Genomic DNA, 284573 nt, shown 5'->3' with positions numbered 1-284573 from the left:
GATTAAATGGGCTTTTGCACGTGATACTCACTGCTGGCCTCGTTTAAAGCGGGACTCGTACACAATTTTGGACAATGTGAGGAGTTCTTCATTAGCTTAACAACTGTAAACTATTAAAAATTGCAGCTAAAGGTATTCTTAGTACTAATACGCATGAATCTCAAGGAGCTTTGGATACGCTTTCAGTTAGTAAGAACAGCTGGATGTGGATGTTTGTGCTCTTACGGTTAACAATATTTGATAATTTCACGGTTCTGACCATCAAGGATTTCAGAGACCCCAAGAAGTCCGATGGACGATTTGCCTCAGACGAGGTAGTTCCAGAGAAGGAGTCTTGGACGTGGTCCCGTCTAGAATTCCCGCTGGTCGGTGAGGCCTCTAGAGACAGCCCCCTCGGTCCATTATTAAATCTGCCACTATCTAAAGCTTCACCAAGGGAAAACGATTAAAAAAATCCTGAATAGATACTGTCCTCTGTCTGTCAGATTAACAAGCTCATAATATAGATTTTTGGCAATCAATAATTTTAACTTCATATTTTATGTTCACTTTTTTCTTCCAGATCTAATGAAGAGGCGTCAGCAGAAGAACTGTTGTATGTGAACGATCGTGCGGTGGATTCCGAGCTGTCTAAACACATTTTCCCCACAAACTGCCAAACAAGATGCCGATGAAGGAATGGATCTACCGGTTGCAGCCGGTGCAACTCTACATCGTACTAGCCCTTTCATCCGTCTACTTTCTGGTGCAGCTGTTCCTGAGCCATGTTTCCCACTCGCTGGTACTGCTGGTCGCATCCTACCATATGCTTTGCAACATCATTGCCCTCACCGGCTGCATTTTGACGATAAAGGTGAGTTTCGTTTTCTACAATCGTTTGCAAATTATTGATTAATTACTATTCACTGCCGGTTCGGCTGTACGAATGTTTGCCGACCTCGATTACGTGCTTCGGCAGTTCGTTATGACATTATTGACACTTCACAGTGAGTGTGAGTGTGATTGAGGGTTCGCGATCGCGTACGACCGATAAGATGGCACCGGTTGAGAGCTGCATTTGCAATTAAGGCAGAAGATGCCCACCTTCGCGAACGGGGTGGAATAATTGATGTGGTCCAATTGCAAGCCACTTCCAGTCCAACCTGACCGACTGGCATTTGTAGTGGACCGTACAGAAGGTGTACGCGCCGGACACGATAATCACTATGTAAATCGTACGGGAGAATGGATTAAAAAAACCCGCAAATCTCCTAACCATGCTAATAAATGTAGTATGCAATCAGGAGGTATTGGAGCTCGTTGGGTTTTTAGCAGTTACGGTGCATCCGACCCAGCGAGCGCCCAGTGAATTACGAGCTGACTTTCGCTTTCATGGCTTCAAATGCTCGACAGTGAGTGTGCAGTTGGCAGCGATGCCTAGTGGCGGCCGCGTGGCATTTGTTTGCGTTTGTCGACTCATAATTAAACGCATCGCAAAGCTGACTCGGGGCGGAGCCTCGGAATACAGCAATCATTTTCCACTTGCGGCGTGGTGGCATGGCGCGCAGATGCATTACGCTGCATCGTGAGTGCAGTTTGTGCGATTTCATCAATCCATTGTATCTGTGCTGGTGCTTTTTGCTGTTCCTTCAATTCCTCGCTTCCTACTATCCGGTGCATTAGCGGCTCTTGAAGCGATAGAAATTATGCACCCATTATCAGTGGGTTGATGCTGCTTTGTTCCGCTTGTTCTCATATTGCTAGCCCCGCTTTCCCATCCCTTCGTTCGCAATGGAAACTGCAATGCGTTACAATGCGAAACTAGGTAGGGCAGAGATTTAGGTAAAGAAATATTTGAAAGCAGCAAGCTAGTGGGGGAAAAAAGGAAATGCTATGCGCATTGCATAACTATCAGGCGTTAGGGATATGTTGAACGCTTAACGGTGAGAGCGCTTGAATAGCCCTCACTGTTGTGGCATTTATTTTTCCATTTCTTCACCCCCATTTTGAGGTTATTTGAGCTGTGAAAGAATCCAACACTAAGGGTCTTTTAAATGATTATGAATTTTAAGAAAGGCACTTCAGATCCATTGATGTGCGATTGTTTAAAGCCACCGCGCTACTTACGGGATGATTATTAACGATTGAATTGAATTCACCACACTTGATTAGATGTTTCCCACCAGTTGCTAAGCGATTTACAAGGCCACCAGCGGACGGTAGACAATTTTTCGTTTCCATAATTACCATCGTACTCATGTCGGCGCTTCCGACAAGGGTGTTGATTGATCTCGATAGGGAAGCCTCTTTAGGAGTAGTTATCGCTCGTTAGATATTGCTTACCGTACGTTATCATCGGTTTGCCTGGCTTACGCAACAAGATTGCGACCCCGATTACGACGCATAGCAACTGCGATATACCGATCGAGCGAATATTAATTGTCTATTGTACTACCCCATCATAGGGTGCGATAATAACAGTGCTCTGTACGCGTGCCTCGTTATCCGAAATGTTTTGGTTAATGTCTTCTTCTTCTCCTTCTTTTTTTGGAACAGAAAAGTGCCATACCGTCTGGCCGGGAAAGTTGTCCATTGAAGCCGGACGCACGCTCCGTCTCCCAACAGCTGACAGCCGGCGATGGGTCGGAAAAGTTCGCCGAAGTACCTCTTGCTAGCCAAGACACGACGGACGGAAGCAGGATCAGCTCAGAAGGTAAGGGCGAGGAATCGGCCCTGGAGATCAAGAACAACGTGAAGGTGAAAGCCCGTCAGGCGAGAGAGAGCACTCTGAAGAATACGTTCGGATGGACCCGCATAGACATCCTAACGATGCTGGTGGTGTGCATCTTTATGGCATCGTTTTGCTTTTCGACCATCATCGAAGCTCTGCAGACACTGTCCCACATACATCATCAGGATGCGATGCACTTTCCGGAGCATATCTTTATCCTGGGCGCGATGGGATTGATACTGAACGGGTTCTGCTATCTGTTGATCGGTGGATATACGTACCATCAAGGTAGCTTCCTGTACATCACATCGAGCGGCAATGTGATCCTGGATCACGTGATTACTGGCGAAGGTGTTCGGAAGGGCGATCGACGCCTTTCGGGCTCGAGAAGACAGGTCTCACCATCGCAACTACGCGACCAGTCGAAGCGTCAGAGCGTTCGCGAGCTGATGCGTGATATTTGCAGTAAGTAGTCAAAATACTTTTTGCCTTAGTATGGCTGATTCTTATGGTTTCTCTATTCCAGGTACTGTGATCGTCATTATTTGCTCGCTGATTGTGTACTACACGACAGAAGAAACGGCCAAGTTTGTGGATCCAGCTCTTTCGATTGTTTCCTGTATTATCCTGCTAACTCTGAGCTATCCATACAGTAAGAGTCTATTCTGGATATCTATTCTGAAAAGTATATCATTATCCTGATCATTCTTCAATTTCTATTCCAATAGTGAAAGAATCGGGAATGATCTTGCTCCAGACTATTCCCGACACGATCGACATAGAAATCTTCAAGAAAACACTGCTGGACGGCTTCAAGGATATTGTCAGTGTGCATGATCTTCACATATGGCAGCTGAGCGGAGATCAGTACGTCTCCACGGTACACATTATCTTTGACAACCCGAAGGTAAGCGCTCAGGAATCTTCAGCTTCACACAGAAGAACCTTTTTTTCTAATCTGTCCCCCTATCACTCGTTTCAGGTTTATCTCAAGATCCAAAACGATGTGATTGAGTTCTTCCACGAGCAGGGCATCAATCAGGTCACCATTCAGCCCGAGTTCAAAGTGGCGGACGAACAGCGAACCCTTGGCAACTGTCTCGAGGGTTGTTTGATCCAGTGTCGAACGATAGCCCAGTGCGCTAGCCGTACGTGCTGTGATACGATGTCACACGAAGAAGCCGCCAATGTGCCATTACTGATGGAAGTGGTTGATGGGCCACGGGCGGATAGCACGGATGAACCGAAAGGCAGTGAAGTCATTCAGATGAACGCACTATCGACAGTGAATTCGGACGACCAAGCTCAAGTGGCCATCGTGGCGAGTGAGCCAATGACCACCGAAGCCGGCGAAGGTGATAACCGTAAGCTAGAGAAAGACAATGTCTCTCAATCAAACAATGTCGAGGGCACCGACTCAGCCACAGTACAAATAAGCCCAGTTAAGACTGAATGCCAGGCGCGCGAGACGGAAGGTGATAAGAGCACGTAAATAAGAGAGTATTGCCACTAGAAATGGAACCACAGACCCCCGGAGCCACCACAAGGGCTTTGGGCGAAAGGAAATCGAACTAATCGATTGTATTTTAATTATAACGTTTAACGCTAGCGGGCGCGTGTGTGTGAGTGTGAGAGAAACCGCGGTTAAGAAATGATTGTTCCATACATTCGCTCATTTGTCGAGCGGATAGCCATATTGCTTATTATGTTATGTGAAGCAAAGCGTGTCGAAATGGTTGTGCTTGAAAATGTTAAAGCTGCATTTTACTTTCGTAGAATTAAGATAAAGTTTTACTATTAACACCTGAAATCATAGTTTTGCAGTTGTAAAGAAAGAAAAGAATAACGCCCGGCTGCGGAAACGACGAGTCGAGCAGTTTAAATATTCGAGCAACGGATTGTGTGGTGCTAGTTGCATACCTTCAGGCGCACTTGCCGTTTTCCACCCATTTCGCAGTGCAAAACTAAATCGTTTCTTCACGTAATTTATCCACGGGTTTTGTTGAGCTCAGAACGTGCAGTTCGGTTAACAAACCGTGCATCTTCATTTTCGCTGGCGCCTGTTCAACGGTTCGATGCAATAAAAATTAATGTTCCATTGTCAGCATAGTCAGCGGTACTGCGGGAAAGAATATATTCTTCGGCTCGTACCGGTTGCCCGTCAAACCGTTGCAGCCCGTTCCGTGGGGCATAATGAGATGGCTTTCTGCCCGCAGATTCCAGATCAACCCCCTGTGGACCAAACTTTCGACCAGATGCTCACCCGACGCTGGTCTAATTGCTCAATTATGTAGCGCCAAAGGTTTTCGGAGGGTAATTGAAAGCTTACCCTTTCTGTGGCGATTGGAAAACATTGCCACCGGCGTGAAAGTGGTTCGCTGGCGGGAAAAAACGGTGCAAAGGTAGACACACTGTTTCGGCTAGAACTCGCGTCGCTTTCGCTACGGAGCGGAGATAGTGGTGCACCTAAGGCAAGGCAATATCGTACCGTTTCGCGTACACGGGGTTATGGAAGTACTGAACGCTGGGCCAACCGAGAACGGTCTATAAATTGCGCTCGTCTACTTCATACTGCAGACGTATCTTTATTTGGTGCAGTCTAGCGTCTGGGGCGCCGGTTCGACAGGACGCACGTGCCCGACAGGATGCAACATGCAACGTTGAAGGCGGGATACCGTTAACGGTTATTGCGCTGTTTTTCGTTTCTAGCGCTCACATACCTACCGACACACACATACACACATATACAATCACGAAAAGGCAGCTCATCACTGTAGAAGTTTATTTTTCCCATTTCGGGGGGGATTTTTTTTTGTGTCGTAGTAGCACACCCGAATTTTCCCCGGCGCCACACACACACACTCACCCTCATATTGGGTTGACTTTTGCGCTATGCAGCATACCGTTTAGATTGCGAGATCGTTCCAGGGATGCAATTTAGCCCAAAATGCAGGTGCATATGGTACCAGTTAGTGTGTGTTTTGCTCACGGGTATGCTCGACCACGTATCGGGCGGGAGCTAAAGGGCCGTTGGAAAGCGTTACACCCCGTCATGGAAAACGGGACATTAAAATAAGCTTTTATGAGAGTGATAGAGTTACTTTAAGTATATCAGTTACGTTTAACCGTACGTTGACAGCTGTTTAAAGTTTTGTTGGGTGGAGCTGGGAACGGTTTTATAATGGAGCTTAATCACGGTTGTTTTGGGAAAAAGGTAAATTCATTTTCAAAATCACTACAGTGAGTAGCATAAGTATAAGGACAACTGTTTTTTTGTATTTTTTAGGCATTTCACATACATCAAATTAAAAATTAAAACTTCAACCACAACATGAGATTCAAAAAAATTAAAGCAATTAAATCAGTACCCTAATCTTAAGACTTACATAAAATAGACTTTCGATAGACTGTTCTGTGAATAATTAAAATGTAATTAAACCCGATAGCTCGATTTCCACGAATCGCTAAACACATATCAGCACCGTGGATAAGAAACTGTTTCGCTTTCTTATGTTTGATCTAATCCGCAACAACACACAGCTGATAATTGATGCTTTTTTTCCAGGAAACTGTTTTAATTACAGCTATGAACCATCAATGCAAACAGGTTGTGACAACACATCAGCGCAACCTAAGGACATGTTTGTACTCCAGCGAACCCGGGATTCGTCCCACGAACTAATTATCTGTAATACACCGTCATACAATACACCAAGGACCGTGTAAACATTAATTTTCTTTGATTACGGTACGGTGCAGAACAAAGGCTAACCTGCTGTATTGAAAATGATAATAACCATAACAATCAACAGTTCCTTATAACCTTAGTTCAGATTCCAGTGAATCATGTTTTCGGTGAAACTGATTACGCACAAATCAATCAAAGCCGAGGTATTTCCGTTAATGTACACCATCACAAGAGCTGGAGCATGAGTTCATTTACGATTTTATGTAAAATAGCCTTTTGTGTTATTATGATTAATAGTTCACCCGAAACGACGCTAATTGAACCGGGACAATTTATCAATGTAGCAAATAATTAATATTAGAAACACACCGAAAAATGATGAATGGGAACAAATGCCACAACCAATAAAGCACAAAAAAAAAAAAAACCCCGTCGCACGAACTTCCAGCGATGATCAATTATCTGTATTGAATATTCAATTCTATTTCTCTTACACCACATTAAACCCAATGACGCACAGCTTTCCGGTGGTTTGATTGTGCCGAAATCAATACCCAGCTTTTATAAGAGAAGCTCGCTCGCCTCGCTTGGGCAGAATATTAAACCGAAACACACCAAAAAACCTGGTGCAGACAAAGATTAGCAAACATTACCCACCGCCGGGGCCAGCATCTGTCCGATAGCGGGTCGATGAAAAGTTTAATCGAGCACCAAATTGACACCTGTATTGATCATTTGGAGCGTTAAATGGCGGAGAAACTTTCATACCGGCGATACTGTTTTTTGTTTCGCTGTTTGTCTCCGTACACTTCTACCGATAGAGTGTATCCCTGGGGCTTCTCGTACAGCGCTTGCTAAGCGGCGAAAGTGAACGGCCGAAAAAACGAGCCTCCACCTGCTTCCATAACCGAACTGCGGTGTATTAATTATTCACGTCAATTTTCCGTCGACAGTGCGCCACGGTCTGATAGCAAACGGGACTCGCAGATGAAAGGAGTGCGTGCGCCCGCATAGGGTGCGATGGGTTAGCCTGGATCGGTTTATCGGTTCACGGAAGGATGAGATTTAATCAATTTTTGGGATTTCTAACGTTTTTAAGCGGATCGATTGGAGAAGCTGAAAAGTGATTGGTGTGTGTGTGTGTTTGTGCGCGCGCGTGTGTTTGCAAAAATGGATTGGCGATGAAAGATCAATTAAATCAATGCTCGATACAGACGTCCGATAACCGAAACGGGTGGTAAAAAGTGTTTACGAATTTATGATTCAAATTTTTTGTTTGTAGTTAAAAATCCATCAAGCAATAATTTAGAGATCTGTGTTTCAATTAGCTGAGAGAATGAATTATTGAATGTTTTTGACTGCGATGCGATTTATATTTAATTAAAAAATAATTTAACTCGACTTCGATCGATTAAAGTGTTTAAGTTTTAAAATATGGATAGAATAACTTAGGAAGACTGTTAATCAATAATAATGAAAAGCATAAAAAAAATGTGTTAAGCTACTTGCTGTTGTGAAAGATTGTTTGTATAAATATGCCTCAAACTGTATAAATTTTAAAGCGCCCAAAAGTATGCATTTTCTATACTCACCTGTTGTCTTCACTTGTTCATGGTTTGGTTTGGAGTTGATATAAACTTTTTTGTAAAAGTGCATAGACTTTTCGGCTTCACTCTTCCAATCAAATTACAATTCCGGCGAGAAATCACCGCTCAGATAAAGTGTGACATCCCGAGCGCCATAGCACGATGGCAAACGTCAAACGGTAACCAACCTGTCAGAAAAGTGCGAAGCCCACCAGGAACATCAATCGAAATCGGAATCGCTTTAGTACCGCAACGTTCCCGTTGGCACCATGCGAAACCGTCAAAAGCTTACGGTATGAAGTCGGGCGAGAGTTGAAACAGTACTCTGAAGGGATTGGTGGGATTTTTGAATTTATCGCAGCAAACAGATCACGTACGACATTTATTGTTACACGGTGGTTTACGTTTGGTTCGGTCGGTGGCAGCAATCATCTTCTGCTTGTTCCCGATAGAGAATTAGGGCCGAAGTTGAGCCGGTAGACGAAGTTAAGTTTATGACTGCTCGTTTGTGTCAAGCTTTGGTCGAGGTGCTTATCGTCCGGTGTAGTGTGTGGGGAACTGATGTCAACTTAGCCGTAAGTACTGGTAGTACACACCTCTAACGACTGCATGATCCATCACTGATAAGTATCTGCAGAAGGTGGTCGATTTGCTATGCAAAGCTTCACACAAAGCAATTAGAGTTCCATATTTCAGTTCAGGTCCCCCACAGTAAATAACGCACGACGAACACGTGCCTGCAAAAGCTTCCTGTGACCTTTCCGTACTGACTCGCGTTCTCCCCCCAAGGGGAAACTCAAATTGTTTCAGTCGATTGAAAATTTACACCACGATGTGGATGCGGGAATGTGTAGTATCGTAGGTGTGTTGGGCAGGGCAGACGAATGCAAACGAATGCTCAACATACCGACGAGCGAGCTTCTCCTGCCTTTCAAGGGAAAATAAATATAAGAAAACGCTCACCACTCCCCCGAATCGGATTACGTATTCATGAAAACAGTCCTGCAGTCCTCGTTTCTTCAAAGAAAGTTCCACTCGCCTGGAAGGAGACTGGCAACGTCGTACATCTCGATACATTTGTGCTACAAGGATAAGACCGTCTCGTGTAATGAAACGAGCGCGAGGAGCGCTTTCGCTTTAAACCGGTCAGCTTCATCAATCGTTTCTCGTTCGTTCATTATCGTTAAGCTCGGACCACCTAAGTGTCAGGGGCACGCGAAAAGCTGCCATTTTTCGATAATTAAAAGCACTCCCGCACTGGAAGCCCACTGGCACGAAACTGAGCCTTAATGAGTGTTTTCCCGGCTGTACGGCGCGAAATTGCTGTAACAATCTTCCAAAGGGAATAGCAGCAGCTACGGAGGGAAAAAGAAAAAATTGAATCATAAAATGAACCGTCTAAAGACGTTTACCAATCAAAATTGGATTAAACGGCGTTTCTCTTTTGTGCACCATTTTCTGGTGGAAAATCGAGCGAGAAAACCATTTGGCAGGTAAGTAGGATGAATTTTTATTATTTCTCTCAACAGCTGCAATTTGTCGTTTGATGTGAAAAATTACATTTAAGATTGGGAAAACCAGCTCGACGCAGCCATGCATTAGCGTATTAAAGCTGTTTATAGAAAGCAATCGTTTAGCTTCGTAAATCACTCATTGGATGTTCTTTTTTTTCACCAAAGAAATAACAATCACACAAACACACAGCACCCATCGCAGGAATAATGCTCGAGTAGAAAGAATCGATTCCTATCAGCCCATCAATAATGATAATGAACAGGGAGCAGGATTAACGAAATATTGAGCGCACGTCAGATTTGTCCGCATCCCGTCCCATGATGGGCAAACTCCGGGCAGGCTGAAGGAAAAACAAATTAATAATCATTGCTTTTCCGGCAACGTCTGCAGGCTAGCAGCTCAGCGCTGGAACCCGCCTGCGGTGGGTGAATGGAAGCGGCTAATGAAAAAAGCAATGCGTAATTGGAAGATAATTGGCTGTTTTAGTTAAATTTGCTTCGTTCCGTACGATGCTCGTGGTGATTGAAGCGGAACTTCAGCGTTGAGTTTAGATGGTTTAGATGCAGAGGGATGGATTAAGGAAAATGGCACGCTTTAATGTGAGCCAAGAGCGTTGGTAGAGCAATTAAATGAAAAGTCTTCAAAGCTCCGGAACTTGGGAGCTTCTAAATGTAATGTGCTTTAATGTGTGGTGCTTTGAAGGGTGGATGGTTTAACGATTAGCTTATTGAAACGTAAAGATGGCTAATAGGATTACTCTTAATAATAGTTATCAATTACGCGTGTCAATTGAAAATCACGACAGATGGAAGGATGGGCGTTGAAAACATTGATTTCCAAGCGTTATTTTTGAACTACGAGCTACTTACTGCAGCAAAGTCATATGAAAGATAGCTGTGCTATGCAGATTGCTTGCATTTGGGCAGCTCTTACGGGCAGATATTTTGAGAGCCTTAAAGTATGCAATCTGCACACTATCATTTAAATGGTATTTTTATTTTAGAACCATACTTTTTTGTGTATAAATTCGACTACCTTGAACTTGAATCCATAGAAAACGATCGTTCTATATTATCACCTACTAAACAAAGCAATCCTAAATAAATATTTAACAGAGTTTGCTGTCCAATGTCCGTTTTCATAGCCATTGCTACATCTTCTGTATCGATAAGCGTTTTTTTTTTCTCGATTTTCCTTAAACGTGCTTATCGTGGTGCGAGCAGTTTGCTCTTTTTCTTCCCTCTTTTTCTATGAAAGGCCGTGCAACTTAAAACTTTCGCTCCAAAGCTGTGGTTCGCAAAGCCCGACCGTGCGTTAGTTTTGCAATGTTGTTCTACTTTTCGACACTCCCGAGGTGAAGAGAAGAAGGATCCGCATAAAAAAAAACTTCCCCTAGCGAGCGAACTCCTTTGTCGAAAATTGGTGCTTTTTGGGATGGGGAGGAAAAACCGCAGCAAAACTAGGTAGCCGAAAGTGAACCGAAAACCGAACGGATATTGGATCGAGTTCCGGTTTCGATAAACTGCCGCAGGCGTAATCCTTCGACGACGGTGAGTTGGAAGCTGTTGGCGCTGTTCGAACAGCTCAACCGTTTTTGTCGGTAAGGATTTGTGTGTGTGTGTGTGTGGTAGAGCGGAACGTTCGTGAGCGGTGTTGGAAAATTCACACACACCCACCCTTGTACGGGATCAATGATTCGCTGTCGGTAGGTAAGGTGAGCATCTCAAGTGAGGCTTATACACATAAAGGCATTCAATTTATGCCATTCGCTCCGAACACACCGTCAATGGGTTAAGGTAGTTTCGTAATCCGAGCATGAAGGTGTTCCATTTGGGGTGCTTATCTGGTGGGAGGTTGGGAGTGAAAAAGGTGTTGAAAATTCCTGTCAATACCTTGTTTTTTGTTGCACCAGATGCGGAACACTCCCGATTAAGCCTTTAGTTTGTGGCGAGAGGTGTGAGAAGCTCGAGACTTTTCGAGTAGTTTTTTGGTGTGTTGTCAATGGAATCATTTGACTTATTAAGTTTGGGTATTGTCTATTGCAGGAAAGGGTGGAAGGAAAGACAAATTTGATAGACTCAATAAGCGATAACAAGTACAAAACACCATCATGTTTTTTTTCCCTACAAACATTGTGTTTGTGTATTGAGTACGCCTCAATGTATGCAATTTTAAAAATTCCTTCTTTGTGTAAGCGTGAAATGCACTTGTTATAGATGCACCATTAAATTAAAAAAAAATCGTTTCTCATTCTCATAACTTTTTAAATAAAAACAAATGATTTTATCGTTATTAACAAAAAAAGTGTTTCGTAATACTGGAATTCTAAATAAATAAATTAAAAATGTGTTTCTGTGTACTGAAGAGCTAATCTACTTTACTTAACGAAGGCGCCAAAAGTTATGCAATTCATAACTTTCTTTCCCTTTTCAAAGAGATCTTTACTTTTTATTAATTATTCTTTCAAATAAATACTTAAGATGTTTATACGAAGTCAGTTGTATAAAACTAGTCAACAAGTAGTCGAGTGTATCGAACTGCGTCGCTAGAAAATGAGCTTCCCATTCCAGTAGAAGCCGACTCCTGAAGCATTCTTCAGCACGAAATTATGCACATTTCTTTGCACACTTCAATATTTTTTCTTCCGGTAATGATACACGGAACAAAGTACTGGCCAAGCTAGTCGATCGCCGTAACTATTTATAATCTGCTCGGGAAGCGAATCGAAAACTAGTCTCCCGTCACTCGAAACAAAGCGAATGACGACGACAGCCATACCTTACTTGCATATGACTTTTTGATGGCCCGCCCTGGAACAAGATTCCAACAATTCCACTCAACCACCGAGCCACTGACAGCATGCATCGAAACGAAGATTCCAATTTCGATAGAACGAACGGATCGAAGAACAAACTTTTTAATAAATTTCTTCTTATTCTCCTCCATTCGCATGCACACACACACACACCGGGTGATCCGGTGCAATGAAATTGAACCTCATCGAGTGCAGTATTGTTGCACGGTGATGGGGACATCGGACAGTGGAATGAGGTACGAAGGATCAAAGTTTCTGCACTGCAAATCACCGGAAGCGGCCAATGTGGTCAGTGGGTAAAGTTGCTTCACCACTTGACAGAAGGGGTGCGATGACTTGATGCGATGAATATTGTTCGCTTGGACCTTCGTAAGTTGATCCCTGTCAGTCGAGTTGGGGGCTGCGAGTGCGGATTGAAAGAATGTCGATAAAACAAGTTTTTAACTTCAGAAACTTTGCCCGGCTTCAATGCACCAAGCGATGTCACGCCATGGTTCATTTAAGCCCGATACCCGTGGCGTTAAAGGATGGGAAGGTTTGGGCAGAGAGTAGCGAGCAGCAGCATCAGCAGGAGATATGTTAAAAAGTTCCCTTATTTGGTGCGACATTTCGTATGCGGGTGATTGCGTTCGTTTGATTAAATAAGCAAAGCAAATAACAAATTTTCAACAAATTTTTCGATGCCGATCGGCGGACTGATTGTGCAAAAATTCCGTAATTGCAAGCAACGCGAGAAGGGTCACGGGTGACACAGTGCACGTGGGGTAAAATTAATTATCACCAATCACTACCGGGTGCCGCTGCTTATTTTGGAGGACATGTATTTGTGTTTTTCGATTATGTTTGTCGAAATGATGCTGCTCTATCCCCCCTCGCACGCGTCTGCGGTTGGGCAATTTTCAGTTTGATTGTAATGGGACAGCATCGTAAAAAAAGATGCCTCGCTGGTACGACATTGGCACGGCGTGTGCAATGTTCGAATTCGGATCGACACAGGTTGATTTTATGTGCAATTTGGTTTGGTGCGGATAGGGAAGGAAGCGGATGTACACCACTTTTCTGGTGTATGATTGAAGGGTATTGATGCGTTATTTCGGTTTGAAAATTTATTGCGGTCAAGCGATGAGCGGTGCCTGTATGTTGGAGGAGCATTGGTTTTTATCACACAGGTGATATGCATAACTACAAAATGCAATATAAATTTGCGTAAAAGCGTACGGTGAGTGGTAATATTGTTCAAGGGTTTTTGGTGCAAGGGTTTGAATGCGGTAGACATAATAATGAATGGTGTTTGTTGTTTCATTTTTGAAGCAGGACAATATTCTGTGACATTTAATTATGACAGAGATTGATTCTTTACCTGATTTATGGGATTCTTTGGTGAATTCTCTGAAAGCCGACATTTGCCACATGACTCGTTTGTTTTATTTGGATAGACATTTTGTACAATTTTTTACTATTTATAGTTTTCAGGATATCCTTTAGGCTTCACCTTGCACATTGCATACCCTTAGGCGCAAACAGCATTATATTTTAATTGGTGTATGTAGAGCAATGTAATTAATTTCATTTAATGCTCTGTAAGGAGTTCAAATCCCATTTAATCGAGCAATGAAATCCTCAAAAAAGTTAGTAAAAATAAAACCTTATTGAGATATCATGTTATACAAAGAGGCAAAGCGATCGTTCGAGCGAATATGAGATTATTGTAAATTCTTCTATATTCTTCTATATCCTTTTAAAGAAGCACTTATTGGATCCTTGTAGTTTTCGTTAAAGAATTAGTAGTTTATTGTCCTGATCATGTATGTCTGAGGTCAACTGGTCAGAATATCCAATGTTAGTAATTGATATTATTAGTCCAAAATTCACTCTCGCCCTCAAGCAGTAGTTCCTGAGTATATTCACCTCAAGCTATCTACCACTAACTATCTAGTAAGTAGTCCCCTAAGCACGCTATTCAAACTTCACATTCGGTAACAGCTTAAAGCTTCTTGCAGCCGGCTTTAGTGTCCACAAGCCAGACGATAATCCGTTTTGGCAACAAACTATGCAAATCAGTCAAGATTAAGGACGGCCCCCTGCCTAATTATTCCTGCGGGACCTCTAATGAGCATTACGATGAGTCCAATTATGCTGATGATGATGGTGGCGGCGTGTGGCTTTACATTCTCGGCTTCAAGCCACATAGACCGAGGTGGCCAAACCGTCGCCCCAACGAATGTGTGTGTTGTGTTGATGGATAAAATTCAATTTTGACTTTCATCAGTACCGGAGGCCTGATCCAGTGTGTCGCTCCGCCGCTCGGCGTTGGCAGCACGAGTTGCTCCAGAAAATGAGCTTTTAACAAAGTGCACCCCGGTGGGCAATTTGTGAGTGATTTAAGTTTATTCCATTGCTCGCTAACTTTTCGGTATCGTTTGCGCTTTGGAGGTGTGTGTGTGTTTTTTTTGTTTTGGTTGGTGGAGTATCTCTTTGGAGGAATGTGTTTTTTTCGTTATTGTCGCTCACATTCAGCTGGACATTTTACTTCCGTTTTTTTTTGTTGGGAACAGACACAACTCGGGCGGAACTAGTTTTTTGTGATGAAGCTTTTTTTTTACTGCTGCTACTGCAAGCATGTTCTCACTGGTTCTGTGCCATCCGAATTGGACACCCTCGAGGGGAAACCCGACTACTGGAGAATAGAGGTTGAAAGTTTTCACGAATTCGGAATTTGAGCGAAAAATGTAAAACCCAACTAACTAGCGCAGCTTTCCTAGGAAAAAAGTGCCCTAGTGAGTTCAATCATGCGGACGTTAGCTGTTTTTTTTCTGAACTGAAGAAGAGAGAGAGAAAAAAAAGATTAAACATTCATAAGTGTTAATGACAAGCTTCCAGTTGGGGTGGCTATTGGGTGGGTTGTCTGTTCTGTTCGCTGGACCTCTCATGCAATCAGTAATGTTTTTTTGTCAGATATTTTGTGTCTGACTGGTGTTCGCACACAGTCTGTTATGCTTTAGCGGTCAACTTGTTGCTTGAGCTTCGATGTTCTGCACTGCTCGGTGTGTCCGTTTGTATGTTATCGAGGGCGAAAAAAAGATGTTATAAAAATTAATGATGGGTTAATGGGTTTCATTTTGAAAATTGTTCCCTGCTTTTAACCGATCGTAACGATATGAAAAGCTGGTTCAATCGACCGTGCAGGAATTGATATTAAAAAATGGCAATAAAGTACGAATGAAACCACACTCTCGTGCTGAATGGAGTATCAATTATCGAGCTGAGTATTTTTAAAGGCTGCTTAATTGGTGTATAATGTTGGTGTTAGTTGAAGGATTCTATTCTCTTTTTCTATAAAACAAATCCAGAACATCTAACTCATAAATAACGCTCAGAATAATTGACGGTTCTACGTCGAACTACAAGAAGTTTAAAGGGCGTATGAATGATTACTCGCTATCACACGATAATCAACGTACGATTTGCTTTGCGCTTCTGGTCTTCTCGCCAAGCAACCGACTCACAAGTAAACACAGCCATCCCCAAAGCCATGTTTAACCTGACAAATAGCAAACAGGCACGACCAGCTAGCATACGGTTCATCCCGCGTGGTAAGGTTAATCGTGCGTGTTAAATTAAATTATTTCAAACATATGAACGCTGCTAATGCCAGCGCACGCAATCCCAGTGGATGTAGCTTTGTCTGCGTATGAGTTTGATTACGTTAACAGAAAGTTATGCTACACACAGACCCATAGAACAATCGGTCGTTTTTCTTCTTGCACTTCGGGAGGGCTTTGATTTTGCGCTAACCATTGAGCAGGAAATCGATTCAACGCATGCAAGCTTATTGCTATTGTCTATCGAGCAATTAATAGTAAATACTGTTAGCTACATCATGCCACTGTCAGTTCGGAAGTGGGTTCAAAACACTCAGCAACGCAAACGCTGAATGCGTTCCGAACATTATGCTATGAAGCACTCTCACACACGGGGGACACAGGGAATGGTTATGAAAATCAATCACACGCCTAATGCTCGCATTGTTGAAGGTGAACGTGCCAGAACTAGTAATACACCCGGCCCAGCCACTTGCTATGCACGAACTGCGAAGGAAGGATGGAACTGTCTGCCGTGTCAAATGAGCCGGAACTCGGTACGTTAGCATCACTTTAACGCGTGGATTTTGAAAGCTACGATTAGTGGACGAAGATGAAGGTGCTCGTTCTGGCACGGGGGAATGTAAATTAAATAAAATTCTAACAAACATCCCTGTCGGCAGTTAAAGGATCGAATTAGGCAAAAAATGAGGACTATTTGTATGCATAAAGCTAACCCGATGCTTCTGGACAGTATTCTATCATGTTTTACTTGTGTCTTTGCTATTTGATGGGTTTCTGGACACATACTGAATCCCTGGGAAACTAATGGTTTGTGGGAAATGCGTATACAGTGTGGTAGATATGTATTGTGGCTCAAAAACTTGAACATTTGGTTGAACATGCAATTGCATACCTTTAGGCGAAGGTAATGGATTAAATTAGATTTGGACGTCCGTAAATAATTTTACTTGCAGCCCGTAACCACTTCCTAACCGTTGCTTTATTTTTATTAAATCTTCAAATTACATATGAATTAATTTTAAAATATCGTTAATTTCGTTTTTAAACTATTAGCTCAAGTTTTTGAGCAGGTTAATCAATAGGAATGTAATTGGTCCAACATGGTTTTTTTTACTTGCATACCTTCAGGCGCACGCAAATCCAAAATACCAAGAGATTCTTTTTCTTCGTTACCAAGAGATTCTTTTTAATTTTTGCATCATATTTATCCCAATCACCCTACGTATTTTGTATTTTTTCTTCATTTTTAATATATTTTACAAATTGTACAACTATTTTGGAAACAAACTCCATTTACTGCTAGTCATTCCTGTTCAACCACACTGTAGGGCTTTTTTTGTGCCTCTAACTGCGGCGTCCGCGTAGTTGGCTTCCGTCCCTTGACCATACTTCGTGTTACTTTATTTGGCAATGTGACACATGTGACGAATCATTCCATCCGTCTCGGAGCGGTGGCGGCAGCAGATCCCGCACTGCTAAACGCTAGCCGAATGATAAATGCTCCCCGTACAGCCGCGGTGACACGTGATGCATGTCCCAGTATGTCGAGATACACATCATTCGTCTGTAGCACCGACCACGGTATAGCGTGCGCCTGCCGAGAATGTCTGGGCCAGTCTGGGGAGAATAAAAACTATCGCCGTATCGCAGGCAAACAACAACAAAAAACAGGACCAAAAAAAAAAAGAAGCGAACGAAACGAAGCTTCTTCAGACAACGCTGGCTTGTTCGTTGGCATGCAATCGGCACATGGTTGCAATTATTTTTACGTTCTGCAGACCTTTTGTTTGCTGCCGCACAGCGTACCACCAGAAGTTTGTTTAATTTTCCCACTCGGTCGTAGGCGCGATAAAATACCCGAGCCCACGGGATATATGTTTTTCCGGCAAAAGGAGGTTTTCGGTGTGGGGGTATGGGTTGCCTGTTTGTATTCGTTCCGGTGCATTTAATAAGGAGCGATGGAAAGGGAAAGGAAACATAATCAAATAAAACAGGACGAACAATTTGTGATTTCTTCCAGATGTTACCGGTTGCGCTTATTGAATGTTGTGGAAGAGATGAGGAAATAAAGGAGTAAGATGGAGGATTTAATTCGTCCGTACGAGAAATAGAATGCTTATTTTTATAAGCAAAATATTATTTCAATCAAAGTCAAATCTCTGGTCTCTTTTAGGAACATTAAATCAAATTACGAGAGCACTTGAATCATTCGAGCATGACAAATGAATGAATTACCCCCGACCGATTGGAACTCGATCACAGTCGGCAGAACAACTGTTTATGGCCATAGTTCCGAATTGAACATCTGCCCTTGGACTCGATGGACGATTTTTCTTCCGCCATTTTCATCATTACCATTTTCTTAGATTTGCCAAAGGATGATTCGAACGAAGGAAAGCTTCCATCTCAACGTTCAATCGTTCATCATTGTCATTTCCAACGCTTCCAGCTCAACGAATGGTCCGGAAAATAGCAGGAAAAGCGAATCGAGCTCATGAACTTGAGCGCGGTCGTATGCGGGAATCATATTTTCAGCATAAATAATCGAGTTCCATCCCCAGCCCGTGTTCGACCACTGGCCACAGTTTTTCCCCATTGCCAACATGATGCGAGCAAAAAGTTTTTCTCTCTCTCTCTCTCTCTCTGTCTGCCGTTGAGTGGCAACAAACATCACGCCATTGTGATGATATAATTAATTAGGTGAAAATTAGATATGGACGCACCAGGGGATGATGGTTGGCCAGGGTCGTTGTCGTGGACACACGTGTGCGTGCCACACTATGTCACACCGTGATGGGCAGATCCCACCAGACGATGTGAGTTTGACAGGTTTGGGAGTTGGGCGATTTTTTTTCTTCCTCCCACTGTCTGTTGGACATGTTGCGGAAGTGTAGTGTTTTACTTCATTTCTTCCGTTACCATATCACAAATCGGCCATATCGTCCATTTCCCTGCTAGCTTTTCCGCTGCTCTCGTTTGCTGTTGTCGCAACAATGGCGTAATTTGTTAAGCTTCTTATACGCCAGTCCATTGAGCTAAGCTAGCATGTCGTACGGTTCGTTATCACTCATCGCACAGCTTCTTTTGGAGGGGGAGGTATGGCCGGTGCCACCCAACAAACAAACGAATGACGTGCAAGAGTGACCGATTCGAAGAATTTTTATTCCGTTATCACTATGTTAGCGGCATAGTCTTTTTGTTTTGTGTTTTGTGCTTGACAGAAGCGCTTCTTGAGCAATGGCGCTTTACAGAAGGATGAAGATGAATGGAAGCATTTAAAGTTTCCCAGAAATCGTAAGCTGTCCTTGCGAGAAAATAATCTCATTTACAGAGGGGTGGTCGCGATGCAAACTGCTCGTGATGTCTTTTGATTTTTGTTATGAAGAAAATTAAAAGAGATGACAATACGGCATCAGTCCGTAATAATAAATAAATAAAATAAATAAAATTAAAAGAGATGTAATGTCTTGTACTTAGATTTCGACAAGATTGTGTTTGACGTATTTTAATTGTACTTGAGGTCTTGAATACCTCAAAATGCTTTTTTTGTATAATTTTTGTCATTTAGAAGGCTAATTGCAGGGTGCTTTGAATATGGAAAGCTCTCAAAAATTAGGTTCGAGAACCTGCTCAAAAAACTATCAGAATGAACATTTTTGAGAGAGGACATATTTTGAATAATTAGATCTACTTTGTCCCAAACCTACCTACCTTGCTGTCCAAAGCTTTTTGAATAACTTTAAGAACACATCTCTAATATGTGAAAATTCTATGTCCTTTACGATGTCCTTTATCAAGACTTGCTCTGCATCGAATAAACTACTCGAAAACTGCTCGATTGTGTGATAGATGGCAGCTTTTATTTAAAATGTTATTTCAATTGCAATTTTATAGCAAGTAGTAGCGACTAATTAAAAAAAATTCACTTGAAAGTCGTACCCCTACCTAGCTCTTCCCCACAATTGCTCATTAAACGGATACACATTATACTTAGGATTCCTCTTAAATAAACTCAACCATTTGCATCGTAGGAAAAATCGCCCACCACCATCACCACCTGACAAGCAGAGCGCACCTGCGAAATTCTCCGATCAATCAAAAGCATCCCACCCGACCGACACAGCAGCGCCAGACTGTTTGCACGGCGTGCATGTTTCTGTGAAATGTGCCACCGGGCACTGAATTTTAAGTATAATTTTTGGACACCACTCCAAACCACTCCTGGCTGCCGAACCAGGCCAGGGTGGTGCTTACCTTGGAAAATTGTAATTTAAAATTAATCACGCTCGCCCGATGGCCGCAGGCTTTCCCAGGGTTTCGCATTACGTCGGTGGCGGAGATTTGCTGGAAATGTGTGTTCTATTCATCGAAGAAGAATTCGATTTTTTGGAACGATGCGTCGCCCCATTTCATTCACGCAGCTAAATGAGTGTGAGAGCGACCGTGAACCTCATCCCGCCCGAAGAAACCCGCTTGAAAGAGCGGCTCATGAATAATGTTCAATCACTGCAGCCGCCCAATCTCGGCCGATAATATAGAATCAATAATGAGAAGTGGGTGTGTGGGTGAGAGTGTGTATGTGCGTGCCAGCCACTCTGTTTTCGGTGAGATTTTGCATTTCATAATATCGCAAAATTATCACCATCAGTTCGATCGCACTCCTGTGCTCGCCCGGGCGAAAATGCTCGAGACACTTGGACGCAGGACGGGGAATTGGATCGACATCGTCGTTCGAACGGTTCGGTGATGAATAATTTACTGAAATCCATGGCAGAGGAAGCTTATGATGATGATGCTCTGGAAGAAGTTTTACATGGCACGAGTGGAGTTCCATTCAATTTTGGAGACTCATGCTCTGTTCAAAAAACATTACCTTAAGGATCACTGATTTGAGTTACAGCTTAGATGAAGGTACAAAAGGCGCCCGCCATTGAAACAATCTCGGTGTGCATTAAAATGTTGTAAACTAAATGCAAAAGCATTCTTCAAGGGGAAAATCCTCCTCGCTATCAGCTCTTACTGCAAAGTGTTTATTTATTTACTTTTGCTTATGCCCGTGGAATACCACCCACAAATGCAATTCTCCGAAATGCCCTCTTCCAACCGGCTTACCACCGATTCGGAGTGCTCGCCGAACCGAGCAAGCAAGTCGCGCGAAGCTTTCCCGATACCACTCAGCACTGCACAGAAGTATCTACTCAATTCTAATTATGCTAATGCGTCTGGTACCATTATGAATTACAAGTACTCGTCTCCGTCGATGTACTGCATGGCTAGGCAGGCAGAAGGACTACCATCAGACGACCGTGACGAATGCACTCGCTGCGAAGATGAATGAGTTGTCTGCGTTTAAGGAAAACGTGGTGGAAAATATTTAAATTCAAACTGATAACAAATATTGATCCTCTTTCTTTCAATACTTCTGAGAGGAACTGGGGTCGGGAGAAAATGAGACCCGGGGATAATTAATTATGGAGAGTTATTTCTGATTGTGTATCTTAAGACCACCTCAAAAAGACCAACAAATTTAAGGATGAGTTTGATTCTTCGGCCCACAAGCTATCGGATAGTTGTGCAAGGCCATCAGCACCGAATGCAAGCTGTTGCATTCGCCCGAAGATACCTGACCTGTCAGCGTCCGTTTTCTGTTTCACGAACCACTTTAAATCCTTTTTTCCACGAACCTTCCGGACAAACAAACGGATCCGATTTAGCCTGCATTCCACCGGTGCATTCTACTTGATGAAGGACTGTGAAGGTTCCTTTTTTTTTGTTGCGGTTCCTGAAGTCCTTCCATGTACTTCAAGATGCATTTTTTTCTTTGTTGTTACCTGGTTTCACCTGATCCGTCATTGACGAGGGCTCAAAAAGAATGGAGTCAGTTATGGGATTCCTTTTTGCTCTTTTCGCTATTCTTAAGACAAAAGCAACAAATCTCTGCACCGGTCGCATCGATCGCGGGACGGTCAGTTTTGGGCTATCTTTTACTTAATAATAATTTATCGTTTCCGTGCATCTTCTTCTTCCGTGCATGGGAACGGAATCTGTCTTGAGTCATTATTTAGTTTTTTGCTCACACAACAACGAAAAAGGTTTTCTGTCGGTCTCATCCTTGAGGCTGAGACTTCCTCCTCGGGACTGGTCTGCCGCTTGTCTGCTGTTTTGTTGCTGTGCTTCTTCAAGGTTTTTTTGTTAGTTCCACTGCCTGGAGTGTCTTCTCCCGCTTCCAGATGCAGCAGGCAACCCCTAACACGGGGTCTGTTTTTATGACTTATCGAGAATTATAGCATCGCTCACACCCACTCAAAACGGCGGGTTCCGTAATTAACGCAACAGGCATACAGCAGGGAGAATGGATTTTCGCGTCTCGATCGGTTTAATTTGCGGTGCGGCTGTTCTGTGCGAATATATTGATGGCGATGCGACTGCGCCGCGCCGAAGAAGAGTTATTGTTTCGATAAAAGCAATGCACTTCGAGCGAAACACTCCCGTGAGATAAATGTGCCCTTGACATGGATTTTGTTTGCACACGGTGAGTTATGATGAAAGAGGTACAAGAACAGAAAAACATAGCAAATATCTTGGTGCTAAAATTTGTAGACATATGTCTGGTTCCGGAGGAAGTCCTCTGATACTGAATGTCTGGTGATTTTTTTCAGAGTTCTTAAATCGATTGGAGAGGCAGGCTACTTCTAGATGCAATAACGGCGCTGGTCTTCATACGACAGTGCCGGAGCTCAAATCCCATCCGGACTGTTTCCTCGTAGTAAGGACTGATTATCCAACTTCGTCATATCATTAAGTCTAGTGAGCCAGAAATGGCAGGCCTGAACTTAGGACTTCGTTAGGGCAAGAAGAGCGAAAGATATAGATGTTCTCATGGTGATTTTGACATTCAAAAGTTTTTTGATGGACTGTACAAGGGTGCCTGATAACTCTACTTAACTCTCTTTGTCTCTAATCTACACCAACAAAAGCAATGATTAGGTATAGGAAGTGATAAAAGTAATAACTTATGTACTTTTGATTCGGAGTTGCGAGAGTTGAGAGTTTAGACTAAGTTGATGTTGAAAGCTGAAGGGTCGAAACCGAAACGAGCTCTTGTGTTCAGGACTCAGACTTCGAGAACTTCGAGTAATTTAAGGCTTGTTAGTGAGAATTAATTTACGGCTTGGGGCGGCCCGGTGGTAGATGCGACTATGACGCCGGTCTTCACACGGCAAGATCGGGGTTCAAATCCCATCTGGGCCGTTCTCCCATAGTGAGGACTGACTATCCAACTATGCGATAGGAAGAAGTCTAGTTAGCCAAAAATTAATGGCAGGCATGACCTAGGAGGACGTTAGGCCAACAAAGAAGTAGTCAGAATTGGTGGGAAGAATCGATCTCTCTTATTACGAACCAGATTTTCTATTTACTTCTTTTCTTTATGATCAAATCTAACAACTCATGACCAACATCCTGTCACCGACAGCAGCTCAATAGCCCACTTATTACAGCACCACTTACTACCACGCGAAAATTTTTATTAATGATCTAAACATGCTGAATAGCAATACGGTCAGGCCGTTCTTTATGAATAAAAAAAAAAAAAAAAACATGCTGAATGCCTGTATTGGACAACAAATCATCCTCCCACCACCCATCCCATCCACTGCCCACCGATATCGACTTCAATCAAATAACTGTCGAAGTAGTCTCATTCGCACGATTATTCATTCGAATCGGTGGTAGCAATTTTCATCATTTCACTTGCACCGGCTCCAACCAACCGTTCGTGTCTGTGGCCACAGCCGTTTGGTTTGTTGCTAAATGGGGGAGTTGGTTTTGACGTTTGTTATTTTTTTATCACCGTTCACCATACGGTTCGTTTCGTTTAAATTAAACGAACGAAGAAGAAGAAAAAAGTAGAAGTAGCAGCCAAACCCACCCACCCGAGGACCGTTTGCAAAGGACTGAGGCCGTCTTTACTTCACTGCACACACACACAAATCCTTAAGCGAAACTTTTTTTCCTTTTATGACCAGCGATCGTAAGGAACGCAGAGGAACGACTAAGCGAGCGTGAGTTTCCCCCGAATGCCATTAGTCTTCAGGCGGGTGGATTTTACATTTCTTGTTGTTTTGAGGTTTCTTTTGCTTCGAGGCAGTGTGTGTGTCTGCCCCGGCCCAGGCTCCGGCCGGGCTTCAATCGAGCAGAAACAAAGCCCAAGCGCCTGTACTGACAACCGCGAACCGCGCCATCGTTGAACGCGAATCAAATTGATTTTAGATTTATTGACTTTTGCTTGTGCGTCGTTCTAGTGTTTCTCTGCCCTCGCAGCCTTCGCCACCAGCTTTTATTGCAAACTTTTTATTTGCCTCCACACTCGTTGCGCGCGGCTCGTAAAAGCGTTGCGCAAAATTTACAGACCACCATTACATCGCCGCAGGAATCCGTCACTGGAAAGGCGTTCCCTGTGTGTTGTTTTTCCTCTTTACTTATTTTCTCTTACAACAAACCTACGAGCCCTACGAGCAACTGCGGCATACGAAGGTGGCTTTATGCCGTTTTTAAACTCACATGAAACACGATACGGCGAGAGCGTCGGCCGGGTCGTCTTCGTCCTCATCATCAGCATCAGCATCATCGCCACCATAGTCGTCGTTATTCCGCGGAAGGTGATGAAAGTGAATTGCAGTTTGATGGGAGCATAAAGAACCTGCGGCGCAGCTAAAGTGTTGCGAACGCGCGTTTGGGATAATTTTTGCCACAAAGCGTTTGCGTGGAGGATCTGCGTTGAAGGCAGCGGCCGGCAAACAGCAATCGAACTGCGTACAAACCTGTGGTACCTGGGCAAAAGTGTCCGGGATCGGATCGTTCGCCGGATTTGTGGGCGACGTGGCAGATGGTACGTGTTGATAAATAGAAGGCAGAAGAATGCAAACGATACTCGGTTAGGAGGAGCGTTCGTTGGGAAGGTTAGAATATTATTAGGATTCCGATAATCAGGTTCGCTGTTCGCTTTGCAAAATGCCGCTAGTCTCAGCCGGTTCTCAGCTCAACAGTTTTGGGTGGGAGATAAAAATCAGAAATGAAACAGTGGGTGCTGTGCCGTAAATGGTTGTTTTGTTGGGGGAAACGTTTTAAACAGCGATTTTCCTGGATGCTTTGTTGCTTAGTACAATACTGCTACCGGAAATGTTTGAAAGATTTTGGAAATCTTCCAAGAATGAATATAAAACCTCTTACAAAGACTCATCAGGTCTTTTCGAGTGAGATCACCCTGTGTGGGTTTTTTCAGGCTTTCGTTGACTTAAACCTCTAGAAGGTTTTATTAAACGTTTCTCAGCTGGCAGTAGGAGTATCACTTGACATTCCTTGTCCAGTTTCATCGGCTGTTATAAGAAATTACTTTAAACAGAGCACTCAGCACTATTATATGAGCAATTGATCACGAGCTAGTGAGCTACGATATAAGCTACTGAGCCTTTTCGAGTTCTTTGTCCATCCCAGATGAGACAGTTCCATTGCTCCAGTTTGCCTCAGTTCTTAAGCCTGACCTCACCCGGATTATAGACATGAAGCTCATGCGAGCTCTTGGAGGCTGTGAGACCTTGCTAAGCTCATGTGAGCTACTGTCATAACCGAAGTGAGCACCAGTCAAACTAAATAGAGCTCTTGAAATCGAAGTGAAGCCTGAAGTAATTTGTAGCCAAAAACTAATAAGCTAGCTAAAGAGTTCAGCTCAATATTTTCCAGTTAATTCTTACAGTGTTCAAGCTCATTAGCTAGCTCAAGAACTATAAAAAAATGCCTGTGAAAAGTTCAATCTCGTTCAAACACATTCGAGATATTGAGCTCCAAATGCAGCTCATCATCGTGAAAAACTCACACTCTTAGCTCAGCTAACAATATCCCCATGCTACGTTTAATTCGCGACTGGAGCGTACCAAGATCGACCAAGAATATCCCAGTCTATGAGAGAACAAAAATCTTATGATACGCAAACTATGTAAGCAATCCATTTAATACACGACGTAAGGTATGCGCCGACCCTAAACGATTATAATTGCAACGTTTGCTTCGCCGAAATGAACCGCTTCGCTTGGCACCAATCGTATCGCTTCGAGTACGCTCTCTAAGTAACTCGCTGGAAACATTCTAAAGATACCATCCGTTGCTACACTCCTCCACCAGCGAAATTGTTGATGGCGCATACAGGAGAGGACGCATAATCGCAGAACATCGTCATCCCACAGCCGTAGTGCTGCACGCCGGCCTGTGCGCTCGTGTAGCCTGATGAATTCGCGGAAGCTTTTCGTGTGGAATTCATCATTGCTTGTACATCGTGCGTGTGGGTGGAAAGGTACACAATATGTGTGTGTGTACAAATGGGCGGAAATGAGTGAAAAGTAATCACATCCCTTTGTGCACGTCGACCGCAAGTATCAACCGCTTGATAATGTTCGCGATGTTCTTTTTTCCGAGTTTCCCTCCTGTTTTCCGATTGCTTTTACGCTAGAATAGAATGGCTAGAGCGCGGTACCGACCACCAACTTTCGAAGCGCTTTTTTTTTCTTCTTTTTCTGTTTCGTGCTCCCTTTCAGACACACACAAACCAGAAGCAATAGGAAGCAACAACATAACAAAAAAAAAAATCCCACCGCCACCCAACGCGAAACGGGTGCGTCAAACGGAAGGAAGGGCCCGATGAAAGGAATTTCATTGCGGAAGATATTTGCTTTGGTGAAAACGTAAATAAAAGATGTTTTTGAATAACCGAGCGGGCAAACATTTGCTCAAGCGAGACAAAAAAGAGCGAACGAGAAAGAGACCCTTCCGATGAAGCCCCACAGCTCTTCAGGTGCAGCTCTGGGATGGATAGCTGGGCTATCTATCCCAAACGAACGAAGTTGTGCCTATGTGAACCTCCCGTACCCCACCTCGGTTGGCCATGTTTCACATTTTAGTTTCATTCCCTTCATTCCCAGTGGAGCAATTCCGTTCCGCACTGACGAAACGATCACAACTAGGACAGTGACAGAACCAACCGAAAAGTGACGCATCGTCGTCTGCTCGTTGTCCTTTTGGGACGTGAAAAGTTTTCCCGCGTTTTCCCGCTCCGTGAAGGTTCCCTCCGGCGAACGTACGTGGAAAGTTTCGCCATTGCAGTTTTGTTAATTAAGCACACTCGCGCTGCCCGGTTCCTCCTAGTCCAACAGTACACAAAAGCTCAGCTCCGAAAACCCATCCACCGACCACCGAACAGTGATCTGTTTGATAATGCAAACTTTAGCGTGTCTTGTTGGTTGGCCCCGACGAATGGTCCGAAAGGGGAAAGAGATGCGAAACTTGAACGATTATGCCTGTTGCAAGATAAATACACTGCATCGCAGTCGGGGAAAGTTTAGCAATCGCAGCTGGAGGGGGTAATAAAAACAATCGAGCGCGGGGACATTGGGGGCGTGTGGCAGAATTCGAGCAACAAGTGAAACTTGATCGTTGTGGTCCGTTTTGTGGTCCGGGAGAGTTTGGTGAGGAGAAATCGTTTTGGGACAACCATTTTGGTTGGCTATAAATTAAGTGGTGGTACTTGGTCGCCTCGTTGAACATTGGATCTTGCAGAAGGTTATTTTTTGTTATTTTTATGTTTAAGATACCGAGTTGGGAAAATCAAGATTCGAGGCTCTCAGGGAAATTACTGCCCAATTATCGCATACATATTGGATTAGTGCTTTGTTCGATATGGTTTAGATGCCTTGACTTGGAGGAGAATCAACTCCTTCCCTGAGCGATACATTTAGACATTCTGAGGGACTTTGTAGTCGTCGGCTGTATGCGATGTAACTATTACATTTTTATTCTGGAGAATTGTGAAGTCCTTTTAAAGGAACTTGTACAAGCTAATGAGGATACTTCTCGGCTTGGTGATTTTCAGGATAGACATTGTTTGGAAGTAACCCTATGCCTCCAAGAAATCTATGCCTCACCAATAATCGTTATCTCATACGGCCGAAGGCTCTGTGAACTTCAGAGGTTGAACCTGTTGGATCAAAATATCTTCACAATAGTAGACAAAATAGGCATGTGTTTTATCAATGACTCTTCAAGGTCTTAAATGTTGAAGCCAATGGCAACAATCGTCAGGTCAGCATACTCTCAAGCATCTTTGACGTCAAATATGTGTCCCGCATCAAGTTTCTGATATTTTCTACCATGTTCCTGCCGGAAGTAACTCTCATCATTAGGAGGCACCACACAAAGATTGTGCTTTGATCGAATGGAGTTAGGCTTAGCGTGTTGTACAGATATTTTGAGTGAACCTCACACACAGTATCAACGTCTATAATTTCGTGGCCAAAACTGACGCGCAACTGATGCGTCAAGGTCACAAAATATGTTTAGATATCGAAGAACATGTAAACATAAGACGTTACATCGGACAATACTACGATTCCGGTTTTGCCATCATCCAGTCCTGATCTGCGGTATTTCCTTCTATGGGTATTTAAAACCTTTACTCAACCATCAGTTGGGTTACCTGATCTTTATTTAATCAAATATTGGTGTGGGTGCTGCAAAAAATCGCTTTAGGAGTACTGACATTTGCAATTGACTTTGTTTGCTTGGGCCATATATTGCAAAACGGAGCGAACTACCTTAAAAAAATATGAGATGCATGTAGTATAAATAACCAAACTTTGAATCCAAAAAAAATGTTTAAAATCGTTATTCAAACATTTCAAAATAAACCTCTCATTATTTTGTTTAATGTGATATTTTTTTTATTCATGAAGGACTCTGCCTGGCCGAATTGCTGTTCAACTTGATAGTGACCTTTCCGAAGAAAAAACTTTAACTGAATGTCAGCGCAAAGCTTGCGAGAGCCAGCCCACCCAGTCCCCTAGGGTGTGTTTTTCTACCACTCTTCAATGTTTGTTAAACAAATAGATATTACTTTCAGTGCTCTTGGAAAAAAAAAACACACACACACACCCCACCCGACGCTTCACCAACGAAAGCTGGACAAATTTGTTATCGATAGCCGATCCATAATTAGCCGCACCCACGCCACCACCGGTGCTGGTTCACCGATCAAAAGACTTTCACTCATTAACATTCAAATGTTCAGTCAAGGCAAGCCAACGTACCATCTTCTACGTCTCTTTTTTCCTCTCTCGGTCTCCTCGTCAGAACGCTTGACAGTTCGAACGGCAAACCTAATTATGCAAGGTTCACAGGCGCGTCGCGTCACGCCAGCCCATTAGCGTCAGTGACTAAACCGATGAAACCTGGCAACCTGACAATCGATTCGTTGCCGATCGGTGTCACAAAGCGGCGAAGAATCGATTGACGTCGAGCATAAATTATAGCAGCGGGATGATCTTGCTTCGGATGCCCCCGGTGGGCATCAAGTGTGACGGATCGGTTAAGATGGAGGCAGCGGCGATGATGTTGCGGGATGTTCACTTTTGGCAAAGCACATAATTAGCATAATCGAATCGTCTAAATGCATAAGACGAACACAACCAGCTGGGTGTGAACGAGCTGCGAAGTGGGTGTGCGTGTGTGTGTGAGTAGATCATCAAAATAACGGTGCTACAGGAACGATTTCCGGAAGCCATTTGAGCCATTTTGGGTAATTGAATGAGTTGGCGACTAATGGCGTTATGCCTTTGGGAGGTCCACGAGCCCCAAGCGCTCCCAAAGCTGGGTGTTTGTTTTATGAGGTTTGCTTTGTATGGGGGAAGAAAACATGAATGAGCCGTTTGCGGACAGGCGGACGTGTAACACATTTCGGATAAGATTCTGCGAGGCAATTGCAAGAGCGCGCGAATGACTATTGTTTTTTTTCCTATTTTTAATAAATACTTCAGTTTCTTATTTAACCGGCTTAATGGCATATAAAAATAGTCTAATAAAATACTATTTACAGTTAAGTAGATGTGTTCATGTTCGTGTACTGTACTGCATCGATAAGAAAGGGGAATCATTATCGCATGCATTGCCTTCGGTTTCTTACAAGTGTTTTTGTTGTGTAGCTTTCTTTTTTCGTGTAGTATATCGATAGTAATTGAGTAAAGTAAAGCTGCACTAGATAGAAGAAAAGACGGCGAAAAAATAACGCTAATAAACAAACATACTGAATCAACTGAACTGAAGAAAGCAGAAGAACAAATGTATTATCTGCTTCATTACTTTCCTTTTTCACTCACCGTGTATGGCGGCTGCCTTATTCTCCTTGTATATGTATTTTTTAGACTTATCTTCCAGCTTGCTTTAGAACGCCTTAACCTTAAGTGTTCTAGTGTCTGTTACACTGTTTAGTAATGTTTGCGTGTGGTAGGTTTTTAATCTTAAAACGTTTGTATTTTCTCTTCTGTCTGCTGCGTCCCCTTCGTACTGTGTGTTGGTTGTTGAAGTACAATTTACTTAATCGTGTTAGTATCTAATACGCCTATACGCCACCTCGTTCGCGCCCCGCAATTTACGCTGGGCGTTCGGTTTTTCCACGCCTGCTGCCTTAGTTTTCTTCTTCGGGGGAAATGAAAGGCAAATGAAACTCACACTCAAGGGATCGATCGGTGTAAATAAACGATGCGCTACCTACTAAGAGGTGGTAGGTGTGGGAGACAAATTTTTTGTTTGGAGAGATTTCCGTACGAGTGTGTGCGAGTGGGCCGATAAGCTAAGGAAGGGTGGCGTTGTATGTATGTGATATGCGGTCTGGGCCTGGGGCTCTCGAACCCTCAGGTCCCAATACCCCCGGGGAAGACGGTTTGTGGGGCAACTAAGATGAAACGGGAGGGAGAGATTTAACCTTAGACGAAAATGAACTGAGCGTCGTTGGAGGGACACTTTTTCGGTTGGCCTACGGTAAGGCGCATCCACTTGCCCCGGCAGGCGGGCATGGCGAGCGTCGTGAAGCGTGTGTTGCGCCCCGTCAATCCATCGCCCCGACAGCGGTACTTGGGCGTATCCGGTTCCTCGTCGTCCTGGACCGAGTTGCTCGACAGCGTATCGACCGTCTTGTCCTCGTGCAGTGCTTCCAGGTCGCAGCGAACGATCACACGCTCACCTTCGGCGAGTCCACGGTAGGTGTTGTCCTTGTGGCAGGCTTTGGTCGCTTTGATTACCTCGAACTCCACGCAGTACCTGGGAGAGGAGAGAGGGAGGGAAAGAGAGAGAGAGCGCGCGCGCGGTTTTAGTGGAAAGCATCAACGCATATCGAATCGACATCAATTTCCGTGCAGATGATAGCTGATATCGGGGTCTTCCCCCCGAAAAAAAAACAGAAATTGAATCACCATAACATCCTCGGGGGCATGTCACGACCAGATGAACCTTCGATAACCGGGAACCGTCGGTCGTTCCTGGGAGAGAAAATATTACACTCCATATCCTCGGAATAACATCCGCCGCCTCCGGTCAATGAACGAAATGTGTGTGTGTGTGTGTGAGAGATCTCGGAAGATGCGAACACAGCTCACATTTCGCGTGCCGCGCGACGCACGCAGTACGAAACGTGACCGCGAACCTTGCGCGAGGTTCGGCACCATATACGGGCATGAAGGGAACATTCCAATCCCCCCGGGGGCTACGACCCCGGCGTCCTCCGGGGACTCCTCCGGGGAAAGGGCAGGTATCCAGCACACCCAGGTAACGGGTTTAGCCAAACGCACACTCTTCGCAACTACTCTGTGTGGTAATCGGAGAATGGCTTTGGCTTCATGGAGCGGGGATGGATTGCCGCCAGTTGCACGAGCAAGGTTCTGGACGAATATTTGCTTTTCTGCCAAACGATTTCGAACCCATATTGGTATGCACCTAAAAATGGATCTACCGGTGCACAGGGTGGTGGTCGTATTTCTTTGATGCACGAAGAATGAAGAGCTTGATTCGATTCCAAGTGTTGGCCCGATAGTCGACCATTCGATTGGTTCGAGTGTATGAAAGCTTTTTCGGGGAAAAGCTCCCGTATCGGGGATGGATAAATTCTTTTGCACATGCGAGTTATGTATTTACGGTATGATTCGAACGCTTTCGAACTTTCAAAAGCGTTTGTTTTCAGAGAGGATCAAGTGCTTAATAACAAGCTATATGGATTTCTACTCTATGTTGAATAGATTATATTTCAAGCCTCCGAAGTTGGTGTTAGAAATCACTAAACTAAGGATTTTTGTAATATATCAGGCAATACTAGCAATCTCTATTTAGATTTCTCAATTGTAAAAATCTACAACGTTTTGAAAATTGTGACTGTGATGCACTACAACCTAGAAAAATCTCGTCCAGCCACTATTTATGGCACTCTGTGATTTGATTTTACCCTTAGCAAAGTAGTCTGCCAACCAACTGACTGTACTGTAGCCTAAGTGGACTAAAAGTTGGTGAAAAAGCGCCTAAATTTATACTATATTTGGGATAATAATAAATAAACCTGGTCAAACCAACAAACTCAATTAGTAAGTTTGTTATTAAAAAATAATTAACAAGTATAAGCACCTCCTCCGAAGAAGTTAAAAACGTTTCACACCTTCATTTAGCTTGCTACAAAGAGTGTATCACACAATAGTAAACCAGCATCCGGGGAAAATAGGATTCCCCCATCCGATTGGTTGCATTCGCCTACCCCTCTTTAAAACCCATCACACACACACACAAGTTTGTGCAGTGTACCGTTGGTAAATCGATTAATTCCCGAAGCTCGAGCATCGATTAGCAAACGAGCTGTACCCGGCACCTGTACTTTCGCTGCTCCCGCATTCAATCAAGTGCAAAACGGTTACGGTTACTGTGCATCGTTCTGTGCATAAATCGATACCGTTCTCGATTCTGCCCTTGCCCCACCCCAACAGCTTGTGCACAGCTTTTCGGTTTCCATCGGGAGATTGGGAAAATCTTCGGGCGGTACGGTACGGGATAATACTTACTCATTTCCTCGGTTGTGCTTGAATGCGTTCTTGTAGCGCAATCGTAGATTTCGCCGAATGTCGCTGGTATCGTTCTCGTGGCGGCTCTTGGACAGGGCGGCCGGTAGCAGCAGGGCCGTTTCTGGAAAATGGAAAAACAGGAGCGAGTGTGAGAGAGAGAGAGAGTGACGAAAGAAAAAAAAGCATTAGAAAACATCATCATCTCGCTGACGGGGGACGGTGTGGTGAAAGGTTGGAAAATCCAATCCCGTGCAAGTTCTGCCGTCATCACGTCATCACGGCACTGGAAGCTCGCCATGCCACCGACCACCGATCAGGGTGGTCCATTGGCAGTGCCAGTGGCAGCATTGCAATCAAGCTCCGCTCAAGCAAAGTTTTTGATTATTTTAGCGGCAAACGTTCGGTGGAGCAAGTGCGAACCGCGGCGGCGAAAAGAGTCCCGATGGGGACGGTGGACCTGACCGCTCGGTACGTCTGCATCATCTGGTTATGCCCGAGGAGGAAATGGTTCCGGCCGGTATGGTCCGGTCTGGACTGGGAGCATGAAGTGTACGGTTCCGTTGCACCATTAAATCAGGGTTGCGGTAAACTGTTTTCGTTTATGATGTCCCTGGGTGTGTGTGTGTGTTTGGAGGGCTCTCGTTGCTTGCCTGCCAGGAAGTGTTGCCAGCGTCGGAATTTATGGAGCTGCCGCGATCGGGGCTTTGGATATTATGCCACGAAAGGATGTATGGAAATGAGAGCGTGTGTGTGTGTTTGTTTTTTTGTTGGATGTGCTGAAGCTACTCAAATATGGATTTGTGGTGTCGTGGTTGATGGAACGATGGTCACGGTGGTAAAACTCGTGGACAGTGACCAAACCCATAGTAGGGACATCATAAATGCTGGCCCGGTTTATATCCCATCTTTGAGCCCTGGATATGGGTGATTTTTGCGAAGGCTAGCTCATGTAAGTTTTTGAAAGCTTTTCGATACACGCACATCAAAAGAATCGCTTCATGTCGAAAAGTCATTGAAGGCAAACTCCACATTAATTGCTATTGCATTGACTGTTTCGTAAGTACGCTCGGGAAGCGGTTCTTTGATCTGGCGTTTTCCCTTTTTCCATGCTTCAACAGGTCCAACGTCCTCTAACCGCTGAGACCGAAACCCACCCCGATCGCACTACTACGTAACGGCCAGACGAGCGAGCCAAAGGGATTGGAATTTTATAATCACTCCAACAAGCAAAAAAAGACGACTGCGAGCTTAACTTCCCGAATTCCATCGTACTGATCAAACAACTTTATTATCCCTGTTAACTGGGTGTGTGTGCTTGGAAGCCTATTAAAATGTAAATCACTGTCTTGTGCATCATCGTGTTGGGCTTTTTTATCACATCTACATTTTTAATCACTACTCAGCACCAAACAGTCTGGAGAGAGAAATAATTTACTCCAAAATTTGAACATTCAGAATGGGTTAAGCTGCGACAAGGAACCGCCATGGGAACATCGAAACGAACGCTTAAAAGACTGTTTTCGAAGGGTAAAGGGCTTTCAGCCGGTAGGCTGGGATATCGTACCCAGATTCTCCCGTGTAACGAACGGCTTCTCTGACAAGCTCTGCAGCAAAAAAAAAAAATAAAAAAACGGCAAAACTTTGACACCGAATGTGGCCATCAATCATTCGTACAGCGAGGGCCAAAAACGCTCGCAGAAAAAAAATCACGCAGACACAAGCTCCGGCAAGTAACAAACCGCTCGTACAGCAGAAGTTTGTCTGTAACGCTCGGAGTTTCAGACAGGCCAGACACGAGCCTGTCCAACAAGGGCCAAACGTACGAGCGCCACTGACAGCTATTGATTGTCATGAGTGATAAAATGTTCAATTTCAAATTTTGGCCAACAAAAGGGCGGGTTACGTGCAGGTACGTACGGATGGCTTTCTGCCCGTCAGTTCATGGGAACCAGACAAAATGTGGGCTTGTTTCGCACACACACACGCACTAGAGGTTGAATAGGAAAGGGCCTCCCTAAAGGGCGATGTCGAACAAGTATTCTAGGGACTGGTTTGACAGTTACACATCTCCAAGCGATGATTGCCGGTGGAACGACAAAAAAAAAAACATCTCCCAAAACACCGGAAACAATAACCGCACTTCAGAGAGGACATCCCCAGGGGGGTGCAAAAAAAAAAAGCTAAATAAAAATCACCAATCGACCACCGCCCAGGGTGCTGCCAGCATCCAGCGTCCGCGCCAGCCAGACGGAACGAAAACTCACTCCGATCCCCCGTAAGTCATGCAATCCGCATTGCAAAAAGGATCGTTGTCGTTTGCGATTTGCGGTGAAGCCATTTTGCATTTCGATTGCACTTTATGTAACGTCCGTCCGTCAAGGGAAGGAAAACTGTGCCGGTACACGGTGACAAAACCACAAATGAAAAGTCGGTGGGAAAACTGAAACCCTCGCTCAAGAGCACCAACAGTAACAGCAGAGCTGAGGGTGAAGATCAATTCAGTTTTGCAATACTTTCTGCAACATGGAAGAACTATCGAGAGGTCACCCTTTTTGCTTTGTTCCTGGGGACGGGCGAAAAAAAAAAAAACAAAACCCCAACATGACTCATGCCATCGAACCGACGCTCCGTTGTAAGGGAGGTTTTTGTTTTTTAAATGTTTTGCATCCAGCCTGACCATGTACCCGGCCCCACGTGTCATTGGATCGGAATTGGAGGATATTGTTTTTCTTCCCGCCGCGTTGTTGTTGTTTTGCCTCTTCTGCTGCATCGACTGGCTCTCCACTTACCTCGGAGTGCCTTCCGGTCGTGATGGTTGTGACATTTCAGGCCCTGGCAGCCACGTTTCTGCACCAGCGACGGGCAGTGTTTGCCACCATTTTGCGGTTTCTGCTCAATGATGCGAGTGCGCGACATCATACCGTTGCCACAGGCCGTGTCACATTCGCTCCATTGGCCCCATTCACTGACGATGCAGTCGATCACTGTGGAGTAGAGTGAGAGAGAGAGAGAGGGGGAGAGGTGAGTAAGAGGAACGATCGGTTAGCGATTCAATTGATAATGCAATTGCACACGGACGGTTAACCGGTGGTGTGACGATGTGGTGTTTTCGAATTATGATTTCAAATAAGGCAAGGTAAGGCCACAAATCCAGCCGATTGTTGCTTCTCATTTCCGTTGACCTTTGCGGGGCCATGTGAATGCGTTGGTAAAGAATTTCCATTTATAAGATCTCAAGTACTTCTCGAGCTTCGTGTAGCATGCGGCTAGAACTTCTAGAGACCTATTTCTCTTCTCATGGTTCTCAATAGCTAAAGTCTAATAAACATTGATGACTCTAATAGTGTAGTATCCATTTTGTAATACCAACGACAATTGCTCCTAGATATCCAGGACATGCTCAGGAAAGAAGTTATCCAGTTCGGATGAACTATTATTTTGATAGAAGCATCTGTCCTTCCAATTCCAAAAACCCATCAGAGCAAGATCATTGAAGGAAACAATCCAATCGCTCGCAGACATTCCCTGCTCAGCGAATCGTTCACCAGTGTCTGGTCCCAATCGTGAACAAATATTTTTCAATTTATATTCAATTTTATTAATCAACTCCCAGTGTCAAGTCCTACCCTGCGTACAAAAACAAACCCCACAAAAGCAAGCAATAACAAACAGTAGTAGCAGCAGCAGCAGCAGCAGCAGCAGCAGGTTGGTAATAAGTTTTGATTTGTTCGGAAATCTCGCTGTCTCTCGCTCTCGGGTCGGGGACTTCACATATTTCACTGGCACGCTGGTAAGAGATCAATAAAACTCAAGCATTTCCCACTGCCTGGCCCTTCGTTCGACAGTGTTTTTCCCAGTGGAAAGTAACAGCGGCAGCGTGGGAAGGAGCGGTGTCGTCTGTGTGGCAGTTTTATGTAATGGCAGAAATGTTTGCCTATTATGGTGAGGACAACATCGTCAAGGAGCCGTCACTGGTGGGAAACAAAATAGGTGCTGGAGATGGAAGCGAGCGAAATAAAAGCAAAACATGGACCTTGCCGAGGGTACGGTGTTTTGCCACGATTCCGTAGAACCGGCGCCAGAGACAAACTTGCCGGTAGTGGAAGTAGTTTTGGACTTACTGCACAGGAACTGGAATGAGTCGGTTCGACAGCTCAAGAGCAAGTGAAGATGCCCTTGATCGTTTGCCGTTTTCCTGGAGCGGCGGAAACAAGCAATAGCAGCAATTCGCTATTGTTCTAGAGTTTTATTATTTATGTAATGTTCGATGTGCTCCAGGATATGTGTCTGGTGGAGCGAGTACACGAACCGGGGGCAGCCCTTCGGATGCAGATCTTTCCCAGACCAATCAAACGGTCCTAAAACTGGATGACCGGAGACGGTGAAGGATGGTGACGGGTGTACCGGAAGCCACTTACACTGGTCCGCATCTTGGAGCAGAGGCGAAGAGTAAAGCTTTCTGTGTTGTTTGCCATGCTCGTACCGTGAGCGTGAACAAACAAATGCCTCTTGCAGTGTGTGGGCCTTCTCCCTCTGTCGTTATTGTGCTATTTACGTACTTGATAGCCGTACTGCACAAGTACATTTAGGTCCGTCCCGACGGGTGTACGGGCAAGCTCGTAAATTCCCATCTTCCAGCCAGTGTCCGAAAGATATGCACACACACCCTACAAGAAGACGAAGACTCTACGGCACAAATCGGATTTCCACCGGCCTTCCACGTTCCCCGGTAGCTCGGTAGCTCCGCCAGATGCAGATGCTGATTGTGATGAACAATAATCGACACTTAGTTCACCATTGCCACCGACCGAGCGCATGCAAACTCCCATTCGCTAGACGTACGACGCCAGAGCTAAAAACTAAATAAATAAAAGACACAAAAACCTTCCGGCGATGGAGATGCAACTGACGTTCGGATGGCTACTAGTACAGCTACTCCTACTGCTTCTGCGTCCACGGCAGAGAGAGAGAGCACCCAGGAACCGCACCCCGTCACCGTTGACGGCCAGAAATGACAGATATAAACTTTTATGACAGCTGCCCGGGCAAAACACTCCCCAGTTGAGTGTTTTCACACAGCACGGCGCGGCGTTTGGAAATCTGCATCGCACGGCCCTGCGGTGCCTTCGTGCGCTTTGGCAACGGCGAAGGACTTTACATCGCCGAGAGTCGGAGGGAAGCTTTTACATTTTACAAGGCATGAAATATTATTACCTTCATTGCAGCACCATGAACAAACCCATACCAGCCTGAAGGGGCTAGTCGCTTTATTATGATTAGCATGGCGTGAGTGTGTGTGCAGAGAGCACCTCATCAACGGACGTACCGTGTTGCATGCAATCAGGTGATTGACCCGGCAGCAAAGATTGAAATCCTGGCGCGTATTTTTATTACGAATACGAGCGTGTTAATACCGTGCCTCTGATGGACGGCGAGATTAACGCCGGGAGTAGTGCCGTATGCGCTAAGGTCACGTTTTGGCACGCCAGCCGTCACGCCAACACGCGCTCGCGAGTGACAGGATCATCTACACAATTTACGATTCAATTTCGATAGTGCCGGGCCCAACAGTCGTTCGGTCGATGGTGTTCTGTGTTGGATGATTTGATTCCGTAGTTTTTTTTCCCCTTCTTCCTTTTAAATCCTCATCAATCAGATTCACCTGGAATGGTTCGGAATGAGGCAGCAGCACGATGTTTGTGGTGCAATGTGGTTGGTGATAATTGTATGGTTTGGGTTGGTTGTCGAGTAGCTTGTCGGAGGATCGTAACTTCCTTGCCGAGGCACATGGGCCTGTGTGGTTTCCGCTGATGTGGAGTGTTTGAAGGAATGGAAGAAGCTTACGGCAGTGCCGGGAGTGGGTAGAAAATGCAACCTTTTGAAATGAATTTCCAGAAGGTATCGTTATTTGAATGGTTGTATGGGTGGAGGATCTGGATTCGTGCTCAGGTATTGCATGCATGTGAAGTCTTTGCCAGCACATTTGATGATCCTATTGACAGGCCGCAGGCAATTCCTACCCACAGAATGTAAGGTACGCAATTTAGAAAATCAGAAATGAAGTTTATGTTATAGTCCAAGGCAATGCAAGGAATTACAATCGTTTAGCTCCATTAAAAAAGAAGTACTTCTATTAATTAGCCATTTCTAAAGACGACCGGCAGGGTTGACAGTCGAAACTACAACAATCGGCTTTAGAGATGAAAGTAAAAATTGGTAGAGATATTTAAATGTAATGTTCTTGTATGTAATGAAGCTAAATAAGGTGGTATCCGAGGCAACAGCGGCACCGGTCTTCACACGGCAGGACCGAGAATTCAATGTCATCTCAGACCGCCTCCCCGTACACAGGACTCACTCGCCAGCTACTGGAAAAACCAAGTCAAGGAAAGTTAGGAATGGCATCCCGAGACCAGTCAAAGTCAAAATGTTAAGAAAATAGCGTTGTTTTCCTCTATCAATCAGCATCATTGTGTGTATCGTCGGAAGTTGCCAGAATTTCAAGACTATAAAAGTATGTTTTGTTCAAAATTTTTCGAACCTCATGTTTTGAGTATGAAAATAAGCGGTTTTTGGCTGAATCATACCAAATTCTCAACATCCAATGATAACATTTTGATTGGAGCATAAATGTTGAATGAAAACTCCCCTTTTTTTTCGCTCATCAACCACAAACGTAAACAAAAGACCACGTGTAAAGTAAATTACAAAAATGTATAAAAAAACCCCAAACAACAGCTTGAAAAACTGTTGCAAAAGCACAATCAACGAAGCGATAAAATTGGCAATGGCAACCGTAACCGGCCTTGCTTTGATCCGACAGGCTGGATGGATGGAGGATGCGCCCGGTAGACGTACAGCATGGGTTCTTTATCAACGGCGAACAACATGAAACGAAACTCCTCTTTAATCCTGTGTTTAGGTGAAAGTGTGTGTGTGTGTGTGTTCGTGTGAAAAACTTGAACCAAGGTTATGCTTTCATCACTGCTGCCATGCTACAATTTCCCATTTTGGGTGAAGTTTTATTAAAAGAAGAAACAAGCCATGTAACCATGGAAGCTTTAATGTTTGTCAGCGGTGAGCCACTTTAATTTTATGTGGCCGTGTGTCATAAGATTGCATTCATCACAAATGATGGCAACAGACATAGAAAGAGAACGAGAAGCGAGGGAGAGAGTTTGTGTTTTGAAAACTGTAACTCCCGTTTGTGGTGCGAGTAGAAACAGCACCGACTTCCCGTTCCCGTCCCGGATGATAAGTCTCCTAACGATGTAATTTTATTTTACCGCAAACTGTCATGGTAACAACGACAAAAAAACGCACTGCTTTTAGCACCACTTGGTTGGTGTGCCCTACCATGACTGGCATGACCTCTTGCCGTTTCGAAATAATCCCAACCGGGTGGTATGCGCTTCTGCCGCCGCTTCTATGCTGTGTGTAAAATAAATGTTGCATATGTAATACCACAAGAGCAGCACACACACACGCGGTCGAATGAGTCGAACAAAATGTGACATAAAAACGGAAACTCTAGTCCCGAAAAAAATGGGAACCAGCGAGCTCACCACTGGCAACACTGTCGTCGAGTGCACGAGCCGGAATGAGGAGCGGAAAATGGTAGAAAAAAAGGACACTATTTTGCACTTCATTTGAAGGAAAACCTTCTGGCGTTTTTTTCTGAGTGTGCCTGTCTGCAGCTATGGAAAATGGCGGCCAGAGTTAGTCAGTTTGTGTCCGGAGTGGCTAATTAAAGAGGTGAAAATAGGGCCACGAATAGTAGTAGAAATAAAAGAAGTGACGTACGATACCGTTGGGTAGCATGTATAATGTGGGGGTTTTTTATGGGGGGAGGGTGATTCTTCAAACAATGAATTTATTTAAGCTGATTTGCCTTAACTCTACGAACAAAAGGGGAGGCTTAGATGGGAGGCTTTTGATAAAAATTTAATGACGAAAGTTTGTGCTACGGACGCTCGATGGATTTACAACGTAGAGTTGACGCTGCAGCAATATTTTCTCATTTTCGTTGAAATTTCTAGCTTCACTACGAATGGCTTAGGTCTATAAATAAACCTACACGAAGCTGATGGAATGGAAAATCAACTTCAAACTCATTTTTCCAAGCGAAGATTTTTTTGTCCAGGTGGTTTTTAGTTTTATTTAGAATTTAAGCACTTTCCAGAATATTTATTTTACTTAAAATAATATTTTCATTGTGTTTTCACAGCCTATCCTACGGCAAGTTTTCGGATCATTATGTTGGAGCTATTTTTAATGCATTAGTAAAATTGAAAACAAACAATTACTGAAAAATTTAAGCTTTTTACTTAGAAACTGCCGAACAACATTTTCTTTAACCAACTGGCTTAAAAAGTTTTGCCAAGAGCTTTGAATAAAACAAGCAACAACCAAAAGAAAAAACACACCCCCTTGCCCATCAACCCAAGTGCGTCACCGGCATTGTTTCTCGGTACCGATCTATCTCGTTAAGCCGATGAGTTTATCAAAGTTTTGCGCGGTACCGCGTACTGATGCTGCAAAGGCAGACGTACGTAGCTGCACACGAATCATGCATAATTCAACGCCAGAAAAAGAAGTGCCGTGGGTTTCAGCGTTCGGGCGATGGGTACGCCAGACTCACCCTTCGAGGATGAGGGCGCATCCTTAGTGTAGGCCGTTGGAGCCGAACCGACGAATGCAGCCAATAGTCGTATATTAAGCAATCTCCGCCAACTTACACGAATTGCAAATGAGCCTAAAGACGCGACCGCCCCAACCGTTTTGTGGTATACTTTTGTGCGAAGAATTGTTTTTGCGGGGGGGTGTAGTTGTTTTTCGTTGTGCTACTCCGCCTGACGGGCTGCGATCGTTTTGTTTTAGTTGGTCGTATCCGGCACCTCTTTTGCTTTGGGTTGATTTGAAGGCGTAGACGCTCCAGACTGCGGAAACTGTGTTTGAAAGTTGTTCTAACCTAGCCTAGGTTTTCTCCGAATCAGGCAGATGAAAAACGCAATCATTTCGAGTAGACAGAGTCGAAGAAAAACCTCACTCTTACTCACACTCACACACAAAAATTACATTCCAAACAGAAGTTGTTGGCAAGATCCAAATCGCTCCATTCACCAGGGCAACACTAGGGAAAATTATGTTTTTTGGTAATTTGCTCCCATCTTCGGGGGGAGAGGAGCGAATGCTTCCGGTGCCGGGTTCGGGTCATGTCACCTCGTCGACGAATGGATCGGCAGACGATCGGCACCAGCGTGAACGCTGACAGAGAAATTACCATTCGGCTCGAGTAGTTCAGCACCAGGCCAGGCGCACTGCAGACGTAAATTATTTACAACGCAGCGAGGGCGCTCGTTCGCGGAGAACAAAGTGTAATTTAGATGTTAAATATGCTATTCCTTCCGTTTTGAGCGTCTTAGAGTTGTACTTTCCAGCGAGCATTTTCTGGGAATAGGTGAAAGGGCTGTTGGATGAAGTTTTATTCTTCCACTCCACTCGGCTGCGTCGTGTGTCTCCCGAAACACGGTGAGAAAAACAATCTTCATTATCTTCGAGTTAAACTGTTTGCCTAACAAATTTCCTATCGAACGCGACGGGGGACGATAAATGCCAGAAAGTTTTATTATTTGTTTCCTGTGTTTTTGTGTACGTTTTTGGTCTGTAAGAAAAGGCAAATGGACAGACATTTTCGTTGGCAAGAGAATGTAATAAGTATAAGTCGTGCAATATTGAGTTATTATTATTCCTGTCGTAGCAGGCGTTCCTTCCTCTTCGAAAGCCCAGCAGCACGTTGCGGCATGCTGTGCGGATAGTCTACCTTCCAGGGGCAAAACCACAGAAGCCAGTTTTGTGCGGTTCTAAGATGGTTAAGGCAGATTGCTCGCCCACATTCGGTGTTGTCCTCATCATCAAATCATCAAACGCTCGAACTGAAGACGCACTGCTTAAGCATTTTGTGCACGTACGGCTGCACATCGCTCGGGATGCATTTATCTCCCACGCCCATCGGTGGGTGCAGTTCTTTGAGGTTGACCGCTTAAGCGTCCGAAGGCGAGCGGATGGTAGATGAATTATGGAATATTTGCATGTCCTTACAAATGTCTTCGAGCGGGGTTTTGTTCGTATGCAAAGTCGAATGTCGTACACGACGGTGGGTAACAGTCTTGAGAAGTTGGAATAGAGAGCGATTGATCATGCAATAGGCGACCATCAGGAGTTTCTCGTTTTGTTAAATATTCAGCTCAAAATTCCATAGTAAATAAAAAATGGTGGCTGTAATTATATTTTTTTAATTATTAAATTATAAATGTAAATTATTTTCCTCCCAGCTGAACAAAATTCCAAAAAGACATTAAAGTGCTGCACCTTTTTTCCGTTACCGAAACTAATTAATAAAGTTAAACTTCAAACTTTCCCAGCTAGGAAAATTCAAAACATAAATATCTAAGGGCCTTCATCTCCGACAAAAAACTAACACCTGTCTGTTTGTAAAAATTTCCATATCCTTCATAGAAGAACGCGTGTACAACTGCAACCACCCAGCTACCGCTCACAGGTTGCGGACAGGAAGTGACCAAACATTTTAATGAAAACAGAAACAAATACAAATAGAAGAGCAACTGAAAAAAAAACCTCTCCTTCTTAGAATCACCTTTACGTTTTTTCTCTGTTTCGTTCTTATCGAAAAAAAAGCGCCAAAACTAAAACATCACTCCCCAGGACCAGAAAGTTGAACTTTTTAGCAGCAACAGAAAAGGGGCAAACTCTTGGCCGTGAAGGAGTTTTCCTTTTGTTTCTGTCTCACTTTCCCAATGCTGGCCATTACCATTTTCATTTATATTCGAGGTTTTTCTTTTGGCATTTGCTGCCTTTTTTCTGAGGGTCCCAATCTAGATGCGGAAAACTTTACCAGTCCAAGTGAGGGAGAGAGAGAGAGGGAGAGTAAAAACGCAATCGCTGCAACGAATTTTTCCATGAATTTCATTTCGTCATCTCGCACGCAACCTCCTGCTGTCCGAAAAGCGTGGTGGAGAGCAGCCGAATGACAACGATGACGAAGTTGATGGTTGATGGTAACGAGCCCTCCATATTCATCTTTCCATTGGTCAGCCCGGACCCCGGAAGAAAAGCTCGAAACACTTTCCACGAGAAAAGGAAGTTAGTTAGGACCGGAAATGGTTATTTTATGGTGTGGTTTGTTTGAATTTTTATTCTAAATTATTAGGGTGAAGTAGCGTGGAGAAGCGAAGGGGCGATCCAGGTGCCAGGGGATGAAATTTGCACGACGGTTTCAGTTTGTTGAGCTTTTTTTTTCCTTTTTGGTTGGAATCAGATTTTACAGCTCGGGATGGTGTAGAAAGGTACAGAAAAGCATCAACATATTCATAAACTATGACACCGCCCATCGGATTCGGAAAAAGGTAAGGAAAAGTTTGGAAAAGCGTCAGCTCCATCCAATCACCTCCTGTCGCTCGGCACTTCGCGTTCGGGTCGGGTGCTTCCTCTACGCTTTCGCTTCCTCTTGAAAGGCAAATGTTTTGACGAAATTGCATCCCGATGCAAATCTGGCTGTGTGTGTGTGTATGTTTCTATGTGGTTCTAAATTGTGGCTCTCGTGAATGGTGAAAATTTCCATAAATAATGTGGGATAATGTTGGGCGGAAGTCGTCGTCGTCGTGGATGAGGCCCACGCTAACGCTGTGATGCGTTCCTTTCACACGCCCAGTTTCAAAATGCCGCTTTGTGGCCGCTCACTAGCCTGATGCATATTCAAATACGATGCAGGGATTATTTTAGCCACGCAAAAGAGCGGTTTTTTGGGAGGGAAAAAAATTGGTCTAAATCGAGGGCTGTTGCAATATATTGAAGCCATGCGGAGGCTTCATAGCGATCCGCAAATGCAATCAATCGACGAGAGTGCAACACAAGTCCCTAGGTAGTAGCGCTGCGAGATAGACAGCGATCTAGATGGGTGGAAAATTTACTAAAAATAATATGAAGAGACTATCTCTCTCTCTCTCCCTCCAAGTGGCGCATAGGGGAATGCCCCGTTGTCGAGAGTGCTTGATTTATGATCTTTCCGCTGCGGTAGCGCGTACGCGCGTGATTCATAGCTCAGCATAACGATTAATTATGCAATCATAGCGTTGGTTTGGTCGATTGGCAAAAAAAAACGAACCAACTCCCCAGTTGGGATTCTGGGATGGAAAATTAAGCAAGAGAGAAAGAGAGAAAAAAACTACTCCTATTAGGATACTCATCGAACCCCGCAAGGATCGATCAGGAAGAAAAATGTTCCGACGCATCAAATCCTGTTTTTTTTTTCGCTCTCCTACCCAAGTCCACCATTTCCAATTACTTCCTTCAGCTGACCGTATCCTCCAACCTCCGACCACCATCGGCAAAGGATTAATGGATCGGATTTGCAACGGGAGAAGGGAAAAAGCCCACGAATCAATGATTCCGCCCGATGGGGAAAAAGGGGTTTATTACGTTTTGGGAAAACATTTCTGCCTCGAATGGTTTATCATTTCAACGCACAAATCACGGTTTCGCGTAATGTTGCGTCCAGCTAATCGACCGGAAGGGTTAGAGGCTTATAGACCGCGAACAAAACTGACGGAAGGATGTTTAATCACTTTGCGTTACGATTTGCAGGTAAGTGTGCAGGTGTTGTGCGCTGCAACAAGCGATGGCTGATTAATTGTGAAACGCAAGATTGATGGATGATTAGATTTTGCACGCGGTCAGTTTCTCGCTAATCTGTTGCAATTAATCACGAGCGAATAGGGAGGAGAGTTTGATTTATAGGTTAAAATTAGGCTCATGAGTGAAATTAGAGAGAGTGAGAACTATTAACCAGTATTTATTGTGTAAAATGACAAAAAAATAGAACAAAACATTTCAGTTGCAAAGCATCTTCAATCGTTATTACTGTGTGTAACATAAGTATGGGTTCAATTAATTAAAAAAAAAAAATCTTTAAAAATAAATTGTTGAAGAAGTAAGGAAGACAGTTTATTTTATTTAAATTATTTAACTGTTTATCTCTTTTTTAAGATTTCTGTAAAATTCATAACAATAATTGTCTGGCCACTTCTGCGAACTACCGAATGCTTGATTTTAAATGCTGTTCTTTGAACAATAATTAAATGTTTTGAATTTTCAGGTGGTCGTATAATTATGGTGCATACTGTATATCAGTTTGTAATTGGAAAATGACATAGGAAGTACTTATCGTGTTCGAATTAATAATTAATTCATTTTGTTTTGTTTGTTTTGTTAAGGCAAAAACGACGCTGGTCTTCATACAGCAGTCCAAATTCAAATCCCATCCAGACCGTCTCCCCGTACGTTGGGCTGGCTACTTTACTATGGGTAAAATTAAGTCACAGAAAGCCAGAAATGGCACGCCGAGACCTCTCGCGATGTTGTAGTGCCAAGGAAGAAGAAGGTTTGATCACAAAAATATTGTCAAAATCCTGTCTGATAAACACAATTTAAATACAACTGTAACAACTGTATCGCGTAATGCGATGGTTACCTTTTAAAAGTGTGTAAGTAGTGCACACGTCCGTAATACGGCTTCATAATGCAACGCTGCTTAAAACACTTTGAGTGCTCTTTTCACATTACCAACCATATAATCATTCCGGCTTCTCTTGCCACCGTTTCCACGGCCAAGAAGCTTCTTTACAAATTACCAAATCACATTAAACACTTCAATCCGTTTGTAACGCTTTCTCTCTTTCTCGCCCCGGTGCACCTAAACAGCCGACTGATCCAACCATATAATTTTCCCCACGGACAGAAAAGCAGTAAAGAAAAATCCTTACCTCCACAGTGCGATTTGAAGTCATCGCAGCAGTCGCCCAGCTTCAGGCAGGCGTGATCGCAGTAGCACGGCTTATCGTTCAGGTCCTCGATGATCGCGTTCAACGGTGCCTTCTGCACCACGCACGACGAGTCGCGCCCATTGCAGCAGAGGGTGGCCTCCCGGCAGGAACCACCGTACGCACCCCCAATCAGCCCACTCAGCGGTACCAGCAACACCGCAAACAGCACGTACTGCGCTCCCATCGTTCGATGTTTGATGCTGTCCGTCGTCGTCGGTGTCGGTTAGCGTTCGACGCTGGTTTCTCAGTAGCAACACAGAACCGCTGTGGACGCTGGGAAACTGATGCAACTCCCGTTCTTCTTCACGGTGCACTGCAACTCGCCACCAGTCCAACGCACGTTTCGGCCGTCGTTGGAGATGCTGATGGGGAGATTCTTTCCCGCTGGGTAGATATGTTTTTTTTTTCTGTCGGGAAAAACGCCACACGAACGCGTACGCTGCTGACTGAAAGGAGAAATACCAGAGAATGAAACAGAAAAGTGGAACGATCAGCAAATGCGCTTCCTTTGCGGCGAACGGGCATCGAACGTGAAAGATAATAAATTGCTTTCGATTTCAGCAACGTTTCTGGCAAACGCAACGCGCTCATAATTGCAACGCGATGGAAAAGTGAAAGAAAACGATGAGCATTAAATCAACCGTAATTGGGTGTAAGGAGGCGGTGCTGGTGGAGGTGGTGGTGGTGTGTGCAAGCGTGGTGCAGATAGGATTAAGTTACTTCTGGTCGGGATTTTTCCTTCTTTTTCGGGAGAAGATTTTTGTTTTGTTTTTCGGCACAACGAATGGAAGTCGCCACATACAAACACATACAATCTTGCCCAAATGCCGGCCCCATTTTCGCGGAAGGATCGAAGTTTTTTTTTTTTTGTGTGGACTTCCAGGGTTTGCTTTCTTTTTCGCATCCCACATTCCCTCGTGGGGCCTTTGTTTCAATGTTTCTTACGTGATTGAAAATAAATGCCAAAATCAGTGGGAATGATTTAAAGGTGCGTTTTGTTTTTTGCGCTCTCTCTTCGTGAGAAGTGAATGAAGTGCAGAGGAATTGGAGTGGTTTAGCCATGTTTTCGGAAAGTCAATGAGATGGGGTATAAATTATGGCAAATATTTCAGAGTGCACTTGGTGGACAGAATGGCATTTAGCAAACGAACGAATGAAGGGTTGATAAATGGAAGTGATTTATTTTAAGTGATTAAACATTTTTCCTTCGTGAAGGGAATATAATAAAGCTCAATTCTTAGTAAGTAAAGTAAGATTTTTTTTCTTAAGATGGATGCTTTACGAAAAGGGAAATTCAGTATTAAATATCTAAAAACAATTTCAAACTACTGATAATAATAATTTACTGAAGAAAAGTTGTATTACTCTTGCTTTTGTCGCTAAAATATTGTGAGAAATACTGTTCGAAGCCAAAACTTATAGAATAAGTCGAGAAAAAAATGATCATTAAAAATAATAATAATCATCCTGTGAAGCATAAACTCCCAAAGCCTTCAGCACCAAAAATTCCTTCCCAACTAATGGCGTCTCCATTACGAATAATTTCCACCACCATTTGGACGCTAATCGCTGCGCTGATGCGAAACATCTTTTTGGAGCTAAGAATGATAATCATTCGACATAACCCAGTGGCTAAAAGCAGTAATTTTAAGCTTGTTAAGTCAGTTCTTTCCCACCTTTCAACGCCTTCAATTTGCTGCCAGATACCATCCGAAGCGTGCGACTCAACGTACTCGAGCCCTGACATCTTGATCCAACGAATGATTGAATTATGAATTGCTTGCGAAACCCGCCTCGAACTTCGTGTTCATCATTCCGTCTGCAGCATTCATAATTCCCCGTTCGCTTAAAGACACCCCCAGGGAAGGTACACCGAGCGCAGGTGTTGAAACGAACCCCTAAACGACGAACAAAAACCCTCTTAATCCGGCAAACGAACTTCACGACACTACGATGGCTACGTTTTCCTCAGAAGTCTATCTAATCTACCGGAGCCCGTTTTTGGGGCTGTACATCGGGGTAAGGGTATGCAGGACTTAACAAGCAGCAGGACAAGATAGAGTAACCCATTAACGAGTTGGACCGTGCTATCCAACTCTCTCTCTCTCTCTCTCTCTCGCTCTCTCTCTCTCCGAAGGGTAGTTTAACTTTGCCAAAAACCGTATGCCGTACACGTTACGCGAGAACACAAAACACACGCTAATGCTTCCCGAAATCTGCACAAACGAATTACTTGTGGCGTCCGTATCTGCGCCATCCAACCATCTGTTGTGCGGAGCTAATTTATTCCCACCCCCGGGAGAGTGGCCCCGGGACCGGTGAAGGTCCCTGCCTACCTCGCTTGATCCTTCCGTAACCTATCGTGTGTCATGTGTGTCCGGAATGAAAGGAGACCTAAATAATGAAGGTAGAAAGTCATCCGACCGACAAGCAGCCTGCCGAAGATAACTAACTTTAATTTGCCCCATTCGTCTGGCGAATGGTGCGTGGGCCCGTTCTCGATTTGTAGATTTGTCCATGTCCATAAGGGCCGCTCGTAGCGCTTATCTTGCCCTGACAGCTCCCAATAGCTTCAATCGCCCTCAGTGGCCCGGTGACCAGCGTTCCGGTGTCATGTTGGAGAACTAATGGTGGAGCATTAGAGACCGGGAGTGCTTGAGACTTTGGTGGAAAATCCTAACCACCAACCAGCTGTCAAGATTGGGCTAATCGGTATTCCGTTCAGTGCCTCGCCCTCGGTAACCCGTCCATTTACCCGGTGCGGGTTTCCTCCGTTCATCTCGCTCCCAGCTCTCTGACCACGCACAAAAGGTCTGCCAGGATAAAATCCCAAAGCTTTGGCCTCGGATCTTCCGGACCATACACGGACATCGCCGGAGCCAACTAAAGCGTGGGTGATGTTTATCAGTATAGCGAAAACGAAAAGAATCTCACCCACTCCAAGCTTTACGGGTGAAAGCTAATCTTTCCCCCACTGCCTGGAGAGATGGACTAGTTAGCCAGGGAACATGTCGCGATGACATTTGTGTGCACGGACCAAGAGAACGAGCCCGAGACAGAGCGATTGTTTGGTTTCGTTTATTTTTGAGCACCATTCACCGTTGTCACCTGCACCATTCCGGCAGCGGACGATTTATCGTGCCGACCGGTTGGTTCTCTATCTGGCGGAAAGCTTTCGAGAAACAAGCATCATAAAACGAAAACAAAAAACTGGACCCATCGTCCATCATTTTGTACGGTTGAAAGAAATGGAAGTCTGGTTCTTCCTTCCCACAGCGAAACACACACGCATGTAGTACTCGGTGCTCCTTTGCGGTGGATGTGTCAGTGTAATCCTCTGACGCTGATCATGCTACAAACGATCGGATCCGGCTCAGTCTAACGATTTGAAGGATGAGAATTTGATGACTGACGTGAGTTTGATACCGATTGTGGGAAGGTTTCACTTAGCAGCCGCACCGCGTCGGAAGGCAGAAAGGATTACAATCGAAATCCGATTTTGATTTGAAATGCTTTGCATGTTACGGATTGGTGTGCGCCGGGTCTTTGTCTTTTCGCTGCCAACTTGGAAAATGATTGACTCGGTGAGCAGTTAGATATAAATGAAATTTCTGGTGAACCAAAAGGGTTCGAGAGAAGATAGAGTAAATTATAAACCAATAATTGTTATTTGATATGAGCATTTTATTCACATCTCGAGAAGGATGAGTTGGCCAGGTACGCAAGGCCTAAAAGTATGCAATCACTTTATCCTGGCATGATTACCAGAACACTTTGCCGCTCAGAGCTTCGTTTTTGCACGCCACTAGGCGGGCATTTTGTAATTTAGGGAAAAATAACTTCATATTGCATAATTTCTGGCGTGTGAATCCATGCATTGACTAGAACATACTTTCAATTATAATTAGTATTGAACTGATGAATCGCAAATTATTTCCTATTAAACACCTATATGATTTCCTTTGAAAATGGTTAACTCCTAAACTTTGCATACTTTCAGGCGTTTAAAACACGTTTAAATCTTACGACAAGAAATGCATTTTTATGTATAAAGTTTTTGAATGTTTTTAACGTAATTTTTATAGTCTCTCTCTCTCTCTCTCTATCTCTGCATCTCGGATCCAACCAAAAATGAAGTACGACAAATGCAAAAAGCCTCCGAAAACCCGACAAACAATGTCCCTTAAAATCCATCTAAAAGGATCCCATTTCACGGTTGACGGCAAACATATTGTGGACCAAGCATCCCAACAACAACAAAAAAAGACAGCTTTCCTCCCTATAATAAGCTTCCACAGAAGAAAAAAACAAACCACTTACGGGCTACAATGCAATAACTATCTTTGCCGGAGTGTATCACCGTCACCACTCGAGCATCTCCAATTTCGTAGCAACATCAAGCGAAATTTTCATCTCACTTCAACTCAACTCGACTAAAACTCCAAGTCGGAAAAACACACGCCGCTCCGCCGGTGGCACCGGTCCGTAATATCACTATCAGCAGGTTCTGTGACAGCCAGGAAAACTGACTGACTGCAGCCGGGTTGCATCTCGCTGTTGCAAACACACACACAGGTGTCAGGAAGTCTCGGAGCCGGGCTCAGGAAGAGGACACGCCCGGAAGGCGCTACGATGCCATGCGATAAATCATGAGCCAACTTTTGCTTCGCACTTCACTTTTTCGGAGTTGTTGCCGGGTACGCCAGCACTCCTGCGTGCTGGAGAGGGTGAAAGTCTGAATGTTTTATAATTTTCCTGAGCAATCACTTTCCGGGGGTCGCTTCACCGTGGCTGGTTCGGGCGGTTACGCTATCACGGTGGATCATCACCCGTGGCAGAAGGGATAGCCATGAAGCCATGTTTAATCCTGACTGCCTGCCTGCCTATTGTTATGCTTCCCTTATCATACGTAGTAGTTGCCGGGTGTGCCTGGGCACGCTGAGACCCTGAGAAGGAACTTATTTGACGCCAGTTTTGCGACGCCTCTGGGGAAAATATTTTTCCCACCGACACACAATCACACACAACTCTTTCGGATGCTTTGTAGCTATTGGTAAAAGTGTGTGTGTGTGTGCAAGTTTGAGTGTAGTAAGACACAAAAGTTCACCCTATTTTCCGAAACCAATGAAAGAAAGGGGAAAAAAGAAAAAAACCTAGCATGAATAAAGCTTATGCATTTTCAATGCTCACTTTCTTACAATGATGACACACAAATTCGCAAGAAAAACCGAGCGTGGATCTTCAAAAGGAAGAACCAGCTTCTGCCTTTACCTCGCTAGGGGTAAAAAAAAGGAAAGCCGGATATAAAATAAGCAACCACGCGGGGAAAGAATAGAAAACTCATGCAAGCGGAACCGGAAGCCACCGACGTTTTCCGATCCAATTTCGAGAAAGTGTTGCAACATTGAGTATGCACCGGCTGGTGGTGGTGGTGGTGGTGATGGTGACGGTGCAGCGACAAAACAGGCTCTCGTGCTTATTTTCACATCACCGGATCGTTATCTGGATTGAACCATTTTCTTTCCTTTCGTGCCCAACAAAATGGAGAGACACATGCTGTCTTTTACAGCTGGAAGCCATTGTGACTCCTATTCGAAAGGATAGTTTTTTTGCTGTTGTCGTATCGTTATTTTTCCTTAACTAACGTCGGTTGTCACTATTTTTTGTTGTATTATTCAGACAGGTAGAAGTTGTGCAAAAGTTGTCTAGGATGGCAAAAAAAAACATCCACCGAGCATATGAACGGTTTGACGGGTTAAGTGCTTCGTGCGAGCTCGTGTTTGTGTCACACACGTTCGCACGTTTTATGACAGATCGAACTGACAGATAGCTCCATGGCGGGATAATATTTCTATAAGGACACCGGCGTTTCACACACACACACATGGAGCAAAAAAAAACGGCCCCTCTGTCACTTCTGGGCCGCACGATCGATCGATCGAGAAGGAAACATTCCTTCTCCTCTGCCAAGGAAAAACCGGTTCGAAATCGGTTGTAAATGTTATTATATCATCCCTCCGCTCGATGGCCGATTGTTTGACTTATTGATGCAGTTGATTGACACATTCGTTAGCGCGCGCATTGAAATGGAATCTCACCAAGACGTTGCGATAAGGCACGGGGAACCTCACCGGGAAGCAAGAAGGAGGCAAGCCAGCCCGAAAAATGCCGAACATGATTCAACTTTTCTTCCCACCGGTGGTAGGCTCTCTTGTTGTAACGTCATCGCGCGCGCTTTCGATTCGGATCGCACCTTCAGGCTGGGATTAGGATAAGGGTGGGCTTTGGTGGGCGATGAAGGGCGATAAACGGACAGGCATAGACTGCCGGTCCGGCCTCCCCGGCATCAGCCTATAATTGGTCACCGCGATTGTGAAACATTCCTTTTGCTGTCGGGTTTGAAAACCGACCGATGACGTTTGTGCGACGTGACATGAATGGCCACAAAAAGGCACGTTTAAAAAGGGAGCCTTGTTTAGCCGGATCGTGCCCGTTCGATCTCCGAGGCATTATTACGAGCTAACGGGGACGGAGGGAGCAGGCAGAGAGAGGGACCGGATTTTCAACCGAAACGGTGCTAGAGTGATTATAAAGTGCCTCGGAGCTTTGAAAAGCCACCGAAGACGCCTCCTACGCGACGGGATAGCAATTGTGTGTTCGACGACGGCAGTCAAAGGTCGCTAAATGGAATTGCACGACCTTGGAATCAGTTTCGTCCAAAAAGCGAAAGTGGTACGCCCCGAGTGAAGAAAAAAAACAGGGAACCCCGACCGACCGTAGTCAATTAATCAGTGCATATTTGTGTGTGTCGGAAAGGTGTTAATCGACGTCAAAAGGTTATTAATAATTTGTTCACACACAGAAGCCGGCGAGTCACGAGAGCGCCGAGTAAGTCGTCTTGCGGGTGACTTCTAAAGAAGGGAATGATTGAACTCCAGCTGTCGTAACATGATTCTTATGCAACGCGAACGGATAACCCAGCTGCGACTGGGAAGGAAAATAAAGTTTGCAACAGAATGCGTAACATAAATAGTTAGGAGGATTTTCCTCGAGAGGTGTGACTGTTAGTATTTTTAAAATCAATCGATCATCTTGATCGTTGTTAAAATGCTTTGAATATGCAAATTTAACTATATTTCAAGTGTTTTTTTGTTAAATCAATAGAACAACAGCAAAATTTAATGTCTTCTATTCCACGTGGTATTTCTTTAACGTGGTATGCAATAACAAAATTCTTTTTTTTATTTACAAGAGCTTTTTAAGCCCTTTTTTTAAACAGATGGAATTTTAACTAAACTTAAAAAATAATGAAAAGTTTAATAAGAAAAATACTCATGTGATAGCAAAATGATGACAACGAGTGCACAATGAATAAAGGATTCCGTAACTGAATTCCTCATGTAAGCAATTTTTATCGCTCAGGGTTAATGTTATTAAAATCAATATCTCAATATCAATATCAATATATTGAAATGTTAAAACTTCATCTTATTTACAATATCTATATTCCACGATGCACCTTAAATTAATCTTTAATTTTCACGCCTAAATGTATGCATAGGGTCTTAGCAGAATAATTTTCAAAAAAATATTAGCATAAAATTTATTCAACATTTTTGTATGAGAAAACATAAAATCCTTCATGATTTATATGCTTCATTACAGGTAGAGGTTCAATAAATCATAAAATGACAAATATGATTTATTTGAAATCTGAGATGTTTTTAAATCAGATGTTGATTTCAATAAAGCTCTTCACGTCAAAACTATTAATACCATGTGACATCCGCACCGCTACAAGACAGGAAGGCATAATTTGCTGCAAAAAGTATATATAACCCATTCATTTCCCTTCGTGCGCATAAAACCGGATGATTCATGCGCCTGTTCCGACAGTTTTTATGTCTTCATCATCAATAAACTCCAACTAGTGAGAACCGTGCTTCTTGATCTTTTGCTTTCCTGCCATAAATGAAACGAACCCCGCACGCGGCCATTTCGCACTCATTCACTAATAATTTACTGCAACCGGTCAACCGGGTGGCTAAGAATAAGAATATAAAATATTCCACCGCAAGAAGACGTAAATTTCTGTAGCGACGGGCTGTGCTGTTGCACAGTATTTTATGCTCGCACCTAGCTCCACTCATATATAAAAAGCTAACACACGCGCGCGCCATTGACATTGCCATTTGACAGTCTTAGCTTCGTTGATAATCAACGGCTCTAGCCTTCACCGGCGTCGCCGTCGTCGATGTCGTCAGCGACGGAAGGTTTAAATTTAATATCAATCCACGCGGCATCGATGGGTAATTTATTCAAAGCACATTTTATTCCTCATTTCCGCCCCGACGGGAATCAATTAATTAATCGCGGCGCGATACGCCGGCAGCCCTAAGCAAGCAGTACGGTTTGCGATCAACCCCGGACAAACCCACAACAGTGGCCAGGGTTGGTTTGACTGGGCTGGAAGGAAGTAAGGGTAACGTTATGGATTCGCTTTTAATTAAATCTCGCCCAAATTTGCACATGTTAATGATGAAGCCGTACTACCGGCCATATGCTGGTGTTTGGTTTTATACCGCTTTCCCGATGGTCGTGCGCTTAAATAAATTTAAGTATCTGGAAATTGAGGGAAAATCGACCAACTAGCGCAGAGAAATCTGTGTCCCAAAACAAGCCCGTGAGAAACAAACAAGATCTCATAAATAGTCCTCGCCCAGCTTCACCGACTCTGAACACCATTTATGACAGGCGTATAAATTCCACAAAAGGCACCTCACATGCGGTGCCGCTCAGCAGGTGTCGTATAAGTTTCTCATCGAGCGATTATTGCCCAACGATTATCTCGCTACCCTGTGCAGTTGAAGCCCTTTTTCTTGCGCCCCAAACAAAAGCGAACAGGGCTCGTAAAACCTGCGCCAGCCGAAACGAGCTGGTTAACCGGGTATAAGGGTTCGCCTGGCACCATTAATAAATTTGAAACGAATGATCCTCTCGCTGGGCGTGAGCATGAATGAACGTCGGGGTGTCCGTTTCCACTTGATGCATGGGTGTTGTAAGAAATCATCCAAGGACAAGGCCTGGTGTGATTATGAAGTTGAAAAGATTTAGTTTCTCCACTGGACAAACTCGTCTAACCGTTTGTTTCTTTTTTCTTTTTGTGTTGGTGCATCTCGAACTTTGAGGTTCGGAAGCTTGTGTCCCTTTTTCTTGGAGTCCAGTGTCTACAGTGGAGTAGAGTTTCAGAGTTGTTAGGGGTTTCTTCCCTTATTCTTATCTTGGAGCTGTGAGGCAAGCTTAATTTCTTTCACTCTCTTTTTTTCCCCTTGTCTGAAAGGCCTAGCAGATCGCGGTGTAATGCTATCAAGAAGCGACCACAACGCCGTCCAGCCGATAGACGAATCCGACTGCTTGGGAACAAGTTTTTAATTTGATAACAACTCCACCCCAACTCAGAGCCCACAAAAAGGGACAGAAAAAAGAAGTGAAAGAGCTTTATAAGTAACAGCAAAACATGACAAACAGACGCATGGCCCGGGCCCGCACCTGGTGTGGTCGAAGGGGATGATGGGGGAGGAAAACATGATCCCTTGGGAATGGTGTTGCATCGCTTGGAAAAGAGGATATTTTCCCAACCGAAGGCCGAACATCACATTTGAAAGCATCTTGCTCTTGGGAACGTTCTGCAGTGAGGTGTTCTTCAGCATCTTTTCCTCTTCCAGTCTCACCGGGCAGGAGAAACAACCAACGCCATGCCATCCTCATCGTCAAGGTATTTAATGTGCTTCGAAGGGCCGGCGGATTGTTCACCACTACATTATGCTTGCTTTCGCTCCTAATTTCATTCCTCATTCTATTCTGTAGCGACCGTGTGGACCGCTGACACAGCTCAGTACACTCTCCAGTTTTAATGAAGATCATGATGATGAAACAATTGAGCCATGTAATAGCGGCCCTGACTAGCCGTGCAAATGAAGGTCCGGACATTCATTCGTGATAGAGAATCCCAATGAAACAGGGGAGGAAAACGAAGGAAATCCAACATTTTCATTTTCCCAGATTCATTTATTCTAGCCCACTGGAAGGAGGAGCTACAAGGAGCAGACATTATTTTTTCGCACACATCCCAAACAGACACTCAATCCCGTTGCAATTTTTAGCCCCGGCAAATGTCAACCAATTTTCGTTCTGCGAAGGGGGTTTTGCTCCTTTCAGCCAGCGTAAAGGCAAGTTATTACAGCGAAAATGAGGTTAGCACCGGAGTGGTTAGTGGGTGTCCGCCGGTGCAGTAACAGCAAAACTTCATTTGAAGGTAATTTTATTTTAAAATAACAAAAAGAATCGCATTTGCGTTCGTTTTACTTTGTTTCAGCGAAAGTCCTTGACCTCTTTTGCGAGCGAGGGAGAGTAAGAAAAGCGGCGAGTTTAATTTTAAAACTAACCTTCGTGCGCTTCATCACACCAAACGCCGCTGTCCAATGAGGTTCTTTAAATACGACTTCAAGCATGAATCGAGCTCGTATTGAAGTGCTCATTAAATCCCAATATTATGTGGCAACAAATAGGAGGTACCAGCTTTATTTGAATTTTTTATTATTAACTACAGCTCGGAAAGGTGTGCTTACCCTCTTCAGAAAACAGTGGTTTTAGGTGACAGTTTGGAGAAGACGATGCATAAAATGTTTAGCATTATTAGGATTGTTCAAAGTTCAGTTTGGCTGCTGTTGTTTCGGATCATTTCACCCTCTCAGTCTAGATGGGCTGGCTCCCAACTTAAAGAACGAGAGGGAGACACAAGAGGAAATAGTGTGGCGAGGTATCACATCCAAATTACATTTTTAATGAATGCACCCTTCGCAGACCGTTTTTATCAAATCCAATTTAAAGTCTGACTCCCCGCCGTGCGCGTCGGGGACTGGGCCAGGCTGAGGCTCGCCCAGAACTTGTCGGACCCGAAAAAAAAAACACACGGTAACGCATGTTTTCCTGATCCTGATGCCAATCTCGGTCCCATTTCCGGGGACTCCGACCAAACAGAAAAAAACTGCGCGATATCACAAACCTCACAAATGAGTCGTATAAAAGAAATTATTTTTCTCTGCCTGTTATCGTTTACTACCGAGCCGCCTTGGCGTTGTTGCCTTGTTGCTTGACTTCCTCCCCCCGTACGGTTGTGGTTTAATTTGTTCCTTTTCCTGCTTTACGTTTCCGAGGATGAACTGAGCCTGACATTCCATTCGGAAACATTTTTTGATGGCCATTTCAATTTGGACGTTTCATTTCGGCGCTTCCTTCTCTCATTCCCGCTTCTTGAGGAATGCTTAAGATACTCGAGGGATAGGAATGAAAAGAATGAAACGAAAAAATAGAAGGAAAAAAGAAGGGGGGGGTGATTCTTTCCCCCACCCACCTTCGTGACCTTGTTCTAAGGGGCCAACCGCTCGTTGGTGTGCTGAGGTCATCATCAACAATCCGACCGTTGGCTGTTGTGGTTTTAGTACAACATCCATCAACAAGTTGCCCAGCGCTTTATGCTGTTGGCGGCAGCAAAGGGAAGAGCGGGTGGCGCGACAGGTACTAGGAGGATAAGGAAACGTAATGTAAAAGGATTCGGGCGAAGGAAACTTGTACTCTGGAAGCGATTTTTATTCATTCGCCATCAGCATTAAAGGGTTTTGCCGAATTAATTATAGGCTTCCCGTTTTATTACGATCGTGTTGTATGTTGTTTTTGTTGCTTGCTCTGTGTGCCCTGTCTTTAGAACCTCGCAGTACACACAACGAGCGAAGGTTGTAAATAAAAGTAAAACCAACTGAACGAGAAAAAAAAGACGGAAGAAAACAAGGTGAATTTGTGTGAAGCAATTAAAAAAGGCAAACCAAAGCCAGTGCTGGAGAGGATCATCCCGGATACCGGGCCAGAGTTTTTGAGTAATCATCACTAATGGAGGTGGAATAAATTAAGGAATAATATAAAAGGAAACCCTCTGCACAGGGAAAAAAGGGCCCCAAACTGCCCCCCAGCATACTGTGTGTGTGTGTGCATGCTAATGTGGGTAAAGGAGTGCTGTTTTGTTGCTAACTACTTCCGCCAGCAAGTGTTGGCTGAATGATGGAGGGCGATAGCCCATGCACATTGACCACACATGCCGCACAACCCTAGTTCAAGGCGAAGAAATTAATTTCGTGTGTGTGTGTTGTGTGTGTGTGTTGGTGTGGTTTAGGTCTACAATGTCTAGGACCATTTGCCGGTGCAAACAGATTAACACGTCGCTTTTTGGAACGTTTGCCAGGTTTTGTCTATGATTTTTTGGGATAACATCCAACACCCACCGAAGGAAAAGGTCAAAAGGAGCCCACTGCCATTATTGACACGTGGGTGTTAAGTTGAGTAAGGACGTTTGGGCGTTGAAAGGGCCTCAAGTTTGGGAACAATCTTGCAGATGGTCCTTTAAATAGTAAGGCTTTTTAAGGGACATTTTGTTCATAGCTTTGAATATAAAATTAAGATTCGTTTAAAAAATACTCAAAAAATTCCATAAATTTGTCGTTACAAGGATATAAGATAAATTAATTAAATTTAAATAAAACACAAAACCTGTAAGACACTTTAATGCTTAGTTCAAGGTAAATTTGAGGCATTTTGAAGGTTTTTCTTATTTTTCGCTTTAAGGCTAATTTAAGAGACATTTATTCGTTAATTGTATTCCGAAAAATCCTCCCTTCATTAGATTTTCGAATGAAAATTTCCTCAAAATTCCATCCGTGCGGTCCACGGGAAAATGTTTACAAATTTTTCCTCAAAACAAATCAATTTCTCTAAACAAAGCAAACCCAACGCGCCCGCTTCGCCTTCCCACAAGCTAACCGTTCTCACCAAACGGCACACTTTGATCGAGTGAGTGATGATGGAAAATCTCCAGGGTAAATAAACATTGGGACAATTTACGACATGAGCTTCTCAAGTGGCATCCTCACAAAACGAAGCCGTGACATCATCCCCACACGGAAGGGTGGCCGCGGTCGGGTTGGCTGTGGTGTTTAATTATTTTGCTTCACCACACAAGACACTTTCCACGGCAGCCGGCAGGCTCGGTAGCTCCGAAAAACACCAAAGTAACCGCAGAGTCGATTTGCTAGGGCTTTGAATCTGTTTTTCTCCCCAATTTTTTTGTCTTCCTCAGGTTCTTGAGGAGGAGAGTGTTGGGAAAACAATTTAGGTCCCAGCGTCACGCACCCTTCGCACACACACAAACACATACACGCAGCTTGTATACTGATAAACATCGATCTGATCCTCAGAGGGAAAAAGAAAAGTGTAAGCTTCACAGTGTTTACCTTCGGGATTTTCCTTGCTTTCCTAGCAGGCGGCTGAAGAACGATGTGTTGTGGGGAGGGAAAAACCAGCGAACGAAAACCTCCCAAACGAACTGAACGAGGGGAAAAAAGCTCACTTCACTTCACGAAAAGCAATAAACACCAATAACTCTCGCTCTCTCTCACTCTCACACACTTACACTCACTTACGCACATACATACACAAGCACAGACAATTGCACGCACTTTCGCCGTGTTACACAGCGAAGTAAAGACGCGCCGCGCGTAATCCTTTCAAATGCGTTTACTCCCTTTTTATTTTTGCTTCCGGCTGGCTCGCGGGCACAACTAGATCATTATTTATTTATGCTTTTTTATGCTGTGTGTCTTGACTCCTGGATTGCTGCTCCCTGCACAAGACGGACGAACAAGCAAACAAGATGGTGAGAATTCGATCATTCAAATGGCACTGAATTTTGAATTGTACGTGTGCGTGCGTTCGTGTGTGTGTTTTGTTTTATTTTCCTCGGTTTTATTGCATTTATTCCAGTCGCTGCAGATGTTTCCTTTAGCATACAGACACAAAAGCACACATAGTCGTTCACACTCACTGTAGTAACATATTTATTAAACAAAACCAGTACTCAGGCAGGGAACCGTGCGTAAACCCCTTACCCCAAGGTTTGAAGTACGTTTTTCCGGCTACTCGGTTCTTCGGTACACATTCGACCGGCACTTTTTTCCCTTTCAAGGTTGGATGTACTTTAAATTGGACGCAAAAAGAAAACACCACAGCCCACCACGAAGGAGCACGATCAACAGTGCAAACAATAAGGAATAAAATGCGGGGAAATGGAAGAAGCCTAAGAACACTAAACGAATTTAGACAAACAGAGGGAAGAAACTATCCGTTCCGGTGGGCACAGTGGTTAAAATCAATATTGCTCCGACCGACTCCGTTCCCCGCACGGAAACGCGTGTCGGAAATTCGCGATTTCCACGCGATTGCTTCACGCCGGAGCGAGTGACAAGGGTAAAATCGACTAAATCACCCGGCACACCAGTTACCAGAACCGATGCAGGGCGAAGAAGCCAGAGGACAAAAAATAATAAATTTAAATTTAAAGCTCCCTCGAACGATGGCACACAGACTGTTTTTAGATCAAAAGAAACACTGCTTTTACACGATGGATTTACACTACGGAACCCGGGGGGCTACTGCCAACTCGGTCACACACAGCGAACACTCCGTTTTTTCTCGACCGCACGGGACGACGCACGAGACTGAAATGAACGCGATGCTTCGGTATGCTGCGAGCATAAACGTGGGGTTGACGTGCGTTTTGCGTGATCGTACTTCCTGGCGGTGGGCTGGTTGGCCGCACCGGTTTCTCGCCCGCTGCTCGGGTCACTCACACCGGTCCAGGAGAATCGAGAGAGTGAGAGCTAGCAGTGGGAACTTTGTTATCCCAGTGTCACTCACCGGTGGAGTTTTATGCTTGTTCTTGAGTGGAGTCTACACACTGCCAACATCAAGTTATATTTGAAACTGATTGTACAACGAAGTGAAATATATTTATTTTATTCCTCAAAGATAAACAAATTGTATCTAAATACATTCAAGCGTTATGTTTTGTTGATTTGGACTTGCACTTAAATTAAGTATCCCGGATTCTCTTCTAGTATCTACGACAAAAGTCAAGCAAATTCAGCAAATGAAATCCGTTGAAAATACGTTGAATAATTTTGAATCTAAGCCTTATAAAATCTTGTTTAAAAATAAATATTACATTCAAATTATTTTACTTTTCTGCTCATTCAAAATTGTCGTCTATAACGAGTGCGACAAAAATCGAAATTGCATACATTCAGGCGTTGTGCTATGATCATGTTGTTCTGATGAAAATAAATTGTAATTCAGGAGATCTAATAAGGGATTGTTATACTAGTTAAGCACCAAAATACAAAAAACAGTTGTCTTACTGTTCTGGCCACTCACATGACCTTTTCGTTCTCATACAGAACAGTCCCAAACCAGTGTTACATATCCACTCAAAGCCGGTATGAGCCGTTCTGAATATTGATCGAAATGTTACGAGCTTTAAAGCATATTTTAATCCATGTCTCTACTGTTTCATGTGTTTTCAACAATTTTATCCTCTTTTTGATTTTAATTGCATTTTAACCAACTCCCTCGGGTCATAATCTTCTGCGAGTTCTGGTGGTGGATTACAATTCGGTCTTTTCCGTCGCCCTATCGACGATGGCATTTAATATCCGTTCGATTAAGAGTTTAGCCTCCCAATTGTAATCCGGTCGCATATTTTTTGGGTTGTTTTTCACCGATCGAGCGGTGGGATGTTCGGTGAAAACGAATCGAAAACATAAAAAAATACTTGAACGCTTCAAATGGTGGCAAAAAGAGACTTCACAAACGATAACACGAAAATAACGAGCCTCACAAACCCACACAAGCACAAATAAAAAGAATGAAATTCCACTTAACTTACTCCGGTGCCATTAATCATTAGCTCTTTCTCGGATGCATATATACCGGGCTTACCTGTGTGCCTCGGTGTCTGCGCTCGGCAAGGGTCAGCCCGGCACGTTTCGGTACAGAACAGAAGCGCCATGCAAAAGAAGGGTGAAACTGGAAAGGAGTCCACAGACTTCGGACTCCTGCAGACTCCTACGAAAAGCCTTTACCGAGAGATTAAGGAGCCAGCAACCACATACCGGCCAAGAAACGGCGTAGACAAAAGCGAAAGGATGAACGCCACCGACCGACCGGCCCGCTAACGGTTGAGGGGTTGAGCCGTACACACGCCGTTCTGGAAGAAGAAGCATTAGGAAAAGAAGATAGTAAAACAAGAAGAGAAAGCATAACAGGTAAGTGAGAAAATAAAACGCAAAGCATTTTCAAACACACATAAGCGCGGTCATAGTCATAGGAAAGCAACCGCAAGCATCATCACCGACGCGGATGGAATTACAACAACCGCCAATGTAAAATGAAGCGAGAAGAAAACGAAAGGAGCATGAGAAGAAAAAAGAAGCGGATAGAGGAAAACAAGACGAAATGAAAAAAAAGGCGCAAGGCGAAACTGTTTTCAACGGTACCGGTATGTGAGTGGGTACGGTCTCTTGGCTGGCCGCGTGTGCAGCATGGGCCACTGTTGGCTAAATTTAGTTCGTCCGGCGTCTCGGCCGGAGGTGGAGCAGGAAACACATTTCTAAGAAGATGCAGTTTTGATACTTTTTATGGCGTTATAGACGAAGAAAATTGTGCGCCTTTATTATTTGATTTGAAAACTAAACTTAAAAAAAATAGAAAATAAAAATAAGATATGAAAAAATGATCGAATTATACGTAAAAGACATGTAAAAATAAACAGAAAGATAAAGAAGAGTTAAATAAAACATATGTTCTAAGAATAAAACATGTAGAAAACATCATACTTGACAAGAGAATAAGAAGAAAATATTGAACCCTAACAACACTGGGATATAAAAATCAAATCCAACGTGAATAACACTGTACAAAATGAGATAAAAACTTCAGTTCTTCGCAACAACAACGAAAAAGACATTCGCCAAACTCAATTTATTTAAATCTCTTTCGTTACTCTAACCTTTTTTTTGCATTCAAACCAATGTGAAACTGTTCCGGCGGTTCCGTATGCCCAGCGGGCAACGCATCGGCGCACCGTACCATCAACGAGGAGGACAAAGACTCGGACTTCTTGGCAAGCTGTAACAAAATATGCCTTTTCTTAGATATTGCCGGTGCCTGCCGTGTACGGCTGGCGAGCCTTCTGCTGCACACGATCCATGCACAACATACCAGCCAGGAACGTGATTCGCAAGATGGGAGAATCTTCTGATTTTTTGCTCGCTCACCGTGTCTGCAGTGTGTCTGGCCGGGCGAACCGTTCCCAGAGTCCAACGGCCCCAAACCAACCGAATGGTACATTGTTTCGATGCATACGTGCTCCTCTTCTGTCCGGGTCTGCCCGGGGGTTTCGTAAGCCAAACAACCCCCGACAGGCTACCGGTTGCCTGGCGGTACATGCCAAAGCAACAGAAAAGATGCAAAACCTCCAACCCGTGTTTCCGTGAAGGTATCGATTTTTAATCCGCTCAGACATGGGCAAGATTTCGGAGATGTGTCTAAAATGGAACATCGGTCGGTCGGTTTCGTTTCCATTCCGCCGGGACGCGGTGGACGCAACAGCAAGTGTCAAGCGATGGGACAGAGAGATTTATGTTAAGCGCATTCGCTACGATTTCCTGTACCGGGTCCGTCCGCCGTTACGGTGGAGTTTTTCGATTCCTGCGGTGCTCGTTTGGAAGTGTTTTGGGAGAGCGTACGGCTAATTTAGGAAGCGTTGCATCCCCAAATGCAACCAATCTCGAGTGTCATTCGGTTGGACAGCGCGTGCACCGGGAGCAGTAAATTGGTGTGGAAACAAAATATATGTTTATGCGTCTCGCGTTTCAACATATCCGTTGTCGTGGCGTGGCTGAAGAACTTCTAATTTTGGTGGGAATTAGACAATTCTCCCTTGCCCGTCGGCAGTTTCAAGAGCCGAAAGGTTCTTCATCTCACGGATCTCGGGACGAAAAATTGGGTAATTAGGTAGAGCCGCGTTTCATCACACTAATTTCGGTGATTAGTGATCAGTGAGCTGCCCCCACAATTCGAACCTCAAGCCGTATGTGAAGCTGGAAAGATTGGTGATATTATTCCAATAAAGAAGGTGCTGATAGATACGGCTACTCAAGAGGTTAAGAGAGCTGAAGATGCAATTTAAATATGACCGTTCCCAAAATAAATCTTCATAACGCAGGCAAGTGGTGGCAAATGGAAAATGGTCAACAAAACCCCTCTCAAACAACAGTGTACAACCATGAATGTCTATTAGCACTTAATGGCAATGAACGGAAATCTAATTCCGAGCTGTGGCCGGACACTTTTTCCACGACTCCTCTGCTACGGCTGCTGCTGCCGCTCCGATAGTGTTCTGCGTTCCGGCCAATTAGTCCGTTCAATTAAACACTCAACACTGCACTGCCCGGGATCCACCTTCAGCAAACGGGGCCCGCCAGCGAATGAGTTTGCGTTCCCAGTGACAAATTGATTAATTGCAATTTTCATAATTGCTCCGATGAGAGTCCACCGACCGGCTCCGGTTGGTCAGATGGTTGGCCCTGGCGTCCAAAGACTCACGCACCCGGTTTGGTTCGTTGAACTGGGCCTCCGTCCATTTCCTGGCCCGGCAGGCGAGATGAATTTTATGGTCAATCCTTCAACTCCGATCCTGCCCATTAACCGCTGTCCAATTCCGTGGTGCCTGCACATGGACGGAGATGACCCGCCTGCACTTGAAGCTGCATTCAACGAGTTCGCAGTGCGTACTGTCACTAGTTCGTCATTAAACTTTACCCACACTGTCCACGGTCATCAATCATGGCACCGTTGTGACCTCCTCGTGCGACTCATCACGGATCAGCACCACGTCTTCAAGGTAAATGGGAAAATAATCTTCCAATAGAAAGGTTTTAATGCTTCCGTCCTCGAGAATGATAATGGGCGTCCTCCTACCAGCCATGGCCTCAGAAGTGTCGGACGAGCGGCATTTAGTTTTTTTGGGAAAAAACTCCAACCCATCCGTACCACCATAATTGGTGCGTTGGATAATTTTGTTCGGCTTTAGCCGCCTCGCAGTGTACGTTGTCTACTAGCGCCGTTGCGATGGTAACAATTCATCGCATCACGGTTGTGCTTTGGTTTAAGCGGGCGTGACGTGGCTCTATTTTACCCTCCAAGGATTTCCTTATCCTGTTTCCGAACTTTGCGTAAGCTTTCTCGCACGCCAAACCGTTGTCTATTTTCATTCTCACCCATCGTATTCCATCATCATCATCATCAACATCATTACCCATCATCATCAGTCGTCCTCATCCACAGGCTCTTCGGGGCTACAAACAAAAAGTTAAGCCCCAGAAGGATGTGACGGTGGCACACATAAGTGGTTAATGTACATGTACTTCAACGACGACGACGCCCTTGTCCTCCAAAAACGTGAATGCATGATAAACGATGCTCCCCGGTAATCGTCGATCCTGATGACGTCCCCCCGAAAGGATGCTACGTATTTCGTTGCCAGTGTAGCTAAATCCATCCGGGTACAGGCTGGTGTGCCTGCCAGGCAATTCAAGACACGGTAGCTCTAGGACCAGCATCAGCACCCAAAACCATCTCGTAGAGGGTGTTCCATTCCCGAAAAGACGTATTCTCTCGACATGTGGAGTACGGCAGGATTTTTGTACAGCTCCGGTAAATTACTGCATTAAATCAACGTGAGAGTAGCTTTCAGATTGCAATCCAATCCCACGGTCCGGACAAACTACCCCGAGCGGCGAAGAGTATGGAGCTAGTACCGTTGAGTGAAACATCGTGTCGAGATCAAAGTGAACAGACCCGTAACATGGAGCGAGAGAACCAGGCCGAGCCTGCCGAGGCGAACTGAAGGAGAGCAGGGCTGTGCCATGCCCTATCAGCATTAGTCAATTAAAATCTTCACGAAAACAGAGACATCGTTGGCGTCTGGTGGTAGGATTGTTTCGGTGTTTAGTGGCTGTTAGCAAAAACTCGACACTATCGGAAGCCTCGGCGTGTACCACGCGGTGTGGAGTGGAGTTGTAAAATGTTCCAGCAGCCTCGTGGGCTTGAGGTGTTTCATGCGGCAACCAGATTGGTTTTTTAAAGTGGTAAGTTATTTGATTTTATTAAAAATATCACACAAGCAAATTCTTAGCGCCTTTACTTGTCCACCAAGCTATTCTGCTACGTTCTTTTCGGTAGCGCCTAAATGTATGCAATCACTATGCATTAAACTATGTTATCACAGATTATTCTTCGTCCTTAGGCACGCACGAACTTCTGATTTAGTTTAAGTCTAGCGAAATAATTAATGTCGCCACCCTGTTATAACGCAAGGCTTTCATCTTGTGTCTTGAAAAGTGTTGATGCGGATATGATTGTCTCACCGGTGAAATTCGATATCATTCCTTCAACGTGGCGCTACTGGAAGCTTGTAATGTATACAGCAAGGTATCACATTCTTTCGGAGAACGTACGATGCATAAGTGCCCACAGAAACATCAATATCACTGACACGAGCCTATTCTGGGTCATTGTAATCAGCGTGCTTTGAACCTTGCATCTGTCCAGACGGTCTACCTATGAGAATGTATGAGAGGTATTGCAGCTCACCCTTGAGCAAGCGACATTCACAGAATTGTAGATTGAAACGGCTTTCAAGAGCTTTCATCCGGTGTGGGGATCACTTCAACATGTCTAGATGTCTCCAGGTCGCAACTAATTAGAGTACATGCATGAAGTTCTTCCATCCGTTGTGAGATATCGGAGAACCAAAAACTATTGCTTCCCGAACAATTGCCTTGGATTTTTTTTCTGGAAAATACCAAAACTAGAGGAACTAGAGCACGAATATAAATGCTAAATAAATTTATTTCCACCATTGAACTGTTTTTTGCTGCCCATGATTAAAAGTCCATAGCATCATGGTTGCGTCATGGTAACACCGATACCTCCGCCAGAGATCACTCTCGGTCGCTGTAACTCAATACCCATTAACTCGTGCCCACTGTTATGCAGCTTCTAGCCAACGTGTCCGAGCCACACCAATATTGTACGGTCCCGTGACGTACGGAGAATTTTGAAGCCTCCGATCGCGTCAACTTTTAACCCGTAGCGTTACCAAGGTACACCCAGGTACAATTATATTCCGAGAAGCGGTTCCACTGGCAAAACCAACGTGATGTTACTGGATACTGGAACCAGCCGACAATCGTTTCATATTTTGCACTCATTTACGTACTCTTTCTTTCATCTAAAGGTTATCCCTCTCTTAATGGGTGGTAACTGTTGCATTCCAGAAGTTATTCCACGTCGGACAGAACTGGCAGCCTGTTCAAATAAACATTATGATATAGCACAAAACCGTAGTCCGCTGGTCGGTGCGTATCTCATCAAAAGCTATTGATTGACATGCACGGTGCATCACAGGCGCACGGGTCTAGCCGCTCTGGACGGATTTCCCACATCAAAAGCCATCTCCCGCAGCTTCTACAATGGCAGCAGCATATCACAACTAACTGCGCGTAGTTTGCGTAAGTAAGTCATTGAAGCGAGCCTTCCCGGGCCAAGCGAGCACTAGGCTGCACCGTGTGATTTACGCAAGGATAACACACATCTCATCGATTGCCACAAAATCGAACAAATAACCCGGGGGTTGCAAAGGTTTTGTGCATTGTGCTACAAATGAATAGCGAGCGGTAAATAGTTTTCCCCACTGCAGCACGTTCCACAGCCCCAAGTGGTAAACTCGGCGCCCAAGATTCGCCGCCTTGTTTGCCGTCTAGAAAAGGTCATTTATTTGGTGAACTTTCACGGGGATCAGGGTGCCGTTTTGCTGTGGCGTTCTTTGCCGGCCACCCTTGCCGATTGGATGGACGGGAAACAATGGGTCGTTAATCTTCATACGGGCAGCATGATGTTGGTGCAGAATAAATTTCCAGCGCTGGGCACCTGAAAATCTTCGTTTTGGGGTAGTTCTAGATTAATCCGTCCAGCTTGCCGGTGCAGTCGCTTCGGTGCAGTGCATTCTGCTGGGAAATATATTAACCAGCACATGCATTTGTTACATGAGTTGTCTTACATCGGTTGGGTGAGGCTTTGTAATCGTTTATCAGGGTTTAGCTGAAACTCCTGAGTAAAGTTATCGAAGTTCAACAACGATAATAGCAATACTTGAATATTAGAAACAAACTGCATTTTAAATGTGTTTTTTTATGAATTCTTTAATGAAAACTACACCACACTCTAATCCTGTTTTAATTTAGAACCAACTCCTGGTTCAATTTTACAATACAATCACATTCGTCCGGCATTCGGGCTCCTGCCCGTTACGATCTCCCCAGGACTTCAGGCTTGCGAAATTAAATAAATTACCTTCTAAGCTTCCTGATTGTTATGTTCCGTTTCCGGGCTATTACACCTTAAGCTAATACATGGTGCGCGGCACCATGCACCCGGAGAGTTCCCGGTGTTGCTTTTTGCACTTCAACCGGTACGAGCGAGTGCACACTTGACCTCAGTTGTGGCTCAAGCAGCACTTTTTCGGAAACACTCGGCGTCGTCGTCGTCGGGCAAGTGCAATAAGCTCACACGACATGAAAGGGCTGCGAACGGGTGAGCTTGAGAAGGGTTTAATGTGCCGTCCCTTTCATGTTTCCTTTCCCCGGTGCCTGGCGCTGGTGGTATGCACCTTTTGTGTTCGAAGCGTCGTTAGAGGATTTTTCCTGCACAATGCGCGTTTTTTTAGGCGTTTACAAGAAAAAGTTTGTTTTTTCCACCTGCATGTCGTCTGCAGTGGAGTTTTATGGTTATTTAAGAACTTTTCACAACTGCGAGTCGGTTTTTTACTACCTTGTCATATGAGGTAGTTTGCTCTGGCTGTGGCTGAGTGTGGTTAACATTAGAAAAAAAGTAATTTGTAGCTGCAAGTTCTGACTTGAACAACTTCCTATACATTCGTTTACTGGTTCATATGAAATCACAGTCGATGCACATAACCTAGGCGAGTAACGCACATATAACAATACACGCGTTGTTGTTAAACGTTGAAAAAATATTGCAATTTTGTTAAGCAATAACAAAACACACTCAAATAAACTAAGATTTAAACCTACTTCTCCCAACGCGCACCAAGCAATGCAACGTAGCTTGAAAGTGAAAGAAAGTTTACATGTTTGCCGAATGGCGGCCGCCTAGTGTAAGCATATTGTTTGCACAATGTTCACGATCAGCTGCATCACGCCCGGAAGATGTTGCTATTACACATGGAAGCAAAGTTTGGGTTTGAAAAGTAAATCCCTTGCTATGAGTATGTTGCCATAAAGATGCTCAGCATATTCCACGAATGGTATTTTGATGGTAATAGTTTGCCACAAGCATCTCAATAATGTTATTTTATTTAATTTATCCGAAGCATCAAGGACTTACTATTCGGCTGATTATATGAAGTTAGGAGATCATAAGTTAGGTTATTGAAATAAATAAGAAAAAAATCTTAATAAAATAAATAAAATATTACTCCTAGTTGATAACGTCTGAAAGTATGCAATCCGTTGTATAAAATCATTCACAATTGCATACTTTTAGGAGTATTTTCTCAATTATGCAGAAAAACGCGTAAAATTGTCCCTAACTCCCTAACTTTTAGTTAAAATAAATTACTCATCCACATACACCAACAGCTTGTACCATCGCTACTGATTATAATCAAAAAACACACGTAAACTGTAGCCTTAAAAAAAGTTTAAGAATGCCTTCTTATCGCTCTCCCGCTGAGGGTGCAGTTGCCTCCCTGTTCGTTCTCGACACGTAAGCACGTTCCATTTCGATTCCGATTGCATCCCACTGCAGTTCCCACTTTCAAGATCAAACAGCCCATGGTCAGTGCTGGTTCGAATAAAGGGTTCAACAAGACGTTGTCGCACGATGTCAAAAATAGTTACGGTGGAAGATTTGTTTTGCCGTGCCGCCGATAATCATCCACCCGATACATCCCACACGTCGGCCACAGAACGTAATGAGTTTAAACTGTACTGCAACCCTTGCCCGCTAACGAGGACACCGTAATTGAAACATAATATAATCAGCACAACCTCGATTGCGAATGCCAAACGCGTCACCCTGCTTTTGGGCAGTGGGCCAACGTAATGGAATGGCAATTGCTTCATCGAACAAAAAAGGCGTCCTTCACTTCCAGTCGATTGTCGTTCGTTTTGGCAGCAATTTGCGAAAAGATAAAGCACACAGCGTGGCGCAAATGTTTGACGTGACGGTGTCTGGACGAAGGACGAAGTCTGTGGCGTAGATTAGTTTAAACAATCAAGCCAAGCGGTTCGCTGTCCGTGGCAAACATCCCAGCTCCGGCGCTCATCTACAGCGATGATGAAAATTGTCACAGAAACGTCACCGTCAGCCGCATACCGTCCGTTGTTTTGCAACATAATACCGTCATGAAATCATGATCACAGACCTTTTGCACTAGAATTATCTTAATGCGGCCAAATTCATTCGCGGCTCATGCCGGGGCCTTACATGAAAGCCGACACTTTTAACACCTCCGTTTCGCATGCCCGGGAAGCGAAGAATTCGCACATAAATCATACTCTGGAAGGCCCTTACGCAGCACATGGAGTGAGAACCGCCCGCAAAAGCGGAAACATTGTAATTCCCATGGATTTCCTGTCGCTCTACCCGCCCGATGATGGACACATATGTTTATATGTGGCGTTAACCACGCCGGCAACGGATCATGAATAAACATCATTCTTAATTCACACGAAGGTGGCGAAAAGTCACCACGAGCCAAAAGGGAAACCCGAACCGTCGTGCCGGGCGTTGGATGTTTGTGTGTGTGATACATGCATATTTTAAGGACCCGCGAACACGGGGCGCGAAGGCGGTACGCGTTTGGCCAGGGAGTGTGCAACATGTTTCAGGTATTTGCCAAGATGATTGTCAACGTACACCGAAGAAAGGCGCAGGTTGTCCCCGGTGCTCCTAGCGCAACAATAAACATGGCCACCGGTGGTTCGCCCGTGTCGCACAGGGTGTTGCTCTGCAGCTCATCGCTTTCAATTCGACACCGTTGGAGTGGGTAAACATGGAGCCAAGAAACGGGGCGCGAAAAGACCGTGTCAACCGGCCGGCCCTTCCGTATGCTGTGTGGACTGTTGATTTGGCAAACAATTTCCCCGTGCAATGGTCCGTGGTCCGTCCGTGGATAGTAAGGTGACACCTTCACCGACCAACACGGAGAAAACTGCAAAACGCTCATCAAAGCTCGATGGTGTTGCAATGGAAAGAAAACATATGAACAATTTATCGGTATGAAGCCTAGTGAGATTTTGGAAATAGGGATATTCCACAGACTTCACCAGGCACTACTCATTTATGAATTATGTATTGCTTACTTACTTAGATAAATGAATAATTTTAAATTTGGAAAAAGCTTGCTCAACTCAAAGGAAATTTTAATCAAGCTTTTATGCAGCTTTCTAACTGACACAAGCTGTCAACGGCAGTAAGACTTGCAAATCAAATTTTCCCTTTCATACATTAAATTTCTCCGTTGAATTGATTATTTGCGACAAAAGAGCGACGTGCCATATGGAAATGGCACAAGACACTTCACTGCACTGCCTGCACATGCACTATCAGTGTGTAAATTTGATGAGGGGATTTGAACATAAATCCACCCGCCCGTTCCTGCCCCTTGTACGTCTCTCCACCACGAACACGTTCGTTCGTTACAATATTTACACTTTCAATCAAACGTGCCCGTACTCGGAATCGTATTACCCCGTCGCCGGTTTCGATTCGGTTGAATTTTCGGTGAAACCCTTCGAAAGGCGATGCAATGATGGCAATATGTAAAATTCAACTTCAGCTCTGGCAAACTTCAGGCCATGCATCTCTGGCGCTTTGTGATTCGGCATCCAGCAAACTGGCACCCTGGTATCGGTTGAAATTGCATTTGGCTGAAAGGAAATTTGGCACACGGCATGAAAATACAATAATGCTCCATATCCACCGACAAACCGATTGAGATGAGCTTGAGATGGTGTAATTTACGATTAAGGAAACAGTCCGATTACGATGAAGTGTGCGGTGGTGAAGGAAGACTTCTTAACGGTGTTAGCAATCGTACCGGAAAACTTTACTCTCACATTCGAACGCATCACAAGGATGCAGCTTTTCCAGATGAAAGCTCAGTTGAAACTTTTTGACTGCATTTTAATAATTGTATACTAAATATTTGTCTCTCTGATAAGCCGTTTCTCTGCACGATTTATGCGCCTGAAGATATGCAATATGCCTTTATGTTGCATGACTGAGGAAAAATATAAATCTCTTGATATTGCATACTTTCAGGGGTTCCTTGATTGTTTTTAAAAAAGCCACCTCGTGTGATTGAAGACTTGATACTGGAAACAGTTTTTTTATGTTTTTTAACTAGATTGTGATAAACTCTTGAAAATTTCAAATGCTTAAAAGGACGTATCTTCATAACGAAAATACGAAATTCCTTTATTGCATACTTTTGGGCGCTATGGATTAAATAGAAGCAAAATTACTGCTCGAAAATTTTGAACCAAATAAAATAATAATGCTCCCCATATGACAATCTGCACATAAAACCTACACAAAGTACGTTTAAATCAATTTTTGTCTGTTTATTTGCCTCCTAATGAAACACTTAACAAACCTAATTATTCCTGTGAGGTCCTACACCAGAAACCATGTACACAACCACAAGCAACCACAATCCCACCACAGCTCCAATTGTGGCCGAGGCCCACCCAGGCAACAACCGATCCACCGGTCTGGTCCAGTCCATATGCGGTTGACACCGGAGACAGCTGATCGATGGCTTCGTCCCGGAAAAGGGCCACAACCATTTCGCATCCGTGCGAATTGTGAACGGTCATTTTTATGAGCCATTTGATTAATGTTTCGCCCCACAGTACTGCCGTGAATGGGTTCCGTAACCGTGTCGGAGAGGAGATGTTTCGAGGAGAAGAAAACAACAGAAGAGCTAGCAAAAAAGCCCAGTAACACGAAACCACTTCCTTGAACGATCTCTGGCAACGATCATGTCCACCCGGGACAGCACCACTCGTACCGGACCGACTCGTGGCTAATTTATGATGGTGTCCTCCTACACGTGTTTAGTGTGATGTTCTCAGTTTTCGCACTCGGCACAACCGTAAAGCCTAGCCGGGAAAAGCTAGATTATCCCATGCCCATCGGAAGGCCTCTTGTATTACCTCTGATCTTTTTTTTCTCACTCTCTCTCTCTCTCTGCCGCTTAGCTTGCCATGGCTGGAAGACGGAAAGAAAAATGCACATCGATTTGAACACCCGTTTTATGGCCGGTACTGCTGCTGCTGTTGAGTGCTTTTTCCAGTCCCGGCATCAGATCACATCAAATCGATCCACCGTCGACTTCTCGTCAACCGTCGATGTTTTGGACCGGAGTGCACGATGCACCAGGATACGGGATGCGGTTTTCGGATGCTGTCCGTTGGTGGTTTTCGATTTGTTGCAGCAAACCGACCCCGGAAGCCATGCCAAGAATGTGATCGCTGGCGCTCCGCAAAAAAAAGTAGCTCGGAATTTGATACCCGTACATTCCTTCGAAAGGGGCCCCCAAAAAGCGGACTCCGACGAACATCCTCGAGGGTAGTGAAAGCGTACAATGCAAACAGAAAGCAACGAAAATCGCCACGAAAAAGAGTAGAATTGCAGATTAGACCAAAACAGCAGGCACCTTTTTTCTGTTTGGTAGAGGGCAAAAAAAAAGGATCCGGAATAATGCCAGGAGGCTTTGGTTTGCGGATGGCGCAACGTCGGTCGGATTCCTTCTCCTTTTCTACTTTTTTGTATTGTAGCTGTTGGTCGTCGAAAAACCGTTTCTTTCGGATCAATTCATGCAGTGCAGAAATCATAGCGCTGGAAAGTGGACGCAAGAAGCGACCAAAAATTTCTCTCGCTCAGAACATAATCGCCAGAGAAAGGCGACTGGTGGCCAGCTTTTTCTTTGAATTTTCGCCTCATCGGACCCGCTTTTGCGGTGCGGTTGGGTAAATTGTTGAACTAAAGCCGGTAAGATCCGTTCACCTTCGGCGTGCTTTTTCGCTTTCGCTCCAGTTAATCTGTCCGAATGCGATGCTTTGGAAGCATTACTGCGAGAATCCATCGTGGTGAATTCTTTTCTTGACCAGTTACCCGCATAGAAGGGAATTCTTCTCTCCCGTTCGATTTGTGCTGGCTTCCTTTTTTGTGTGTAGGTCACCGGAGTCTTTCATACATTCATAAATTTGAAGATCTATCCATCGCAAGCTGCCAAAAATCAAACATCAAATTAAGTTAGCATAAATAACCCCAAATCTGTTCCGATCGCCCGCGTCAAACATCCGAACCCGAAGGGAATCCACTAATCCAACCGACAGAACACTAACTCAATTACCGTCATAAAATTTCACAATCCCTCGCGTTTTCAGCGCTCTTGCAAGGATTTATTGTAGTCTGGGAAACGCAGCAACACCCGAGCGTAGAGTTGTTTTGCAGCGGGATAATGGGAGCTTATTACCGAAGTGATAAGCATCTTAAGGTGTTGTCACTCGTTAAAAGGTGTCTTGAGTAATTGAATAATAATGAGCTGTTGGGCGAGGTGATAACTCAAGCTGACGTTTGGGAAAGGAATTAGAAGCGTAAGCGTTTGCTGTGCGACCGACCTGTGCGAGCTGAGGCTTTGGCGAGGAAGTAGTTAAGCAGCGGATCGATGCGATGCGATGAGCCGATAAACTTTGCTCTTAACGCTGCTACACATGGTTCTGTTTTGCTGACAAAATGTTTAAGCTGGAATGTGACCCATATTTTGAAATTTAAGGACGAATCTATTTTTTTTTTTTACTGAACAATTGACATTTAGAGGGCGTCCTGTTATTGAGTGTGGTCCAATATATAAAAAAGATTGTTAGAGCCGTACGATTATGTCTTAAAGTGCAATTCCTGAAGAAGTTCCTATTCAATATAGTTGACAGATCACAAGGCGTTTATAGGAACTGTTTCATCGACTATATTGCCAAGACATGTCATTGGCAATTTTTTTCCTCAATCTTATATTGAAGAAAAACGGTCTAAAAACTTAAGGTCTCGAGATTACTCGATGCATTAGAAGTCAGCTCAAGATGTCTAACCTGAAAAATCTGACTATAGATATGTTCCTCAGCTAGGAGATTCAAGAGACAGTAAAAACCTCAAATAATAGGAATTCCAACGGAACTCTAGTCCTAAACAGTTGAAGACTGAACAACATAAAGCCCTCTCAACGTAAAACCCATATAGTTTATGTCAGACAATCTCTCTCCTTTCCGTCCTACCAGTTCCTTCTTGAAGGCAAGTGACAAGACAAATCAGTTCCTGTTTCATAAGTGTCACATCCGGAGTGTTTAATTAATATTTACACCACCACAATCCGGTGTCGCGTGAATGACTTCATTTTGTCGCCCAGCCACCGAAACTTGTTTCTTTTCTTTAAATTCCCCGACGACTTCATGTAGTGTGACCACAAACAACATCAACTACCGCACAGCATAACTTCTGCAGGGATGGGATAAGGAGGGACGACAACATCGATGTTAGCTTAATAATGAATTGCTCATCGTTATCGGAAAGCGTCGGAGACATTCCGTGGTGGAGCTGAGCAGCGAACAGGCACCACCACTAAACCGACACCCGAGGACGGTACTGCCACTGTTGAAATTTTCCAAACCAATCCCCCAGCCGTAGGAAGATTCTTGGGGTTTGCAAGAAATGAAATATGCACATTATTTATAGCAGCAAGCGAGCGGCAGCGTCACAAGCGTCAAACCGGCCAACAATCATTGGGCCTTTGGCTGTGGTACAAATTCTTAAGAATTTAATTTTCTGCCTGCGTTCCGCCCATTAGCCGGTGGAAAGATGATACGCGCGCCCGTGTCCTGCCGAGACCGAGCGCTTCCTTAAGAAGCGAGAGCGTGCGTTTCACGTGCTGTTGGGAATGTAAGGGTAGGTGACTGATTGCTAATAGCGGGTGAATAAACCGAAACACAACTCGTCCGAACAACCGAGCAGACGACTATCTCTGCTTCGAAGGGGGAGGGGGGGATTTTACATTCATTAATATGACATAAAAATGAATAACATTGCCAGCAGCGTCGGTAACGTCGGTTTCGAAATAAACTCCACCGAGCACCTAGTGCGCTGCATACCCGCTTCCGGAGTTGGTCTACGCCAGTGAAAAAGAGAGACCAGGGAAAATTGTCTTAAATTTATAGCTGTTGGTAAAAGTCCCGAGTGCGTAGCAGGAAATGTTTGACATGAACGATGAAGTGGTAAACCCTTCGTTCGTTTATTGTCCTGCCGTGTCGGAGCGGCGCAAAGATACGCCAGGAACGGTGCATAAGAAACGTCACCCGGTGACTGTATCTACGCTACAAACTTATCTAATTCACCGACGCTTTATTGCATTCCGAGGGGGGCGTTTGCGCTTTGGAACCGTGTGCCTCAGTCCCGGATTTTGCAACACTACCCTTCGGTAAGATTTATGTGCGAGTTTCCGAGCTATCGCAGCTCATTCTTGGCCAGCGGAACCTTGTGTGCGAGCTTGTGGGGGGGGGGCGGGGGCGTGCTAGGTCGGAGTCAAATAGACGCCACAATTGGTACAGTCGTAAAAATTGCTCTCTAGGTACGTCCTACAGAACAGAACTGCACACTGACTGACTGGTTGAGATTAAATTCAATTGGTGTGTGCGTACCTTCACCGAAAAACTCGCCTAAATGCTGACAAAGCGGTGAGAAACTTTGTGCGGTTGTGTTTTTATTACATGAATGGATGACTTTGGCAGAGCTTTGGGGGATGATCTAGTCTCTGCTTTGTTCTATGAAAGCGATCTCAACATTACAATTGTTTTTACCTTGAAGTCCTAATTTATTTGTTACACTGACATTACGGCGTCAAGCCGTCAAACGTTGATATAAACGCAAGGACACGTCTGTCAACCAGCCATGACGATATCTATGACCAACATTGCAATTTCTCCATCGTGCTGTAGATAAGACTCACTAGGCTCGAGTAGGCTGGTCATGTCATGAGAATAGCACCAGACAACCCAGTCCGTAAATTTGTTGAGGGGATCTAGAACGGGCTCGAGGATTGTTACAGCAAGTCTTGACTATTAAGTGTGGATTTATCAAACTTAAGCTTTATTGGAACTTTAAAGCCGAGAAGTTGATTAACTGACTTGACTTCAATTAGGCTTCTGAGGACCTTTATACTTGTTGTATAGCAAGCTTAACGACGGAATATTTGAGTTGAGATGTATCAAACCTTCTTCTTTGCCTTATTTAGATCTACAACCTGGAGGAGTCTTTGTTGCTGCAGACGAGAATATTGTTCCAACTTCAAACTATTGCCTGCTCTTCATGACGTTGGAAAATCACAAGAACTGTTTTGCATAACAACATCAAATCCTTTCCAACCGACCCCAAAACCCATTCATCGTTTCACTTCCCTTCCCAATCTGTGTTGTGTCTGCGCCCCGAAACCTGCTTACCCAGACGCGACAATTTTCTTTTCCGCAATATCTCCAACTCCGGACGACACGTTTTCGTTCTGCTAGCTGTTAAACGTGTGTTGCGGCACACTTCCGCCAATGTTTCGCACATTCTCCCATCAATCTTACGGCTCGTTTTGCGGCCCATTCCATCGCCGTCGGTAGCACGTGGCGCGTCGTGGTGATTCTATTTTCGCACCCACTAAACTGTAACACCGGGATAGTTCATCAAACCGAACCCGGCCGCTCGTTTCGCGGGTGCGGACATTAATGTGAGCTTGTTTGATTTTTCCGCGAGGGAAATTCTGCGTGCGGCACATACGCTCATGGTCCACGAGTGATCGATGTCAACGATGTGATCTTTACCGACGTGCCCTCTGCTTTTTCGGGCTCGGGTTTGCCTTTCCGGGTGTGGGACGGGACGGTGGGGTGTGTAATTAATTTTGTGCTAACGTTGCTTCCCATTTTCCCCTCGATGCCGGAGTGTTTCGATGTCTTCTAGTGGCCAAGAATATGGTCCCCTATTCCTGCCCGTACGCTGTTACAGGAAGCTGCTCGCTAAACAAAGTTTATATCGTCCAGCAGCTAACCGATCGGTGAGTCAGCCAGGGAATGTTGTGGCCACGGGTATGCATTTGTACACAGCACGCTCAGCAGACTGCAGCTGCAACACATTTGTGTGTTGCCCCAAAAACCTAGGGGCACCCTCTTTAGACGGGGAAAAATTCCAGCGATTTGTTCGACGGAATGAATCATGCGACAGATTTAAGACGCACCCGAGCACGGACACAATTTATGTGTTGGGCTGATGGCGGGCTGCCGGGCAGCTAGTGGTGGACCTCGGGGAAAAAACATGTGTCGAGCAGCAGGAAAAGAATGTTGCTGCTGCTGCTTTTGCTACACTACAGCAAGATGTGAAAAATGTGGTTTTCTGTTGCTTCATAGTTTGGGCGGTTTTTGTCAAACAAGCCGTACGAAACTACACTCCACCACCCGGTCCGTGGTTGATTGACGGTCTCGTACCCGGGACATTCGCTTCCCTAACAAAGCATTCTATCAGTTCGTGTGCGACACGAATCGGAGCAATTTTTTAAACAAGTTACAACGCTTGTTAGGAACGTAGTTCGGAACCATCGTTTCGTCGTAAGGGAAAAACCCACTTCACACGGGTTGGTTTCTTGGAACTGCTAGCCCCAACCAGCCAGCAGCTGTCAAAATTCGATTTTACAAAAATATATTCACAGTCGGTGAATAAAGTGGAACGCGAAAAAACAATTTCCTCTTGTCGATTTCGATGCACCTTCAGCGCGGTGCAATAGTGAATGGCTAAAAACCTTTCATAAGCATATGATCGACTCCCGTAGCTGCCGTTCGCGGAAAAGCGAGTCAGAAAAGCGAATCAAAATGCACACCGAAAAGGCTAGAATAAGCTTTCCGAATATGAACAGCGGTTTATTTTTACTTTACTGCCAGTTTACATTTTTCCTTCACTTTTCGCTAGCGCCATTCAACCTCACACAATGCGTTCTCAAAATGCAGCGGTTTTTTTAAACACACACACAAAAAAGCGCACTCTTGCAACGAAAATGAAAAGCTCCTTGTGCCGACATTTTCTTCTCTTTCTTTGAAAATTTTCTCAAGCAAAGGTTAAAGAGGTTACGTCGGTGCACTGTATGAGTTTTGATCTCGAGCAGATAAAATTGGCTTGGAAAGGGAACTGCTGTGCCGTTTTTTTTAAAGAAAGACGCTGGGTTGGTGCAGTCCCTTGGGAGGGGGAAAGGAGGTGTAGTCGATGCCGAAGGAGTAATAAAATATTGAACGATTCCGCCGAAGCACGGAAATTGTACCCACCGGAACAATTCATTCAGCTTCTGTCTGCGAGAGCTTGCTGCTTGCTTTCGGTCTTTTTTTTGCCTTTGACGATGTCATTTTGAAGACGATGTTTTATTCAGACCGGCGGAAAGAAGGACCTCGATCGTGTGGATCTTTAATAAGTAGATTGAAACTGAAGTAGAGCATAGCAATTGGTTGAGGAAATTATAATGTTTGAGTCGAGCTTAATTCATTAGGGTGATTTCTTCAAATGAAATGAAAGCGCCTAAAGGTATGCAATTCATTTTCGTTAGGTCATATTTGAAGAAATGAAAATGAATTCCTCCTGAAGTTTAATTTCAAATTACCTCTCTTTTTTGATAATCCAAATAAAAATACTCACACTAAGCCACCCCGATTATGAAGAATAGAATTTCCAATTTATTACCATCTTTCCATACAATCGTGCAGCTCCCATAAGCCGGACTCACCCTATTGATTAAGAATAACTTAGCTTTCCTTTTGTTTTCCCACCCGAAAAGCACAATCAACCGGATACGACTTTCTGAATCCGCACTCCCAAATCGCATCCCAACCATTACGGTCAATCAAAACTGTCCCGTGTATCCCGGCACCTTCTGTCCCAAAGCGGCACATCCAAAATCCTCTTATTACGACAAATCAAGTGTCCGGTTTTGCTGCAAATGAACCAAACGAACGAACGAACAGACAAACGAACCAAAAAAAAAAACACAAGCGTCAGATATCCTGCCGGTTCGATAATGAACTGTGTTTCACTCGATGCGGCGTAATAACATTACTCTTCCCAACACCTTGCCGACCGATCGTCCAACCGACCGATGGCGCCGACCCGTTTGTGGATAAATTTCGAAGGACGAACGCAAACCCAGACACAACTCGGAACAGAATTCAATTTTTGCTGAGCCAGTCACCTCACCCCATCGGAGGGAAAGTCCTCGCACTTGGGCTCCCTTCGACTGGTTGCGGACCCTCGGACAGGCCGATACCTTTTTTTTTTCATCCCCCCCTTTTCTCCGGTACGCACGATCGGCGGCGGCAAAAAGGTCACAATTGTCATGGCGTGTTCAATCTTATTGATTAATATACTTCCCATCGAAGCACGACCGCAGGGAAAGCGTCAAAAGGAAGACGAGCAACAAAAAAAACGAATTCGAAACACAGGTCCCGTACTCCCGGGCAAGTCGACCGGAAAAACGGAGGGCGATCCTTAAGCTTAACCTTTTAAGGGATGTTTCTGGTTCGAAGCGTCTCGGAGCTTATGATAGGATGGGGGAGCCGAGAAGAGAAGAAAAAAAACATTTTGAATGGAAAATATATCCTGAGAAAAACACAACACACATCAACCAGGGCCGGGAAAACTGATATTATCGAGGGTCGAGCAGAATGAATAGAATTTACCCTCGGCCGATGAGCGTATCGGGGCGGTGCAGATGGAAGGAGATGGAAATAGTCTGTTTATTTTTATACACAATTTGTGTGCCATTTTGTTGCGTAGAATGTTTTACCAAAAGTTCTTGCATATAGTTTACTGATCGTTGGAAAGGTCATCTGTCTGTCTTCTTGTAAGTAGTTCATTCTCAGTACATTCGATTGGGCCATTGCTTCTATTCTTCATCCTTTCATTTAAAGGAATAAACTAAGCGAAAATCTCGAAATGGTTTCAAGTACTCTTAGGTGCATCCTATATTTACTCTTATCTATTTTTAATAAGCTCACACAGCTACTTATTACACTTTAATCCTTATGCTCTAAGAACTTACCTACTGACACAATCCTGCAGCTCGCCCATTCGCCCTATCAGCGGAATATACTTTATTAGGTAGCATATGTCCAATGTTTACGTTTTACTGCCAGCCAATTAGAAAACTTTGCTTGAATCAAAATTATCGCACACTTTACGAGCCACCTGATCGTTTGTTTGTTTGAGCACTCAAACCCCCCCCCCCCTCCCGCGATGCTGCGCTCCTAATCCCTTCCAACTTCTAACCGAGCAGCGTTAGCAACATAAAACAAGCGGCATAGCATAGCGGCGAGTCATAATAAAATGCGTACCGCGATTTCGAACTTTGCGCCGCGCGAGCAGGTTGTGCGATTTATGTGCCACCAGATGTGGCAATGCACACCGACGAAGGTCTGCTCCACACACACACACACGCACCGGTCACAGTTCGAATGGCACGGCACACACGAAAATAGTTGCTCGAGTCGGTGGCCGCGTACTACTAATTTAAATTCTCCACTAGCAAATTAGCTAATTTACAGCCGAGCGCGAAGGGCTTGCCGGGGCGTGCTACTGCGTCTCGTGGACACCAGACAGTTTGGTTCGTCAGCCAACAGCGCTTGACAGGTGCCGGCAGACACGTCACGATGATGGCGATGCTGATGACACTCTCTAGACCTGCGTGACAAATGAACCGGGCTAGTGAGCATCGAGCGCGGGTCCTCCTCCGCACGAAACCGATCCTGCAGCAGCATGGTGTGATAAATTTTCCAATAAAACTATCCTAACCTTGTGCCGAAGGTGACTGCTGTCGGTGAATATCAAAGTCACCGCGCTCCGGGGATCTGTGTGGCCGCTGGCCGTTTCGATTACGATTGTGGGGAAGCGCGGAAGCACACTGGGGCCCTGTTTATGTGTGTTGTTTATGCTGTTGGGGGATGAGTCCCTTCGGCTGACGAATAAACAACACACTCGGTTTTGCCCCCCCGACGACGGTAAGCAGTGGATAATTATTGTGTTTACAGCGCTTAAACTTGGAACAACAGTCAGGACAGCGCTGTGTGGCTGTTGATTATCCACCATAATGAAGTATTTACGATGCGCTGATTTCGGGGCACAGGCTTAAGTTTGTGCTGCCGATTACCATTCTAATTCGATAATTACACAGTTCCTACGAAGCTGGGTATTCAGCTACGCCTTTCCAGCCTAATTGAAGTGAATGGTATATAATTTAACGATTAAGTGATTCAGTTAAATCTAATTTATTTTTAGTTTTAAGTTTTCCCAGAAATTAATAATTGTTTTACTTAACTTTGTATCTCTTTCACTTCTGTTTCTATTTTTCTTGTTGACTTCCGTCTTTCATCTCTCTTCTATCGAGGTAGATAGTGTTAAAATAAACATATGATATTTGCTTTGTTTTAAAATTCCATCCATCTTGTATATCCTTTCTCTTTTTTAATTTGAATCCTGAAAGGGAGAAGAATCGATAAAAATATTTTACACCCATAAGGTACCGCTTTTACTTGCCCGTTTCCGTCGATTACGAAACGTTTCTTGCAGAATAAAATGCAAATTTCACCTATGGTTACAACATCCGGTACATCCCGCACGATGGCTCAAGCTTCTCATCCGTAAATCCAGCAACAAATCCGGCAAACAAGCTGTTATGGGAAAGTTTATCCACATGCAAAATTCCAGCCCCAACCTCACCAGGCACAGCAATCAGAGGGCTCAAAGTTCAAAGCCGGTCCGGTAAGTTTTTCCTTCCCGCATCAACCCGGAGGGAGGAGAAATGATGGAGCGAGAATGCGGGAAAAAAAGAAGAACTTTTTTTACACAAACGATTGACGTAATTTATCCGCAGGTTTATCGCTTAACGAACCCATCAATGTACCTTTGCTGCGAGCATACGTACACGCTACACGGTTGCACCGAGCGTCCATCCGAGCAGCTTTTTGTCGCTTTAAACTGACTCGTTCGATGAAAAAGGACTCGAGGGGGGAGAGAGAGGGAGGGCATGAGGAGGAAAAGCCCTTTTCGGAAAACGGGCTCTAGACCACGCGCCGACAAGCCATATCGCACCATCGGATTTCAGACGCCCACCGGCCAGTCTATCGCCCCATCGGCATCGTTCGTTAGTTTCTATCGGATGTTTCTTCACCTACTGAACCGTGTAATGGCGAATATTCTATCTTCTCGGGCCATTTTCTTTCTTTTTTTCACTTTTGACCATAACGTTTTAGCCCGCACACCCACCGACGCTTTGATTCGCTTTTATTCTTCCATTCCGAACAAAGTGAATCTCTTCCTATCGAGATGCAAATCGCAATGATCGTACCAAAGGTAGCCGAAGCACGACCATCAGAACCATATTGTGGTTCAACACACGCAACGCACAGCACAAAACGAGAACATGGCCGTAAAAGCAAAGTGGCAGTGGCTCCAACACCTTTCCACGCGGCTCGGGCCTTCAGGCATCCAAACGCTCTGCTCCATGAACCGATGAAAGATTTAGGCAGACTTGGCAGACAACAGCCACCCAAACTCTACCAAGTAACAAACCACAAACACTCCAGACCAGTGCGTGCGTCTCCGGTGCGTCTCCGCGGTGCAGTCTCGGGCAGGTCCGCGTCTGCGGGATTTCGGTTCCGTTGCATTGCGTCACTCATCGCCCCATACCCGGGAAGCAACAACGTGGTGCCCGCGGAATTCGTGGCTCAAGCAATAATGTCTTCCATGTCTGGTTGGATTGGAGTGTGTGTTTTTTGTGGTGTTGCCGTGTGTTTTGTTCTTTATTTAAAACCGTGTCTTGAAGTTCATTGGCCACGGTTGACGGTGGACGGTCGTGGTCCGCGTCACGGTCACTCAAAGAGAGTGAGTGCTCGTAGGCACTCATCCAAAGATCCTTCAGGTATGCGCGAGAGAGACAAAGAGAGACGATGAACGCAGCATATGCAAACCGATTGCTCATGAACACACAGCTCTGCGTTCTGTTGTGATTTTCTTGTAAATATTTAATGCTTTTCTGTTATAATATTCAAACTGCATTCCGAAACATGTTTTCCATCGCTTCTTTCTTTTGTTAGCAATAATAACAACACCGTTATTACTCTTTGTGATATTTACCATCGAAAAAAACGAACTTGTTTCATCGAGCTGTTTAAAGTTTGTATTGCGACGAGCATACTTTCAGGGGCATATAAGCCAACCGTTGAGAGTAAAGTATTTTCCACCTTTAGTTTTACTCCGCTAACGATTCTTTTAGCGTAAACTTTCACTATTTTTTGTCATTTCAAAAGTCAGTTTCCTCAAAAGGACTAGCCATTACTCTGTCAGCCCCATTCTCACCTGTTCTTCAGACAACAAAATTCAATTTGCCATTAGCACTTCCCGACCCGCCATCGACTGCCCTTGCTGTGTGTCGTGTAAATAATAAAGAAAGGATTCCTCGTGCGACGGATGGAAGGACCGAGTGGTGAATGTACTGAAGTGGACTGGCTAGTAATTAACTGGTCGATTAGCTTCCCAAGCTGGACTGTAAATTGTTTCTCGCTCAGTGACAAATTGGTTAATCAAACTGATAACCATTACACGGCGCACAATGGAGCTCCGTTGAGTGTGTTGGTTGGAAACAACGCAAGGAAGAAGGCTTTTATTGATCCACAATAAGGAAAGTAAAAAGGGAAAACCAATGTTCTGAGAGCATCGAAAAAAACATCGGGGGCAATTCTTCATTAGGCTGGCCTCTTAGAAGAAGGAAAGGTGACTACATTGACATTATCATAATTTTCCGGGAAATTTAAACAGAACTTGCAGACAAAGCGTAGCATTCTTCCCGTCTGGTGAGCATTTGTTTGCCTTTCTTGTATTGTGGGCTGCCCGAGGAAAGCTTCAGCTGGATGCTATCGAAGCTAATTGATCAAACGAGATAGATGAAAATGAAATTACAACAACTTATCGTCCCATCATCGCTGACTTCCTGGAGGTGATTGACGGTGTTCCTTCGTTTGATGTCAGATCGGTGCAACTTTGCAGAAGACGTTGTGTGTAATCTTCTTGATATAGAAATTTATCCTTTGCTTTGTCGTTCATTATGTGCTGTAAGGACGGCAGAGTGTCCCATGTTCCCTATGCTTGAAGCCTTATCATTTGTGTGTTTAAATATTTTGCAGCTTAATGCTTCTTGCTCAATATGTAAACACCTTCGCTTGAGCTTCCATCATCATCATCATCATCATCATCCAATGAATGCCAATAAATGTGCATTGAAGGAAAACAGTATCTGGCAAGAAAACATGGCACATGGAAAACACACGCCCAACAGCCCTTTTTCCAAAGATTGCCATCGACAGGGAAACTTTTCACTATCAGCATAATGCACCACCCAAAACTACTACCTCGCACAGACTCGGCTCCCTTGGCAACAAAGCCTCCCTACCCGTGGGAGGAGGTGTTCGAAACTTATGCAAACTGAAGTTATTGATACCCATCTGTTCGACAGTAAGTCTTAGCTTTACTGGTTCTCCGCTGGCAACGGTTCGCAACGGAACAAACAGGATCCAACCGACCGGGAAAGGAAGGAAGCGAATAACTTTGACTCTGTGCTCCCTCCCCCCACCCACAGACAGGGACCTCCCATTCGACTGTAATTTATTAAAATTCATTGCTCATGAAGTAGTTGCTGAGAAGTGTTTAAGTCTCTCCAGCACGCCAAGCACCGAGAGCAGCGAGCAAAGGCAGATGGGAATTGAATTGGATTATTGTTTGTCTGTTGTTCTTCGGTTTTGTTTTTGCTTGTTCAGTGTTACACTATGCTTTCGTAATTTATAACACTCCCCAAGGGTGCGTTTTTGCTATATTTTTTCCTTAATTTTTCAATCATTTTTCGCGCTCCCGTTTGCTTGGGCTCCGCTTCATTCTTATAGCATTTGTTTTATTTTGAGCTTCACTTAATTTATTTAAACTCTGTCACAGTTTTCCACAGCATTTCATCATCTTAATTGCTCCTTCGTTTCCCCCAGAAAAGCGCCGAGCTTAAAGCATTTATCGTTTACCCTATCTAACACACAGCCGCGCGCCTTTCCACAACAAACTTTGCCCGGTGATGGAGCATGATGGAAGTGGAAACGGAAAACTTTAATAATTACATTAAGTTCGTGATAAACTTGGGCGAGGTTTTCTGCGTTCCGCGGGCAGTAAAACTTACCCCCCTTCCTCTATCCCTAAGGCGACGGTTCCAAACAACCTCCCCAGTGGGGTGTTCGCAAAGGGCAGCGGAACTGTACGAGCAGGTGCAAGGCTATTTTAAGGCGCAACTAGCATTGTATGCGGTTGCCCTTTCCTGGTTCCCGTTTTGCATGCATACTCACACACTTGCCGTCCGCATGAAGCTGCATCATCAAATAGCTGGTGGTTCTGGGCAATGGTGGGCGGTTGGGTCTGCATCACCCACCGCTCTATGTGCATTAATCATAATTTTGAAAACTTACAGCGCCGTTTTGATCGATGGGCTTGAGCACGGCATCATTAGAGCATGGGTCGCAGGTTCGCAACACCCGAAATGAGGGAAATAGCTTCGCTGTGCATCACTGTTGCTACTAAACACTGGCGGTTGATGTGGGCAAAATAGGGGTAAGGGGGGAAGATCCAAGCTTCGAGGTATTATTTGTACATTATGCAGTTTGTTTTATTGCGCTCACGTGAAGGAGCGATGAATTGATTGAAGCAGCATACATAATACGTATGATGAATGCGAATTATAAGTTTTCTCATGCAATTAGCGTTTAGGAGAAAAATATTACATTCCAATGAATAGTAATGTAACAGGAAAGCTTAGTTCGATTATGATTATTAGTAATATCTCAAAATTTACGTTAAATAGAAAATATAAAGATTGCGAAGGATTTTTATGTTAATCGCTAAACAAGTATTATACGCCTTAAAATATGCAATAACCAACTTTTTCACAATAAACAAGAGCAAGAGACAATTGCATACTTTCAGGAGCTCTTGTACTTAAAACGTTCGTTTGTAAAGTTTTTTAATTATTATTTAATTGTAACTTATTAACCTGCAATTTTTATTCTTTTTTTTTGTAAAAATCATCATAAATCATTTATCATCATAAACATAATACAGAAAGATATGCAATAAATAATCGATCATCACTAGACGTACCACGTTTCACTAGACCATCACTAGACGTTTTCCAGCATAAAATTGCATGCTTTTTTGTCTCATTTTAAATTAGATTTCAAGCAATACGGCCAGGCCGTTCTTTATGAATAAAAAAAAAAAAAAAAAATTAGATTTCAAAATAAATGGAACACAATTGATGCAATATAAAGTATATTATGCCCTTAATTAAATGCATGCTTAATATTTGCAACATAAAAGTTCCTCTACATTGCTGCAATCCGATTGGAAACGAACGAAGATTAAATATCGATCGAAGACTCTATTTCCTGCCCTTTCGTTTTAATCGAGGATGGATTTTGTGGTAAAGAAATCGTAAGGACACCGAGACGCTGCTCTCGAATACATGTATTGTATCGCCTGAATGAGTCAAAGTTTACACCCAACCGATTCGAACCTGCTGCTGCTGCTGCTGTGGTTAAATAATCGATGCACCAGCAACGGCAGCAGCCCGGGTTGACGGGTGTTTCCAGCACAACCCCTTCAGAGGAACCTCCGGTGGAACATAAAAACAGCATCGATGACCTGTTTTGGAGCTGGCACCTTTTTCCCGAACAGGTGCTTATGCTTCTCATACCTTAGCTTTCGGTTGATTAGAAAGATAATCGAAAGGGATTGGAAGCTACCCGTTCTACCTGCTCCCGTATTCATGGTGTATTCACTTTGATCTTATTATCAGTCGCTCGCTTCCCTTTGTGTGTGTGTGTTTCTGTGCGGTTCGTTTACACTCCTGTGGTGGTGTCCTGGTAAGTCACCGGAGTGTTAAACTTATGTCTCGTTTTTTGCTTACAACCCTGTGGTTGGAGTGAATAAATAATCGCTTTAGATAAATAAAAAGCTTTAATCAGCTTTACAAATACAGCGTTTAAGGGAAAAGGATTTAAAATACTCGATCGATAAACGTTTTAAAGCTCAACAGATGCGAAATAAACTTCAATATTGTATGTACTTTTGAAAAATGTTAAAAAATATTTCCACCGAAGCTGTGCGGGTGCATAACCAAACGCAAATACACAAATTTTTATTCCGCAAAACAATCCACTCAAGTGCGAGTTTAAAAAAATATTAACACTTTGTTGATTTTTGCTCGACCAGCGCCCGTTGCACCGGGCATTGCGAAAACCGCATAAATATAAAAACGAACGCCAGCAAAAACAACAACCCATGATCCGTTTCCACGAATTACGTGCTTGAGGTTGTCATTTCGACGGTCCTACAGATCCCGCAGACTAACTATTGCGCCCAGTTACCGACCCATCAACCGGTTGGATCAGTTGCTAGTTTTCCTCGATGCAAAGAATATTAATTTTATGTTCCCTCTTGTTCTATGCTGCACGTTTTATTTATGTTTACTCATCCGGTAGTGTCGCTAATGTTTTTTTTTTTCTTTTCGCGTGTGTGCTTATTTTTGTTGTTCATCCGCCCAGCATCAGTGTACCTTGCAAAAACGTTTTAAAATGCAAAACGCTATGCAAATAGCAGGATCAGAGTGGTACGCTCGGTGTTGCTTCCTAGCATGGCTTCGAATCGATTTTTGTATTTTTAGTGGTGGGTTTTTTTTTTATTCCCTCTCTCCGACCGTTACCGACGAGCTGAACGAGACCTTTTAGCTGCTTTCCCCGGTACTCCGGTGACAGGTTTGATGGGTAACAATTTAATTCAGTATGATACAGTGCGCTTTTGGGAACGGGGTTGTTTTAAGACATGGCTTTAAGAAGGAGACCGGAAAATCGATGCTAAGATGTACTGTAACGTTGATGGAGGTGTTACATTTGCATAAAAATGTAGCAAGGATGCAAGAAGTAGTCCAGATTGCATACTTTTGCTCGAACGTATAAATAGCGCCTAAAATGTATGCAACCCGCTCGACAAGCTTCTCTTGAATGAGAAAATGACGATACAAATCAAAACATTGCACACAAACGTGTATTTAGTGGTGAGTGTTTATCAAAAAATAAAAAAGTAATGGAAAATAAACAACATTTTATGTAAACATCGCAAATAAACGTTCAAAACAGTTCGCAGGAAGCTATGCACTTAATATAAATCATGAATTTGAATGCAAACAACCGCTCTGAATGTAATTCTAGTGAAATGAAATGAATCTAATGAAAATTGTGTATCGATCTATCGAATTTTCATCTAAAACCAATACAATTGCTTTCCGAAGAATTCTGAAGAAAATAAATGAAAGTCTGCTACGTTTGTCCGGGCCACAAGCAGTAAAGGAGTAACGATTTCAACTTCGTTTAACTTCAACAGCTTTTCCGATGGTCAAACATAACAAACACCGCATTCCAGCCACGAATTATAGCTTGTAAGCTGTCAGCATTTCATAATTCGTGCTAAAATGGTGCATCTCTCGCAACAGGGCCCGCTCACCGACCAACATACGTACCGGTACGGCATATTGATCGGTGCTTACGTTTACGATAGCATAATATTTTACGCAGTATCAGCACCACACAATTGTCGGCTGTGTTTTATCATCCGGCCGCACAATCGTTTCTCCCAGGTCGGTGGTGTCGATGGGTTTGGTTTGGACCGCATTCTACTACTACCTCTACTACTATAATCCCTTATGTGTGTTTGCGGCCATTGTTGAACAACAGTGGCAGCTCGGTAGCGGCTTGTCGATGGTCGGGGTTAGAGTTAATTTTGCAAAATGACATTAGCCCATGTTTTGTACCGCATTAAACACGATTTTTACACGCTGATGGTGGTGGTGGTGGTGCTGCTGCTGCTGGCTTTTTGACAGCGTTTAATCTGAATGGCATTTTCTCATTAGAAATGTATCGATGAAATTATGATAATGAGCGTTGTTTGACACGTACACAAATCGGTGCTTTCTATGTGCTTTGTACTATCACACTACCACACACACACACACAACACGAACGCACGCACTCGAAAAGCTAATTTTGACTGAATTTGATTAGATATAGCGGGGAAATTACATTACAATCATTGTTCCCGTCTCTAAAAATAAGGCTCGAAAAATGATTAATAAAAGCTGCTACACTTCCTACCTACCAGTGAATAAGGAAAAAGAGTTTCTCTTCGCTTTACATCACAAAACGTACATTCAAACACAAACGCGAACATGATCGCCATCGTGTCATTGCCATTGGCACAAAGTTTCACACATTCGCGGAGCAGCAAACGTAAAAATTAATTTAATTTGGGTCTCATTTACGATGCCACTCGCTACTTATGACACGCGTTTCTCCTGCACAACCGGGATCGTAACCGTAACCGAGACACTCATCGTTGTAATAAAAGCAAGCACCGAGGACAACAAAGTGGAAGAAAACCTCTTCAAAAAATGGATAATAAAATTATGAAACCGACTCGACCGACTTGACGAGCACGCACGCCCATGCTTTTGGGGATTTTTTTTTTGCGCACAAAAAAGGCACCCGGTTCGTGGTAAGATATTTTTCATTCAGAAAGTCTAATAACCCCCCCTGGCAAAAAAAGGATTAGGTGTTTTCCTTTTTTTGTGTTGTTTTTGTGGCTTCAGTGACAGTGGTTGGTGAGGATTTAATTTGCATTATTTAAACGGTGAGTAAAGATAAAGTGATACGAATGGGAATCCGGCTTAAGGAGGTATTGTTTTGTAACTTTAAAACATTGAATATATAGTATGGATTCTTGTAGGTGTAGTATGTTCAATGGAATAATCAGTCGAGTGGGATTTTTGATAATTAATTCGTTAGGGATTAGTTTCCTAATTTGACAACCAGGAGGCGCTATTGCAGCATGATTTGTCTGTACTTTTTTGCTGGTTTAAGCACTAGCGAAAAAATTGAAAAGTATTAGTGTTAAGAACTTCAGGCTAGGAAATATTTTCAATTTTTAGAAGATCAGATCAATCACTAAGTTTAGTCCCAGTAATACTACTTGAAGCCGATTGGGAACGGTTCCAAGTTTTGTTGGTTAAATACCAACATAAAAAAACAATAATCAATCTAACGAAGCGCATGATTAAGACCCGTGTTTTTTTGCCTTATTCCCCAAGGATATCATGTTGTGAATTCCACCGAATACATTATATTCCTGCGCCGCTTTACTTACACATTTCCCTGGAAGCACTCTCATTAATGCAACGCAACAATAATAATAAAACAGAGAAAAAAAAACAAAGCACCAAATCCTATCGAATGCTGTACGCAAATTAAATTCAAGCACAATGCTGATGTACCGTGATTCGCCAAAAGCTCCCACCCTCATCTCCCCCCCACGAGCAGCCATTTTGAACTTGCGACGGATTGTTCTCGGTATGCACGCGCTTTCGGTTGTCCTTCTTCAGCTTAAAAGCATTCAAAATTATTTTTAACATACATGCCTCGGGCTGCGTCTCATTGCGAGCACGTTCGTGATAAGCCGTCGGCTATGGGAACCGGCCCACATGTCATGTACGATGGGCTAGGCTGGGATGGGATGGGACGCTATACTTTTTGCAATGCGATATCGGAATGCTGCGTGATAGCCACGGGGGAGTTAGCGATTGTTGTATTGCTCGAATTTTTCGAATGCTGAATTTCGGGAGCAAATCAACACAATAAGAATTTGAAAGAATTTGGCTAAATTTTACAAGATAAAAATTACTTAAATCATTATTTTAATACACACTGCTCTTATAAATCAATTCCATTTCTCTCGTAACCGCATACTATAAAATAGGCCTCCACCTAGTTGGGAAAAATGGCTTTCATTGTACGAAGGCTGCTCCATGACACATTTTCTCCGCAGCACGGGAAATCCTTTTAAATGTCGAATATGATACAGGAAAGCTCCACTACGCACAACCGTCACGTCTCCAATATCGCGTATCGGATCCAACATGGAGGCGCCCGGTACTTCACAAACATCCGTTCGCATCCAAACGGCCATGAAACCATTACAATCGCCAATCCATCGCTCTAAGCCATCGAGTATCAATTATTTGCCGAGACTGGATGACTCAACGATGCTGTTTCGCCGTGTGTGCCTTCCGGTGTACCGATGGCGCTTTGCGCTATTTCCTAACACGGCACTAACAAATCCGGCAGCAAGACATTACTGTTTTTCACTCACCCTCACTCGCTGGAAAGCTACACGCACGTTCCGAAGCGAGTGCAGCGCAATAGGTATTTTACACTCTCCAGTTTGTTCTTTCACACCTCACCTCGAATGGTGATCGACGGTGCGAAACATCAACCGAAAGCCGCGGCCTTAAAGTGAAGCGTTGTACTGATGGCGTGTGGGATGGAAGTGGACAAGGAAAACGCGAACCGATTTTCCCGAACCGTGGAAGGGGGAAATGGCCACCGATACCAACGGCAACCGAGCTGCAATATAATGCTTTCCTCAAGGATAACGTTCCCGGTGTGAGGCGCGTGGGTTATCCTGCTGTTGTTGCGAGAGAGAGCTTTGCAGATGTTTTCACACATCTCGGCCGAACGTGACTAAACTCAGCGATCCGGGTTGGAAGTGATTGAAAAAATAAGAATAGAGAAGGAACTCTTGATCCACAACAGCTGCACGTGACGTGGGAGAAAATGTTGCTTTAAATTGATAGATTTCAATGGATAAGGATTAAAGCGAGGCTATAAGCGTAATCAACCGTGATAGTGTAAGGCTTCGTATAGAGGGAACATTCAATAAGAGATTACTGCAACAGATTTGATTATTACAAGCGATATGATCGGAGCTATTTGATCGTCTACGTTACAAAATGTTCTACTAAAATAAGACGATCATGCTTTTTTTTCTCCTGTGCCAAGCAAAGAGAAAGTCACCCGGGAACTTTTCAAAGCCAATTCTATTTACGGCATAAACACACAGGCAAAAACTTACCAGCAAACTAATCCATCGCCACAACGGCTGCGGAAGCCATTTCGCAAAGTAAAACTCAATTGGCGAACCAAAAGTCGAACACCGAAAGACAAAGAAATGAAATTAAATAATTCATTACGCCTCGCAGCAGTGCAGACCAAAACAAAAACACAAAAGAGAAAGTGAAAACCCACACGAGGGACTGCCAACTAACTTTTGACTGTTGAGGGTGAGCTGCAACCGACGGATGCAGGAACCCACCGTAAGCGAGCAGGACAGTCCCCGAACCATGGATGCGAATAATTCAACTGACAGGCTGTAGAAAAATAGAAACCTTAGCGCAGGAACCGACAGTCCGACCAAACCTTCTTCACCCTCCGTGCGCAAGTAGCTGGTAGTGGTGGTAAAATTTTAATGCCCTTACGACTTGCACTGGGGATTGAATGTGAAATGTCCGATTGTTTGGCAGAAAGTGAAAAGCGCCCGCATTGTATCCTAAACCAACCTTTGCTGGAACCGGATCGGAATTTTCCGAGAAGAATCAAACCATTGAAGAGTGTTTCGATTGTTTTAGTACAGTGCGAAGTCAATGTGTCGTGGTGCTTTGCTCCCGTGTTTCGCAAAGGGGAAAGTTTCCATCGGTAAACAAACTTTGATACCCTTCGAAAGCTTTAGTTCATTTGTATGAATTATATTTATCAAATCAGTAGATGCAAACAGCAAAAAAAAAATAACGAGCGAAACTGGAAACATTCTGTGGGTATTTTCCTTTTTCCATCTCACTTCACCACAATGGTAGCAACGCACAGATAAACTTTTTTTCTCCCCCGTTCAACACAGTACGAGACCGAAAGTGGTTGTGGCTTTCGAATTATTGTTTAACATTCAACAGACCGTTTTATTTACGTCCAGGGAGTACAACCCAACTCCAACCAACTCCAGCTGTAAAGGGTGGGGGTTAGTGTAGTGGAAAACTCAATCAACACTGACACAACTCACCCGTTGGACTATGTAAATGTTTGCTTTGTTTGCGTCCTTCCAGACGGGAGTGACCTTTGGGGTGGGGGGGAAATGGTCTTTTGATAGTTTATTTAACGACTATTTACAGATGTTTAATAGATAGCGTTAAATTGTAATGAAAACAAGCAAAAAGTTCAGTTTGTACTAAAATGTGTACTAAAAACAAAAATGAGAATGAGCCGTTGATGAAAAAATTAACTTTTGGATGAAATTTCCTCAACGGCTTGCCAAAACATATTTTTAACTCTTTATTTATCGAATTTGGAAAATCAAATGAGTAAACATGGTAGTGAATAGCTTCTAAACACTGTTCTAATAAGTACTAAAAAATTTATCTGTTTGAACAAAATAGTTCAAAGAGAGGTGATAGCTCAGACCTAGAAGAAAACTCAGGCAATTTCCCTATTTGCTCGACTGCAAGTGACTACCCATTTACGCTTTAATATTAAAAAAGCTCTTTAAAAGGCTTCTAAGTGATAAATTTTCCATTCCTTCTGTTACGAATCGATCGTTTCACTTCTGCTTCTGACGTTGTCGCTTACAACGAGGCGATTGAGGGAAAACAGCGTGAGAGAGAAAAAAAACCCTTCTGCCCATAAACCTTCAGAAGTTTGTTTTTCACTTCACGGAACCAGTCACGTCGCCCGTTTTATACCATGGTGAAAAGCGTGAAAATTGGCCCCATGGAAGAAGCATGGCAAGCAAATAGCAACTAAACGCTGGTTATTGCTTTGTTCTTCTAACTCCACCACTACGAAGGCAAGCGATCGCACACACTTCGACCAGTTTTGCAACTAACGCTTGCCAATTCTCTGTCCGTTACCAATCATCAGACGCAAGGGAGGATTGGAGGAAGGGGAGGAAAAAACAGAAATTAGCATTTTTTATTTGATTGACGAGCAGCCAAATCATGCCAGGCAGTGAGCGACCACCGACGCTTTCATGTTGTTGTTGTTTTTCACAATACACTTCCATTGCCCACGGGATAGGGCAAGCATCAACTTTTCCATCAACCAGCTACTTCAGAGCCGCTAGCCAGCCAGTTCCAGAATGACAGACGGGCGGGAAAAATGTACTAAAATGTAGGGCAGTATTGGCAATATGTTTTTCACCGGCAAACAAGAAGAAGCATCTTTCGAGTCCTTCTGTGGGTGGGTTTTTCTTTGCTTCGCAGCACTCGTACGGAGGAAGCGTATGACGGACTCGAAATGACAGATGATTACTCTTTCAGCACTCAGCACTTCATCAGCAGCATCAGCACTTTTATGGAAATGGTTGGAAAACAAACGACTTACCGGGCAAAGCGTAGGATTTGCTGGTTGTGAACAGTTAAAGCTGTTCGTTGCTTGAGCATGGTTTCGGGTCCATGAAAGGTAATGAATTTAAAGCGAAGTGTTTTATTAAATTGAGCGTTAACCTTTAAGCTTCCTGAAGCATATTGAACTAAAAAAGGAAAAATTACGATTGAAGTGCTGGCACTGCATGATCCTGTAAACATCATTATATTCTCTTTACAATTTTCCTCACCCATAACCTCCATGACAAGCTCTTTGACATTTGCCATATACTCCTAATTGCTCTGTCATGTCTTGTCCGTGTAAACCATTGTCGGCTCACACGATTGGCGTAACCGATACGGTTCTTTCTCATCATTTGCTGTTGATTTTTAAGGTTAATAAGGTGCAAAGGGCTTTTAGTCATACGAAAAGGACATTCGAGAATTTCTGGATCGTCCATCGTTCTTAATTGCCCTCTAAGGAAGGTGTACATGCTTGTACCAGATTGATGAAGAAAGTAATGCGAACGGCTAAATTGAAACATTGCATAACTTTAGGCGTTTTCATGTCAATATCACACTATGGGCGTAACTTATTTGGAAACTCGTCCACATATTACTTTGCTCTTTCAATGCATTTTGTTTTCATTTCAATATCGAAATGAGGTGGAATCGTGATTAAAACAAATCAATTACTTAAAATCAACTCAAGCGATAATTTACAGAAAACCAAAGGACATTCTAACTCGCAGAGAACACCTTATCGCAAAGTGGCAATTTTCTCCCATCGCCAAACGATTCTCATTTCGCTCATGTATCACAATTTACAATTTCGAACCATTAAACCATGAATATTAAGCTCCAGCTTCAGTACAGTCAGTAAACAGTAAAGAACAATCTCCCTCCAAAGCACAGGGTATACACAGTTCTCGCCCATGGGATACCAGCCATTAAAACTTTAGCAGAAACTTCACGGCGTTCAATATTACCGGTACGTGACGGGCCCGGATAGAACGAACCATTATCAGTACGGTTCATTTCCAAGCAAATGCTTTATTGCTATCGATAAGCCTGTAATTTGATGTATCGATACCGGGTAAGATGCAAAACTTTGCTTTGCCCGGCACCTTCCCTTTGATCGTGGCCCAATGTGAACAAATTGTTTAAAATTGCTTTAATGTTTAATCACTTCAAAACGGACACAAATAAAGCTCTGGAAGCACAGGAAACAAACTAAACATGGCATCGTTCAAATTGGTACACATTTTTTACGTTAAGCCGGTGCGGTACGTTATGTCGATTCTGATGTGCATTCTGTAGGAGATTAATTTTTGCTCCTTTTGCTCCTGCTCGGTACATGCATGCCTGCCTATTTGCCGATCGACGGCAAAACATCGATAATGCTCTTTCGTTGCATACTCTCCTGTGCATACCGCTGGGTTGGGTGCTTGTTTCGGCATCATGAACGCCCTGACACACCAAGCCCAGAACCACATACGGACGAGGTAAAACAATCCGTTTGTGTGTGCATTTATAAAATCCCCCGGGGAGCTTTTCCAAAGCAGCAGCCGTACGGACCGGTCATCCTGCCGAATGCTCTTGGGAAGCGACCAGTGTCTTTAAATATTCACCGAACTGAATTGCTGTCTCCCGGCTACCAGAAACCAATCGAAAGCGCACGTACACAGCAGCCTTATCCGGTTTGTGATGTTTTTGAAACAGAAAAGCAATTTTGGTTTTAGAATTTTTCCCTTGGAAATGCTTGTTTCGTATGCATTCTACCGATTTGCACTCAAAATAGGTACAAAACAGCGGTTAGTGTCAATAGAAAACTGCTCCATTAGCACACACTCGCGAGCAGCAATCGAGCTATTAGCGGGAAACATTCTCGAGCAGCAAAACCATCTACCTAGAACCACCAAAAAAAAGGCACTCAATTAATAAAAATTACACCACGAATCGTTACACCAAACGGCAAGCGGACGACGGTGCGAAATTAATTAATAAAATTAACTTCTTACCAACAGCCACCAGGTTTTGTGTGCCGCTGCCTTTTGCTTGCTTCCCTTCCCGGAGGCGTAGCTTAAACACAACACGGGTAAACACGGGAAGCAAAAGTTGTAATTTTGTAGCCACCTTCGTCTTCGCTTTGGACGCCATTTCGCCCCCAGGCGCGTTCGTTTTGCAGTGTTTTCTTTGGAAATTTTCGTTGCCGACTGTGCGCACCGAACGCTTATGGGATTTGTGGAAAGTTTAACCAATTATGCCAAAGTTTACCGTTTCTTTTTTTTTTGTTGTTGCTTTTGCGATCGTTATTCTACAATTTGCATTCCTTCGTGTGATTCGCGGCACTTAATGTTATGTTCGTTAAATGTGATTTTGTTCAGCATGTAGTGCAGATTGCATACTTGTAGGCGGTTTTAGCAGTTTGAATTTGCAACGACTGGAATTTATATCGGATTTTTTTTCTCATTTACAAAAATTATCAAATCATGAAGAAAACATTTATTAAAATGAATATAATCCACAAAACATATGTACTTAAATACCTGTATGGTTCCGGATCCATTCTCGACCCTGCGCAACGCTGCTATAAACACCATACTTGTTTGGTTGTGCGCAACCAATTGCCCACGATATAACCCCGGCCTGAATGCCTCGACATACCAGTGGTCCACCAGAATCTCCCTAGCGGAGTAGAATGAGTGTTAAAAAGGCCAGTTGCTTAAGTCCAGCCCGTCCCCACTTACATCACACGCGTCTCGCATCCCTTCCGCATATCCAGCGCAAAGCATGCGGGCCGTAATCGTGTCCGTACCTTCGTACGCCTTCTGGCACACCCTCTGGGACACGATCGGCAACACGACCTGCTGTAACTGATCTCTCTGAGCCGGTCCCAGCGTATAGCCCCAGCCCATAGCCGTACACCGTTCACCGGGTGGAAAACGTCTCCGACCCGATGGAAGCTTAACGTACGTTCCTCGCCTAAACCGTTGCTTTAACTTCATCAGCCCGAAGTCGTAGTCCCCCGTCTGGTAGCTGAAAAGCTCATGCTTTATAACACGCTCGACTCGATGGAGCTTTCCACCGCGGTTGAAGAATGACGAGTTGGCGCGCACCATAACCGTGTACGCGGTGATCTTGCTGGATCGAAAATTGGATAAGACAAGATGTAGTTCAGAAACAGTCTTTGCAGTTAGCGGATATCTCAATGTCCTTACTCAACGCAATGAGCTGCTGTGAGGACCCAACTCTCACTAATAAGCGTTCCACCACAAATGTGCTGCTTCAGCATTGGTGTCCACTTCTGGACGGACACAATAAACGGATACGCGACAACCGTTGCTTCCGTCCCGTTGACAATCCGAAAGTTCATCCGTCGCTTACCACCGACACTACCTATCGTAACTGGTGAAACATTTTTCGGGATAAAATACACGAAAACAACACTCGTAACCGAAGCAAAAACTGTATTACCGTAAAAGATTAGAGCTCCAAAACAGCCAATAATCATCGGCACTAACCGCATGTTGGTGTGCTGTTGGAAACCATACTAAACAGGCCCACCACCGCTTACCGACGCTAATGTGGAAGGCTTCCCGCAATGTGGGGCACACATTTATTCGATTTGATTTTAATGTTCTTAATTTTCGCCATTATTACCCTGCCCACTTTTTGGTCTAATTGGGTTAATCTCACACGCCAGTATGTTTCCGAATCCATTCACGCTGATTTGCGATATTGCTGTACACTCCATAGCGCCTGGGTTTAGCGCATCCAACGCCCCACGATGTGATGCCGACCTGTATGCCACGGCACAGCAGCGGCCCACCAGAGTCTCCCTTTTTGGATGATAAAGTTTGGATGTTAGCTTTTGAAAGCTCCAATGTAGCTAGCACACTGACCTCACACGCATCTTGACCACCTCCAGCATATCCGGCACACAGCATTCTTCGAGTGATCGGTTGACGCTCGGCGTACACTTCATCGCAGCTCTCTTGGGATATGATCGGTAGCTTCACCATCCGCAGCTGCTCCCGATCGCCCGTATTCTTCGTCAAACCCCAGCCAACGATCGTGCAGAGTTCTCCCGGCAGGAAGCGTCTTTTCGCTGCCACCAGCCGCACCGGAACTGCTCGCTCAAACTTAGCAGCCAGCTTAATTAAACCATAATCATAATCAATACCCGTACCTCCGTAGGCGATCGCCTCGTGGAGCACGGTCCGTTCGATCGTAAGCAATGTGCCTCCCGATGCGTGAAACGACGATTCCACCCGTACAATTCCACCCTTGCTAAACTCGGTGTCACTGGATGGCAATCAGAGACGACGGTTTACGATCAGCTTAAGACTTCGCACACACGCTACTTACTCAACGCAATGACCCGCGGTCAGTATCCACTGGTTGCTGATGAACGTACCGCCGCAGATGTGGGTCTTCGCGTCCTTGTTCCACCGCTGTACCGACACCATAAACGGGTAATCGCTTATGAGCGTGCTGCTTCCATTCACAATACGGTACGACGGCCCGTTCCTGCCTGTGCTCATCACCAATCCTGCAACTGTAAAATTGGTTTGGAAGATTGTTTCGACGATTTAGACGCGAAATTTGATGGATCACCCTCACACGGTGTGAGCGTTTGCTTGCCTAGCATCGGTGCCATCATCAACCAGACGGGCTGCATAGCGTATGGAGCGTTCTCCACGCACTGGAAGCTCATCAAGCCAACCTGTGGCGATTGAGCAGCGGGGGCTTTATTGTACTCGAAATGCTGCTATACAACAATTTGTTTCAAATGTACTGAGGCGGTTAAAGACATTAGTGCTACAAATAAAATACAACTTGTAAACTTAATTTATTTTGAAGCTCGGGAAGTTTTATGGCAGTTTTTATGGGGGAATAAAGTTATAAATTGTTTTTCTCTATTGGGAAGTCATCTCAGTAGGACATGATGGTGAATCGTCAATCGCAGTAGACTGTGAAGCATTTGTTTTGACCGTTCCAGTCAGAAATTCAAATGGCACTGCGTGAGTCCCCTACCTGTTCCGAACTGCTGACGGAAGCTTTTGGGGCTCCTGAACCAGGAGACTTGAAGTTCACGCTGCTTCAACAATTGCTGAAGGCAATTCTGAGCAAGCTCGCCCTAGAAGATGTGCCATTCGATCAGGTTCAAAGTTCTTCGCCACAAGCAGAAACCCCTTCGGCACCGACAGAAACATCACCAGCCCCGGAACCAACTCCGGTAGACGAGGTACAAGTTCCAGCACCGGAGCAAGAAATCCACGAGCCCGTCATCCGTTTTGAAGATACCGACGCTTATCAGGACCTGCTGTCAAACATAACAAATCTTCAGAACACTGTCGACGATTTGAAACTGCAACTGACGGAACAGACGGCAATAAACAAGGCCATCCTACCGACGGTTGAGCAGCTAGATCAATTTAGCCGTAGCCGGTCCTCATCTTTACACTCAACGATAGAAACATCGCTCGATTACCTTTCGCTTGCGGCCCGCCTAGACAAGATGGATGAATCGATCGGTAAGCTAACGTCGATGGCCAATGATACTGTGCTGGAGTATGCTCGGCTGGAGAAGTCCGTTCTCCCGTACCTCGGAGGGGGTGAGCTGGCCGTCATGCGGGCTCAGCTGAATAACATCAATCAACTTTTAAAAGCCAACTTTCCCGGCTTCCGTGCCCACTGTAGCTCCGCGAGTCTGCTCAAAATGGCCAAACAGTTCAGCATGGACAGTGCCGTACCGATTGACTTCTATCAACATCCCGTTCCAAGCTCGGTTAAATCACTGGTACCGAGGCGCAGTACGATCAAATGTCTACCGGACCAGGATGTGGAGAAAGAACTGGATACTATAAGGAGTGTGCTGACGAGTGTGATTGCACGACTACCTCTACCGGAGCTGGAAGCAACTTCCGAGGAATCACCAGTAGCTTCTTGTCCTTCGCTAGAACTCACGGCTGACACGATTCGGGCTATTTGGCCACGAGAGTTTGAGGAGTTGCTTCGATCGTGCAACGAGCGGATAGAGGCCCTCGAGAAGAGCCTAGAAGAGCAGACGAAACAGTCGAACAGCATTGCAAGCAAATGCACTGAGTGCGCCCAAGCTACCGATGATTTGGAACTGATGTTTGTGAACTTCCGGCAAGCAGTAACGACTCAGCTGGAGGACTTGTACCAGGGATTTAAAACTAAATTACACATACTCACCGAACGGCTCGATGTGGAGCAGATGGAAACGGAAACCCATTTGGATCTGCTCGATCAGCAAATGGAGGATCGTGTCGAGTACAAACACTTCCAAACGCGCCTTTCCAAGGAACAATTCTCCAAAACGATCGAACAGCTAGAGTCTACCATTAACGCACAGGTCGATCATTTCTCGTGCCTTATAAATCGCATAGAAAATCGGTTGAAAAATCTCACCACCGACATACAGGCAAAACCCGACCGGTGTAAGCTGGATCGGTTGGAATCGAAGATGCGTAATCGGTTCAACTTTTTCCACCTGGTTATTGATAATCTTCGGAATACTCTACGCAAAAATGTTGAAGCTGCCGGTGCAAAGATACAGCTCGGTGCGGAACCTTTACGGTGCGTCTCGTGCAATCATGAGGCCACGATGCGTCAGCTGGAAGATGTCATACCGACCGGCATCGCGTTACGGCGCTGTGCGGAAAAGCAGCAGAAACAGCGCATCAAGCAGCTGAACGAGCTGGTCGCACGAATTGCGCCTGGAAGTGCTGCAAACAAATTCACCGCGTCGCTGCTCCAGGGGCCGAAGCAAGGATCAACTGCCAAGGCCAAGATGGAGCAACCGGAAGCTGAGCTTGCGTACGTTGTACATGCCGAGTGAAGTCCCTTTTTTATTCGAAATTTGAAATTCTTCTCTTGAAACTGTTTGGAAATAAAATTAATTGTTATGTTTGAACCGTCATTCTTCACTTGCCTGTCATGTACTACTGTTTCAAGCTGTTTCGCTGACAACATCACCATGCAAATAGCATTAATAGAACCGGATTCTTTGCAGGAAGGTGCGTTGCGAAAACAGTCAAAAACAGATTTAAATAAGTCCCGGCAAACAGGTGAATTTCTCCTTCATTTAATGGCGTACATTCGTGGCTAATTATGTACGTAATGTTTGCGTAAAGCTTGTCACCTTTGGTTTACCTTACGAATTCACACATTTTCAGTTGATGGTGTCGCCAAGGTTTATTGCGAGTTGTTTCTGATTTGCGTAAGCATCTCTTAGTATGTTTAGTCTTCTAAAATTATTTAGGAAAAGTTTGACCACAAAAAAATTCCCCTCGAAAGCCGAAACCATTCCACCACTTCAGTATTGCACAATCGGACTCGTAGAGCGACGAGACGAGCGTAGGGCCGCGTGTGCCCTTATGCATTATTACATCGCTGAGCTAAATTCCATCCCTAAGTCTATCCGAATGCACACATAAACACACAAACACACACACTCACACGGTGTACGAATTCCGGTTTAGGTTTTTGGGTGAGGTTGCTCAACGCTCTTTCGGCGGCACGCAATCTGGTCCGTTTCCACCTGCGTGATTGTCATTTGAATTATGCAACACTGCAGAGGCCTTCGCTCGGAGATGCATTTTGCGTCGTTCGCTTCCCCAAAAACGAAACCAAAATCAACGACTCGACAGCAAAAAAAAACTCGTTTCTGAAAACCCTTAGAAGATTCGAACTTCGAGAAATAGAGTCGCGCTGTGTTGTCCGAAGCATTCCGATGAATTTACCTTCCTAGTTTCTAAGATCCATATTTGTAGAAGATAAGTTCCTAGTTCTTCCAAGACAGCGCAAAACTGTTTACCCGACCCCTTTGTTCTTCTGGTGCCTTCTCCCACCTCCAACCAGGTAGGCAAATGTCACCAGTCAGAAGGCCCGTATGATGAAACTGTATTTGCTCGCGCACCATGGTCAACATCTTCGGCCCCAATTGCACAATAATACGCGCTCGGTACTCGGTAAATAATTACATCAGGACTTTATGTACCGACCAACCCTCCGCCCAGAGTCCATTCATCTTGTGGCCATCATCGACACACTGCCAGAAAGTCAAAACCACCCCATTGTCGCTAAGACCTTGAATCATGTTGATCCCAGCGTAAAACCACCGTTGATGTGACGAACGGCGCAGACCGTGCTCGAACGAACCGAGCCAAACACGCGGTGACCTCAAGATTGGGTACAGCTCGAGGTGAACGTCTCTTTCGGCGCACTCGAACCGGCTTGGCGCAGCGCCGAAGCTGCGAGCGCTTCAGCGTCAGGGCCGTTGGCCGACTCTCCCGCGTGCCGCGAGCACGCTCGAAACCGTTACTGACGTAGGCTGTTGCTGCAGTTGCTGCATTTTTCCACCACCATCTGCAACGTACCGCTATTTGCAGCGAATGGTGGCAAAGGAACCGAAACACGTTGGGAAATAGACGCTTTGCACAAGAGAGCCCACCGAAAGCGAAAGAATCGCGCACGGGCATGCCGGAGAACACCGCTCGCACCATGGCAGCTTCACGCTGATCGATGACTGCAGATTTTTTAACTGTGATGAAGAAATATTTTATAACATATAAACGCTCTTCTATGTACCTCTGTTCTCCTTTAAAAGGTTAAAAATAAATCTCACGGTTCTGAATTTCTGCGAACAACAAGAGTCCGATGATGACACTGATGAGGATTATGCAAGTCCGATGAGTCTGACAGGTATGCTAATGACGTTGTTTATTTCTCTTTCTTTAGTTTTGATAAGTGAAGTCATTGGTTTTTTTTCTCTCTTTTCTTTGTTATTAAATAGTTTTTGCCTCTTTTATTCCTTTTTTGATTAACTTATTCTGACTGGTTTCTGTTGTTTACTTGTGATTATTTAGTTTTTCGATTTAATTTCGTAAAAGGTGTTTCTTTTACATTTTTCAGTTTTTCATTGTTTTTTTATGTTCTTTACTATTTTTTTCTTTTTTAATTTTATTGTTCATTTATTTGGAATTTTGGTGTTATGTTTTCATCTTTCTTTTTTTACTTTTCTTAAGTTTCATAGTTTTTTTTCCTTTTATTAGTCATTTAATTGACTTTTACTCCCTTTCTTATTTTAATTTTACTCTAAAAATAAAACTTTTGTATTTTAGTACACACATTCGGACCTGAACACATTGTATTGAACACTTTTATCACTCCTAAAGGTATGGGCTACCCACCAAAGATCATTTGATTCTTTTACCGATCATTTTAACCACTCATCATCCCATCGTAGTAAGCAGCCATACCTTCTACATGCCGTGGACTGGAAGGATTTGCGCAATGTGCTCGTGGGCGCTGGTACTGGTCTTCAGAAACGCAATACAAACCCCCATTGCCCTCCTTTAGCGTTGGAAGGTTGTACGCCCGTAAAAGAACACCAGAAGAACATAGGGGTGGGAGACAAAAAAAGAGAGAGAGGGAGTACGATCGGCCAACCTAACCACCACAAGATCACTTCATTTAGCACCCTTAAGTTCCGATGAAAAGCATCGCCTTTCGAGGGTGGCGAGTGCTCCAAACAACCAAAATATCAAGCCCCAAAAATGCCTCGCACGACACGGGAGTGAAAGTGAAAGCCCCGTTTGGGGTGATGATGATGTTTGAAAGCAACATTTTCGGTTGCAAGTCGGTGAAGCGACACACACACGACGTGATACGGAGATGAATAATTGCATGAACAAACTTGTCGCTTTTTTTGCGTGTGTTTTGCTTCGGTAGGGAACTCATCACAAGATGATCCGATTAGCTAATGCCGCACTGCTGTTGTTTTTGTCTGTCTATTTTGCTAACCGTGGCTCTGTTTGGCGTTTAAAATTGTTTGAAAGCTCACGACGATCGTCATGGCCTTAAGGTTACGGTGATGATGAGCTGAAATGGAGTCTCTGCTTGATCGCTTTGATGTAAAGAACTCCGCCAGTGATTCGTCTCATTGTGGCCGAGGGAACGAGACACACCCCGGGGGGTAGGAAAATAGAGTGGGATAGAGCTAGACGGAGAGAGAGAGAGAGAGGGAGCTAGAGAAGAGCACCTTAGCGAGAGTAATTCAAGTAACGCGAGGCCCTGCATCTTGAACCATGCTCAGCGAGGTGTAACGCACGTGTGGTGGGGAAAACCTACCGAGCGGTTTGGTTCGCGAACGCGATCTAAGCCATCGCGGGCACACACCGTCTTGGCGCAGGAAAGCGTCCGGTACGCAAACGGCAATCACGTTCGGTGAGCTTTGGCGTGGAAGGCTCCAAAATTCTACTGAGAGCACCTCTAAGTTGCGGAACTTCATCCCCCACCCTGCCGGAAGATGCAGCTGCTGAAGCGGAAAAAGGCCGATCCGAGCTTCGTCATCAGCATCGAGAGCGGTGTCGAGGAGGTTCGGGAAGTGAAGGTATGTACCACTGGGCGAGTACAACCTGTTCGTGACTGGATCTTTGCCGGACAGTTCTAAGCACATACATCTGCGGTTTGATTAATGATCATCGTGCTCATCTGCCACTCGCTCTCATCTCGTGGCAGGTTCATCAGGAGTGTGACTATCTGGTCGATGTGCTCACCGGCAAACGGTCGGTGTCGCCCGACTTCTGCTGCAAGATGCTGTACATGATCTTCTGCACGTGCTTCACGAACGAGTCGAACCAGCGCACGACGGGCACCACCGTAATGGCCCGATCCGTCGCCAGTAGTAGCTCCTCCACCATCACACAGCGACCCCTAACCTATCAAACCATCTGATCGGCTGGCTGAATTCGGAACAGTGCTTGTGCTTTGTTGTGTACCAAAAAAATTAATTCATTATTTCTAAGCCGTGGTGTGAGCGATCCAACATGCCGAGAGTGTGTCTGTGTGAATGTGTATGTGTGTGTGTGTGTGAGTGCTAATGCGTACCTGTGTGTGGATGTTGGAGCGGTGAAAATCACCTTCCAAGAGCGAATCATTTTCCTACTCGTCCGATGGTTGCCAAGTTTCTTGCAACTCACGCTTCGTCTGTAAGTCGCCTGTAAGTTGTAGCGTCTGGAACGTCCTCTAAACATATTCAGTGCAATGTTTCGTAATGTCGCCAATCGACGGCGGGGTCACGTTTGTGTGATGCAGCCCTCACATCACTGGCTCCTCGTTTGTTACTGAAATATAATGAAGTACTAGATTAAAACGAACCTTCGTCCGCGGTTTCATTTTGTGCTGTGTCTGGTGTGTGATCTTTCCCGGCAAGGGTTTGACATGGTGACCCGCCTCTATTGTGTAGCAGAGTAGCCGGAGCGTGATCGTGCAATTTCTGTCGTCGTAACACAAGCACGGTCTATTTCGCGTTCAGCTTTGCTCAAACCCGGTATCTTCCCCGGCGTTCATTCATGGACCGGCAATATATCTAGTGGCCATGTTATGCGAGTCCACCTTCTGCTGCCGACAGGATTATATATTCAATGGGGCAAAGCTGCTAGATTTTTGGCAAACCAGTTTGCAGCTTTCAATATCAAGCGTAACGTTCGATTTGAACTTGACTTCTTGGGTCAGCTTGCGGTTTTAGCCGGTGATACGGTCAACCAGTTTGGCAAATGCAAAACGAAAGCATCCATCTGTCCGTGGCACAGTTCGGTGAAGGATATGCAAGGTACAACCGCTCACCGTACCACTCCTTTCATTAGATTTTTGGACAGTTATTAACGGCTTCTTCTATATTGTTCTCCCAAATGGTGATGCGCAGATGGTTGATTCCGCATTCTCTGCCTGATCGTCCGCCTTGTCGGATGATTGATGGTGCGACATTTTGGTCGAGCATTGACTTTCTTTTAAAAGATTGTTTTTTTTTTTTTCTCTAGCTACAGCGGAGATGAGATTGAGCGCAGGTGGTTCTATTGGAAAGTATCGAGATAAGACGTTGATCATGGTACCGGAGTCTGCTTAAGGATTAACTTGGGACAGATTATTTTCCCATTCTATTACAAGCATCTCTTGTCCTCCAATAGTAATGACCTTTGCAATGATTAATAGCTATTTTAGAAGCAAATTGATAGCTTTCCTAGGCGATCTTTAGCATTATTCGGAATTGCGCCTAAAAGTATGCAATTTTCTGAAGATCCCTAAGACTTGCAGTTGGGGCGGTCCGCTGGTTGAGGCGACAGTGGCGACAGTCTCCACACGGCAGGACCGGGTGTAAATCCCATCCAGACCCGCCTCCCCGTACCTAAGGCTGGCTATGGGTAAAATTAAGTCACAGAAAGCCAGAAATGGCAGGCCGAGACCTCTCGAGGTTGGAGTGCCAAGGAAGTTACCAAGATGCTGATCATTTACAAGGCATTTTTTGATAAATTTTTTACACAAAACAAATTAAATCGGGGTTAAAACTCGGGAAACTAGTATATAATCTAAGGAAATATATCCAGAAAGACGGAGCCTTATCCTGTAAGAGCTATGCTATAGGAGATATTCACCTTGCAAGAAAGACTCTGGACATTTTTAGACAATTCTTGCCGCTGATTCATCAGAGGTAAGGGATATGTCCAATAAAGATGGAACTCATAAGCACTCATATATACAACGACGGTAAGGTAAGTTCTGAAAATCATTTCAAACAGGTTCCAGGAACTATCTGACCATGCTTGGGAAGAAATTCCTTTATTTTCGTCTAACATAAAATACAGGAAGTCGTCATTTAATCCAACCCCGTATGGATGAATGGGAAGCGTGGACAGACAGCACAATAGCAACAAAACATTAAAATAGCGTGTAGCTCATTAAAATCACGTTAAACCAGGTTGTGCGTACAACAACCCTACGCATCTAGCGCTTGATGAAGAGTATGCTTTCATGAAGCACATTAGTCTGAGCATAGCTGTGCGAGCAACAGCATGAAGGTAAAGTACATTTGGGTCCTACTAAAAAGCCACCACCAATGATGACTTGTATTAATCGCGTATGGTAAGTGAATCGGCGCACTGCCTCGAACATTCTTGCGACCATCTGCTCCGCCCTTGTAGCACGACATTGCTCCCATTAATCCTCCTCTGTCACCCGTCCGATGCGATGAAGTTCTACTGCAACAATGTAAGCTGTATGCTGGAAAATCTCGATCTCGACGAAGCGTACACGTTCGCGTTTGCGTATTCCATCAACACAACCTTCCAGCTGACGGCCATGTACGTGAAGGGCGACATCTTCGACCTTACCACACTGCCCAACCTATCGAACTTGCGCGTGTTCGTGCTGGATCATTCGCAGCTCAACTCGGTGATAGTGAAATTTACGGCCGAAAAGTCTTCCCTGTCCATCACAAACACACCGCTCAAAACGATCGTCCTGCACGAGAGCCGCCATCTGGAGGAGGCGCGCATCGACAAGTCACTGCTGGAAGCCATTCCGGAAACGTTTTTCACACAGGCGTCGCTGGAAACGTTGTTCATCACAAACTCGCTGCTTGCGGTTATCGATTTCAATCCGTTCGAGACACTGCCCAATCTGCGGCACGTGGACTTCAGCTGCAACAGGATCCATGTGCTTCACCTTCCACCCACCAGTACGTGCTGTCGTCGGCTGATCTCGCTCGATCTGACACAAAATCGACTGACGCACTTCAACTTTGGGCTGCTTGCGCACATGAACTGTCTGGAGGTGCTTGCGCTCAGAAGGAATCGCATTGCGAGCGTAGCCATCGTCGAACCGATCGATCCGAAGCCACCGAACCTGACACAGTTCTGTACTACGGTCGTGCGGATTCATGCCTACACGCAACCGCATCCCGACTCGACGTCGCACAGCCGTTACGCGAGTTTGACCACGATCGATCTGGACAGCAATCGTATGCGGGAAGCGAATCTTTCCATGTTCTGTGCTATGCCGAACCTAATGGAGCTGATGCTTAGCAGAAATCTGCTGACCAGTGTGACGGTAACCGATGGTCAGCTGCCGGCGCGATTGGAGGCACTCGAGTTAAGCTTTAACCGGCTGGCAACCGCCGACCTGAGGCCACTTTACGCAGTGAAAATGGTCAATGTTGGTGCGAACCAGTGAAAACCAGTCGCTGAAAAGCCTTTTTTGTTTTCCTCATTTATTTAAATACATTTAAATCGACACAAACTATGCCGCGCATCCTACGGATGTTTGTTGCCACACACATTTCACTTCACTTATCTACTACCGACCGAGCTGTCTGCCTCCCCGGGAGTAATCCCTCCAGGAAGTGGGGTTGTCCAGCGCAACGAAAGAAAAGAAAATGATGATATAAAAAACAATGTCCCGGTGTGTGTGAGTGTGTGTGTAGATGTGTGTCCCTTCCTCTCTCTCTCTGTATTCTTAAACTCTAAACTCTTCTCCTCTTTTCCGTCAGTTACGGGGTAATGTTTACCTCTGCGTTGTCTCCGGCCTTGTTTGTGTGTGTGCATCCCGGACCCGGACGCGTACAAGAGGTACCACCCCCGTGTCCCTTCGTCATCATCTGGAATGGGTTGGGGTGTGTATTCGTAGCGTTTACGACTGTGTCTGCGGTACCTCAAAAGCGGTAGTTTATCATAACACTCCCCCAGCGGTACACGACGTGGTGGTGTGCGCCCTTTCGCGGGATGATAATACATGATAAAAGTGGATGAAGGTGTGGTGGTGAAACGGATAGTAGTAATAGTAGTTGTGTGTGTGCGGTTGTGTTTTGCTCTCTTAAGGACATGGGACTTAGGATATCTTGGTACGCTTTCGGGCGATCGCCTCCTCGACCGCACGCAGCTGCTTAAGCAGCTCTTCCCGGCGCGACGATTTCTTGGACGCGGCCGCATTCGCCTTCTCTATGGCCGCACTCGAAGGTGGAATAACCTGTGCACCGCCACCCTTGCCTTCGCTGATCTTTTTCGAATCTGGAATTGCGGGAAGTACAGTGCACGTTAGGAATCAAACCTCTCGACGGGCTAGGTCGACCGATGCAACTTACCCTTCTTTCCCATGCTAGAGGATGATTTGCTGGACTTTTCGGGTGCGCGAACCTTCGCACTTCTGCCCTTGCCGCGGGACGAACTGGACGAGCTGGAGGAGTACGAACTTTCCGAACCGGAATCACTCGAATCGGACGAGCCCGATCCGGATGAGCTCGAGGCTCGTCGGTGTTTGACGGCGACCGCTTTGTGCATCTGAGGAGACTGAAACCGATTGGAAAAGAGCGAGGTTTTGAATGTGTGTCTGACTAGGGAGCGTAACACTGTCAACTGGCGCCTTTCGCCTTTGGTGCATCGGTTACGCAACTCCAACCTTACCAGCTTTCGCTTCGATGTCACAATTTTCTCGACCATTCGCTTCTCGACCACCGGCGATGCAACACGCTTGTCCATCCGCTTGCTCGGCACTGGAGATCCTTTACGAGCTGTAAGGAAAAAAGGGGAAACAAAAGATCCGATATTAAAATCATTTCTCCGGTTTTTTTTCCGGCGGACACGTACCTCGCCGTGGACTAACGCTGGGTGAGCGAGTGCGAATCACCTTACGCACGTGCGTTGTACCCGCATGACGATCACTGTCCTTCGACCGATGGCTATCGTACCGGTTGCGTCTGGTCGTGGTCGGGCTGGGCGAACGACTCGAATCCGAGCTCGACCCGGACCGGGAGCTACTGCTGGAGCTGCTGTACGAGGAGCTGTGACTGTAGCTGCGCCGGTCGCCCCCACGTCTCGGGCCACGCTTATCCCGTCCGGGTGATTTCGAACGCATCCACGGATCGTTCCAATCGTCCGCACGCTGCAGAATCACCTCACGCGTTGCCCGCGGATGGCGCCGCTTGGACAGATCTTCATCCTCGTACTGTGGCATACGGTGGGACGGTAGCTCCCGGTAGCGATGGGTACGCCCGAACGCATCCTCCTCGAATGGCGGAGGAGCACCACCGCGGGGGAATTTGGAGGCCGGTGCGGGATAATCATACGCTGGTGGAACTGCTGCCGTTGGTCGTCCCGCGTAGGGTGATAGCTAGACAAAAATGAATCGAATTAGTTCCAAAAAACTTCTCTCGAGACTCATACGCCTGAGGAAACACTTACCGGAGGAGATGCTCGGTCCCGCGTGTAGTAGTTGTCCTTTTCGAGCTCCTCCTGTGACAGCGAAAGGTTCATCTTTTTGTCGTCAAAATCAATGTCCTGCTCTTTGCGCTTGTTCGCTTTGCGCATCATTTCCTTGGCAGTGCGCAACCCACGCTCCCAAGCGCTTTCGGTGGCGACCGGTTCGACGACGGGGCGTGCAGGAGGCGCTAAGCCTACAGTGGGAGGATACGGTGCCACTACCGCTACCGGATGATGGGCCGCCGCTAGATGATGCAATGCGGCACGTTCATGCCGATAATCGGATGCGTAAAGGGGGGCCGCCGGATGGGACGCGTATCCCGGTGGCTGGTGCGTTACTGAAACCGGCCGAACCATGTCAAACATCGTGTAGTTACCCTTGTCGGTCACTCCCGGATGCAGGAACCGGCAGCTCATGCCCCAGGTGCACTGGCCGCGCGTGTAGAACCGACAGATCGGTTTCGGTTCCGATTCTTCCGGCCGCTTCTCATCCTCATCCGTCACCTCACCCTCCTCTAGCTCTTCCCCTTCCTCCAGCTCGTCACCATCCCCACCCGCCGCATCCTTGTTGCCCGGTTTAGCGTCCTGCTCCTTTTTATCTTTATCCTGCTCGTCGTCCGGTTTTTCCGTCTCCTTCGGCACTTCGTTACATTCACCCTCTTCCGCTTCGAAGTCGAGCGCATCTTCATCGTTCTTGCTGTCCATTAGGTTGCTCTCGAGCAGCTTATCGTGATTGCGCAGTCCACTTCCGTTTGCACTTGCACCGCCACCACCGCCATTCAGCGTGTGCTTGTCACCCTCCATGTGGCGCAGATGACTCTTCCGCTCTTCCAGCTTCTGGCGAAGGTCGGTAATTTTCGGCCGCTCCAACTGTTCGCCCGTCTCGCTGTCTTCTCGCTCGAGCGTGGAGGATACGTTCGATGCTGTTGCCGGTTCGCGGCTGTGCTCATCCTCGTCCTCCTCCTCCTCGTCATCCTCAAGCGCCCCTTCGCGACCGTGCCTCTTCACGCTCTCCCCCTCCTCACTGTCCCGATCGTCCTCCTCTTCCGGTTCCGGTTCGTTGTCACTCTCCAGGCTAACGTCACTCAAATCTTCATGGCTCATGTTGAGAGCGTTGTTTTTACCCGCCGCCGGACCGGACGCTCCCGCACCCTCCGCCCGATCCAACGCTTCCGGTGAGGCGGGGGCTTTATCTTCCCGATCCGATTCCATTTCGCAATCGGAAATTTCTTCACCCTTCAGCTTTTCGCTCAAATTGGACGTGGTCGAATTGCGGGACAGCGATCGCTGCTGACGGTTCGAGCTGCTCAGACTACCGCGCCGGTGGTGGCTGCCGGCCTTGCTCGAGCTATTGTCCGAATGGTTCGATTCCTTCGACAGGGATCGTGAACGATCACCACGCGAACCAACGCTCGGACTGCGGCTGGCCCGGTTGTTCATCGGCGACGAAGCGGGTGACTTCGGGTGTGAGCTGCGCGAGTTCTCCGCACTCAGATAGGAGGGCGAGTTGACCGCATCGAACGTTTTCGGAGGGCTTGAGAGGGAATCCTGCTTGCCGGCATCGTACGTTAGGCTGCAGGGTGTGTTGGACCTTGATTGAGAGCGCGATCGCGACCGCGACTGTCGACTGTTCTCCGGTGCGCCTTCTCCATCGCCTGCATTGGAAGCGGGCGAGGGCGAACGTGACGGCGAACCAGATCCATCCGATTGTTCGTCGTCCTGCTCCTTGCCGGCCGGAGTCGCTGCCTGCTCCGCATCCGAATCGGAGCTGTTCGAAGCCGACGAACCCGGTCTCGAATCATCGCTGTCCATACCGTCGTTTGTCGGGGCTTTGTCCTAGGCGGTGCGCTTCCCAAAACTGCCGACAGTACTGCTGCAAGTGAATAAGGCGAATTAATTTCTTGCACCACCACTTCTAATCTACAAAAAGGGATATAATATTTAATCTAAAATAATGTGATTCTTAAAGACACTTTTCTTCAGCTTTGCAAGTGACGGGACACGCCTTCCCAATCCGGCCACAGGGAATTTGACCCCCGTGGTTACTTCGATTAGTTCCAAGATAGAACAGACGATGAGGGAATGGCTGCTGCTGTTCCTATGGTTACCATCTGGTCCATGTTTGACGAGTGGGTAAGTAGTGGATGTACTTACAACACACAACCGGTAACTTGATCGGAACACCGGAAGCATTCTTGCAACCCATTTTTTTTTCTCTCTCTCTCTCTCTCTCTTCTCCACATACATACATACCGCACAGACTCACAAGCACACACATACGCACGGGCGCGCACAAACACACACACACAAATCATACACTTTGGAGAAAGAATGCAATAAGTGTGATCTGCTCTGTAAAAACTCACATCTCTGGATGGCTCGTTGCTGGTTTCTCTTACCTTAATGTAACCGGGAGGGGAAGAAGATTCGAAAGTTTAAACTGAACACAAGAGACTTTTTCGTTTTTTTTTAACACACGAAACAATGGGCTCACAAAACTCATTTCGCCCACACCGGTTAGAAAGATAAAAGTACAACTTGTTTTACAACTTTTTGGACAGTTTTCTTACGTGCACATCTGCGCCATACTGGGCGCAGATTTAACTTTTTCGCTTGTTAGACGTACGTAACTTTCGCTAACTTCGGAACATTTTACTTCACTTTTGGGCCACCCACAACGACAGCATTAGGTGACACCACCACTTTCCGGATGGTACCGGCGCCGGAACCTTCCGAACATTGTCCTATCATAGTCGCAACTACTACAGCTACTAGAACGACGACAACCACCGTACGAACTATGCCAATCGGGCAAACTTACAGCAACAACAACAACAACCACCGCACAACAGTTTTTCGCAATAGACATTTTGCGTACTTGGTTCATTACTTGGCTTCTTTCTTGCGATGCGAATTTTACTCGCGCACGCGACCGCGAACTAATCATTCCCGGAAAAAAGATCCCCCGAGAATGCGCTACAACTGTTTCACTCGACTGCAAACGCTTTTTTTTGCTTTCCTTTTGCTTGTTTGTACATATGCAAAGGTCACCACACCACCATCTTGATTCTCTCTCGCTCGGGTGCTGCTGGCTGCGGCGTCACCGTGTAGTACCGAAGAGCAAGCGGTGGAGAAAGGAAAATTTGTGTTATCAAACATTCACTGGTCGCGGACATCTTTTTTCGATCATTCTGCGCTCTTCCGCGTTGGCCCCGGCCATTCGCCGGGGGGGTGGGTGTGTACGGCGGCCCGTTCCACAACGTTCGGGAAACGGGAACCGTCGGACGACGGCGTTGTGTGTATGCACACACTTACACACACACACACACGAACCACACCGCTCCCGTTGTTTACTCGGAAGAATAAGTTTTAATGCATATGGAGCGGACGTTCCGCTTGCATTATTGCTAGCATTTCTCGGTAAATACTAGGTGGGCCAAAAAGATGCGCTTGAGGGGTGGGCGTGAATGTTATACTTTTACTGTGCCTGGCCTTGGCCCGTGGTCGGTTCTTACCTTCTGCGGTGTGCGAGCGGCAACGAAAAGAAGGAACGCAGCAGCGGACCGCAAGCGAAAGCTGTATCCCGCGGTAGAGGAAGCGCGTTTCGCAACCCACACGGTTTTGTTGTGCTCCAAACGCCGCGGAAGGTGATGGGGTTGCACACGGTTCGACAGCCGATTCCAGAATCCGCTGCTGCACGTCTCGTTTGCCGGATGGGTGGAAAATCGATATTTTCCGCGTACGCTTCCAGGTCCAGGGGATTCACTTGCGACCACGCTGAAGGGAAAAAATGAATGAAAAAATGCAACTCGCCTTTGACAGCGCTTTGACAGTTGGCATGTTGCACGGTGGGCGAGTAGCGTTCTGGTCAGAAAATAAAGTTGGTTTTATGTAATTTTTTTTACTTAACTAATGGACAAGAACCAATTGAGAATACAAAATTTAAGAATTATTTTTTAGTGATATTTTTACAAAGTGTAGTAGAAATTTAAATTTTTTTTTCGATTTATCCACAAGAAACTGCTGGAATTTAAACGATTCGAGCAAACGGCTGCTCGAATCTGTCATTCCGTCATCGGAGAAACGTCAACACAGCAAAAAAAAAAGGTAAATAAAAAGGATCGAAGAAAATTTTCAGGACGGTGGGCTAAAAATTGTGATAAGTGATAAAAATACGCCTGCAACCATGGTGGGAAATGAGCGATTTTCGTTTCAAAAAACCGTCCAATGTTTGGCGCGTGTGCTGGCCATGATCAAGCCTACACCATGGGAAAAGGTACGTAGTGTGTGCGTGTTTTGTTGCCCCTTACGTTTCGCAACGAGATAAAACTTTCCTTCAACCATCGCCCTGAGTCATTGAAGCACCGTTTTTGCTCCTTTTCTTGTTAGGTCCAAACGTTGTTCAAGTACTGCCCGCAGGAAAATGCGGCCGGAGTGTTTTGTCTCGATGCCCGCGCACAGGATGCAGTCATTGCGCTTGGACTATATTTTCTCGAGAGTGGTTATCAGTATTCAAAAGAATTTATCCCATACCTGCTACGACTTGCCAAAGCACTCCCGAAGGCTGTTTGGATCGATGACGTCAAGCCTAATAAAATCGATAGTGAGTATAGAGCACCCCGCAGGGAGATAATTCCCTTGTCGAGAGTAGTGAAACAAGCTTGATTAATTTTTCTTATACTTTCTCGTTTTTTTTTTCTTCAGAAATTCCCACAGCGGAAAAGTTTAGCTTCTGTCTTAACAGTCTCCTGTCAGATATAGCGGTCGGGTGTCCGGAGCATCGCGATGAAATTATCCTCATCCAGGTGGAAGTGCTAACCGTGCTAACAAACATGATCAAAGGGAGCAAAGAGAGCAGCACACTGCCACCGATTATCCTCTGCAAGGCGACGGTTCCACTGCTGCTCGGCTTAAGCCGTTCGATGGGCCGTTATGCTGCCTGCGATCCTCCGCTTCTGTGTCGGCTCTTCCCCAAGGATGAGATACTGGTAGTAAAATCAGCCGAAACACCACTTTCCTCCGATGCAAAGGATAGTACGAGCGTGAGCCAATTCCGCTCGATCATTCCCCGTTCGATGTCGGGCAGCCTGTCGATGGATGCTGGAGAGTCGGAAAAATCGATCAACAGCAGCCGGAAGAAGTTGAGCTCCTTCTACTCCGTACCGTACGATCCAACGACGTACTTTTTCGCAAAGTACGGTTCGAGCTTTAACCAGTTCCCGAACATGCGCTTCTGCGACTCGATGGAGAAAAACGATCGACTACAGTTCCCGATCAACCATCTGCAGACCATATTCGCGCTGGCGAAGAAGCTTCTCACGAAAGAGACGCTCGAGCATCTGGACGAGCAGGCGGGCGATATTTATGCGCTGAACCAGATTAAACCGTACGGCTACAAAAGCTTCTCGGAAACAATCAACCTGGTAATGGTAACGTTGCTGAGGGAAATACTGCAGAATCAAACAGGTAGCACGGTCCATCGGCTGAAGAGGGATTGTATGTTAAACGTTCCACCTTCCGATTTACTTTCAGATCTCCCTACACCTTTCACGAAGGACGTACAAGAGTTTGTGAAGCGTTTGTTCTTGATTGGCCAGACGGAGCTGCAGAACAAGCAGCACGATGCGCTCGATCGTGTACGCGACCCGTCGAACATCGTCGTGAACAAGTACAAGATCAACGTTATGGCCAATGCGGCGTGCGTCGATCTGCTCGTGTGGGCGATCGGCGATGAGACGGGTACGTTTCGGGCAAGGGGCGAACGCGCCCAGGGTTCCGCACATCGATCTTACAAACGCGACCCCCTCGGCATTAAGCTGTATTCTGACCCCATTTTTATCGGTTCCAGTCGACAACTTGTGCGATCTGCTAGCGTATCTGCAAGAAAGTTTATCATTCACGATGGGTTTAGGTGATGGTGATGATTATTTATGATTGATTTGGTTTGATGATTTGGTTGGTTATGATTTATGTTTCGTTCGTTGTTTATTTTATTATCTTTCTTTATTGTTTCCGTTCAATGCTATCTTGTGTTTTTTATTTCTCGTGCCGTTCTCGAGCTTCTGGGTGGGAAGTTTCGCTTTCGAAAAGACAATGGTTTATTGGGAGTTGTAAAAAGAGATGTGAAATCAAAATTGAAACACGCAAAGCAATGCGGGTGATAATACTTACTACATCGTTTGCTGCTCGTGTGTGGGAAGTGATCCTCATATCTGCTTGATGTCCATTGATTGCGCCGGCTCTGCTCGAAGTGGTTTGGTTTGGGGCGCGCGAATAAGTCTAATGCGTGTTTTTTTACATTCTTTGCAGAGGCGGATAAACTGTGCAGCCGGCTTTACCAGAAGCTAAACTCGGTACTAGGCCACAAGGTGGTGATGGATCATATGCCACTGCTGATGGTTTGCTTGGAGGTAATTTAAAAATTAATTTATTAACGAATTTATATTCACATGCTGGTCTCTGTCTCTCTCTCTCTCTCCCGTAGGGATTGGGTAAGCTGGCACAAAAGTTCCCCAACATTGCGGGAACATCGATATCATACTTGCGAGACTTTCTGGTGGATCCGAGCCCCATCCTAACGAAACTGCACGTCCAATCACAAGCGCAAACGAAGAAGGATAAAGAAAATGCCCCATTCCGAATCGTGGGTAAGTAGTGCTGGGTCTAGCACGCCCCAACTTCCAAGCTAACGCCGCCTTCGTCCGCTTTCAGTTCAGGGATCCGATTTCAAAGCGTTTGATCATTCGACGAAAACTAAAGGACTCACCAAGTCCGCCCAGGAAGCGTTCGAAGCGCTCCGTGACGCGGCGATCGAAAACCTCAGCATCGCTCTCCGGGCGGCACACGCACTCGATCAGTACTGTGTGCCGGCGCTGGTAGCGAACGTTTCGAATCGACTGTTTACCGCCGAGAAGCAGGAAAGTGAATCGAGCCTCGTATCGCTCAACATAATCGTAATGCTGGGTCATGTGGCGGTCGCCCTAAAGGACACGCCGAAAACGACCAACAACATCCTGCAGTTTTTCATCCAACGCTTCTGCAAGGTACCGTCGGAGCAGAATGTACTGATCGTCGATCAGCTGGGCTGTATGATCATCTCCAAGTGTGAGCCGCAGGTGTTTGAGGAGATTATGAAAATGTTTTCGCGCGTCACCGTACAGGCGGCATCGCTCGCTTACTCGACCAACCCGGAGCAAAGGTAATGTAGCGGCTGGTGCCATAGTGGAAGCCAGGCTTTATGTTTCGACCATTCCATTCCCATACGGCTATGTGCTGTGCTGTGCTTTCATTTGTGTTTGTGGCCTAATTGGATAACCTCGTACCGGTCCTGTCCGTTTCATTGTACTGTTTCACACTGTTCATTTCATTCGATCACATTTTCTGTGTTTTAACGTAACGCATTACAAAATATGTCCTAGTGATGGGCGCTCCGGAGTGGAACCTCGGCTTCGGAACCGGCTCCGACCCTACCGCTTCGGAACCGACTCCTTCCCTACCGTTCCCGAGCGGATCCTCGGCTTCGGAACCGGCTCCTTCTCTACCGCTCCGGAGCGGAACCTCGGCTTCGGAACCGGCTCCTTCCCTACCGCACCGGAGCGGAATCTCGGCTTCGGAACCGGCTCCGACCTTACCGCTTCGGAACCGGCTCCTTCCCTACCGCTCCCGAGCGGAACCTCGGCTTCGGAACCGGCGCCTTTCCTACCGCTCCGGAGCGGAACCTCGGCTTCGGAACCGGCTCCTTCCCTACCGCTCCGGAGCGGATCCTCGGCTTCCTACCTTCAGAACCAGCTCCTTCCCTACCGCACCGGAGCGGAATCTCGGCTTCGGAACCGGCTCCGACCTTACCGCTCCAGAGCGGAACCTCGGCTTTGGAACCGGCTTCGACCCTACCGCTCCAGAGCGGTACCTCGGCTTCGGAACCGGTTCCTTCCCTACCGCGCTGGAGCGGAACCTCGGATTCGGAATCGGCTCTTTTCCTACCGTTCCGGAGCGGAACCTCGGCTTCGGAACCGGCTCCGACCCTACTGTTTCGGAACCGGCTCCTTCCCTACCGCTCCGGAGCGAATCCTCGGCTTCGGAACCGGCTCCTGCCCTACCTAACGCTCATATCCCTATCGAAACCCGGAGGCGTTAGTGCGACACCGGTTCTGGAGCCGGCTATGGAGCGGTCGGAGTGGATCCGGTTCCGAAGGCGACGAAGCGATGCCGACTCCTGAGCCGTAGGAGCGATGTCGGCTCCGGAGCCAGTCTGAGTCGGATTCGATTAGGGTGCCGAGATTCCCATCACTAATATATACTGATTTAAAGGATTGGAGATCCACTCCATGTCCTCATTTGTTTACTGCATACGTTACCTCACACCTTCTATGTTCGATTAAAACCATTTCCGTGAACTATTCCATGGTGTACGCTCGCTCTGCTGTTTTTAAAATGATGTTAAAGCTTTTCAAGATATTTCAGATACTTCCCCGAACTTCCCGATTGCATGTTCCGAGTACTCTCTCTCTCTCTCTTCCTTCCCTCTTTCTATCGTCTGTGTATAACTTATACTCTACGAAGCACCATCTTGCGTGTGACTGACCCATTCCGGAAATCGGAACCACTCAGTGCGAGCCCTCAGATAAGCATACCTACCCCGTTGTTCCGCGGCTGGCGTACATGTTTTGCTTTTTGTTGTTGCCTTCATTTGTGTGGCGTCTGGATCAGTCATCTAAATTTATTCAAAATTTCTGCTTCCACCACGACACCCCGTGCCGTGCCGCGTCGTTGTGTCGGTGTATAAAAAACCCCACAGTGTTTACAGGAAATCGTACCACCACGTGTCGGATGCGGTGGTGAACGCGCTAGCAAACATTGCCGCCAACATTCAGGGTGAGCTGGAGATGCTGGACCTGCTCGGGAAGCTGCTGGAGCTGTTCGTGCAGATTGGGCTGGAAGCGGAACGCTCGTCGGATAGTACGTCCGGTGCGCAGAAAGCTAGCTCGAGCGCGGGAAACCTTGGAATGCTTATCCCTGTGATTGCGGTGAGTAACGCTGTCCACTTGAAGAATCCCCTGTAGGATCTGATTTCAGACTACTAATTGATTGCAAATCCCCACCCTCCAGGTGCTCGTGCGACGTCTTCCCCCGATCAAGAACCCGAAGCAACGGCTGCACAAGCTGTTCAAGGACTTTTGGCTGTACTGCGTCGTGATGGGATTCACCAACTCGCGGCTCTGGCCGTCCGATTGGTACCAGGGTGTTCAGCAGATAGCGGCCAAATCGCCACTGCTCATCTCCCAAACGGCGCACCGGTCGGAGATGCGCGAGCTAAACTACACGTCCGCCATCCGGTCGGGCAGCGTTAGCTTGATGGAGCTGCGCAATCAAATACTGCTCCTGTTGGACCATCCGCCGGCGGACATAACGGCCTGCATCAACAAGCTAACGTTCGCCCAGTGCGCCTACCTGTTGAGCGTTTACTGGCTGGAGATATTGCGCGTGGAGAACGCATCGGAACCGAGCCTGGAACCGATCCTGAGCTATCTGTGCGATAATGCGCTGCTGAAGGATAAGTACGGTATGTGGCAGTGTGTGCGCTGCATCGGCGACCAGGTGTTTGAGAAGTTCCGCAGCGTGCTGCTGGCCCAGGACTCGGTCCGCGAGAAGGTGCTCGAATCGCAGGCCATGCTGCTGCTCGTCTACTTCAACCACATCCACAAACAGATCCAGCTGGTGGCGGATCAGTATCTGTCGCAGCTGGTCGACAAGTTCCCGCATTTGCTGTGGAACCGGAAGGTGCTCTGGTGTATGCTGGACGTGCTGCAGCTGCTGGCCTTCTCGCTGACACTTGATCCGAACGAGGAAACTCCGACGCTGCGTGTCGCTTCCACGCCCTACACGCTGCAGCTGATGGACAGTTTGCCGGCCAGGGAAAGCCGTGTGAAAGATTTCGCCGATCGCTGCCAGGGCATCGTGAACGAAGCGATGAAATGGGCACCGAAGTCAACGCGCAGCCATTTGCAGGAGTACCCGAACCAGGTCCCGTCGACCACACTGTCCAACCACAGCGGGCTGGCGCTGGCAGTCGATTCCATCCTACACACCTGGGTCACGAACGCATCCATTCCGACCACGACCAAGCGCCCGCACTGCGTCAACAGCGACACATCGAAGTTCGTGTCGGTGCTCTGCCTGCGCAGTAAATATGCGGGCGAAATCTCTGGCCTGCTGTCAGTGCTGGAAGATGAGGAGAAAAAGGGGCTGGCGGATCGGTTGGTGCGCGACGTTTGGGACGCTTGTGCGGAGAAGAGCGATCCGAAGCACCGGGGAGCGTTGTGGCGTGCGACGGCCTACCTGATACTGTGCTCGAGCGCCAACCGGAAGCTGCTGCATGCGATTTCATCCTCCCAGGTGCAGCTGTTTACCGAGAGCGCGATGGAGACGGCCGTCGAGTGCTGGCAGTGGATACTGACGGCCAGACAGGATCTGGAGCTGTGCTTCATACAGGAGATGGTGACAGCGTGGCAAACGACGTTCGACAAGCGGATGGGCCTGTTCTCGGAGGAGCACGACGTAACGAGCCCGCTGGCGGCGTACGAAGGATGCAGGCTGGTGCCGAAGCCGATCGTTGTCGCGCCGCACCTGATCTGGTTGCAGCTGCTGTCGGAAATGGTCGATACGGCCAAGTACTGCAACAGGGATAAGGTGGAAATGTTCTGCATGCTGCTGCACCGGTGCCTACCGTTTAGCCGGGACTTCCAGCAGAACCGGCACATCTCCACCGTTGGCTGCCGGTTTAAGCTGCTGCAGTGCGGGTTGTCGCTGCTGCAGGGCAACACCATCCCGAAGTCGCTCGCCCGCAACATTCTGCGCGAAAGGATCTACGCGAATGCGCTGGATTACTTCTGCGGGCCGCAGCTTTGTCCGAGCCAGTCGCGCGAGGCGCTGCTCGAGGACATCGCGATACTGCTCAAGTTCTGGCAAACGATGCGCAGCGAGAAAAAGCATCTGGTTGCGTCGGAAGTGAGTGACTACGAGCTGCATGCGGCCTCGGTGAATCTGTCCGTGCAGAAGGTTTCGCTCGATACGGTGTCGCTGGCCGGGAGTGAGGTGGCCCGGTCGACGAGCAGCGGCAATGCCGGCTGGTACAATACGATCCCCCATTCCACGTCCACGCTCTCGAAGCGTTCGGCACGCATCAAGCGTCCACCGTACCCGAAGGATGCGTACGACAAGGACTACATGAAGAAGCGCAACCTCATCCTCGAGCTGTTGGCCGTGGAGATTGAGTTTATGCTTATCTGGGCAAATCCCTTGGCCCTGCCGGAGCTGCAGATACCGGGCGAAGAGTCGGTAGTCGAATGGCGCGCCCGGCCGATGAAGCTGAACGTGTGGCGTGACTTTACCCGGCTCGCATGGTCGTACAATCCAGCGCTGGCCGTGTTTCTGCCGCAACGTATCCGCAATGCGGAAACGATCGAGGACGAGGTGACCCGGCTGGTTTGTTCCGATCCGATGGCGGCCGTACGCATTCCCGAAGCGCTGAAGTACCTCGTCACTACCAAGACGGTACTGAACGAGTCGCCGGAGCTGGTGTACATGTTGACCTGGGCGAGGGTGAATCCGATTCAGGCGTTATCGTACTTCTCCCGTCAGTATCCGACACATCCGCTGACGGCACAGTACGCCGTGAAGACACTCAACTCGTACCCGGCGGAAGCGGTTTTGCCCTACATTCCGCAGCTGGTACAAGCGTTACGGCACGATACGGTAAGCGAGGGAGATGAATAAGAGCTATCGGGTAGCTGAGCGGATTTTTGTTTCCATTTTCCCAGATGGGGTATGTGACGGAGCTGATCAAGCACATCTCCAAGCGGTCGCAGATCGTTGCCCACCAGCTCGTTTGGAACATGCAGACCAACATGTACATCGACGAGGAGATGCACCATCGCGACTGTAAGGGCTGCCTTGTCTTGTAGAACACTTCCGTAGTTGAAATCCTAATCCTCCATTCCTTGCAGCTCTGTACGACGCCCTGGAATCGCTGTCCCAGAACATTATCTCCTCGCTCTCCGGACCGGCCAAACGATTCTACGAACGTGAGTTTGATTTCTTCGGCAAAATAACCGCCGTAAGCGGTGAGATTCGTTCATTCCCGAAGGGCCAGGCCCGGAAGAAGGCTTGTCTGGAGGCGTTGAGCCGTATCAAGGTACAGTCCGGATGCTACCTGCCCTCGAACCCGGAAGCAATGGTGCTCGATATCGACTACAACAGTGGCACACCGATGCAAAGTGCTGCCAAGGCGCCCTACCTGGCCCGGTTCCGCGTCCAGCGCTGCGGCATTACCGAGCTGGAAACGATGGCGATGGAAGTATCGAACAATCCCGACTCGCAGATCGACGGACCGCGGTTAAACTCGCTCGGACCGGAAGCATGGCAAGCGGCCATCTTCAAGGTGGGCGATGACGTCCGGCAGGATATGTTGGCGCTGCAGGTCATCTCGATCTTCAAGAACGTGTTCCAGCAGGTTGGGCTGGAGCTGTATCTGTTTCCGTACCGTGTTGTGGCCACTGCACCTGGGGTAAGTGGGCGTTGAGAAGCGTTTAGATATTGGATCTTGAATCTCTGTTTTTTTTTCGCGCTCCCCAGTGCGGCGTTATCGAGTGTGTACCGAATGCAAAGTCGCGCGATCAGCTCGGCCGGCAGACGGATTTCGGGCTGTACGAGTACTTCCTGCACCAGTACGGCGATGAAACGTCGAAGGAGTTCCAATCGGCCCGTAGCAACTTTGTCAAATCGATGGCCGCGTACTCGGTGATCGGTTACCTGCTGCAGATCAAGGATCGCCACAATGGAAACATTATGATCGATAAGGATGGCCATATTATTCACATCGGTAGGATGACCGCACGGCAAACGGTTTGTGCTTTTTCCCAGCTTTAATTGCGCTTGCTTCTCCTTGCAGATTTTGGCTTCATGTTTGAATCATCGCCGGGTGGCAATATCGGGTTCGAGCCGGATCTGAAGCTGACGGACGAGATGGTGATGGTGATGGGAGGCAAAATGGAGGCGGCTCCGTTCAAATGGTTCTGCGATCTTTGCGTCCAATCGTTCCTCGCCATTCGGCCGTACCAGGACGCGATTGTGACGCTCGTATCGCTGATGCTCGATACGGGATTGCCGTGTTTCCGTGGGCAAACGATCACACTGCTAAAGCAGCGCTTCGTACCGACGAAGAACAGCAAGGAGGCGGCCGCTCACATGCTGGGTGTGATCCGGAACTCGTATCAAAACTTCCGCACGCGCACGTACGACATGATTCAGTATTATCAGAATCAAATCCCCTACTAAACGGGAGAGGTTGTGGGGAGCAAATCGTTTTAATCTTACTTGGGTGGGTGGGGTCCACAGGGATATAACCTTTCAGTTGTGTTGTTACCAAAGGTAAACGGTAGGGTCTCTTTAGATCAAATCTACATTTATGCGCGTGTGTGTGTGTATGACTTAGCCAATTATCGGTGTGGTAGATGTTGTTGTTGTTACTCTCTTTGTTGGAACGAAGGTGAATCATCCTTAAAAATAAATAAACATTCATGACGAACATTACGAGCTTTGTCGAGCTTTGTGATTACAATTTCAGTGGCTTTTGGCGGGAACGGCTTGGACAAAGAGCCTTCTAAGTATAAATTCAAGTTAACGATTTACGCATCGCTAGAAGTTTATAACTTGTCTCCAGATTTGTATTTACAGTCATCTTAAATTACCTAATTTATTACACATTGTACGACAATACACCGCGGGGCCTCTTTAGCTGCTATCGAAAGAGTAACCGAAATCTTTTTCGAATGCTTGCTTCTGTGCTTTGGAGATAAGTTCGTGAATTTGGATCTGTAGTTTTCGTTTCGTTTTCGGCGAAAATTGTTTCATTTGCAGCGCAATGCTGTGTCCGTACACATCGTCGACGTCCTGCGCGCTAAGCGTGCTACAGCTGTGCGGTTCCCCGTTAAACGTTTGCTCAACCGGTAACGTTGGGTCGATTGCTTCCACTTTGATTGCAACAAATTCCGGTTCCTTCGGTATTCGCCGGGAAGTGGTTGGAGCCGGCGGTTTAGTGATCGATGGCTTGGAGCTAAGCTCTATCAGTCTCCGCTTTTTTGCCAAATCGTGAGTAGAAGCCGGTTTGCTTGTCAGGATTTTTGCCGGAACCTGTAACAACCGGCAGGGATGGGACGTTTCGTTATGCCGCGCACTTGAGCGTAGAGGGAATAATCAATTACTTACGTGGTTGGTAGGTGGTTCGTATTCTTCTGACGAATCATAATCGGGAATCTGGCTCTGGGTAGATGAGAACAAAAATACATGTTAAAAAAAAAATCATACAGTAAAGCCTGCCCGCCTCGTACACATCCATACCTGTTCATCGACGATTGAGTTTCTGTTTGGTTCATTCTTCCGTATTGCCGTTACGGTGGGTTTGGGTAGTTGGGGATTATCCGGTACTAGTCTTGCTGGCAGCTGGAAGGTGAAGAAAACCGTAACACTTAACCTGCGAGTAGTTGGACATTATATCAATTACTTACAGAAATCACACGAACATCGTCGTCTGCTGCAGCATTAGTAAAACTCATCGCAGAATAGTACGGCCAAGTAACGACTTGCAGCTTGTCGGCGCCTAACCAAGGAACAAACCATCACTAATATCGGTCACAAGGAAAGCACCAAACGCTCTAGGGCGTCAAGTCCGGTGCTTTACTCACCATCACCACCCTCCTTAGCTCGCCGTCTTACGGCGGATCTGTACTGCCTTAGCGAAGATCGAAGCGATTGCCATTTGCCAACCAGATCGTCCGCGCTGTATCCCAAGCTGATCGAAAGCGATTCCCATGCTTTATCGCGCGCAGCTTTGTGCTTGTAGTCTTCGTGCGTATGGTCCCACAGGCATCTGTGCAGTTTAACCTCCGAAATGAAGTGGAGCGTATTTTGCAGGCTCATATCCACAGACTGGGAAGGGAAAGAAGCCAATATTGCTACAATAAGTGCTGCTAGACTGTTTTACCTAAAGAAGGAATCGTTACTTACTCTATAAGGCCTTTTGCTAACCATTTTTGCGATAGTTTTGCCTTCTGTATGACTGAATTATTATTTTCTATCGTGAATAGGTAAAACTTCTTGACTACCACCGCAAAAGCGACGCTGAAAAATGTAAACATTGCCCGAACGTCAGCTAGAACAAGGTGCGTAGAGGCACGGTGCGGCGTTCACAAGATTTGTAGAAATTGATGATTTAAATTGTAATTTAGGAAAATTATTTTTTTTTTTGAGTGGTATTAGCAGCGAATTCTGAACTTATCGTTTGAACGCAACCATGGAAACTTAATTTGTGATATTATATCACCATTCCAATTAGTTTAAAAGCATTAAAATTACATTTAAATGAGATAGATAGAATACACCCTATTGTGTTCCTTCAATCGAGCCAACGAAATAAACAGAGAGCGAGAAAGCAGCCTCACAAACATGCTTTCTCTCACTCTTTCCACCTTGAATGCGGTCAAAGTGTATCGGCATGCATCTCTCGATCGCATTCTCTCTCTCGAATTGCGTCTCAGCACTATGGGCATCGCAACTTCACACTGGTCAAAGCGAAAGAGAGGCATTGCAAGGCAACCACCAATCCATGCCGTTGCCGTATTATTGCTCTCCTAGCGTACGCGTTCGGATCGTGCTTGTCGTGTGCAGCGGGTAACATAACAAGTAAAGTGGAAATCCTCCTTTTTCCACCGAAACTAACTGCCACCGTGACGCAGTGAAATTTCCACGGTTGAAGCGTGTTTTAAATTCAATTTGGGTACATTACACTGGAAACGGAGCTTGTGTCGGTTTTGGATGATTTATGTGATGAAAGAAAAATTCTACCGAATCTCAGTGATGGTGAAGTTGTGACAGTTTTTGTGTGTGTGTGCTTTTCATATGCACAAGTTGATTGCAAATACCAAAATCGGTGGAAAATCGTATAATGTGCAACCAATAAAGTGCATACAGAGCGAGGAAAAATCGGGCAGGAAAATAGCATCACGTACAGAAGAAGTAGCAACAGCAGCGGCAGCAGTAGCAGCAGCACCAGCAAGGGCAGCAACACCATTCGTCCGTATCTAGTAGGTTGGTATAGTGTGTATTAATCCAATTGCATACATTTTCCACCAGCTGGGTCGTCCTAACTCCCCCCGGCCCATCGTTTCGTTCCCATTTGCGCGGCGAAAAAAAACCCCCTTTTCCATCCAACCCAACCCAACAAACCACCAAACCCGGAAATGCAACCTGCATCACCGTTCAACTAAAACGTTATGCGTTTGCAGTTTTGCTGTTGTTGTTCCATCGTATCACCTTTCTTCCCGCGTGAGGGAGGAGGAGAAAAACGGGTACGCCAAAGGGAAGGGCAGGACAAGAAGAGGCTGCGTTTTGTTGCGCTTCGTTTCGCTAAGTGCATTTTGTTGCACTTGAAACTAAAGGGATGTGAGCTGCCGGATAGCAATGGGCGAAACAAAATGGAAAAAGAGCGTGTGAGTGTGTGTGTGCGTGGGTAAACGTGTGTGCTGTGGTTTCGAGTAAGCATGTGTGTGACGGAGGGAATCGGAACGAGCGAAGAAATGCGAAGGCAAGCCAAGATGCACCATCATCTCACAAGCCTGCTGCGTTTCCACACTGCTGGACGACCCGATTGCACCGAGAGTCAAAGAATCATATGACATCCGGTGGGTTTTAGTGTTGGTGTGTGTGTGTGCGTGGCCCTCTGTTCTCCAGACAGTGTCCCTGGAATACGAACGCAAAACATGGAAGAAGTTTGTTGAACAAAAGCGATATGTGGCAAAAGACCCCCAACAACGCACATCCTAATTTTGAACAGTGTGCAACGGAATCAGATCAAAGTGTGCGATGCAGATGATGTTGTGTGCGATATCGGGCCTGACACAATTCGGTGTTGTGTGTCGGTATTTTATAATTAAAGTGAAAGAGAATGCTTCCCCGTTTTTGAGTCCCATAACACACACACACACACCCAGAAGGGCGAGCAAACGAAGAGATTCTAATTATCACTTATTGCAAAACGATGTTAAACGGCGTGCTGTTTTTCTTCTGCTTGCTTATCATCCAATCACCCATCATCATCATCGTCTTACCACCTGTGCTGATGATAAGTTACCAAATTGCATGTTTGTGCAAAGTGTTCTACCATAAAGTGGGGGGAAGCTGGGAAAGGAAAAACCGCCATCCAACTTGATTTTACAATTAGCAATCTCGGCTGCACAGAATGACGTCTTGTTGCCTAGTCTCACAGTCTCATAGTCTCACAGTCACGGAAAACAAATCGAAGGGAAAATCTTTCCACCACGTTCTGTTTATTATTTTTAATTTCTCCTACCAAGAAGCATTATTTTCATCCTCGAACGCACGGCTCGGTTTATTTGTTTTTCACTTAATTTTCCTTCTCGCCGTCGCCGTTCGAAAGCAATTTCCTACACCCTGAGAGTGCTTTTGATCTTTGCTAATGATCGGGATAAGCGATTGAATTATTGGAGCCAAAAAGGAAGCAAGAGAAAAAATATGAAAAAACCTTACTTTTGGAAAACATAAACGCTTTAACACACCAGCATCCGAAGGGAATGCCGTATCATCTCTCTTCTGCTAAATCTCTCATTTGCTCCCTTGTTTTTCTTTTTCTGGCCATGCTGGAATTCCTTTGTGCTGCCTTTGCGAACACGCACAAACAAAACGATGTTGGTGCCCAAACCAACCCCACCGAGCGTTTTGTTGTTGTGTCAGCGTGCTGCTCCAGCAGGAGAAGCGTACCTCTCTGTGTGTTCATCTCTGCAAAGTTCAAGGTCAGCCAGCATCATCGACGCTCGCACCAGCTGGAGAGCGAGAGATAACGCGCCAACCCTGAAACGGGAGAGCGAGAGAGGCTGAACGCGCCCGCCCGAGAGCATCAGAGCAAGTGGAAAATGCGTAGCATAGGTTAGGGGTTGTTTTTTTTTTTTTGGTTGGAACGTCCCTATAGCGCTGGACTGCGATGACTTCCTGTCTTCACATCCAAGTTTTGCGGAATACAGATTGGATGAAAACTTTGCGGGAAGCTTTTTTTTCGCTTTTCGTCTTCTCGGGGGCAGGTGTACGAGGAAAAACTCAATTATCTTCTCGAATCTTGTTATGCAATCCAATCAAACATCCCGTATGTAGGGTGTGTGATAAGTGTGATCCATTGGAAAATTGGAATCAATCAACCGTTTTCCCTTTTTCTTTGGGATGTTTTTTTTTGTCGGGTGGATGCAAATGCGTGCCAACGATATCGCAAGGAGCAAAGCAAATTTGACGAGAGAGTTTTTCCGAAACCCTTTGCGGAATAGCTGTCCGAGAGACAGTGGGTGAAAAATTGTGGAAAAGGAATGCAAAAATTTTCCCCCACGTTTTGTTTTGCATTGGTGACCTTTTGCGGGTGGTGCGTAATCGATACACGACCATTCGCGGGGGTGGTGGTCGCTTTCGGTGTTCATTAGTTGGGTTTAGGGATCCCTGGCGACCATGGCGACGCTTCACGGTAAGGTAAGGACATCCAACGCTCGGGGAGCATAGAGCTTGCCAGAAGAAAGAGAAAATCAGAGAGAAGCACCGAAATGTTGTCCCCGATTCTGGAATGTGACGCCACTTTTAGGGCTTCGGAGGAGTTGTGGCTGTGGAAAAGCAGCAAAGCGAAGGTCTTTTGCCGACTGGCGTCATTTTACACTCCGTGTGGCGTGTGTCAGTCGAGTTGATTGGTGGAACTTTTTCGAGGACTTTCGAGAGAATGGAGAAGCTGTTATTGTTGCGAGTGGCACAATCTGAACCACTTATCGGTATGCTGAAGAGAGAGAGAGTTGGTTTATTTACTTTTTTGTCAACAAAGAAATATTAAAATTAAATTGAAAACTTCAGCAATACGGCCAGGCCGTTCTTTATGAATAAAAAAAAAAAAAAAAAATTGAAAACTTCAAATGAGATAATTGATTTTTCTGTTGGCTTAAAGACCTTGTACAACGATATTATTTAGCTCAAAGGTATTAGAAATGTTTACTGTCAGCTTAAGGGTAAATGAAGTCAAGAAATAGGTAGCCAAGACCTCTCGAGGATGAAGTAGAGCTCTGGAAGAATAGGATTCGGACGTTGTACAAAAATCTTATCCTCAAATCGGAGTCTAGTTTTTCTTGTCAATTTCGATGTAAAGTAAACAATATCTCAGTGTTCAAAATAAACTGACCAAAGTAATCCCAACAGATGTTTGTGAGGAACTCTTCACCTAGATAAGAGGAAGTCTGTATGTAACATTGAAAACTATCACAAAATCTAAGACAAACGATGTAAGGGATCAATCTTGAACTAGGTTAGGTATTGCGACTCGAATGAAACCGATTTATAACGTCTCTATTTGAGCTTAAACCCTCTTCTATCATAACCGTTGAAGTAAATTCCTCATTATTGATGCAAATGGCGACTCGCCAGCAGCACCATCTGCGGGCGATACAGCAGCGTTCATCATTAATAAATGGCCTTACAGTTGCTACTATTGAACGAGTTAAAACGCAAGCAAAACTGCTTGCTAGAACTGATTGATACAATCATCAACCGTCCGTACAAGCATCCAATTCCAAGGAAACTCGCAACCAACCCCGCTGTCTGACTCACTTCAATGTTCACTTCAATGGGGTGTGAAGAATTCGCGGAGTTTCGGATCGAGGTGTGTTGCAATATTTACCAAGCGTCGTGTTCAGATTCCAAATTCGAAGAGAGCTATAATTGTGTTTCCTGCCCTATTTATAAACTTTCTGAGTGCCCCCCACGCGAGCGACACTCATCCTTACTCACTGTATACTTGAAATATTTCGTTTATCAAAAACTTGACGAAACTAGCTTTCGTCAAGTATGGTGTGACGTCTAAGCGTAAACAAAACATCTAAACGTAAACATACTCCCCCCCATGACAGAATGTCATAACAAAATAACTAACACGCGGTACTAACAGGACGGTTTCGCAACAGGTAAAACGCAAATTTTCGTAACAGGACGCGTGACTAATCCCTTTGCCGTTTTCAGCTTCACTACACGAGTAAGCTGATCCTCTCCAGGGTGTACATCAATGATGCGCGCCAGTGGCCAGCGGGTGATGGGGAGGGAATCGTCCACAAGGATGACCAGCCTGCCGGGAACGATTTCGCACCGAACCGCAACCTTATTGTCCTTCTGCATTTCCTGCAGATACTCAGTGGCCCAATGCTTCCAGAAACGTTGCACGAATAATTGCCAGGTAATCCCCATGTCAGAGCAGTTGGTTGCGATGATGTTTTGCTGTTGCTCACTCTGAAATAACTCAAAAAATTCTTTTAGCGCGTGTGACGAACCTTCAAGTTGTTCACGTTGTCGGAGTGTATATCCGACGGTAGCCCGCGCCGGGCTGTGAAGCGGTGTAAAGCGGCCAAGAACCCTGCAGTGGTGAGATCGCTGACCAGCTCCAGGTGAACCGCCTTGGTTGCAAAACAAAAGAACAAAAACAAATAACACTTGGCAGCGGCAGCTCTCTTGTACGTCGGCTTAAGACAAAATGGGCCGGCGTAATCCACTCCAGTAACAGAAAACGGCCGGCTCGGAGTGATGCGTTGATACGGAAGTTGGCCGGTTTGTTGTTGCACTAGGGCGGGATCCTGTCGTATGCAACGAAAACAATTACGGACTACTCCTTTCACTAATCTCCGTCCGTCGAGCGGCCAATATTCTTCTCGAATCTGGGAAAGTAATAGTCTTCCCCCGCCATGCATCAGCTTTTCATGAAAGTGGTATGCGATGAGACGAGCAAACAGATGGTTCTTGGGAAGCAGGATAGGGTGTTTGAACTGGTAGGGAAGCTGTGCAAGCTTCAATCGGCCACCCACTCGCATTATTCCTTCCTCATCGAGGAATGGTTTCAAGCGCCGTAGAGGTGAGCGCCGCCCTATAGTTTCTCCCTTTTTCAGCAACCGGATCTCCGATGAAAACTCGTCTTGTTGCGCCAGGATGCATAATGTGAGTTTAGCTGCTTCCAGGAATTTAGGTGTGATCGCGGATGAAGTAACTTGTGACGATTGTTGTGTGCGTGTCCGACGAATTTCAATATCAGCTTCGGCCGCCAGCAATGAATTCGATATTGGCCAATCAAAAGCAGGTAGCCCCAACCACTCGGGACCACAAGTCCATATCGACCTTTTCAGCATGTCCACTGCTGACATCCCACGAGATACCAGGCCGGCGAGATTTGTTGAGCCGGGAATGTGTTTCCACTGACGAGGACGTGAATAGTTCTGGATCTCAGCAACACGATTAGCCACAACGGTTTTCCAGGTGTTGGGTAGTGACAAAATCCAATTTAGCGTGGTAACGTGTACGTTACTCGTCTTCAAACTTAGCCGTTTAGCGAGTCGATCGCTAGTTAGATACGGCTGCGATGCGCTGTCCAACAGCGCGCGCGCAGGATGAGCAATTCCGAAATTATCAATAATATTCACGAAAGCAGTTTGGAGCAATACCTGCTCGGGTGCTTGCTGTAGTGCTGCTGCAAATGTGCGTTGTGTGTTATCGGTGGCCGTGTGATCGTTAGCGGTGTTGTGTGTGTGATGTGGCGGAGCTGTGTCACTAGGGCTATTCGGTGTGAAGTGCAGTTTTGTGTGGTGTGCCAAATTACAATACCGGCATTTGTAGTGCGCCGGACAATCACGAGCCGCATGATTCTCGCGTAAGCAATTTGTGCATAAACGCGCGGTCATCGCGAAACGATAGCGATCCTTAGGCTCCATTCCTTCAAATCGTGGGCATTTTAGCAATGAATGCGAGGAATTGCATAAAATGCAATTTGGCGTTTCATGTGACGTGGTACCAAAACTAGTTTGACGCGGAAAGGTTATTCGCCGCGAGTGACTCAGTTCGTGACCCTGTGACGTATGATGCGCGATGGTGGGAAGCTTGATGCCCTTGAGTGAGTTCGATCCAGTGCTCGGGTGCGCGGTAGGAGTTAGCTTTGCCTGCAGTTGAGATTGGACACGAATCAATCTATTCTCGAAATTCTCTCGAAATGCAGCATTCTGCGTTGTTTCTTCCAGCGTGGAAGCGGAATCCTCTAATTCTTGTTGAACACTCTCTAGGTCCTTGCATAATGTTTCGAATTTTCTTAGGCGAACCTCCACTTGTACTTGATCCCGTGCGTGAACGAAACTATCCAAAAATTTCTCGTACCGAGTAAGGGACGCCAACAAAATTGTCCGACGGGACGCCAAAACAACGGGTGGTACGGGCATTGTGCAATCTTGTGTGTGTGTATGTGCGTGTGAGTGAGTGACCTGCAGTGTAATGCGTGATGCGGCAAAAACAGCTGTACGGTGCACGAAAATCCAAACGAAATGTGGTACGACACAGAAAACGGTGAACGATGGGTCGATCAAACTCGCGAAAGCACCAGAAATTCGAGCTATATCCTGGTCACGGCACCATGAAGAATTCGCGGAGTTTCGGATCGAGGTGTGTTGCAATATTTACCAAGCGTCGTGTTCAGATTCCAAATTCGAAGAGAGCTATAATTGTGTTTCCTGCCCTATTTATAAACTTTCTGAGTGCCCCCCACGCGAGCGACACTCATCCTTACTCACTGTATACTTGAAATATTTCGTTTATCAAAAACTTGACGAAACTAGCTTTCGTCAAGTATGGTGTGACGTCTAAGCGTAAACAAAACATCTAAACGTAAACAGGGTGTTTCTTTGTGTTTCTCTCTTAGTCTCTCTCTCTCTCTCCCTCGCAAAGGGCAGTATGTCACTTATTAGTTGCAATTTGCGTGCTCCGGTGGTTGGGGATGTGATGGACCCATGTCGATCGAGTTGTTCTTGGTGGAGGTTTTTTTCTTCGGCTTGAAACAGCAGCTGCTACTCTCCAAAGATGGAGCGAAATCGTCGCGAATGAGTGTGTTTTATCTCCAAAAGGAAGTTTCGAGCCTCCTCTGGCGATGTTTGGGCGAATGAAGTTTTTTTTTTCGAAAGATTGGGATGAATCATAGGGTGAGTTGAGCAGCTCTGTATGGTAATAAATTGCTGATCGACAGCTTCTGAGATGACTTTTGTATTAAATCAATTTATTATGAAGAACGATAAGTGTTCCTTGTATGGAAGGCAACTTTACGTAATATTTCTTGACTTGCTGTCTTGAAGTTCGTCACACAGCTGCTACTCGATTAGGCAACCGCCCGGTGTTCCAGACAATAAACCTTCCATTTAGTGTAGTGCCGGCGTAACAGATAAGCCTCATTTGCCAAAACATAATGCGTACTTTCGATGGGATTTGCACTAATACCTTCGGCCAAAAACTTATGTGTAAATAACACCGGGAGTGGTCGCTTCTCGGAGTCGTGCCTGGCTGTGCGTAGGCTGCCGTAGAGTGTAAGCTAAGCCGTTCCGGTATTCCTCGCAAAAGAACATGGCAACTTGGGGTGAGTTGGGCTTTATCTCCGTTCAGCAGGATGTGCCTGTAACCTGACACGCACCGATCGGTTACGATACTGGCCAAAAGAAGCGTACTGCCGAAGAATCCTTGTAACATAATTTAGCTACTTTTTTATTGTTTCACCACTTCCCAAGCCCAATCGACAGGGCAGGTTCTAATTGGACGCATCCCGAACCTGAAGCCCTGGATCAATGATCTGGGGGAGGGACGTCACATTTGGGGACGTTTTTCACAACATGCTTTAATTGAATTTTCCTCACACTTTCGGCTTGGGTTTTCCTTTCACAGTGGGTCAGAAAAGCGCCTCTTCTTGCATCGGCGCCGCTATTCGGTGTAGGCGACAAAAACACACATTCCTGCAGTGTGAGTAAGCGGCGCTCGTTAGCGTCGACATGTCGTCAACAGCCAAGCAGACGAGAAAAAGCCGGGTGAAGAAAAAGGAAAAATAAGACCGAGATGAAAACCCACCGGAAAAAAGCGGTTTGGGGATGTTTTTTCCTCGTCTACACAAAGTGGAACCATTCTGAAAGAGTCAAGATGGTGTTTTTTTTTTGAGTTTGACACATCGCATCTTGGGGTTTTCATATGAAATCCATTACAAGATGTCTGTGAGTGCGGTTCTCGTGGAGCACCAGCATCAGCACACCATGCCAACGAAAATCCCCTTTGGAGGTGTGGTTACCTTTTCACCGATGCGTCGGCTACCAAAACTCGCTTAAAACAAACGCACTACGATGTGCAGCTCTTGTTTTGACTTTTCGGGCGGTCCGTTTTGTTGCCGATGATTCATCCCACTCGAAAAAGGGCCCTGGGTAAAATGTAAGTGGAAAGAAGCTGCTTGTTTATTATTGTGAGCTCGAAAATGTTGATTAATATTTGGCGGTGCAACACATTCCGATGGTGGGAAATTGGTGTGACAGAACCGTGGGGAGCAAAAACACATTTTCCTTGTTGACAAGCGCGTGTAATCTTGATATTTTCGAACGGTAACAGCGCTATAATTATGGTAATAAATTGTGTTAATAATTGGTTTAAGGAAGTCTTGATTGCGTACAGACAGACACACACCCTTATCTTCTTGGGCGAATAATTTCCTTTCTTTTAGGTTATATCATCTAATTTATGTTAAGGTGGTTGGAAAAAAATATTAAAATTAAAATTCTTTTTCAAATCTCAGTAGTTAACAATGGAGAACTGCATTGGAATAACCAACAATGACGATGTTTACTAAGGTACTGTAGTGATCGTGGCTCCATCTATGAGTCAGATCAAGAGACTACTTTAACTTGAACTTTTCAAATCAACTTATCGACCCAAAACTGTCATATGTCGCCAAGGAAAACTTGTTTTTCCATTAAATGGAACCCCCTTTCGGATAGCTAATCCACCGCAGCAACTTCAAATCGGGCAGCTTCCGGCAGCATCTACTTGTACGCTGTCAAATTGGAACCGTCCGTACGATGATTTACAGCCCCCAAACACGGTCGGTTCGCCGAAGTTGTAGGATTCGAAACACGGAAAAAATAGTATGTGAACGTTTGGCCGGATCTCTCCAACTCTGCCCTGGGTTCCGTTATGAATTCGGTAGGACACCTCTGTATGTCGTGGTGTGTTTACTTTCGGGCTAGCTGGTGTAGGGTGCTATTAATTTTTACAGCAACCCTCTAGTTGCTGCTACCTACCTGGGGGGACCTCCCTCTCCCCTCGATATGATATGGATGCTGATGATGATGTGGGTTTTGTGGTCCAGTTTTTCCAATCGGCAAATTTGCCGGTCACAGCAGGGTGTCCCGAGCTCGTGAAGTAGTGAAAAGCAAGTCTAGGCAGACTAGGCTCAACATGGCTTGGTTGTGGTTTAAATTTTCCCTACTGATTAGCGGTCGATCGGTTCGCCGAGATCGACTGGATGTTGGGAGAGTAGTCGGCTCGGTAGAAAGTAAAACGCTCATCCCGACAAAAGGGCACGAAATGGAAATTTTTAGCTCCCCGGTCCACAAACTTTGTCAGCTCAATTTGTGCTGGTTGTTTCGTGTGTTTCTATTGTACAATCAGTACCTCACCCCGTACCGACGGCGGTTCAATAAAGCTCACCAATAAAGTTAACAGCAGCATTGGTGTGCGGAAAAGTGGTATTGCTGACTGAGCTGAGAAGAAAACAAAATCGATCAATCGATTGGGACCGGGCCGTGGCGAATGGCGGTGTTTGATGAGATGAGGTCTGGTGGCTGCGCTGTTTGGACAGCTGCTGGGGGTGCAGTGCAGTGTACTTTCGAATACGAAAAAAAGGGCACCACTAAATACGGTCCCCTTGCACGGCAGGAATCGGCTGTGTGACAGGCTGGTAACGAGCTAGCCGTGCGCGCTTAGCCACGGTTAGAAAGTGATCGTAAACGAATGGTTTCGAACTGAATATCGGTGCAATATTGGTGAAAATGGGCCGATGGGACGGTTTCCATTTAATAAGTAAGTTGGTTTGTTTAGAGCTACAATAGCGCTAAGATTGGTCCTTATGGAATGTGGGTTTTGGAGGTTGATTGATTTTAATTCAAAGTATCATTTGAAGTTTGATGTGGAAATTTGAGATATTTTCTAAGAAATCTGTTTTGAAATCAGATACATAATTTGTTCTTTTAATTCTGCTTTGGCACGAGAATCTTGAAAAGTCTTCTTAGAGACCTCAATTTACTAAGAAGTGATATCGCTGTCAGAGATGCTTCTCGATCCTCACTTCATGCCCAGAGGTCCATACTCTGGATCCGGATGGGATATGGTAGTTGAGCAAAGGAGCTGTGTAGGATAAGAGCATTGACAACTTTGATCACTTATTGGATCTTTGATAGTCGAATGATAACTTGATGTTCCATGATTACTGTTCATATAATCTTCAAGCTGACTATACCCTTAACTTTTTCTACAGATATTCGTTGGTTACTTCAATGTTTCACAGAAGTCGCCCTAAAATTGAAGTTGTCTAACTTCAGTAATCACAGCTTCCATTATTAGTCCATAAAGCATCGAAGAGTAGCTTTCGTCCGGTTAATGCTCAACGTTATTTCGTTTGTTGGAGCAGACGATTATGACGTCATGTAATTATGGGCTAAACTACACTCTTCATACCAGCTTCCAGTAATTACAAAGTGGCGGATGCCTTCAAATGGCGCGACTCTTTTAAACGATCACCATAATCACCTCCGACGGTCGAACGCGATCAGTGCGTTTATGTGAAAATTCGAAAACTAATCTCATTACCAAGACTCCCCATCAATTTTGTTGTTGTTGTTGTACTGAACACTTTTATTTTTTTTTCGCTCGCCCGTAGCCCCATTCTCAATTTGCGCCAACTTTTGTGCACCTTTATGTAAGCACAAAAATCGTGAAATGATGCTGAAATGCAAAAAAAAGGGTAAAGAGTTAAACACAAACAAACATGGCTGTGGTGGGTGGTAGGGCAAACAGAACACTCTTCACCAATCAATCACGCTTCGAATTGAACTCCCCCTTCTACTACCGATCCCTTTGGCAGACGGCGTTTTGGGGGAAATTTTTTATGTGTTGCTTTTCCTTTATTTACAAGCGCCGGCTTTTTCCGAGCTGCCTGGTGAGACTTTCAATTTCATCTCGTTACATAAAAATCACACAAAATCGTGATCCTCTCGTGGTGCTCGATCTCGATCAGCCACCGCCAGGTCCGGTCGTAATCGAACCGAAAATGGTGTGTGTGTGTGTGGACGCCGTTGCACGGGGATGAGCGGGCGGCTGTTTTTTTTTCTGGGGGAGAAAAAGCGAAAACTAATTATGAACGTGCAAAGCGTTTACTATCCGTCCGAAATTAATCGTCTGGAAGGCTCGTCTGGGTGAGATAGATTCGCTTGTTTTTTCCTTCTTCCCTGCTTTTTATGAGTGCGGTTCATACATTTTTCACCGTCAATCTTGCCAGATCGATCAAGATCGAATTGATTTATTCAGTGTGACGGCGAGTGGTTAATGTGAGCGTAAGATTTCCCACACTGAAAACCATATTCGCACCAAAAGTGTGTATGCTGCTCCAGAGCGCTCCAGTTGCAAAAGGGTTCGGCGGGAGTTGCGCAAACTTGTTTTGTAATATTGTTTTTGTGTGTGTGTGTGCTTTACTCAAATGAGCTATAACGTTACAGAGCAAGAAGACGCAAAAAGGCAAAGGAGTGTGGAAAAAACTGCTCCAAACTGCGAACTCCACCCAATCTTGCTTTAATTAATCCGATTTTTATGTGCAAAACTTTCCCCCGAAAACAGGTAGGAAGAAATTGAGCAGGAAAAGGCGACTGCTTATGATGTCTAGTTGGTTAGGATAATTGTGTTTGTGGGATTTTATAATGGAGTTAAAGTTAAATGAGAGAGGCAGTTAAATAATTTCAAGCATTCAAACGGCTTTAACAATCGTTAATGAAATGGTGACTTTATAATGGCTTCATAGGATATTGTCGCAAGCCCAATCAATTTAAGTTCAACTATTAATATTTGAGAGGAAACCCCTAGGGAAATATATTCCTAAATAATTTATTCAAATTCTCACGTAATTTTGTTAGTACTTTAAAGCAAACAAAAACTACCCTTACCGTGCATTGAACCCTCTCGTCTGTAACAACATTATCGAGTGCTGAAGAAGCAACACAAACAATCATCTCGAGCGTTTCGAGGTGTTTCCTCACACTAGCCGTGCACTTTTCATAAATTTACTTCTATTCATCGCTTCCCGTGCTCCTGCTCCTGCTTCTGCTCCTATGCCAACGATTAACTCAAGTGATACGAAGGAATTAGCCAAAGAAAGGCGAACTAAAGAAATTATTCTGCCTCACTGAATGGCAGACAGAACAGCAGGCCGAGATCCATCGGAGGAGGGCTTTTTTCACCGTCGAGCGAATACTGCAGTGCCCGGAAGGTTTGTTTGCATCGTAACGAGATTCGCCAAGGCACAATGACACCCTCGCCCAAAGTAACTTATGCTACTCTCAACACACTGCCCGTGATAAGCGAACGGTGAAGCCCATTAGAGCAGCAGCTACGAGGATGCAAATAAAAGCAGGTGATAAGCAGAGGAGCGGCAGAAAGAACTCTGGCAAGTAAACGATATGCATTTTTCATGCACCTTCGTCGCTTTGGAAGTTGGACGTGTGTGACAGCGTGCACACTCTGTACCGGACAATGTGACGTTGCTTGGACGTGTTCCCAATTGCTGAAGAGTGTGCTGTGAGCTTCCATTTTTTTTTTTTTACTTTAGCTTAGACAGTTGGCAGGGTTTTTGGTGTGCTAAACGGGCATTGTTGGACCCTCTATTTACCAGGAGAATGGAATGGGTGGTGGAAGTTGAGGAAGGAAATGGCGCACGCGAGATGAGAAGTGCAAACACACAGACGCACGCGTCACTAAGGCCTGCATTTTATCGGCCATAGTGAGAGAGAGAGTACAGAGTGTCTGAACAAACTGTACTGGCGATAGAGCAAATAGTAGATAGCGTTGATATATGGTAGCCAAAACGATGGTAGCGTTGGAACAGTGTGTTCCTACCACACGGTAGCGCACACATATTCGTGATAATGTGCAAAGATAACGGGCACAGCAATGAACTGCTGCACGAGATCTCCACTGTGGAAGGGTTGGGTGAGCTAGCATGCAAGAAAATGCAAAATGGAGAATTGCTCAGGGTTTTTATCCTCCTTTTTCCGAATGTCCGAGAAGAAACTATTTTTATGAGCTACTAGGGAGCACGGAGCATGTTTGTCTCCAGAACACTTTCTGTCTGATGTTTAACCATTTAGTCACGTGCTTGTAGTTGGTTGCTTCTAAACGGGAGCCGTCAAAGAGCAGCAATTAGTGAGGGTGGAATAGAATTCTTATTGTTTGTTCTAAATTTGAGAGGAAATAGAGCATATATCATTTTGTGTTAGAAGAAAAATATTCCTGAGACATAATGTCTTCACATTTGAAGTAGCTTCTAACGATTTTAGACATCTAAAAGTACAAATTACAAGAACCTTGACATCTGGACTTGGTTTCCCATGCCTCATGTGGATTTTGGAAGCATTTTCTCAACTGAACTTTGATCGGGAACTTCAAATTTCTAACTTTGAAGTACGCAGACATTTGACTCCAACAAACTTGAAGAACTTCGACATCTGATCCTAGAAATTGGAAGATCTTTGGTTTCTGACGCTTTAGCTTGGAGAATTAGATTAACTTCAAGTTGCAAATTCTAGGTATTCTTAATTGAAGAATGCTGAGTGCATCTCATCTTTGCCACGATTTGCCATTCTGTTCGTATAGTTGGTCACCGACGTCTCGTTTCGCAATGCCTCCCCCAAAGTACCATTCGAACATCTTGAACATCTTACTTAGCAACAGATCACCGATCATTCAATTACCGATTCGTGGGTGCATTAGCTTCGTGTCGATGATCAAATCGATTCAATCTCAATTTCAACCTCAAGGTGGCTGCTCCACTTGAGGGGCCCGTTCAGACCCGTTTTCACAATCCACAGCCTGATGCGAAAGCGTCGTTTCGGCTCGCTCGACAAACTGGTGGACTTTTCCGGCTGGAATTGCAAAAAAAAAAACCCACAGCAATAAGACAAGCAGAAAACATCAAACACACATAGCTCACCGAGGCTTTGGCTTGTTTCGCAGGTTTATGCAACATCATTTCGCATGTTCGGTGCAGCCAATCCACGGCCAAACTTTCAATTATCGCACTGTTAAACCGTTTCCACTTAGACATTTTGGATCAGAGAGCTGGCTGGTTAGGAGATGTTGCTGCGGTTCGTGCCCAAGTCCGTTCGGGGATCTTTAAAGTGAAATTGATCCACACATGCACGCACTGGGGCACCGTTTTTCATCGTTTCGTCGCTTCGTGGCCGGTTGTACAAGCTGGTACAGTTTTTTTTTGCAGTGGCAAGAAGCCAACACGAGCGTCGTGGTGATGGTGGAGAAGAGGAGGAGGATTTTGTGAAAATCTCTCGCCTCCCCCTCACTGCCCCGTTTCTGACTTCCAACCGGAGTCATCTGCAGCCCGCTTTGCTGATTGTTGCATTTTCGCGGATCGAAACGGCTGGTTTTTCCCGCTGCTCTTAGCAATATCTCGTGCGCGGCTCGAGCGTGGTGTAAATAATCTTTTCCAATATGGATCCATCCACCGCTTTGCGCCCAGCCACTAAATCGTTCACTGTTTAATGAATTGCATTGTTTCAGCGGGCAGGCGTCGGGTGTTATCACGTACGCTGCTTGCACGTAGTCTGAAAAAGGCAATCCTGGGGTAGCTGTTGAACAACTGCTGCTGCATGCTGCTGCATGTATGGTGCAGGCAAATGGAACCGTTTATGATTTCACTCCCGTCGGCTCCCGGGTGTATCTATCGTGAGAGGGTGCTCACACACAGACACACACACACACGCGTCAGTGCGATGTTTCCACCTCGGTGCGTTTGTGATAGCGTGGCTGGAAGAACGCCAACGGAAGAGCCGGGATCCGGAGAAGAGCGAGAGACCATCCGGTTGAATGCATGCCGTTCGGATTCGCTGGATGGATTTTCCAGGCCTCTCAATCCGTAGGCTCGGTCGAACATTATCGAACGGTTAATGTGCAACATGTGCTATCTTCGGGTGTGTGCCGTGCCTCTTTTTTTTCTCTCGTTTTGTGTTGCGATTTTATGCGCGAAGGCGATAGTGTGATGGCTGTGGCTAAGAGGATTGCTGGTGTGTGTTCATTATGTGGCAAGATTGCATGCCTGCTGCGAGACCATATTTTCCACGCTAAAGTGTAGAAGCTAAGGCTCAGTTTTCTAGGATGAGTAACAGCTTTTTAGCACTCATCGCGCCGTGCATTATGCGAGCTGTGATGAAGTGCGCTGTGTTTGCTCTTACAGCTCATCCATTTTCCCTTAAGCAGGCGCTTGTCTATAGGTTATTGTGTTTTCCCGATGGGTGTGCTTTTGTTTCTATTCTGAAAGTGGAAAAGTGAAGTTGTTCTTAACTGCATCACCGTTTTCGATTAGTAAATATTAATCCTTACTGTGGTGCGATAGACCTATGCTTAGCATAACTTCAGGTGTTTTCATTTTATTTGGACAGGATAATGAAGCATCGTTAGGAGGCGTTATAGACTGTGTTGGAATAATTTAAAGGCAAAACAGGCCTCTTGGACAGCAAAACACGTTTGACCACTTATCTCGAGTGGAACGAGCCGTTTTAGATGTTCAACTTTTTACTGCCAGCAACAAGATACCGATCAGTAGACGTTAGAGGCGCTGCATCTCTTATCTATGTCAAAATGTACGCCAATTGCAGACTCCCGTCCGATATCATATCGACCGACTGGCAGCTGCCGTACACGTATCTTCAATTAGCATTTCGTCTTTTTATTCGTCCGGCTTTTCGATGCGATAACGGGAAGGTACAGAAATATGGAATGAAAATTGCTGACCATGTGTGAAATAAATGGCAGCCAAACGGCACATCACATCAACATTGTAGGTAACAACCTGGAAACCATTTAAGCACAGTTCGGGGTTTATTCTTTATCAATAAGAGAGCAGGTAATTTCAACGCAATTTTTCGACATTTCTCGAAGATGAGCCATAAACACAGTCTATTATATTATCCATACGGTTTATTTAACCTAACCTCTCTTTGTGGCCCTTGGAATCTCCTGGATGAGGATGCTACATTTGGAGTGTAGCACCGCACATGTTGGGAGCTGCTGCTTCACAACCGAATGAAGAGACCACTTGCACATTGAACACACTAAGGCGCATAGCTCTCTTCACTACGGAGAAGAGTCTGGCGGAAGTGATTGTCATGATAATTGGCATCGCGAACGCGATCCGTCAGTAGACGGAGTGAAGCCTTTTCATTGGAAGACTTTGTTGCCGGTTGCAGGAAATTTACATTCCCGATCACACTTATCGATATTTTGCTGCCTCACAAGGGAGAGGAAGACATCAGACATTTGCAACTCGTCAATTGCACCCGGCAAAGAGTCATTGAACGTTAAATTGGCTGAATCAACAACAGGGGGTATCGTGTGGTTGTTGGGTAAGAAAAATGTTTGACTTAAGGAATGCTGTGGACATTGGAAAATTGACGAGTTCTGTTGTTTGTGCGTGGATTATTGCTGTGTAAACAATTGATACATTCTATTATATTGTTGATAACGTGTAGGAATACGTGGCCATTTAAGAGTTCGTATAGGATAGCCTTATTTATATGAAGTTTAAGTTGAAGTGTTGATGCGACTCCGAATATGTGTTGGTGAGTGACAGAATACCGTTTCATCAAATTCTCGCACTAAAACACATAATCCTCGATTTCTCATTTATGGTCCCCCGGGTGACAGTACTCCCGCAGGAAACTAGCTGCCTAATGGCTTAAACCCACCTAGCACCTGTCGGAAAGGGGTTCAGCATTATTAATCTCATAAATCAGGCAGCAAACGGAACTCTGCCGCGCTGCGCACAGTTCCATTGCTTCTACCCCATTTGCTTTTACAAACGTCAGGTCCGAAAGTTCAGCCGGTGCTGTGCAGGCATTTATCGATACTGCTAGGCAACCAGCCGGGCCTGTCGTTCTCATTCATGTTTCGCAGCATAATTCCATCGGCAGGTAGGTAGGAAGCCGGGTTTCGCTTCACTTCCAAAACCCATCTATCGGGCCCCTTTTTCTCTGTACACTGTTTTGTTGCCTGCTTCCTGTCCGGGTTGGGTTCAGGTTTGTTTACACTTTGCCCTTCGCCTAGGCAACGCCGCAGTGCCCGGTGAGCTATGTATCGTAACTCAAGCCCAACGAGGAACTTCTGCTTTTGGTGCAGAATATATACTGTAGCCTTCTAATTCTAATGAACCATTTTTTTTTTGCTTTATAGTCTGGGCTAATCCGTTGAGGTGAAGCGGACTGGCATTATAGAAAATGCCACCAGACGTGTACGGTTTCTAGGGTTAAAAGCTTGAAACTGTCTCCGGTCTTGCTTGCTGGCCAGGAGGAACTTGTTTTCGACTCTGTGACACTAAGCCCACGGCCATCATGGTGGCGGGTGTTTTGCAAAACGAGAGGCCAAGAGGCAGATGCTCTGCAGCATATCAACTTTAGTGCTTTTAATACGCTTATAAATCCAGTTCAATAACCTGGCGCGCACCGGGTTTGATCGGTGGTGGTCTCCCGGTCGAAGAAAAAAACCAAACCACTAAAAGGGATGGAAAAGAAAATAATATGCGGGAGACTTTCTTAGGTCTCGCAGTGAAAACTTGCTCCCCAGAGCAGCACCACGCCAAAAACCGGTTGTGCCAAGAAGTCGCCTCCGGTTTCTGTTGGTTCCATTTGGAACGTGAAGCTTCGGGGGGGGGGGGGGGGGGAAAGCTTTGCCGGGAACTCTACGCTCCGAGGCTTAGAGCGACGAGGAGGTTCTTGGAGCTCTTTCTTGGACGTTTCGGTGCCGTTTTACTGCCATTACTGTTGACCCTGTATGCGTTTTGGGAATAGTCCAGAGGGAAGCAGAGATTACGTTTTTGAAGGGAGAACTACAGTTAGTGAGTCGTTCTGCACCGGGGGAACCTCTTCTTGCAAGTGAAGCCGGTGAACACACGCACACAGTTTGGAGACGTACAACCAAGACACCCACGTTCTTGTTGGTGACCCACTTTTCCGGGGCAGAAGTTTCTCCGTTTGGAGAATGAAGTACATTTAATTCGACCGTTCGGTTTGGCTTGGATCTGTACGATTGGGAACGGGAACTCGCTGGCGACGCTAGACGATCAATCGATAGAGCGTGGTCGGCAAAACAGAAACAGAGAGCGAGAGATGACAGGTAGGACCACTTCTGCGTGTTAATGTGCTGTCATCGTAAATGTCACGGAGATAATGGCGATGGTAGTAGTAGGACGGTAACTAGCGGTACTGGATGAGTGTTTATATATAATAAAGTCGTAGGAGTAATTGAACGGATTTTTCTTCATTAAGCTTCTGGAAGAGCTGTCAATAGTTCCCATCGGGTTTTGTTTGGCCTCGTTTTACAGATGTTTACATTGTATCTGCTTCATTGATACAGATAGTTTATTTGTATCTAAGCGGGTTAAACTCTAGTTTGAAAGCTTCAACACGTATATTGTTATCCACGTCACATACGGAATTAATAATGTGTGTTTATTGTTGAGGTTCGTTTCTAAGCCCTTGTCAGCAAAAAATCGATAAACACAGCAAGTCTTTGCCAACTCGTTTAGATAAACATGGAGCCCTTAAACGAGAGCATTTGTTTTCAATGTCTTGCTGTCTCGCTCAACCCATGACTAACAAGCTTTATAGTTAAACTCGACGACTCGTTTGACTCATCGACGCAATACCACATTTGCGGTCGTCCACAAAGTGTATCGTTTCCCAACACCACCTGAATAGTTGAACCTTGGAATAAAGATACCACTCGCGCTGTACCGCTCCAAAGAGACCTCGAAGATTGGAGAATATTACAAAAAAGGGGAGCACTTGTACGGTCCGCAAACCGTGAAGATACACCGGGATTGTTGTGAATCGCTGTTCGAGCGAAACCACCAAAAAGAATGGCTCTGTTGGGTGGATGAACAAGAAGCGCTTGGAAGGAGTAAGAAGTCACTATAAAGAGATGTCGGTTATGTTGTTTTCTGTGCTTTTCCTTCACAGCAATCGCACTTGAAGTACAATTTTCGTGTAGTGTGAGGCGTTTGTAGTTCTTTGCGTTCGACTGGAAGGTAAATGAGATGAAGCTGCCCTGCTCTCTTTGCGATCGCCATTTTGTTGGAGCGTTCTGGCGTGCGAGCGGACCCAAAGAATGGAGATCTTAATCACATCCCAAGCAAGCGCTTTTGGATTCAGTTGGAGCGTTTTGTGCACCAGTGGAAGTAATGAGCCAAGAATTGGTTCTCTTCCGACTGCTCTTCTACTAGCCAAAGAAAGGCTGATTAGTTGCATACCCGTCGTGTGGTCGTGGTGTGATTCCATGACCAGCATCAGCACACGATCTTTTTCCCTGTCGTAATACGTAAAGCTCACACGGAGCACTCGAGCCCGAGCAGAGACAGGGAATGGCAACCCGATGGCTTGCCGTTTTGCAGCCATTTTGAACCATTCACCAGGGTTTTGATCGTGATCGGGAAGAGAATAAAGGAAAGACAAATAATCAGTATCGTCACGGTGCATTTGATCGTAAAATAAGAGGATTGCATGAGGTGATCTCATGAAAGTCGTGTTGGAGGCACTCAATCAAATGTTGGGTTTGAGCGATACTTTTGTCATCGGTGAAGTTTTGTGGTCTACACGGAGTTGGTAATGAGGTTTCATGGGAGCTTAAAAAGAAATCGGTAAGGCATTGGTAACTTTTGATTATGTTAGAATAGTGAAGAAAATGGTAATCAACTGTCAAATTGACATGTCAGAATTGTCACAGGCCCTTGATATTCTAGTGCAATGCTCAAAATTGTAATGGATGCTACTAATAGAGTCTAGCTATTTCTCATGAAGAAAACACAAAAAAGACTCAGTTTGAAATAAGAAATAACTTCACTCGTGTTTCTCTCCTTCCTATAGCAGCTTTGTTTACACAGATGAAGAATCGATCCGTTTCCTACTGTCTCGTCGCGTCGTGCCGAGCAAGCGAGGGTTTCTAATTTTCACCAAATATAAGCTGCTAATCGCGAGAATGCGCACTATATAAATAAAACACGACAACAGGGGGTGCGTCACAGATGCCTCCACACTCTGTCGCCTATCGATCAAACCCACGGGCTTGTTCTTGGTCACCGTCACACGAAACACCACCAAGAGACGCGAGACTTCGTGTCGCGGACAACAGTGTTTTAGATTGCAGGCTATCTGGTTGTAACGTTATATCAAAAGTGGATAACAAATCGCTTGCGAACATGATATTTAGGGACAATCCCCGTGATTTATGCTGCCGATTGTTGTGAATTGTAGCTCATCTTTTGCGCTGAACGGTAGCAGTAAACCCGTGTCTATAGGATTTTATAGACATAGGCACACCGTAAAGCAACAGCGTTTAGGTAGGGTTTTGTTGGGTTCATAGCGAAAAGTGTATCGGTTTTGGAGTATTTTCTCCTGAGCTTGTTTCTTTCCGCCAAAACTCAACAATATTGTTGACGAGGAAAAACCGGCTTTCCTGGGGGGGTTTTTTGGGCCACAAGTAAGAAAAAAAACCTTGGCAACCAACGAACCAGCCAGCAAAGACATTTCCGAGGACGGTGAAATATGAATCGCCGAACACAACATTTTCATGGTCGCCTGCCCGACATGCCAGACTAATGTTGTTGAAAATCGGGTTGATCAGTTCGCGAGTCGTGCTGCGTTGACGCACAGCAAAAGAGCCCCAACACAGTGGCACTTGAGCACTGCTTCCCCTCCTGCACAAGAGCGAGATGGAGGAGCGTAGCTTGGAGGGATAATTGTGTTTATGATGTTGCTTTTTTTCCCCCCGGTTCGAAGTGACCGCCGGTATATGCTGTGTGTTTCTGTTTATTTGCGCGCGGTTTCAGCGCCGATCGACGCGGTTTGCGACCGCGATTAAGGGATGAAGGGAATGGCGGTAAGGGTACGGGTATGGCGGTAGGTCAATGAGTTAAAACGAGCAGTTATTACCAGCTGGTGGTGGGATGGGACGACGCGTGTGGACTCGCGAACCGCAAAACACACAACAACAAAAAAGTCAGCTGGAAAATTTCTCCTGACGTTCGCTCGTTTTCATCGTTTGATCGTTGGGTTTTAGTTAGCGGTGGTGGTTCGTTTTAGATTTACAGACAAAATGGACAATGGAATGGAAGAGTGAAGCATGGGTTACGGGGAAGCACACGCAGGAAAAAAACATAATAAAATTTTAAACATATTTTTTATTATGTTCGGCTGTGTTGCTTCCTAGCTACCACCTACCTAGCCTTGTGACGGAACGAAAAGTTTACGTTGTTGAGCTGCTGGAGCATTATTAAGTATGCGAACCGAATGAAATCGGTTTTAGATGGGCACAGCACTGCTTAGTCCAGGCGGCTACATTCGGAGGATAGTTATTATCTGGTCGTCGTCCGGGGGCTTTCTAATGAGCATCGGTCACGGGATGATACTTGTGAGGAAACGCGCCGATTTGAGTGTTAAAATCCGGTAGCGCGTAGGGAAAACGTGGTTGCATAACTTGATGCTCGGTTTTTGTTTTGGGATGAATATGAAACGAAATGATGGATGAGTTGGATGTTAATAATTAAAAAATTAAATTAACTGTTGACGGCAGACATTAACAGGGGAAAAAGCTTTGGGAAGGTGATTAATTAATGAGTGCATTAGTCGCTGTAATGTAATGGATATATTAAAAGCGTGTGTTCGTCATGCCCTATAATACACTACAAATACCTATCGCTTATTGAGCCTACCATGTCTCCTTAATCCATCAGACTTTACGGGCTGCTTCGTACATTGTCGTTCTTATGACAAGAACGATCAGAGCCTGGCAAGTTAAGATCGCGTTGTATTATTAAAATCATCTCAATTGGAAACATATTACTATAGAATTCTGAGTATTTTCGACAGGTTTGAATAGAGTCTCTGTTTCAAAGACTTACATGATTTCCAAAACAATAAATGTTTTGTATAGTCCTAACTGCTTCCTTCACTACTGACTAGAGAGCGATGAAGTTTTGGATGACTTCGAAGAATCCTGAGGACTTTCGAGTTTTGGAGTGCCCTTGATTCAAGAGGAGATAGCTGAGCTTACCTCCCTGGCTTAAGACCTTCCTTATAGTAGATAGAGAAAAGGGCTTCAGAAGCCTCGAAAGCTTTTCATCCAACTTCATCTGACGACTGACGTTGGTCATATGCATTGAAGATATGGGAAAAATCAAGCTGCTGTTCTGTTGTCTGTTCTAAGATTTACCGCTTGAAGAAGGTCAGATAAAGTCTTAGGTCTATTCTAAATGTATTTTATAGCTCTTTCTGAACTGAAAATTATGTGAATAGTTCTGAACCCAGATGTCAATATTAATAATACCTTTTCTGTTTTGTTCTTTTCTTGCAGATTACACTTCGAGTTGATAAAGAAGTAATCTCACCCGACGAGGACAACTGCTTAGTAGGAGATTTCTCCATCGTTAACGCTCTTGGCGTAAAACAACGCACCCTTCCAAATTTGCATACTGATTGGCAAACAAAAGATATTAACCTCTTCAACCGAAGGCTATGAAACCTTCATCAGCCAAATTATCCAGGCATAAGCACCGCTACGCCACGCAGCTAGCGTACGTTATATGTTTTTGGTAATTAAATTTCAATTCGCATCAATTTTTGCGATCCTCCGAGGCCGAGGCGTTGCCGATCGAAATCAAAATAATAATAAAGGGAAAAGCTTCGCTAGGAGTGTGTGTGTGTTTATGAGGGTGTTGCTGCTGCTGCTGCTGCTACTGCTGCTACTTGTAGTGCTATTTGTCCATGCAGAAACCTTTCCACCACCAGAGGGAACCCGCGACGAGCGGGCGAGTGAGTGTGCGGTCAAACATTTCTTGGCTGATGTCGAAAACAAATAATAACACACCGAGAAGGAAAACAAACATCCATCCCCTTTACGTAGGTGTGCGCCCGCGCTAATGAAAAGCTCCCACAATCCCACCTACGGTGCGTCGGATGGTAACATTTAATTCGTCAAAATCACTGTTATTTTGAAAAGTGAATCAGTTTGCCGATTCCGAGGAGGGCTTAACCCAGATCCGGCTCGCCAACCTCTGCACGTGTGGCGTGGAAAGTGTGGAGGTTGCCAGTTTTCTTCTTGCTGCTCCTCCAGTTTTCATCCTTCTCGGTAGAGTGAGTTCGTTCCTTCTAGAGCCCGTTTCCAGTGCCGGTGGCTGGCTGGCTGGCTCTGTGTGAGAAGTCCGTCAGTTCCGGTTCGCCGGTGACGTCTTCATTCCACTGTCGCAAAGGGTCCGTTCGGTGTTGATTGGCGGGAATGGTAAACGAATCGATTCTCCTTAGCTCCGCTCGATCATTCGATCGTCTCCACGAACGTTCATGCTATAGAATGTTGAGAAGCAGCTTTAAGGCGCCCCGAGTCGCGGTTTGCGGTTTTTCCTTCCATACTTAACGGCTACATCTTTTCATTTCTCTGCGCCCAACCAACCCCCTGCGTTTTCGGGACGGGTTTTTTCGTTTGGTGGGCTGTGTTGTTTCTTTATTATAGAAGAAGACAGTTAAAAACTAGCAGCAGAGTGAGTAGCGTGAGTGGTGGCTGTGGCAGTGTACCTCATACGCCACCTGGCAGATGCAGGCAGCAGCAAGCGATCGGATCAATAGCGGTGAAGTGTGAAATATCGGAAAGCCGAATGGAAAACGACGCCGGTGCCTGTCTGTGCTGCTCCTATCGAGGCCAACGGGAGTTTTAAGTGTGTGTGTGGTGGTCTGTGCACCTGTATTTGTGCATTGGTTTGTGTGCATAAGAGTGTTGCGGTTACGTTGCGCTTTTTCCGGCGTACCCGGCAGGCAGGGATGTGCATTCGCCTGAGGCACGGTGAAGGAAAAGTGTGTTGTGATTGTGAGTTTGGTGGTGAAAAATACTAAGTGTAATTGATAAATGTTGGCCTCCGGTAATGGAGGTGTAGTTACCCGTGTGGTGGAAAAACGCCCAATGAAAAACCACCCAGAATAATAGTGCTGAAGAACGTGTGTGGAGAGTGTGTGTTTATTTTTTTATTTTTTGTTCATTGTGTGTAATTTTTTATTTTTCGACCCGTTCTTTACGTGTTAGATTGTTGAAGTGAGAGCGAAAGAAGCAACGAGAAGAAGAAGTTTTTTTTATTGTTTTGGTATAATTTTCTGTAATCTACTACCGGTGGAATATTCTCAACGGTTAAGAACTGTGAAGAGTTGCGAGTGTGTGTGTGTGCGTGTATATGTTCGTGGCCCAAATCTGGTGGAGGCCGAAATAATTCTCACCCGAAAAGGAAGCAACAACATCAAACCGGCAAGGTAAGAATGTGATCTATTTTTTAACGCTTTAATTACTTAAAGGGGTTTCGTTTCGTAAGGAAATATGTGAATGTGAAATATTTTAATAAAAGCAATGAAAATAAAATCCCTCTTAATATGCCTTACTAATTAAGGTACGAACGGTTGCATTTGAATGGTTTGAAATACTGTAACGCACGTAACGCTCCGTAACGGCTGCACCCATTTAGACCTTCACGCTGGTTCCCCTTTTTTTATTTATAATTAACTGTTCGATTTGCTTTGATGGTTATCGAACAACAGAAGTAAGAAAAGAGATAAAAAAAAAAACAGTTTTCCACTTCATGTTACCTCATATCATATCAGGGTAGGGAAAATGATTAAAACTTTTCATTAGTTACATCAATCGAAAAAGGAAACAGAAAGGAAAAAAAGTTGAGGTGTGTATTGATTAATACGTTTAAAAGAACTTATGCAACTGCTTGCTTAATTTTATTTAGTGGGTTATTGTTAGAAAATTTAAAATAAATTAATTGCATTTAATGTCACTTATTACCTGTATCTGCAGCCTCAGATATTCCCAGAACCATGAATGCAATGTAAAATGTTTATTGTTCCCTTGTTTAGCCGGGCTTTTGAATGCCTTCGCTAAGGGTGTGGCTTTTTCGATGTTTGGAGGTTCGATGAGCAATCGCAACATTCTTTACGATTCATAGCAAGCCCATCATGCTTGATGCCGGCCCGTTGTAACATGCAGCTATTCGACCGAACCCCGGATGACAATCGAACGTCTGGTACGTGTGTGTGTGTGTGTGTGTGTGTGCGTATGTGGTTAATCACGCTTGTTTGTATCGTCGGCATTGTGTACCGATAATTTCCTCCTGGGGTAGGTCCATGTCACGAACGATGCACAACATCCCCCGTGTGCGAATGCAGCACCCAACACACTGAACGGTCGGTCCCCCGGAATGTATCTTGATGCAATCAACTGACTGGTTGTCGGTCCCGGGGGAGTGACCCTGGTGGTTGAGTGGAGAGGTGTGGCACAATGTTCTGAAACGATGATTGATTGTTGTGTGACGGTGGTGAGGGAGATATTCTTGATTCCAAAATTGAAGGGAGCTGTGGGGACTGGGTGTCCAAGCGAGGCATGTAGGTAGCATTGGACATGATAATAATAATCATTGGTCCCCGGAAGCTTGGAGAAGGAGAAAAATGCGGCGAAGAAGTAGTGATTGAAGTTGATCAGCATCAATTTGTCGGTGGAGGGCACAGTATCTGGTCAACATCAGCCGACAGCCTGAAGGTCGGAGTTGGTCAATATGTACAAGTGGAATCGACTACTTGAATGTTGGATGTTGGAATCAATCGTTAGTGGTAGAATACTAGGAGGAAGGGCCGGGACGCTGCCTAAGATTATTTTTTGATCTTCATGGGTTAATCGGATTTAGGGCAAGGTCAAGCATCTCGATATTTGTTGCTCATATGGAAATTATTCATTTATCATAGATCTCAAATGAAAGTTTAGATATCTCAATACAATTCGAAATTGAAAATTCCAAACCGTGAAACCTCAGAAATTTTTATAGAGGGTGAAACCTTCCAAGAAACTACACGCTTATGCAAATTGCATCCTGCATTCTATACTGCATTGTGTCGGCCGGTGGGTAGGGCTCCGTGAAGGTCACCGAAAACAAGTGTGAGAACCATCCACCCGGTGACACTGTTTCACCATCAAATTGGCAGACGTTTGCCGAGAGTCGTAAGCTTTCGGTGAACCAAACTCTCTGCCACCTTCAGGGCCATTCGCGCGGCCGGCCACAATGATGCAGTGCCGGTGACGGAGAAGATGTGCAACCGTGAAGGCGAACAACAGCCGGCATCATGCTTACGAAAGCCCAACGCTCGGCGAATTGGCGATCAGCTTGGGTTTGTGTCTGCATTTGGAATGCCGGCTTTCGACACCCCAGTCCGGGGTACTCGAATTGGCTCGAGGTCAAACCCGACCGGTCAGCGCGGTTGGCCAGTTGGCCATCGTGGTGGCGATGAGGTGTTGGGTTCTGCTTTCAGCAGCTTTCCGCTTCAACCGGTCCACTTTCCGGCTTGTCTTCGGTGCATAATTTTTCTTCGCTTTTCGTCAAAAGATGGCGAGGATGTGATCTGCTACTGCTGCACTGCTGGTAGTACACTTGGTGTGAGCAGCTGATGAAGGTGAAGTGGTATAGCGTAAATAAAGATAAGTTAAATTGTTCTTCAAACTGTCATCATCATTCTGGGCCGATATAAAGTATAGAAACTCTAAACCAGATAAACATAGTAGGAGAAGTTGCATCTACCAAAGCTCACCAAACTGATTCCTGAAGTTGAAGCGTAATTACACGATTGCTTCTCTCGTGCCGGTGGGTCAAGTAGGGGTGGTCATTAAAATGTTTCTCACTTGCCTTGAATTTGGTGCACTTATCTGTAGCGGTGTGCAACAACTTCACGCTGCGACATGCACCACCAGAGACTCGACACGACACACCATACAAAAATCTGCATCCCATTATGCATTATTGCAAGAAAGTCCTGAGCTGACATTCTGAATGAGTAGTTTGCTCTTTATGCAGCATTCGAATGAACGCTGGAGTGTGATAGGAGGGAGCGTCGTGGATGAAGAAGCAGGAGTATGTTTGTTAATTTCACGATTACACCCTGGGATAGCTGTTGCTGCTGCTATAGTAGGTCAAGTTGGGGGAACTGTTCATCCCTGGGCGTGTTGTTTTTATTTCAAAATGGCGTAATAACGTGATGCTTGCTCATTAAGAATGGCAGAAAGTAGTTCTCTCTGTGAGCAAGACTTCAGATTATCTTCACAGTTCGTTGCATGTCTAATGTAGGACAACCTGATGAGTTTTAGATAGTGAAATCGTTACAAATGGGCTGGCATACGCTTAGTCCGGAAGAGTAGCTACTAGCTAAAGGTCTTAAACTTTGTACTAAAAGACCCTTACTCATACATTGTAGGTCATCAGATATGATACATGAAAAGTGTCCAGCGCTGATGTAAAGTTGGGGACTCTTTCTCCTTCTTCCGTTGCTTGTTGTTTTAAGAGGCAATGAAGCAGATATGAGTCAATAATCTCCATTATCACATTTTTCTGTCAAACCTGGGTTGTAGCACCACGAGACAATTGCTTTATCATTCCGCCAAGATATCCGTTAGGCCAATCAAACCATTAAGATCTTGTAGCTCAACTGCAAAGCATACAATAGATTAACGCACTTCACCAGAAGAAGAACACCGCATTAGCGATGCAGCTCATGACTCATGGGATGCAAATTGCTATGTGCGTAATGAACCCAATCACTCCACGTTTACTCGGCCGCCATCTTCGTCTCTCGCGTATCAAGAAGTCAATAGCAATCAAGGCACAAAAAAAACAGGGCTGTGCAAATTGTAGTGCAGTGGGCCAGAGCCCGCCTAACAGTGTCTGGTGGGGACCTTCTTTGCATTTTCTCACGGAACACATATTTTCTTCTTTGTCGATTATCGCGAACCCAGCTCACGCCCTCACACCGGCGACAGATCGGGGCGAGGCATACACATGTCGGTGCGTGTCGGGTGCGTACCATTGTCGGTCAACGGAATGTAGATATTAAGACAAAAGCATCGGCAACATATAAGCTCCACCATGTTTCTTCGAAGCGTTGGGAGTGTTTGCGTTTATGTGCGTGTGTGAGCGAGTGTGTGTTGCATTATCATGCTCGGTTGTGCAACCGGGAACTGAGCAAGAGCAAGAACAACTAGCCACCAGACCCGGTCCCATTGCCAATCGCACCTTGAAACGATGTGCGGAGTGACAGAGCAATTATTCGATCATTATTTCCTGGGGCTTGGCAATTTAGCCTGGGACCGGGGTTTATGCTACACCACGGTCAGTGGTCGATTTATTTCGTCATGGTCCATCATACCGCTGTGTTCGTGTTCTCAGTCACGCATGTGTGTGTGGCTGTGTTCGAAAGAGAACTGGAAACACTTTTCCATTCGTGTGCCGCACTAGTCGCGTTGTACCGTGGCCAGAAGGAAAAACTTCAAGGTCGTTCCGCCTTGGTGGGGTTCGTTTCGGTCGGGCCGGGAAATGGGTACGTTGTACCCGACGCAATAAAGCCACACGAACGACTATATGTATGAGTGTGTTTGTATGTTGGAAACCGAGAACAACCATTAAGGCACAAGGAACAAACTCACAAAAACTGAAATCAACTCACTCAAAACGCTCTAATCTGGTGAGTTGAAAGGTTTTTCCGCCTCAGTTTTATTGTGCCGGAGTTATGTGTGGAACTGATTCTGTTTTCCCCCCCGGGTTCGTTTCGGGAGCATTGTTCGGCGTCCCGTCCCAACCAGCCGGTGTGCAATTGTTACGGTGCGAGATTAAAGGAAAAGAAGTATAAAACAGTCGGGCGCTCAGGAAGTGGTCGATAGGTAGAATATTATTTTTCGATTTTCAAGCCTGGCCTACCTTACGGGAACACGAATTTAGCCCGGTAAATGGTGCTCTCGTGAACGGAAGTGAGTCGCAGAATTTTTTGGTGTGCGGTGTACAATATTGGGCCGGATTTTTTTTTTTTGGTTAGTTTCAGTGGTCGGCAAACATCTTATAGTAAAGAGACATCCTGAATTATTGGGTTTTTGAAACTAACGTTGCACAAATTTAGATCAGATTTCACCCGGATCGCCTCCTCGTATGCAGCTGGATTGACTGCCCCTTGTAGTTGTGGGGTGAATTTAATAATAGGCATCGGATAACATTAAAAAGATCACTCGTAGCAGAAAATCACTGTAAAATAAGCAAAAAGCCACCGACTTTGCCGACCACTGACATAAGCCGGATGTGTTGGGTGAAGGCCTAGAAGTGTTTCCCTGTTTCGAGCAACACATCCAACATCGGTACATGACAGGAACGAAATGGAATTGTCAAAATGGAAGAACGAAACAGCCCAACACAACCGAAATTCCGCAATGACTTTCGATTTCGTGTTGGGAAAATTGATTGGAACGTAAAGCAACAGGTACCAGAGCGCGCCTGGTGGAAAATGGCGGCCTTATGGGGTTGATGCCGTTCTGTTTTGATGATTCATTAATTTTAAGATTTAAGCTCTTATCGTAAATTATAACCCAGTGTAAGAACGATTCCACGGCCACAGCGCTTAGTGTCCGATTCCCGGCGTGGTGTTACGGCGGCCTTTTCCTCGTGCAAAGTAAATACCATAAAGTGGAAACTATATTCACGTAATTCACCACACTCTCTCGGTTCACTTCCTTCTCGTTCGCAAAATGTGCTCGCTTTACGCTCTATTTCCTATCGAGCAGTGTTCGGAGTGTCCAATAAAGCTGGACACACTGCTTTTCACACCTCGCGCAACGAGTGGTCCGTGACGAATTTCGGCAGTCAAACACTCAATCAGCTTAAATCGATCCTCATCACCCTTTTACGCATACCGTTCTTTGCTGTAACTGTATGTGTTGGACGTTTTTCGTCACGAATCCATTGAGCGACTACCTGGGGGGAGTACTACTCGATTTGCAATGACGTACGCGCGAGCCTCATTTGCTGTAACTATCTTAATCTCGCGATCTTACGATGGCGGTAAGCTCTGCGGTGCATGATGATGATGATGATCATTATGGATGATGGGAGCGAGTGGGTTGGAGTGGGTTTTTGCTATCCTTTCCTTTTTCCGCCAAGCCAAAAAAAAAGGCTTAACTTTTGGGCGGTTAAACGAAATTTCACGGCTTTCTACACGAACCTTTCTCCCTCGATCGTTCGCTGCACTAATCAATGTGCAGAAGAAAAGAAAAACAGTTTTACCGAGGCTTGATAGCAGCTGCGTATTGCACACCTTGGGGAGTTATTTCTAATGCCAATGTGAGGTTTACAGCGAGACGGCTTTGCCAGTGCACGCAAATATCAATGGTGCCTCATTTCCTACTCCACAACATTCAAGACACTTGTTTACTTTCTTTAGCTCGGCCTTATCGAGGTATCGGATGGTTTGATTATTTAAAATATACTGCATACACACGGACATTGCTCATTTCGCAATTATGTTCGGAAAATTATGTACGGAGCCAATCAATGAAAGTGATGACTGGGTCCGCCCCCCCCCCCCATCTCCCCCCATTTCAGGAAGGTTTCCGCAATTGGTGAGGTACGAATAATCAAATCAATCCAAACTCTAGATGTTTCTGTGCGGTCAAAATATTGCCTCAATTTGTTATGTGAAATCATCACGATAAGAAACATTTTCTTTGTGGAATGGAGTACCTTGGCAATTTGCAATTGACAGCTGTGTGCAGTGAGTTTGAATGCACTACAGCGTTGAAAGTGTGTTTGTTGTTGCGTTAAAAAATATTATTCTTTGGCGAAATTGCAATGAAATGAGATTGCTAATGGTTTGATACTTCCGGAAAGCGAGTAAGCATTCGGATGTACTCTATCTAATAAAAAGAACAAGCCCTTAGTTATGATGTTCAGTGGATTATATTAAGAAAAATTAGATGGTACATTTGGTTAGAGCATTAGAGATCGCAAATGTTACAGTAATCTTGCTATAAAATGTACGTACTGTTGCTATAAATTGGATACCAAATGTCGAAATAAGTGACATGGTTCATCTAATCCTTATATTTTATCTCCATTTTAGTAATTGCTGGTGCTTCCAACATTGGATAGAAGTTGTTCCTTAAAGATGGAAATTCTTTAAAACTTGGATATACCTAAGCTGCACATGTTGTTTGTATAGCTACTTTGAAAAGATCGCTAATGCTTCTACGATATTCATCAACACTCCAGTTGAGAGGCGTTTACAGTGTTTGGTTCCTGAGTTCTGTCTAGATGCTCAGCAGAAATGTCACAATTACTTATCTATTTGACATTAAACCCAGATATCCTACGTCACTACATGAATTTATTTTTTTACTGGACAATTATACTCCTTGTCTCTAATCCTCCCAACCATTATTTCATTATCAGTGTAACAACTATAATTAAATCTAATCTAATAATAGAATAAAGTGTCCCCTATACCATATTCTATCGCATATCGCAAAAAAAAACCGGTTCCAATTTCTTACCTCGCGGTTGTTGTTCATCACCGTTAATCGTCGCTTTCACCGTTTGTGGCACAAGACGGACGAACCGAGTGTGTAGCCACATCCGACCGAGTGAAGCCGTAGGTCAAGCGATGTTTGCCGGTGCAGCAGCTGATTGCAGGGGCGCGCGCATGTCCCACAAGCCGAACGCCTCGATGCCTGCAGTGCGTGTGCAAGATGCATTCGTTCGATAGCCGCTCGACGTTGGTTTCCCTTCGTTAGGCGGGATCCCTGTCGATGGGAGGTTAGTCCGGTGAGCGGTCTAGACCGCTTAATTGGCGCCATCTGCCGGCTAGACTGCGTGCGGCATGTGTGGTGTGCTGGAACGCAAAGACAAAGCCGGACATGAACCGGAGTCCGGGCGCTGGTATGATATGGGAAAAAAGGAAGAAAACTGTGTTTAGGATGGTACGAGCAAAGGCGAGCGCCGATAGGTTTGCTCGAAGGGAGCCAGAAACGCCTCACTCGCGAAGGAATGAAAGAGGTTCATCAAAAATGCGAATCAGTCACGTTCATAATTCGACCGAACCGGACTAGTATACGGAGGGGGGATTGCTATAGTCAGCTGGAGCTATTTGGGAAAGCACCCAGCTAGCCAGCCAGCCAGCCGGCCAGGCCAGTTGGCGATGGCGTATGATCTGTATCAAAGTTCAGCGCCTACAAACGTTGGCAAGAAGACGGAGCAGGAGAAGAAGGCTCCAAAGTGAAAGCCACCTACCAAAGATGTAGTTCTCTTACCTCTCTCCGTTCAACCCACTGCTAGTTGCTGCAGAGGGCGAACACAAACGAATCGATTGATCGCGAAACTGTCGAAGAAGAAAGACACAACGTGCAGCGAGAAGCTGCCGAACAAGATTGGGCCTTGTGGGGCGCCTACCCCCCCCCCCCCTCCCCCCGGACGGAACTGACCACCAAAATAGCCCTCGTTGCTCGTGCGCGTCTATTGCGAGCTTTATTAATTGACCTAATTTAATCAACAAAACTTCACCACGGGTCAATGTTGGCCGTGATGCAGCGTGTGTTCCTGCACGCGGCCTGCTTAAATTGGACGAGAACTCTATATTGAGTGAAATGAATCGAACATTAATACGCACCCGGGATCGGAGTGAGTGGTGGTGGTGGTGGTTGTGGAGTGAATGTTTTTGTTTTGCTTTCGGGGAAACTGGTTCGTCCTGGACACGGTTTCCCGTCCCGCGTCACTAAAGTGAGCGTAATTTGGATGTCGCTTACAGCTCAGTTTTGTGGGTCATTTGGTTTTGGAGGAAGCAACAAAAAAAAGCCAACTAAAAGAAAAATGGTTGTATGACATCATTTTGGCACTGAAAGCGGGTTAGCTCTCGGGAGCCTTTTAAGGGTAGTGAATGAGTTAACGATTTATATAAATAACGATGCTGCATAATACAGCTGGTGGAGCTTTTTTTTTTTTGTTTGTCGCAGGATTAAGCTGTGTGAAGTGTTACTTTCAGTTCTTCTTATGCCTGAATATTTAGATTAATTATTTGGACCACATTACTTAAAAAAATAATTTGTTTGTAATGTTTAGTTCACTGAAAAGATTTTATACATTTATCGCTCGGTGAGACGAACATTAAATGGAATAAATATTAGAAAAAGAGAGTTATTTATTTTGACCAGCTTATCACTTCTATTGTCTGAAGCTGTACACCTTCTAACGACTGCTTAGTCGGGCTGGTCAAACAGTAGCTTCAGTAACGCTTAGATACTCTGCACTGTTTCGAACCTCTAACCTGGGTTCAAATCTCGGCTGTGTGAACGAAAGTCCGGTACATGCAGGAGTGTTTTATAGTGGTGGGCTATGGCTAATAAATGATAGATCAATTAAGCTGTTCTCAAGTCTGTTCATTTTAAAATAAAAATGTTTAAAGTAGAATATCTAGTATACCCTTTAACAATAATCTGCAAACATAAAAGTAACGTGTGAATTCGAACACATCATCATCATCATTATTAATTAGCATACGCTTTTATTCAAAACAACCATGTCCCAATCAATGTTTCTTCACATTGATAAAATAACTCACCTCCAGCATCAAACCGCCGCGCACGCTTTTGTTAAAAACCCTATTAAGCTCCCACTCTCGGGAAGGTGTGTGTAAGATGGCGCAGAAAATGTTCGATTTGCTATGCCTTCTACCGTTTTGCTGCACCCGAAAGCGTTGCATCGAATGGGTAAGATTTCTTCACGATCATCACACGGCAGATCACCATCACCACATTACTGCATCACACATTGCACACGAGGTGTTTAAGAGACCTGGCCCTGGTGGGCGGTAGATTCACCAACTCCTCGCACATTCCTTCTCTCGCCGCCCACGATTTCGCTTTCGTGCATGGTGGTGGTAGTGAATTTAACCCGATGGAAACTGAAATTAAACTCTCCTTCATTCATCATACGGCACACATTCGCGTAACGACAATCCGTTGCCGCCGTGCTGCGATCGTTCAAGAGCGATGGAATTCATAATCGGAACGCAATCAAGCGAACAAACGGATCGCGATCAGTCGCTTTCGAACTTGAAAGGCTCCTCGTCCACTGGAGTCTGTGTGGTTGCAGAAGGAGAGGTGTCTGAGTGTGGTGGGTTGATTTTCAATTTCGCATACGGGCGACTTAGATCGTTAAAGAGGCGGCTTGGACAACTGAACTGAGTACTGTGTTGAGCATCCATTTTCTTTGCCCTCAATATAAGGGTCCTTGTACATGGTGTACTATTTGCAAGAACTTCTCCAAGCTATAGCGTTTTATTCGAGTACTTATTAAATCTCAACTGCTTTTGTTGTTATTCACCTGCACTTCACTTAATCCCATAATAGGATTCTGTTTCCCAAGGAAGAAAATCAGTAACATAACATTTGCCACAACCTTACGAAACCACTTTTCGAAGTTGACAAGTTATTAGCTCCTCCAACTTCAACTTTTAGGCTTGCGGTAGTGTTAACCGTTCACAGCACCCAAGCGCCTTCAGCCTCGGGTAGTGTTTGTTCGGCTTCCCGGTTAGATCAAGCTGTAGCCTTCCTCGCCGTTTTGCCGTGCCCTCTACGCCGCGTGGTGATCCACCGACATGTCTGCGGGGCGTCAGCAATAAATAAGGTGGAACAGCACCACAGTGCTTCAAGGGTTCGGCTCACTGCCAGGCTACACCTGATCGCAAAGAAAGAATTGTGAATCATACTCCGTACCCGCCGGTATTACATGTCCGTTCTCCGTTCCGTTTCGCGACGTACATGCGGGTATGGCGCGCAATTCGTTAAGCCCGCGTACAGTGACTACGGTAATAGCGCTAAATCCTCACCGTTGTCTAGCGAGCGATTCTCGCGTACACTTCCCGATCGCTAGAGCGGGTTTTTTTGCGTAATAGCTACAGGCTCACCAAGCAAAGTTGCTTCTATTTCGCCGTTTTTTCTTCCCCAAAACATCCTTTTTCAATGTACTGCAGTTTCGTGCTGTTTTTGCTTAAATCTCGTTGCACTGCATGCAGTGCAAGATAACGGAACTCGTTCATCGTCCACGAGCAAAATATGTTGGGAACGGGATTAGCATGTTTTTATTATATCTTCCTGTATTCGTTTGGGACGTCTGATCTGCTCCGTGGCTCCCTTCGGGACGATAAAACTAGTTTCCCGAGTGTACACTTTCGATTTTAATACTTTTTTTGGACGATAAAATTGCTGCTTTGCTGCTCTCGTGGTGGAGTTATGGAGTTTTGTTAAAAGTTTTTCAGAGACGATAGAGAAAGCTTGCTCTAGTCTTTTATGTGTGATTAATTGCTCATGTTTAATATGCTTATTAGTGTTTATTGTGAAATATTGTGTGGAATACTTGGTTTGATAAATGTCTCTTATTTAACTGGATCCATTTGTTTTCCATCTGTTGTATGTTTCTCCTTCTTATGATTTTCTTCTTTAATGTGTAGCTTCTCCATGTTATTTTCCAGTCTTGGTATTAAATTCTTCAATCTCTATATTACATTAGCCTTTTTTATTATTTATATTATTTTATTTATGACTTGAGTAACTTGTATGATAATATCTGTTACATTCCAAGATAGAGCCAATTCTACACAAAAACCTGATATAATATTAAGTCTACATTAAAGCTAGCAATTTCAAAACCTGAACAGCGAATTTCCTTCCCTTACGACTCCTAGGAGCATTATTCAACATTCAACTGAAGCACGAAAGATCAATAAAATGGTCGCTTCCTTATTTGAAATATCATTCCCGTGCACGTTCCTCCACACTCGCTCGTAGAAACGGTCCCTTTTCCCTCTAGTTATGGCATCAAATGGCGCTATGGCATTAGGCTTCCGTCCGGCTCGGACGATGCAACGAAGGTCCGTCCTCCCACCGAGAAGCAAAAAAAAAACGCGGAGGTTTATTTATCTATTTTTGAACGCGAAACGCGAAAAAAAAGGTTAAACGAAAGAGAAAACGCGACTGCATTGGGGCCGTTGTGACGTACATTACACAATACCATCCAGCGCGCTGAACGCTGCAGAGCCGTGGATATGGAGTAGAAGTTGCAGCGCAGCCCACCGTTGGGTTAGAGAGTTTCGTTGTACCGATCGAGCCATCGAAGGTGTGTTTTGCCTATAAGATCGGTGCCGTTGGAAGTAAAGGTTAATTTCATTACACGAATGAAAACCGTTTGGTACCGGTATGGAAAGATTTCTCATGTCTCATGCCACACTTCAGTATCCCGCTCCCTTGCTCGTCGGTTTGCGTTAGATGATAAATTACCCTTGCACTAAGTAGTGCATGGCCGGAGCGAAATGGCGAGTGGCAATACTTCCTAGCACGTTTAGCCAAGCGGGGGGGCCTAGGGCTGGAGTGCAATGGAGCGCATAACCGGTAGAAGCCTGGAGCAGCAATAGCGTTCCAGCGTTAGGGCGAGGACTAGACAACAGTTAACAACTGGCGCCATCTTGGTGAAAGGTCAAACCATGGTGGAGATGTAATAGTTGTCGCTTTCGTAAATTGATTCCCCAGGAACATTCCGCATCGGCGTAAATGGGCGCTGCTAATCGGACGCTGAAGGATGGATATGGAATTACTTTTTTTTTGCAGCAGGAAGCGCTCGTGTTGCGGTTGATGGAATTTCTGTAATGTGGTTGATAAAGGTAGCTCGGAGATTACTTACTTTTTAGCCGTTACTGTGTTAGTCGAAGTGAAGTTGAAGAGTTTATCTACGATGCGCGATTCGTTTTCCGTGCTCCTAAGATATTGTATTTATATCTTAGTTCCCACTGTAGCATCCAAGTTTCTAGCTTAAAAGACAGAAAATTCTTACAAATGCTGGATATATCTTAATTTGGTGATTTCGCTTAGTGACAATCTCTTGGATAGCAAAGGTCCTCTCGAAACTTGTATTGCCTGCAAATAGACGCAGCTACATCAACGTTAGTACTTCCTCTCAATTTAGGTCTACTACACCTCTTCTGTACATGTCTATGGTCTAAAAGGAATTTACGGACCAAGTCTTCTGATGTCATGTTCATGATGTGAAGAGGCCATCGGAGTCTGGCATGAGGATCTGCATAACAGTGTTGCGGCAGACCCAGTGTAGCGACAGAGCTTATCTTCCACACATACGGCGCCAAAAATCCTTTCTAAACATCGTCTCTTCCGACGCTACTCAAAGTTTGCGTTTGTTGTTGCATTTTCGTTTGGACATAGTCCATGTCTCAGAATGGTCGTATCTGGGGCTAAGAGTATAAAACCGAATGGGAGTGTCTGGGTCTATGAATATCCATGTGTTATGGTTGACATTGGAGAGGTATTCTCAGATATTGGCACTCCTTTTTTACTTGCATATCCCATATTACATTTTCCATCTGCTCTAACATGTGTTCTTTTAATCTAATTAGTTTGCGAATTGCAACACACATCCCATTCAAAACAGCACCACAATAATGACATGCATTTGCCCATTGTTCCGAAGGTCTTTAAATATGTTATGAATTTTAATGCACCCATTACACATCTCTCTTCATCTGTTTTTTTGTTTGTTGTTATGCCATTAACATTGCTTTGTTTTCAACACACCATCCACCTTACCGATTCTTCTGTTTGTCTTTTTGTTTTGCAATTTCGCGTTATCGGCCGTCTGTGCCAATCTGCGCGCATCAAATCGATACGTTTGCCATTTTCTAACAATTAAATGTAATGGCGAGAGCGTTGTTAAGGCTCAGTTAACAATCGGATTAATTTAAATCATCACCACCAGATTGGCACATGATGCTGTGGGTGGGTTGTGGGTTGAGCTGGGTGCACGCGAATCATTGCTGGAAGCAAAAACCGATGCGAGCATTTTTGCCCACCGCCGCTCTCGCAGCACCTTGTTAGCCTTGGAAATGTAGAGCCAACGAGCACGATATGAATGGTGTCGGTTTCACTCTTTTAGCGGCGTGCCAGAAAGGAAAGAAAAACGCATGATGAGCGGCACTACCACAAAACCATCAAGCGCCATCCGCTTGCTTTGGTGGAAGTGTGAGCCTAAGCGCAAAAAAAAAATCATATGATGTGCGTGCAGCGAAAAGCACACTAAATATAATAAGAAAAAGGCTCGAGCGGCGGGTGCAAACTGGAGCGGAAAACCATCGTTACCTACTGATCCAGCCACCAGCCAGTCACCACCACCTTGGCTTGGATTGGTGGCTCATTTCACTGTCAATAGTGTGCTGCTTTCCCAGCGATTTCCGCTGACGGAATGCATGTATTACCTCATTTTTCATATCGCGACCGAAAATCGGGAAATTGCTAGCTAAAAAAAGTACAAACCGTTGTTGCTTGTTTCAACCACACATCAAGACACACATTTATGATAACATATTAATTTTTGGTTGTTTTCTTCCTTTTTCCTCTTTCTTTACAGGTAACCAAAACTCACCTGTGCAGGCAAAGGAATCGAATCAACTGACTGTCAACAAACCGGGTTGAAACGCAGATCACGAACACACATTTAATCACAATTGTATCCCCCATTTCCTTCTGTTTTGTGTAAACACGTTGTTTTTTCCCCCTGTTCCGATTTTTCCTTCACTTTTCACACATCACTATTCTGATTGGCGGTGGTAGTAGATTGATTGAAAACCTGGATATTGTGTGTACTTTTCTATTTCTCTTTCTCTAACCCTTCTCTTTACATGCTTCTGTGTTCAAAACTCGATGCGTGAGTACTTAAACAATCCAAAAACGTTCTAGTTTAAATTCTGATTTCGTTCTCCTTTCTAAATTGAGAATTGTTAACTAACTTTTAGTGTATTTGTTTTATTTTTCTGTTTCGATAATTGCTTTTGTTTCAAATTCGTATTCTTTTTTATTATCAATGCGTACATATTGGCTTCTTAATGTTAAATTACATTTTTCATATGTTACTGGTTACTTTTGAGAAGAAATCCGATTTTTATATTTTTGTTTTGGGAATGATTTTTTTTCTGTTTAGAACATTAAAGCACCAACTGCTTAAAAGATTTGTTTTTCCGTATGTTTTCTTATCAACTCAAAGTCCATTATGCCATTTCTTATCTCTTTGTTAGAATTTTTCCTTTTTGTCCTCTCTGGTTTTTTTTTGCTTCGTTAATGCTGTCAGATATGACGGATCTGCGTGTGTACAGAAACAAAGAACTACATTCCAAAGCACACAAGCACGTTATCACCGATTGCATTTCCTTGTTCCGTTTTAGTGACACATTGCGCATTACACTTCTCCAACCGTCCTGACGCACCCATCATAGCAGAGTAGCAGCAGCAGCAGCAAGGTTCTTTCCGCGTACGCGAGTTTCGAGTTGTGACAGTAAGATGCCTTACCCGCCGAGAGCATTAACTCTTTCTCATATCAATAAACTGCAGCACGACGTCTGAATGCTACGTCTCTTTCGGAATTGTTTTGGCCTCTGCTCGTGGCGAAAAGAACCTTGCCCTGACAATCAGACTGCTATGGTCTGACTGCTGCTGCACCCTTCCTAAACGGGATTCGTCGTTCTAAATTGACCTTATCAATCAGTCCCGACTGCATGCCGTTGCACTTCCTTCCAAACCCCCGGTTACGCTTTATTGTGCATGATATTATTCTCAAACAACAAGCACACACGCGCACGCACGCGTTACTTGTTCTTTCTTACGTTCGGTTGGCAAACTAGAGATTCTATCGTGCTTTGCTCAGTATTTAGTGTTTTGACTGATTTTCAATCTTTCTTTCTCAGATGTCTGCGGGTTTGATGTCATGTGTGCGCGAAAATTCGCCACCGTTGGATAATGCACCGGCGGCACAAGTGCAGGACATTCCGATTACGATCACCACACCGGAAACAGCAGGTAAGTTTGTTTGCTTTCTGTGCAATTTAATTAGGCTGAGAATATTGAACAAAATAAATAATATTGAGGTACCTATTGCCAAACTCGAGTGTTGGAGAAAAGCTCTTTAAAACGAAAAATCGGAATGAAAGCCTTTCCGAACGGTCATTGGACCATTAGACAGCACAAGAAGCTTAAAAACTTAAACTCTGTGCATGTGCGTAGCCCAATAAATAAAAATGATTACAAAATCTTCCTTCAGCTTAAGGCTACGAAAAATATAGATCAGTTATTTTAGATTTCAGTGATATCTAATGTAAAACTTAAAGGAATATAATAATTTCAAACGGATAAATCAGTTCAAAAATATTTTTTTTTATTCATAAAGAACGGCCTGGCCGTATTGCTAGTTCAAAAATATTGATTTGATAAATTTCAGAATAGCCTTACAGTAGTAAAATAGCCAGATAGCTCGCTGTGGGAATTTTCGCGCCTTTATTGGAGAGACTTCGGTTATAAAATGGCAAATGAGGGGATAGATACTCAGGTTTAAAGTCAACAGTAACGAAAAAAATGTTTAAGGAAGGCACGTATACTCTAATAATCAAATTTTTGGAAATACTTTTGACACTGCTCAGAAAATTAATTATCAATCAGAAAATAATCCAAACACGGTTAAAATTATAAACATCTTAAAGAAAATATGTCCAAAAGCTCCAAGACACTACTCACTGTGCAATACGTTCATGCTGCTTCTGCAAGCAAATCGAGCTGTTGTGCTTTTGAAAAGCAAAGCTACGTTTGAGTTGGTGTGCTGCGGGTTGCATAGCTTGAGGGGTATAAGCTTGCTGCTCGAATAGCGGCACGCGCCTGCTTTCGAGCTACGTACACAGCTTCTCAACAAATGATCTTCAAGATGATCGCTATTTAAAACGTTTTATTCAATAGTTATTATTTATTCTGCTGCTAATTTTTATAAATTTTAAAGCTTTAATTATAAATTATGTGAGCCTGGAAAAAATCTCTCTTTCTCTTTTTTACCTAACGACCTCTTAATAAGGTCATGTCTGCAATTTCTGGCTTACTAGACCTAATGACCACGTAGTTGGATAGTCAGATAGAACCGGATGGGATTTGGACCTTGGATCTGCCGTATGAAGGCTGGCACCACTTTTCGTATCTTCTACCGGACCGCCCCGATGTAAAAAAATTAATTAAATTTAAATTGTAAAAATCAATAATTACGAGAAGCGAAAGCGATTAGGTGTACGGAGTTAATATTTTCAACAGCACTCACCGAAATGAATTTTCCTCTAATCTAATCATTTTAGTCGTTTTTCTCAACAAATTGCACACCTGCGTCACTCAACCGAAACAAGTTTTGTATTTTCAACACCCTTGTTTTTAAGTGCTCGGTTGGACACTTGTTATTGCTTCGCCCCTTAACTGCGTATGTGAAATATCAATTTTTCCTATCATGTCCTTACGGCCTTCAAAACCCCCCCATCCCATTGGACCGAAGCCGTAGTAAATGTACTGCTGGTACGTCTTCTATTTCGCACACTGGTTTTACATGCGTAGTGTGCGGTTGCTTTCGTCATTGCCAAAGACCGCCAGCCAATGCTGCAATAGCTAGAGTGTGTACGGCAACGGCAACTTTAACAGTAACAACAGCGTCGGTATAGCTTTACGGCGCCGAACATATGAACCACACATGGGGCGAATCATACCAACACAAAAGGCACAATCGAAAAGTACACGTCTAAAAAAGGCAACAAAACAACGTGCAGTAAAATTAATCAGCACGTGCACAAGAAGCAGCGTTCGTAGCAAGTGGAGCAGTTTTCAATTGAACAAAATCTCAGGTACCGCCCTCAGGTAAAATTCGGCCGAGTCTAAGCAGCTTTTTTAAAGGAGCTCGGATGCCTTAAATGGTGTAAGGGGGAACGCTGTACTAGGTACACCCGAAATGAGCCACCGAAAAGATGGTTTTGGGGAGCAACTGTGGAGGAATTGCGGCGATGGAGTACGTACGCATCGATGTTAAACGGCCGATTTTGAGCACTGACGCGCGCACACTCTCAAGACGGATGCCGCAATCCGTCTAACGGTTCTGCTACGTTTACGATACGCGTATTTAAACTGACGCAGTTGTGTTTTGTGGCTTTGCCTTTCTTCCCTTGATTCGTCTAGCATTGGGTTTTGTTTGGCCTTTTTTTTGCTTCGGAGGTTCGTGTGTTGGGAGTCATTGAAGTCTCCTGTGGACCGCCGAAACGTGTGGCGAAGGAATTTCGCTATGTGCTAAACAAAATGGGAAGATAAAAATAAAAATGTGTGATGGATGGTGGGAGAAAAACAATCGGAAAACATCCAAAACACAAAACTAGATCAAAGCTGGATAGTTTTATTGGACACTCTTGGAGAAGAGATAAGAGAAACAAGGGAGAAGGAAACCCATTCGAAAGAGTGATTAACAGATGTGGAGCAAAAGGTGCTAACCAAAGTAGTAAAGTCGCGCTGGACTAGCCAAGGTTGACACAGTTGGTCAGTCGAACCAGGCTTATACGTCGCCCTATGGGTCAAAGCATTTCCACCACAACATCCGGTTTGTATGCTGGGGATGCCTACAATCTCAGACATATAATGATCACAAACACCGTCGCTGTCATGTTCGGGCTTTGATCGTTTCGATTACGTCAGTGCAACAAGCATAATCGCAGGCGTTATGCGCTAAACTTGAACCGGAAGCGAACCTGCGTGTACGCGTGTACGTCCGTTGCGTGCGTGTGTGATAAGACTTTCCCAGCCAGTGACCCACACGGTCACCGAGCTTTCCCTGGGAGTTTGGATTTTTTTCAAATTACCCCCAAAGATAGAAAAGAATCAATAGATTTTGGTGTGAACGTCCGCCGACTTCGTGGAAAGTGAGAAGCTCGCGTCGATTTTGACGTCCACGAGAGGAAGACGATCGGGTCCAGGAAGAGGGCGATGGAAAACGAGAGTTTTGCTCTTGAGTGGCGCAAATCATCGCTTCACCGTCCCGCGTGCGCTGCCAACCTTCCATCGGCCTTAAGATGGTCTCCTTAAATGAGGGTGTGTAATTATTTGGATCTTAATGGCCGGACAGAGTCGGGGTTTGCATGTGCTCGTTGCTTTCTGCTCCTTCGCTGCAGAGATGCAGCTACAGCCTGTTTTTGGTTAGCTGTTTGATTTTGAATGCTTTTAAAACCTCACCATAACCGCACGGCTGTCAGTTGGGTTTTTGTTTGCTTATCACACCTTTTCTAGCTCATTGCTATCGATCGAATCGATCGAACAGCGGCAGCACCACCAATCAAACCCTATCGTGTCCATATCTTTCGTATCTTTTGCTCACCCAAAATAGCCGCCCCGTGAAAGCCTTTTTTCATTGCTGTCCAATTTTCCTCACCATTTCCACAAAATCGAATGAGAAGGATTTTTTTGTTTCTTTGTTTGGTGATGGACGTCAAATGTTTGTACTGTGCGCGAATGTGTGTGCATGCATTTTACCTTTCGATTTTCGGATGTGCCGGAAAAAGGTCAATCGAGGTGAAGGCCCCACGTTTTTCGCATTCGCCCATACTAGCGGCGCAATTGGCAATAGGAAGGATTTTAATTCGCAATCTCGTACAATTGACGTGCGAAGGAAGATGCACTTTCGAACAGTACATTTGTATGTGGCTTTTCCGCGATGATGAGGGTGAAAGTGATCGAGAGAAGTGTTGCAGGTTGATAGAGTTGATTTGCTGGAAATGGATGTGCGAATTGTGTATGCTTTTCATACGCACGGAAAGGTCGTTGCTGTATTTTCGCTCGATAGAAGGAACTAGTAAACTGCAGGGGTTTTCTTGGTGATTTTTTTTAGAAGGATAACATTATATTTCTGTCTACACTTGCTTATCAATTTTTTTATTCGAATAGAACGGACTAGCACATTTGTATTGCTAAAAGAAACTTATGAAAAGTAAATATGTAAAAGCAAAAATAAATAAATAAAAATTCACCAAAACAAACAATAGGTAAAAATAGATGAAAATCGAATGTAATAAAATTAAAATAAATGGGATGAGGTGTCCTTTCACGGTTTAGAGAATGAAATGTTTCCAAACCATCGTGAATTGTACTTATATTTGTAATTTACCTTTAAGCAATACGGCCAGGCCGTTCTTTTTGAATAAAAAAAATTAAAATAAATGTAAAATAATTGTATCGAAATTGAATAATTACATGAAGATGGAAACAAATTCTTATTAAATATTAAAAAGCAAAAATTATCACTAAATGATCTGAAAATAAGGTCTCACATTTGATATTATGCCGATAGTAATGTTTGCTGTTCTTCTTTTCTCTGTTGCTTTCATGAGCAAAATAATCTGAGAAACCCTGTAGAAAAAAAAAGTCTTCATCAAATATTCTATTTGGTATACTGATTTCGAAGTTTAAAATCATAACTATTTATTTTTAAATTTTAAATGCTTTCTTCAATATTTATGGCTGAAAAACCATTGGTTTATTTCTATCATTAAACGTTGTCATCAGTTGATAAATATTGACATCTTAAAGCGGCAATCAAGAAGCACTGCTATATTTACTATCTGACGAACGTAATCCTCACTTATCGTCATTCCATAAACAACTTCAACCAACTCGTTTTTCCGATGCTGACCCATGCAAACACAAATCACCCATTTATGATTCACAACGCTTCAATACCCGTTTGGTCGCAAAAAAAAATAGCAAGAATGATTTTTTCACTGATGCGACCTCTGATATGCGTGCATGAGCTCGCGCAAATCAATTTGTTTGCATTAGCGATTTGCATCCGAAAGTGCTTGTAATAAGTTACCGATGGGTGAAGCAGCCACGCTTCGCATCGATGCGCACTTGTAAATACTAACCCCTGACTGCTTCTACTACTACTACTACTACCTCCAGTGCCTTTAAAGGCGAAGATGATCTCACCACCACCCTAACTGCACGGGTGGGTGAGCCTCGTGAAGCTCGCGAAAACGCAAAACAAAAACCCCTTCGCACTGAACTTCCACCTACGAACCTACGAACGGGGCACCGTGGGAGAAGGTGGCCAGGGTGCTACGATCTTTACCTAAGCGCACAACAACAGACGCGCCACCGTGTGCTGTATCTCTGTATGGTTCGCGGTGCGCGTGTTTGGTCCGACCGTCGACGGGACCGCCGCCGCCGTGAGAGGTTTCATTGGCGTTCGACTACTTGCTTACGGCGGACGTGGTTTTGTGTTGTGTTAGCGCTGGCTAGCTCCGTCACCCGGCAAGAAGCGTGGGCTTTTCTTCGCAGTGCTCCAAAAACGGTCTCGCGATCGCGATCAAGGCTAAACCTAACCTCGAAAGCTCCATTCAACGGCTGTGTTTGTGTGTGTGTGTGTGGTGTCTGGAGTTTGTGTCCTAGTGAAGGTATCTCGATCGGATCTGGTTCGAGTGATTTGTTTTTAAAGGTGTGTTTTTAGTTTTAATATCGTCTCACTGGCAGCAAGATTTAAAGAGCGAAGAGAAACAAAACAAAAAACCGTGACTTAGTTTCGAAGGGAAAACTTCCTTTATTGACAGCTGTCAAAAACAAGACGCGATAGTGCACAGTAGCAATTGCGGGAAGGCACCAGTTTTCCCGATTAGTTGTGGTTGACGGAATTCAATTTGTGGTTAGTTTTTTTTCCCCCTGCTGTGGCTTTTCCTATACAGCTTCATGTGAGGGTAGCGTGTTTTCCGTTTCGGTGAAGAGAGCATAACAAGTTTCCTTCCAAGATAGTAGTGAATGGTGTGTATGGTGCTGGGTGGGTTTTTTTTTACTGCTGTCCGTGGGTGTAGTGAGGTGCGGGTGGTGTATTTCAAGGTGATTTTCCCAAGCCCTTAATACGAAGGGACCAATGTGCGTGCGCGTGTGTCCGTGTGGAGTTTCTGTTTCGAATGTGTCCTTGATGGTTGAATGAATGAATGTAGCTATCAGCCTCATTGAAGGCTATCAGTTATTGATTTTCGTTTAATTCAATGTGAAAAAGGAAAATGAATGAAAATTTTGGTGTTCTCAATTAAGTATTAAAATTTAGTTTGTGAAAGTGTTTCTGCAAGTTAAAGTCCCTTTAATGTGCTCTCGCTAGCTTTTCACCTTAGCTGATTCGCGCCTACTAACAGGCTTTTCCTACATTTCCCTCAAATCAGAACTGCCATTCGTTGTGCAGTTGCGGTAAGCGTAAATGTCTGACCTTTTGACTACAAAGCCTTTACAAAAGGGGGGAAATAAAAAAAAAACCTCCATTCCCTTTTGCTTGAAGTGTGCTAAAGAAAGGCCCGGGTTAGGGAAGACAACATCCACCCAGCAGACAGCGTGGAAATTGTGTGCGCGAAGAAAATGTAGAAAAATTCCCGATTTCGACCAGGCACCGCGCACCGACACGCGGGGTGTGTGGGAAAGTGTGCCATCCGGCCATCATTCGATGATAATGATGTGAAAAGTTCCCAAAATGTCTCGCCAACCGTCGAGCCTACGCGCTTCTTTCTCACGTTCGGGGCACGCAGAAGAAAAGAAAAGTGCGAGTGAGCAGAATCTGATTTGCAAAAGGGCGAACAGTGGGCGTGCATGCGTGTGTGTGGGGTGGATGGGTGGGAAGGCGAACATTACAACCGACGCTAATTGCCCTCAGCTGTGTGTCCCGCGTGTACCAGGCTTAAGCTTTGGAAATTAAATTAAATTTTCGTAGATTATGATAGGCCGAGTGAGTGAGGTCGTCAAGGGCTAGTCGCGCCCTACAGCTGCTGTGGTAGACAAACAGACATAAAGAAGCTGATAAGCAAGTCCGCCTGCGTCCTACTATCATCTACCTTCAATCTGGGAAGCCAAATCTGGACAGGGTAGTTCACCATGAAGAAAGAGAGAAGAAGAACATTAAAAAGAAATAGAAAAAACGTCGGAACACAGATGCTCATGCTGCGCTTTTTTTTGCTGCTGGGCAATGATGCCCAAGCGAAAGGTGCTCGAATCGTACTCGAAAATAGTTACAAAGCAAACTAGATAACGATAAGAAAAAATAGCACACCTTAAGCCCACCTTTACCCCCTTTTTATTCCTCCATAAACATTCCTCCCCAAAAGCAAAAGCGGGGAAGGAAACAAATGTTTAACTGTGGAAAACTTTGGTGAGCAGTGAGGCCGCCCCGGAACGATTTAGCAAAATGATTAATGCACCTACTTCTGCTACTTCGGGTTCGCGCTTTTCCCGCATATTTATCCGGTAGCCGTGTACAGGCTCGGTGGAATAATAAGGAAAAATGGAAAAGATTTGGATGCAAGGTAGATTATTTGGGTGAAATAGTTCAGCGATGGATCATCATCATCATCATCATCATCACCCGCTGCCCCTAGATAATGGTGAAAAAGAGTACCTCCCCCGAATGTGTACTACAACTACAGCCTACCGACTCCTAAATGTGTGTCTGTGTAAGGTTAAGGTTTTTCCTTCGTTTCGTTTCTTTCCCCTGCTTGAAGCAGAGGAAAATTTGCACAGCTTTTCGCACACACCGAAACAAATTCATTGGAGCAACCGTTTTTTTGTATGCGAAGATGAACTTTTCTTCAATTTCTTGTGAGCTTTTTTTCTGGGTGGAGTCGGTGAAAAAGACGAGCCTACAAACACATCATACACATCATAGTTTGTAAGGCCCCAAAGCAACAACAACAAAACATCGTGTATAAACACATAAACAAAGTGAAGTGCGCATCCAACGATCGGAACACACGGATCAGAGACGTTTCGTTTCCCTTTGCTTCCATTTTTGGGTTGCAAATGGTGGCCTCAGAAAAGACTCTGGGCTCAAAAGTGTGGAGAGAGAAAAACAAAGCGGTAAAACAAAATCAATAGCCCACTTTCTCAGTGTTGATAATGGCGCCATTGTTGTGCGCCAGTATTTTTCAATTTTCCTTCCAAATTTTTCGGGAGCTGGCCGCGAATGGCGATAATGGGAGCTTTTGGGATGCGTAACAAACAGCGTCAAGGTCGAACGGGTTCCAAGTCCGCGTCCGAAATTGGTTTGATTGATGGATTGTGCGGATGAGTGCGTACGTGAAATTTGCTGATTGGAAACAGTGGCAGGTGCTCGGGAAAACTTGACGCGGCCTATCGCAAACGATGCAAATAAACGCTTACCGGAAGTGAAATGTTTGCGCAGAGTGACAGGTTTAGACATGACGTGTTGTATTCAGATATTGGATTTTTATGGAGGGTTTTTGTAAGCTTAATAATTTTGACTAGTAGTGGAAGTTCTAGAATTAATCGTTGTCCTCATGAGAGCTTTTAATATCGTAGTTGCTGATTTGGTGCAAATCTAGCTATATCTTTAAGAACTTTCAACATAAACATTGACGGATCAAAAGGTGACCTCGTAAAAAGGCTCTCTTAATTAGGGCCGATGGGCGGTCTGGTGGCCGAGGCTACAGCAGTGCCGGTCCTTACCCGACAGGCCCGGGGTTCAAATCCCATCCAATTATGCGGTATCAGTAAATCTAGTAAGCCAGAAATGACAGACATGACCTTAAGAGGTCGTTAGGCCCAGTAAGAAGAAGAAGAGTTCGGGCATTGTATAAGTGGCCTCATATGAGGGGTCTTGTGTAAAGGTCAGTAGATCTGCAATCTCGAAACTAGGTGGCCCCAACATTCATTTCGTCCAAGGCCTCCAAAGTACATGATGGACATGGACATCAATTCTTTCGACCTGGACCAATGGTGGACATCTGGATTCTGGGTCTGTCAATACATTGAAGTTACTCCTAGAAAAAGGTCTAGAAGAAGAGAGCTTTATCTTGCTTAACCCTACCAAAGAAAAAGCTTTCCTATGGGCGAGGCCTTCTAAAACCTTTCCATCCGATTCGTGATCGTGTTTACAAAAAATCGACGTCAAGCATACGTCTATTTCGTTGAAGCCACCCTCTATTTTAAAACCGTCAAACCATTTCTTCACACACACACACACTCACAAATCACCACACTCCGCCTTAGGTGTCGATTGCACTTGTAAACCCTCGGCAAAACCATAGAGCCAAAAACAAAGGAAACCTTCAGCCGGCCGCCCTTCGTAAGGCCGGAAGGTAATACTTTCGAATTTATAACCATCTTGACGGCTCGTGCCCCTTCAAATGGCGCCATGTGAGGTGCGCGAGCAAGGGCCGGCAGATGACAATTGACCGCGAGCTGGTGCTAGTGGCCTCGTGCCCTTCGCAATTGGCACGTGCACGTGATAGACGAAGCGATAGGGCTGCCCCGATGATGGCCCGGTAGGTGGATCAGATAACGACATCTAATCTGAGCTGCTTTCTACTGACGCAATTCGCGAACCCGCGAAGTATCTTTGTTTTACGTAGAAAGGATAATCTTATGGAAGGTTATTAGGTTTTTCCTTAGGTATTAACTGACAGTCATTTTTGGGGAAGCTATTTTAACGTTTTGCAAGCAATGGAGTGACATTTACGAGTTAAGTTTTATTTTCTGTGAAAGTAAAGCAGATAAAATCGTTGGCTGAGAGTTGGCAAATAAAACCGCCGGGTTTAATAAAACATACTCCACACACCCTTAAACGTTTATAAACAATGTGCGATTGTGATGCATTTCAAACCCGAGACGATCGTGTTGCGTTAAAATGCATTTCAAATGAGTGCAAACCACTAAAAGGTGTCAACTGTCAACCGTGACCGTTGTATTTCATTATAACCTGAATTTGGTATGATCAATTTTTGTGTCCACCAAATGATGTCTCATGAACGGATGGATTTCGATCGAGGGAGATAAGCTCGCAAAAAAACCGATCCTTCATATAACTTTGGCAATCGTAAACTTTATCTATGATAAGTTGTTTTCGTTTCTTAAAATGCGTTAATTGTGGATTTATATAATTTAGCTCGATTGCGCATACAGTAGACTCCCGCTTAATCGTTGCGCCGAGTGAGGAGTCCTTTTATGGTGAACTTCACGGCCAGTCCGTGGGTCTTCTCCTTCTCGAAAATAAAACCATTTGAATGCATCAACGATAATGGGGTAATATAATTTTTTAATCCAAAAAATAAACCCCCAGCTGGAGAAAACAAAACGCACGTCATTGGAAAATTGGACAATTTTGTACCGAAGAGCACGAGTACCCTTGAGAGAGCGCTCCTACACCCAAAGAGAGACGCATCAAATTTTCACCGCCTCGGTAGACAAGAAATGGTGGATTAATTTTCCGAATGGCGCATCATTATCCATCCGCACAGCCGCTCGTGCCTTGGGCTTGGAGGCCTATGGGTCCGTTTCACGAGTACTAGCAATAGCAAAGCGAAGGAAACCAAAAAAAGTAGGAAACACCCATGTACATAAAAGGCGCTCGGAGTTATCGGTCATTGCTTCAGAGCGCAATTCACTAATAATCTTAATCACAATAATGTAAATAATTAACTTCCGCCATCGCCATAACCTTAGCCGGCGGGCTCTATCGCTCTCTTGCATCTCTCTGTCTTTGTTGGGCGCTGCAAGAGGTCTTCGAGAGTCATGTTTTCGGTAGCCTTCCGAGGTGTGGAAGATTCGAACATTAAATCGAAAAACTCACAGCAACGACATTACCAGTAAAACCAGCTCTGACACAAGCGAGTGAACAGCGAGTCCCCGGATGGGATGTCTTATGCATAATTACAACGGCCACAATGTTTACTCACAAGCAGCGGTTGAGGTCAGAGTGCAGTGCAGTGGAACGTGGAGCGTGAAGAGCCGGTTATGATGTACTTAGCAATGGGTAGCTTTTCCGATCGGCAAAAAGAGATAGGTGCCGAATGTACCGAATAAAGCCAGTAGTTAGGTCTTAGTTAGTTACATTGTGTGGATGCTTTTGCCTTACCCAACATCGATCGTAAAATGTGGAATAATATGAATGAACTTCTCACTTGACCACTAATTTGCACCACGAGACAGTTTACGGAGGTAGTAGGAAGTGTCGGTTCGCTCTCCTGTCCAAATCCACTGACGTGTGACGGCTAAAGAGTTGATCGTCGCCGACAAAGACAGGCGTGTAAATGGCCCACCGATCCGAGCGAGCGGTGCTGTGGTTGATTTATATTGACCATAGTTTTGACACCTACACCTGGCTATGGGTCGGTAGTAATAGGCGTTTTTATTGCCGTAGTGTCCGGTTTCCAATCCCGCGTGCATGTGTGTCTCTCAAGTTTGCCGCCCGATCAGCGCGCGATGACATGCACTGTTTGACAGCTGATGTCACCCGAGGTAGCGTTACCGTGGAGGTTATTGCGGTGTAGAACATCCATATTAAATCCCGTGGCTGATGGAATTGATGATGCGATTGTTTTGATGGACTATGAGCGTGAGGTGTAAGAAGCAATATTGTTTTGAAGAAGAGAGCCCTCCAATGAAGGGTTTATTTTTACCCAGAGCTTGTGTTTTACCTTTACCGATAAATATTTATAGCGTTGCGTAAGACGCCATTACAGTAATTGCTCTTGCCTGGTCGAGAATGTTTATGTCTAGCCGAGAATGTCATCTTCTTGTGCAAATAAGGTATCGTATTACTTGAACCAATAACATAAACCGAGTGGCAATGTAATAGTCCTACAACAACAGTTCCACCATGTTGTAAGAGGTTAAATTCATATTTGTAAACAGCTACTCGGCATTAGACTACCGGAGCTAGAGCAAACATGGTCGGGTAAATATCAGCCGAGCTGCTCACAGCTGCCTGGAAGTTTCAGCGTCGCGTCATTTGCTCTGTACACACTTACACATCTACTTTATTGTTGATCGAACCGGCAGTAATGTGCGTACCGGCCTAATTGGACCATGGGCCTTGTGGGACAAAAGTCTAATACTCCCACCGCGATAGATAATACAGTGCTAGCGATAGAAGCTGTAAGTTGTATAGATTAAATTATCTCGAAGAAAACAACACCCGACACTGTTGTCAGATATTAATGAATCGTGTCGATAAGCGAACAATAGGGATGCGTGTAGATGCCTTATCTATATCTGTGAGGGAAACTCGGACGAAAAGAATCTCACACAGCGGAATGATTACAATGATTGGAGTTGTAAGACACCTTGCCGGCGTGTGGCGTCTTTGAAAGAGCTCTTGCAGCAGTCGACATCGATAAATGATGGTATTGAATTGAGTGAACATCTAACAACCAATCGGTCGACCGAATCGCTGTGCGAAACAATTGCCTTAAAAGGCAACAGCCGTAGAGTTGCCCGAGTCTTATCTCACACTTGGGCTGTGCTATGTTTACCTCAGCGCTAACCTATCAGCCTGTTAGTCTGCCATCAGCTTATTGTGTTTGTGTTTGTTTTTCTATGCTTCACAGCGGCACCTACCAACACCAGCGACACCACCAAACGGAAACGGTTCCATCCGTTTCGCAACCTACGCCGGATCTTTCGCCGCCGAACCGTATCGTCGGCGGACCGTGCCCCGGGACAGCTCGGTGCCAAAGGGCCAACCCACATCCACTTTGCCACACCCGGCTGTTCGACGACCGATGCAACGCTTCCACGGACCGGCTTTGGCGTCCCGATCACGATCCGCAACGAGTCGGCAGCCGGCGTCGCACCGCCCGGTTCTTCCCAGGTTGGGGCCGGAGCGTACTTCAAGCGCGAAACCTACCGGCTACGGAACTCCGATGATCTAGACAAGGAGATGTCCGATTATCAGCGCAGCCTAAGCGAAGGTCGACTGGTGGATAGGTAAGTTCGATGGGATGGGGTTCCTTCGATAAGTGATAAGAACCAGCGGTGGATTACCTGTCAAGGTGCTCGCAAAAAAATGTCGCTGAACGTTGAACGGTCGTACCCATGTACGGTTATCATGCCTGTGGGTGCTCTATCTTATCGCACCACGCTCAGTTGAATGACAATTGGTGCTCAAGCGGAACCTCGTTGACCGGCTAGTGTCAGCATCAGCTAAGCTAGTGTGTTTTAGTCCATTGAGACAAGTAGTTGATAGGAGTCGGAGTGTTTGACAGGTTCCGCCGACGTACAAGCTTATCGCAAAACAATCAGAACTACGGGGAGATTTATTTGTATCGCCAATCGAACCGAGCCAAATGATCCAAATCGATAGAGCACCAACCATAGCGCTTCGCTATCGAACACTGATAAGAGGCTCCATAAAGTAAGTTTTCGGTGTAGTCTCTTCGAGTTGCCGATTAGATGTCGATAGTGAGTTGAGATTCAGTTAGACGTGGACGTGTGTTGCTTGCGGGCAGATTAAATAAACTAGCAGCATAATAATAGCCAATAGTTCCTGCAATCACAGTCGCTAATCAGTTCGCGTTGTCTTCCTTTTTGCAGTGACATAAGCCGCGATGGACTTTCACAATCACACGATAGTGTTTTCTCCGAATCCGCCGGCACAGCTAGCAGCCTATCGATCACGCTAAAGGTAAATGTAAGCTTTGTGTGGTTTTGAGTTTGGACGTGACAGCAGCCGATGTACTTCTTATTGCAGAACGAACTAGCGGACGTGCTGCGTAAGCGAAGGAAAGATCGGCAGGGAGAAGTTTCTGACGAAGATCTCGGACTGCCCATGAGTCCCATCACACCACAGCGCAAAGATCGTGGAATGAACAAAAGCGAAGGATCGCTCAGTATACTGAGCATGACCAGCTCGGACATGGATGATGATCGCTCCGCATCGAACGCAAGCGGACACAATTTGCTACACCTGGACTCATCCACCTCCGGCTCGATCAGTATGAACCGATCAGACAATATGGATGAAAGTGGTAAGTGGAGCTCACATCGAACAGTAAGTGTGAGATCATTCTCACGTATTGATTCGTTCGTGTCGCAATTAGGTGATTCATCGAAATTGAGCCACTCCGCAGCGAAACACAAACTTGCCGTACGACCAAAGAAAAAGGGCCCAACCCGAGCTCGAACTCGCCCAAGAGAGGTGTGTAAGGTTGTTGTAACCCTTAACAACTGATAACAATTTTAACTCTTCTGTTTTTTACCTCCTGCACTTGCAGTCAACCCTGTTGCCAGCGACGCCCGAAGTGAACGAGGAATCGTTGAAGCTTTCCTCCACCAATATCGCTTCCAACTTTTCACCTTCGAAGGAAGCAAACGAGAAGGCCCATTCGTTGCCGTACGGTATCATGCCACCTGGTACATCGACCCCGCTGTCGTCCCATCCGATGCCAAGATCACCCTCCAAAGAAGTCAGCGCGTCGAAGCTTTCGATCGGTGACGCACCCGCGAGTTCCTCAATCTACGTCAACAGGAACATTTCCAAGAGTCACGAGTTTGAGCGCACGTCCGAGCACCATCTGACGGTGGAGGGAGCGGGAGCTGTTTCATCGAGAAAGGAAGACGATGGGTTCTTCAAGCGTATCCTCAACTATAGCTTCAAGAAGAAGAAGCACGAGTCGGGCAAGGAAGAGTCCGCGTCGGTAACGGCTTCCCCACGGAAGGAAGACAACACCAGCAGCGTGTACATTAGCTCGGCTGAACCGGCCCTTACCGATTGCATTCCTACGGAGCAGATTATGAAGCTGTCGTTGGTAGTGGGCGAGCCAGAGATGGGAGAGCTTAGCGGGTACAAGAAGATCAAGTCTGGTCCAGCAGCACGACAGCGTGTCTTTCCGAAAGATATCTTCACGGCGGAAGAGCGCGAAGCGAACGCTAGGGAGCAGCAACAGCACACACAGCGCTACTCTTCAAACGTGGAAGTTAACCGACAGTCTGTCGCATCGTCCGGTAGTGGTCACTCGCTTACAATCGTTGAAGGAAAGGTACCACTGCACAAGAGCGAGGAGTATCTCGTCTCCAAGACACGCAAGTTCTCCGAACGCAGTGTTGATGGCGGCGAGGGTGATGATGAGGAAAGTGATGGCCGACGATACGTGAGTCACGGCGAGCGACTCAAAAGCCCGAAGGTGTATGGGTTGAGTTCGTATCAGCAGAAGCTGGCGAAAATATCAATCTCAGCGCAACCAGCGACTGAGACGAGCAAGGAAAGTCCAAGCAAACGAGCGAAATCGGTGGAAAAGTCAAAAAGCTTCCGCACGTACACGGACAGTGTGTCGAACCAGCTGCAGGCAGGTGGTCATCAGGTGCCGAGTTTACCGAACCTGAGCGCATCGCTGTCGGTGGGCAACTTCAGCAACAACTTCCTCGAGACCGAGCACAAGTTCTTCAGCATGACGGAGAACATGAACACCGGGAAGCAGCGTGTGTTTAAGGACTACATCACCAATGCGGACGATGATGCAGATTCGCGGCTACTCTCGTCGAGTGCTTCGCTGCAGAAGTTTGAGATAAATGATAACAATCTGTTGAACCCGCGCGAAGAGTACGTCGACCATCAGCCGAAAAGTATTGTACTGACGACAAACACGCTGACACCGCCCGAACCGACCAGCATCTTGAACAAATCAAACCAGAACATTTCGCAGATCGAGGAGAACATTGACAAGCTTGTATCGTCGCAGTTTGTCAGCATCATCAGGAGTTCGGACGAGGGTAGCAGCAATGAGCGGCTAGATGAAATCTCCTCCGCCGGTCAGACGGGTGCGAACGTGCCGGAGTTCATGAAGATCCAGCTGAACCGTGTCGAAGGTACTGGACGGCCCGCCAAGACGAGCAGCATCGTTTTGACGGCCTCTCCTACACCAGCTCCACCAACCTCACCCGCCATTGCTAGTCCCACTGCCAGTGCAGGGCAGTACCAGCCGCCAGACGATGCCATAAAGCTGCAGCGACGGTTCAGCAACGAGAATATCGAGATCACCGAATCCAAACCACCGCTTCCACCATCGGTGGTGGCAAGGTCCAGCCTGATACTGGAGGGAGGCGTCCCCAAGAGTCCACCCGCCTTCCGAAAGCAGGGCAGCAATGCTGGCAGCGTAGGTGCGGGTGATCTGGCCGGTACGAAGCGCAACTCGATGAATCTCTCACAGGACCTGAGCGACGATCGGAAGGTGATCCTGCAGCGCCGTACCTCGGTGACGGAGGAAAAGATCAAGTACGAGCGGCGGATATCGTCCTCCTCGGAAGATATAAAGTTCGAGAAGAAAAAGTCCACCTCGGAGGAGTTGCTGGAGAAGCGCGGAAGCACGGGCAGCGGCAATGGGAACTCCAATTACAATAGTGGCTCGAGCAGTGGTGACGAGCTGGTGGTACTGCGCAAGAAGTTCGTCGTGGGTGAGAAAGAGGGCAAGGATAAGGATGGAACTCCGGAGCTGATGAAGGTGTTTGCGAGGAGATCGTTGAAGCTGCGCTCGGACGATGATTACAAGGTGACTGATAGCGGCAAGCCGCTGTCCAGCATTGACAGCGACAAGGAAAATCAATCGAGCGAGGAAAAGTTGGATAAGGTAGGACTGCAGCCGGTGAAGCAATCCCAGCAGCAGCAGCAGCAGCAGCAGCAGCCACTCCAACAACCGGAACTTATCTCAACAAGCCTCGTGCAGGCGGTATCGGTGGCTCCTTTACAAGCACCTGCCACGAATGGATCACTGAAGAATGGATGCTCGGGAAGCGATGCAGTGCCGCTGAAAAATGGTTCCAGCGAGAATGGCCAATTGCCCGCAGCAGGAGAAGCGATCCTGCGCAAAAGCGTTACCAGCAAACCGTTTGGGGTACCGAACCGGTTCAGCAATGCCACCAACGGTGGACAACCGCGCAATGCGACCTCGTTTGTGGAGGTACGTAAAACGCTTCTTCCAAGTGCGACGGTCACAGTGTCCCCGGTGAACAATAACTTCGTGAAATCGACATCCCCGGCTGGCCAGGACGCGTGTGAGAATCAGTCCACCGTGAGCAACAACAACACCATCAACACAAACCGCCATACGATCGCGTCGTTAAACCAGCTCAACAGCACGAACGGTGTTGGTGGTGGAGTCGGTGCCATCAACAACAACGCGTCCAACAATGCCACCACCATCATCGAGACGGACGCCGGGAATGGTGAGATAAACGAGTTCAAGGGCATCCTGCAGCGTCGGGCGGAGTGGGAGAAGCGTGCGAAGGAAGGATTCAAGTAAGAGGCTTTACCCGAATCGGTGCGTTTGTGTGTGTGCGTCCTCTCAATCCCCCCACCGAGGTATAATCGAGGAACGGGAAGCCTGGGTTCCACATCAGAAGCAAACGGGAAGACCACGGGAGTTCAGAATTGTATGTGTGTGCGTGTTTAGGACCAAAGCTTCTAGGCCGTAGATAGAAGCCGCTCATACGCAGATCACTTAGCCGCGCGTTTGTAGGATAGAGATGTCGGGAGGGTTCGTCCAGCTCGTCCCAGTGATTACAAAATTTCGCTTAGTATTTTCATCGCTTTTTCGCATAAAGTAAACGAGAAACAAAACAAAAAAACACCACCACCGTACACATCGTTAGGACCTGAGTCATTGTGACACACACACAGACACAAACACGTGTAGTACATAGGGACGCCTTATTCCGCCGCGTATGTTGTTTTGTTTGGACTTTGTTGAATTTGAGAGATTCCGCGAGTGATTATAGTAGCGTGAGAGTGTGCGTATTTAGGGACGGGTGATCACCTGTCGGATGATGTGCAGATGGTTCCAAATTGTGATAGCAAACATGTGTATGTTAATTAAAGCGTGCGTACAGCAAACCGGATGTCAATCGTGACTGTGTGGAATTGAGCAGTAGGCTTTGAACGATCCTGTCAGGCGTCTGCGTGTCAGACTGTTTGTGGATTTTATTTACAGAGATTACTAGACAAGCGTTGCATAGTACCATAGTAACGCGGATCGTTCCGTAGATCGATACTCATACCCAGCTGATGATGATTCTACCAACCTGTTCGAGAGAGCTTATTCCAGTTGTTTTGTTTGAACGGTCGGTATCTCTTCGACCCAGATATCGAACCCCAGAGATTTAGTTGTCCTCTATTTTGTGTATATAAATCGTTGATCTTCCTGACGAAACAGTATGTGTGGTAAAAAAACATGGCTGTAGCTTATCGTTTCTTGAAAAAAAAAAAAAAATGCACCATTCGCTAGGTTTAGAAGCGAGGTTAAGTCAAGCAATTCTGACACATTTGTCGCCAATCGCGCCGGCTAGCAGCGGCCGGCTGACAGAGCGTCCCCACTTTTGTTAGTGGAGTTAGTGGTTAAGCAAGAATTCACATATACACCCTACGCACGTTACTACTATCCTAGAAGGATCGCATATACACATATACTCTCGCTTTTACGACGGCTAATGCTACAGCAAACCCAAATACCACTATTACCACCACTAAAACGGAAACAAGTGTTAGTAGAGCGATAAGTTAGTATTTAGTATGCAGAAGAAAAAACAAACAAACAACAAACCAAGCGGACTCGCGTGCTCAATGAAACCGAAATCAAAACTATTTTGTTTCCAATTGTGGAAATAGTTGACGGCGCAGAGAGAGAGAGAGAGAGAGAGAGAGGGAGAGGAAAGATGGAAGTTATAGAGCGTAGTGAAAGTCGTTAATTCTTTCCGCCGAGCGATATTTTATAGGTGTGTAACGCGAAATAGTAAGGATCGTATATTTCTCCGCTCCGTCTTTGTTACTATTTTTTTACATTGTTAAGATGTCTCGCGTGTATATGCGCGCGCGTGTGTAGGGATGTCCACTTCCGGGGCACACACCGGGAAGCGAAACATAAATCAAATCACATCAACCCCGTTTTTTCGATATCGATGTATATGTTTAGCACTATGAAGAGAAATAAATGCAATTTCCTGAACGTAAAACAAATGAAAAAAATTGTCTGTTGGTAGTAATTAAAAGCCGTTAAGGTGGCATTCTATTTTGTTGAGGTAAAACTAATCGATTAGTGTGGCTGGTAATGGTCACACCTTTCAATGGCACACTATCTGACGGGTCAGATATGTGCCGCCATCAGTCTAACCTGTCATCTCCCTGTCCACAACCGGCAAACATGACAAACCACTTATGCTCAACCACCGGGCATCGGACGCACATTCCAGGCCGCATTCGCTGCTGCCAGACGGGGCCAGTACGGCTAATGGAAATCTCACCCGAAACTGATGTCACTGAACCGCCGCCCTCTGGCTGGCTGGCTAAAAATACAAATATTTGCGCCTGCCTTGGCGTTTTTCCATCCAATCCACACGAACACTTCCCGATGACATTTTTCCCGCCACCCGATGACATGTCCGCAGTCGGTAATTAGTGCGTATCGCTTGTTTCCCGGCCACCGCGGGTCCGTACTCCTTCATCCGCGCATCGCATGCACGCAATCGTCCGGCTCGATCGGCAATGATCGCATCTTGAACGAATTTCCTACTCCACATATGCATATTCTAAGAAAATATGACCCACTGACAATATCACTAGCGCGCACGTTTTTCGCGACACCGTACCGTGCCCGACCAGCACACCAGACAACTGACTCATCCCATCCCGAAAACAGGATGACCGGTGGGGTGAATTTACAGCTTTACAGCAGCCCAGTGGACGGTAAGGATTTGTGGACACTATTTGTGGAGCGGTGAGTTCATCATCACGCCAACTTTCCAGTGAATGTAGTACAGTTTATTTGCTAAGCTTAATGGAGCGTTCTATTTTTGCCTGCTACCAAATATGAGTAAGCGGAGGACACCGGCTGATGATATGACGACCAATTGGCGAAGTGTTGTCATCCTGAATAATGAGAGCCGTTATGGCCGATTATTCAGGATTCTAAATTTACAACTGAATAAGGTCTGTGGTCTGTGGCTTTAGGTGAGGCTCTACTACCAGAAAATGAATATGAAACTACGAGCGAACGGTGGAACGCTCTAAAAACAAAAATAATAAGCTGTGCCAATTCCACACTCCCACCACGTCGGGGCAACACCAGATCTGGCTGGTTCGACGAAGATTGTAGACATGTGACAGAACGTAAAAACTGCGCATACCGAGTAATGCAGCAGCGGCATAGAACGCGGGCATGCGCAGAGGAATACTCACGGCTCAGGAGAGAAGAGAAAAGAGTTCACCGCACCAAAAAACAACTTTGGGAAGAGCAGCGGGTGCGGGAACTTCAAGAAATCAGAGTGCGTTACGGACCAGGAAGAAAGTTTTACCAGGAGATAGCAGGTCGCCGAAATAACTTTAGACCTAAGGTGACCTGCTGTCGGAATAAGGATGGGGATCTGGTCAGTTACCAGCCAGAGGTCCTCTCGCGATGGGCTCAGTACTTTGATGAATTGCTAAATGATCAGTTCAACGAACAGCTAGAGGCTCCACTAGCAGATGATATCATGCTACTGCCACCTAGCATAGATGAAACACGAATGGCCATCCGTCGGCTCAAGAACAACAAGGCACCAGGCACCGACGGAATAGTAGCCGAACTGATCAAAAACGGTGGTGCAGCACTCGAACAGGAAATTCATCAAATTATTACTGAGGTATGGGATAGCGAATCGATGCCTTGTGATTGGAATCTTGGCATCATCTATCCTATATACAAGAAGGGAGATAGGCTAGAGTGCAGCAACTACAGGGGTATTACGGTGTTGAATACCGCCTACAAGATCTTCTCCCTAATCTTACAAGATCGACTTGTCCCATTCGTTGAAGAGATAGTCGGAAACTATCAGAGAGGATTCCGAAACGGAAAATCAACCACTGACCAGATCTTCACGATGCGGCAAATCTTGGAGAAGATGGCGGAGCAACAGCTCCACTCCTACCATCTCTTTATTGATTTCAAAGCCGCCTATGACAGCATAGCCAGGGTAAAACTTTACGACGCAATGAGCTCTTTTGGAATCCCGGCCAAGCTTACCAGGCTTGTACGAATGACAATGGCCAACATCACATGCCAGGTGAAGGTGGATGGAAAACTCTCAGGGCCCTTTGCTACCACCAAGGGCCTGCGCCAGGGAGATGGGCTCGCCTGTCTCCTCTTCAACCTGGCGCTAGAGAGAGCCATCCGTGACTCAGAGGTGGAAACTTCGGGGACCATCTTCTATAAGTCAATCCAGATCCTGGCATACGCTGATGACATAGACATCATTGGTTTGAGGCTCTCCTATGTAGCAGAAGCTTATCAAAGGATCGAGCGTGCGGCACAGAACCTCGGGTTGGAGATTAACGAGGCGAAAACCAAAATGATGGTGGCACCACCAGCGGCCCTGCTAACAAACACTGATTTACGCAGGGGTGATGTACAGATAGGTGACCGCACCTTCGAAGTCGTCCAAAACTTCACCTATCTGGGGTCAAAAGTCAGCACCGACAACAACATTGATGTTGAGTTACGCGCACGGGTGCTGGCTGCCAACCGGTCATACTACTGCCTGAAGAAACTTCTCCACTCTAAATACCTGTCGCGACGGACGAAGCTGGGACTGTACAGAACATTTATAGTCCCAGTACTCACATACGCCTCTGAGACATGGACTCTGTCCAAAACTGACGAAGCCCTCTTAGCCGCGTTCGAGAGGAAGATGCTCAGAAGGATTTTTGGCCCCGTATGTGTGGAAGGACAATGGAGGAGCCGCTACAACGACGAGCTCTACGAGCTGTATGATGATCTCACTATCGTACAGCGCATTAGACTCGCCAGGCTCCGGTGGGCTGGTCACGTCATGAGAATGACACCGGACGACCCAGCCCGTAAAGTCCTTTTAGGCCGTCCACAAGGACAGAGGAGGCGTGGTAGGCCCAAATTGAGATGGAGTGATGGCGTTGATGCGTCCGCCAGAACGGCCGGGATAACGGATTGGCAGACGACGGCGCTGAACCGTGAGCGGTATCGAGGATTGTTGCAGCAGGCCAAGACCGCAAAGCGGTTGTAGCGCCTGATAAGTAAGTAAGGTCTGTGGCTCAACAAATAATTCAATTACAGTTATTTACACAGATTTTCTATGGGGCATTTTTAATTAAAAATTCTCCTCACAGTTGGCTCAAAACATAGTTGTTTTTTACATTTGTCTGTTACAGATGAAAGCAATCTAATCGATGAGACAAAGTTTGTTCAACCAGCGGAAAGGTACAAGCAGGATCCATTTCACGTTGGCCGGCTGCCAGTAACCGATACGGATGAAATGCACCAGTTTATGCTTTTACTTTTACTGCTCTTACGAGTAAGTGAAGATGAAAGAGCTGTTAAGGATTCAAAGAGGGGTTTTTCTTTTAATTTTCACCAAACAGTAATATTATAAGTTTAGTATAATGTCACATTCTTATAATTTTAAATATAACGGCATGACGCCGTTTTATCATCGTTCTTATAATTTTATTTATATTTTTATTTTATTTTTAGTGTAATTTCTGCCTTATGACCCTTGCCGCATGAATATCCAATATAAAACATGATCATTTCGTCTTTCTCGCATTTTTTTCTCTCTCAACAGTAGAACTACACCCTTGCTGTAACTACGGCAACCGGCTCCTGCTCCTTGGTCGGATAGCTTCCGTTGGCAAATTCGCGACCAACGAAACACGCAGCTGGGACACAAGAAGGTTACGATTATCATCTTCTTTCCCTTCTTTCCCGGGTTCTTCCCTGCTTGCGACAACCCTTTCCGACACGGTTCGTTCTTTCGCGTACGCCAATTCCCTTTTATTTTTCATTGAGGGCAGTTCTCCGCTTAAAAATTCAAACACAGAGCATCGAGAAAAGGGTCTGTCGCTTTAAGGGCAGGAAACCGGTGAGAAAAGGGTCTCGGGTGAGTGGGAAAGAGAAAGCAACATTCATTGCGTCAGCGAAATAGTGCACACACGCGCGACGGGAATACCTTGCAATCATCTCGCAGCTCTCCGATCGTGGCACAGTACACTCTCGAGCACGCGTGTTCGTGCGCTCATCATCAACCGGCTCCGACGACCGTACAGTTAACGATTGGCCGGCACAGTGGAAGGAACCGTCTCGGGAGACTGTGGTCCATTGTTTTCCTTTTTTTTTGCGTGTGAGTGTTTGTTGAGCATCCGCTGGCATCTTGCTTGGTGGAAAGTGAAATTGTGTGTACGCTCCAGTGCCGTTGCTGGTGGAATTTAATTCGTGAAAGGGTAGCATCGCCTAAAGAGGGCAGTAGAAACTCCATCCAAGTAGCTTTGGAAGTTTGGATGCGCGGCCTATGTGTGTAGTGGAGGATGAGAAGATCGTTCGATGTGAAGTGACAGGCTGATCAAGCTGACAAGCCATACCGGGCAACCCCGCTGATCGGTTGATCGGTTGATGGTCGAACCAAAACAAAGCGATCACCATAACTAGATAAGCTGCCGACTGGCATTACGACCGTATACCGTAAATGTAGTGCCGGCGAGCCTTAATTAGAGTGATTGGAACGAGCGCTGACTCATATGCAAGTTGATACAAACAGAGTGTGTTATGTGTGTTATGTGTGACCTTTTGATCGGACTTCCTGAACCGGCAAGTGTTGTCGAGAAGACGTAGAGAGGCTCCAATACCTGAATATCAATTCTAGGCCTAGGTGGTAAAGTCAAGTCGAGATTTGAGCCAATCGGTGGAGGACTGCGGATGTGGACGATCTTATTGAGCATTAAGTATATGAGTTAAGCGGCCCGGTGGTAAGGTGACAACGAAGACAAGTCTTCATATGGCAGGACCGGGGTTCAAATCCCATCCGGACCGTTCCCCCATAGTGAGGACTATGAAGAGGTCGTTAGGCCATAGAAGAAGAAGTATATGAGCTAGGATAGGAACAGCTTTCGGATTATATACACCGACTCTTCGCTCAAAGCTCTACAAGCTCTAGAAGTCTTGGCCTGCAATATCTGACATCCTTAATTTGGGATTCGTTATTAGTCCTGCTATGTAGAAGACTCAGCTGTTGCTAGTCGTCCCTTTCCAAGAAGAATTATAAACCAAACACTAATAAAAATTATAGAAACCTAATTCAAACAGATTCAAAAGACGGAGCATATCTCGTGATTAATACTAACAAAACATCCGTAAAAACATAAGGCATCATACTGGCGGTTTAGGTGATTGTTAAACTAATGTTTCTATGCTCAAACAAACAAGAAAACATAGCTCGAACACGCAAAAGAACCCGAAACATGTCGAAGGCAAAGTTTACAAACAGAAAGATTAAGTGATTGTAAATATTTTGTAACCGTGTGTGTTCTTCGGTCTCAAGGTCCGTTTCTGTTTACGATTATCCCGAATGGACAAATCTATCTATCTTCATTAGTGGCGACCGCACGACCACAACAGCCAACGTGGGCGAAGGTACCGATTTCTTAACACACTGCAATAGATGAGTGATTCAAAGGATATATTAATAACTTAGCGCGGGAAAGCGTCAGGTTCGATAATAAATTCCCATTAGCCGGTTGCGGTCGGACGTTATTTGACAGTTGCGTTAATTGTACACGCATTCCGGTTCCGTTCACGGTTCCGTTTGTTGCGTTGCGTTTGATGCATTTTCCCACTGACTGGTGTGCTGTGTTCTTTCTCCTTTTAGTATCGCGCGCACGTTAATGAAAAGCAGCAGCAGCGCGTGTCACGTGTGGGTGAGGATCGTCCTGCTGAACGATCGTTATTGATCGATGGTGGGCAAGTGTTGTGCCGTGACAAAAACAGAGTCCGACCCCGATCCCACTAACCCGAGCTCTGTCCAAAGTGGCGAAAAACAGTGGCGAAAGTGTCCCTTAATATAGATCGGTCGAGGGGCCATGAAATGTGAGAATGAGCACACGACGTCTCCGACGTGGCTTCACCGCACCCGACGGGACCACCCTTAGCCGATGACCTGAAAATGTCGCTGGAGTGCCAGCGAGATGTGTTCGCCACGGTGTGTCCTGCTCGTTGCTGAAGAAGAAAAGTGTTTTCCCCACCTAGTGACCGTTGTTGTCTCGCGAAAAGAAAGTGATTTTGGCGTGTGGTGATAATTTTAGAAAACACAAAAAAAAACGAAGAAACGAAGATTGTTATTTTGTGCGAGAACTCACGCAACACTTGCGAGGCGTTAGAAAAAAGGGAGTGTGTCAGGTGGTGTGAAGAATTGTCTTGTGTTTGTGCGACTTGAGAAGAAAGTAAACCTTCAGAAGCTTAGAAGAACACACACACACACGGAAGCGATGACCCAAGCGGCCGATTCGAAGGCAACGACAAATGCAGCTGGATCGCGGCCCCGGATTAATCTCACCATGCCGGTCTACGTGGCGCCACAGCAGCATACGCCGGCGAAATATTCGCCGGCCCACTACTTCCAGCAGCTTCACCATCAACAGCAGCAACAGCACCAGATGCTCCAGAACCCACTGTACCAACCGGGCGCACCGGTAACGCCCGGCTCGCCGACCAGGATCTCGCTCGGGGCCGACGGGACGGTGACGGAGCAGCCGGACTACACCGACTACTACTCGATGTATCCGGCCAAGGCGGGCGAGTTTATGTTCAAGCAGTTCGAAGGCTTCCGAGACTTTACGGTCAACACGGCCAAGTCCGGGCTGGGCGTGGGGGAGAAATCGGTCTTCTGGATGTACACCAAGATCACCAAGTGGTCCCGGAACTGGTTCACGCACTTCTTTCTCTTCCTGATACTGTTCCTGTACTCGGTGGCCGGTGCGGCTCTGTTTATCGCCGTTGAAGGTATGCTGAAGAGGTCCTCATGAATATCGAGATTCATGGAGCATAAGGAAGAGTTCCAAGAGACTCTTTCCTTAGTCCATGTTCTGGAGATTAAAATTAAAAATGGCTGAATACACCTCATGAAGTTCATTCGCTTTTGAAGAGTCCTTCATGAACATCAAGTATCATCAAAAAGAAGCTTCAAGTACACGACTAAAAAAATTTATAATGTGCTGGACATATTCCAAGAACATTAAAGGCTTGAAGCCTTAGACATTCGTGATCTCGTCTTCAATTGTTTTCCAATGTATGGATTTATTAAAGCGTTTATATAAAGACATAAAAAACAGTATGACGCCTTATAAAAACTAGGACTTAATTTTAAAAGAATTAAATTTAAAAAAACACTCAGAGTCACTCTACCGCCAGATCATTCTCCTTTCTACGATTGAAGCATTTTCTATGTGATTTTTATAGAGCACGTTGTGTCTCCTCTGTTGCTCTGTGCCGCAGCGTGCAAAGTAAAACACACATTCTGACAACGCACTAAACATCCATAAAAATACATCCGCTAATCCCTTGCAGCTAGTCCCTGGCCTCGGTGACCTTTTGCCACCCCGTCCTTGGCTCCCCCCACCCGGGGACCATACACAAACCCCATACATTTTAAACAAATCCGTGACGACACAGTACGCCGCACAACAGACCAGATTCGGATGTCATTCGGACCATCATCATCGAAACATTATCATGCGCCACAACCATTTGCTACCGGTGGTCTCTTTCGCCGGCACACACATTATGCTTTTGTTTTGCTTGTTGTTCTGCCACCTCCTGACCCCTTCTTCCCTTTCGTCCTGCAAAGGTTTGTCCATTGGTTTCGGGATGGTCGACCAGACACAGAAACCCAGATGTGATGTGTGATGATGGTCCGCAACGGTCGTCACTCGGGTATTGGCTGTCGTTCGGCACGGTGTTGGCCACGCAGCGGTCACACATTTATTTATTTTTATTTTGCCTAATATTTTTCCGTTAATCATCCGCTAAAATTATCCTCGTGTTTTTTTTTCTGCTTTCTTTTCACGGGGGGGATGCCGCTTGGGTTAGCTTTGTGGCTGTGGTTTCGGGAGCGAGCGTTTTTCCACCATCGAACTGTCGAGCGTGTCGATTTCATTTCACGGAGGCATGAAGCGAGCTGTACGGTTTCCACCGGGACTACTAGGAGCTGACCCCTTTCTTTATTTTGGGTGGAAGATGTCAACGCAGTCAAATGTCATCTTGCGGGCGCGATGACGGACGATCTGCTGACAAACGGTCGCGTGAAGCGCGGCACATGCCGGTGGTTTGTGTCCCTCCATTGATGATCCCGGGGCAACAATGTTGAGCTGAAGTGGAATGGGCTTGCTGTTCTACTTTACGCGCCTCTGATACCTGAGATTAACAGGGGAAATAAGTATTGTTGCTGAAGTTGGTTGGGATTACGAAGGGATTATGCTGCAAGATCACTCATATCGATGTAGCATAGTTCGAAATTAGGTCAAGAATCTGTTTAGAAACTCTGCTCTGGTGCGTGGCTTAAGCCGAGATGACTTCAACTCAAATGCGTGTTGAGCATGTGTTATCCTGTAGATACAAGCAATACTAATCGGATGACATATGCTCTCGCCAACGAACCGGATGGGGATGGTTTTAGGCCGAAATACATTTGAGGAGAAGCATGTTTGAAACCTTTTTTTAATTGTTGCATTTTACATGGAAAATGGTTGTTAAAAGCTCAGACAGGCCCAAACAAGTCTTGGATTCATAAAAGTTTATTAGATGTGGCCCATGATTATGCTTTTGGCACCGTTGCGCTACCAAAGAAATTAATTAATTAATTTGACGAATATTTTTAACCGCAAATTTTATATGAAGCCTGTTGAGCTTGTAAAATATGCCTCGAACTTTCTCCGTTATATAAAACGAACTAATTGTATAAAAATAAGTAAACTTTATGCAATAATTCAGTCGGATTGACGACAGAAAATGCAAAGGAATACAAATCTCTACTCTGTCTTACGCTTAGTTGCTTTTGAGGAGAGAAGCGCCTGAAAGTATGCAAGTACGTTTTTTAATTGAAGAACATTGTGGGTTTGACTTCCAAAAAGTAAGCAATAGCTTTTAAAGCCATGCTTATGGAAATTAAAAATTAGAAAAAACCACTCTCAGATCTAGGATCGGATCGCTTAACAGCAGTAGCGCCTGAAAGTATGCAAACGGTGCTAATTTCGGCAATTTGAATCTCCTTACTGATAAATAAGTCCCTAGCTCAGTAGTTAGATGAAAAAACTTTGGGAAGCTGCCGACAGTCTCTCGCTAACGTCACCACGCATGTATCATCGGAGTTAACAGGCGATATTAAATATTCACAACCGACCATTTTTAACGTATTTTGTCTCATCACATTCACTTCCGCTACGCATCAGACTTCCCCACATTTTCCACTAACGGTTCAATCCGCAGACAGCTTTAATTGCTTCATCGTAAACCTCCACGATAACCGTTTGCGCTTGTGTTACGACACTTTTAAATAATTTCCCTCACCGTACCAGCAGCTGAGGTCAAGAATGACGCAGACCACGTAGGCCTGACGTGTGCTTCACCAAAGCATCGTGCCATTTTTCGTGCTTCTGTTTTGCTCTGCACATTTCCACTAAATTTCCACTAAATATCGATTATTGCAATGCACCAACGCCGGCGCTCATCGCCGTCTGTGCGTGCTAGGTGAGGCCGATAATCTGGCGGATGTTGTTGATGTTGCTAACAATGATTTCAACGATACTGTCGATGCGTACTCTGCTGCTGCTGCTGCTGCTGCTACTGCTGCTGCTAATGCTAGTGTCTCTGGTAAGTTTTAGCACGTCACGTCCCGGCCCCGACGACCGGTACTTCCCTTTTCCGGTTCTGGTTTTTCGGTCGAAGGACATTCGAAATTGTTTATCAATCGTTAATCGATGCGCAACCTTACTCACGGGCTACCACAACTACACCCGAGCCTTGGGTTGATAAATTAGTAACACAACGAACCGGAACGAGCGTCGGAACGGGCTGTGTTTGATCGTGATCTTTTGCCGACTGGTGCTTTATTTTCATTAACCCGCTGCAAGATGGTGGGTGGGTTGGTTTTCGGTCCGGAGTTTCCTTCTTACTACTAACCCACTAACACTGAGGATCGCTTCGATTGTGGCCGTCTGCTTTTTTCCGCCGTAAAGACTTCATCAATTATTTACCCTCCAGGTCACGAACCGATAGTCCCCCCCGGCGGTCGGAGGGAAAATAAACGATTCCGATTATTAGCTGGTGGAAATCCGTTTCTCAATAATTTTCCGTGCCTCCCCCGCGCCCCCCTTCTTCTCGGGGTTTCCTCGGCGGCGATCAACTTCAACGAGATCACCACCTGCTCGTGTCGGGGCAGCCAGCTAGCTCAAGTTTCATCGCGCGCGGTTGGATGGTTTTTTGATTTGTTTATGGGGTGGCGATGGCTTAAAAATAAATCTACTCTTCCTCCCGCTCCGTTCCCTCTCCTGGCTGGCCACACTTGCTCCTACTTCTGACGTTTAGGAAAAATGACTTCGAATACGTCATCGATTCCGTGGCCTGCTGAGGTTCGGGAAAACCGAGACGGAGAGGTTTTCATTATCTTTCACGATCGTACACCAGACCAGACTTTCAGAGAGGTGCCATACGAATGTGTGTGCGTGTGAATGAGAGAGGTTTTATTTCCATCCCTCTTACGCACTGGTTGTTTGCTTAGTGCTTGTGCTGTGTGTTTGTTTTCCTTCCCTCCCTCGGAGAGAAATTTCCCAGCAAAGCAAAGACAGCTGATGGAAAACTTGATCTTTCGGTGCGGAAGAAAAGAGCGGTGATTTTATTACTGTTTCGCTTGTGTGTGTATGTGTGTCTGTGCCTCCTTTTGAACCACCAGCTCAGTACGTCATTACGTCATGATCGGCGTCGGTGGGAGTTTGATTGCCTTCACGTTTTAACGATCGGACCAGCCGGGTTCAGTTTATTGTTAAACAAATAATAGTACAAAGCTTCAAAAACCCCTTCTTTCTCCCCCTCCGGTTGCCAGTGTGGAAATGCGATCGAGACGGCGATCTTCCGTCTGGGCCGGGAAAATGCGTTCGATCGTTCCAAATTGACCGATTAGAACTGTTTATTTTACGCCGGCCAATCTGGCAAGCCTTGTCGTCTCGCGGAAATATTAATTTAGCCTACCACTAGTGCCCGCTTGTTTATTGTTTTCCCTCTGTCTTTCGCCCCCTTCCCTCCCCCTCCCCAAAACTTTAAACAGGAACGCACGAAAAAAAGATGGAAACCAATGTGAACCATGCGAAACGTATGCTGGCGAAAAACCTACGCATTCTGGCACTGGATCGCGAGAAGCTGGAGGTATGTTGGGATTTTCTTTTATTTCGGCACTATTGGATAACTAGAGCATTGGAAAAAGCAATAAAGCAGGAAAATTAATGCGTTTTTCTACCGGTTTTACTACTACGGGCAGAATCCGGATCCGGACATCTGGGAAGGACGGGCGATCAATCTGGTCGAGGAGTACAGTGCGGTGTTGTACCAGTCGTACAAGGAAGGATCGTTTGAGAACAAGCAGAACAAAAAGACCTGGTCCTTCTGGAACGCGGTCTTCTACTGTGGTACGATCTACACTACTATTGGTGAGTATACGATGTACTCGTTTGATGTTTTCAGCAGTGCTTGTGTCTCAAATTTCGATTTTCAATTATATTCTGTCAATAGTTAAGGATTCTGTCAATGAAATGTCACTTTGTCGGAAGGGGAAATTGTTTAAAATATTTTATTAAACGATAGGATTAATAAAATTACAAATTATTACTGACTTCTGAGACTATTTCATTGGTCCCATCAGCATATGTTTTGAGGCATAATTATTTCACTAAGCAGAGGAAGAACTGAGATGATTTTTTATCGCTGTGGTTTGATGGATAGTTCAAGAAATCCTATACCCAAGTATTTTTCATAAATAATACATTATCCTTTCATTTAAACCATTTTTAAAGCAAAAATTCGATTAGATATGGATGAACGCATCACTCCAGATGCTGAACAAAATTCGTTTTAAAATCACTACGAAGCCACATCGTTAAAATTAAATTTATTGTCCAAAAATTTTTACTCAGGAGATTGTTAAAGTTAAAAACTTCTCAAAATTGCACAAAAAACTACGAACTGCATCGCCCCAAAAGAAAAAAAAAACCTGTTGAATTACGATTTGCACGTGACGCAACATCATAGCGTTACGTTGCGTCGCACCATCGTTTGTTTGTTGCAGCCGAACAGGCGTGCGATTTGCCGAAGTTGGTAACGCTTCGTAACGCCCGCAACCCGAACGCATGTTTCAGCGTCTTTTCTTCGGGTAAAAAGTTGGATTTTGTTTTGCCAAAATTCAATCGAAAAAAGGTGAAAAATTACAAAATTGTATAAGTGAGGAGTTTAAGTAAGCTTTAGAGTATTATTAGGGAAAGTTTTTATAATTGAGACTAACCTTAAAAAAATAAGAACTGAGCAGGGAAAACCTTCTTGACATTCAAACACGGTGCGGATGCATTTTCACGATGCGTATTTTTCCAGAGATGCGCATTACAGGTAACGTATTGCAGTGATGACGGAATCTGTGTTTGTGTTTATTTGAATATCGTTTTGCCCTTCTAAAATCACTGTTGAAGGATGTGATCGCCAGCTTCTTCAAAAGTATTGATACTCTTGAACAATTTTCCCATAGAGATTATTAACAACAAAAGAAAAGATAGGCAGTGAATGCAATTTCAAGTGCACAAGCAACACAAACAGCTGATTTTGTGTCGTCATCGGTAAGAAATCCTTTTTTCGCGCGAGAGCACATGTTAGGTCGAACCGCACACTCATACAAACATTTTGCTTCGAGCGGTGTGGGTATGTAGTTTTTCGGTATGGTTTCGCTTATTTTTAGCCCCATTTGCGACCGCAGAACACTTTGAGCGGCCGTCCCGAACGGTTCCCCAATCGTGCTGCTCGCCGCGTGCGTGACGTGTTGTTAGTGTGAGAGAATTTTCCATCTTTAGGGGCCCCTAGTTAGCGATCAGTTTTCCATCAGATTCGATACTTTCAGTGTTTTTTTTTTGCGGGAAACTGTTTGTTAATTACAGTGCAAAGTGTCGATAATTCCGATTCCGATGAGTTTGTGAATGAAATCGAGCGAGAAGGTTTCAAACGCTTGCCGCATTCAGTAAGAGGGGTCATATTTCGTGAGCACTGACGAAGGCATATGCGGCAATGTGAAAATTCGGGAGCGAGCAGCAAGTCCGACCCTGTGTGGCGAGCGTGAGCGTGGAAAATTATTTTTACCCCGATCCCCGTGTGTGTCGGTTCGTTCGGTGTCTGTGCTAGTGCGTGGGACAGTTGGCCAACGGGGAACATCGTGTCACATCGCCCTACAGGAATAGCTCGATTGGTTTGGGTTTTTTTTTGCGTGGTGGTGTCTGGTGACTCTTGTGGTGAATAAATCCGCGTGCGTGCGAATATGGATGCGCCCGGGAGCGGTGCAGTGCCGGTAGTGGCGAGACGGCGTCGTAGGGCAGCACGGCAGCTGCGTGAATCAACGCCGGATCCGGCACGCGATGGAAGCGTTGGAAGTCAATCGAACTCTTGCGATGATCGGGAGAGTGGTTCCGAATCGGCCCGGGGGGGTGGTCGCAGCACGGTCGACAGCAGTCCGTCCTCTTCGAAGAAAAGTTTGATCGAGCGAGCGTTCGAGTACGGGAGCTCGCATCGGAATAAAATTCTAGCCCGAAAGGAGAAGAAACTGTCCAGCACCGTTGGGCCGAGAAGTCGATCGGTGCCGCGGGATGAGGGCGATGTACCGAGCAGCCCCGAGATATTCTCACTGTTGCGACGGGCGAAGCGAAGTCTGTCGGCGGCACGGTAAGTTTGGCAGCTGTTTCGAGGCAATTATTACCGCGAGACAGAGGAGATGTTGGTGACTTAAAAATAGGTCTACAATAGGGTCGATCGGATCGTACACTTATTGATGTCACTCATCTGATCTCACTCAACAAGCGAAGAGCACGTAGAAGAGACCACCAAATTAATCTGTGTCTGTTCAATGGTTCTCGTTTTAGCAAACCGAAAACCGACGACTCTAGCGATGGCGGTCGCATCTCCGACACGGAGGTCCGCAAACGCCGTGAACGTATTGAACGATTCCAGAGTGAACGATCGCGCGAAAATACCGACGGAAACACAGCTAGTCCGCTGCAAGCGAACCTGCAACGATTCAACGAAGAACGGCGCAAATTCGAGCTGGAAAAGTTAAAATTCTTGCAGGAAAAGCGTGAGCTGGATCGAATGCGACTGAGGCGCTTTGAGAAGTACCGTGAAGAGATGCTCGAGGAGCAAAGCCGTAAGCTGAAGGCGAAATTGCAAGAAGAGCGGGCCAAGAGCATCGAAGCTACACCGTTGCCACCGCTTGCACCGTCCGTTGCGCACAGGAGTCGCACACCAACGCGTCCAGCCGATAGTTTGTCCCCGGTGGTGGGTAAGAAGAAGATCTTGATCGTACCGAAGACACGCTCCTCTAGCCGGTCCGCATCGACCAGTGAAGATGAGGGTCGCCTGTCGTCCGATGAGGAGAAGAAACAAACGATCCGGCGTCGGTTTTCCCCGCGGAAACCGAAACGACCGCGTTCGTCTAAGCTTGAGCCGGGTGCTAGACGTGCCCAACCGCGTACGGATGGGATAACATCGCCCGAGTCGGAGCTGCCATCGGATTTCCAGCCGGAAGAGAACGAGAAGCTAGCGAGGCATGACTCTCCGGTGGCGAAGGAACCTGAGATGGTGATCACTCACAGACGAGTGGCAGCGGGAGAGGAGGATCAAGAGGAAAAGAAGGACCCTGAAGAGGTAGTCGCACCATCAAAAGCAACCCTCGTGGAGGACTCGAAAACTGATGATGCTCCGGAAGTTAATGGAAAGCTTGAGGCAAAGCAGGAGAAAGAATTGGACCAGGAAACAACTCGAGAGGAAAATGGCCTTAAGGTTCGACCACGACGAAGACCTCTCGTACTGTACGTAGAACAGCCAGGAGAAGTCTTCACCTGGAGACAAATCTTCCACGAATGGTACGAGATGTGGCAGGACTTCCTGGACGATCAGACGGAGGAAGTCATCCGGATACGCATTCAAGTGAACCATTGCCTGTTCTACTTCGCCGTAATGGTTCTGCTGTGCGGTGTGGGAGGCATCGCTTTCCGGCTGACCGAGGGTACGTTCGAGTCGCAGTACAAGTGTGGAGTGAAGCGCGTCAAACGGGAGTTCATCGATCAACTTTGGCTTTCCAGTCACAATCAAAGGTAAAGCGGGAGAAAGAGAGAGAGAGTTTTCCCTGAGCCCTGGATAATGGTTTGGCTAATCGGTTCCATTTCTGTCCTTTAAAAGGGAAGAGGACTGGAAGCTATCGGCAAGGAATCGTTTGCGAAAGTTTGAGGAAGAGCTCCAGATTGCGTTCGAGGCGGGCATGAAGTCGTACAGTGGCAACACGGCGTGGAACTTTGTAAACGGCGTTATCTACTCGCTTACGGTGGTGTCAACGATTGGTAACGAAGCATTCCTAATAGAATTGAATTTGCTTCCTTTTAATAAATACTTTCATTGTGTTCTCTCTTATGTGTTTCCTTCAATTATAAAAATGACTATTTGAAATAACATCTACTAAAACGTCTTTCCCTTTTTCAAAAATATTTGCAGGATATGGACACATCTCACCATCAACGACAACGGGTCGAGCACTGACTATTCTGTACGCGATCATCGGCATACCAATCTTCCTGATAGTGTTAGCCGACTTTGGCAAGCTCTTCACACGAGGTATCAAGTTCATGTGGGCCTATGTGCGCCGTCTCTACTATACCGGATCGTTCCGCAAGGTTCGCAAGACGACTCAAGTTCAGGTAAGATACCGTCGAGCCAATTTCCTTCGGAAGAATACCATTAATTGCTATTTTAAAATTGTAGGAAGTGATGAAAGGCCTAAATGTGGTGTACGATATGGTGAGGAGACCTAGTACTGACAACGAACTGCAGGGTGCCACGACCACAACAGCTATCCCAGTACAGCAACCGCAACAGCCTACTCCACAACCACAACCGTTCCAAAGGCCACCGGCTGAACCGCAACCAGCAGCCGCCAGCACCGGCATCGAGACGATCCCCGTTCCGGACACACCAACCACACCCGTACCGGAAACGTTCGAAATAGACGACGAGTTTAATCTCCCAATCTCGGTCGCGATCGCCATTCTGGTCGCGTACATGCTGTTCGGTGCCAACATCTACTGCCGGTGGGAAAACTGGAGCTTCTTCGAGGCGTTCTACTTTGTGTTCATCTCGATCTCGACGATCGGGTTCGGTGACTACGTGCCGCAGCATCCGATCTACATGATGTGCAGCATACTGTATCTGATCTTCGGACTCGCCCTTACCTCCATGTGCATTAACGTGGTGCAGCTGAAGCTGAGTGATAGCTTCCGGCAGGCCAGTGCAAAGATCGGTGCCACCATTGGGCTGCAGATGGCGGAAGCGGCCTCCCAACATCAACATTCACCCGTACACACACCGATCGAGCTGGCCGCCGTCCACACCTCCACCCCAACCAGTGCGGTGAACGTGAGTCTCAAGGAAACGCCAACCCTGCCAGCACGACCGTCCAGCTCCGTACCGAAGCCGGATAAGAAGGAGTAACCGTGCACCTATCCGTCCCATCTGAAGGCTTTCGTTGCTCGAAGGCACGCACGGAACAAACGCACAAGTACAAGTACCGGGACAAGTCCTGGACTCGGAGAGACCCCGGAACAAGGATGGACGATTACGATGGAAAACGCAAGCGCTCTTATACTCTTACCATTTAGCTAGGACCTATCTAACAAAGGGAAAACAAATGCATTATTAAGCATCAGCGACACGTGCGAGGTGTAAAAATGTGGAGGGGAAGATTGTTATTTAATGTTTAGTTTAAGGACGAACCGTTGATAGCTCGATGGATGCTGCCACTCATGTGAAAGGAGAGATGTGAATGACGGCTTCAGTCGGCTGTAGGAATAAAACAAAATGTACGCTCAAAAGCGGGAAAGCTTCCAGCTTTGCTATTTAAAAGGGTTTTTCAATTGCCTGGAATGTGTATGATCGATAAATAAACGCTGAAAAAAATACATATATTTTAAAACGAATTACAAATGCGTTCGATGTTTGCAGGATTTGTGACTCGAAAATGAAAAAAAAAACAAATTAATAAATATGATAAAAGAAAGAAAGAACAGACTAACGAAGGAAACAAAGAAAGCAAAACAGGAAGAAAGAAAAAAAAGCTTGAATGAAAGAAAAAAGAGAAAGAAGGAGAAAAAGGAAGAGAAAGAAGAAAGAAAGAAAGACGTAACAAGAAGTGAAGTTAAAGAAGCAATGTAAAAAGAGAAAAGAAAAATTTTAACAAATTGAGCAAAAAACTCTTAACTTAAGGGTAACTTTAAATAAACAAGTAAAAACCCTAATATCAAATCAAATTTATAATCAAAATTATAAAATTATCACACAAAATTCAAATCAATCCTCCAAACGTTCTATCTGGTACAAAAAACGATACTAACGATAAGAACGATATGCATCTCCCCCATCCATCGGATCAGCCACAGTTAACCACTTGTTTGTGCAATACCATATCTGCGTCTCGATCGAAAAACAAAAAACCGCCCCAACAAAACCCACCAGAAAATAAAAAGAAAAACAAAAAAGAAAACCTGCGGGGAAAAACATTGGCGTGACAGTGTGGGAAACAAGCGTGAAGGAAACGGACGCACATGCGCACCGGGTGGAAAACAATACATCGCACACACACGCACCCACCGACACCGACTGGTGCGGGTGGGGAAAATTTGTTGTGATTTTTTAAGTGTCCCTTTCCCCAAGTCACACGGTCCTTCAGTCAAAAGTGAGCGCTACCAACAGTGCGGCAGCGAAAATCGATATCAGTGTGTGCGTGGTGTGTGCCCGTTTGCAAAATTCGGTCTCGCGGAAGTTCTGCTCCGTTTCGTTCGATTTTTCGTAGGTTTTCCCGTTCGGACGCTGGTAGAAATAGGCACCATACTTCCGCTGAAATGTGGTGTGGCGGTGAGAAATGAAGAACAGATGGAATCAGGAGGGTAAAGTGTCTTTTACCAAGCGCTAAGATATTCCGAGGACTCAGCTCTGTGTGTCCTTTGGTCGAGAAGAGAAGATGAGCGTGTGATGGTAGTAGTGGTGTGTTGTGTGTGCGTGCGTGTAAGTGTATTGGGAGATTCAGTGAGAGTGGCGAAAGATTTTTCTGCTCCATCACTCGAGCAGCAATCGTACGGACGGGAATACGGAAGAAGTTCGTCCGATATTCACACTGGTGTGGTGTGCAATTTTCAAGGCAAACGTGACGGGATTTCCCCCCCGTCAAGGAATCGAGCGACCGTTGCATTTCTCGGAGGATTGCGTCCACAAATCTTTGGGCGAAAGGGGCAAAGAATGGATAGCGACAGTGGCCACCATTACCATCCGCCTGCCGACAACAGTGCGCGACCGTGTCCTGGTGCGTTGGGGTGTGCTTATTTTAGCAAATTCAGCCATTTTGGAATGTAATTATCGGTACTGGTCGCTAGAATGCGTGGTGTACAGATCTAGACAGCCGTGTGCCTACGGGAAGTTTGTGCAGGACGCAAGGAAAACCAGTAAAACGCAGTAGGCTCTCGGTTTGGTGAAGAAAAATCCCATACGGGTGTATGTGTGTGTGTGAGTGAGTGCGTTTTGTGGATGGGCGGGTGAAAGAAAGCCCAACAACGATGGCAGCACACGGCCCCCGACGGCCCGAATCTGCAGCTGATGGGTAGTGAGCGTGTGTCACAGTGATGGTTTAGTGCAATTTTTTGTTAGTCAAATTTTGCGGCAACTTTTGGGCTTCCGAAGGTTCCCGTCAAACGGCGTCGAGTTAGGATAGCGCAAATATTTTCCGGCTCCGGTTGCATAGAGCTAGTGAGTGAGAAGCGGCTGTAGGATCGATTTCTGGTTCCTCTTCTCAACTTTAATTCCGCTTTAGGGGTTATACACGACCACTTGCTCAGTACGTAGTAGAACGCAGATCAAGTTATTAGAGTAATTCGTCTTGATGGAGTAGACGACGCTAGGAGCCATCGACGACAACCTACCAAGGCAACCGAACAGGAGTAACGCATCACCGAACCGAACGAGCGTAAGGAATTGATGCGTAGATACAGGCACACAGCAGTGGAGCACTTGGACAGTTCGAAGGCATGAGCCGTAGCCGCCGGTCATCGTTTGGCCACCAGCACTATCAGCAGCAGTTTACCGTCACCTCGACTATCAACTACGACGATGGACTGTGCGATGGTTCCAGCGGTCCTGGTGGGCTGGTCCCGCCCGGTGGCACAACGGCGTCGCCGTCGCGGTTTAGCGAGTCATCCTACTCGAACCTGGGATCCCGCCTGACCGCCTACGTAGCTCAGTCACCACACGCTTCCCAGTCACAAGCGCCACCAACGTCATCGCAGCCCACCCTACCGCCATCGTCCGCATCTTCCGTTTCCTCCGTGACGGATCGATACGGAGCCACCGAGGAGTCGTTGAGACCGTGCTGCATCTCACCAGCAGCTCCACCATCGAACAGTGTGTCCAGCGACCGATACTCCACCAGCTCTGCACCGAACTCTATCATCTATCCGGAAACTCGCAATGGACCACATCATCGCTCCATGTCTCCGGGATCACGGTGCGGCCTCAAATATCTCCATGCTTTTTCCCACAATACTAATCTTCCTTTTTCCGAATTCTCTCACAGAACGCGCTATCCCGTTCCGGAGCGATTCCGCGATCCACCACCGTCAGCACCTCCGCAGCAAACCGCACAACCCAAGCTGGACCAGTTCGGCAACTATCTCATCAGCAATGCGCCACTGATTACGACCTCCGAGAGCTACAACTATCTCACCTCGACTGTACATACACCGGTCAAGCGATACATACCGACACCACCGCCACCAGAGAACTTCCAGCACGAGGCCACCGGAGGTGCCGGGCTCGGTGCGAGCCTGATGGCCGGTTTGATGGCATCCGGTGGTGGCATCAACATCATCAACCATTCGCAGGCTGGCAATGGGACGGGCTCGCTTCTCAAATCACTACCCTACCGGCTAAAGGTCTCGAAAGGTGATGGATCCGGACTGGGGGAAGATACGACCGATCACTACGCGACACCACCAAGAGCGCGACCGGTTGGTGGGAAATGTCAGCAACCGATCTGTACGTTCGGTCAGCCCGGTGGTGGAACACTCGGCCGGCAGACACTTCAACCCGAATACGCCATGCTGCGGGCGGCGACTCCAGTCAGCATCATGAGCGAACCGATGGTACTGGGACATCAGCCATCTTCGGACGAGGAGCAATGCTATCAGTGTAACAGTCTGCGCCAAGCGACCGGAGTTCATCAGACTACCCAAACTTCGGGACCGATCAGTCCCCAGCCACTGTCGATCTCCTCCGTATCGATGTCGGACATGGAGCGCCAATCACCTCTCAGCCCACCGTCGCTTGTTTCGCATGCTTCATACGCGCATCATCATCACCACCATCATCACCATCATCATCATCAGCAGCAACAGCAGCAGCAGCACTACACACTGGCCACTCCGGGAGACGATGGAAGGAACGCACAGCAGTCGCTTATTATCGCTCAATCGCACGCCCTGAACAGCTCGTGCAGCAACCCGTCGATAATCATCCAGTATCAGCATCAGCAGCACATTCAGGCGCATCAGCAGATCCAGCAGCAGCCACTTTATCAGCAGCTTCAGCAGTTACAGCAACAACATGCTCAGCAGCAGCAACAGCAACAGCAGCATCATCACCAGCAGCAGCTACAGCTGCAACATCAGCAAGCTCAGCAGCAAGCTCAGCAGCAAACACAACAACAAGCTCAGCAGCAGGCCCAGCAGCAAGCCCAGCAGCAGCAGCAGCAACTACAGCACATGCATCTTCCTAGGCTCCAACCCGATTCAACACCTTCCACTCTTCAGCGGAACGTGCAAGCGATTCGGCAACAGCGCCTGACGCACAAGCAACGCATCAAGGAGTATCTGCGCCGCAGCACATCCCAATTCTTCGGTGTCGATCAGCTGCACGAGGACTACGAGCAGCAAAAGTGGGAAGATCGCCAGAAGCGTTTCGCTGTCCGCCGGTTTGGCTCTCTCAAAGACGAACTGCCAGCGAACGCACGTCCCAACGAACCGAGCGCGGATGTGATGAACGACCATCTCACGCACAGCGATCGTCCCGACATTCTGCCCGCACAAAGCCAGGACGAACCGGAAACGGAACAGAACCGGCGTCAGCGGTTCAACCCATACTACCGGCACGAGGGCAGCGAAGACTTCCTGGTCGAACGGAAACCTTCCGTGTCGCGCATGATGCTCAATGGGTGTGTGTTTGTGGTGCAGAGTCTACGGAATCGGATTCCACGCAGACAGAAGCAGTGGTCACGGAGCTTTGCACCGGCTCATGTGGCGTTGAACAATGATGATAACGATATCTACGACGGACTGACGCCGGTTCAGGAGGATGAGATGTTTTTCGACATTCCGGGCGGTGGACAGAACGGTAATGGGGGAGCAGGAGGAGGCGGCATCGGTCCTCCAACACAGGAGCAGGATCTTGGAGTGCAGGACAATTCGCATCAGATCTACATGCTCGAGACGGACCGTGCGTTGGTGAGCAATGGATGGAGGACGCGAACTGCTGAGGAACAGCTCCATCTGCAGGATCCGGCTGCTCGTGCGGGAAGAAGCAATGCGATGTTCCAGTTTTTCTACGGTCAGCGTATTCCGGGCTCGATACTGGAGAGTGTGCTGGACAACTCGAGGCGTCCGTCGCGCCATTGCATTAAGCTGTTGCGTCCAAATGCGCTGGACGATCGGTACGATTATCGGCCGTTCTTTACGTACTGGATTAATACAACGCAAATTCTGGTGCTTCTGCTGACACTGCTGTGCTACGGAGTGGGTCCGATCGGGATCGGGTTCGAGCAGAAGAGCAGCCAGGTGTTGGTGACGAGTTTGAGCTTGCAAACGGTAAGAACTGTCCAGAGGATGAGCTCCTTTCTTGTGGTTAATTCTTGCTGTTTTTTCCTGCCCTTCAGGTTCAACACTACGAGCCACGAAACATTTGGATAGGACCGCGAAGGGACGACCTGGTACACCTGGGGTCCAAGTATGCGCCCTGCATGCGCAGGGACGGTAAGATAATGGATCTCATATCGAAGACACGAAAACAGGAACGGGAAACGGCTTGCTGCATACGAAACGATGATTCGGGCTGTGTCCAGAGCTCACAGGCTGACTGTTCCGTGCGAGGACTTTGGCCTACGGTAGCTACTCTTGTACGAAAATCAGTCGCGGACAGTTGTGTAATGCACGTTTCCTCCTCTTGCAGACCATCTCGACGTGGAAGAAATGGTCCCCAGGTGACTCGGGCCCGGGTGGCCGGATCTCGGGCAGCGTGTGCGGTCTCGATCCCAAGTACTGCGATGCGCCGGCCTCGATCGCACCGCACGAATGGCCGGACGACATCACCAAGTGGCCTATCTGTCGGAAAAACAATCAGTTTACGCAACGCTTCCGCTTTAAGGATCACACTGCCGAGCACATGGTCTGCGAGGTGATTGGCCATCCGTGCTGCATGGGAATATCGGGCGAATGTCGCATCACGACGCGCGAGTACTGCGACTTTGTGCGGGGTTACTTTCACGATGAAGCTTCCCTCTGTTCGCAGGTGGGTGGGAGTGTTGGATTCGCGTGTGGAAGTATGTCCCTCTTCAACAAAGCTTCCTCTTTTGCTAGGTTTCCTGCCTGAACGATGTGTGCGGCATGTTTCCGTTCATCGTGACCGATCTTCCCGATCAGTTCTACAGGCTGTTCACGTCACTCTACATACACGCTGGTATCGTTCATCTCATAATCACTGTTGCCTTTCAACACATACTCCTCGCGGATCTGGAGCGTCTGTTGGGATCACTGCGAACGGCGATAGTTTACATCGGCTCGGGCATCGTTGGCAACCTGACCAGTGCCATCTTCGTGCCCTACAAGGCGGAGGTATTAACGCGCGATGCGAAGTTGCTGCTAGATCTGCCACGCTAAACCGGCCATTCTGTTTCAGGTCGGTCCTTTACCATCACTGGCGGGCACTCTCTCCTCGCTGCTGGTGCTGCTGATACTGTGTCACTGGCGCAACCTGAAGAAGCCACAGTACGCGATGCTGAAGATGCTCTTCCTGGGCTGCCTGCTGTTCGGTATGGGCACCCTGCCCTGGCAGCACAACTTCACCGGGTTGATATCGGGACTGCTGTTCGGTATCACGTTCACTCTCGCGCTCACCCCATACCTCAGCTTCACCAAGTACAGTAGGAAGGGCAAGGTAGGTTTGAAGCGACTTTCGGGTTGTTGCTAGAGTGCTCCATCTGATTGGAACGTCCCCTTCCAGATCAAGCTCGTGTGGACCTGCTTCGTGCTACATTTAGTGCTGTACGCACTCATCTTTCTGGTGTTCTACCTGTTCCCGACCATCTTCTCGCTCAACTTCCTCGAGGGCAATCAAATCTCGAGCATCAACGACAACAATGGCATGCACGATCACTTCAATCCGTACGACACGTTCAACTACTTCAACGGTAAGCACAGTAACGATGGCGGTGGCTCATCGCACGGTGGAATGCTACCCGGCGAGGGTGGCCGGAATGGTGGGGGCGATGTGGGTGGGGGAGGCGGCCGGATCAAGGATTACGATCGAGGTGGAGGAGGAGGAGGAGGAGGAGGGGGTGGCAGTAATCGGTACGGTGGTAATGGGGGTGGCGGTGGCGGTGGTGCTATTAGCATGTCGGGCGGCACGATAAAAGCCATTAATCCCAAATACAATAATATAAATAGTAACGGCAACAGCAACAACAACAACGGTAATCTTAACGCTAAATCCAACAATATGCATAGTTATAAGATGGTAGCTATATGTGAGAAGGGACAGTGCAATCCGCGTCCGAACGCATGACGTCGATGTGTTTTACGCTCGGTTACGACTAGTACATCAATACGATTGATTTCCATTTTATTCATCCTTATCACAATTATTGTACCGTTACACGATAACGCATATATACCGATATACTCCATATACCACGTGAAACTGCAGTGAACCGGTGAAAGCAGGAGCAAAAAAAAAAAAGTCTAGTAAAAGAGAGAGAGAGAACACAGAAACACGGTGGAAGACAAAACCCCAGTTTAGGAAAAATCGTCTGCGAAACACAGGGCATCCAACCATGGTGGTGGGTGGAGGGGGTCACCAGAAATATATTACATGTCAGTGGAACTAGCGGCTAGCGAAAATTGGCGTAGCAGATTAGTTGGGAAGGGGGTGGGGGGAGGGATGAAAGGATATGCACCCACCGCTTGGGGAAGCTGGCTAAATCTAAGTAAAACAAAAAAAAACAAGTAACGAAAATTGAATGAAATATATAATGAAAAACGCATGGTGTTTCATTTCCATAGAAATGGTCTGGTCAATCCTTTTGATTCGCACATGTAGAAAGAATTGTATCAATAATTTACATTAAAATTTGTTTTCCCCCTTTACGATAGCAATTTTCCTTCCAACGATACAATTGAATTCACAGTACTAGATGTGTTGAGCGGTTTAGGCTGCGCTCTGACGGTTGCAGCCATATTTGACAGCACGCAGCCAAATGCGCGTCGTTTGACAGCTGGCACACCGGCATGCGAATTGTTTTATTTTGGTTTGTTCAGAAAACAGATGCTTTCCTTTGCGAACGTGCTGAGAAGCTGTGATTTGTTGTATTTTATAGCATTTGTTAATGAAACATGGAAGTAAAAGTGAATAAGAAAGTGAAATCCACAACAGAAGATGAACTGCAATTGCTGTCGAAAGAGGTAACCAAAATAAACCAGCGATCATAGCTCCGACAAGCCGCATGTTAATGAGTATCTTTCTGTCCGCTGTACAGGAATTAATAGCCAAAATCACACAGTTGGAAGCGCACAATGCACAGCTGAAAAGTATTGTACAGAAAAGCCTTAAATCGCGTGAGGAAACTACACAAGCCAAAGGGACGAAGAAACACCGACCGTTCGATTTTAGCAAGTGCTTCAAACGACACATTTTGTTGCGGTTTTACTACCTCGGATGGGACTATCAAGGTTTTGCTGCGCAGGAAGATTCGATTGAAACGATAGGTAAAGATGTTTGCAATTGGTCCCCAAACAAGCTTGTACATGTATTTTTTTTTTATATCATTATTAGAGCACCATCTGTTCAGTGCCCTGAAGAAAGTTTGTCTAATCGAAAGCCGTGAAACGTCCAACTACAATCGCTGCGGTCGCACGGACAAGGGCGTGAGTGCATTTCATCAGGTGATAAGCTTGAACGTTCGTTCGAAGTTTCGACCGGAAGAGCAGCTCGCGGAAGGCAAACTAACCGCCGAGCTTGATTACTGTTCCATGCTAAACCGGGTGCTGCCGGAAGATATTCGTTGCCTTGCCTGGATGCCGATGGTAAACCCTGCGTACAGTGCCCGGTTCGATTGTCGCTCCCGGACGTACCGATATTTCTTCCCGCGAGGAGACTTGAACATATCGGCGATGGAGGAAGGGATGCGTCATCTGGTTGGGACACACGATTTTAGGAACCTTTGCAAAATGGACGTTGGAAATGGAGTTGTTAACTTTGTGCGAAGCATCGACGAGATTCGCATAAAACCGTCCCAGAGTGATAGTTATAGCGAGGGAAGTTACGATATGATGTACGTGGAGCTAAGGGGGAAAGCTTTCCTATGGCATCAGGTACGATGCATTGTGGCGGTGTTGCTGCTGGTTGGTCAGGGAAAGGAAGAACCGACGGTGGTGAAGGAATTGCTCGATGTGGAGAAGAATCCTTGCAAACCGCAGTACAGTATGGCAAGCGATGTGCCGCTGAATTTGTACGAATGTGCGTTCAACGAGAAAAGCAACGAATGTACTGATCGGGAACAGGAGGGATCGGATTTGAGAGATTGGATCTACAACGAGGATAATTTGCGCCGCACGATATCAGAATTGCAGGCATTGTGGATGAAGCATAGTGTGAAGTAAGGGAATTTTTAAAAGATTCAGATTTCTTTCAATTAATTTTCGCTGCTTTCTCTTTCAAGGACCACAATGATTCGTGAGATGCTGAAGACGTTAGAGGATATTTACGCCGGCGATCGTCCTATCTGCGATCAAGCAGTACACCTGACGCAAGGTGTAAGGAGCAAAGAGTATTGTCCTTTGCTTCAACGCCAGCGATGTGGTAAGCTCAAAAATGAGATTTTGCGACGACAAATCGTAAAGGATTTTCTCTCTCTCTCTCCCGCAAAAACCTTCCAGAGAGTCTCGAGAACCGCATCCAGCACTATGCCAAGAAGCGACGCATCGAGGTTAGCATTAAATCAAACGACAGCAACGCCGACGGAAGCGACGAACCGGGGCAGCACGTCCCAGCCGACGGCATAAATAACGAGCGTTATGTAGATCACGGCGTGACGCGAATAGAAAATTAGCACCAGCATGGTGTTTTGTTATGAATCTTTTTTTTATTCACTTTACGAGATATGTTTATGAGATTTGTACAAAGAGAAATGAAAGAAAAAACCCTTAACCTACTACCGTGACAGGACGCTAGGTGTCCTAAACAGCAAAACGGAATCCGATTCGGAGCAAATACGAGTTCGATGAGCGCGAGACAGTGCGTGCTTCCATCTTGCGCGTATCTCACTTTGCGGCCACTGTTCGGTAGCCATCATGGGAGTACGTGTGCCGTGCGAATTAGTATGCCGGTGTGCTGTACGAAGAAGCTCCGTCCTCTCTTTCTATCGTCGTAGTTTTTTGGAATAGCTTGTAGTATGTTTTTGCCTTGCTCTGTAGCTGAAATCTTAAAGAATAGGTCGCTCAGTACTCTCGTCTGAGGGAAATTAATAAAATAAAACGCCACGCGTTTTGTGTCCGGCAGCACGGTCCACACCAAAGCACTATAACAAGAACTGGTGACTAGAATTGAAACGTGTCCGTGGGGGAGGAGAGGTTTCGTGGGTGGAATAAATAATAATAGTCGGTCGGTTGAAATCGCTTCTTGGGGTTGGATGCGCGAGCTCGCTCGCTCGGTCGCTCAGTTCGGTAGATTATCCACTGACTTTGCCCGATGGTACCTGGAAAAGAGGGTGCGTTTGAAGGACGAAGCGGAATGGTTAGGAATTTTTGCATGCTAAATGAATGAATGAGTTGCGTACCTTCTTCGGGCCAGCTTCAGCACAACCGGTCCTTCCTTGACGTTCTTGAACAGTGCTATCGTTTCGCAGTGGCTCATACCCTGCACGGCGACGTCGTTGATGGATAGAATTTCATCTCCTGTGTGTGGAGAATCGATACGTGCGTTAGAATTGGTCTCCTTGTCGCGAAGCGCTTTGTCGTGGGACAACTTACCTGCCATTAACGTTCCATCGAGCGCAGCCTGTCCGCTCGGAAAGACGGTCTTCACGTAGATGCCCATGTTACCGCGCGGCGAGTCACGGCCACCAACAATACTAAATCCGAGCGATTTCATCCCAGTTCCCTTGTAGAAGGTGACAGTAAGATAGGTACACTTGTGTATTCCTGAGCGCGAGAAGGGAGAGAGAGAGAGAGAGAGAGGGCTAATTAAGGGGGTGTTCCTCCTGGTCCGAAAGCCGAATAGCATTACCCTCGATGTAAGATGATCCCTCCTCGTTGATCAATATCCGTACGCCGGCTTCAAACTTTGACCCATCCAGTGAGCAGTCCAAATCCTCACGCGTACCGCTAATGTTATTCTCCGTCTTGGAGCGCTGCAACGGAGCACTCCCATCGGGCTTACCCTCCAGATCTGCATCATCCGATTTGAGTCGTATTCGCTGTACCGAGCGCGGGATGTCTTCCTCACTTTTCGGTGCCTTCGTCCCTCGGTAGCCTTCGAGCTGCGCTTGCCGGGAGGAACCGATCGGGACGTTACGGCGAATCGTGTCAGAGATTACCTGCACCAGCACGGTCGGATGGCCTCCCTCGGCGATGGAAGCTCGGGAACCGTTCGTCTCGCCACTGCTCGTCAGGTGACGTATCGATTGGTTGATGCTGCCGTGTGACACAGGCCGGTAGAGCGAGTAAAGTCCCGTCTCGTTCGAATCGATGAGATGCTTCGGTTGGCTCGATGGCCCACCATTCTGCACGTTCATCTCCTCATCACTATCCTTGATGAGCCGCTTCGAGCCGAGTATCTGGGAGTACCCGTTCTTGGCCAACGCTTCACACCGCTGCTTGCTAATCATTTGCCACTTTTCATCGTCGCAGATCGTGTTCGAGATCGAGATGCGGTTCGCGTACACCGGCACATAGTCGGACGGTGCGTAGATCGGTGTCAGCGGGAATGGTTTCGCCGGTTGGCCCCCAGCGCCACCGACCGCCGTTACGGACGACTTGGATGCGCGGGTCGTCGGTGAGGACGACGATGACGAGGACGCCGACGATCCGTCGGAGGAGTTGATCGAGATCGCACCGGAGGGACCACCGGTGGCACCGCCGATTGGCCGGGAATCGATCTTAATCTTTCGATTGGCGTCAGAGCTGAACGTAGTTAACTCGTCATGTGCAATGACAAGATCTACGACATTGTTGACAAATGTCGACAGGATACGGTGGACAGTGCTGGGAGACTGCAGGCCACGTAAATGATGCCCGTTTACGTTCACAATCTCGTCGCCGATGCGCAATCGGCCATCCCTGGCAAAGACAGAAGCAGAGAATGCATAATGAGCTTAAGTGTGATATAATGGGGCGTTTTGTTAATATGGCAATCACGCGCGCGGGCACCATTTTCGTGAGCATCAGCCGGACTGGCTAGCTCTCGCCGGGCGTGCGATATATGGCAAGTGGGAAGGAAATGCGGTAACGTTTGACTTAATACGCAACGTGTTTGAAATATCTTCACAGTGGGAATGGGCAGTACTCACTTGTAAGCAATCCCTTCCGGATCGATCTCGGTGACCAGATAGCGCGTCTCACACTCGCCCTCATCCAGCCCGATGGTTTGCGGTGTCAGCTCGATACCGATCGTTTCGTCTCCCTGCTGCTTGACCAGCTTGATCTGCCGGAACCGGCGGCGTATCGTGCCACAGTCAAACCCACCGCCCGGTCCAGCACCGGAAACGATCGACGAAGAGGACGACGATAGACGCCTCCGGCTACCGAAAACGTACGATTGGTCCTTCGTTCGGATCGCGTCCACGTACGCATCACCTCCATTGAAGGACGTCGAAAGCGCTCCAGAGAGCTGCTGCTGATGATGATGGTGGTGATGGTGAGAGGAACTCACACTACTGTTGAGTGACGCATTGCTAGCGTCATCGATCTTGTCCTCTGCGTGGCGTCCATCACTATCGTACCCTGACTCGTTGCTACTCAAACAGCTGCTCAGTCGCTGATAGTTCATCACGAAGCTATGCTCCGTGTCGGTCAGTGTCTTGATGGAGTTATTACGCGACATGATGCCCACATCGCTACTCGTCCCAATGGACTTGTTGTCCGTGGCAGTCGGCAGGAACACATCGCTACCACTTTCACCCGAGATGTTGAGCTGTGAGTCGGTAATGGACACACTGTCGAGATCTGACCGGAGGCTCACAATAGAGCCTCGATTCCCCGTACGGAGCAGGTTCTCCTTGATGCGGCTGTAGTTAATAACCGAACCGCCGTTCTCTTCCGGAAGCACAGAAAGCTTCGAGCGCAGGAATGCGTATGGGAAGTGGTTCTTCTTCGAGAGAGCACCCTCCGCTGGGCTTGATTGCTGACCAACCCGTGCAATGTCGTCACAGCTGGAAGATTTGGTGGCGGTTGTACAGGGCGTCCCGGGCGGGCCCGTTTCTTGGCTAGCTCCAGTTCCACTTCCGGCTCCGTTCGTGTTGTCGTCTCGCAAACCCGTCAGATGGAGCTGCGACGATGAGGACGAACCGCCGACGGATGTCTTTGTGTGCCCATTGGCTAGATTGATACCGTCGGTAGGATCGTCACACTTGACGTAAGAGGAGGTATTAAGCTGACTGGTCGAACTACTGCGATAAAGCATCTGCTGATGATCCATCTTGCTCAGGTCCGCTTGCGTCTGCGCGAGAGACATGTGCTGCAGTAGTTGGTGAGATTGTTGCTGGTTCTGTTGTTGCTGGTGTTGCTGCTGCTGCTGTTGCTGCTGCTGCTGTTGCTGCTGCTGCAGGAACTGCTGCTTCTGATAGTGGTTAGACTTGTGGTTAAGCATGCCGGTAGATCCCATCCGGTAGAAAAAGTTCCGGAACGTGCCCGAAGAACGTTCCGAGTTGAGCTTCACCAGCGGATCGTGCCCGTTGGTGGACCCGTTCGTGGAACGCTGACTTTGGTATGCCTTCAGCGGGGCAGTGGACTTTCCTTTTCGCTCCTGGTCACCGCAGATCGAACTGATGCACGGTTCCGAGGAGGACGAGATGGACGCTGCCGTACTGATCGGAGACATCGAGGTGGTGGACGCGGATGACGGTGGCACTACTGGGGGAGCTACTGAGACGAGTGCGACACTGCCGGGACCGGCTAGTTTGTGTGCATCGCTACCGCGACGAAGTAGATCGAACTTTTTGCCCATTTTGCGGCCCCATGTGAATACTGTGAGGATGAAAGAAAAGATAAGGAACGTTTGTATTACTAGGTTGTTCATAAGTTGACATATAGTGCATAGTCCTTTCATCTGGGATCAAATTCTGAGGTCACTGATAAAAGAGACATCTACATTAGTTGAGATCTACATAGATTAAATATGGTGCAGTTAGTCTATCCTCATAGGGGACTCATTTTATAGCAACACGGATAATCCCAAACCCCGGATGATGCGTACCCGGATAAACCGAGTTGCATTATATAGGGGACTTAGTATTCCGTCAGTATCTCCCGCTATGTCATTCAATCGATATATGAGCAATATTTCAAATTTGGAGAAAGGTCGTCACGCTTTTAAACTTCCCGGCACGATACGTTTCTTCCCCGTTTTTGGATCGAACCAGGGAATAAACATGTTAAAAGTGAATTCAATACAATTGTTGAATAAAAAATAAGCATTCCAACAATGGCCGTCACGGTGCGTTTTGCATACGGCACAACCAGAAACTCCAGGGCTCGTCCAAACGTCGAATAATACACATTGTAAAAGCTTCACAAAGAGCAACGAGGTACGGGGTTCTTGTTTTGTTTCGCTGCTTCATTTTCAAATCGATCCCATCCTCTTTCCGGGGGGGGCGAGACGATGATAAAAGCTCTATTGTGTCCCGGGACACCCAGCACAGTCGGCGTGCTTTATCCCATACGGTCCTTCGGGGCAATCATTTGTCGATTTGTGATTTAAAGTTCTGCGCAGCGTTGCAGTGAACCAACCACGGACGGGTGAACTGTAAATAACGCAACAGCGAAAAAAAAGCGTCCGGATTCTCCCCACGGTAAAGATATTGTTTGCCACACGGCCTCACAAAGACGACCGCGCTCTTTCGCTCCGTCTAGCGTGCAAGTTGCTGCATCATCTGGATGGTGGATGCGATTTGTGCACGGGGACCTTGAACCGGGAAAGAGGTGGAATGATGCATTTAATGATCGGGAAGATTATTGGCGCATGCAGATGGAGGCGGCTGTATGTGTAACCCTATATTCCCGGGGCGCCATTTGGCAGGCTGCTTCTACTGCTGCTGCTGGTGGTGTTGGGATATTCGAGATGACGACACAGGCTGGAGCAGGCTCAAAACAGGCATCTGCAGTACCGTGTGCGCTCGAGTACGCTCGGGTGTAGGAAATAGAGAGAGAGAGAGAAAGAAAAAGAACTGTGGAACTGCATCGCGCCTGAGACGATGCCGATACCACCGTGCATTGTAAGGTGTCGAGTTCCTAATGCGCGCAGACATGCGGAAAAATGTTTCATTTTTATTTTACTTTTTTGTTTTCGCCCGATCGTATTTCGTGCTCGCAGCGAGACACGGCAGGCAATGGCTGGCGCAAGTAAATTGAGAACTCATGCAACAATGAAAACATACGGCACGGGCAGAGTTGCAGCGAAGGACCAAAAAGGTTCTTGATTATGGTTCCAATAAGCATTGGGGCGGCTGGCAATAAGAAATCGCAACTGTTACTGTGTGCCGCAGCGTGGGCAGGGAAGCAGGGAAGGGGTTCTTCGCGAGTAACTTGAGATAAATTGGGAATGCGAGGTACTGGCAATGGAATCAAGGACATAAATTTAATCTCTTTGTACGTCGGTGCTGCACGTTCGGTAGGTTTTGGAGTGAATTGTTTGTAGACAGGAAATTGAATTCTTCATTATGGGAAAACGGAAATGAAGCCGGTTAATTATGGTGGAGCACGTGGTTGAGAGATTATAGGAAACTCCGAGACACTAGTTTACCTATCGGGATTATAGCAATTGAGTACGGTTGTATGATTAAACAAGCTTCTTCTTTTATGAGATTAAAATATGTTGTATAGTCATGATCAGAACGGATGTATTGGTCCAGGGGTCCTCAAACTTGGCAGTCAAAGAGCTTCTTCGCTTCACAATACCTAGGTAAAAGGTAGTTGAAGATCATATCAGCAAATGAGAATTCTACGTGGTGAGGCCTCTAAATAGGCGAAGTCTTTTGATTGATCTCCTTGCAGAAGGCCCCTTGAACGGCGAGACTGCAGTCAAGAATTAAAGAAGGTCTGTCAAATAATTTCTGATATTTGAAGAATGTCTCTGAAAAAAAGCGGAGTCTTAGACATCTTCATCAGAAAGTCTTATCATAGACTTCAAGAAAACTCGGACGTGAGGTTCTTATTTATAAGTGGGTGGGGCGGTCCGGTGGCCGATGCGAAAACAGCTCCGGTATTCACACGGCAGGACCGGGGTTCCAATCCCATCCCGACCGCCTCCCCGTACGCAGGGCTGACTACTTTGCTACGGGTATAATCAAGTCACAGAAAGTCAAAAAATGGCAGGCCGAGACCTCTCGCTGTTGTAGTGCCAAGGAAGAAGATATTAAAGGGTTGGCATTTGTTTCACCCTAACCAATAAGTCCATCAGTGAAGGAGACAAATTTTATTTGAGTTGAGGAAGCTATTTCGTATTGAAGATTTACCTAGACAAAAATTTGCTTGTAACGGTCTTCGGTTTTGTGCCTAACTGTTTGTGGTGTATTCTTGGTCAGAGTACCTTACCGGTGGATGAAATTGGCCACGTTGGTATATCAAGTATTGTACCCATTACGCCCCGTCTATTAGACCTTAATAGAGCTGCAGGTTGATGAATAAGGAGCTAGATCTTGCTCCCGTTCAGCAAACTTGACACTCACACACTTTGCTATCATTTACCCTAAACGAGCCAGGTCCTCCACTACCCCGAAGGCGATTCTTGGAAGCTTGGACATGCAACCGAGAGCACCGTTAGCAATGCGTCTCCTTATATAGATCCGCAAGGGGGAACCTGTGCACAGGGAACTCGATGCGTTCCAATAAATCATTCCAGGGCATTCAACATTGTGTCGCGTTAGAACGGTGGCTATCCGATCGGTGGCCAAAGATCGGATGACAAATTTCATCTCCTCTCTCTCGCTCTCTCGCGATAGCTGCTGCTGACCACGCACTTTCCTGAGACGGTGCGTAACGGCTCACACAAGGTTAATGATCCTGTCAAAATAGTATCACGCACCCAGGCCGTACCAGCACCTAGCAAGCAGCATACACGGAAAGTAAAATCTGTTAACGATCTCCATCGCTGGGGCAGGCGCGTCGAGGCCCGGCTGTCCAAACGCTCCCGGGATTGCGACGGAGTCCCGCCGTGCGATTCCCGGATCGATATCGCGGGACCGGTTTTGGAGGGCTGATTACCAAGAATAGAATAATTATTTCCCGGTGGTTGGTCGGTCGGTCGGTCGGTCGGGTTCGATTTATGGCTAGGCAGGGATGGATTGCCGTCGCCGTTGTCGTCCATCGGACGGACTGGTGGACTCGGCGGACTTTATTGGGAAGCAGGAACGCAGAACGTTAGTTAAGTGCAATTAGGCGATTGATTTTATTGGAGATGCTGGGTTTAATTATGATTTAGGTCGCGAATGGGTAAAATGTGGCCGGACCGGATTTATCACCCGGGATGGGTCTTCTCACCGGGTCGGTTGGTATCGTGTTCGGGAGGATTTACTTGAGCGGAGGGACAAAAAAAAACTGCAGCAGAGCTCTGGAACGAATGCCGATCGGCCGAGACCTCGATTTGTTTCACCTTAATCTGCTTTGTGGAGCTTTTAATAGGACACGCTATCGTCTTTAATAGCCCGTAATTAGACGTCAATTGGAATGATTTCTGTTGCAATGTCCAATGGGAATTTCCAGCAAACGTGTTTTAGAAGGAGTTGTTAAATGGCATATAAACAGACACATGTTTAGCGCCTGAATGTAGGCAGGATATAGAGTAGATCAATCCCTCAGTACTGACGAAATTGAAAGATGGCCAATCACCTCAGAAAACGACCAGAAAACGTCTACACAGTGTTCAGGGTCCCTCTGAGTCTTTGTGTCCATGATTTGTTCCTCATATCGTATATTGAGTGCCAATTGAAATACAGCAGAGAGCTATACAAAAATGGGCTCAACTAGGTCAGCTTCAATACATTGGAGTTTTGGAGCGTCCCATGTCCATTTAATAACTTTTTTCAATAAATCTAAGCTCCAATAAAAACCATATGAAGCTAGCAATCTACAACCCCGATAAATCAACGCTAGCCTTCGAAGCGGACTTTGACTAAACTTCAACCCCTTTTAGAAGGATTTAATTGCAGCAACTCAACAACAAATACCTCGAGAACGAAAGCGTCCGTCCGCATCAAAAGGGCATCAGAGTTCAGTGCAGAGGCCCAATTTCCCTTGGACCGGCGGCAAGTGAAGGCGATTTCACCCTGGGTCGTGTGCTGTTGCAACGCTTTACGCGCACTTCATCAATGTTAGCGGATGCGACTACGCAAAACACGCCCCGAATGTCAGCACGTTGGCGTTCTGTTTTGTGAGATCTATGCTTTTTTTTGTTGGTATCGTATGGTAGCCGGTAGCTTCTGTTATTATTAGCGCTCGGTTCGAATTAAGGTCCCGGGCCCGGCGATATCGACGGCGGCGATCGAAAACCGATGGAATGTGCTGTTGTTTCAAAGTGGAAAAAGTGCTCATGTTTTGTAGACTGGTCTCTCTCTCTCTCTCTTGCCGCTTCAGCACTCGGGGAGTGACCACGTACCACGTGACCACGTGAGAGTGGCAGTGGACATGGGCAGACATACAGCTAACAAAAAAAAAAAAACACACACACACACACACACACAATACGTGCAAGCGTTCCCAAAGAATGTTTGATGCGTGGTGAACTGGATGGAGCTAGAAACAACAGAGCAGACAGAACCGGATCTAACCTTTTCCGGTCCCGATGTCTGATGTCCGCTGTTTGTTATTCCCGTTGCACCTCCGGACACCAAAGCTCCAAAGGGGATGGGGGGGGGGGGGGGGGGGAGGACAACATCGCCCACACCTGAAAGGTGCATCGGATATTCGTACGCCATGCTGTGGCATAACTTCCATCCCACATGGGGTTTATCTAGTTCAGCCTCCAGGCCTCCGGACATTAGTGTCTTTGTTATAGTCGGGGTGGTCGGTTAGTTTTCCCCGGGACGGGGTGAAAATTCAGCACGGTTCATTAGCTTTTTACTCGAATCGTGTTACTGAGCAGGACTGGACCGGTGGGAGTGTGTTTTTTTTCGGGGGGAATTATTTCTACATAACCTAACGGAAATGGCGACCCGTGGAACTATGGGGACGAACAGGACTAAGCCGCGGTCATGAATCTTTCAGCAATCAGTTATTCCTGACGATGTTGGTAAGGATTGCTCCACTTGAACTTTAAGTAAGCTGTAATGCAAATTTGACGCTAAAATCCTAACACAAAACCATAATTCTGGGATGTCAAATATATTGGTCCCCTCTGACAGATCTCGTCCCATAGTGCCTTGATAGCGGTGCCCTGTAGCACACCATTAGGATAGATCTTTTTGATGTACAGGTTGGGTCCAGCGCTGCGAGGTGCTTCTGTTGATCGTAATAGTTCCTATGCATCTCTGAATCATCTGTGACGCAGAGAACGCAAAAAAAGTCTATCAGACTACCATTCACTCGCAGTGGGCGAAGAGCGAAAATAGCTAAAGCTAATGGTCTGGAACAGATCCGATTCACCATGGACGAGTTCCTCTAATGCGGTGTGTACTACACGCACACAAACTCACACAGATGACTTCTGTTTGAGTGGTGCTGATGCTGGAATGTGGAGAGGAAAAAGCCCGCTACTGACTATCAGATGGCGCTCGTTTTGTCACCATTAGTCCAGCGGGACCTCAGCGTTCGCCGATAATACAACCTACCTCCGGCCAGCATCACATCCTATAAACACGGTACGGCAAGCCTACGGTTCCGTGTAATGGTCGCCCAAATGGCACCAGTTTAATTGATAATTAGAAAACGAATTGTTTCGCTACATACGCAATGGTAGCGGCCATTATTGCGATACTCGCTGCGATTAGGTTGGTCGGATGAGTGGGGTTGCGTTGAGATGAGAGGCCCCGGTCGCCAAACCGTGTGCAAACCCGATCGGAGCAATTAGACGGAGCAATTGTGTTGTTGTCCGGGACACACGACTCGTGCAAGGTGACGCGGGAGGAACCCTTGGACGAAAGCATCTTCGGATGCTTTTCCCGGACGGGTGCGTTAAACGCTAGACTGCACTCGGTTGCTTGTCGGGCCGGATGCTTTCTTTTGATGCGGCTAATTGATGTGTTTTCCGGAATGTTTGATGCTGGAGTGGAGTGCTGGAGTGTAGTGCTGGAGTGCTGCCGTCGGTTAGACCGGGAGCTACGTTAGGGGGGCTAGCGATCTCACGGGCGGGGCATATTACGCTTGAAAGCGATGTGTCGAAGCGAAATAATTTTAAATGCTGCTCGCACGAGCCACAAAGGCACACGGGCAAAGAGCGGAGGTTAATTAATTGCACTGCGGCATGGCATGCGTCTTCTGTATGCATTCTGTGGCTTGGCGGGTTCGGTAGTTGGCTGTTTGTTTTTTTGTTGTTACTTTGATGCAGAAGAAAAAATGCACCCCAGAGGCACGTTCTAATGAGCGGAGCGGACCGTGTTCATACTATGCGAACGTAAAACTGTGGATAACGTGTTTGCGAACGAAAATTGCAATGTTTCGGTCTTAATGTAATTAACACTTGTTGGCGAACAGTGCATGGTGTATCAACGGGGTTTATCACTTGGCTTGTTTGTTCTGTAGATTGAAGTGAGTTGGAGTTATGAGATTATTAGGATACCAAGTTGCATATCCCGATAGATATTGGATATCTTATAACTAGCATGAAGCCTATACAGACATCAAGTGAAGTAGAGATATTAGATATCAGAGATTTCAATACCATGGTAATTATTGCTCCAATCAGTATTCGCGCTCTCCAAGAAGTTTTTGATTGAGCTAGAAGAAGGCATTGGAAGCTAAGCGTAAGCTCTCGGCCAGCTCTCCAAGCAGATGATGCTTATTTAATTACTTATTGGGCGTTAAAATCGCTTTATAACCGTGTCCTCCTGTAGAAGTTATAGTTGGACAAGGCTTAAAGGATCTACGGGCTGGGTAGTAGCCTGGCCATAGGTTGTACAATATTGACAACTTTGTCTTAGCGCTTAGAGTTCCCAGTTATAGGAGCTCCTCCTAGGTCTTCTCTAATATTTGGGACCAAAAAAACTCTCGAACATAGCTATGCACTAGCCTGTGTTTTACAAGCGTTACCTCAAGGAGTGTCTTAGGACCCCTAAGTATTCTTCTCGTTAAATAATAACAGGGAGTTTCCACTGCTCTTGGAACTTTCAGTTTTTTATAGAATTGATAGCATTAAGAGCTTTAGAGCTTAAAACCAGCAAGACCAAAACAAATCTTTAACTTCACGCCTTAACAAATTCTTTCCAACCCGTTTTTACCCTCAGTGTAAATATTTGGAAACTAGCAATTGCACTTAAAACACGCCAAAAAGGCTCTCCACTTGTGACACTCCAAAAAAAAAGCAGACATTCTGTCACATTTATCAACAACGTCTATATCCGTGGGTATGTAATGTTTACATTCCTCCCCTTCTCCCTCACCCCCTCTGTAGCTCCCTTCTCTCCAATAAGTTAACTACCAAGCTCACCGGACTACACTGTCATAATCCGTAAGTCACTATCTTTTGGACACCACTTTTTGGACAGGTTTGTCACGCGGTTCACCCTCCCTCCCTACCTCTCCGCCCCCCCTCCCCTCCAAATTCCTACTCAGACAGCACACCGTACGTGCCATTATGGATGGACACGTCCACGACACTACCACCGCCGGGCTTATAAATCCTCCCGTTTTCGTGTTGACCGACCGGGAGACACACTGCATTAATCTTATCCTGCTCGCATTCGCGGCACGCACGCGACTTGTTCTGAAAAGTTCGCGCTAACTTAAGCCGTGTGCTTCGGGTGGGAGACGGGTAACCTTCCCCCTCCCATACAAATGGTATTAAACGCTTTTTGGAAACTTGACCTCGTACGTCGACGCCGATGGGCATCGGAATCGTCGCACCGGGGCGACCAGTCCGTGCACTAATTGGATCGGATATTTACGGGCGATAATTGGTTGGCGCTCCGGCAGAGCTTCTACCAAGAAGCGCTCATCAGAAGTTTGCCTGATTATTGGATCGCAGTATCGTGACCTTTTGAGTGTGTTGAGGTTCTCCTTACTGCTACTGCTACACGCACACACCGCACTACGAACCTTTTCCACGCGCTCAACTGCGAACATTTCCTCGCAGCTGTGGACACACAATTCCCCAGCCAATTTGGAGTTTGGAGTTGGCCGGAGGATGTTTTGCCTGTATCGAAATGAACGCACACAAACGCGCGCTCGCTCTTGGGACGCTTAATCGGATTGTGCCCTTTGCTACACCGCACTATCAGCCCACCGGAAGGAACACTGTTTAGCACGGGCAAATGTCCCAGCCGGGAATCGATGCACACGCGATTAGCATTAGCTTGCCCCGTGCCGAATCTTGGGCCGTGCGTCTTTGTCACATTCGTCGAGCGGGAATCGCACAAAAAAACGCACTCACGAATACCTCCGCTTGGGCGGGAAATCCCATTCCGTACGGCGTGTGGGCACCGACTGGCCCGGACCGTACGGGGATGGATCGAATCGGATTGAATTGTGCGCGCGCTCGCACGGCTCGTTCCGAAACCGATGCGAAAGTTCCGCTTAACCGAACCGAAAGAAACCGGACTGACCAGCGGGCCATGTCCACGCGGTGTCTAAACACAGGCAACGAAGGTAGAGAGAGAGAGAGAGAGAGAGAGAGAGAGAGGGGGAGAGCGAGGGGTGGTATTTTTGCCGTAATGTTGTGGTTTTGGAATGTTAATCAAGTTCTTCAACCGAACCGGCATGTTCGATATGGAAATCGGCCTCCAAAGTCGACCAAAACCGACCGCCCCCCCGGGGTCCGTTTTCCCTTTTTTGCTCACCCAAACGAGATTGGCGGTGTGTGTGTGTGTTGTAAGGCATGGTGCAAGTGCATCGAAACGTGGTGCACAGGTGCACCCACGGGCGCACTGATGCGTGTACGGCTATCTAACTGTGGTGTGGTCGGTGTGCTGCAGCGGTTGTCGTATTAGTCGCGGGAGAAAAGTGAAATTATTGAAACAGCAATCATGGTGCGCGGAGGGGTGCAGGAGTGCGGCAGCAGGTGGTAAATGCATCTCTAGCTAATCAGCAAGAAAGTGCACCAAAGCCGACCCAGTGAATGCACGGAAAGCATCCGAACGGTGATTAGCATGAGGGCGTTACATTGCTCCACTTAAATGTGAATATTTTGTGTAAATTTTAATAACAAATTTATTTAACTTCTTTACTCGGATTATATTTGTATAGTGGAGCTCCACTGATCTATTGTCGCAACGTCCAGATATTGATACTGTGCAATAAGTGCAGAATGAAATATCTACAAAGACTCTCTTGAAGAACTTCACGCAAGAGTCAGATATTCTGGCAGAACACCAGCTTATACCAGAGGTACAACAAGTGCTAGAATTCCTGATCAAATGGGTCATCAAATAGAGAATTATACATTCACGATGATCTGGATGACTATGCTCTCGATTAAGGCGCTCTGCTTTGAAAAACTAACTTTTAATAACTGACGTAGATAACATAGATGAAATGGTCGCACAGGGGTTTAGGACCTAAAGCGGTAAAGCATATATCCTTTAGGTCCTCGGGTTATCTCCATAAGACTTCTTCCCCTTAGACCGAGAAAGGGTAAGCATCAAGTTGAAGTTGATCCTTACCCTCGTCGATGTAAAAACTACCTTCAGACCTGTTACTCCTTCACACCCCAACGACTTCATTTTACGACGCTGCTCTTTGCCTATTTTTGGCTATTTTAAGACAGTGCAAGTAATTCTCGTGAACCATCTCTCCTTGCGATCCTCGCAGTCTCATTCCTAGTCACAATTCTTTAATTTTAATGTAAAAGTGACTGACTTTGACTAATGTAAGACCAACGGAAACCAACTTAAGCATGGTTAAAATTAGATGAGAAACCAATTTAAATGAAGCTGTACTGAACGTGCTGATGCGTAAACGCTGCACAGCATGTGCGATTGCTGGCGTGATGCAGATGCTGATGATGATGGTGACTACTGCCGGCAAGGTGTAATTATATTTGCTGCACATCTCTCAAATGAAGCAACCGGTTAGGAAAATCCAAACGGCAGACAAGAGCGAGAGAAAAAAGGCACACACGGCCGACCGATAGAAACGTACACTCGAGCCCAATTAGGAGGCCTCCGATAGGAGGCCGCACGTACGTCCTCACAAGAGAGCGCGCCGGTGAAAGGCCTAATCATTGCTTGATTTGAGACTATGCAGATTGATCAGTGATGCGGTCAATTATTAAAAGATTGGCATGCCTGGATACCCGGTACCAGGAGGAAAGCCGGCTCTATTTCCACCAGCGTTAACTTTCCAGCCGCTACCACCATCAACAACCGGTGTTGTGCAATCGGGCAAACAATCCCACCGCCAGCTTGCTATTGGTGATCAGTGATTAGAAAGCTTCCTCCGTCCGAGCCGGAACGAAACGGTAAGGGAAGCTGGGGGAGATGAGATGCGAAAAATAACCAAACTAGTTTACCATTGATAGGATTATGCTGATTAGTCGGCATCGGATGGACGGGAATGCACACAGCACGGGAATGCATCCGAGCGCACACTCATCGAAACCATTAGGAAGGTAAGGGCAGCAAAAAATGCTAAATGGGCGAGTAGGAAACCCCTTGTACTGGCGGTTCGATCGGGTGGAAAATAATATTTCATCTCTGACGTTTCTGTTCACCCGTTTGTTCCCAGCGTGACGCCATCGGAATGTCACCCTCGGTGCAGGTGCAACGCCGGAGGGCGTTATGGGCCCGAACTGTATAATGGACATTCGATACATACTGCCCGGAGCTGTTTATGTTTGTTTAGCCGTCATATTTAGCAACAATTGAACAGTCTGTACTGTGTCGGGAGGTGACGTTGGGAAATTGGAAATCAAGCCTTCCCCCTCTACCGCCATTTTCTTTCATCTCGTGAATTGCATCTGTGTGGCATTTTTTCGCCCGAGGAAGCACAAACATAATAATCGTTTTACTTTCACCCCGAGGTGGTGTTAAACGATGGTGTCTTTTTCATCGTCGGTCACCATTTTCCACCATTATGGTGTGTTTGAATATTTTATTAAAGGTAGCAGCCTAGTGTCAATGGATGTCTTTTTGATGGGATGCCTAGGGGGGGGGGGGGGGGGTGTTTTTTCCTCTCTCTCACCCGCTCTCCCTTTCTCTGTGTCCGAATATCACAACAAATCCCTTCCGGGTGCGTTGCGATTGTTTAAACATGTTTTATTGACTTATTTACATTTGCACAACACAAACGGGGCATATCAGATTTCACTCCCGTGATTGTACGTATTATATTGATCAGAGCATCACTTTTTTTTTACGGTATGAATTTATAATGTTTCTCGGGAGAAGATTGGGACGGTTTTGGGAAAAACTTTCAATCATATCGGAACAGCTAATTAAAGGTTTCTATGGAAGTGGTAATACATATTTGGTCTGGTGCCTTGACTGGGATTTGGTGAGATTTATTGAATGCTGCATTTAAAAATCGAATGGAGTTATGATGAAAAATAAGGCCTTTTCGACCTGTAATCCATACAAATATGAATATATAGTGGTGCCGTGACCAGGATTCGTGAGTTTTTTCTATCATGTAACTGTTGTACGAAATAAAATAAAAACAGTTGCAGATTTCTAGTAAATTGAATCCGACCTTTCGAAGCTTTCAATTCGTGCGAAAAAACTAATGAAAGGTTCCTAGAAAGAGCGTGACTAGGATTTAAACGTATCCAGCGTTTAAATCTGAAGCCAGTTGTACTTTGTCATGAAAAGTTAGCTATACCTTTGATACGTCTATAAAGGGGTTTTTCACGGTGCCATGACCAAGACTTTCTGAGGCTTGAGATAATGCACTTAGCAACTTAAACTGTAGAGACAATTTTACACTCTTATCACCAATTTCTCCTGGCCGGAGAAGTGTCGGAAGTAGCCACATTTAACCTTCCGCAAGATACTGTAAGCCTACAATTACCTTCCACGCGGCACTCGTTGGCTCCTGCCTTTGCCAGTACAGTAAAGAAGGCAAGCATTTCTCCTGGTGGGAACTATCCGCCCACAATCGTTCTCGGTGCAGCCGAAGAAAGGTTCACCCGTGACTTTATAAAACCATAAATTATCCCCAATCTATTCCCGCCAGTTTTACACCGCTTGCTGTTGTCCCCGTTGCATAACACGCCCACACACACACACACACCATACGCAAGTCGCCTGTCGTGTTCTTCAAAGTTTCGTGGGGGAGAAAGTACTACTTCACACCTTCCATCATCGCCGGGAAGGCTGGCAAGATCTTCACAGATCGCACCGGCTTGTGTTAGATACTCACACACACACATACACACACACACAAATCGAGTACACGAATTTTCGTAGCCGGGATCGGGAAATGGAAAGTAACGTATTACAAAATAGCTGTTATTACTTTCATTTTCATGCAGACGGTGTGCGGTTGGCTGTGTGGTTCGTCGAGGTCGTGGCGTCGAGGGTGTACCGGCCCGTGCAACATCGATCCGTGATCATTTCCGTGGGCCCTTATGCTGCTATGTTGGTGGAGTCAGGTTCAGTCTGAGGGTGTGTTTTCGTACGCTGTTTCGTAGCACAACCCGTGGACAAGTGAGAGTGGCTTTTCCTAGTTTAGGCACCGTACAACTTGTGTAATCGTACGGTCGTGCAGGAATATTCTTCCACGTCACTGGCGGCCATGATGTATGGCTTGGCGGGTTGGAAGCGTGTAGGAGGTTATCGCTTTTCTCTTCTACGTGGACCTCAATTGAGCGGTTATCGAGCGGTTGTATTGCAACGTTTTGCGGAAGGCAACTCGGTTCGCTTGGTCGGCGGCGAAAAATCAATCACCGAGGCTATTCCGCTGTACACACCGGTTTACCCGTTCCGGATGTGTGCTTAGTAGACCTACGCACCAAGAATCGAGGACACACCAAATTCCACAAGTTGACATTTGGCAGTTCGGCAGGCCCGGAAGATGGTTGTCAAACTTCTTCAGCTCCGGTCGCCATATCGGTGATGCAAATCATTTTGCGCTCGCCAACGACCAAATCAATCAGCTCGCTCTGAACACTCAGTTGGGTGTTTGGGGGTAAAGTAATTAAGCGGTTAAATGGGCTTCACGCTCGACAATCTAAACAAGCAATGCTCTCCTCGTGTGTGTGTGTGTGTAACCGTGGGATGTCCGGGAGCGCCATTGTAAAGAGGAGAAAAAAAAGGTGCCAATCGTGCGAAGGTCAACAGCTCCAACCGAGTGAGCCGGGGAAGGTGGGCTAGTTTTAATTGGCAGTGGTGAAGCTTGCAAATGGCACCACGTGGGTCGCAATGCTCCGAAGGCATTCGTGCGTTCGTTTCTAAGCTCTTGATCATATTATTTACTCTCCATGGGGTCGCTCCGTGTCTCCGTGCCCGTTCGATGTACAAATTAGCTGCAAGTTGATGTTGTCAAAGTTGTGTCTGTAGTGTGAATCGATTATTCAGCCCACTCTTGGCTAGAATTAGCCAACTGGCTTAAGCTTTAGTAAGAGTTAGGTTTTTTTTCCTTGCTTCTTCGCCTAAGCTTTATCCCCTTTCACCGGGCTGATGTGTAATTAAATAAAGGATCTAATTTTAAACACGACAGCACACAGGTAATTATATTCCTTTCGGTTGACGTGTAGGTGCACGTGAGACATTCGTGCGTGTGTGTGGACAAGTGAAAGAAGAACCCACTGTTAGGCCCTGCTGCCAGTGAATTTTTGAAGGCATCTAAACTATCTTCTTCTTCTTCTGTGGCACTACAACCTCGAGAGGTCTCGGCCTGCCATTTCTGGCTTTCTGTGACTTAATTTTACCCGTAGAAAAGTAGTCAGCCTTTCGTACGGGGATCTTCTAAACTATAGCTCGATATTATTTTTGGATGGTTCTATTCCACCAAGTGTCCAATGTGTCCGGATAGAATGAAAGTCTGGACACAGTAGATGCTTTCCGGAACGATTACATGCAACCAACGCACCAGAGTGCAGTACAACAAGGCCTTTTGATGCGTGCAATTTCGATACATCCGGCGAAAGGGTTCTTACGACGTCCGAACAAAAGAGCCGTCAGATATTATCGATGATTAAGGGAAATGGTCTTGCAGTGTGTGATGGATGGCAACGCCCGGTTCTGCTCAGTACCCAGCAATTGACCGTCCCTCGGACGAGAGTGGATATCCGTGCTTGGCTTTATTTTAATAAAAATCTCTCCGACTCACCATCTCCTTCCAGGTTCGATCATGATTTCATTAAGTTTGATTGTATAATTTTACACACAGCAGCACACACTTCCGAGTTTTCCCCGTCCCCTGTACGATAGCATTTACACAGATGCCTAGGCCCAGCTGGCGTTCCTGTTGGCAACACAGAACTCAACCACCGTACAGACGGGGGGCCGATCGATACGGCTCGGTGTGTCCGTTTCGTTTGCGGTGTTTCATCTCGCCAGCGAGAGCCTTATGCTGCCCGGTGGCGTATGTAAATGTCGAAGGTAAGGACCCACACGGGTCCTTAAGACACATCGGGGCGGGAACCGATTGCGGGAGCTGTCGGTGCGGTACGGCTGTTCTGCCGCAAAAGCAAGCTACCGGGCTTGATGATTATGCAACGAGCGTAGCAATTGGGGATTTGTGGCACGGTTGGCTATATCTTGGAAATATTGTCACAAGCGCATAGCTGCAAGGGTTTTGCAATAAAGCATGTGGCATGGGGTTATGTTACGGACCTGCTTCCCGGTACAGGACTGGCCGTTCTGTACCGGTGCTCTACACACACACACACGCACAACACATCGGTTGAATCATTTTCATTATCCTATCTCGGGTAATCGGAAATCATTTTTAACTTGTGTTTGATTGTGACCAGACCGCACTGCTCTACCCGGCGGGGTGTTTCAGGATTTGCTTTTATTCGTCCGGTGACCAGACTGTTGACAACAGAAACGTCTTTTAAGGTTTAATGGGAGGGAGGGGTTGATGGTGAAGCAGGAGGACTTTCTTCCAGGGGGGAGGTGAGTGGGTTTTGATTAAATTGGCATCATACGGTGCTTATAGGGAAAGACTGTTACGGACAGATGAATTAATTGTGCTGTCAGTGTGCTATAAAGCGTTAGATTTTATAGCAAAAGAATTCCTTTTTGATAAGTACTTTAGTAGATGACATGCTTATAGCTGTGGATGGGTTTTTGATGCAAGGGTTCCAAAACTATCAGCTGATGCCAAAAAAGGGCAAGAATTATGGCAACTGGAGGGACGCTTTAAATCCAATTTTCCGAGAATCACTAAACTGATTGACACTAACACGCCATTCAGTCGATAGTTGGCTTAAAAGAACGTGACACCAAAAACGGTATCACCCCATAATGGGCTAATTAGTTTTAATTTAGCCATTTTGCTCCCGATTAAGCCGATTACAGCGAACATCGCGTTCGTGGAAATGCGTTTATGCTCCCAAAAGCGGGTACATTATAATGCAAATTAGGCATGTGCCCATAACAAAAAACGCGATGTTGGCTGGCGTGTGTCAGCCTGATGCGACGTCGAACTTGACCCAAATGTGTCATAATGTGGCTATTAAAGGCTGGGATTTAAAACATCGAAACAGTGTTGTGCAGAAAGGTCCACACCGCACGAAACGAAACAGGTTGAAATCAATCAGATTGGTCCGATCTGATATCTCTAAACCGAAGCTTTATAGCACATTAACGCGCCTAAGAGTTGGTGAGATGTGTAAAACAAGCTTAACGTTCGAGCTTAAGTTGACCAAGGGTTGCAGGCAGTTGCTGTATGCTGTTGAAAGGGACAAAAAATAAAACCAATCCGATCGAAACCGCCAGTGGTCCAACAGGTTGGCCCATGACATTTTAACCAGAGCGTTAAACGAACGAAGCGATCATCCAAATCTTTACGATCGGTTTGCGTTGCGAAAGTTAAAGTGCCTTCGGAGATTAAAATATGATGACCGTGTTTGACTCCCGGTGCATACCAGGGTTCCCTTCGTGTGAGTCGTTGCATAAAAAGAACCGGAATCGACAATGTTTGAAAAGTGCAGCTTAGGCCGCGAGGGCAACATTGTAACGCAGAAGCGTTTTGTAGATGCACACAGGTACACAAAACGGCCATTGGACTAGCGTTCCAACATTCCAGCGTGTCTCGCGCAATCACCAGCTCGCCGAACCGGTCGCCCGACCGTCGATTCGTTCGACGTCTGAATTCGATTTCGTAAACGACCCGAGCCCGGGGCAGGTGGATGGATGGCATCAGCCGGCTTGGTATCGACCTTGGGTGGGAGCCACTCGATCGGTTTCGGGCCGCTTCCGTACTTACCGTTCTTGCTCTCCTTGGCGGCCCTCAGGGGCGGATCGTCCTCGAGAACCATCGCCGGTACGGCGGTCACCATCCGAAAGCCGGCGAGCGTACCTAGACACCAGGTTGTGGGAGAAGGGTGAAACGAAGCGAAGTGAGGTGAGCGCGTGAAGTGCATCGAAGGGACAGGTGTGTTGAGAATTTCAGTGTGTGTGTGTGTGTGTGTTCAGGGTTACACCGATGGAAAATTGGAAAGGCAGCGCGGCGATTCTACTGAAAGGCGATTATTTTAGCTACGGGAGGTGTTTTTAAAACAAACTACTTCTACTAGGCCGATCGTGTGGAGGGGGGGGGGGGGTGGTTTGGTGAGGTGAAGAGAGGTGAGTGGGTGGCGCGGGAGGAAAGGGGAATTGCATAATCTGGCTCGGAAGTACGGTAGAACGAGCAGCGTGAATTTCTTGTTTGCAGCGCGAGAGCGCAGATGAAATCGACCAGTGTGGTGCAAACGTGCTGGTTTTAGCATTAGCATTATGATAGGCTCGTTGAATTGCAGGTGCAAAGTGTTCGCTAGTTTATAGTGAGCTGTGTAAAGTGGTTTCAAGCTTTTAGAGGGAGCATTTTTATTGGCAAATCGTTAAAACTGTTTCTCTTATTTGCTTTATTCTTTTGGCTATCGGTTGAGCTCACGATGAAGAGCTATAAGAACAGTTGAGCTGATCTCGAATCGCACGTTCAAGACCTTGTTTGTTATACAGTGTTGCTGCTAGCCGATGAGGACTCTTCGTAGACGAGGTCTCAGTAGGCTCGGTGGGCGAAGTTACTTGGACGAAACCCTTTGCATAAAATCCTTTGATACTCTATGATCCGCTTGTGGGAGATACTATTTGGAAGAGATCCCTTGATAGAGATCTTGCGGACGAGTCGTTAGGACGTGGCATGCGCCTGCCCTACTCATGAAGTCTGCCACCCTTGGAAAGACTCCATCGCCACAGTCACTCCTCTAAGTGGATCATAAAGAGCATAATTACCCTCATTGCTCATCATCGAATATCAAATAATGTAGAAGAGATATTGACTTAATAGCTCTGGTTTGGCAAATCAGTCACCAAAAAGAAGTAAGGCACACATGGAAATTGTGTGGATAGCTGAATGATAATTTCAAATGTTTAATTTCCGATAAGCCGGTACATCATTCATAAAGAACCGAGCTTTATGGTGGGTAGGTGACGTCATGAGAATGGTACCAGACAATACAAGAAGTAAATTTGTTTGAAGTCCTCAAACAAGTTACCTGTAGGAAAGGTAACTAAATGCAATAGTTACCAAACAAATATTTTAAAGTTTGTTTTAATCTATGATGCTATTTTATGCAAGTAATTAAGGATAATTACGATATAAATAGAGTTCCTCAGCAATGTTGACTGCATGTTTGCATATGTTTAGATTTCTTCTTAAGTCAATCAAAACATCGGAGCTTGATCGAAGCCGAAGGAATTTTACTTTCCATTTTAATGTTTTAATTATCAAAAGGCAGATGTTTCTGCAAGCAGCAACCCGACCACAATAACACGTACCATCACGCTACTCAGCAATGGTGCGTGCTTAACAACAACGAAAGCTCGAGATTGAAATTGGGCAACAAAAGAAGATGAAACGCAACACCATTCCACTGGCTTAAGTTTCCGCTTTTCAACCTGTCCGCCTTTCGGGTTCCGCCCGAAGAACGGATGGTAGAAAAGAAATGGAAAGTGGCCGGTACCGGTAGTGTCGGTACTTTCCATACCACCGCCGAATGATAGCGAGTTTCATTTGTCTTTCAAGTCCAAGTTCGGATTCGGATCGGTGTGCGTTCGGGGTTTGAGTTTTCAACTTCACACCACACAAACGCCTCTCGCGGTGGAAAGCACTTTGCTGCTCGTTTTGCAAATGATTCCATTCATCTCGTTCATTGCACGATGGCTTGAGCGAGCGAATGAGTGAGAAAGAGCTCGCTGAGTAGAGAGTAAAATGATGGAAAATTGTCCTCAATGCGTGTGTAAGTGTGTGTGCGTGGCTTTTAGCCGGCCGGACAGACAAACGCATACGCGGCGTGGTGTCAATGAGCGCAGTTTTCCATTTTCTGACTGACTGACCGACTCCTCCAGTGGGCAGGGAAGGAGACGTCAACGACCTGGTCGCGGTGGTGTGGCGTAAATCAACAATGGAGTCGTGAAAGGGAGACCATCGGAAAACGATAGGAAAAGTGACCGTGTGCTTGATCGGGAACCATATCTCCGTTACTACCGATCGGCCGATTGACGATAACAATAATGATGCTGATGATGATGACGCTAATAATGCTACTTCTGCTGCTGCTGCGGTGACGAGTGTCTTTCACTTCAATCTTCACGCCCCGAACCGCCTAATCGGAATTGGAAATTGTGCATCCAAGTAGAGCACATTAAGCAGCAGAAGGACGATCCGGATTTTTTACGTGCTGCAGCTCTTGAGCGGCTGTGATGGAAAATAAATCATTCACAACGGGTGGCTCTCGTTGAAATCTTTTTCTGTCTTTCACACCAAGTCACACATAAGTGGCCAGAGGAAATCAGTTCACAAAAGTGAAGTCGCTTTTCGATTTCATTCGCCAATGCGTTGTTGTTGTGCGTGGGTCTGAGTACATAATTTCCGTACCCATCGTACCCAATCGCCTGGGCCGGGGGTGCGTGGATGTGTTAATGCCCACCGTTATGAACCACCTCGTATGGGATGGGTTTTGGGTTTGTTTGGGATGCGTATTAGCGAACGGGGGGCACTAGCATCATCAGTTTATGATGTAATTTGTACCCTATCGACGGTAGTGGTGCGGAAAATTGTCTACTTAAGAAAAAAACAACGCAAAAACGATGGATTAAATCCAAGGCGTTTCCTAATGAATAAACGATGGAGCATTTCATAATTCATTTGGCAATCGATGATGAAGTAGTGAGCAAAAAGACAAATTTTATCCAAGTGCTTTAAAGATAAACTGATTGAAGTACGAAAAGAAAAATATGATAAAGAAAGAAGCAAAAAGTGTAATGGTTGTAACATAAAAATGTGTCCAAAAGTTACTATTGTTATAGTTACAGTGGTGTACACATTTATAGCAGGGATATAGTATTTAAAAAAAATTTTTTTTTGTATTTTTGATATTCTCTTAATTTCTTCGTCAAGACCGGCGCCGCTGTCGCCTCGGCCATCGGACCGCCAGCCTTCTTTTTTATATCGCTGGAATTCTATTTCTAGCGATATAAAAAATTCGCCTCTTCTTTCTTGGCTTAACGACCTCTTAGGTCATGCCTGCCATTTCTGGCTTGCTAGACTTAATGATACCGCATAGTTGGATAGTCAGTCCTCACTATCGGGGAACAGCTCAGATGAGACTTGAACCCCGGTCATGTCGTGTGAAGACCGGCGCCGCTGTCGCATCTACCAACGGCCCGGATATAAAAAATTGTATGTCCCACAAAAAATAGATACATCTGAGGACAAAACGGCATGGCTTGACTGGAAATAGTCGAATTACTGGTCCATTTGATTGAACGGATTAAAAACAGTTCAAAATAGTATTAATTGGCCACCAATCAACATTGTTTAATATTGTTAATGATCTTGTGACCATACTAACAATGGACTCCATTATGAACAAAATTAGTTTGGTTTTAATATGTGTTTTTGCGTTCAATCCAAAGCGGATTTCAATGCTGGTGTCTCCAATTGAAATATTTTTTAATAAGGTTTGAGTGCCTTAAAGAAAAACAGAATTTCTAGATTCTGTTCCAGACCTTCGTCTTTAGCTCTACAATCTCAATAGGACCGACGTCCTCGACCCTATATTACTCGTTGCTTGATTGTTCGTCCAGCCTAGGAGAAGACATTTTGTATCGTATTCGATACACGGTCCTGCAAAGTTCAGAGCCGTATCAACCATCGGGCTATCCCAATTTTTGAGAGCTAGCAGCTTGATATTCAGATTTCTAGCCTCCCGTAATTAAGTCATCATAAACCCCAATGTCACGTTTCGAAGCTCTGCTACTATTTTGAACACTACTGTCCTTCGACGGAAAAATAGCAAACAAACCTTACACGTCAGGCGAGATCACTTGTAATCATCATCTTGGTACCTTCCAATATCGTTCCATTCAAACGATTTGCACAATATAAACATCCTGCCTCCCGGAGATGAGCACACGCATACGATACAAGCTTCCTGAGCTGGTCTCGGGAGCTTTTCCGCTTTCGGGCCGTATTCCGTACAAATAATTGGATTTTCTTCCTTCCCATAACAACCGATAGTGGAGCGCTTTGCCAAGAGCGCAGCTAAAATCTTCACCACCTTTATGCAACCTTCCGTCGTACCCTGGTGCCTGGTGCAGCCGGTCGGAACGTAATCTAACGAATGAATCAACCCCAACCCGTGCCCGTGGTCGGTGCCTAATCTTAATGCTTCCTGGCTTTTCCACCTGACCCTCGCAACGGACGGATGCGTGCGAACGATCATTCTGACAGCGGTGATATAATGTATGAACCGCTCGTGCGTCGATGGGCAATGGGATAAGATTGATCTCGGTATCATCATCATCGTTAAAAGTACCGCTACCAGGCCGTGTGCAGCGCCCGATAATGTATGGTTCGTTCGCAGTTTGAGTTCTTAACCACAGCCGACGAAAAACCCTACCAACCCACACACCAACCAGTGGAGTTCCGTTTCGGTTCGCTTTTCCTTCCATAATTGGTGTGTCTTTGGAGCTGCTGCTTAACCATCTTGGGATGGTCGGAGCCACCAACCGCCCACCCACCGGGCGAAGGGGACCGGGAAACGTAGGCCTGCCCATAATCGTTCCTTAATTAGAACGTACATGAGAATCGCCGTTCACGCCTGCTGGTAGGTTGAACCTGACGCGACGGAACCGACACACCGGTGATGGTGGGAGTGCGATGTGATTGCGGATTAATTTGTACACATATTTGCCAAGGTGCCACACACGCCCGCGTTTCTGATGGGGACACGATGGTCAGTCGGGTATCTGCTCTGCCCGTCTGTGTGCGGAGAAAGACAAAGTGCACTCAAGGTGGCGGAAGATGCTGTAAGATTGTCAGAAAAATGGATACTGCTGAACATTATTAGGACATTGATTGGACTCAATCTATTGAATCGTGTTTCAGTTAATTAATCTCTGCTACGAGTTCGAGAAGGTCTGTCTTCCCGATTGGGGTATTTAGCTGGGAAGAGATATATGAGCCGTTTATTTTTATTCGATTGTGCGCGAATCGGATTTCGATATCTATTAGATTTTATCGAAAATAGATTGAAACCGCTTTGCTGTGTCGTTGCAAGGATAAAGCGATAGCTAGGATTTATAACAATACATCATGGTTTCTGGGAAGTCTATAATGCATAGTTACATGATGGAGTAGTTTAGTGCTTGGTTTATTTAATTGAACATAATCGGTAATCAACTGGAACTTGGTAGTCGTGTATGATGGGGGAAAATGCGAAATTGGAATGGATCATGGGCAAAACGTAAGCGTTCTTAGAAATAAAAAACGATAATGATGTTAGTTAAGCGGTTAGCGGGTTTTATATCTATTTTAGGGCGCTGGCCTATTTTTCCAGGAATGCTTTATTATTTATGATCGATTTGCTCTGAATTGTTGAGGTTTGATAGGCAAATTTTTAATTCCTCTTCAAGTATGCGCCATAGTTAATTGATTTATTAAGCCTAAATGAAAAAAAATGGTTGAAAAGGCTTCAATTTTAAGGAGATTAATTTGATGTCAGAGGACTTTGGGGCGTTCCGGTGGCCAAGGAGACAGCGCCGGGGTTCAAATCCCATCCAGATCCCCTCCCCATACATAAGGATGACTATGGGTAAAATTAAGTCACAGATAGCCAAAAATGGCAGGCCGAGACCTCTCGAGGTTGTAGTGCCAAGGAAGAAGAAGAAGGACTTGAAGAGCTTCTGGACGAACGATTTCCTGGAGTTTTGAGTCTTGGCAATGACCAGTGCCTTGTTTTCTAAATGGTGGGATCAACTAAGAATCTTACACCATTAGTTGTTTGAGCATGAGCTGCTACCACACTCTCGGTTTAGGTTCAAATTTCAACTTGAGTAAGTCACTTATACAAAGGAATTGATGTACCGATATTAGTTGGTCATATGAGAGACCCAACTCTTTCTCAGAATCGATTTTAAGGCTTCTAGATACAATGCTAGAAGATGCAATGTATAAGGGTCTCAAACATACAAGTCCATCTGATTGATGCTCATTAAGAGTTTAGAGCAGTCAATATATCCTGTTCGGGAATTTGACCTTCTAAGTCTATTTTATATTCAAATTAACAACTTTGATTAATCGACCATAGCATCTTTATCCCCCCTAGCGTATATTCTGCTCAACTCAGCAATAGGTTGAGCTGGACAACAGCTTACGCTGAACTGAAGATATTCAATCAAGGTACTTCGGTTCATCTTTATTCATCTCATGTCACGGAACGTAACACAAATTAGACACCTTTTTCTAGAACACTTGATTAATTAACCAGATAAACAATTCCTCCTTGGCAGCTTTCCAACCTTCCCTCTTCGTTAGTCAAAGGGTTTCTAGCATTTTTAAATTGGGTTATTTAGGAACATGGTATGGGGGGGTGAGTTAACGGCCAGGGAAGTTTACCCAAAACACAGGAGCTACACCAAAGCAAGCCAATCAGTCACCACTTACCGATTCCGTTGCGGCCGATCGTTGCATTCGGCTGGCCATGACCCAGCTGCGAACCGGGCGGTGGAGTTCTCGGTCGCAGATGTTCACGCATCAGTCGAGCCTCAACACCTTGATTGCGTACGTGCGGAGACTCGGCTGATGAAGCGTTATTAATGCTGCAAACCACGTTATCGGTCGAATCGGCGTGCGGTATCGGGGCCATCGGTGCCACCACCGGTGGTTCGGTGAGATGCTGATTGCAGTCGGGCGGTACAAATGCGTTCGAGACCGGTGCAGGAGTGGCGCTTGCATCCGGTGCGGCGTGTGGTTCTGTCCCGGTCGAAACCTCTTCGTTTATCAGTGAGGGTAGATCGGGTTCAAATTTGGTGGCTGATTGAGGTGTTCCGGATCCGGCCAGAACGATAATGTCATTATAGGTGGCACCGTTGGTTGTCTCGGCCGGGGAAGCACCAGCACCACGAGTCAACACTTGCGGTCCTTCGAGCAGTTTTTTGGCCTTAAACAAGCGCATGTTATAATGGAGGCAATAGGTTTCTATCTTTTTCGGAGATCAAAATCGATCACCGGGTGGAATGTGAACCACAGTGAAATCAGCTTAGCCGAGCACGATCCGTTTGGCCATCGGTTGGATGGAGAGAAATCTGCAAAGGGGAGAAGAAAACATGGAAATGATTAGTATTTACCGCCCTCTAACGGATAGCAGTAGGAATGTACCGAAGGACACACGCCACCTAGCGGTTACCGAACGAAGCTTATGTCTACAACAACCCGCCCAAGTGTGAAGCCGCCTTGAAACAACACAAAACACGCCCCGGAAGATGCTATATCCGCTCGCCGGTATGTAATTTCGCACACCTCGGCGCAGACTTTTCCAAACAAACCTTGGACGAAAGGAACAAAAAACAACAAACGCCTCAGAAAAACCTTGAACGCGATGGAAAACCTAACGAGCTGGATCGAAATTATTAAACAATCGCTTCAGCCGTGCGTTTTGTGCTTTGTTGTTTTCTTATGCAGCAGGATCCGTAGCGAGGCGGTCGGCAAGTTGCGTCTAAGCAGGCGCGCTGGCTATCGTTACGTCAACCTCGTTTAAGCCTACTTTGCGACCTAAACAAAACGTCATAACATACGCCGTGCGGCGCCCAATCTACTACTACTGCTGTGCTGCGTTTCCGCGTTAACCAACCCAAAGACTGAGACGAAGGCACCGCTTGGTGCGCGTTTTGTTTCGTCTTCGAAATTGTTTTACCATCTGCGGGCAAGTGGCGCGTTTTTGAATGCTTTATTGTCTCTCCGCTCTACAGCAACGGAACTACGCACTGCCGCCGGTCGGAAAATGGCATTTGATGGGTGATAATGTTGTCACCCAGGTCGGCCAGATTCATGGCCGGTCGGGCAATTATGGGCCAGGGGTTGAACAGTGCTCGGATTGAATTATTATTTATGGAGGGCATCCGTGCAGGAAGTTATTTTGCTTACGCGAATGGAGTTTCACAATCGATTTACGGGCCGTTTTTCCTATTGCAGGGCTTTTGATTGAAAATTCGTGCGCTAAACCTGCTGGGGGTTTCATTTTGGACTTTGAGTATTTTATTTTAAGATAACTTCCTGGTTGAGACGGTTCTAGGCGATGATTATGAAAACATGTCAAGAAAGAATGAATTCGTTTAGTTTGATGGATTATTCATTGTGGGTTGTTTGAGGCGTTCATTTGAAATTCTAACAACGTGAATCTAATGCTAGACAGAGGATGAATTGTGTGCCATAATAAATCAACCTAATGAATACTTGCGAAAAGCGTGTTTAAAATTAATTTCAAAGAAGAAGAAGCTTATGGAAATGTTCGTCTGATTGCTAATAATCTTAAGCTGGATGTTCTCTGGATGGATTCGCTCATTCTGGGAGCGTTTGAAGTTGGTGATGACGGTGTTCATTTGTGTTTATTTTTATTTTTGAAAAACATTCAACATGAACTTAAGAACATATTCAAAATGAACTAGAAATGAACACTGGGATGACCGATCCTATTATTATAGGAAGCAAATAGCATGATTCCTGAGTAGTTGGGATAATTCTAATTGCGGAGTCTAGCATTGCTTTGTTAAGAATTGAGTCTTAATAATTTATTGTACAGTTAAACTTTGCTCAGTTTTTATTTATTGAAGACTTTAAAAGAAACAAAAATATTCAAATAATGTTGTAATGGGACACACATTGTTTCCAGTGACAGGAAAGAATATTAATTAAATGAACTAAGTAAATGAACGGATAAATAATGATGTTGATCAAATGAACAAATTGATTAATAGTCACAAATGAATTCTTCCCAATAAAGACGTTGATGATTATAGTGCTTTGATGCTCTGCCATTTTAAACCTAGCGACAAATGATCGCGTCAATATGGCGACCCCAAGTGCAGCTATGAATATTTATTAATTATTTTTATAACTCCTAACTGGATTTGTCTAATGGCAACACGCAAACAAGTTCATTTTCCAATAAACTATATATGTTAACGACCAAAACAAGGACATGTAGATTTTATTTTTCAAACTCGCAACCCTAGCAGTCGCCAATTAAAAGCTTTCATCAGCATTGTCCCATAAATATTCCATCTAACCGCCACCACCACAGGACAAGTCAGATGCGGGCACTCGTAAAACCAAGCTCCAGCTAAGCCAGCAGCTCTTACTTAGCGCAGGAAGTGTAAAATCTCAGCATGTTGTAAAGCAGCAACCCCTGGAGCCGGTTTTATGAGATGCGGTGCCTCTTTTATTTTTGCTAATTGAAACGATGGCTTTCATTTGCGTTCAGTGTACGCCAAAGTGCGTTCGTATCGATTTTATTTTATGGAACGCACTTTATCAAGCTGTATTAGCTAGCGACAGGGCAAAAAAACTAGAGAGGGAGAGAGAGAGAGAGAGAGAGGAGAGAGGAAGAGAGAGCATCTACATTAAAAACACACACCAATTGCGACCAAACAGTCAAAACAGTAATCCACAGGTTTTGGAATCATGTGAGCCAGTGCGAGTGGCGGTGGTGTCGTGATCTATAATTTTCTTTCCGGTTCACTGACGTTCTGCTTTCTCTCGCTAATGGTACGCCATTTCTTCTGGAGCGAGGGGAAGAAAAAACCCCCACACGCAAAGGGCAGCAGCAGCATGATCGTGATGCGAGGCATGGGATTATATAAAGTGTATAATTTCTCCACAAATGTCATGTCTCATTTCCGTACGCTTGAGAGCAACGGTGTGCGCAAAAAAAAAACACACACACACAGGGACTCACATTCCGTACCGGAGCATTAGGGGCAGGTTCACATTTACGCTTGGGCAGAATTATCTTTGGCAATTAATTTAAGCCTATTAGAGATGCATAATTGGTCTCACGCGCTGCCAGAATTGTGAGCCAGTGAGAATGGAACGCGAATTTTCTTTGTTAATAAGCAAAGAACCAAAAAAACGGGGAGAAACCATATGGTACAACATGGCGGACGGACCGCACTCGCGCACTCACTAACGAGAGAGGGCTGCTAATAAATTATTTTAAATCCTCCCCTTGACGTGGTTTGCCCTTGTTAATGTGGCAGCGAAAAGGAAATATAAAGGACGTAGCTTTGGGTGTCAACTGAAGAAAAGCCCCGTAAGGAAGCTACCCTATCTCATTCTTTGCTCTAACATCCCACTTGCTGGGAGGAAACATTTTTCGCGACCCGATTATTTGTAGCTGATTATTGGAGAACCTCCAGTGGATGATATGTTTTTTGTTTGTTGGGGAAGCGAATTAAAGTAACATGCTCATTGGGGCAAGCCGGACCATCCATGCTCATCATCAACCAAGCTACCACGGGTCTATTAGGTCACGCGAATTACAGACTTTCGGTGACCCTAATGAGGCAACGGGGGCTCATAAAGTTTCGAGCCGTAGGTCCGTACCCGCAACCACCTTTAGTCCGCGCGAGAGGACCAACAACGAGCTCCGACGACCTATTAGCCCGTTAATGGTGCTCGATCAAAGCCCCCGAAATCATTATGACGATCGGTTCGGTTGGTTTGGTGCCGGTCGGTAGTAGCCGGGTGAAGTTATCGTTAAATATTTTGCTTGCAAACTTGCAGCAACGGGCACGCTCGTGTTGGAACCGTCCGGTTTCGTTTCTGTTTAAGGTGCACTTGATGCACAGTGGCTCGAGTTGAGTGACTAGCTGGGAGAGCCCACTTCTACCGTTATTATTATTATAATGAAGTTGAGGATGCTAGGGGTACGGGTACCCCTAGAGCGTGGACGACCTCAGGGACACACAGGGATCATGATGTGAGGCTCGCAGGGAAAGTTTTATAGAAAACAGAAAGCTTAGAGCGATCGAGAGAGAGAGAGAGTGCTTTAAAATCAATTCTCGTTCTCGGTTGTGTTGTGGTTGAAAGCTCTGTCGTGGGGGAGTTCTGTCCCTGGAGAGTTGTGTTTATGATGAGTTAGATTCTGGAAAAAAGTACTTAGCAGTCATTAGAAGGAAACTTTTCGAAATACGAACGAGAGCTTCGTGTAACTTTGATACTGAAATCGATTTGAGTTGAGGAGCAAAATTTTGCTTTGAATTTGAATAAATCAACTTCAGATTACGAGAGGTCCTAACAAAATTCCATCCATTACCTCACAGCTGTGCGACCGAACCCCCTTCAAAACTAAATCTCTAAAGTCTAATAATTTGGATTAATAACTAGTAAATTTCAATACCCGTTCCACTGGCCCGGTCCCGAGCCGGATGTACTGTTAGGGCGCCGTATTTCAATCATTACCCGTCTTCATGTGCCGTCATTGTCGATGGCATCGAAATTGAACTGACAAGTGGTTTCGAGCCGAGTGGCGCTGCGGCACCGAGTGAAATAATGACAGATGAGTATGGATGATAATGACAGCCGTGTGTAGTAGCTGTTACGAAACGGGTGATTGATGCATGGCAAAACAGACAAGTGTGTGTGTGTGTGAGGGAGCACCCGCGGTACTTAAGCTTAAGCCATTTAGTGCCACCGAAACTTTCGATTTTCTCTGAACCCTTCGCCTTGAGACTTGATGAGTGATGCCCGGGGAAAGGGGAAAGGAATAATGCACATGTTTAGCACCTGATGAAGAAGGTTAACGGAAAGGGGGGGGGGGGGAAGGGACAGTGGTTTTCTTCCGCCCCTTTAATCCCGACCTGTACCAAACGTAAGCGATTGTTGCAATGAGCATAAAGAGCGTTTTTCTTAGCTCATGCTGAGTTTTGCCGTAATTTCTCATTGTCGTAGGTAGGAAAACCGGGGGTTGGTGTGAAAATTAATGTGAACTGTCAAACTCCATTAAGGGTCTAATTTGTGGAGATGGTGCGCAAATATGGATGCCAAAAAAATGGCGCATCATTTCGTCATCACGACGCTCGGTTCGCATCGCATGTAGTAACACGTATTCTCGCTGCTCAGGAGCGAGGCCTGCGGAGATCGATCATAAATCAAATAGATTTGATTTTTTTGTTGTGGTTGATGCTGTTATTATTATGCTCCATCCCTCTTTCGCTCTACGGTGATTATCTTCAACATCAGCAAACAATTTTAGTGGCCGAGAGGAGTGTTGTGTGTTTTGTCTTGTTAAAACAGGCGTTCTTGGCGAAATTTGATTCGTTTTAAGGGTGTGTAGACTGTGTAGACCACACAGTGAGAATATTTAATACAAGATTATTGAATATTTACTTCATCAGATGAAAATTTATCATTAGACAAGGCTTCTGTCAGTAGGCTTCTTCTAAAATAGCCACAACTGTGCAACTGTGCAAGCTCAGTGCTTTAAGATTCTGTTAAGTTAGTCATGTCATGAGAGAGAAACCAAACGATCCAGCTCTTATAACCTGTCAAATTTGATTGAAAAAATGTAATCAAATTAAATCCCCTCATTAGATAAGTGCCTGACTTATGAAATGACTTCACTTTAAAAGCAAGTGTACAAAATAAACAAACACATCTCCTTCTCCTCAAGCTCCTCCTCAAGTTTCAATGTTTACCTTTCCCGCCCGAATCGTCATCGTCCCTAATCCAATTATTGCATTCATGTTTGTGCACACACCGCCATGATGCGGTAATACTTCGACCGGATGAACGCACACGCTCGATCGAACGATCGATCGATCATCACCGATCGTCCGCACACCGCAGTAGATCACCGCCTTTTTTTTAATCCGATCCGTAGCACTTTCGACGCCATTAGGACTGGGCTGGGCAAACACACTGGGCAGGGCTCCTGGACTGGGCGACTGGCGTTTTGGCTTGTTGTGATTACGGGGTAACAGGTTTTTGGTGTTTCGTAATTTTCTCCCCAAAAAAAAACCAAACCTGCTGCGATAATATGCGAGTCTGTCTGTGTGTGTGTGTGTTTGTGCAGATGGGGCTTTTAAATTGGTCTCACCTTCTCCGTTGCCTAGAGCCTTGGTTTTCTTCTTCAGAGAAGGAGCACGAGATCGTCTTTCATGTCGTCGTCCGATCGCGATGATGTCATACACCCGTAATCTTAAGCCATCGCCCAAAACGGACGTACCTGTGCACATTCTTGCGATATTCTCGTATGGTGGCTCCTCTCGATTCGAAAGTAATAGTCCATTTATTTGCTAAAAGCTTAACGCCCACCCCGAACGGTTACCCCGGTGGATGGCCGGCATGACAATTGATATTCGGCACCGGTTCCCCGTCGCTAATGGGGGTGAACGTTTTCCCTACCCCCTAAGGGTCGAGAAAATCGCTCCCGAAAGTGGCAGAAACTCGCTCGTGATGGGGAACGATTTTCCTTAAGGACACAACTTTGCCTCGCATAATTAGGTACCATAAAAGACAATGGCAGTGTTGCCAGCTGGGGTTGCGAACGATGGCGGAAGATAGAAGCCGGGCTGTCCGCAAAACTGTCGCCAGTCGTGCAATTGTGCTCGTGGCCGTGAAGGTGCAGAAGACGGCTCGGTTTGGAGGTGAGGAAAAACCGCTCGGTAATCGTAATAATTATAGCACTAATTATAATCATCATAATGGCAACTATTACGATCGAGAGCATCTTGTTGTGTTCGCTGTTCTCGGTACATCGGGCAGGTTGATTATCGACCCTAAGAACTTTGCTGCCGCACGTGGGGTGGGTTTTTTGTTTCTTCTGTTCCGTGGTCGTAGTTAGAGCTATTTTGCTATATTTGCCAACCTTGAGTAGAATTCTACTTTGGACACGACAAAAGAAGTGGTGAGAAAAATAAAATGCTCCCGCGAATGCAGAGTGGCGAGTTTGGTGCGCTTGGGATGGATTCTTGAAATCGTCCTCCCGTCTGCGTCCGTTGCAGCTGACGATGACGAGTGGAACTTCAGCTCAGTATCATTCCGCGGCAAAGCCATTCCTTCGCGGATTAAGTGACCGAACGTGGCGGGAAGCGAAAGAAAAAAGCACATCTCCTTCGAGAGAATGCCAGAGACTCGGGAGGCAGCAAGAAAAAGAAAAAAAAACGCTGAAGATCGTTAGCATAATTTTCTGTCACATTCTTTGACGACCGCCAACAAGAGTTTCGCTGTGTATGAGCGCACCAGAGCGTTGTGGTGCAATTTTGCAACTGATGGGTTCCTGCCTGTACTTTCCAATTGGTCGTCCCTTGTACCATTCTCAATTTGGCGTTAGATTTGTCTTTTCCTATCCTAACTTCACTTCAATGGTACAGAAGTAGAATTGTTCATTAGCGCTTCTTTCTTCCCAGGATGCACGAGCACGAATCCTCGAAAATGCTACACTTCGGAAGCGGTCGAGCGATTCGTTCTGAGTGTGAGTGTGGCTGTTTTTTGTCTTCTATCCTCCAACTTCTCCCAAGGGGTTGTAAAAATCCATTATCAGATTCAGCCAGCAACTCGGCGTGGCCGAGTGGGAAACAGGGCGCGCGCTCGCGCTCGTCAATAAAACGGAAAACTGCTTGGGTTAGCGAGCAATTTTGATTAAACATTGATGACTTTCAATTCGTCGGCACACGGACGGCACACGATACCGTCGCTGAGCGTTTGTGGTTGGAGACCGGGCTGACCGGGTGGAGACTAGAATTCTATGGCTTGAACCGGTTTTGCTCGCTCGCCGAAGACCGCAGAACGGAGGCGTCGAGCCCTGGGACTGGGGCGAGCAATAATGGAACGCGTGTAGCACGTATCGTAAGACGCATGTCTTTAGCATCTCTGCATCGCGTACCATTTGCTGTAGAGCTTATCTAAAGCTGTTTTCTAGTATGTTTTCCTCCTGCTACATCTCCTTCGCGGGGTTTAATTTGTTCGTCGTGTAGTTTTGTTTTGTTCTCGCTTTTATAGATGAAGCTGTCTGTAGCCCTGGCGTGAGAGTGTGTGTGGATTTTACTTCTTCTTCTGCAAGATAAGATACAAGTTTGCTAAGTTGATGGTAGTTAAACGTATAATGTCGTTGGTTCTTGAAGTTATCACAAGAAAAGGAAATTAAACTGTAAAAGAATAAACAGTATACAACTAAATCAGTTAAAAAAATTATGTTATGAACATTGTAGAACAATTAAAAGAAAATAAAATCCACTAAAACAGAATAATAGAATACTGAAATAACTTCTTTTTATGAACTTTACAAACAAACATTAAAATATTTCTAAGAAAAAGGCAAAAATTCAACAGATTCTTGTAATGAAAAAATGTAACAGACAAAAGAGCAAAAAACTAAAAAAGAAAAAAATAAAGAAGTAAAGAAAAATAAGGACATTATATAAAGAAAAATATCAACTACACTGAACAAAATGCAAGAAAAACAAACATCAGAAAATAAAATGAGCGAACGAAAAAAAAAAACGGAGATGAGAAGAATAATATAAAAAACAAATACATAAAATATGTTTTACTCTTGAAAGCAGGGAGAAAAAAAGAGTAAGAAAAAAGGATCGAACATGATGAAAATAAAAGAAGAAAAACCAATTGAAGAGAAAAAAAGACCATACAAAAAAAGACCATAGTATGATAAAAAGAGTCCAACAAAACACAAGACAGAAAAACAAAATATAGAATAATACCATAAAAAGTAGGCAAAAAAAATACTTAAAATAATAAAATAAAGCAATAGCAAGCAATAATAAACAGAACAAAATAATAAAAAATACGAGGAAACCTTATGTTGAATTTCTGATTGCAATTTAAAGCTTCCTCTTACGAAACATTTGAACGGCAAATGATTAAAGAGTCAAGCAAGGAGCTCAAATTAACTCACTAAGAGAAAAGCTGCTCCCGCGGTATGCTTTGGCGTGATAAAATGCCAACAGCTTTAACGTGTGCCGAAGACCCTTTAACTGACCGAAAGCTTTCCTTCGGCGAGCGTGTGCTGTTGAAATTTAGCGTGCCCGGCACGTGTGTCTTTCGCTTCGAAATGTTTCTGCTTCCTTCGCACAAAAACCCTTTACAACAAACAGCGGGCCCACCGCCGGGTTGACCTTGAGCTCGGTTTCCAGTTATGTGGCGTTTGTGTGTGTGTGTGTAGGTCCGCTTTCTCGCCTGCATCGTCTGAAAGTCGGGTGGATAAACATCCACATTTCCACCGCGTTCATTCTGCGCGTTTCACCGTTCGGAGTGAGTTGTTTTCTCCCCACACACACACACACACACACACACACGTGGGTACGGGCTCCCGTCACGTGATAAGCACATACCGTGTGTTGTTCCGTCTCGCAACCAATCAATCGTTGCGAGCCAGCAGCATCCAGCGGACCAGCCAACCAAAGTGAAGTGATCTTTTCCTCGTTTTTTTTTTGCTCGCCGCTCAACTTCTCCAAACACCTCACTATCGGCAGTTGCCGGGGCACAGCATAAGCACGCAGCATATCGTACGTGCGTGTGTGGATCTTTGGTGCATTTCCATGTCGAACCGTTAATTGAATTGTTTTCACTTTTCAGCGCCAATTTGCGGCACCACGTCCGGATGCGGCGAGAGTTTTCCGAACCGGAGCGTACCCCGGGTTGATTGGTCCAGCACAATCAGCTGCCGAAGGGTGCCCAAACCCCGTTAGTGGGGGAGCAGAGAGCGAGCTTGGGCGCGGGGGATGCGAATATGTTTGTGTGTTTGGTGTGCCTGTGTGTGTGTGTGTGTCGGCTGGTAACACTAGGCGTAATTAAACATTCGCTATTTGCCCGTCGCTATTCATACTGGCCAACTGGTCGGATACCAGGCCCGGTGGAAAACCGTCACAGTGCAACCGGGCGGGGCAAAAATTTTGCGAGGGAAAACAAATCAATCAACTCCGACCGACGGGACCGATCCGATGGTACGGGTTGTGTGGGGTGTGTATCCTTTCCCGGTGGTCACCCGTTGCTTCGGCCGGTGGCTTTCGCAAACGGGTTGCGAGCAGTTGCGGGCGATGCCTTTGGTGATGATTTTTCCCCTATTTCGAGTCATCGGAGGAACATCTGTTGAAGAGGGTTTTCGGTACGGCAGCAGTTGATTGATAGCTGGCTGGGAGTTTTTGGGCAGCTCGGACAAATTTTAAAGGCAGATGTCGAACGGAAGCGCTACACATGAGGTTGTTGTTTTTTGCTGTTGTTGTTGGGGGAGAAGGTTATCCGGTTCTCGATGCAATTTGTTTCCGATCAGTGTTGGGGCTTAACAAGTGATAATGACTTCATCATCGTCTGTTTAGATGGTTTTGCAGAAGGTCGCGATAGTGTTGAGGGTCGTAAAATTCAGTTTCGTAGCGTCTTGTGAATGCTGTTTAGAGGTGATGTTTTATCCAAAAAATAGTTAGTTTGCGTAAAATAATGCTCCAATAGGCTATGTATAGTATAGCTTTCCATTATCAGAGCTATTAGTGGATGCGATTGCTTCAGAAGAGATCGTTGCTGCTGCCAGCACATTCATTTCTGTTCATTTATGTTCATTTTCGTGTCAAAGTCTTAGTCAACTTAGTTCCCTCAAGATGAATATGGAATAACACTTTTGAATGGTTTGAAAATCCTTGTGGTTCCGCCCAATATGCCATACTCGAATGAACTATATGGCATAAGCTCAAAATAAACTCTGATTATAATTTTTTTATTCTTAAAAGACGGCTTGGCACTAGAACATCGAAAGGATTCGACCTGTCCATTTAATGCTTTCTGTGACGGGAAGGCGGTCTAGATGGGATTTGAAGCCCAGTCCAGTGGTGTGAATACTGGCGCCGCTGTCACCTCGCCCGTATTGCTAATTCTATTTAATTTGAAGAAAAATCGTAGTAGAGGATTATTTTTTTTTTTTTTTTTTTATTCATAAAGAACGGCCTGGCCGTATTGCTGTAGTAGAGGATTATAATCTCATGAAATTTTTTCTTAAAAATCAACCGTTAAAAGATGGCTTTAATGATTAAATTTCCATAAAAACGAAATTAAATACGCTATCTTATCTCATCTTAATTATGCACCAACCATGCAAAACCACTCAGTGTACTGTTAATGCATAGGTGTATCGTGCATAGGTGAAACCGATGAAGCAAACGTGTTAAATCGTAGGAAATGGATCAAACTGCTTGTTGCTTGTTGCAAACGTGAAGTGCAATGGAACAGACACTGCAAAAAAAAAAAAAACAAGCTCGATTAATATTTATACGAACAACAAGGAAGAGAGCACAAAAATCCACACGCACTCACACACACCCTCACTTTTACACTCGACCTGCCGGTTTGTGGTCGATAAGAGCTTGGTTTTCTTGCTCCCAACGCCAAATACGAATCAATCGTTCGTACATTTGGCGTTTGAATTTCTCACGCCTTCCAGCTATCCGTAGGTTGTGTGAAAGAAGAAAAAAAACTGGTTGATCTGTCACAAGCAGAAAACGCGCGTACACGTTTGTGTCTTTGCTATCGTCACCTTACCACCATATGTAGTCTGCTATCGGAGGAAAAAAAGAATGGGGAGGAAGATTTCCACCCGGGTTTTGATAGTGGTTCCGTGGGGTAGCATGCCGAACCGTACTGATGATGATAGTGGTGAAAGAAATCGGTTCGTTAACCATAATTAGAAAGTGTCTATCGATTTCATCAGGGCTAATACATGGGAATCATTAAGTTTTTCCTCTCGATGCGGCCCCTGCGACGGGCGTGGAGCACGGTGATGCGATACGGAAAAGTTCACTTTTGATGAATGATGATAATGAATAACGGGCTGGGCAACCCTTTTTGGTGGAGTTGCTGGCAAGGGTGGAGCTCAGCACTCACACACCCTCACTACGAGTGCGATGGACTCACTTAATTATGACATAATTTATTCATTGCATTGATGTTCGGTGTTCCGAACATCTCCAGGAAGTTCGTAGTGACAACCCCAGAGCTGTGGGGTTGAAGTTGATGGTTTTGCGCCTTAATTGAGCAATTGCCAGCAACCTTCCTACCGGATGCTGGAAGATAATGATCGATGGGGAAAGGTTTTTTTTCTTCCTCCTGCACACCGGGAGGTGTTGGGGCAGGAAGCCTGCCGGTGGGTCTTAAAAGTGCCCGACGACACCCACAACACTTTGCACAAATGACCAATAAATAATTGCTGCACATTAATGGTACGAGCATCGGATGCGTTTATGAGGATCGCTTTCAGGGTGCTTTGGAACCGTTTTGCAGGTCCTCGGGGGACGACCAGAACCCGACTCGGAAACTGTTAAATTATTGCACTTAAGCCTACACAACGCACCGGAACAGATACTGAAGCGTCCATTACCACAAACGAACTGGCCAAACCAAAAAGGGAAAGAAAATTCGAACGCAATTTCTATACCAGCACTCCGGGAAAAAAGGACATTGTGGTACGAGTTTTACCGCTTCGTTCGGTAAAATATTGCAATAACCCACAGGCGGTACCGACAAAGAGCGAGGGAGCGAGAGAGAGAGAGAGGGGCGGCAAAAGTGCAATCGGAAAAATTGGGAATCGTTCTCGATTTAAACGCTGCCAACACAACACAGCACGGTGGAGGTGTAGGGTGGTGGTCAGGGCAGGCGAAAGCATTAGGAGGAATTAATCTCGTTACAATGGTAACATTGTGCATTACTTTCTTTATTGGTTAGAGTATGGAAGGGGAGGGAAAGGAAAGGACGGGAAGGGAGGGTTGGGGATGCATAAATCATACCACCTTCGATACAGTGGGATTTTCAGTTCATGTTGTCCGGGATGTGTAAAGCCACACACCATTACCATTAGAACAGTGGCTTTACTGAAGGATGAAACTGGTCATAAGTCAGGTTTTTTTTTATCTCCGTTCAATGTTTGATGTTCTTGGCCTAATGCCAGTTACTTAGACAGTAGAAATCATTATTACTATGGCGCTGTCTTTATTTAGCAGAAAAATATCACAATAATAAATCAGTAAAGCTTTGTAAGTTGGGTTTTATAGCAAAATAGCTCAACATGGTTTAAATGTCAATTTGAATCTTTGTCCTAGAAAATTATGAAGATAATGAACATAATAAGGATCGAATTTTGAGGACTTGATAGACGTTGCAAGGCAACTACTAGCAACTCCAACTCCAACATCAGTTGGTTCTACTCGTTCGTCTCAGTTACGGTTCATTAAAATCTTTTCATCAAGGAACCACGAGTTGAGTTGACAAACAAGATTCCTCGCGATATTAAATCATATGCTCAGAAAACTGTTTTATGACCGAGACCTCTCTCCTTCCAATCCCATAGTGCGCTCCCTCAAAAGGAACATCCCGAAGGTGGATGATGCATTTTGCAAAAAACGGTCCTTCTCCTCGTTCTCATCGCCAACCGTTTGGGGGCGAAGAACGAGCGTGGACCAAAGAACCCGTACCCGATCACCATTAGTATCGACCGGCATGATAATTCGGATGGTCAAATGACCGTAACCGGGCACACCTCTCTAAGGGCACACCTTCCGGGTTCTTCCAATTTCCAATTTCTTTCACTAAATCATCAATCTCTTCTCGGGGGTTTTTGGGGGGCATGCCGGGTGAGTCCCGGCGAGTCGCGGTGGTCAACCAACGAACCGTTTTGCATTGTACTACGGAGAAACGATACTTCCCAGCGCTGCAGTTGGCACGAGAACTTCGGACTCGGAAGCACGGCCACCGTCCGAACTAATTGGATTAGTCGTGCTCGTCGACTGCATTTGTTGTTCACTTTTCACTTCACCTCTCTCGCTCTCGACCCTCCTTCCATGGTCCGTAGGTCTAGGCTCTGCTACTGCTCTCGCACATACTCTCTCACCACCCCGGCCGACATGGATTTGGCGTAGTGACGTTCTGCCAAATCCGTTCTCATGTGCAGTGTTGTCCAGCAGACGATAGCGTGTGCAGACTCGTGATAAAATGCATGTTGCAACACCGCAACCTTGCCTGGACTGCTGGACTTCCCTTTCGCTCACAGTATAATCGGACGCACACGAGCATCAGAAGGTGGGCACGAGCGATGGGTTTTGCTGCTGGCATTTGGCGGATTTGTGCCTACGCTGAATAGCCTTCTAATCCGACACACCGGCTTCTTGAGGAAGCGCCTCAGCTGGACACGGTAGCCCGACAGACACACACACACACGCACACCGTTCCAGCTGACCTAGAAGTCCAAACCAAACCAGAAGGGGCTTGCCGCATTGCCGTACGGTAAGACGCTTGACTTATAGTGGTAAACCATTTTCGGGCCAGCCAGCAAAAGCCGACCGGGCCGGTCAAAAGGCGGCACAGAGAAAACGGCACACCTCCCTCCAATACAAACCGAATGGGCATGGGCCAGGGGAAGCTGTCGAGTTACACCGAATGGGGGAAGGTAATAAAAGATAAACCGTTTTACCACTAATTATCACATTTGTAACTGTAGCCGTTTTTGGAGAGAAGATGAGGGCCTTCGCCGAGGAGTTCCTCGGAGAAAAAACGGGCAGGGGAAGTTCCTACGTAAATCATCTCTCCCATCGGGTGCTGTATCGCACGCAGGGATTTTGTTCGAAACCTTCCCTGGGATGATTTGTTACGCGATGAGCTTACTCCTATCTCTAGCAGCTTGATCGTTGATCGATGTTGGGTGTGTTGGCTCCCTTTCGGTGGAGGCAAGTTCTTGGAAGGAAGCCGAGAAAGAAAATGATGCTGAACCGGAGGCTGTGCAGAGCTTTCAACAGTTGATTAGGCTGTTGATGATGCGTTAGGCTACGCGATTGGGTTGGGTTGTTTTGAAAGGGAAGCTCGAGAAATTAACTGTCTGACAAGGTGGGCGATGGTTTGTGTCGATGCGATTTTGGTAAGGTTCGGTCAGCAAACGTAACTGTTTCGTAATAGTTTGCTTTGAAAGAATGAAGGTTGAGGTTGAGAGAACACGAAGAATTTCTTAAAGCTTGAGCTGATAAATGAAGCTCGGGATGTCTATATTCTTGGATAAATACACAAAACAAGGAAACAACACATTCGCGAAGGATTTTTTGATGCATTGATTCCGATGACTCTTTTATTGGAGGGTGTCATGACCAGAATTTTCAAAAATTCAAAGCCAATTCATGGCCTAAAGTACATTAATTCGTTGGAAATTTAGCAATTTGCTATTGAAACCAAGAACTTAAAAAGAGCAATAATAATACTTGTGACCTATTGAACTGCTAACGCTTGATGGAAAAATCCAATAAACGTTATGAAATAATAAAATTTTACAAGCCTCCATCTCATGGATTTTTTTTCGTTTTCTGTGTATTTCATCCTCAACAATATACCCCAAAACACAATGAGTGGCGCAATTCATTTAGCTTTTAATTTATTTCTATTTATTGTCGATAACTGTGCCTATCGGACCAGACCCGCAGCCCCTTTCGGTTCCCGTTCGAGATCATGAAAATTCATCACAGTTTATCGCACGCGGCCGGTCCGAGCACACATCAAGCTGTTCCGACAATCGACCCGCACTGGACGGGATATCGGTTTTCCGAACCGTCCAACATTCCCCCCAAAAAAAGCGCCATTTTTACGCCCCTTATGGCAAGAAACTGCGAGCGTAAAGTTTAAAGTGTGTGCAAAAGGGAGAGCGAGAGAGAGAGAGAGCGAGAGAGAGAGAGATTAAATTTCCATCCACAAGTATGCGACTTATCGGTTACGTGTGAGATGCTATAAAACCATCTAAGGAAAACTTAAAAAATATATGTTAACTTCCCCACACAAAAAAACGGTTGATGGATAGAGCTGCCATGGAAGAGTCAGAATTGGTGGCCGCGGCTATCAAGCGGACCAAAATGGAGCAGCAGCACTCGGTGGAAGGTTGCAAGTCAAAAAACCACCGCTAGCTGCGAATCAGTAAAGCGCGAATTTAAGCACTCGTGCGCATAAATTGAAACCAAGCCCCCGCCAAGCCGTGCGTGCGTATTTGAGCGATTTATTTTCGGCACTAAGTGGGTGGGGTGGTGTGAGTGTCCGCGTGCGAGTGTATTAGGGGGAGACTTTTTATGTTGCGACCCAAGACACCCAGGCCTGCAGACAAAGTCGTTAAATGAGAGATTGAACCTTTTGCAATTATAGCAAATCGATTAGTTCATGTAGTTTCGCATGCTTTTGGCAAGCGCCAGCGACTGTGTGTGTGTGTGTGACAGCCGGCAGGTGGGGTTCAGGTTAGGTTCACCCTACGCGAGAGATTTCGAGCGTGTTTGATCTGATTTCTTTTATTGCTTTATTTTATAGCCGGCTTTATTTCGGCATCAATTAGCCACCCTAAACTTGAGCTGAGGAAAATCGAGAAAAAACGGCAGTCGGAACACTGTTCAGAGTCGCCGCGTCAAGCTTCAGATTCACCCTTTTATGTTAGGTTTTAAACAAAAAATCGGTGGAAAGCTTTAAGTGGAAGCTTTCCTCAGGGTTTATTGGATGGTCCTACTGACACACTCATAGGACGCACGTGTTGAGTCGAGGATCAATTGAAGTCCCTGTAATGTGATCCGAATGATGAATGATGAATTCATTGACAATAATGGAACAAAAAGCCAGCCATTTGTTGTTCCCGTTGTTTGATGAGAAAATAAAAAAGTTTCGCTGGAATTTTTACTGATTGCCTCGATTCGCTAGAACAATCAACGGAACAAAAACTGGTGTAAACACAACCCTCAAATGCTTCAAGCAAACATCGATTTAAATTAATTAATGTTTGAGTGGGTGAATTGAAATCAGGAATTTATTATTGGCACTTTTTTCTGAAAGTCAACTCTTTTTTTGCAATTTTAAAACAGATTTGAAGGGCTTTCTTAAAAATTTGCATTTTGAATTTAACGAAAAAAAAGCGTTTCGAATTGAGTTTGAGCTTCTATCCTCAATATTATTTTTACAGTAAAGCTTATTGAGGAGAATCAAATGAAATTAGCCGTAAATTGAAACGAGACTCTTCATAAAAGATCAAATTTGGTTTAGCTAGGATATATATTGTTATATTCAATATTCTATATAATGCTAGGGATTCCACTTATATGCTTCCTGTACATTGATTAGATCGAGTTGGTGGAATCACATTACAATTCGTTTTTAATTTATTTCGAGTGTTATTTTATCGAACAATCTTAGTTTTTAGATCACAAATGATTTTAGATAACTTGTCTATAAATAACTGTTTTTAAGAGTTTTAATAAAAAAAATCTTTTCATCCAACACAACTTCAATCGGTGCAAATAAAATTGAATTTAGCTATAAAGTCAATGTGGGATTCTGTTTCGGTTTTTTCCGGGCCATTTTTTGTGATACAACATTTAAAGCTGCTTTAATTAATGCTTCATTGCTCGAATCGAATTCTTTGAATATAATGCATTCAAATATTTAGACTTGAAAATTGTAAGAATTCATTGATAGCACCAATAATAATCAATGAATACTTACAATACTAAATATCCTTAATTAGTAATTCTTCATACTAAATATCCATTCTATTCCTGGTAGCTTGTAGCCCGGGAGTGTAACATACCTTTTTGCTCAGTGTTGCAATGTAGCAGCAACGATTCCGGGCGGGCACCGTTCGCAGAGTAGAAGTAAGCTCTTATTTTCTGTACAAAAACCACCAACACCCACCGCGTGTCACTTCGAGGAATCTTCGCTTGCTATAGCAAATTTGCACACACACCACAATTCTAGGGCAAGCAAGCCGTAGGGAGAGGGAAGCGTAGAATAAAATCACTAAATCCCGCACACACGTTAAGCCCTTCCGATAAGCTTCACTAGATCAATTTTCACACCAGCCGCAGCCACCGTCACCAGCCGTTTCTAATCACTGTGGTGTGGAAATTCACGCGCACAACCTCCCAACCGTAACCGAAATTCACTGAAATCTTATTTCACTTCTGCCCGGCGAGTCAGGGAGCTTAGATCTATTCGGTTGGGTGCGAGAAAAAATAAACCTTCGCCCGCGTAATCCGCGTGTCGAGACATTCGCGCGAATCGAACCGAAATGTGATAAAGCAAAGGCACTGCAACCGTACGCCAGGCCACCACGCAAAACAACAGCAAAAAGGGACCGCCAACTGCTAAAATAGTTAAAATACCAACCGATGGGACGTTCGGTAGAAGATGTTCGGCGGGGCAGTAATCGGTCGTCTTAGTCGTCACCGAAATGCGCGTGTTTTTGGGTGGGTATCGTGGTTGCCGTGTGGCACAATAACAAAGAAAGCACACAAAAAAGTAAACACACAGAAAAACACACTGACACTCGCACTAATGCTAATACTGCACGCCGGTCAAATATGGCTTAATTCTGCCTTTTTTTGTCGACTCCCTATGTGCACCAAGGGCGAAATGCGTGGTGTGTATATGTGTGTGTGTGGGTAGGGTGATACTGTGTTGTTCCACCCTACCGTGGTTCGTCGTTCGTTGGTGTTGTTGTTTTTTTAACTACCGCGACACTGCCGGACCGAACAGGTGATGTGTGCCCTCGAAGGCACAGCCGAAGACTGAGGTGCGTTTCGGTGGACGGTCGTGCGAATGGCTGCAGCACGCGAAGATCTCGGCCCGATCATGGCAGCCAGCCGTAGCCGACCGCAACGGCTGATCTAGTGATCGTGCCCGAGATCGATCGCTCAACACCACGCTGATGCTGGGTGGATGATTTCTTGTTTTCAGCCTTTAAACAGCATTTTTAATTATTACATCTTCATAAACTGCTAGCTTTTTGTAAACTCGATTTTTTCTTTGGAAAATATTTTGCTATAAAAATTTATTACGAATAAAAGAAAAATTCTTTATGACCACCACGAGCTTCACTGTGCACACCGAAAGTGGAAACACGTTTCTGCCCCATCCACCATTCATTCCGCGGGGGGAAATGTGATTTGGATGGCTTCGTGACTTGTCCTCGGGTGGAAGATGGAGAGAATGAAGGAAAGCGAACAAAACAACCAGCCTCTCAACACCCTCCCAACGCCATCCCCATCCCAGCAATAATGCCCATGTACGAGGAATGCGATGTCAATGTGCCCGGTCCGATGACGTCTATGTGTGTGTGTGTGTGCGTGTTGGCCACACGAGCTAACGCGGCCGTAACGAATCAAGAATGGCTCCCCTGGGCGTGTAAGCGCGGGGGTTGAAGCAGCTAAAGGTAGCGGTGTTTAGGTTGGAGCCCGCGAACCCATTCTGCCAAAGTGCGTTTAGGTAGGGTTCGTTGCATTAGTAGTATGGAAAGGTTTAATTTTTTTCTACAAATTTGCGTTAAATTTATTGGGGCAGGGAAGAGCTGCAGATAGTTCAAAAATTGGTTAATAGAGAATATTTGCTGATCGACAACTCACTTTATGTTTGGGTGTATTAATTTACAATCTGATCATTTGGCTACATTTTTTCCTTTTTTTTGGTAAGAATAATTCGGATTGGATACTCAACTCATAGTTTTATTTTTTTAATACTTTAGGAACTTACTTTTTCTTTTTAGATCAACAAAGAAGATATTGCTATTTTAAATGAAAAAAGAAGAAAGATTCAGAAAATAAAAACGAAGCGAACCCTGCAATTTGATCAGAAGCGAATGAATGCTGCACACTGCAAAAGCTTGCTGATCATGAACACCGCGAATGAACTCTACGCGATAAAGCTTCCGTGTAAAGCTCACTGATTGAGCAGCGTCGTTCAAAGCGATCGATTTTATAGCAAAACTTGATCGTGTGGTGGAAATGCGTAAGCTTGAGAGGGTTGATGATGGGTTTCCAACGTTAAATTGCATGCATTCGGATCTTCATCTTCCATAGCGAACCTTACCCAGCACAGGTTTATAGTAATAACAGTATCATCAAATTGGATTTATTACGACATATTTGCACTACGCATCGAGGTATCTCGTTAACTAGCCGCTAATCTTAATCACCTACGAAAACCTTCAGTAGTCTTGCGCATCCCCGTCAGCCTCACTGGCGTACTCATACTGCCGATCGTCGTCCCCTTTCTCCGATCCCTCGCCCTCCTCTTCCTCCCCAGAATCATCGTCCCCCCGGTACTTATCCTCATCGGCAGAATCATCCTCATCGTCCCGATCATCGTCCGCGTAATCGTAATCATCATCGTTCTTCTCCGCCTGCCGTCCACCTTTTCCACCATCATCGTCATCGTGGTGATGGTCTTCCCCATCGGCAAAGGACCGGTCAAAGTCCGCCTCGAACCGCAACGCGTCATAGTTTTCGTTAAAGTCGGATTCCCGTTCAGCTTCCGCTTCCGACTCACTGTCGTACTCGTGCGCGTGGTCATCGCCGGACGTCTGCCGTTCGGCCGATTCTAAGCCGCCCTCCTCGAACGCCTCGTCGTGATCGTCTTGTGCAATTTGTTTGGCCGGTTTCTGAGCTTCCGGGATCTTACCGACGGCTTTCTTCTTACCATAGCCATGCTCCGTACTGTCGCGCTCGTTCTCGTGGTAAACGATCGATTCGTAGCCGTTGTGGTTTTGCTTCTGATTCGAACCCTTCTTTCCCGCGGCCATCTGACGCGATGACTTGGCGCTCTTGGTGGGCTTTTCGTCGGTGGGTTTTTTCTTGTTCTTGTTGGCGGCGTTGCTGAGCCCGTACTTTTTGTTCTTATCAGGGTTCTCGACGTCACTGAAAGGAGCGAAGAAGTTAAACGACAGATTTGCGTGTCTGCTCTATTTGTGTGTATCTCCCATACTAACCTGTCATGTTCCTCGATGACTTCGTAGGTAGGTTCTGGCCGGTAGTGATGCGTGTCCACTGTCAACCGGCCGTGTTCTTTTGGCTGGTCGTCTTCCGTGCGCTTGGACTCACCGAACCCCGTCTGTCGCTCGTGCCCGTACTTGTTACCGTCCTTCTTGTGGAAGTTTTCCTTGTGCCGGTAGCCGCCCTTGCCCGATTCACTCGTCGACCGTACGAATCCGACCTCGCCATCCTTAAACCCGCCATCGGAGTGGAACTCGGGCTCAGCAACTGCCCGGCTTTCGACACTTTTCAGCGGCAGTGGACGTTGCAGGAACTTTGCCGGATCGAATATTTCCGGGTACATGTGCAAACCGGAACATTCCACCAGCAGCACTGCAACCAGAATGAAGTTTTCCGCACGACACATCGCCACTAGTCTTGGACACTTGAAACTTTCGGTATTTCACTGAATGCTTTTGTGTTTTGTTGTTAATGTCTTTCGCTGGCGTTGTTTTACTGTCGCACTCGACGCACCGTATGCAAATGTATGCTGTTCGGATCGGTGAGGTGTGATTTATAGCAGGAATGTGGTTAGGAGCGTTCCCTACCTTAGCGGTCCTACGCCATCGAAAAATTGTGCAATGACCACTCGACCCATTGTCCCAGAAATATCGGCTCCAAAGCCCTGCGACAGATCCCGTGTAGAGACCGGTAGAAAACGGGGGCGGCCAATCTAACCAACATGCTCACTCAGCTGGAACGCGTGCGGGTGCGCGTGCCTCGGTGTCGCTACGGTGTCGAATTGTGTCTGTGGGGCGGCGACTTGCATCTTTGCATCTTACTGCTTTGACTGCCGGTGACGGAATTCCCTGGGGAGGAAATGTTTCTTCATCTTCGGTTTGTGGAACGATCGGGAGGGAATTCGCGGCGAAATGGACGAGAAAAACTAACCCAGTTCAATTATTGGTTTTGTGTTTGAAATGAGATTGAAAGTGAAGGTTCTGGATGATCTAACGATGGAAGAAAGTGATTTAAGATTATATAAGCTTGCTTAACTGGCGAAGATAGGAATGGAAAGACAACTTTGCTATAATTATAGCAATCCTCTCAAAGCCTTTTGAAGCAATTTTACGTAGCGAATTAAAATGGCGTCTTCTTTATGTTTGTCTTCACCTGCAATCTCGAGGGGTCTCGGCGGACAGAGTTCTGGCAGGATACTTAGTCCTACGTACAGGTATGTTCCATATGATACCCATTTAAGAATTATCATCATTTAAGGCATTTTGTTCAGTATTATCTATCTCATAAAATCAACAATGCCATTCTAAGCTCGGCGGAGCTATTTATAGCAGCAAATTTAGCGTTTGCCAGCCACACCCTCGCGATAAGGCCCTCCGGCAACAACCGAACTTAAGGCAACGAGTCGATTAGCGAACCCACTTGACCTGCTGCTGCTACTGGACAATTATCTTGGCATGGTTATTGGGTTACGATTCACCGGCTGGGCGATAATCGATAACCGTAGGTGGAGTGGACAATGCATGGAATGCAACGTTGTTGCCTACGCTGATAAAACAAAGCACATGGCAGCGTTGATAACAACCACTTTAATGTTTTTAGTGACTTTAGTGACAGTCGTCGGTTCCGTCGGGCGCCTCACGCAATGGTTTTATTTTTTGCAAGCTCGCGGCGGCCCAGTATAAATGAGCCGGGCGTGAAGTGTAACGAATTCAGTAACCGATTCCTGGTTTTCTGGCTGTCAAGAAGTTGCGCCAGGTACGGGCTTTTGATTTGAAATTTGGTTCGGTTTGATTGGTTCGGTTTTGGTGATTCTGTGGTGAATCAGAGTGACGGGAAAAGTGTGTTTATTGCTAGCTTAGGATTGTGCCTAATCATGTGATATTGATATGGATTTAGCGCTCTTGAACGGGTCAATTAGTGTTCAGTTATCGATTGAAATTACGGTCCTTGAAGTTAGACACCTCTCAAAGCACAGTTATTTGATCAGACTTTTTTTGGGAAGCATAAAAACATAAATCATAAATCATTTTCTAACTGAAATATTCCACCAAACATCTCACAGCTATCAGGATGAAATCTATCGTCGGTTCACTGCTGCTTTGCGTGACTCTGGTGGCCAGTAGCGCCCGCTCACAAACGGTTTGTCCCGAAACACCCGTCTGCAACGAGCAACAGACGCACCAGCTCGATGGTTCCTGCAACAACCTGCTCAATCCTGGCTGGGGAACAGCAAACCGTCCGTACGCACGCTTCGTACCGGCCAACTATGCGGACGGCATCTGGGAACCGGGTCATACCAGATCCGGAAACCCGTTACCGAACGCTCGGCAGCTATCGTTGAATCTTTTCGGTGAAACAGAAACGGAGCATCCGAGAAACACTCTTGTCAGTATGCAGTTCGGCCAGTTTGTTGCACACGATCTGAGCTTTACAGCCGATGGTAAGTGGGAGGTTTGCCGTAAGGCTGGAAGAAACATTTCTTACCAATGATTGTGTGACACTCTGTTCCCCTCCAAGCGGGTGGCATTCAGTGCTGTGCTGACGGGAGACGGGTCCCGAGAGAACTTTCCTCCTCCAGATGTTTACCGATTGAGGTGGCAAAGGATGATCCCGTTCTGGGAATGGAAGGCATCGAATGTATAAACTTGGTACGCACGAAAACCACGCTGGAAGATGCTTGTTCGTCGCAGGAAGGTGAAGTAGCTGAGCAACTGTCCTCAGTTACCGCTTTCCTCGATTTATCGGTCGTTTATGGGAACTCACAGGAGCAGTGCAACAGCTTGCGTACCTTTGAAAAGGGACTGTTGGAAATTGAGCATCGAAATGGGAAGCAGTGGCTTCCACCGCATCCCAACCGGACGGCAACTTGCAGCGTTAAGGATGAGTCCGAATCGTGTTATCTCACCGGAGATGTTCGCTCCAATCAAAGTCCACATCTAACGTTAATACATCAGGCGTTTGTGCTGGAGCATAATCGATTGGCCAGGGAGTTGGCAGAGCTGAACGCCAACTGGGACGATAGTGTGCTGTTCGAGCAGGCACGCAAGATCAACATAGCGCAGTATCAACGAATCGTGTACTATGAATGGTTGCCAATATATTTGGGACGGCAAAACATGCTGGAGACCGGTGTACTCCCAGTGCTGGATGTGAGAAGCTTCGCACGAGATTATAATCACACCGTGGAACCTGCTGTGGACAATGCGTTCGCAACGGCAGCATTCCGATTCTTCCACAATTTAATTGCGGGTCACTTGGAGTAAGTCTACCGTGGCGATGGAATCCAAAGAAGACAATGTTGCTATAATTTGTGCTATAAAACTATTTCAGCCTGGTAGCCGAAAGTCAACAACCTACGGGATCAATTCGACTCTCCGATTGGTTTAACAAGCCGTCGGTGCTGGAGATGAACGATAACTACGAATCACTTTCGCGAGGCATGCTCTATCAGCCGCACGACTGTCCGAACAATCAGCTCACACCGGAGGTTAAGCACTACCTGTTCCGGCACGGTGGCCGGGTTGGGGTGGACCTGAAAGCAATCGACATTCAACGTGCGCGAGATCATGGACTGGCCTCTTACAATGATTATCGCGAGTTTTGTGGATTGCCGCGAGTGACGAGTTGGGAGGAGTTGGAGGATCTTCTAAGGCCTGATTCGGCCCGGCTATTGTCGCAACAGTACGAATCGGTGGATGATGTGGATTTGGCTGTGGGGGGAGCGCTGGAACGTCCGTACGGAGATGGAATGACAGGAGAAACGTTCAGCTGCATCCTGCTGGATCAGTTCCGGAGGACTCGGGTTAGTGATCGGTTTTTCTTTGAAAATGATGGACAGTTTACCGCTCGGCAGCTTCTTGAAGTTCGGAAAGCGACCATGGCTAGGGTGTTGTGTGACAACACTCATGGACTAGGGGAGATTCAAGAACAAGCGTTTTTCCTCGTCGGTGAGGAGAATCCGGTGGTTTCGTGTGCGCAGCTTCCGGTGGTGAATTTAAACCGATGGCCTTGAAGTACAATTTAATGTGAATTTCGCCTTAACGACCATCTCCACTTAATACATTGTAAAGAGAATGAAGAACCTCGTTTTTTGATTGCTACTTATCTGGAGTGTCTAATAGTTCCGAACATCCGAACTTTAAACCAGATTTTTGAACAATATCTTGAAGTATTCAACTAGACTTCCACATTCCCGCATAATATTTCTAGTTGTCCTGTAGCTTAATAGGAACTTTTTTAATCCTTCATGGAACAAAATCCGCATTTACTTGGAACCGTAAATCAGCTCACTGGCACTGGTGTTTGTATATTCCCACGCTTCCTAAACTATACTGTCAAAGCATACCACGAATCCGAAACGTTTGTGCAGTTACAAAACCGTCGCTACAAACCCATCCATCGTTGTAAACCAGTTCATCAATCAGCGGTACATTAGCCGTGTCATCGATATGCACAAACAGTGCCCAAACCCCCGAAAACAATGGCAAGCAAAATGAGGTGCAATATTTTCTAAACAATCTAAACAGTTGCTGCTCGATCCGCCACCATCACTACTGCGGCAATCGGAAGTGTGCGCTAATGGTGCGCCTGATAGGGTTTAATTTGCAGCTTACGGCATAATGTACGCGCAGCAAACAGCCAACAAACCGCCCCGTAATGGAGGGCACACTGTATTGTTTGTTCCGGCAGTAACGCGAACTGCATACAACGGGATATTGCAACCTGTCCCGTGGTGAGAGGCTGGTGCCTGGCTGTGGTTAACGTTCGGGTTAGGGTGAGTGTTTTTAAAGCGCCCCGGCACGCGCACACAAAGCATTTATCGCATCAGCATCACACATTAGCTGCTTTGTTGGCAGCGATGAAAGCAAACGGGTATCAATTACATTCTTATTGTCCGCGCCCCATTGTGCCCACGATTTCCTGCGACATCAAACAATAACTCGTCGCTGACGATACGCCCGGCGCTGCCGAGCAGGCCGTATAAATTATGGCGCTTGTAAACATTCGGTAGCATAATTTTGTGCTGCGATTGGCATATTCCACTCGGGGTGGTTGGTAATTTGCCACCAGTTGCGTCAGGGGTCGGATGTGTCGAAAAATGTGTGTTGTTTTATTTCGCAGATATTAGTTGTGTGAAGTGATTTTTGGTACGATTTTTAGTGTTTCGTTTCGCGCCAGAAAAAACCGAACCGAAATTCACCACATCGAGTGCGCCGTAATGTATGCAATCGTGCTGCACGTGAAGCGAGCTAGGGTGTGTTTGCTTTTGCTGCCGTGCTGCTCAGTGGTCCGTACGGGAGTTTTAGCCGTTTGTCCGCTGGTTGCATCCTGCGATGAGGGCACCACCCCGTACCGTGCCATGGACGGGTCGTGCAACAGTCTGTACAACCCACTGTACGGTACACCTTACCGGCCGTACCGGAGACTGTTGCCGGCGAGGTACGGTGACGGTGTGTTCGAGCCGGCCCGCATGTCTTCCGGCCGACCGATGCCGAACGCTCGGCAGCTTTCGATGGCACTGTTCGGGGAGGTGGAACGGCCGGATGCACGAAGCACCATCATTAACATGCAGTTTGGGCAATTGGTTGCGCATGACATGAGCTTTACCGCGGACGGTAAGTTGGTTTCGAGTGTATATTTGTGGTTTCTTCAGATAGATGAACACATTTTCAATAGCCGAATATAGAGCTGCTGATGAGGTATCTGGTGGCGTATTTACTGCACACGAAAATAGTTTCGTGATGTTGTGTCAGTTGTGAGCAAATTAAGAGAGACTCTAGAGAGAAGTAAGAGCAAACTAAAAGAGAATCGAGAAGGAAAAGGGAAGACGAAGAAAGAATGCAAGAAAGAGAAGGAGTGAAAAACATTGACTAAAAATGCGAAAGAATTGAACGAGCATTGGTGGAAAATCCGAAAAAAATTGATAAAGAAAACGAGCGACAATCGAAAGAGAATTGTGAGAGAATCGATCAAGAATTGAGAGAGCTGAAAGGCAAACGAGAGACAAACAATGATTAAAAGAAAGTTGCGAAAGAATCAAGAGAAAATCGAGAGAGAGTCGTGCAAATGTCGAGAGAGAAATAAGGTAATATTGAGAAAAAATGAGAGGGAATTGAGAGAGAAATGAAAAAAAAATCAAGAGAAAATTTAGAGAAATCGAGAGCTAATTGAAAGAGAATCGAAAGATAATTGAGACAGAATTGAGATTTCTCTCAATTCTCTCACGTTTCTCTCTCAATTCTCTCTCGATTCTCTTGCATTTCTCTCTCGTTTTTTCTCAATTTCCTCTCGATTCTCTTGCATTTCTCTCTCGTTTTTTCTCAATTTCCTCTTGATTCTCTTCCAATTTTCTCACGAGTTTTTCTAATTTTTCTCTTAATTAACTCTCGATTTTCTGTAGATTTTCTTTCGATTTTCTCTCGATTTTTTAATAGATTCTCTCTCAATTTTCTTCCGATTCTTCCCGAATTCTTTCTCAATTTTCCTTCAATTTCCTCTCGATTATCTCTTAATTTCCTTTCGATTTCTTTTTCGATTCCCTCTCAATTATCTCTCTGAAAATAAAGAAAAAAAAATGGAAAATTTATTCCAGGACTCAAGATTGTTCCTGAGAGACATTGATTCCAATTTTTGCACCTTCCATGTTCTAGTATTTGGAGTAAAATGTTGTCCAAATGGGCAAAGAATTCCACCCGACTTGCTGCCTCCTCGTTGTATGCCACTGCAAGTCCCGCCGGACGATCCAATTCTGCCTCTTGGGAACATTCAGTGCATGAGTATGTTACGCACCAAAACGACGCTAGAACATCCGTGCGTTACAAACTACGGTACAGCAGAGCAACTCTCGTCGGTAACTGCGTTCCTGGATCTCTCCATCGTGTACGGTAACAGTGTGGAGCAGACGGCCGGTTTGCGGGAACATCGCGGAGGTCTTATGATGGTGGAGCATCGGCACAGTCAAGTCTGGCCACCGCATAACCCGAACGCAAGCAGACTTTGCCAGATGCGGGAGGACACGGACGTGTGCTACCTAACCGGGGACTTGCGTTCCAATCAGAGCCCTCATCTGGCAATTCTACAGATAGCTTACCTGCTCGAGCATAACCGGTTGGCGAGCGAACTGTCGAAGCACAATCCCTGCTGGGACGATGAACGTCTGTTCCAGGAGGCACGTCGCATCAACATCGGCAAATACCAGTCGGTGGTGTACAACGACTGGCTGCCGATCTACATGGGCCGGAAGAATATGCTGGAGCACGGACTGCTGCACGCCACTGCAGATGCCGGTGGGTTCGTGCGGGACTACAATCCCCTGGAGGATCCCACCGTGAGCAATGCTTTCGGAACGGCTGCATTCCGCTACTTCCACAACATGATTGTGGGAGAGTTAGAGTTGAGTGAGGCGCGTTGGGATGGCCCTCGGAGCGAGTGTTGCTAACCGAGAACGAGTTTCCTTTTGTTTTGCAGCCTCTACCTAGACTCCAAGGAACGTCGTACGCGGAACGGTTCGCTCCGGCTGTCGGACTGGCTGCGAAGACCGGGCGTGCTGGAACAGCGCAACAACCGGGAACTGTTGACGAGGGGCATGACCACCCAGCCGCACGATTCCGCCAACGACCAGCTGACGCCCGAGGCCAAACACTTTCTCTTCCGGAACGCGAACCCTTACGGTGCCGATCTGAAGGCGATCGATATTCACCGGGCCCGAGACCACGGACTTGCCAGCTACAACGACTTCCGGGAGCTGTGCGGATACGCCCGGGCCAACCGGTGGGAGGACCTGTACGCGAGCATTCCACGCGCTACGGTCGACCAGCTTGCCCGGTGGTACGATACGGTGGACGATGTTGAGCTGACCGTAGCCGGGGCACTTGAAATGCACCACCCGGGCGCAACCGTCGGTCCAACGTTTCTGTGCATCCTGCTGGAACAGTTTCGGCGAACGCGTACCGGCGATAGATTCTTCTTCGAAAACGGTGCAACCGAGCGTGGGTTCGATGGGAGGCAGCTGCGGGAGCTGCGGAAGGCAACGATAGCGCGGTTACTGTGCGACAATACGGAAGGGCTTGCACGTATGCAGCACAATGCATTCTTTCTGCCCGATGACGGCGAGAACCGGCCAGTGCCGTGCTCGGAATTGCCCGAGGTACGGTTGGAACCGTGGCGAGTGTGAAGGGACACTGTTTTCCCACCGGAACCGGTTGAGTCCCGGTTGGGGGATCAGCTCTGCACGGCTCACCTAAGGATGAACCTACGGGGAGAGAGAGAGGGAGAGAGCGAGGAAGAGAGCACAGGGAGTTAAAATTGGATTATTTGCCAAATATGTTTGCTTTTCCAGGGATAGCAGGAATAGAATCGATCTGGTGAAGCGGTACTAGCCGGTTCGAAACCAAATAGAGATGCGAACGCAACGTTACGGCACATTGGTTTCTATGTAAATTTGAAATAGTCAATGTTGGTGGAAAAATAGAACAAGTAAAGGCGACTCGCCAGCGAGAGAATATTTGACCGATCCCTGTTTCAGAAATGTATAATAAGGATTAGTATCAGGAAGGGTTTTGAAGAATTTTACAGCAAAATCCAGGCTTCTAGTGGTCAATCAAAGGAATACCAATTGTTATTGGTTCAATTCTTGGAAGAGAGCTCATGAGCTGTTATCTCGGTTGGAATGGAGTTCAAGGGATCTTCCCAAAATACAAACCGCTCTTATAAAAAACTTTGCAGTATCGATTTTACACGAGGAAGCAACGCTAAAATGCATTTTAAAGGTTTAATTGGACTCATCATCCTTTGTAAATTGTTATCAAGACGAAAGAATGCTATGAAGATAAAATGACAGCAATATCGTAGGACTTATTCGAAAACTCTGAGGCATAAAGGATCGCCCTGGATTCACAGGATCTCTTCTTATACCTTGGACATAACATTAAAATAACTTCGATACGTCTTCACCTCAGACGTCATTAGCAGTTAAATCGGATTCAACTGGTTACGAGCTACAAGTTACCAAGAACTGACATAAGTTATTTTTTGTCAATAAAGTATTGGAGCTGATAGCATTGTGAGGCTTCAAAGGGAAAGTAATTTTACTTACTGACACTTATCTGCTTTACATGAACTTAAACACACATCTGCTATTATTAAGGACGCCTTTCTGTTCTATTGAACTCTATAGTACATCTACAAACGGCCATTACTGTGAGCCCAATCGTAGTTTCCAATTCGATTCCAAAATCACTGTCAGCCAATCGTAGCAACCATCGATTTTGGGCGTACAGACTGGCTACTGCAGTCTGGCTGCCGCACCGCGCTGTCAAACGCGAATATGCTCCGGTGGATTCGAAAGTTTCGTTGGAGCACGCTACTGTCGGATTTAAAATCGAATCCCAGCGCATCATCCCGTCCCATCCCGGGGGCGCACCACGATGCGGACCGGTTCGACAGCAAGGACGCCCGGTTGCAGAATACATTATCGGCCATCGTAAGTACGGGTGCATCTCAACTCTTCGCATAATTCGACTGACAGTTTTCGCTTCGTTTCCCTGCATCCCGCCGCCCCGGACCAAGCCGGCCGCCTGTCCCTGTCGGGTACGGTTGGCACGGGCCGAAGATACGGGCGAGGTGGTGACGTTTGTGCAGCAGAATTTACTGCACCACGAGCCACTGCTGCGTGCGCTGAACGTCGGCGAGATACCGGGCCGCGAACAGTTGCTGGAGTACGTTCGGCAGCTGCTGCGAGAAAGCTTCACGCTGGTCGCGCTAGACGATGATGGCGGTGGCCGGCCGTCGGATGGTCGTCGGATCGTTGGCGTTGCAATAAGTCGGCGCAGTTGCAGCTGGGACGGGAAGCAGCTGATCGAGCGGGCGGATCGAACGCGCTGTGACCAGCTTCGTAAGCTGCTTTACATCTGGTCCATCGTCGAGTCGGAACCGGGCCTGCATCAGCACTTCTGTACCCGGTGTCTGTTTGAGGTAAGGCTGCGCCTTAAAAGTAGGCAAACTGACAAACATAATTCACCCAAAAATGTGCTCCGGTGGTACGCTGGGCTGGGGGCAGATTGCATTTCTCGCGACGGCCGTCGAATCGCGGCGGCAGGGCATCGGATTGCACTTGACGTTGCGTTCGCTGCAGCTGGCCCGGGATTTGGGATTCCATTTCGCACGGATGAACTGCACCTGCGAGTACAGGTGAGTGTATGCCGCGAATCTCCAGACCGCATAAACGCACTCAAAATGGCCTCGGTGTTTTTTTGTTGTCGCTTTCCTTTTCTAACCACCCACACAGTGCGCGGATTGCCTCGAAGGCTGGGCTCGAGTGTCATTGGACGGTGGCGTACCATCATCTCGTCGACAGCACGAAGCAGCCGGTCGTACATCCGGAGCCTCCCCATACGCATATCAAAGTGCACGCAATGGCCCTGTTTCCCGGGCTGTCCATTAAATCCTCATGCAGGTAATTAATGGCATAATTGCATTTTTGCTTTCATGCACCTGCCAGCAAGGGGTCAGCGAGAGAGACCGAAAGAGAGTAAGAGGGAGAGAGTGAGAGGGCTTCGCCGTGACTGTAAAAGCCATTGATAATAAAACAACATGGCATTTCCGGGCGACGTAATACATTTATTTATGAACATGCAATCGTCCACGACACGGGACACAACCGGTCAATTTATGTGGCACTCACGTGTGCTTTCGAGGGTGGAGTGCCGGTTTTTTTTTTCGCTCCCTTTCCCTCTTCTCACCCCTGGTTTCCCTCCCCATTTTCCTTCCGTGCCGTGCCAATGTGCTAATTTAGTCGGAGGCGTCCTCGACGACAATGGTTAAATTTTTATGGCTAATTATTTATTACACACCGCATTGTAATCGAGTGCATCAGCGCTGATTTAGTCGATAGCCATTATCGATGCAGCGCACCCAACCCGTGCATCCTTCAGCCTTTTCCGGATGGGCCACTCCCTTTTTAGTGGGTTGCGGAGCAATTATCGATACAATACGTTTTATTTACATTTACTGTTGCGTTTTTGATAGTGCATGTTTGACTACAATCCATCCAACGATCGGCACACAGTTTCTAGCAGGGGTGGGGATGAATTAAAAATAATTTTCCTACCCTCAAACGTGTGTGTATGTGGGTAGATAGAGTTACACTGTTTGTCTTCCAAACGGCACAATGGGCCGAACATGCTTTCCAGTGTCGGCTAAATGTTGGAGAAAAATTTAAATAACATAAAAATTTCCATTACATGAATTATTTGCCCTATTTATATCGTAAGCCGATGATTTTGAAGTATATTTAGTAGTTTACAGGCTTAGCTAACAATTCTAAGCTCAGCCTTCAATCGATCAGCCTTTAGGATGATTTTCTGGATAATCATGATTCTCCCATGTCTAGAAAATAAGACTTACTGTTTTCACTTACAAACTTCAAATGCTAGTAACACCTCAGCTCAGGTAGTTAGTACTCAGTGAAATGGCTCTTCAATTATAATTTGGAAGGATCCCTCACTCCGAATGCCTAATGTGAACATGGAACATTGGTTTCCATAATGCAAAGTTTACTCCACTCATTTCGTGCATTGTGTCCGTGTGCCAAGTGAACCGAGCCAAACGGACAGTTTCCTTGTAATGGCGGAAGGTAAATGGCCGAGATGGTCCGGCAACGGTAATGTTTAATTCAGCTCTGAAAAAGGAAACAAGCACTCAATCGAACGGTATGGCATAATGTTTTCCAGCGAACCGGATGGTAAATGAATTCTGGGAACTGTACTCACGTGTGTGTGTGTGTCCGCGCGCTTATGAAGTGTGTGGTAATTGCAATGGAAATGAGGCTAAACCAGAATCCCCGGGTCGGTTACCGGAATGTCCGACCCCGGGTTCGAATACCGCGAAGTGGTGATGGGGCAAGCAAATAAATTCTGGCTGGATTATGAAGATAGGAGCTACTGACCGCGCGCGTATGTGTGTGTGTGCTGGTTGACATTCCGGCTAAATTGATGTTGATGGTCGTGATTAATTGCTGCAGTCCTGTGCAATTATGCATCGGATTGTGTGCTAAACTAATCAGTGGAATGGATTAGAATTATGGCACATTTCGGTGGTCATATGAAATAAAAAAATTTGGAAGATCGAAGACCAGCCTGCATGAAGGTATATTTTAAAATAATAATGTCTCTCTAGGGCAGGTGTTTAGCGATTTGTAAATTATTGAGATGGATGTTGGTGCAGCGTGTTTGAATTTGATTTATCATGCTTGTTGTTCATTTTAAAAATGCTATAATTGAATGCTATAAAATTCCCAATAATTCTAAAGGGGTGAAGAAGTCCTACATTATCCAACTGTTAGGCTTAAACGAATGATCATTAGCTTTCAAAATCAAATAAGCAGACCTATTTTCCTATTTTGTTTACATCGTTGACTCGCTATTACCATGTTGAAAACGATTTGAAGAACAACCCTTTGCCGTCAGTTTCAACTACCCATATGGGAGTGATTTCTTTGCTCCTTAGCTCTTTGTACGACGATCTACCTTGACGTATCGGGTATGTCACAAATCATATCGTATGATTTTTTAATGAGCTCTTCTACCAAGGACCGGGCGCCTCCATCGAGCAAACGCGTTGAACAATTCGTGGGCGTGTTTCCGCCTTATCCTGCAAGCCGTTTTCTTGTTGCACGGAAGAAAGAACTTTAACAGAATTTTTCTCAGCTTTTCCGAGTGTGTGTGTGTGTCAGAGTTTGAATAGCCGAGAAGAATTGTTTCCGATTCGAAGACAATTGCTGCATCGAGTGTCATTGTTGGAAAGAAATTTTCCCCGTGAGGATTTTTCGGGTACGAACCCATCGTTTTATCGTTTTGTCACCATTTCAACCTTGTGTTTTTGTAAAGAAATAATGGGATGGCACGATGACGAAGGATGAGCTAGAAACGACGGCCCGATATGTGTTTTTCTTCACAGAATCATCCATTGAGAGGAAGATAAGTGTTTTTCATGTTTTTTTTGGTTTTCAGACTCCTTTAGCTGCTTTACTTTGCTGCAATGCATCCTGTATGTGTGCGGTGCAATGGTGCCATGAATTTTTCAGCACCATCGCTTTTAACGATTTGCAAATATGTGACACATTCGAACCGGAGGGTTGAAGGGTTATCGGGCTTGCAGGAGCTTATGTAAAGTGGTGAGCAGTGAGTTGCAGCGAAGAATCTGCTTCACTCTGGTGACACTGTTCTTGGAAAACCTTCCTTTGTCCACTTAAGAACGGAATAGATTTGGATTCTTGTAGTACGGAAGAAGAAAAATGGCAACAAAAACTTAGCGTCTCTTGGAGTTGGAGTGATCTTCAGAGCAGATGTACATATTTATGAAGCAAATTCAATGCGAACATCCAGCGCTCATCAGTCGAAGTGTTTGTCTTCCGTTAATGGGCGTCCCATAAAGGACAGAAGCGGGACAGAATATGGGACACGAAAACACAAAGTAATGTAGCGCAGTAGTTTCCGGTTTCCGGGGGTGGCGTTGGAGGTGATAGTCTCCAACCACACCATCACCACTACGACAGTGGGAATATTCCTCCCTGTAGGGAAAAGTGGGATGAAAGTGGGGATGGGAGAAACAGGGGACATTTTGCTGTCAACAGTGCATTTGCATTAACCTCGAAGGATGATAGCGAGCGACCACCGAAAGGCAACCAAAATGGCCAATGGGCAGCCTTCCAGCTACCAAACCCCGCTTGTCGAACATGTCCAGCTCGGATGAAAGCGGTGTGTGTGTGTGAGTGCGCCACTTAAATGTAACCGAAAAGTCATGTTCGCCATTATTCTTCGGTGTACAAAACATTTAATGTTAAATTATGCAAATAAATCTTATCCCCCGCAGTGATAACATAATGGACTCGTGGAACCCCGGCGTTGGTGGCGATCCATTCGTTCCGTCCCATGTCTCTGGCTGGTCGATAAGGGTCGCTGCTGGAATGGGGCCGAGCGGCTGGTGGATGTGGATGTGCGAAAAGGGACGAGCCGGATGAAACAGATAGTGTAACAGTGGCAAAATCTCGACCGAGCGACACGGACATGGGTTGTGTTTGTTGTTAGTTCACGCAAACGAAAGTGTCAAGCGACGCGAGTGTATTGCTGCAGCTCGGCTCGTTGAAGTGGTCTACTCTGTGTGGTGTGTTTTCCGTTCCGATTCAGAACGGTAGTCGCAGCAAGCCAGGCTTCAATCCACCGCAAAACCGTGAGCTAGAAATTGTGAAGAGTTCTTACCCGTGAAGGTACTCAATTTTCCCATGCTGCACAATACTGCCGAGCGAGTGGGGCGACTGTGGCAATTGCATTAAAAACTTGCTCATCTTGCACGCTGCATCCTCTCAGCGTTGAACAGCCTCGCAAGCCTTTTCCGTGGCAGTTTTGTCCGGAGAAGGTTCTCTCACCCTTTATCCAACCTTTATGCGATTCGATAACATTGTAGGAAATATTAAATGCATCCAGTGGTGCTGACGCACAGCGCTGTGAGCACGGGCATCGGAACGAGCATGCTGGTGCGCTTCGGAATGCTAATAAGCCAATGATGTATCTTTCGCTCGTACCCCGACACATTATTGTCGCCTTTGATAGTATCGTCTCACGGAGGAGCGGGTGAGCCGTGCCATGCGTACGGCTAATCTTATGCAAGTTTTAATGACAATTGTATAACTTTCCATCGTTGCCATCCATGGGAGCAGCAGTGGCAGCAGCACGGTGCTGAGCAGGAACAGCATGACTGTTCTGAGCGATTTCTGCGAACAAAAGGCGAACGTGCATTAGCTGGAAATGGTTGAGCAAAGACCAGGAGATACGGAGAATCAGTGGAACTAACTAGGCGATGTGTCCGTGTTCGGCCATGTTCGTTTTGGATGATTAGAACCAACTTGTTAAACATGTATGCTTCTATTTGTTTCTTGATTGTATTAGTCATTGTTGCTTGATTGTGTTGATCTTTGTTTTTGTGTTGGATGCTCTGCATGTAACTTGTAGTTTAATTTCGCTTTACCTTTGATAGTTCTAGGAAAATAATCGATTTATTTTGCTTTTTTCATTGAAATATTTATCGTCTCATCAATTAGCTTTTGTATGTAGTTGCATGATTGTTTTACAACAGATGTGCTGATGTATTAGTTTTGTTTAATATATGATTGTTAACTAACATTTGTTCAATTTGGATTTTTTATATACTTTTTTATTTTTTTTACTTAATTTTCTGTCCGATTTGCCACTCTGATCTGCTAAGCGTTCAATCGTTGATTTGTAATTTTGAAACAAAAGAATTTATTTTCCTATAGATGATTGAATTTCAAACAACCCGTTAGGAAAAGGTGTTAAATTTTCACTCGGCTCATATATCACCAATAATGCACAAAATGTGCCATGTCTCAAATTTTCCATATCAACACTTTCAATCGAGATAAGAATGATCAGATTTCTTCCACTTGAAAGCCATTCTACACCTTCAATTGTGCTACGCACATAGGTAGTTATCGACCTCGATTGTTGGGTGTAAATAATTAATAGCACACACATCATGCCATCGAAGCTGCCGATTGGTGGGTTGCAGATAAAAATCGACAAACCGCTGGAAGACAGCCACCTTCAGCACATACCCATCCACACACAGGCACCATCAGAGAGTTGTGCTTTTTGAGCTGTGCTGAGCCGAAGTGCCGACGTAGCCAAAGGCTGGGATCGAATTTCAAGGAATCGTGTTAATCAGATAGCAATCGAAAACCCCAGTGCTCGGCTAACATCGGTACCACTCATCGCAGCAGAGGATGCGGTATGCAAAACAAATGCCAATGGGGAATCGACACCGATGGTAACGGTCCGGTACTAATTTTCCCATGATTAATGGGACCTTAAGTGCGCCGTATCGATGGGACGGATGGGTACAGTCCCCGTCGAGGGGACTGAGTACAAGCGATTAATTTGTTGTAGCAGCACTCGAACGGTCGGTGCGGTGGACCGCGATGAGTTTCTAATTGCTTTTAGATGAACCTGATTTGGGGGTTACGGTGAGTGGTTCGAGAGAGTGTTGTGTGTCACCGTCGTCGTCGTCATCGTCGTCGTTGCTATCTGTCTCACAAGCCGGGTTGGCAATCGAACGTTTTTCGAGGGTAGCAATTAATTGCAATCGAATCGAATGATGAAAAAGCATTGCTCTTCATTCTCCACTTGGGAATGAACACTTCTTGTGTGGGCTTTTGCGATTGTTTTAATGATTTTGCTATAAAATTTCAATCGATGTTGACGATTAATCCCAATTGCTCTAATGAAGAGATTTTTGGTAAATTTTAATAATATCGGTATGATACTATCATCAAAGATTATCGCTTTTTATAATTGCAGGCTCTCAAATTCAAATTCAAATTGCTAGTAGATTGCCATGGTATAAAAATACTTATAATTATTTATAGCAAAAAAAACTAGGCGTTGGCGATTTAATCCCAAATTAATTCCTTTGTTTCGGTTAAAGTGGGAATTTTCATTTTCCACAGCAGCTTAGCACTCCAACTTTTTTAAAACTGTGTCCTACAAAATTAGCCTGACTCTAATCCTCTCCCAGCAAAACCTTTTTTTTCGTTTTTATTCCACCGACCCGTCTTACTAAGCCATTGTATTGACTTTTAACTTTCCTAATCACGAACCACTTTCACAACACGCCTTTTTGAGCAGGCCCACCGGTAAACGTTAATTGCTGTCGTGTTTTCTTACGTTCTCTGTGTCTCTCTCTCTCGCTCTGTCTCTCGTTCTTCTCCCCAAACCCGTAAAAAGCGAACCGTAAATCTTTGCCAACCCAACAAAACAAGGTAGCTAACGAATCACGGCTAGTATGAAGCTACGCTCACACGCACACAGTTGAGCACAAAAAAACAAAATCACAATGCAAAAAGAAAATGGTTTTGCGAAGGAACGAAAAAAAAAAGAAAGGAAGAGAGTTTTCCGACTGCCGACCGTGTTCCGGACGGAGATTGGAAAAGAAAAGCTCAAGTGGCTGAGTTTTGAAGGGAAACAAAAGAGCTTTCAGTTTTAGGCCCGACCGATTCCTGAAGACCGACCACTGAAGAGTGTTTTTATGTTGTGCTGTGTGTTTGTGTGTGTGTGCGATCAAGAGAAATTTAAGGACGAAAAGAGTGTAGCGAGAAAAGTTAAAAAAGGGACCCAAGCCACACACAGAGCTTCAAGTGCCTAAGCGCATTTCCCCTTGCTTCCGATTGCTTGATTGAAATGGACGTCTGTGAAAACGAAAGGGAAAGGAAGAGAAAGAACAAAAAAAACCCGGGAAAACAAGTGGGAGGAAAAAGTGGGTGGTGAAAGAAACAAAAAAAAGCGAGTGTCGCTAACGAGAGATGAAAGCAATGCCTTTTAATTGTTTGAATTACTTCGTTTGGCCGCTGTTACGCTTTTGTGTTGCTAGCTGGCGCGATGGTGTGTGGTGGCATTTCCGTTTGATGTCCCGACCGGAACATGCTCCCCCCCCCCGCACCTCTTCCCCCCTCGGCTGTTGGTGCCCCATCACATATCCCGTGAGCATTGCACTGTGCAGTAAAATGCAATTGCGGTGCAGTGACCGTAAGGCAAGTAACCGGGCAAGCGCGCTAAATACAATTTTGTGGTTGCAGGCGAGAAATTACAGCACTGAAATGGCGGAAATGTGGCATACAAATGTGTGTGTTGTGTGTGTGCTTTCGGGGACGTTTCTGTTCCTTTTTATTATTGCGATGCTTTTGTGGAATCCGTTGGCTCCTCCGCTTCGTCACCCCTGCCCGGTTTCCTTGTAAACACCACAGTTGGGTCATTTCCTTTTTCCCCTTGTTTGCTTGATCATTAATTTATGTACAGGCGTGTGCAAGATGATTACTGCTTGAAGCGGCTGTAAGTTTGAGGTTAAACATACTACTTGAGAAATTTTAAATGCTCTTTAGCGCAGTTTAGTTTCCATAATTTGCAATTTTAATGTATGTTATAGCATACCTAATTTGTGGTGAATTGAGGTGGCAATAAGCATCACAATTGCATAAATTAAGGCGTATAACAGCCTCCATATGAGCAGAGCAATGGCAATCGGATGTACTCTTGCCCCTTAATCTCCAACTGAAGTTCAAAATTTTAATTTAAATTACCAATAGTTTCCAGCCTAATCGATGAATCATTAATCTATTAATAATGAAAAGTAAATGAAAAATAAAGTGTAATTTATGATAATAAAGAAAACTTAATACCAGTCTGCGAATCGTTTGAACACGGCTGTAAAAGGCATGATTTGGAAGGCATTCTGGAGTGGGCTAACGTGACGACAAATGAGCAAATTTCGAAACAGAGTTAAAACAAAAGAAATGTTGTAAACCAAGTGAGCAACTAAATGGTGGAAAGGGGAGCCATTTTCTTTTTTTTTGTTTCCTGCTTCATATTTCTGGTAACCGTAACGAATAAAATAAAATACAGGAAGTGTGTGGTAGCTCACCACGAACTGGATTAGTTGACAATCTGTTCATTTCCCTCCGGTTTTTCCTTGGAATTTTACGCTAACGCTCTCCGGGGGGGATGAAAAGTGTTTCTCGTTTCATCTTGCTGGTGCGGTTGAAAGGAAAAAGAGGCCTTTAAACGCTAAGTACTTATCCGTAACCGGTGGTTTGAAGCACAGTTTGCCCCAGTTTAGAGCCTCCTTCGGCGGCCACAGCGTCGGGTAGAAGGCATGATGAAAGGCGACCCACCCGGACGACCGTGGTAGACGCAGAGAATGTAGTTGTTTAATCGATTGAAATCATAAATCGTTAAGCGAAGCAATCGAAAGTAGCGAAAGCACTCGAGTACCTTCCTCGGAACTGCCTTCCATTTTTCCCGCCTTGCGTTGGGGTGGGGTTCGGGTGGAAAGACAGTGTGGGAGGAAAGCTGCTTCTCTCCTTTTCCACCATCCATCACCCCGCCATTGTGTGAAAGCGAAAAAGGGGTGAAAACCGGGCGCTCGACGGTTATGAGCCGGGGTTTTTTGGAAGCGAGCCAAACAGCCGAACGAGGCCATCCTTCTGCCGGCTCACCATCATCGCACGGACCAGACAGAAATTGAATAAAATGAAAACGTTTATAGCAACATTAAACATAAAATTAGATTGTTATTGAGCGGGTAACAACTACGCCTTCAGGGGAGCGTTCGAATCCTTCGGTGCCCGGGCTGGGGCTTTCGGGATCGTTCCTCTGCTAGCGTATCCTTTTTCTTGCGTAGGAAGGGGAAAGGGAGTAGGAGAGGAGGTAGGGGTGAGGTGGATGAAGATTAGGGGATGGCAAACCGAGCTCCCAATTCGATTGCTGCAATCGGAAAGATTTCGGATCCGGTTACGAACTCGAACAAAAGTTTTCCATCGTTATGCGGTGCGAGCTGGAGGTAGCAACTTTTGTTGCCTTTTCGCTGAGAAGTAGGAGCATGAGAGCAGGATAGGGAAAGAGAGTGGAAAAGGGGTAGAAAAGCGAGTGTGCAAAGAAGACACCTTAGATAACTGAGTTTCGGGCGAGTTTCAGCGAGTAGCGAGCCCCCCCAAACAACGCCTGGACGATATAGGTCCGGTGGGAGTTTCGGCACTGAAAGGTATCCGGTTTTGCTGCACAAGGACTCCAGCGTTACCACCCACCCAAAAGCCCGTGCAATAAACCAGCAATAGAAGTATGAACACGGGCCTGTCCAAAATTAACTGACAACAATGGCCAGGCGGTAGCGGCGAATATGTTGATGTTCATAACCGTACACTTTTATGTGAGTTCGTTTGATTGTGGCCACGGTGACGATGGTGACGTCGATGATGGCGATGACGATGATGATGATGATGATGATGATGATGATGGTGGTGCTGACAAACGAGTACGGGACGATGAACCACCGATGGTGCACACCGAACAAGGACCAAAAATTGAACCAAATTGAAAAAGTTCCCACCGATGAAGGCAGTCGCGCGAGTGTACTAAGTCTATCGTGTGTGTGTCAGTGTTTCACGCAGAGGGGAGGGGGGTGGTTTTCCATCTCCACTTGGCCTTATCTTGCAAAACCAGCCAGTTACACAAATTTTTGCAGCATATTGAAATGATAAAACGAAAAGCGAACGCGAGGAAGAGTTGCACGTGGAAAAAAAGCGGACAAAGTAGTTAAAAGCGCACGAGAGACGATGAACGGGTGGGAAGCGAGTATTTTTTTTGTCCATACAGCTCACCACCTCGAAAGTTGTTGAAAAATGGCAAATTCCATTGCACGGTGGGCCCGGAATGTTTATGTGTTTAATTTATCAGTGAACAAAGTCATACTGTCATAGAGAATTATATTACTTTTAACGACACGAGGCTAGCCATTGCCGTTCGGTTTGAAGTGAGATGGACGTTTGTGAAATGGATAAAAAGAGACATTGTCTCAAAGTTGCCAGTAGGGAGGCTTAGATAGCTGTTAGGTGGGTCATTATCCAGGTGCTCAAACAGCAGCAGAACACGTACGTTTATGGCTCGAACATTGCATGGATTCCACTGGGAAATAGATGTTTCAATGCGTAACGCTTTAATTTGTGAAAATGAGTATTGAAAATGAAAAAAAAAAGGTGAAATTGTTGTTTTAAGTATTAAAGTGACTGGAGTAAAGTAGTTCAGGTTTGTATTGAAGCTTTTTCGTTAGGGTGTTGGGATTTGCGCCTAAAGGTAGGCAATCAGTAAATCACCTCATACAGCTCGAGTGACTTTTCTAGTAATTTCTTTGTTTTTCAAGGTTTGCTTATTTTCGAATATTGAAAAGAATTTATGGAATGCTAGAATGGAGCTAAAGTTAAGACTTAATTTGATATGCGCAAGTTGCAATTATTTTTTTAACGTTTTACAGTGAAACTAGTTACACAATGTCAATCAGAATTCAGATTTTCTTGGCCTAACAATCATCGATAAAAGTAAATGGCTATCTAGTTTCCTCAGAATTTCATAGCACAATGAAAATATCATCATAAACGTTGTGAAACCCCTCGGTGTGGTGCGCCTGTTATTGTTTTCTAGAGAAATATGAGATAAATGAAGAAATTGCCATTGGAGTATCAAATGACCGGTATAAAAATAAATAATCTCATCATGGGATATTATTATGTCGATGCTATTCATAGCAAGAATCTATTTCTGTAGATCGATTTAGTTTTATTCATCACAAATATATAAATCTTATAAATAAATTGATTTCACTGTGGAATTAAAGAATATTAAAATCGATTTGGTTTTGCTTGAGGGGAACTTAAAAAAAAAATTAGTTATTAATTTTTTACAAAAAAAATCCTAAAAAATGCTAACAATTTATTCTTGGAACCTTATTGTTTGTTATTTTTATCTCAATGAGTTCTATTGATTTTGGTTTTATACGTATTAGTTGACAGTTTTTTCAGCTCAAAATCCCCTATCAAGTTAATCGAAAATTGAGAAGTACAACCCACTTTAAAATCATTTTCTAAAATGCTTCGTAAACTACGGAAAAGGAACCCGCACTTCAATTCCCATCTTGAAGCTCGTGTTTCCCTGTTCATGTTAACAAACTCTCAACAACTTGTAGCACTTAGACCGAGTTGGCTAAAGATCTGTCACTCAATACACGGCTCAGCAACACACACACACCCATCCCAATAAAAAAGGGGTGAACTTTACACTTCTCAACTCCCTATCGACTAACGCACTTCCGGTGGTGCTTGTAACCCCGTGATCGAAGACTTCTCGGATGCTCGGGTAATCGAACGTGTAACCAATTTCGATCTGGCACGTCGCTCATGCGAGGGGGATTGAGGGTCTATTGACAGACTGTCACTCGTGCCGAATTCATTACCGAGCGTGTTTGAACCGGTACGCACCGATCGGTGTATCGACATCATCAAAATTCATTTGAACCTCTCGTAATGCGGAGGCGTTGAAGGGTGTAACCAACTCCAACTTCGGGGCGGTTTGAACTGTGCCTGCAGCAGCAAATCTTCCCACCAGCACGCTGTGGTGAAGCACTGGAGTTAAGTTGAAGTTGAAAGTATAAATTAAATTCCATCCCCGTATCACCGGAGTGCAGGAGGAGTGGAGTTAGTGGAGTGGAGCAAGGGTGCCAAGTGGTTTGAAAATGGAGGTGAAATCGCTTCCCAACATCCCCGAAAAGCCTGTGTGTGCATGTGTTGGCAGGTCGTGCGTAGAGTTTAGGGCTTTCGCCAGTGCCGCGCCGAGACAAACATCAAAAACGCTTCAAAACGAGCGGGAGATTCGAGGGGTAAGGGGCTGAAAGTTTTGGAAAATATTCTCACACCCCAACCCGGCCCCGGACACGAGCGGGTGGGGCCGTGTTGAGTGGCGAAAGGCAATTAGCAGTGGCGTAGTTTTGCCGTTCTAAGAAAACACTCCAGTGGATGTTGTGGTGGAGTTGGTCCAGGTTCAACCGTCCAGTTGCACGGTTTTTTGAACCTCCGGCAGCAAACCTTCGTGTGTGTGTGTCTGGGAGCACACGCATACATGGGCAAAGGAAAAAGAACTCGCTTAAAATACCAACTCCCGAGCACATTCTTTCCTAGCAGCGCGCTTGGAGCTAGGTTCGGACCGAGTGTTTGGCAAGAAAGGCTTA

General features: G+C 45.7%; 16 protein-coding genes across 41 annotated transcripts in view; 10 read left to right on the top strand and 6 right to left on the bottom strand.

Moving 5' to 3' along the window:
• LOC118507937 (zinc/cadmium resistance protein) overlaps positions 1-4520 on the top strand; it is an 11537-nt gene extending 7017 nt beyond the window's left edge. For all 4 annotated transcript variants that reach the window (XM_036047249.1, XM_036047248.1, XM_036047250.1 and 1 more), the window contains exons 2-6: positions 563-853; positions 2536-3175; positions 3237-3362; positions 3439-3617; positions 3693-4520. In XM_036047249.1, the coding sequence (XP_035903142.1) occupies positions 665-853; positions 2536-3175; positions 3237-3362; positions 3439-3617; positions 3693-4202 (1644 nt within the window). In that variant the 5' untranslated portion in view covers positions 563-664 and the 3' untranslated portion in view covers positions 4203-4520. The remainder of the gene's footprint in view (positions 1-562; positions 854-2535; positions 3176-3236; positions 3363-3438; positions 3618-3692) is intronic.
• Positions 4521-29742: 25222 nt separating this feature from the next.
• Positions 29743-61383, bottom strand: LOC118507139 (somatomedin-B and thrombospondin type-1 domain-containing protein). Of its 5 annotated transcripts, none has more exons than XM_036045169.1 (6): positions 61240-61380; positions 60077-60465; positions 46677-47182; positions 35625-35819; positions 32836-32956; positions 29743-31057 (listed from the first exon to the last, which is right to left on the bottom strand). In XM_036045169.1, the coding sequence occupies exons 3-6, from the start codon at positions 46918-46920 to the stop codon at positions 30724-30726; spliced, it is 894 nt and encodes a 297-aa protein (XP_035901062.1). In that variant the 5' UTR covers positions 46921-47182; positions 60077-60465; positions 61240-61380; the 3' UTR covers positions 29743-30723. The 5 variants fall into 5 exon arrangements, with proteins under 5 accessions (XP_035901062.1, XP_035901063.1, XP_035901064.1 ...); XM_036045170.1 differs by having other exon boundaries at positions 29760-31057; positions 61253-61383; XM_036045171.1 differs by having other exon boundaries at positions 29857-31057; positions 61208-61353.
• Positions 61384-98329: 36946 nt separating this feature from the next.
• On the bottom strand, positions 98330-100966 carry LOC118503637 (tryptase gamma-like). The gene is made up of 7 exons (XM_036037135.1): positions 100828-100966; positions 100579-100768; positions 100113-100515; positions 99911-100049; positions 99429-99615; positions 98958-99351; positions 98330-98895 (listed from the first exon to the last, which is right to left on the bottom strand). Exons 1-7 carry the CDS (start codon positions 100925-100927, stop codon positions 98749-98751), a joined length of 1560 nt encoding a protein of 519 aa, XP_035893028.1. The 5' UTR covers positions 100928-100966; the 3' UTR covers positions 98330-98748.
• Positions 100967-108422: 7456 nt separating this feature from the next.
• Positions 108423-110461, top strand: LOC118505385 (leucine-rich repeat and death domain-containing protein 1-like). Its single transcript, XM_036041090.1, has 2 exons — positions 108423-109161; positions 109221-110461. Exons 1-2 carry the CDS (start codon positions 109136-109138, stop codon positions 110248-110250), a joined length of 1056 nt encoding a protein of 351 aa, XP_035896983.1. The 5' UTR covers positions 108423-109135; the 3' UTR covers positions 110251-110461.
• LOC118505384 (zinc finger CCCH domain-containing protein 18-like) lies at positions 110262-116077 on the bottom strand. Of its 3 annotated transcripts, XM_036041088.1 has the most exons (7): positions 115787-116077; positions 114671-115363; positions 112254-114144; positions 111660-112182; positions 111477-111583; positions 111158-111362; positions 110262-111083 (listed from the first exon to the last, which is right to left on the bottom strand). In XM_036041088.1, exons 3-7 carry the CDS (start codon positions 114081-114083, stop codon positions 110905-110907), a joined length of 2844 nt encoding a protein of 947 aa, XP_035896981.1. In that variant the 5' UTR covers positions 114084-114144; positions 114671-115363; positions 115787-116077; the 3' UTR covers positions 110262-110904. The 3 variants fall into 3 exon arrangements, with proteins under 3 accessions (XP_035896981.1, XP_035896980.1, XP_035896982.1); XM_036041087.1 differs by lacking the exon at positions 114671-115363; XM_036041089.1 differs by lacking the exon at positions 114671-115363 and having other exon boundaries at positions 112254-114141.
• Positions 116078-116359: 282 nt separating this feature from the next.
• Positions 116360-125858, top strand: LOC118505383 (phosphatidylinositol 4-kinase alpha). Of its 2 annotated transcripts, none has more exons than XM_036041086.1 (13): positions 116360-116547; positions 116661-116874; positions 116976-117737; positions 117804-118010; positions 118581-118681; positions 118756-118918; positions 118983-119469; positions 121075-121294; positions 121377-124022; positions 124088-124208; positions 124274-124833; positions 124902-125148; positions 125218-125858. In XM_036041086.1, the coding sequence occupies exons 1-13, from the start codon at positions 116458-116460 to the stop codon at positions 125601-125603; spliced, it is 6204 nt and encodes a 2067-aa protein (XP_035896979.1). In that variant the 5' UTR covers positions 116360-116457; the 3' UTR covers positions 125604-125858. The 2 variants fall into 2 exon arrangements, with proteins under 2 accessions (XP_035896979.1, XP_035896978.1); XM_036041085.1 differs by having other exon boundaries at positions 121066-121294.
• Positions 125859-125952: 94 nt separating this feature from the next.
• LOC118505386 lies at positions 125953-127486 on the bottom strand. Of its 2 annotated transcripts, none has more exons than XM_036041092.1 (6): positions 127332-127486; positions 127010-127253; positions 126833-126924; positions 126666-126767; positions 126534-126587; positions 125953-126458 (listed from the first exon to the last, which is right to left on the bottom strand). In XM_036041092.1, exons 1-6 carry the CDS (start codon positions 127353-127355, stop codon positions 126060-126062), a joined length of 915 nt encoding a protein of 304 aa, XP_035896985.1. In that variant the 5' UTR covers positions 127356-127486; the 3' UTR covers positions 125953-126059. The 2 variants fall into 2 exon arrangements, with proteins under 2 accessions (XP_035896985.1, XP_035896984.1); XM_036041091.1 differs by having other exon boundaries at positions 127010-127256; positions 127332-127462.
• Positions 127487-127949: 463 nt separating this feature from the next.
• Positions 127950-187005, top strand: LOC118505846 (serine-rich adhesin for platelets). 5 transcript variants are annotated; one of them, XM_036042218.1, is made up of 8 exons: positions 127950-128006; positions 152010-152794; positions 168131-168242; positions 180602-180980; positions 181587-181677; positions 181744-182020; positions 182093-182190; positions 182267-187005. In XM_036042218.1, exons 3-8 carry the CDS (start codon positions 168131-168133, stop codon positions 185285-185287), a joined length of 3978 nt encoding a protein of 1325 aa, XP_035898111.1. In that variant the 5' UTR covers positions 127950-128006; positions 152010-152794; the 3' UTR covers positions 185288-187005. The 5 variants fall into 5 exon arrangements, with proteins under 5 accessions (XP_035898111.1, XP_035898110.1, XP_035898112.1 ...); XM_036042217.1 differs by having other exon boundaries at positions 127980-127994; positions 182267-186996; XM_036042219.1 differs by lacking the exons at positions 127950-128006; positions 152010-152794 and adding an exon at positions 167080-167097 and having other exon boundaries at positions 182267-186996.
• Positions 187006-190765: 3760 nt separating this feature from the next.
• On the top strand, positions 190766-204072 carry LOC118504801 (potassium channel subfamily K member 18). 6 transcript variants are annotated; one of them, XM_036039787.1, is made up of 7 exons: positions 190766-190925; positions 192687-193816; positions 196559-196681; positions 198132-198229; positions 198342-198510; positions 202595-202797; positions 202862-204072. In XM_036039787.1, the coding sequence occupies exons 2-7, from the start codon at positions 193303-193305 to the stop codon at positions 203585-203587; spliced, it is 1833 nt and encodes a 610-aa protein (XP_035895680.1). In that variant the 5' UTR covers positions 190766-190925; positions 192687-193302; the 3' UTR covers positions 203588-204072. The 6 variants fall into 6 exon arrangements, with proteins under 6 accessions (XP_035895680.1, XP_035895679.1, XP_035895677.1 ...); XM_036039786.1 differs by lacking the exon at positions 190766-190925 and adding an exon at positions 190998-191165; XM_036039784.1 differs by lacking the exon at positions 190766-190925 and adding an exon at positions 190998-191265.
• A 332-nt stretch (positions 204073-204404) lies between these two features.
• LOC118504798 (inactive rhomboid protein 1-like) lies at positions 204405-211470 on the top strand. Its single transcript, XM_036039776.1, has 8 exons — positions 204405-205891; positions 205956-206645; positions 206715-208998; positions 209067-209294; positions 209360-209698; positions 209767-210021; positions 210086-210343; positions 210410-211470. The coding sequence occupies exons 2-8, from the start codon at positions 206170-206172 to the stop codon at positions 210968-210970; spliced, it is 4401 nt and encodes a 1466-aa protein (XP_035895669.1). The 5' UTR covers positions 204405-205891; positions 205956-206169; the 3' UTR covers positions 210971-211470.
• Positions 211471-211684: 214 nt separating this feature from the next.
• LOC118504802 (tRNA pseudouridine(38/39) synthase) lies at positions 211685-213537 on the top strand. The gene is made up of 5 exons (XM_036039790.1): positions 211685-211866; positions 211941-212169; positions 212237-213059; positions 213123-213262; positions 213340-213537. The coding sequence occupies exons 1-5, from the start codon at positions 211798-211800 to the stop codon at positions 213510-213512; spliced, it is 1434 nt and encodes a 477-aa protein (XP_035895683.1). The 5' UTR covers positions 211685-211797; the 3' UTR covers positions 213513-213537.
• A 113-nt stretch (positions 213538-213650) lies between these two features.
• LOC118504799 (serine-rich adhesin for platelets-like) lies at positions 213651-259753 on the bottom strand. 6 transcript variants are annotated; one of them, XM_036039777.1, is made up of 8 exons: positions 258779-259753; positions 240859-241499; positions 234136-234228; positions 215970-217644; positions 214688-215739; positions 214432-214602; positions 214239-214356; positions 213651-214157 (listed from the first exon to the last, which is right to left on the bottom strand). In XM_036039777.1, the coding sequence occupies exons 2-8, from the start codon at positions 241367-241369 to the stop codon at positions 214118-214120; spliced, it is 3660 nt and encodes a 1219-aa protein (XP_035895670.1). In that variant the 5' UTR covers positions 241370-241499; positions 258779-259753; the 3' UTR covers positions 213651-214117. The 6 variants fall into 6 exon arrangements, with proteins under 6 accessions (XP_035895670.1, XP_035895671.1, XP_035895675.1 ...); XM_036039778.1 differs by lacking the exon at positions 234136-234228; XM_036039782.1 differs by lacking the exons at positions 234136-234228; positions 240859-241499; positions 258779-259753 and adding an exon at positions 225800-226297.
• Positions 259754-260644: 891 nt separating this feature from the next.
• On the bottom strand, positions 260645-262797 carry LOC118504797 (glutamic acid-rich protein-like). Its single transcript, XM_036039775.1, has 2 exons — positions 261953-262797; positions 260645-261881 (listed from the first exon to the last, which is right to left on the bottom strand). Exons 1-2 carry the CDS (start codon positions 262360-262362, stop codon positions 261173-261175), a joined length of 1119 nt encoding a protein of 372 aa, XP_035895668.1. The 5' UTR covers positions 262363-262797; the 3' UTR covers positions 260645-261172.
• A 761-nt stretch (positions 262798-263558) lies between these two features.
• On the top strand, positions 263559-266034 carry LOC118504796 (peroxidase-like). Its single transcript, XM_036039774.1, has 4 exons — positions 263559-263711; positions 264019-264396; positions 264474-265215; positions 265287-266034. Exons 2-4 carry the CDS (start codon positions 264027-264029, stop codon positions 265966-265968), a joined length of 1794 nt encoding a protein of 597 aa, XP_035895667.1. The 5' UTR covers positions 263559-263711; positions 264019-264026; the 3' UTR covers positions 265969-266034.
• Positions 266035-267038: 1004 nt separating this feature from the next.
• Positions 267039-270997, top strand: LOC118504795 (peroxidase-like). Its single transcript, XM_036039773.1, has 3 exons — positions 267039-267571; positions 268607-269348; positions 269424-270997. The coding sequence occupies exons 1-3, from the start codon at positions 267175-267177 to the stop codon at positions 270127-270129; spliced, it is 1845 nt and encodes a 614-aa protein (XP_035895666.1). The 5' UTR covers positions 267039-267174; the 3' UTR covers positions 270130-270997.
• Positions 270998-271238: 241 nt separating this feature from the next.
• On the top strand, positions 271239-272568 carry LOC118504794. The gene is made up of 4 exons (XM_036039771.1): positions 271239-271437; positions 271524-271928; positions 272014-272144; positions 272242-272568. Exons 1-4 carry the CDS (start codon positions 271282-271284, stop codon positions 272411-272413), a joined length of 864 nt encoding a protein of 287 aa, XP_035895664.1. The 5' UTR covers positions 271239-271281; the 3' UTR covers positions 272414-272568.
• Positions 272569-284573: the final 12005 nt, after the last annotated feature.

This window comes from Anopheles stephensi, chromosome 2 (genome assembly GCF_013141755.1).
Source record: "Anopheles stephensi strain Indian chromosome 2, UCI_ANSTEP_V1.0, whole genome shotgun sequence".
Lineage (NCBI taxonomy): Eukaryota > Metazoa > Arthropoda > Insecta > Diptera > Culicidae > Anopheles > Anopheles stephensi.
This window is presented reverse-complemented; position numbering and strand designations above follow the sequence as displayed.

Excerpts from the sequence above, each read along its gene's own strand:
- LOC118505846 (XM_036042218.1), top strand. The coding sequence starts at position 168,131 with ATGTCTGCGGGTTTGATGTCATGTGTGCGCGAAAATTCGCCACCGTTG. Across the intron at positions 168,243-180,601 it reads CACCACACCGGAAACAGCAG|CGGCACCTACCAACACCAGC; the intron begins GTAAGTTTGTTT and ends TATGCTTCACAG. Across the intron at positions 182,191-182,266 it reads CTCGAACTCGCCCAAGAGAG|TCAACCCTGTTGCCAGCGAC; the intron begins GTGTGTAAGGTT and ends CTGCACTTGCAG.
- LOC118503637 (XM_036037135.1), bottom strand. The coding sequence starts at position 100,927 with ATGAGCTTCCAGTGCGTGGAGAACGCTCCATACGCTATGCAGCCCGTC. Across the intron at positions 100,050-100,112 it reads GTGGTCAAGATGCGTGTGAG|GGAGACTCTGGTGGGCCGCT; the intron begins GTCAGTGTGCTA and ends TCATCCAAAAAG. Across the intron at positions 99,352-99,428 it reads ACAGCAGCTCATTGCGTTGA|CAAGATCACCGCGTACACGG; the intron begins GTAAGGACATTG and ends TTTTCGATCCAG.
- LOC118505384 (XM_036041088.1), bottom strand. The coding sequence starts at position 114,083 with ATGGACAGCGATGATTCGAGACCGGGTTCGTCGGCTTCGAACAGCTCC. Across the intron at positions 112,183-112,253 it reads GGGACCGAGCATCTCCTCCG|CTATCACCCTACGCGGGACG; the intron begins GTAAGTGTTTCC and ends ATTTTTGTCTAG. Across the intron at positions 111,363-111,476 it reads TGACATCGAAGCGAAAGCTG|TCTCCTCAGATGCACAAAGC; the intron begins GTAAGGTTGGAG and ends AATCGGTTTCAG.
- LOC118504795 (XM_036039773.1), top strand. The coding sequence starts at position 267,175 with ATGTATGCAATCGTGCTGCACGTGAAGCGAGCTAGGGTGTGTTTGCTT. Across the intron at positions 267,572-268,606 it reads CATGAGCTTTACCGCGGACG|TATTTGGAGTAAAATGTTGT; the intron begins GTAAGTTGGTTT and ends TCCATGTTCTAG. Across the intron at positions 269,349-269,423 it reads ATGATTGTGGGAGAGTTAGA|CCTCTACCTAGACTCCAAGG; the intron begins GTTGAGTGAGGC and ends TTTGTTTTGCAG.
- LOC118505386 (XM_036041091.1), bottom strand. The coding sequence starts at position 127,355 with ATGGTTAGCAAAAGGCCTTATAGA. Across the intron at positions 126,925-127,009 it reads AGCTAAGGAGGGTGGTGATG|GCGCCGACAAGCTGCAAGTC; the intron begins GTGAGTAAAGCA and ends TTCCTTGGTTAG. Across the intron at positions 126,459-126,533 it reads ACGAACCACCTACCAACCAC|GTTCCGGCAAAAATCCTGAC; the intron begins GTAAGTAATTGA and ends CGGTTGTTACAG.
- LOC118505385 (XM_036041090.1), top strand. The coding sequence starts at position 109,136 with ATGATGACTTGTATTAATCGCGTATG. Across the intron at positions 109,162-109,220 it reads ACTTGTATTAATCGCGTATG|CACGACATTGCTCCCATTAA; the intron begins GTAAGTGAATCG and ends CCGCCCTTGTAG.
- LOC118507139 (XM_036045170.1), bottom strand. The coding sequence starts at position 46,920 with ATGGGAGCGCAGTACGTGCTGTTTGCGGTGTTGCTGGTACCGCTGAGT. Across the intron at positions 32,957-35,624 it reads CGACCGGAAGGCACTCCGAG|AAACGGCCCTGCTGCTACCG; the intron begins GTAAGTGGAGAG and ends TCCATTTTCCAG. Across the intron at positions 31,058-32,835 it reads AAGCACAACCGAGGAAATGA|GTACTGCGTGGAGTTCGAGG; the intron begins GTAAGTATTATC and ends CTCCTCTCCCAG.
- LOC118504798 (XM_036039776.1), top strand. The coding sequence starts at position 206,170 with ATGAGCCGTAGCCGCCGGTCATCGTTTGGCCACCAGCACTATCAGCAG. Across the intron at positions 209,295-209,359 it reads TGCGAGGACTTTGGCCTACG|ACCATCTCGACGTGGAAGAA; the intron begins GTAGCTACTCTT and ends CTCCTCTTGCAG. Across the intron at positions 209,699-209,766 it reads AAGCTTCCCTCTGTTCGCAG|GTTTCCTGCCTGAACGATGT; the intron begins GTGGGTGGGAGT and ends CTCTTTTGCTAG.
- LOC118504799 (XM_036039777.1), bottom strand. The coding sequence starts at position 241,369 with ATGCGCTTGTTTAAGGCCAAAAAACTGCTCGAAGGACCGCAAGTGTTG. Across the intron at positions 214,603-214,687 it reads GGGATCATCTTACATCGAGG|GAATACACAAGTGTACCTAT; the intron begins GTAATGCTATTC and ends TCTCGCGCTCAG. Across the intron at positions 214,357-214,431 it reads CGATGGAACGTTAATGGCAG|GAGATGAAATTCTATCCATC; the intron begins GTAAGTTGTCCC and ends CTCCACACACAG.
- LOC118504796 (XM_036039774.1), top strand. The coding sequence starts at position 264,027 with ATGAAATCTATCGTCGGTTCACTGCTGCTTTGCGTGACTCTGGTGGCC. Across the intron at positions 264,397-264,473 it reads TCTGAGCTTTACAGCCGATG|CGGGTGGCATTCAGTGCTGT; the intron begins GTAAGTGGGAGG and ends TTCCCCTCCAAG. Across the intron at positions 265,216-265,286 it reads TTAATTGCGGGTCACTTGGA|CCTGGTAGCCGAAAGTCAAC; the intron begins GTAAGTCTACCG and ends AAACTATTTCAG.
- LOC118504801 (XM_036039783.1), top strand. The coding sequence starts at position 200,373 with ATGGATGCGCCCGGGAGCGGTGCAGTGCCGGTAGTGGCGAGACGGCGT. Across the intron at positions 202,201-202,285 it reads CTTTCCAGTCACAATCAAAG|GGAAGAGGACTGGAAGCTAT; the intron begins GTAAAGCGGGAG and ends GTCCTTTAAAAG. Across the intron at positions 202,798-202,861 it reads GCAAGACGACTCAAGTTCAG|GAAGTGATGAAAGGCCTAAA; the intron begins GTAAGATACCGT and ends TTAAAATTGTAG.
- LOC118504797 (XM_036039775.1), bottom strand. The coding sequence starts at position 262,362 with ATGTGTCGTGCGGAAAACTTCATTCTGGTTGCAGTGCTGCTGGTGGAA. Across the intron at positions 261,882-261,952 it reads GTCATCGAGGAACATGACAG|TGACGTCGAGAACCCTGATA; the intron begins GTTAGTATGGGA and ends CGCTCCTTTCAG.
- LOC118504802 (XM_036039790.1), top strand. The coding sequence starts at position 211,798 with ATGGAAGTAAAAGTGAATAAGAAAGTGAAATCCACAACAGAAGATGAA. Across the intron at positions 212,170-212,236 it reads AGATTCGATTGAAACGATAG|AGCACCATCTGTTCAGTGCC; the intron begins GTAAAGATGTTT and ends TATCATTATTAG. Across the intron at positions 213,060-213,122 it reads TGGATGAAGCATAGTGTGAA|GACCACAATGATTCGTGAGA; the intron begins GTAAGGGAATTT and ends TTCTCTTTCAAG.
- LOC118504794 (XM_036039771.1), top strand. The coding sequence starts at position 271,282 with ATGCTCCGGTGGATTCGAAAGTTTCGTTGGAGCACGCTACTGTCGGAT. Across the intron at positions 271,929-272,013 it reads GTACCCGGTGTCTGTTTGAG|ATTGCATTTCTCGCGACGGC; the intron begins GTAAGGCTGCGC and ends GGCTGGGGGCAG. Across the intron at positions 272,145-272,241 it reads AACTGCACCTGCGAGTACAG|TGCGCGGATTGCCTCGAAGG; the intron begins GTGAGTGTATGC and ends CCACCCACACAG.
- LOC118505383 (XM_036041085.1), top strand. The coding sequence starts at position 116,458 with ATGGTGGGAAATGAGCGATTTTCGTTTCAAAAAACCGTCCAATGTTTG. Across the intron at positions 118,682-118,755 it reads TGCTGATGGTTTGCTTGGAG|GGATTGGGTAAGCTGGCACA; the intron begins GTAATTTAAAAA and ends TCTCTCCCGTAG. Across the intron at positions 121,295-121,376 it reads TGCTTATCCCTGTGATTGCG|GTGCTCGTGCGACGTCTTCC; the intron begins GTGAGTAACGCT and ends CCCACCCTCCAG.